The sequence below is a fragment of the Xenopus tropicalis genome, chromosome 7 (assembly GCF_000004195.4).
Source record: "Xenopus tropicalis strain Nigerian chromosome 7, UCB_Xtro_10.0, whole genome shotgun sequence".
NCBI classification, from domain to species: Eukaryota; Metazoa; Chordata; class Amphibia; order Anura; family Pipidae; genus Xenopus; species Xenopus tropicalis.
Window position 1 is genome coordinate 98,323,103 of NC_030683.2, and position 288,358 is coordinate 98,611,460.

At 38.5% G+C, this 288,358-nt stretch overlaps 3 protein-coding genes and 1 pseudogene across 12 annotated transcripts in view; 2 read left to right on the forward strand and 2 right to left on the reverse strand.

Moving 5' to 3' along the window:
• Positions 1 to 14,760: 14,760 nt before the first annotated feature.
• Positions 14,761 to 47,989, reverse strand: nphp4.2 (nephronophthisis 4, gene 2). The gene is given in 13 exon segments (NM_001100238.1): positions 14,761 to 14,920; positions 15,475 to 15,530; positions 20,773 to 20,911; positions 22,988 to 23,164; positions 26,881 to 27,007; positions 28,550 to 28,731; positions 29,637 to 29,773; positions 32,461 to 32,616; positions 35,487 to 35,551; positions 39,158 to 39,327; positions 43,672 to 43,824; positions 45,870 to 46,036; positions 47,897 to 47,989. Coding segments are annotated over 10 exon segments (1,287 nt in total). The 5' UTR covers positions 39,289 to 39,327; positions 43,672 to 43,824; positions 45,870 to 46,036; positions 47,897 to 47,989; the 3' UTR covers positions 14,761 to 14,803.
• A 6,592-nt stretch (positions 47,990 to 54,581) lies between these two features.
• On the forward strand, positions 54,582 to 174,712 carry kcnab2 (potassium channel, voltage gated subfamily A regulatory beta subunit 2). Of its 8 annotated transcripts, XM_031906327.1 has the most exons (17): positions 54,582 to 54,710; positions 93,440 to 93,563; positions 99,750 to 99,791; positions 137,572 to 137,615; positions 140,088 to 140,125; positions 147,584 to 147,663; positions 153,788 to 153,832; positions 155,523 to 155,567; positions 155,670 to 155,713; positions 156,777 to 156,863; positions 158,726 to 158,770; positions 163,031 to 163,116; positions 164,286 to 164,406; positions 169,843 to 169,937; positions 170,597 to 170,717; positions 171,195 to 171,283; positions 172,616 to 174,712. In XM_031906327.1, the coding sequence occupies exons 2-17, from the start codon at positions 93,487 to 93,489 to the stop codon at positions 172,703 to 172,705; spliced, it is 1,149 nt and encodes a 382-aa protein (XP_031762187.1). In that variant the 5' UTR covers positions 54,582 to 54,710; positions 93,440 to 93,486; the 3' UTR covers positions 172,706 to 174,712. The 8 variants fall into 8 exon arrangements, with proteins under 8 accessions (XP_031762187.1, XP_017950938.1, XP_031762188.1 ...); XM_018095449.2 differs by lacking the exon at positions 158,726 to 158,770; XM_031906328.1 differs by lacking the exon at positions 99,750 to 99,791.
• On the forward strand, positions 57,466 to 57,671 carry LOC116412577 (annotated as a pseudogene).
• A 7,642-nt stretch (positions 174,713 to 182,354) lies between the features above and the next one.
• chd5 (chromodomain helicase DNA binding protein 5) overlaps positions 182,355 to 288,358 on the reverse strand; it is a 147,184-nt gene continuing 41,180 nt past the window's right edge. The window contains exons 3-42 of one of the 3 annotated variants that reach the window (XM_031905734.1): positions 279,002 to 279,178; positions 275,572 to 275,690; positions 273,085 to 273,323; positions 271,463 to 271,587; positions 264,294 to 264,417; positions 257,494 to 257,660; positions 256,268 to 256,495; positions 253,806 to 254,003; positions 253,350 to 253,561; positions 246,721 to 246,852; positions 245,531 to 245,630; positions 244,412 to 244,603; positions 242,520 to 242,720; positions 240,228 to 240,365; positions 239,619 to 239,740; positions 232,040 to 232,213; positions 231,192 to 231,333; positions 230,552 to 230,683; positions 230,014 to 230,131; positions 229,011 to 229,135; positions 228,001 to 228,232; positions 226,610 to 226,651; positions 223,340 to 223,512; positions 222,153 to 222,327; positions 220,311 to 220,397; positions 219,560 to 219,648; positions 218,422 to 218,555; positions 216,537 to 216,681; positions 213,267 to 213,426; positions 209,946 to 210,025; positions 209,263 to 209,386; positions 208,240 to 208,332; positions 202,473 to 202,622; positions 200,525 to 200,633; positions 198,165 to 198,297; positions 196,613 to 196,808; positions 192,266 to 192,426; positions 191,926 to 192,037; positions 191,743 to 191,796; positions 183,874 to 183,960 (exon numbers count right to left, since the gene is read on the reverse strand). In XM_031905734.1, the coding sequence (XP_031761594.1) occupies positions 191,789 to 191,796; positions 191,926 to 192,037; positions 192,266 to 192,426; positions 196,613 to 196,808; positions 198,165 to 198,297; positions 200,525 to 200,633; positions 202,473 to 202,622; positions 208,240 to 208,332; positions 209,263 to 209,386; positions 209,946 to 210,025; positions 213,267 to 213,426; positions 216,537 to 216,681; positions 218,422 to 218,555; positions 219,560 to 219,648; positions 220,311 to 220,397; positions 222,153 to 222,327; positions 223,340 to 223,512; positions 226,610 to 226,651; positions 228,001 to 228,232; positions 229,011 to 229,135; positions 230,014 to 230,131; positions 230,552 to 230,683; positions 231,192 to 231,333; positions 232,040 to 232,213; positions 239,619 to 239,740; positions 240,228 to 240,365; positions 242,520 to 242,720; positions 244,412 to 244,603; positions 245,531 to 245,630; positions 246,721 to 246,852; positions 253,350 to 253,561; positions 253,806 to 254,003; positions 256,268 to 256,495; positions 257,494 to 257,660; positions 264,294 to 264,417; positions 271,463 to 271,587; positions 273,085 to 273,323; positions 275,572 to 275,690; positions 279,002 to 279,178 (5,568 nt within the window). In that variant the 3' untranslated portion in view covers positions 183,874 to 183,960; positions 191,743 to 191,788. Of the gene's footprint in view, positions 183,961 to 191,742; positions 191,797 to 191,925; positions 192,038 to 192,265; positions 192,427 to 196,612; positions 196,809 to 198,164; positions 198,298 to 200,524; positions 200,634 to 202,472; positions 202,623 to 208,239; positions 208,333 to 209,262; positions 209,387 to 209,945; positions 210,026 to 213,266; positions 213,427 to 216,536; positions 216,682 to 218,421; positions 218,556 to 219,559; positions 219,649 to 220,310; positions 220,398 to 222,152; positions 222,328 to 223,339; positions 223,513 to 226,609; positions 226,652 to 228,000; positions 228,233 to 229,010; positions 229,136 to 230,013; positions 230,132 to 230,551; positions 230,684 to 231,191; positions 231,334 to 232,039; positions 232,214 to 239,618; positions 239,741 to 240,227; positions 240,366 to 242,519; positions 242,721 to 244,411; positions 244,604 to 245,530; positions 245,631 to 246,720; positions 246,853 to 253,349; positions 253,562 to 253,805; positions 254,004 to 256,267; positions 256,496 to 257,493; positions 257,661 to 264,293; positions 264,418 to 271,462; positions 271,588 to 273,084; positions 273,324 to 275,571; positions 275,691 to 279,001; positions 279,179 to 288,358 lie in introns of all 3 variants that reach the window. The other 2 variants (XM_031905733.1, XM_031905732.1) reach the window with 2 other exon arrangements.

The following is a 288,358-nucleotide window of genomic DNA, read 5'->3' on the forward strand; positions in this document are numbered from 1 at the left end:
GGAGCCATCCTTGTTAATCTGTAGTAAAACATGAGTGAGTGGATCAGAGGTAGCATTATCTGAAGACTCTAGCTGTAAGAGCTGCAATCGGGGAGTGGTTACATGATGAAAACGATAAAACTGAAAGGTGAAGAAAATGCTTTCAGGCCATATTGTTCTGCCGTCAGGTATCCTAAAAGATATTTTTATTTTGTTAAATATAGTATATTATTAAAAAACAATCAAATCTGAAGAAACACAACTCCAACATGTACAACAGAATCACTCTATATTACTAAAAATAACCAAGCAAATATTTGAAAGCTAACTTCATATCAGGACTATGACCAAGGTACATACATTTCAGCATTTTTTCACCTGGAAATGATCATTTGAGACCGATACACGTGTAGCCCACTTTTGCAGATTCTGTGGCACTACCTGCTGAATTACTTTACTTGGCGCTACAGGAGTCCTGAGCCCCCGCTTACTATGGGGGTTTACAGGGACTTCTCCCCTTAATGGCGTGCCTCCACCCAGGGATGGTGTTGTGGAACTATAATCCACCCCCTGGGAAACAAATAGGATTGCAATACCCCTCTTGGGACCCAGATACTCCTGGTTGATATACCCCCCTGGGGTTATTCCTTACCAGCTTGGTAGTGGTCCTCCGAGTATGAAGCACATGCAGACACAATAGTTTATGTGAATCAGCTGCTACGGTTTATTGGACAGAAACCTCTCCAGGAGTGGCACATATTATTCATACAGCATGCAGGGCATATCTCCTTACTTCTCATTGAGACCCTTTTTCTGTTGGATCACTTACGGTACTCACGCCACATGCTCCCCTCTCGGTGATCTCCCCGGTACTCGCGCCAGGAGGCACCCCCTCTTGGAGCCCTCCCCGGTACTCACGCTAGAAGCCTCACCACAGGGACCCACACCGGTACTCTCGCCTAAGCACCCTCAAATCCGGGCTCCTGGACTAGCGGTGACCTGTTCCACCTACCTAGCCACTTGTGGCCCTGCACTCCAGCAGATGTAATGCTGGGGGATCTTAACCCCACTACCACTCCTGAAGGGGCGATGTCTGCCCATTCTAACCTCTGGTGTCCTACATATCACTCCTGGAGCGATCTATTACCAAACTTCTATCACTAAGCTGTACCTGGGGTACTCCTGCCTGGAGCAGTCCCCAAAATGTCTGAACCACAGCACATGGCTGCATCCCCTTATATGGGCCTATGCACCACCCTGTGGCCATAACCCGAACTACAGGTAGACTCCCTGTTAACTATTTAGAACCCAGTCATCCCAGTGTCCCTGTTAACTATCACCACCCTGTGGCCTGTCCTAGGGGTATCTGTCCTAAGGGCCCATTTTTAGTAAACCCCTACACACGTTTTATAAAGGAGCTTCATTAAGTTGTACAATGTAGGGAAGAGGAACATAATCAGTCGATTAACACTTCTGGACTTTGATAAACATATTGCAAACATTGGGCAAACAGAAACAGAACAGATCATATGAGAATATTTGCTTCACCTGGTGAAAGCGAGGAACTGCAGAACAATTTCATTACATAGAAGATAATCGGCTTCTTCTTTTTGAAGATTAAAGTTCACTGGGTTTGATGGATCAACCACTTCTGCAACTTCATTATTACAGTCCAAAATATCAGGGAACTCAACAGAGTGAAGACGTGCCAGAGAGGCTCGAGACAGAAGAGAAGCAGTGCTGTGAAGAAAAACCCAACCTTTAACAAGACATGTAAACAATACAATGATACACTTGGCACACAGAGTGCAGCTTAAATGAACAGGCTCACCCATGGTAAAGATCTCTGGCTGATAACAGAAAACAGCCTATTGGCATTTATTATATTGATAATATGCTATTAAAACAATGGCAGCAACTGCCAATGTTTCTGAATACTAGGAATGTTTTCTGACTTTTATTTTATTTTAAGTATTTTACATAATTAAAAAAAAAAAAAAACTCCCCCTAATATTGAGAGTAACATTTTCTAACCCTTTATGCTTGCTTCTGAAAGATCTGTAAGCTTAGATTAGCTAGCATGCCATGAGATGTGCTGGAAAGTACAGGTGCTGTAATGACACTTAACACCAAAGAAAGAAACTGCTGAATGACTGGATTTTAGGGAGAGTCCCAAGTCTGAAAGGTGAATCTACTGGAATTTAGTAAAACTTAAAATTTAATTTACAAACACATTTGTTCCCCTAGTTGTACTTGTAATCATTTATATAAATTAAACAAGCCCATCATTTAGAAATATAAATAGATTCAGCATTCTGCCACTAGCTGGAGAATGCCACATATATCAACAGACTTCTAGGTCTTAATCTGATCTAAAAGAGTCTATGGCAGAAATATGCAAAGTCCTTGATGCCATGTTTATAGGTGGCTACTGGCTAGAAAAGACTTCTTGACCCACACACAAAAATACAGATTTCTTTCCAGAATAAAAGGCTTTTTAGGAAATGTACTTTTTTTAATACATCGCTTGATATGCCTTGATATGAGTAGCTTTAAAAATCATCATGCTAAGGGCTGTGAGAGACAGGGAGATTGGTCGCCGTGTGACCAATCTCCCTTGTCGCAGGCGACTAATCTCCCGAAATGCCATCCCACCGGCGAGAATATAAATTGCCGGTGGGTTGGCATATGCGGCGCGGCGATTTGCCGAAGTTGCGGAAATTTCCTCTCAAGGTAACTCGTGCCGTGTCGCGTCTGTGGCATTTCAGTCTGTCCCAGCCCTAAAGGGGGCATTTACTAATGCTCATTTTTTTGGTTTGGGTTTCTTGATGCAGAAAATTCAATTTTGTCACAGAAAGTAAAGGATTTTTTTCACAATTTAGTATGCAACAAAACCACAACAAATCGTAATGAAAAAAACGCTTAAACCTGCCAAGATCATATAGAAGTTAATGGCAGATTCTTTCTTTGCTTTCTTTGATTCTTTCTTTGCTTTGTGGCTTTTGGGGTTCTTTTGGCATTGGCTTTCGTGCGACAAGTCAAAAAAAGTTGCAGTTGTGTTTTTTCCGCGACTTTTAGTCCAAATGTTAATAAATCCCCTCCTTATTGTTGTGTTTGGCTGGAAGGCAGCTCTGACACACCAATAGCTAAATATTGTAGGTTGCTGCAATTTTCTTCTCACCTTCCTGTCTGGGTCCCCATTGTAACAACAGGAGCATGAACTGGCGAAAAAAGAAGCTCTTGCAAATGTTCCCCATTGGAATTGTCTGGGTTAGTTTCACTCATATCAGCTTCAAGATGAGTAATACTGCTTGCATATGGAAGCTCCTGCAACAAAACATGGACAATGCTTTAAGAACAAAACAAATATTATTTAATTTAAAGATGAAGGAAAGATTAAAACCAAGTAATCTTTATCAGAAAGGTCAATATAAATACATACACATACATAGTTACATAGTTACATAGTTACATAGGGTTGAAAAAAGACCATTGTCCATCAAGTTCAACCCATCCGAGTAAACCCAGCACACAACCTATACTAACCAATCTATACACTCAAATACATAAACTATATATATACAACCAGTAATACTAACTGTAGATATTAGTATCACAATAGCCTTGGATATTCTGCTTGTTCAAAAACTCATCCAGGCCCCTCTTAAAGGCATTAACAGAGTCTGCCATTACCACATCACTAGGAAGGGCATTCCACAGCCTCACTGCTCTCACCGTGAAAAACCACCTACGCTGCTTCAAATGGAAGCTCTGTTCCTCTAATCTATAGGGGTGACCTCTGGTGCGCTGATTGTTTTTATGGGAAAAAAGAACATCCCCCAACTGCCTATAATCCCCTCTAATGTACTTGTACAGAGTAATCATGTCCCCTCGCAAGCGCCTCTTTTCCAGAGAAAACAACCCCAACCTCGACAGTCTAACCTCATAGCTTAAATCTTCCATCCCCTTTACCAGTTTAGTTGCACGTCTCTGCACTCTCTCCAGCTCATTAATATCCTTCTTAAGGACTGGAGCCCAAAACTGAACCGCATACTCAAGGTGAGGCCTTACCAGGGACCTATAAAGCGGCAAAAATGTGTCCTCATCCCTTGAGTCAATGCCCTTTTTTATACAAGACAGCACTTTATTTGCTGTAGTAGCTACAGAATGACACTGCCTGGAATTAGACAACTTATGATCTACAAAAACCCCTAGATCCTTCTCCATTAAGGATGCCCCCAACACACTACCATTCAGTAGATAGTTTGCGTTTATATTATTCCTACCAAAGTGCATAACTTTGCACTTGTCAACATTGAACCTCATTTTCCAGTTTGCTGCCCAGTTTTCCAATTTTGTCAAATCGCTCTGCAAAGCGGCAGCATCCTGCATGGAACTTATAGTTTTGCACAATTTAGTGTCATCAGCAAAAATAGAAACAGTACTCTCTATGCCCACCTCCAGGTCATTAATAAACAAGTTAAAAAGCAAAGGACCAAGGACTGACCCCTGCGGTACTCCACTAACCACACTGGCCCAATTAGAAAATGTTCCATTTACCACCACTCTTTGTACTCTATCCTTCAGCCAGTTTTCTATCCAATTACAAATATTATGTTCTAGGCCAATATTCCTCAATTTGATCATTAACCTTCTGTGAGGTACTGTATCAAACGCTTTAGCAAAATCTAAGTAGATGACATCAACTGCCATTCCAGCATCAAGGTTCCTGCTCACCTCCTCATAAAAGGCAACTAAATTAGTCTGGCAAGATCTGTTACGCATAAAACCATGCTGGCACAAACTAATAGTATTGTGAACTGCAATGTATTCAACTATCCTATCCCTTATTACCCCTTCCAGAAGCTTTCCTACTACTGATGTCAGACTAACAGGCCTATAGTTTTCAGGCTGAGAACGAGATCCCTTTTTAAATAACGGCACCACATTAGCAATCCGCCAGTCTCTCGGCACCATGCCAAACCTCAACGAATCCTGAAAAATTATGTGAAGAGGCTTGGCAATCACAGCGCTCAGCTCATTTAATACCCTGGGATGAATCCCATCCGGCCCTGGACCTTTGTTTACCTTTACATGTTCAAGTCTCTTTTGAATTTCCTCCTGAGTGACCCACGCGTCAGTAGCTAAATTACTAGCACTGGGCATATTAAAAGGGAAGCCTTCATTATCTGGCTCCTCAGATGTATAGACAGATGAAAAATAAGAGTTCAAAATTTCAGCTTTTTCCCCGTTCTCATCAACCAACGTACCTCCCCGTGATAATAAAGTTCCCACCCCTTCTTGCTTCATTTTTTTATTATTCACATAATTAAAAAATAATTTTGGATTCTTTTTACTCCTAGCTGCAATATCCCTTTCCATCTCTATTTTAGCTTGCCTGATAGCTTTTTTGCATGCTTTAGTTGCTTCCTTGTACCTGATGAAAGTTTCCGCTGTCCCAGCTAACTTGAATTCTTTAAAAGCACGTTTTTTATTACCAACCTCGACCTTAACTCTTTTATTCAGCCATAAGGGTTTTGCTTTGCGATGCCTCTCCTTGCTTACAAGGGGAATATACTGTTGTGTATACCTGCAAAGCAATGTTTTAAAGATGTTCCATTTTCCTTCTGTGTCTAACCCCATGAAAAGCCTTTCCCAGTTGACACATTGCAGAGATGCCCTTATACTGGCAAAGTCTGCACGTCTAAAATTGAGCGTTTTAGTTACTCCCTTATAGAGCTGTCTCTGCAGCATTATCTCAAAGGAGACCATGTTGTGATCACTGTTCCCCAAATGCTCACCCACACAAATGTTAGAGATAAGTTCAGTATTATTAGATATTACCAGGTCCAAAATAGACTCATTCCGAGTAGGTTCTTGAACCACCTGAAATAAAAAGTTGTCATTTAGCATATTTACAAACCTACTAGCTTTTTCTGACTTAGCCACCCCATTACTCCAGTCAATGTCCGGATAATTAAAGTCCCCCATAATAACAACTTGACCCAATTTTGAAGCCTCTTCCATTTGCAAAAGTAGCTGGGACTCATCCCCCTCATCTATACGGGGTGGTTTATAGCATACACCAATGATCATTTTCTTTGTGACCTTCAGCCCTACTGAAATTTCTACCCAAAGAGATTCAACGTTTTCATTGGTAATGTCTTTATTACATGGCTTTAAATCTGACTTTACATAAAGACAAACCCCTCCACCCTTTTTAATCTCTCTGTCCCTCCTAAAAAGCGTATACCCATTTAAATTCACTGCCCAGTCGCATTTTTCATCCCACCAGGTCTCAGTGATACCAATTAAGTCATAATTTTCAATGCATGCAATAGCCTGCAGCTCCCCTATTTTTCCCGACAAGCTACGCGCATTAGCCAGCATGCAGCGGAGATTACTACTTCTTCCTCTACAGCTTACATTAGCTAAAGGACAGTTAGAGCTAAGGTGAAAATTAGTCTGTTTCCCTTGTAACAATGGAAGCTCCTTATCTGATAAACTATATGCCCCCCTCACTCCTCCCCCACAACCCTTTACTGGTCCCACTGCCCCATCTACACTAGCTCTCCCATAAGAATCTAGCTTACCAACCCCCCCCTTGTCTAGTTTAAACACTCCTCCAGCCTCTTAACCATTCTCTCCCCTAGCACAGTAGACCCCCTTCCATTGAGGTGCAATCCGTCAGGGCTGTATAGATTGTACCCCAAAGAAAAGTCAGCCCAGTGCTCTAGGAACCCAAACCCTTCCTTCCTACACCAAGACTTTAGCCACGCATTTAGCTCCCTAAGCTCCCGCTGTCTCCCTAAACTAGCACGCGGCACCGGCAAAATTTCCGAAAATATCATTCTGTATTCTGTATCAGACATCCTTCTTTCAGCTCAAACCTTTCAGGGCACAGCACAGCCTGTGCAACATCTCTCCATCTCCCCTCCCCTCAGCAGAGAAACATGCAAGCAGGGAAGTAATCAGACCACGCAAAAATGTCAGATGCTGACAAACAGACAAAGTTTCTAGGACTGTTATTGTTAAACCATTCTACAGAATAAATATAGCTGTGTAGCTTGCACTATTGTGGCTACCTTAGTAGCTTTCCTTCTCCTTTAGGGCAGTGGCACACAGGGAGATTAGTCGCCCTGTGAGAAATCTTCGTTACCACGGGGGACTATGCTCCCCGCAATTCCATCCCACCAGCAAGAATGTAAACCGCCAGTGGGATGGTATATGCGTTGCTTCATTTTCCCGAAGCCGCCTCTCATGGAACGACAAACCAATGATTCGTCGTGGGGCATCTAATCTTGTGGGACCACTGCCTAAAGGTGTCAAGCGCAAGGCTTCTTTGCACACTCTACTGCATATTGGCACACAGTTGTATACAGGAGCACAAGTTGTGTATTAAACAAGAGTTTTGACTGGAATAAGTCTGCACTAAGTCTCATTTCACTGCAGTTGTGGGGAGGAATGGTGAAAAAACAGAAGCAGCACTGCCACATATTTGCAATGGATCCTCACAGTGCTATGTTGCAATTCTGAATGTTATCCAATAGGAGCTGTTTATAAAGTCTGGAAAATGGGAAAGGTGAGAAAGCAGTCATACCCCTTTTATTTCTCTTTCACAAGTCCATGCTCGATTTGTGCCAATTACAGAGTGTGTATACAAATATATTGTAACTTGGTAATATTAGCAGGAATTGTGATTTATTTTCATTTTCAATAGGGATCATAGCAGTAGAAAAAAAAACTAAACTGGTTTGCCTGTTTTCAGTCACCCTTGTATTCCCTAGCTCTTATCTGCAAAATTCCCATATCAAAATGGACAGTTCTACTTCTACACCTGATCTAAACATACCATGGCCAAATCCACTTTAAAGTGGTCCTCCATCCAAAAACTGTTTTTTGCATAAGGAGACAAAACATGATTCTAAGCAACTTTCCAATCTATATGAAATTAAAAATATCAATGGTTTATTAAAGTTATGATTAAATGTTGTTAAAATTAAAACACTTTGTATATCCCGTTCTGTTTTCTGATTATGGCTCTTAACATTTTCATCTCAGTTGGCACCCAATATGTGCCTAGGCCACAACAGAATAGCACCAACAGTTCTAATCTCTAACACAGATACAACTTTAAAATCCATAACCACCAAAAACTAGGGATCATTTAGAGATAGTGAACCTCTTGATTTAATCATGAGCAGCAGTTCTAAAATGGGTACGTTACACCTCACTGTGGCATATTTCTAAACATAAGTTATTAATTTAACACCAAGAAAAGTACAATTTTTGTGTAAAATGAACTGCATAGTAAAGCTCCACTGCTTAAAATAACACTGAATTCCGCTTTTGCGCATAAATTCTGTTCTGCATGTAAAAGTTTGAATGCTTTTGTTTGTGTGCATACAGAGAGTAGCAATGCTCTTTCAACTGATCAGTTTAAACCGATCTCCTGAATTATACATAAATCCATTCAATAGAATATGCATTACTATTGTTAAACACATTGGGTTATTGCTTAATATTGGTCTACCACCTCTCTTTCTATAGTCTTAGTTAAAAAGATGCTCAAATATATACAAACAAAACACCCTGTCTTGCCCTTTTAGAGGACAAACTTGATCACCATGAAGCTGTATGGTCACCATGGGGAGACTCTCTTAAATGACCCATAGCACTTAATACTGTGCGACTTATATGGTTTATGTTTTCTATGGTTCATAGTTCATGTTTTGTATATCTATACTGGAATCCAATGTTACAACAATTTTGATACTCCACTCAGTGCTGTTATGCATTTTCCAATTTTTCCACAAAAAATTCTAAATAAAAATGACAACAGCGTCATCATAAGAAAGATGAGAAATGAGAACTAGAAATGTTCCACAGCTGCTATTGCTTCAGACAACAAGGGTTAGTAATTCAAACAAATATTTTATCAAAAATCTTGTACAACTATGAGCACAAAAAAAAGGAAAAACCACACAAAATGATTTGCTGGTGTAAAAAGATACCTCCAACCTGTTTATTGTGGAGTGTACAACTATACATGAAATTGGCTAAATAATCAGAATGCCCTCATAGGTCCCCAAGTACAAACAGAGTTAGGCTGTTTAAGTAGTGAAGTTTGATTTGTGCAGAAAATGCAATAAACAACCATGTCCCAAACTTGAGTTTTACAGCACAATTGCATCAAATTTGCATAAAAGTGCATGTGCAATTGTGCATATTAAAGGCTGCAATTGTGTCTGATGCACTGCTAGCTCAATTGTGCAATTGTGGGTAAAAAACATGTCAACTTATTAATTATCCGGACATTGACTGGAGTAATGGGGTGGCTAAGTCAGAAAAAGCTAGTAGGTTTGTAAATATGCTAAATGACAACTTTTTATTTCAGGTGGTTCAAGAACCAGCTAGGAATGATTCTATTTTGGACCTGGTAATATCTAATAATACTGAACTTATCTCTAACATTTGTGTGGGTGAGCATTTGGGGAACAGTGATCACAACATGGTCTCCTTTGAGATAATGCTACAGAGACAGCTCTATAAGGGAGTAACTAAAACGCTCAATTTTAGACGTGCAGACTTTGCCAGTATAAGGGCATCTCTGCAATGTGTCAACTGGGAAAGGCTTTTCATGGGGTTAGACACAGAAGGAAAATGGAATATCTTTAAAACATTGCTTTGCAGGTATACACAACAGTATATTCCCCTTGTAAGTAAGGAGAGGCATCGCAAAGCAAAACCTTTATGGCTGAATAAAAGAGTTAGGGTCGAGGTTGGTAATAAAGAACGTGCTTTTTGCAAAAAAGCTATCAGACAATCTAAAATAGAGATGGAAAGGGATATTGCAGCTAGGAGTAAAAAGAATCCAAAATTATTTTTTAATTATGTGAATAGTAAAAAAATGAAGCAAGAAGGGGTGGGAACTTTATTATCACGGGGGGGTACGTTGGTTGATGAGAACGGGGAAAAAGCAGAAATTTTGAACTCTTATTTTTCATCTGTCTATACATCTGAGGAGCCACCTAATGAAGGCTTCCCTTTTAATATACCCAGTTCTAGTAATTTAGCTACTGACGCATGGGTCACTCAGGAGGAAATTCAAAAGAGACTTGAACATGTAAAGGTAAACAAAGGTCCAGGACCGGATGGGATTCATCCCAGGGTATTAAATGAGCTGAGCGCTGTGATTGCCAAGCCTCTTCACATAATTTTTCAGGATTCGTTGAGGTTTGGCATGGTGCCGAGAGACTGGCGAATTGCTAATGTGGTGCCGTCATTTAAAAAGGGATCTCGTTCTCAGCCTGAAAACTATAGGCCTGTTAGTCTGACATCAGTAGTAGGAAAGCTTCTGGAAGGGGTAATAAGGGATAGGATAGTTGAATACATTGCAGTTCACAATACTATTAGTTTGTGCCAGCATGGTTTTATGCGTAACAGATCTTGCCAGACTAATTTAGTTGCCTTTTATGAGGAGGTGAGCAGGAACCTTGATGCTGGAATGGCAGTTGATGTCATCTACTTAGATTTTGCTAAAGCGTTTGATACAGTACCTCACAGAAGGTTAATGATCAAATTGAGGAATATTGGGCTAGAACATAATATTTGTAATTGGATAGAGAACTGGCTGAAGGATAAATTACAAAGAGTGGTGGTAAATGGAACATTTTCTAATTGGACCAGTGTGGTTAGTGGAGTACCGCAGGGGTCAGTCCTTGGTCATATGCTTTTTAACTTGTTTATTAATGACCTGGAGGTGGGCATAGAGAGTAATGTTTCTATTTTTGCTGATGACACTAAATTGTGCAAAACTATAAGTTCCATGCAGGATGCTGCCGCTTTGCAGAGCGATTTGACAAAATTGGAAAACTGGGCAGCAAACTGGAAAATGAGGTTCAATGTTGACAAGTGCAAAGTTATGCACTTTGGTAGAAATAATATAAACGCAAACTATCTACTGAATGGTAGTGTGTTGGGGGCATCCTTAATGGAGAAGGATCTAGGGGTTTTTGTAGATCACAAGTTGTCTAATTCCAGGCAGTGTCATTCTGTGGCTACTACAGCAAATAAAGTGCTGTCTTGTATAAAAAAGGGCATTGACTCAAGGGATGAAAACATATTTTTGCCTCTTTATAGGTCCCTGGTAAGGCCTCACCTTGAGTATGCAGTGCAGTTTTGGGCTCCAGTCCTTAAGAAGGATATTAATGAGCTGGAGAAAGTGCAGAGACGTGCAACTAAACTGGTTAAGGGGATGGAAGATTTAAGCTATGAGGTTAGACTGTCGAGGTTGGGGTTGTTTTCTCTGGAAAAGAGGCGCTTGCGAGGGGACATGATTACTCTGTACAAGTACATTAGAGGGGATTATAGGCAGATGGGGGATGTTCTTTTTTCCCATAAAAACAATTAGTGCACCAGAGGTCACCCCTATAGATTAGAGCAGTGCTGTCCAACTGGCGGCCCGCAACCCCCCTCTGTGTGGCCCCCCACCTGTCTGGCTGCTTTGATGGCTTACCTTTGAGTAAGCTTTAAATGGTATCAGTACTGAGATTAACTGGCCCCCCTGCATGGTTCTCACCTCAGATTCAGGCAGTAAACCCTCTGTATTGTTTAAAAATGTAATTCCCTGTGTTGTTCACACCTTTTAATCCTTGCATTGTTCACCCCCTGCAGTGTTCACACCTCAGGCTCAGGCTGTAATCACCCCCATTGTTCACACCTCAGACATTGTAGGTACTGCCTGGACTATGCTGCCTGTGTGTATGGCACACAGAGGGAGCATAGGGTATGCAGATTATGGCACATTGGCAGCATAGGGCAGGGAGGGTATGGCACACACAGGCAACATAGGGCAGGGAGGGTATGGCACACACAGTCAGCACAGGGCATTTAGAGTATGGCACACACAGGCAGCATAGGGCAGGCAGAGTATGGCACACCCATGCAGGGTAGGGCAGGAAGAGTATGGCACATACAGGCAGGGTAGGGCGGGCAGAGTGCTGCCTGTGTGTGCCATACTCTACCTGCCCTATGCTGCTTGTGGGAGGTGAACATGGCAGGGGTTTGTTCTGGGAGTTTGTTAGCAGTTGGAAATAGCCATTAAATGGTCCCTAAGGTGTGTAATTATGTGCTGGGGGTTGCTCTGCTATCCACAGGGGAGGATGAGGCATATGGATTTAAGGGTATATCTTAATATGACATAATATAATTCTTTTACATATGAATGACGGTTGATATCCCCACAGTAAGGACCAAGCATTTGGGTTTTTGCTGCACTACCACCATTGTGATAAAAATAGGTGTGGGTTGAAGTGGGTGTGGTTTAAAAAGGGGAGTGGTCAAAAGTGGCTTCCATTAGCGGCCCTCCACCATGTATGCGAGAGAAATTCCAGCCCTCGGCACTGCAGAAGTTGGACAGCACTGGATTAGAGGAACAGAGCTTCCATTTGAAGCAGCGTAGGTGGTTTTTCACGGTGAGGGCAGTGAGGTTGTGGAATGCCCTTCCTAGTGATGTGGTAATGGCAGACTCTGTTAATGCCTTTAAGAGGGGCCTGGATGAGTTTTTGAACAAGCAGAATATCCAAGGCTATTGTGATACTAATATCTACAGTTAGTATTACTGGTTGTATATATAGTTTATGTATGTGAGTGTATAGATTGGTTAGTATAGGTTGTGTGCTGGGTTTACTCGGATGGGTTGAACTTGATGGACAATGGTCTTTTTTCAACCCTATGTAACTATGTAACTTGCACCCAATATTGCACATTCTACTCGTGTTTGTAAATGAGCTCTTATGTCTTAATTCTTCACAGCCTACACCAGGGATCCCCAACCTTTTATACCTGTGAGCCACATTTAAATGGAAAAAGTGCTGGGGAGCAACACAAGCATGAAAAAGGTTCCTGGGGGTGCAAATAAGAGCTATAATTGACTACTTAATAGCCCCTATGTTGATTGGCAGCCTACAGAAGGTTCTGTTTGGCATTATACTTGGTTTTAATGCAACCAAAACTTGCCCAAAAAGCAAGGAATTCAAAAATAAGCACCTGCTTTGAGGCCACGGGGAGCAACATCCAAGGGGTTGGAGAGCAACATGTTGCTCACGAGCCACTGGTTGGGGATCACTGGCCTACACCAATAATAAATATATTCATAAATTCTATGTTTCCATGCATGACTTTACAAGACTATGGGAGTCTTCATGAAAAAGCTTGACACCTACTATGCTGTCTTATTACAAGATTCACTTTATGGACTTTGACAAATACCCAGCAAGTATATTTTTTTGGGAAATGAGAAAACAAGGTTCAGTCAATTATTCATGTCGGCAAACTAAGGGAAGTTGATGAGTAGTTGGTATGCACACAAAATAATTTTTACTTTAGATACCACAATGTCATAAAAATGATTGCCTCTTAGAAAAGGCAGGTAACCAGCAAAAATAAGTAGTGTACCTAAAACCAAAAGTCATTATCTTTTTTTTTTTCCCAGTGCAGTGATGCATATCTGACACAGTGGCATAACTATAAGGCACCAAATCCCCACAAAAAAAACTTTGAAGGGACCCTGCACGCACATTACCCATTCCATGCCTCTCTCCACTCGCTTCCCCGCTCCCTCCCACCAAGGTAGGGGAGCTGCTGGGGGGGGGGGGGTTCTGAACTATCGAGGACGCAGAACCTGCTGACCTTTCACCCCTGCCACTGTGTGGTCTCTTTCCTCTATATCTATAGTTATGCCAGAGACGTGACATACATCGGGGTAGCAATGTTCTCTGTTTGGTGGATAGGTACAGTATGCAAGTGTTACTTCAGACCATGCACTAGAGCAATACATAGGTTTAAGTAACATCATGTGGCAAATGAAGACTTGCAATTCAAATTATAAATTTTTGCAAAGTGATCCCCACCCTAAACTAATATGTCTAGAAAAACGTCCTGAGCTCCAATACTGTGCACATTTTCAATAGTGCAGTAGCCCATACAACGATTTCCAATTTTTCTTCCTGCAGTTGCCTAAATAAAGCTTATAACTGACTGGTTGCTATGGGTTATTGCCCTGGTGCAAATTTGACCAGTGGTAAATTAGCCTGACACATGTAGCTTTTCTGAGGATCATTTTATGAATGAGGTAGAAGATAAAAGCAGCCAGTGCCCTGTGTATGAGAGAAAATACCATTATGTTTTGTCCATAGTATGTACTCAACTCAGATTTCACTCTGAACACTGCCAGATGCCAGTCATTCTCATTTTTCTTTTTGGTAACATGGCAGTGGTTTATATGAGCTTAAACCATTGGCTTCAAGCCAGTACTGTCTCGCCAGGTGACCCCTAATTTTTGATTCTGTCAGCTTGTAAATCATTAAATCAAAGTTTGCAAAGAGTGGTTAAGGACACTGGCAGTCAGCTATATGAATTTCTTATATTTTATCAAAAAGTTTACGTTTTTGATAAAACAGGAAGCATAAATTATTCCAGAAGTCAGAATGTCTTCAACATTCCATCCTTTCTGGTCTGGTTCCTTTTGGTATTCACTTACAGCATGAGAAAGTTGGTAGGCCATTGGTGAAGGAAGTAGTTGAGTCGGGATCTGCTGCATTGCTGTTTTAGAAGAATGGCTTATTGCTGGGTAACGTGGAGATGTTGTCAGCTGGGATATTGACAACTAAAATAGCAATAAACGAGAAAGCCAAGAAAAAAAACCATTTACTTCATCTGGTATTTATTACATTCCTCAGCACATACCTATGGGCAAATAAACTCAATTCATGTAGTATATGTGTGTATATATATATTTTATTGATGACAATGATAAATTACATCATTTATCTTGATACATATAAAAAAAGGAATATGTCATCTTCATATGTTCCTTGTACAAATCGTTAATAAATGTGTTGCTTTTCATTTCAGTAGAAAGAGATAACCAACCTAAGTACTGAGCAAAGAAAAAAAAACAAAAAAACGAAAGAAAACAAAAGTGGGAAGGAGAAAGAGTGGAAAATAAAGTGGTGAGAAGATAGAAAAGGCACATTTTATGTAGTATATGTTTATGTTTCATTTTTATGTGACTCCTGGCTTGCAGAATGGATCAGACACCTTTTAAAGGGGTGGTTAACTTTCAAGATAACTTCTAGTATTATATTTAATAGCCAATTAATTGCACCTTTTCAATTGGGGTTCATTTTTTTTTTTTTAATAGTTTTTTAATTATTTGTCTTCTTCTGCTTTAGAAAATCACTTTCAATATCAAACTAAACTAAAAGTTAATTCAAAGGCAAACAACCCCAATAACCTTAGGCTCACTAAAGGATTATTTAAAATTCTACAATCACGTAGTACAATGATGCTTATAAGTTCATACCTCTATTGCTGCCTTTGTCAGTGTCATTTGTGCGAGTGGATCCATATTTCATGTTAATTTACTGAAACCAACAATATAAACTAGCAGACTTCCTTGCAGTGACATAAAACTTCAAACGTCATACTTACGGCAGGTCCTACTTGAGACTCTAGAGGAGAGAATGTTGTCTGTGCCATCAACTTGGCTATGGAGCAAAGAAAACGTAAATGTTAAGACACATGAATTATTCTGTGTATTAGCATTTAGAGACAGCTTTGTAAGTAAACAAGAGAATGCTATGAAGCCAAACTTTGCAAATATTAGAAAGTCATCTGTTAAGGTGGCGATACATGGAAGATTTAAGCTGTTGATGCAAGAACGATTCGGCAGCTTATTTGTCTGTGTATGACAACCCCAAACAGGCCTCCCTGATCAATATCTGGCCAAAAATCAGACAGGTGTTGATTAGTCAGGTTTGATTTCTCTTGTGGGATCTATGCCCATCATTGTAATTTGATCGTTTGGCCCTATTGACCACCCAAGATGCACATATCGGGGAAAAGATTTCCTCTTTTGGCAACCTTGACAAAGCTTTAGACTTTGAAAATGAAACATGCTATGTGAGTCCTATACAGTACAAGAAAAAAAAACACAGCTTGCACTGTTCTTATTTATAAGTTTGCCTTATGATCCCGTCTTTGGTAGTTTATCTGGTACAGACCTTGTCTGTCCTGGTGTGAGTTTTAGCGAGGACACTTCTAATGCTAGATTATGCAAAATGAGAATTATTTTTAGCACCCCTTTAAATCTACAACAGAAAGTCTAATGAAAAATGCTCCTGCATATTCTCCATCTTAGCAGCCAATTCACTATAATATTACAATTTTCTATAAGAAAGCACCTTCATCCCCACTCCTTGTTTCTATTGGGTAGACTAATGTGCTGTTAATGCCCCCTTTGCTATTTACATTTGTTCCACCTCTAATTATCTGTTACCTCTACCCAGATTATTCTAGTCTGCTTTTATAGACTATAGTATTGTGCAATTGTGCCTCTGAACAATATTATATTAGTGACTAAATATGTTAATTTTGATGTCCTACACTCTATTAGTGATCTCTTATTCACCACTATTTACACACAAATACTTATCATGTAAATTAAGCTCTTACACCAAGAAAATACTTTTACTTCCTCGCTTTCTAGAAATTATAAAACCCAATGAACCGTTGGTGCTTATTTTTACATATGGCAAAGTAATCAGTTCTGTAAAATATTAGTCTGTATAGTTTCCCTTTAAAAGGTACTGATTTGCTTCTCTTCTTTATGATTTTTTTTATAGTTTTTGCTATATTCTGGAAACTCTGGGCTTTATAACAGACAGCAAGTTAAAGATAAGCATTGATTACAACGATAATAATGAAACTGGCTACTGAAAGGATTTTTCTATTTTAACTGGTCTGTAAATAGCATGTGTATTTCCTAGACTAAATAGCAATGAATGACTGAGCATTTCTGTGTGTTAGGGAACAGTCAGTGATAGGTCAATGTTACAAGCTATTTCATTTTCTTGCTCTTTGATGCTCAATGAAACCAACCTGATTATTCTGTCTAAAGGTCATTGTGGGTTTAACGGCATTGATTTGCAGCATATTTTGCCATTAACAGTTATTTTACATTATTCTTCCTTCTTTAGAAGTTTTCTAATACAATAATTGAGAAGTGATGAATTCTTCATTATCTGATTTAACAGTTTTTTCCTGAAGTGATATTCAGTAATGCTGCTGTCTATAAAACATGGCCCTAGTTGACTTTTTTCTTTACTATCGAAATGAGAAAAAAATTGCGTTCCCAGTACAAGACAAACAGAAGACATGCCAGACCCAAAATATCCAGTTTCAGGTAGCTTTTCAAATGTTTAACCTAACCTAGCATAGTCTTATCCAGTAAGACATCCTAGGGACACTCCTTACTAAAAGTGAATCATGCATCTGACACTTCTGCCTTTAGCCACACATCATTCATGAAAATTCAATGTTTGTTCTACCATTTGGCCATAGAATATTTAAGCTTACAGCCCCATCAACCTGAGGATATCTACCTGGGTTTTCTACTTGTAAGGGCTGATTTACTAAAATTAGTTTTTTTATGGCCATCAAACTCATACGGTTGAACAAAATTTTGAGTTTACGCTCGAAAAATCACAAATGTTTTTACCCAAAAGTATCATTAAAACTCAAAACAATTCCAGTTTAAATGGACGTTTGTTTCCATGAGTCTTCTTTATTTTTCCCAAACAAGAATGGCTACAGCAGCCATTTTAGGAGCATTGGCGCTCATCCTTGGACACCCACAATAATTTGTTTAAGTTAGAATTGAAACTGGGAGAAATAGAAAGATGGGACTAACGTCCCCTTGAAAATGTGTGAAGTAGAAAACAATGATAGGATTAATTTACCCTTGAACTAGGTGAAATAGAAAACAATGGTGGGATTAACTTCCTCTGGAAAATGTGTCACTGACCATTCTATTCATCTACTATTCTAAGCCTCCACAGGACCAATGGAGCTCGACAGATCAAACCTGACAGATTTCTTTTTGATGTTTAGTTAATTTTATAACTTTAAATAAATAAATTACTTTATTTATTATATCATGAATTATGGGAGTTAATCTTGAAAAACTAGACTTGCACACACCAGGTAGACAGAATTAAATGAGGTCGGTTAGGCTGAATTAAAATCAGTTTAAAAGCAATGATGCTGATTGCTAATGGCTGTTTGATATTGGTACATCTGATATCATGGGGCATAGAATTTAAACATGTTATTATTATTAATGTTATGGAAAAGTCTGATACCAAAGGTCATTTGAGGTTAAAAAAGGTAATGTTAATTAGACACATACATACAAGGTTCATTGGGGCACCAAATATATGTCTTGTACAGACAAAGGAACCTAGTTTAAATAGATTATGGATAATCAGATTTGCAGAATGCCTGCCTGAGGATTTAGACTGACTCAGATTCAATTACTTGAGCAACCAAAGAAAATATGATCTGGATTATTAGAAAGTGTTGATCAATGAAGGATGAGTATCATTACACTATAAGGCTAATACCAAGGGAAAACTAAAACTAAGACATAAAAATCAGAACCAAATATAACAGCAAATATAGATTAAATAAGGTTTTATTGATTATTTTACACTAAGCCTGAGCAAATGAGCAAACAGTATAAGATATTTTTATGCCGCTTAAGAGTAAAGGACAAGGAGGATGTCAATTCAACAAATATTAAAAGTTTAGTCAAAATTATTTTCAGTAAACTGAGCTGTTGCTGGAAGGGGGTGGGAATAAATATCAGGGACAAAACAGCAATTGGAAAAGATTATTTTTGTTATATGAACTGTGACTGAGTTCAGCTTTTAGTGCCTTGGATACATATCATTTTATTTCTGATTACAAATGTGGAACTCATAAGAAATAAAATACTGTTGAATTATTCTGCGATGATGCAGTACCCTCTAGTGGGCAAACAGTATTTTACAGTATGCTCAATATCAAGGACACAGAGCAGGAGTATTAAAAGATACAAAAAACACTACTAACAAATTAAAAGAGCAGTAAACTCAATTGTAGCACCGACGATATGGATTCCAAATGATCTATGTTAGTGATATTATAATTATAAAAAGTATAGTACTTAATATTACTTTTTAATTTGCTAAACCTGATTTAAACTTGAAATAAACCCAATAGGATTGTTTTGCCACCAATACAGATTCATGCAGCTTAGTTACCCTCAAGTACAAGGTACTGTTTTATTATTACAGGGAAAAGGAAATAATTAAAAAAAAAAGAAAAAATTAAATTGTCTGCTTGAAATGGACTATGCGAGATGGCCTTCCTGTAATTCAGAGCTTTCTGAAAAAGGGATCCTATACCTGTATTTGGAATGTCTGCAAATACATTTATGAATAAAACTCATAAAGCAATAAAATTCAGAAATGAATTCACAAAAGTATACAGGCCCTTGACCAGTCCTCTCATTTTAATGCTCTGAAATGTAGTTCTCCGTTACATTTTACTGTAAAGCTCTATCAGGTTAGACTTGTTAATTCTTAAGACTGGTTAAAATTTGAAAAAAATTAAATGTGCAGTTGGTATTCAATCCAAACACTAATAATTTGCAACAATAACAAAAGGATCACCGACACCCTACAAATGTAGTTTGCTGTTGCACAAATATGGCTACAGTTGTTGCACTAATGGAAGGTACTTATGTCCACAGCAGTTCTTTGCACATTTGCATTCAGTGCCGATGTGGCCCTTCAGCATGCCTACTGGCGCTGGGGAACCCTTCGGCTACCACTACCTTGAAGGAAGCAGTAGCTCCAGGGTCAATATTGGCAGTTCACTTGCACCTAATGAATCACACTAAGAGGCACATTTACAAAAGCACGAACGCTCCGAGCGTATTTTTGCAGTTTTTTTCGGGCGTCCGTGCGACTTTTTCATACGCCGCACGACTTTTTCGGACGTTTGCACGAAAAAATCGGAAAGGTTTTACCGCTGTTTACAATTGTTCGGTACAAAAATTGTGTGACTTTTGGATGGCCAATACTATATTATCGTGACTAATACGATTTTTTCGTAAGCATTTTCGTGATATTTGCGATCTTCAGAAATTTTCGTTTCCAATCCGATTTTTTCCCATTCGTGATTCGGATTCGTAGATTAGTAAATGTGCCCCATAGTTATTTTGACACGAAAGCGGGAAACTATAACATCCTGACACAGACAGTTCCTAGCTAGCACCCACGCATCCAGTTCTGCAAACAGCCCAGTGAGGACCATGTATGGGCAGAAGTAAACTTTCTAATTAGTGTGAATGTAGAGGCTCAGATTTATGGCCTGGTCCTAGAGTGCCACTATTTTTGGGACACATTGCACCCAGCCACAATTGCTAGGTTAGTTATAAACAAGAGCACACTGGTGGGTTGGGTGGGGGGCTGTGGTTGGTCTAGCAAGTGAGCAAGGAGAGGCTTGGAGCACACACACATTGGAAGTCTGGCTCTGTCAATGCAGGCTATTCTTTACAGTATGTATTGTGGATAGACCACAGAAATGGCACACATTTCTTAAAAAAAAGAATGTAATGAATGATTTTCATACAGGTCAAAAGAAATATTTTGCCAAATCACATAAAAAATAGCAAGTTGCAAGAAATACTATGGCACAGCTATAGCATTATACAGTATAAACATGAAAGGCAAGCCCTGCTGTGAAGCCAGATTGGTGCTGCACTGAAAGCCATAACTGGAGCAGCAGTGTGGATAAGAGTACAGAAGTAGGCATGAATGCAAAAAATGCTCTAAATATATGCCTTCCCTACATTATCATTTGTGGCATTTCTGCAGACATTTATAAATACAAAACACTTACAATTTGATGTCTTTACATTTTTCTTGGATTGAATGAGCTCTTCATTGGCAGTTACTGCAGAGTCTCTGGTCTTTTCCAGTAGGTTCTCTGACCCAGAACAAAAGGTAAAATGCACTGTGCCAGATTCCACCTGTTGCACCTGGTAATATAAATAAGGGTAACACATTTGTGCATAGGTTTTCCCTGCATGCATTTTGTATTTCATACCAAAAAAAACAGCTATAGAGTCAAAATTAGCTCTTAGCGCAATAATATAATTAGCACAATAATTTTATTTAGTTACCATTACCATTTATTTATATCCTGTGTTTCTATACTTTTATTTATATCTTGTACCAATTATTAGTTTATTTGTTGATGCTGTTGGATGCTGTAGCTTGCTATCAGCTCTGCTGTATTTAGTCATATTTAATACAATAAATATGATATGAGAGGAATCCAATAGTTTGGCCCAATCGAATTACAACAGGAATAGGACCTGTCAGAGCAAGGACTGCATCAATAAAGCCCATATACACACACATTGTCTAAAATATGAATAAAAATATTGAAAGAAAAAACACACTCTATTCTATACTGATTTTTTGTGAATCCTGGCAACTGCAGCTAGCACCTTCAGAATGGGGATAGTGCCAATTCCACCAATGCAAGTGATGCAACTTATGATGGGAACCATGGAATTACCGTCACCCCAGCAGGTCAACCGGGTGCATTGGTACTTGGTGTAACTGTGCAAGATGTGTGTTTGGTTATAAGTAGTATCAATTTGCAATTTGTTATTTTACGGACACTTTCTGCAGCCAACAGTTGATTGAGAAGTGCATATCTAGAGGGTGACAAAGTGGCAATCACTACAGTAGAAAGCCGAGAAGCACACAGCAAGAACAAGAGATAAGTGTGGATATTTGGGAAGGCACAGAAGTTGCATGCATTAAAGAAAGACGCAGAAAAAAGGATAGGGATTACACATAGGAAGAGAGACAGAGGGGACAGGTGTGGGCACTAAGGATTATGTGAGCATGAAACAATTCTCTAGAGCTGTGTAGAAAGGGGGAAGCAAGCCCTTAGAGCTATTAAATATTAATAATATGTTTAAAGAATAAGTAAACCTTTTTTTTTTTCTATGAGTAAATTTACTCTAAACAGCCTCCAGAATTACCTACCTTTGTCCCAGCATTCTCTCTGGTTTGGTTCCTCAGTCAGAAGGTGTTCTTTTTTCTTTGCTTCAGTGTGCAGAGTAAAGCCCCGCCCCCACTTCCTGTTCAGTTCTCTCTTCAATTCCACAGGGTTGTCAGAGTGGAGAGCCTTCTGCACATGCCTGGAGGCAGCAGGAGACAGTCTGTGCATTAGCCAGGGTTTTGGTTTTTTTTGATGAGAGACCTGAACAGGAAGTGGGGGCGGGGCTTCACTCTGCACACCTAAGCAAAGAAAAAGGATACCTTCTGACTGTGGAAGCAGGTCAGAGAGAATGCTGAGACAAAGGTAGGTAATTCTGGAGGCTGTTTAGAGTAATTTTACTCATAGAAAAAAAAACGTTTACTTATTCTTTAAGAAGCATCACATTGTATTCCCTGGGTAAAGAAAATAGCAGTCTGTGTATTGGAAATCAAAACTCCAAACAAGAAATTCAAAGAAGAGGAAAAGTACTCTGAGAAGTAAACACTAAAATATGTGGTATAAAGAGAACACCCCCTAGTGATTACTGATGGACATGCCAACTAATAAAAAGTTATAGGCTATGACTAAGTGCAGGGTAAGCATGAAACGCATTAGGCCATATCTGTAAGGGGTTACTAATGGTTTTAAGGGATTGAAATAAAATTGTTAACTTTCCAGTGGTTTTTGAGACTTTTTCTTAGTTGTTGTATATTGTAAATGCTACATATATGGCACAGTCTCATTTTAAAGAGGCAGGAAATACTCACATGTATAGCAAAGTCTCCTACCTGCCAGAGCTATGCCTGTCCACGGGCAATTCAAAAATCCTACTCAGCCTCTCACCCTGGAGAGCACGTAAAATTAAAAAATGTAACTAATTATTGATATATAAATTATCCACAAATACCATTAGTTTACAGATGCATACATTTTATTTTTTAACATATCATAAAATATAATGTTTGTGCCTTGGAAAACTGGACATATTTCAAATACCATCTACAAAAAATCTCTTTTTTGTTCATCATAGCACTGCCATATCTATAATGGTGCTTACCTCTTCTGAGCTCATGTTAGCTGGCGGCATCTTGTATACTAAATTGCTGCTGGGGTTAGGATGAGGTCCTCCTTGAAGGGGTAAGGCCACTTCTGAAGAACCCTTTTCTAGAGAAGGGGTCCAAGCCGCCCAACGAATCATATGCATGTAAGATGTACTTGATGCTGCTGAAGGAGTCTAATGACAGAACATTATAAATATAAAAGTTACTTTTTCGAAATAAAAATGAATGGACTTTACATGAACATTCATCTTTCGGGTTAGGGTTAACTATACACAAGTTAAAAATTAAATGAAGCACAAGCAAAAACGGTTGGTCTGAGTTTAAGAAGTACTTCACATGGCGACTGATCAGGATGTTCAAGTCCTTTAAAATGAAGGATTTTTGGAAGCAGTATGGTTGCTTTGCATGAATTCTGTAAGTAATGGGTCTTTTAATACCGATTTTAAAGACATACTGAAAAGCAGAAAAGGGCATGATAGCCACTCTAAGCATAAACTGTAACATTCCCTATTTCTACTTTACAATGCCCTTACTGTTATATTTTCCCTCTTTCTCCATCATGTGGACTCCTGTAGTTTTTCTTTTGTTTATTCCTATGCTTACTACCTATCTCATTCAAGTGACTGTTCCTGTTTGCATTAGTTCAACTCTCCTGCCCTGGCATCTATTTATTTTACTCATCTTACCAATCTGATAGCTACTCCTTGTGCTACATACCTTTATATCTCTCTTTCACTTGCCACTCCTGTATAAACACACTTCCAACTTTACTCACAGCAGGAATCAATGTATACTACATGTACCTACCTATCCTCCCAGCCTCCTGTATGACAAATATCATACAAAGCCCACAGTATAAATTATCTCCCAATGGCGACTGCAGATTCTGATTTCAGACAACTGCCCAACATAAGCCTCCTTCTAAATTCATAGGCTTCTATACTCTCATTCCCCCAGGTCCTGTTATTTCCACATTTACATTATTAAAAGTGCAGATCTAAATAGAATACATCTTTACACAATTAGTGGGGTTCATATTATTTTCCAAGTATGAAAAACAAAATACACGATTAAAAGGCAGCTTTTTAAAATTCAGCCAGTGTTCTGTTGTTGTGCTGGAAAATTACACCACTGCCTGTTATTTTTATCACACAACCACTTTAATGTAAAGAATGATGTTCCTGTGCCGGAAAATAGGAAAAGATGAAAAGGGGAGATATGCGAGGCCAGAGTTTTATATGTCTGATAATGAGCTTGTTCAGCCAAGCAAAGTAAAACTAAACATCACTGTTCAGAGTATTTATAAAATGATTCTGCTTGATCCTTACATTTGCAAGGGATCCTAGAATGCAATTAATACGAAACAATAAATTCAGAGCCTTGTTATTTTGCAGTAACTAATTACCAGTTCTGCACACCATCTGGGAGAAAAATTGGTCCACTGTTACAGGAATATTTATTTTAGGTGATAGCGGAGTGGCTATTTTGCACCTTTATTTACCACAGTTTTAGAAATTTTGCCACAGTTATTCATACAAGCCCAGATTTGAAAAGGCAGCGGGCCATTTAGATCACTGTCAAACCATCTAGAACTGTTTGCCAACTCAGAAACCATTTTGTCAAATCCTGCAGTCAGTTCTACTTATGAGCTGTGCATGGTGTCCATGGTGCACTGGCCGATGAGGAAGTGGTGAGGGGTTGTGCTTCCTGCAATTCCCATCATTCAGGGTAACAATCTGAACAAACTACTGTAATAGGAAGGTGCCCATAGATGTATATCCACCCATTTATCCCAATGGGTCAGTCTGACATCAGGGTGTATGGACCAGGGTACAGTCACCTTTACTTGATTAAGAACATTTAACTTCTTGAGCCACTGATGATATTTTGGCCTTTTGGGTTTTAAAAATTTGTTCTGACACTCTCCATATATGCTCCATATATGCTTTTAGGTAGTTCTTTTTGAGAAATGACTTATTTTGTGTAACCCTCCCTGAAGACCAAAATGCTGTGAACTGCTAAATAAACGTTATCTTGGAAAAAAAGATCATCTTTTAGCCGAAGAATCATCCCAAACACATGGGCAAAATAATTCTGGAGTGGATGAAAAACAAAAAAGATAAAGAGGATCTCAGTACATACCTTGGCTATAGAGAGGGGGACATAAAAACAATGATTGTGTGTTTCTGGGAGTAATAAAATGATTTCCTTTAAAGAAGAAGGAAATGCATTTTGACATTTTAATGCCAATAGATTAGCCACATCAGTGCCACCTAGAACACTATATTAATCCTGCAGAAAGCTTTAACATACCTGAGTAAAGAGCCCTAGAAGCTTCTTCCATTTGTTTAAAATAGCAGCAGCCGTTTAAGCTTGTTCTTTGTAGCTTCCTACTGCAGCTCTAGTCTATATGAGTGAGTTTTATGAATTCTTATGGGTGGGGGGAGCAGTTGCACAGACTCTGGCCTTGGGAAAGTAGGATTTTTCTGAGAAAGGAAGCCTAATACCTGAAGAACATGTTTATACAAAGGAAGACAAGACATCCTGTGTTTCTTTTGATAGAGGACATTTTCTGTGAGTGCTTATTGCTGTATTTACATAGACCTGATAAAGCTTACTTCTGAATACTGCTGCGTATGGAAAGTGGGATCTAATGGCACCAATCAAGTCTGAGAATAGCTCAAAAGAAGCCTCAGCTGTAAATGTAAGTTTACCTTGATGGGTGTTAATGCTTGCATGAATATGAGCAATGCAGTTGTATTTATACAACTGTACCAGCAAACATTTCATATTATAGAAAGCTGTTTGACAGCAGATATTCAATTCTTCTTCTTTAACCTTTCATGCCTCACCACTTTGCACCCGACCATAGATCTCTCCACAATGCTAAAATACTTATCCACCATTGTTCTTATTATTCTCTACTTATATAGCATTGCCTTATGGTCAACTTCATCAGCGTCCAATAAGCAAGCCTGTATGTTTTTGGAGTGTAGAATGAAATTGAACTACCCATAAAAACCCACACAATATAAGGAGAACATACGTGACCATATGTATATAGTGAGCTGATGTAGGGTAGGTCTGCTAATATACAGACAGAGTTGTAACGGTAATTCAGATAAACATGGTGCACCCAGATACAAACTCTTTCCATTGTAAGGAATGGCATTCCTCCAAAACACCACACTGTACTGGGATATATGTTACATTTAAAGCCTGCTTTATCTGTATATGTACTGTAATTTTTATTTAGTTGCAGGCTTTTTTGGTCAAAAAATTCAGCTGTGGTGAGTTAAACTGAAGCATCCAGCCCACACAGCTGCACAACTTCTTTGTACTATTTTGTAGACCTTACTTTCTCTTAGGAAACCTACACAAACATTGGAGTAATCTTTATCTATTTGTTAAAGTTGTGTAACTGCTGCTGAATATTTCTTCTATTATACACTGCCACAAACTCTTCTATTTCTCTTCTCTACATTACGAGAAGATAAAGAAATAGCAAAGTAGCCATATGACTTTTTTAAAAATAACTTTATTAAAAAGATCAAAAGATTTGTTCCTCGCAATACCTGCTGTAATTACACAAAAGGAGGACAGATCATTAATCTTCCATTACAAAAAAAAACAAAAAGCTTCTGCTGATTGACCAGATGTGTAACCGAAAGTAATTGCATCCCACAAACCCTTATATGTAGCCTCACAAAGCCCCCTGACCCACCAGCAGGTGTTGAGTATGCCAATTCCATTTCTGACCTTGAATGCCCATTAATGCATCATTATTGCTTATTCTATATTAACTCCAATGATCACTTGGGCATTCCTTCTTTTATTAGAAAGTGCATGACCTTTGGATAATTTATGAACTATCTAAATTGTACAGTACCTTACTGTGGATTCCATTGGGGATAGAAAAGACATACTCGAGCAGAAAGACAAGTGCAAAGCCACGGTGATTAACCATTTCAGGCAGGCGTATACGACTCCTCAGGACTAGTGCTTGCACTGTGGAGCTGTTGGAAAGAATATACTATGATACCCTATAAAGAATTATTTTTCTAAATGAACAATTACATTAAACAATTAAATGTCTCGTATTTAGGAAATTTTTGAAAAGATTTTACTGCACTAATGCACAACCGAAAACCAACACAGCATTTAAATATAATAAATGGAAGCTGAAAAAAGCTGATATGTGTACATGTAAAACGATAAGACTAATTTTTTAGTCTTTTTTGGCACAATATCCTCTTTTACCGTAAGCTTCACACACAGAAAAGGGCAGTCCCTATGAAAGCAATTAGCTTATAACACAATTATTAATTTTAATCAATCACAAAAGAACTTGAACAAGTGGAAAGTAGCCGTATGGCTTGTGCTTTTAATAGCTACTGTAACATTTCTGTAGAATAAAATTTGCAAAGCTTGTGACTTTGCTGTGTTGACGAGTGCAACTATTTTTGGCCATGCATTATCCCAACTTTCAGTATTTCAATGTGCTAATACTTAATACATATAATGATAAATCAGGATTGGTCCAGCTAATAATTAAAAATTGGGGATACTTGAAACTTTTAGATTTTGTTTGCACCCAGTGTCTAAAGAGCTTCCTGAAAAGAGCGAATTTTCAGTAGGCATCGAAATTACAGTACTTGTTGATGTTTCATAACCATTAAAAATAAGAAGGCATATTGTCACCAAGTCAGCCATCTATTAGTCTTCGACACTAGAAGGAGTCAGAAAGGTTAGTCTAGAAGGAAGTCTGTAGTGTACCCCCCCCTCCAAAAAAAAAAAAAACCCACAGTTGAATTATCCCCTGCAGATGTGCAGATTACTGCCATGTGTATAAGCTACTGTACATTAGCCAACAAGCAGCTGTTACATATTGCCCAGCTAAGCTCTGTCCACTTACTCCCTCACATTGTTCCACTCACTTTCAATGAGGCTAACAAACTTAAATGTTTTAATAAGCTGGAAAAATTAATACATAAAGTTGTCAGAAACAATTCTCATTGAATTTTACTGAACCTTCACAGCTTTTACTTGCTGGGTATGTACTGGCGACGTTTTGTGGATTTATTCTTAATTAAATACCAACTATTCGTGGTTATTCTCAAGTATATTCACATTTGTGTTTTTTCACGAGCTGTGAAAAAAACACAATCTTGAATTTTGATAAATCGGCCCCTTGCGGTGAACTATATAGGAAACCTGAAATGATGTCCTAAAATGAACACTGTATGCCATAGCTTTGTAGCCCATAGAAATCAATCAACAGTAAGATTTTACAATTAAGATTATTAAGACTGTTTAATATGCAGTCACAATAATAAAAGCAAAGTTTAATTCATTACCTATGGTTAAAAATGCTGGGGCAAAACCTGACAGTTTATATGTTTAACCTAGTTTGTTCCCACTGATATTATGTATGGGACTCAAGTTGACTGAGGGGCTCTGCTTTTAACATTTCAAAAGCACCTTATTAAAATTTTCCTAGTCAAAAAATACTGCACAAATTAGCAAATATACTAACAAATGGTTTGATTTCTAAATACCTTAATTTTTGTTGGGTGACATTTTTCTTTAAACTGGTTGTGGAATGTCCTCTCATCATTTCAGCCTCTGGGACTACAACAACAATCTGTGGCTTTTGCACAAATACCCAGCCATTGTGAACACCAATATGCAGTCTTCGTTCTTGAATTGACACACAGCCTCCATTGATATTGCCATCATCCTGTTAAAATAAATCTAAAAATTACATATTTTATAAGCAAAGCATCATTAATACTTTAGTGTAAATAATGCAGTGCTATACTTCTATACCATACATTGCATTAATAATACAATACCATATATTGGGTACATTTTCCAAAGATTTATCACCTAAGGCTACATGAACATGTTCTAATGCTACTACTGACCACCCCCATAGATCAAATAATAACTGCAAATCTACTAAGCACCAACAGACTGGTAGTGAGTGTCACATTAAGGGGCCATACAAGCTACACCTCCATGACCATAAATTGGGGACTAACAAGCATTACATTCAGACTAAGACACTTGTTCCTGAAATCAACCAGCCAGTTTGGAAAATGTTGGTTGAGAAACTAGCAAAACAGATAATTTGTGTTGATAACCTTGATACACGGATTGTACACCTCTTTTGAAGGGCCAGATCCTACATCTGTAAAGATACTACAGAATATTGATACACCCTAAAGTAACGATTCCGATAGGAGAGGAGTAATGTGCGTTCTCAAAATATATTGAAATAAAAGAGACCAAATGCACATGTTCTAAACCGAGAAAAGTCTAAAAGCTTTGCAATTTTGTATGTGCACTGGCATCATCTAACACCAGCTGTGCTATAATATGGCAAGTTATAAGTTATCCTGCATGCTTAATCCCTTAAACATGTTTTATTCAGTTAATAGCGATCACTGAAACAATTTAGAGATTATAACTCTAATTGGGTAAAGAGGTAGTAAAAATAATAAGGGAAATACTTTATGTATATTTATAGTTTCATTCTGCTTGTTGGGCTCTTGCAAATGAAAATTACATTGATGCGCTGCAGTTGTGGGTGTTGGATTCGGTTTATGAATAGTCAGTGAATTTCAGTCCGTAGGAATTTACCTTAGGTAGCCAGTCATTGTTAACTAGCACTGTCAGCTCCTCCTCAAACTTCTCCAGTGAAGGATAGAGAAACAAACAGATTTGATCTAAGTAACAAACAACAGTCTTCTGCACATGAGGTTTTTTTAAAGCATCACCTGAAAAACACATTAACATAAAGGAAAAAATGAAGATGTTGATATCAGCTTTAACATTTTTAACACTTTGTATGCTACAGAAAAAGTGAATAATGTACCTGCTGTTACAAAGGAGTTCCATGAGCATATAATGGTACGAGGCTGAAGGCTGAGTGCTTTTATACAGCTCATGGAACTCTCAGATGACTTCTAATATTCTGATATTTTAGACGTTACAAGGGTGCATTATTTATTAAAATCTGCAAGTTTCAGTGAGTCATTTAACAAATTACATCTAGAAGCACGGTTTATAAGGATATAATTTACAGGATATTCATGATATACTGTACGTGGCCATACATGGGACAATAAACTGTGCATGCGAGTACTTTTTATGTAAAGAAAATACCCTAAGCAGGTGCCATGGCTTCTAAATCATTTCTGCTTTTTACAGCTTTGCTAAAGTATTCACCCCACTTGGCATTTTTCATGTTTTGTTACATTTGAACCTGTAATTTAAAGGTTTTTTAATCTTATTTCATGCGATGGATCTGCACAAAATAGTCTAATTGGTGAAGTGAAATGAGTAAAATATATATAAAAAAGAATTAAATTTTTTTAAAAAAAACTGAAAATTGGCATGTGCATGTGTATTCACCCCCTTTACCATGAAGCCATTAAAAAGTCCTGGTGCAACCAAATACCTTCAAAAGTCACATAATTAGTGAAATGAAGTCCACCTGGGTGCAATCTAACGGTCACATGATCTGTCAGTATAAACACACCCTTTCTGAAAGGCCCCAGAGGCTTCAACCCCACTAAGCAAGAGGCATTGCCCCATGAAGGTGCTCTCCAAAGAAGTCAGGGACAAAGTTGTTGAGAAGTACAAGTCAGGGCTGGGCTATTAAAAATATCCAGATCTTTGAGGATCCCCCGGAGCACCATCAAATCCATCAATCTTCAAATGGAAAGAACATGGTACCACAACTAACCTGCTAAGAGAGGGCCGCCCACCCAAACTTACAGACCAGGCAAGGAGGGCATTAATCAGAGACGCAGCACAGAGAACAAAAGTAACCCTGGAGGAGTTCCACAGCAGAAACTGGAGTATCTGTCTATAGAACCATAATAAGCTGCACACTCCATAGAGCTGGGCTTTATGTAAGAGTGGGCAGAAAAAAGCCATTACTTAACGTTAAAAATAAGAAGGTACGTTTTGAGTTTGCCAAAAGGCATGTGGGCGACTCCCTTAATATATGGAGGAAGGTGCTTTGGTCAGATGAGACTAAAATTGAACTTTTCAGCCACCAAGGAAGATGCTATGTCTAGCAAACACCCCAAGAACACCATTGCCACAGTGAAACATGGTGGTGGCAGCATCATGATGTGGGGATGTTTTTCAGCAGCAGGGATTGGGAAACCGGTCTGAGTCAAGGGAAAGATGGATGGTGCTAAATACAGGGATATTCTTGAACAAAACCTGTGTCAGTCTGCCTGTGATTTGAGACTGAGACAAAGGTTCACCTTCCAGCAGGACAATGACCCAAAGCATACTGCTAAAGCAACACTCGAGTGGTTTAAGGGGAAACATTTAAATGTGTTGGAATGGCCTAGTCAAAGTCCAGACCTTAATCCAATTGAGAATCTGTAGTCAGACTTGAAGATTGCTGTTAACAAGCGAAAACCATCCAACAAGAGCTGGAGCAGTTTTGTCTTGAGGAATGGGCAAAAATCCCAGTGGCAAGATGTGGCAAGCTCATAAAGACTACAAATTATTGACTTTTGGGGGGGGGGGGGGAACAGTTACGCACACTGAAGTTTTCTGTTATTTTGTCCTATTTGTTGTTTGCTTCAAAATAACAAAAACAATACATCTTCAAAGTTGTAGGCATGTTCTGTAAATGAAATGGTGCAAACTCTAAAAACAATCCATTTTAATTCTCAGTTGTGAGGCAACAAAACATGAAAAATGCCAAGGGGGCAAACATGCAAAGCACTGTAAGTGAAACATATTCTGTTTAGGAACTGCCAATTCCATAACAAGGTATAGAAACATCTTAACTGGTTTGTGCATGTCTGTCTCACGTTGCCATTACACCAAAATAAAGCACAGGCAAAAATTACATGGCATAATCTAAAAGGCCCCTTATTAAGATTCACAGATTGACGGTTACACAGTATATTATATTAAATGTAGGTGTTTACAATTAATGTCATATACTGACAAACTAGTCAAACACATTTTAGGCCAAGACATAATTTAAAAAAAATGAAAGGGCACATATAAAGAGCCACCCCAAAAGCAGGAAAAGACTTTAATATAGCAGCCCCTGAGGTACCTGGACATGCTGCCCATTTCATTCTCCTCTCAGCATACTAACATTTCCTAGAGAGAGAAAAAAGCAGCATGCTCATGAAACCTCATATGCCTATATTATTTAAATGAATACAGATTTAGATGGATGGTAGCTAGGTTGATAACAGACAAATTTATGACTTTAAAGATAGAAAAAGACAGACTGTAATCAGTACAGCCCTCACGACCAATGCCCCAATTATTTGGCACCACTATACAAACAAAGACATATAATAAACCTATGTATTGCATTTTGTGTGTGAGAAATGCATCATACAAAAAGTCAATAACTATAATGAACAGAAGGTACAATCACAATAAGTTGTCCACATTATCCAAATTAATATTTTACCTGATTCATCAGATGATGGTATAATCCCAGGGATTGTCTCAGAGCCAGAAACGAGCACGTTTTCTGGGAGCAAGTGGGCAACTGTCTGTAAGACTTTGTGTGGTCGCACAGAGTACTGAATGGAGGTATTTTCAAGTAATGTCATTTGTTGATTTACTAGGCACAGGAAAACACTTTATGTTAGATCAGTATATAATGTATAAGGAGACATATTATTTACAAAGCAAGAAAGTGTCAGTGCGTACTCTTAAACATATAAAAGGATTGTGCTTTAAAAAGTTGTGTTTCTGGTTATTTTATTTCAATATCCCCCAAAACCCTACTTGCTCTTCCCTGATCTGTTCCACTTCCTGCTGACTTAATTCTTCAGATGTGCAGGGGAACCAACAGCACTCAGCAGGCTGCACTATGAGAAATAAACCAATCAGCAGCTAGGCATACTTAGGGAACTAAAGCCTGTCTTTGCTTGTGTGACAGCCAATCACAGCCCTGCAATGTCCTACTGTGCTTCTGGCAGGGACTGTTAGGCCCACCCTTTATTTGAAACACAGACAGGGACCAGAAGTGATGTATAGGGAGCTCCAATAAAGGGGGAATTTTTAAAAATTGTTGATAATATTTAGCCCAGAGCTTTAAATAGCAAGTGACATTAAATGAGTACAAAATGGCTTCAAAGGATGGCAGAAGACATATGCCAAAATATCCACAGGGGTGAACTCTGATCAGTCCTTTCGTATTCCTAAAATATGATAGATTTCAATATTTCAAACTGAAAAAACACAAGTAACCCCTAGCACCACTCCCAGTCAGGCAGCAAGGTGTGCATAATGGGAATGAGCCAAAGGGCTACCAAGTGCCGCTCTGCTGCTTTTTCTCATCTTATAGGAATCAATGGCTCACAGCGTGATGGGGACATTACAGGCTACAAATAACTTCAGAGGCACCTCAGTAGTGTAAAGCAAACTTGCAATTACTTTTATAACAGTGGATATATGAAGGAAAATTAAGAACATTTATCGTTGATATGTTTTCTGCCTTTTTTTGCTAGTTTTCCTTCAGGCTGATTTACAAACTTTCCAAGACTTCATTTTATGCTAGATTTTCAAGCAGTAAAAGATAAATTGAAGTGTTCTTCCTTGCACAGAAGGGTTATTTATTGCTTGCTTTGCAGTAGCAGTGTCATTATTGTATTATTCTGCAATTACCCAACAGTATAAAACAAAACAAGGGCTAAGTTCAATAACGGATTTCTGGGAGTCATTATATATTATCTTCCCTGACAATGCGTTATGTGTTAAAATCCAGACAAGAATATGTTACAGAAGAGCATGACTAATGGTGGCCATACATTATAAGATCTGCTCGTTTGGCATGCGGTTTGCCAAACAAGCAGATCTTTCCACCGATATGCCCGCCTAAGGTGAGCAGTACTGTAGTAATCTGATCGTTTGGCCCTTGGGCCAAACAATCAAACTACAATGACGGAAATAGTACCTGTTGGAGCAAGGACTGCATTAATGAGCCGATGGACTGCAACAATGATCCGACAGAAAACTCAAACCTGCCCAAACGATATCTGGTCAATTTTAGGGCAGATATCAATCGGTTAGGCCTGTCGGGGGTACCCATGCAGGGACAGATAAGCTGTCAAATTCGTTCTGAAGGACCCGCTTAAATCTGCCCGTGTATTGCCACTTTTACATGTTAGCACAGATATATTTCATGGTAACGAGTGTCAGTCTCTAAGATGGAAGGCATTCATATTTCCATGTCCACCTTGGGGTGAAGGCAGTAGATTGTGTTTTTTCAGCTGACATATACATGTATGGAGAAAATGCAGATACTCTGTCTTCTGTGTTGGGTGTGCACTGGCAAATAAGGCATTGGGCTGTCTGTGTGTAAACAAAGCAGATATTGGTGCAGAAACATGAAAGTATGCATTTTTTCACCAAAATTCCCTCGTTGTTATGCACTAATAGGCAAAATTTATGCCCCAAGGAGTTGAAGACAGCACAGATTTTTTAAGAAAGCAGAGAAAACCCAGAATGTGCCATTGGCCTTATGGCTAGTCATGTCTGAAACTAGGCTAATGCTCAGTATTTGTAAGGTGGGTGGGATGAAATAGGAAAACAAAAATGTTGGAATTGTCAGAGCACCACGGAAAACAAAACTGTCAACACAATGTTACAGTCGATATAGTGTGATCGGTTCAGAAGGGTAATGATTGAAATAAAATGTGCTTCCATTTATGGGATGTATTGTCTCTGCCCTCAAAGTGGATACAGCAGATGACAGTTCCACAAAGCACAAAGTCACATTTTTCTGCCAGCAATGCATTCAGTTCGGAGAAGGCAAGCTTTATCCCACTATAACAAGGAAAGACAGCTTCTTCTTATAGTGCATAGAAGCTTGAAATAACTCACGCTCCATAGGTAACCTGTGTGAAATTCAGCTGCCGTTTCCTTGAAATGCAATGAATTTATGTTTTTACACTCTGTGGATTCATTCCTACATAGACATTGATAGAAACAATACTTTTATAATTAAGGTACAGGTATAGGACCCATTATCCAGAATGCTCAGGACCTCGGCTTTTCCGGATAAGGGGTCTTTCCGTAATTCGGATCTCCTACATTAAGTCTGTTAAAGAAATTATTTATACAGTAATTAAACCCAATAGGATTGTTTTGGCTCCAATAAGGATTAATTATATCTTAGTTAGAATCAAGTCCAATGTACTGTTTTATTATTACAGAGAAAAAGGAAATCATTTATAAAAATGTGAATTATTTGATTAAAATGGAGTCTATGGAAGATAACCTTTCCGTAATTCGGAACTTTCTAGATAATGGGTTTCCGGATAAGGGGTCCGATACCTGTACTAAAATGCACTGCTCCTTACGTTCCATCAAATATGGACATTTACAGTGTTATTTTCTGAACAGATACAAAACTAAATCATGTTCACAGAACACATTTAGGTTGTCAGTAGGTATTCAAGCACAAATTACATTAGCCTCACTTACATTCATTAGGATCTTTGAGCGTTGGATGCAAAAGACTTCGAGGTGTTCCATAATAAAGTTTTAACCTGAAAACAGAGTTTATTTATTATTATAATTTATGAGAAACACAAGAGATAAAAGCACAATAACCCAAGAAATAATTCTAACAAACCTTTTTCCTAAGAAACTGTAAACAATTCCAACAGTCATAGGGTGCTAAAGGTCTATTTGATCATGCCTAGTAAAGGGCAATGTTTGCCATCCAACAGAACTGTGGATTCTTTGGGAAACAATTACAGTTATCTCGGATAAGAGACTATTGCCAAGATGGTGGCCATCCTTTTTTTAATGTTTTTTCATTGAAAAGGTTGACACTAACTGGCATTGCTATATCCAGAACTGTCCACCTGCAGGCAGCAGGCTAGGCGTCACCCTAACAAAGGTGTTATTGCTGTAAAGCAAGGTGGGAACCTTACCTTATGTGGCACCTTACCCAGGGCAGCAACTAGTCAGCTTAATGAGTTTCTTAGCTGAACTTTCATGTTTTTATCTGTAAATACCCTACCCTAGCATCCTTACCCCTGCAGCCTCAGTCCTGTGTCCCTCAGCATGTCCCACATGTACACACACCTATCAGATTTATAATAATCTGGTTCCTGAACATGTGAAATAGTAAATATTTATCCCACTGCATGGTAAATAATGAGCCAACATGACAACTCTTGTTTTTCGTTTCATTTCTTATGCAAAAAGAATAAAGTAATATCGTAAAGACATTGGGGCTGATTCCGAAAAAACAAGTGATATTTATAGCATGCATTAAAAATAATATCACTTCTTATATTTTGAGAATTAATGATCAATTCACTAAAAAGGCACTTGTCAGAATTAAGAAGCTATGTTATTGTCGTTATTTATCTGGCGATGACATATTTTTAAGCGTTATTTTAAACCATGCAATATATTTATGCGTTATTTCATAGCACAATATAAGCGCACACTATTACGCGCGTACCAGTTACTTCCTGAAAACTACTGTTCTGAAAATTACCATTTCCCTGAAAACTGGAGGCTGCATCACTCTAGGGCAGTGCTGTCCAACTGGCGGCCCGCGACCCCCCTCTGTGTGGCCCCCCACCTGTCTGGCTGCTTTGATGGCTTACTCTTGTGTAAGCTTTAAATGGTATCAGTACTGTGATTAACTGGCCCCTCCTGCATGGTTCTCACCTCAGATTCAGGCTGTAATCAGGCTGTATTGTTTAAATATGTAATCCCCTGTGTTGTTCACACCTTTTAATCTCTGCATTGTTCACCCCCTGCAGTGTTCACACCTCAGGCTCAGGCTGTAATCACCCACATTGTTCCCCTGTTCACACCTCAGGAGCAGTAGAAACCCACAAATAATCCCTGCACACTACAAAAAGAACATATACTGAGGTGGTACTGCAATTAAAAAGTTTTTTAATATATAGTTATTGTGCAGACTGTAGGAGCAGTGCCAGCATTGTGTCACTGTAGGCTGCCTGTGTGTGCCATACACACAGGCACCATAGGGCAAGCAGAGTATGGCACACACAGGCAGGGTAGAGAAGGCAGAGTATGGCACACACAGGCAGAGTATGGCACACACAGGCAGAGTATGGCACACACAGGCAGAGTATGGCACACACAGGCCAAGTATGGCACAAACCAGCCAAGAATGGCAAACACAGTGAAAGTATGGCACACACAGGCAGGGTAGGGCAGGCAGAGTATGGCACACACAGGCAGGGTAGGGTAGGGCAGGCAAAGTATGGCACACACAGGCCAAGTATAGCACAAACTAGCCAAGTATGGCACACAGGCAGGGTAGGGAAGGCAGAGTATGGCACACACAGGCAGGGTAGGGAAGGCAGAGTCTGGCATACGCAGGCAGGGTAGGGCAGGCAGAGTATGGCAGGTTTTTGCTGTACTACAACCATTAATATGGGTATGGTCATGTGATAACATGGGTGTGGTTTCAAGTGGGTGCGGTTTCAAAAAGGGGAGTGGTCAAAACTGGCTTCCATTATCGGCCCTCCACCACGTAGGTCGGAAAAATTCCGGCCCTCGGTACAACAGAAGTTGGACAGCACTGCTCTAGGGCAATCATATTCTTGAAAAAATCCGACTGCAAACTCCATCTTGTCACCACAGACAATCACCAGCTGCAATTTTGTTTAGTAACGCCTACTCCTGGGAGGCGTTAAGTTTCACAGTAATTATCGCCACATTTTATGCTTTTAACACTACAAATATGTTTGTGAATTATGTGTTAGTATTATTTCTATTGGATAATTACCTCAATGCGATGGAAAAAACGCTTTGCGATAATCAGGATTTTTGTGCATGCGATATGAGTTCGCATGCGAAATGACTTTAATGAATCGATACTTAATTATCGAACACTTTTTAACGCATAAAACTATGCGTTAAGCGTTAATGACCTTTAGTGAATCGGCCCCATTATGTTTTAAGCAATGCATATACTTTTCATATATACACAATATATTAATATCTAAAATTAGCCTAATAAAACTATAAAAACATTTGTGCAAGACAGGCAACATTCACATTTTTGATAGCGGAGATTTGGCAAATTGTCAATACCAACACAAAAGGATAAGACAGAATTAAACAGAACTGCCTATTCCAATGTGATCTCTTATAATAAAAGGAAATTCTGATCTACTGCCACACAATTCTATGAGCAGCTGTGTGACCTCAAAAAATTTGATTGCTATTTATGCTCTAGTGACTTAATATCTCTTTCCCAAATATTCTATTATTCACATCAGTAGATGACTATGTTGCAGCATTTATTAAGCAGATTTTGCAGAATGGAATTCTGTGGGTGCTATACTATTACATCAATCTAAATGGGAAAACACTGGCCAAATTATATTCAGATATTGCTGTAAATATTTCCATTTTTGTTGCTTTTTTTCCCTCTCATGATAAAAACTGTGAGGAATGTCTACCATCAACAGACTGGATTCATATATATACATATAGAACATATTAAGTGAAACAAAGTGTCATTTTGCCAAAAGCAAAGTAGAGTTTAAGATGATTTCATTTGTATTTTGAGTCTGTAGCTGTCATTATGTATTTATGTTTTTCTGGAACACAGTACTTTAGGCTTCAGTTTTAAAGAATTAACCCCGCCGAGACCAACCAAACACATTCACTAAAGCTGGAAACTGGAATGGTTGACCCAGCTGCCCACAAACACCAAATGGAAAAGTGATCCCCACAGACTGTTACAATAATCACTGTGCCAATAAGGCTTGTATCTAAAAAAAGATACTTCCACGATGTTAGTTGCCAAACGGAGCTGCTGAGCAAAAGGCTCAATATAGCTGCTCTACTAAAACTGATCTTGGCCTTTCCTTTATGTTCTTTCCTTTAAAATTCCTTTGTGGGCCATGTCACACACAGAATCCCCTTGTGCCTTGCCTGTTGTCTGGACATCATAATCAATACCTCCATTTCATTCTTCATTTCACTTCTTCCCTATATCTAAAATTGTATCTATGCCATCTACTGTATATTCTCTATCCTAGGCTATTAGCTCTAGTCTCTTGAGCTACTTTGGAGGTAGTATATCTATGGACCTACCTGTCATTTCAAGTGAAATAAAAAGTTGGACAAGTGATAAGAGAAATACTCGCCTTTTGTTCTGAATGCTTGAATCATCTTCCAGCGGATGGCTAAACAAGCCCATTATTCCAAAGCCACACGAGAGTCCTTGTTTGGATCCATCTTGCTTTTTGGTAAGTGCAACAACCTCAATGACAGCCATAATGCTGGGATCACAAAGTGTTGTATAAAAGTATATAGGCTGAAAAATAACACAATGATTAGAACATACGTTTTGTAAGAACAGTGTTTTTATTAGATTGTCCAAAGTGGGGGAAATAATATATGTTAATGTTAAAACAATCTAAAACATATGGCAAAGTAGTTAAAAAGCTCAGTTTTGTTTGTTTGCTGTTGCTTTCTAGATTTGGATCAAATTCTGATTCTTATTGTCCAGAAAGAAGAGTAAGTTGGAAACATATACAGCACTATAATATATAAAACCAAATTTAGACACTACACTCATTTAAACACTGCCACTTATGAAAAATGGATGAGGGATCCCACAACAGAAAGATCCCTTATCTCTTGCTCCAGGTCCCAATCATTCTGGATAACAGGTCCCAAACCTGTGCAGGTAAGGGATCCCTTATCCCAAAACCCATTATCCAGAAAGCTCTGAATTACAGGAAGGCCATGTCATACAGACTCCATTTTAATCAAATAGTTCTAATTTTTTTTAAAACAATTCCACTTTTCTTTATAATAAGGAACCCACAGGCCATAACACAGAACAGACACAGGCCTAAAGGCTGATATATACCATCTCCCTGTGGGGAGCTTGAAGCATGAGGAGATCAGGCAAAGGATTCCCCTTAATATCACCTGTCATGCATTTACACATTAACCCGCCTGCTTGGAATTCCCTGACCAGAAAGACTACAAAGCACAGAAACACTCCTCACAACTAAATCTAATAAAGCCATGATGGGTTTTTGTTTTTTTTTTTGTAAAAAATGGCACTGAAGCCAGGACCATTAATTCCCACTACCTTTCATCACCCTGGTGAGTACATACCCAGGGCCGGATTTCAAAACCGGCCGCCCCGAGGCCACCCCCAGTCGCACGCCCCCCCCACCCCCCCTGCTGTGCGCGCATGCACACATGCAAGCAGGCATGCACCGTAAGCCAAACACTTATTGTAACATTTTGGTATGGCGGGGCGGCATGCCGCCCCCAGGTTTATGCCACCCTAGGCCCGGGCCTTTGTGGCCTCTCCACAAATCCGGGCCTGTACATACCTGTCATTATTTGCACTAATGCCCCGGTTATAAAGCTTGCATGGTACAAAACCCAGGAGAAAAAAAAGTCTTCATGAGAAGATCATAAAATTAATATGATCTATCTAACTGAGGCTTATCCATAGCTGTATTAATGAGAGTGATTTAATTTGAATTAAATTATCCATGTTGTCAACAAGCCATGCAGATTCCTAGTTTGTGGAAACAGAAGTGGCTTCCCTCTGCTTGGAATGTAAAGTTCCTTTCATTTGGGGAGTACAGACAGTGCATTCGGCAGTGGAACACTGGCCCTCTGCTCGTCTGAACTACAACTACATGGCATTAACAGCATTCATAGTACAGGTATGTGACCTGTTATCCAGAATGTTCGAAACCAGGGGTTTTCTGGATAAGGGATCTTTCTGTAATTTGGCTCTCTATAAGTTAAGCCTGCTAAAAATCCTCTAAATATTGACTACACCCAATAGGCATATTTTCCCTCCCATAAGGATTAATAATATCTTAGTTGGGATTAAGCACAAGGTATTGTTTTATTATTACAGAGAAAAAGGAAATCATTTTTAAAAATTAGAATTATATGCTTATAATGGAGTCTATGGGAGATGGGAACTTTCTGGATAATGGGTTTCTGGATAAGGGATCCCATACCCGTACTGTATTGCTAGCCTTATAGTTCATGCATTTAAATCCCTGCCTGTAATTAATATACACAAGTCTCAAATTTCATATTCTAACAATATTTTAATTTCCCACTTTTTGTTTTGTGTTGCCTGCCAGGGTCACTGACCCCTTTTGAAATCTGGAAAGAGTCAAAAGAAGAAAGCAAATAATTAAAAAAAAATGATTAAAATAAAAAATCAAGATCAGTTAAAAAGTTGCTAAGAACTGGCCACTCTAACAAACTAAAAATTAACTTAAAAGTGAACTACCCCATTAACTTTAGTTATAGTTTTATTTGAACTTTAAAAAAGGCATTTACGCACATATACAAGTAACCGATAACCATGCAATATCTGACTCACACTGCTGCGCTGACAGGGCTTGTTAAGAACTTTGACAAATTAGTTATGATGGTTAAAGTTACGCTTCTGGCACATATAAGCCACTACATATGCACGTGTGCCACAGGCCAAGTAATACCAATTAATCACATAGGAAAGCAGGTAAGAGAGACAATTTCTGATTTTTTTTATTCATATTTTTGAAATGAAGAAAAAAAAACAAAAGCAGTTAGAAACGTCTATACATCCCCGGAGCTTAAGTACAAGCACATGTGGTTCTGGTCCAACAACAGAGACAAGGACACTTTGATTCTATACTGAGCAGGGCTGCTGGCTGAGAGAGACAAATGCACCAATGTGATTTATATACTGAAATAAGATAATATATGCTGAAATAAAATAATAAACTTATTATCCACTCTCTTTTTGTCAGTAAAACTGATATATTTATTGACAAATACCTTCTAAGCTGTTGGGAACTATTAAACATGTAAATCTTCCTATCAAGCCTGCTGCCAGCACAAGCTGATCTTTGGAAGTTATAAAAACAGCTCCCACTTATGCAACAGGCAGCTCCCATGAATTAGCACTGTCAAAGGAATGACAGGTAAATGCAGCACAGAAAATATGTCAGGAATTCACCACAAGCTAAAAAAAAAAAACACAACCATCTACAGCCCTTTGCTACCTCCTAGTGGCCATAATACAAACGGCAGCCTTCAAAAAGCTCAGACAGTACTAAAAAGACACCATCAGGGCTGGAAACGTCCACTATTCTAATTTACCAAGTAGAAAAATCTAGTTACATCACGTCGAGTTTTTCTGTAGTCAATAATAAATATTCTCTACCAAATAATGAATGACATGAATATTTTCTTCCATTACACATGCTACACATACAAATTGCTGTATCGTTAATATACAGTGCTTAGTAGTTTTGCTTCTTTGTTAGTAAATGAACCTTTATAAGTCTGTTACATGCAATCTTTATATAAAGACATCGCTGCTGACATCCCAAGATGGACACACACCAAAAATTGCAACCCATAACTTGTTTGGCCTGTTTTCAGCACTGTTTATGGGGACATTCCAGCAGTGGCACTGGCCACACTCAAATCTGTGACTACTGTGTGAATTCAGCCAGTCTGACCAGAGCAGATAGGGCTACACTGGGTAACTAGCCTCATGATAATGTCAGTAATCTCATACAAAGGCCATAGTCTGCAGTTCTACAGACTCTCTAATAAGGACAATGACACACAGTAAGAGTCGTTGCTCATGATTACATCTGCGCTACCACAGACAACAAAACTGCAGAAAACGACATGCCATAGCATAACATTAGGATCACTGGAAATAAAACATATTACTGGCCGTGATACGACTTAATGGCAGGAAATTGCCTCCCTTTGCATTTCTCCCTTTCACCCACGCTAGTGCAGATTTAATTACGGTGAAAAACTGTGTGCCATTGCTTTTATAGGTGATGGGGGACCTGCTTTTTAAAAAAGAAGCTTAAATCCTCTCTGAATTCAGCTAAAGGAACAACATTTATTTCCAAGGGATCAAGGGCAGGGGTATACCCAAAAATGTTTGCCGGGATCTCACGTTAACAAGACATAGACAACCAGTAGCTGGTTATACATAATAAAGATGTTATGTTTTGTTAGTCATAAACAGTGGAGGAGGATAAAGTCTTTGGGGAGGTTACAAATAGAATGCATTGCATTCGATAACATTACATTATATATAAATACAGTTGTCCTCTCTTCTGGAAGGTTAAGCTTTCCTAAATATTCATGATTCTCTGCCTATGGTTATAAATAATAGTACAATATGCCTCACATAAACCAGCCAGTCATATCTGTAGCCATATAATGTAAGATATAATACCACACTGGCAAGAATACACTCTGCATTGATTTGTACACTCTGCATTGATTTTGAATGCCCTTCCTAGTGATGTGGTAATGGCAGATTCTGTTAATGCCTTTAAGAGGGGCCTGGATGAGTTCTTGATCAATCAGAATATCCAAGGCTATTGTGATACTAATATCTACAGTTAGTACTAGTGGTTGTATATATAGTGTATGTATGTGAGTGTATAGATTGGTAGGTGTGGGTTAAGTGTGCTGGGTTTACTTGGATGGGTTGAACTTGATGGACACTGGTCTTTTTTCAACCCTATGTAACTATGTAACTATGTAAAAAGCCCTTAAATATACTGTGTCAGATACAGCATAATAAATTAATATTAAACTAAAAATGAATCACCAACTTTAATTAAGGGCCATTTTGCCTTACCTCATTAAAAAGAATCTTTGAGCCTTTTCCTGGAGTTGCTTTTAAGGGTTTTGCTGAACTTTTCCAAGTCCTTCCAAAGAAATGATGATAGGTGCTATCAAACAGAGTCACTCTTAGTTGGCAGCATACTTCTACACTTCTCTCCAAAACACCCTTTGAAGAAAAAAAAAATCAGCATAAATGACAATAATCCTTATGCACCTTTAAAATGTCATTGGCACCACTGACCACAATCCCACAACTTACCCTGTGTGCTCCCACGGGCCTTCTTTTCATGGTATAATACAGTGATCCCCAACCAGTGGCTCATGAGCAATATGTTGCTCCCCAACCCCTTGGATGTTGCTCTCAGTGGCGTCAAAGCAGGTGATTATTTTTGAATTGCTGGCATTTGGGCAAATTTTGGTTGCATAAAACCAGGTGTACTGCCAAACAGGGCCTCATGTAGGCTGCCAGTCCCCATAGGGGCTACCAAATAGCCAATCACAGTCCTTTTTTGACACCCTAGGAACATGTCTTATGGTTGTGTTGCTCCCCAAGTCTTTTTACATTTGAATGTTGCTCACAGGTAAAAAAAAGGTTGGGGATCCCTGGTATAATACAACAATAGAGTGATCTATAAATAAAGATGCATGGTTAGATGCAGTATTGGGGGCAAAGTCAGATCAAATCCAGTCCTGGACATTTGTTTATCGTTACATGTTCTAGTTTCTTTTGAATTTTCTCCTGAGTCACCAATACATCAATAGTTATATTATTAGAATTGGGTCTATTTAAATGGAAATAAGCTGGTACCTTAGTTGTGCAGACAAAGGAAAAAAAACAGTTCTGCTTTTTCCCTGTTTTCATCAACCAACAGACGTCCCTCTGATAAGGGTCCCACCCCTACTTGCTTCATTAATTTACTATTTATATATTTTTTTGCCTTTCTTCAAACTATTCAATTTACAAAATTTTATGAAATAGAGTCAACATAGTAAAGATACATTTAAATATAAATGTATACATTTATATGGCCCCTGGTCCGCTTGTTTCTCACTCGTAGCACACGTAGATTAAGGAACAGGGAAATGCCCTGAATGGCCGGTAGGGTGTCTCAGTCACGGTTTGCTCCCAAAATACTATTTTCATATTTTAAAATGAATTGTGGATTCCTTTTACTCCTTGCTGCAATACCCCTTTCCATCTCTATTTTAGCTTGCCTGATAGCTTTTTTGCTGCTTTATTTGCTTCCTTGTACCTGATGAAAGTTTCTGCTGTCCCAACTAACTTGAATACTTTAAAAGTACGTTTTTTCTTACCAAACTCGACACTAACAGTTTTATTCAGCCATAAAGGTTTTGCTTTGCAATATCTTTCCTTGGGAAACATAATGACAAATATATTTATTAAGCAGCATTTTAAACATATTCAATTTTCCTTCTATGTTTAACCCTGTGAAGAGCCTTTCCCAGTTAATATATTGCAGAGATGCCCTAATACTGGCAATATTTGCACATCTAAAACTGTAGTGTTTTAGTTAGTCTCAAAGGAGACCATTTTATGATTACTACTCCCTAAATGCTAACCTATGCAAATGCTAGAGATGAATTCTGTATTATTAGTTATTTTCAGGTTCTTTTCTAGTAGATTTCTGATCTACCTGAAATAAAAAGTTTAACTTATTTTTACTGTATCAAGGCAAATCTTTCAGTCCAGGTTTCAGAACTCTCTTTGCTGTAAACTGAGATAAAGAAATGATTCAGTTATGCTCAGTTAGGCAACTAAAGCAGGTGATGCAATGATAGTTATTAAAGGTATATAATGGGGGGTGCCAAAATGTGAGGCAAGGACGGTGCTCCCGTTAGCTGAAAAGTGCACAGGCCCAGAGTACTTTTACATAAGCACCACAACACCATCTTTTTTTTTCTCATTCATCTCTATGTTCTGGTCCAGGTGCGAATGTGCAGTAGAGTGAAAAGCCAAACAAGCAAGAAACAGATGAAGATTGTTATGTAGTGCTCCTACAGAAGTACCCCGGGCTGGTTTTCAGTAAACATCTGTCCGAGGTCTCGGTAAGCAATAATAATCACTTGGGGTGCCTAACATTTGGAACCCCCAGTGATTATACCTTTCCTCCCCCTTTAAACAAGCCTTTTATTACATTTTCAGATTAAGTTTGTTACATTGCTTACAGTCACTGTGGGTTCCCAAATTACCTGTCTTACTGGGGTTCCCTCCAGCGTTTCTATGCAGATCTGATATCCCGCTTTCTCAAAAGGAACATGCTTACATCTTTGCTTGTGTGGTGGTATTATGTGACATTGAGAAAAAATATTCTCCCACTCCTTCATCTTGACACTGGCCTTTCTTCTCATCGACATGTCTGCTTATAAAACAAAATGTATTTTTATTACATAAAACTAAGGGGCACATTTACTAATCCACGAACGTCCGAAAAGCATCCGAATGCGTTTTTTTCATAATGATCGGTACTTTGCGACTTTTTCGCGAATTGTCGCGACTTTTTCAAGCTCTCAATTCGAAAGTTGCGACAATTCGCGAAAGTCGTAATGGCAATGAAAAAGTCGCGACAATTCACGAAAGTCATAATGGCAATGAAAAAGTCGCGACAATTCACGAAAGTCATAATGGCAATGAAAAAGTCGCGACAATTCACGAAATTTGTAATGGCTATGAAAAAGTCGCCAATTCGCGCAAGTCGTAACGGTTACGAAAAAGTCGCGTCAATTTACGGAAAAGTCGTAACGGCGACAAAAAAAAAAAACGCAAAAAATACGAAAAAGTCGCAAAATGTTCGTTTTCCAATCCGAATTTTTCTCATTCAGATTCAGATTCGTGGATTAGTAAATCAGCCCCTAAGTCTAGTTCTATAACATCAATACAAGAGAGATTTTATTCTATACTCCTGCACTAGAGAAATTAGCATGAATTTTTTTTAAATAATGAGATGCAATAGTGGCTGCACTATATTTATAATGACAGCCCGCCAGCCTGAATTTAGTGAAAGTCCTCTTGGTGAAAAGTAATTATTTCCCTCTTAATAAATTGGCCAGTGTTCAAAGTTTTGCATTGGCTAACGTGCAGCTCACAATAAATGCACCGATGTGAACCAAATACACCATGCATTTTAGTAAATTGCTGATGTTGGGGCAAATTTCGTGTTTTGAAGAAAAATACGCTAGATTGTCACATTAGTAAATAAGCTCAAAAGTGAGCACAGCACCTGAAGAGTAATATATTAAGCTAAACTGATTGTGAGGCAAAACAATATCTGCTTCCATGATTGAGAAGCAGCTGAACAAAAGATAAACTATTTCATCATAAAAGGTAACTGGCACACTGTAGCAGCTTCCCTGGCAACAAAACAAATGGAAACGCTTAGCATAACACAAAGATACATACATAATACATTTTCATGTTTGCGATCACAGAGTTTATGTGAATAGAAGGCTCGGCACCGCATGTGCAAACGTTATGTGTATGCATCATTCCAATAGGAGAGGGGTAACTCACAGCAAATCACAGCAACGTGAGGGCTTTAAAAAAATGTTTTACTTTACTCCCCAATGCTGATGCCCTAGGAACAGCCCCTTGGGTGCCTATAAACATCATGGTGCCCTGAGAAGGCTACATGAGAGGGTAAAGCAACGGGGTATTAAACCAAGAGTTTGGGTAGGTCCTGCAGAGGTTCAACTACACATTCACTAAAGACCGGTCTGCATTGTTTCTTATTTGAATTAGCCTATCTTCCATATATTCATTCAAGCCACTGCCTGGTTGCTAGGGTAAATTAAACCCTAGCAACCAGAGAGTTGCTAAAATTCCAAACACAATAAAAAGCGGAATAATTCAAAAATCTAACTATAAATAATTAAGACCTACTGAAAACTCAAAATATCAACTGCATTCTACTAAAGGGTAAGTTAAAGGTCTTTCGCCTTTAAAAACAACAGAGAACATTCTATAAAGAATCAGCTTAAAAGCACAAATAAGCTGTTTTGATATAACTCGCCCCCCAGGCGGCTTTGGGGCCATATGAGGGCGGCTGTGCAGCACCCCACTGTCAGGGAGCGGAAGGCTTGGGGAGCGATCCCGGTTGCTATGGTACCTGCATCTCATTTCCGCTACACAGCTGTCTCACTGCCCAACCTGCCGCTTTTCCTCTCACAGCGAACAGTCCCAATTTCCCAAACACAGCCCGCAGTCCCACACCGCTACTTACACCTCCCGCAAAACTGTTAATTGCAGCCTCCCAGCCTCTTGTTTCACACAAATCCCAAAGCCACATCACGCGAGACTGCTATCGCGGCTGCACATAATCGCAGCGACTCACTCGTACCGCCTTGTGGGAGTGGCGAGTAGGCGGAACCACAGCCGGATTCTGCTAGTAAATCTCTTTAGCTCAGCTCAAAATCTGTGGTTTTCATCTGGTCGTACCTCCTGCTCCCCATTTCCATTGAAGTCATTTATATTTGTTGATCAGAGATTACAAAACTAACCCTGAGTGCCCAGTGACAGCTGCTGGAAGAACACAGTTTTAAGGCTTCTATAATATCTAGTAATTTAGCAATCATGTCTATAGGGCTAATGGCACACAGGTCTCTGATGGTGTATAAACCATACCTCCCAACACTTGAAATTTTTTTGGCCACGCCCACTTTTGTGACCACGCCCCAATTAACACACCCCATTTTTTTCTAAAAATACTCCTTTTATATAGTTGAAATGGTGGGATCAGAAGCAAATGTGCTATACCCCCCCCATACACAGTACCCTTTATACACAGTGCCCCCCCATACACAGAGGCCCCCCATACACAGAGGCCCCCCCATACACAGAGGCCCCCCCATACACAGAGGCCCCCCCATACACAGAGGCCCCCCATACACAGAGCCCCCCCCATACGCGCTCCGACTCCTCCCGCTGCTTCTCTCCTGTGGCTCCTTCTCCGGCGGTCCCTGGCCCTTTTATAAGGTTGCGCCCCGTGTGTACGTGTGACGTCATTACGCACGGGCGCAACCTTATAAAAGGGCCAGGGACCACTGGAGAAGGAGCCACATGAGAGAAGCAGCGCAAGGAGTCGGAGCGCTCATCCCACTGTCACGGATCCTTCTATGAATGTCCCGCATTTCCGTAATCTATTACGAAAATGCGGGACATTCAGGGAACTATCCGGGACAGCAGGATGAGCTATAGAAAGCGGGACAGTTGGGGGGTATGTATAAATGCAAGTGGAGAAAAGCCAATCTGCTGCCTTCAGCTCCTGGAATTTGAGTGCACTGAGAGGCACTTTATCAGCCCCCCCCCCCCCCCCCCACACACACATAGGGGCATATTTAAGCCAACTATCAGGGGTGCTGCTGCCCAGGACTGGATTTACATACAGGGCCCCCCTAGGCACCCGTCTCCGCGTGTCAACCCTGCCCCCCCTCCCCTTCCTTGGCGCACATGCACAAACTTCTGTTTTTGGGTATGGAGCATTGGGTAGGACAGAACTTCCCCAGTGCTTCATACCCAATGCAGTTGCAGTTGGGCGGCATGCCGCCCTTAAAGACCTGCCTCCCTAGGCCTGGACCTTTGTGGCCATGGCACAAATCCAGGCCTGCTGCTGTCATGTGGCTGGTTGAGAAACTCAACCAGTTTCATGGTAGGACATCACAAAGGTATCAGAGCATCTAAAGGATCCATTGCTAGATGGACCCACTATGCTATGTTGGATGCTTTTAAGGTAAAAGACCGTTATCAACCTTTTTGGGTTTCTGCCCCCTCCAGAGCTCAGGGGGCTTCATGGGTGTTCAAAAATGTCACCTGGCCTGGTATATGGAGGGGTTAGGGGGTTATTTTGTTCTGGGGGTAAGCTCATGCCAGAGAGCACAGAATTTTGGACTTGTAGTGTGCAAACTTTAGAATGATTACTGAGGTGGAACCCCTAACAGGATTGGCAGCCAAATATAGCAGCCTCCAATCCTGCTGTTCAGTTCTGCATTTGGCAGCAGTGACACCTCTAGGAATCTGGTGATGCTGACTGGGAGGCTGCCAAGTGCAGGGGTCCTTTTAGCTCTAATGACTTTCTGCACCTTCCAGAGACCAGGGGGCTTCCCAGACACACAAATATGTGGTACCAAACAAGTCACCTGGCCTGGTATATGGAGGAGGAAGAGATTATTTTGTTTAGTCCCTTATATCCTCTAGAATCAGGATTACTATAGCAATATACAGGTCAGTTTTGCAATGGTGCCTGTCCCTACCCCCCTACAAAATCAGAGGACATGATTTACTGGTAAAGCACATACCTCCCAACTCTCCTGATTTTAACAGCTCAGCCCGCAGTCCTGTATTCTTATTGAAAATCCCTCATTTCCCTTCGATCTCCTGCACTGAACGACAAAAAAGTTACAACATTTCTCAAACTTAATTAGATAAGTAGGCTTTTGGCAGAGAGCCCAGAATACTTAACAGGCAACACCTGCACTTAGATACAATTGCAACTAATAAGATAAACAGGTCTCTTGGGGGATGTGGTCGCAAAGATGGGCATGGTCAAAAATTTTAGCTTGCTGTGCTACCCATGCCATTTCTTTTTGTCCTTTTTTACATTTTTCAAATGTTGGAAGGTATGCTCAATAGTAAGAAAGCAAAGTCTGGCTTGGAACTCCTCCAGTTATATGGGAGTAGGAGAAACAATAGATTATCTGAAAGCAGTTCTAATGTGTAGTACTGGCTCCTTCTGAAAGCTCAGACTTAGGCGCAATGCACTGAGATGGCCGTCTACACACCAATATTACAGCTAAAAAATACATTTGTTGGTTCAGGAATAACAATTTAAATGGCAGTGTGAATTATTTGCTATGTAAACAGTGTAATTTCAAAATAAAAAGTATACCATAAAAATCATGACAGAATACCTTTAAAACAGCCTTGATTTACAGTGGTATGATTATATTATTCAACAAGCAGAAATATTAAGCTGATTTAGCCAGGCACAGCACAATCATAATATGTGCTCATAATTACGTGCATAATAGCTTTTAATGCATGAAAAGCGGGGGTTTCCCAGCTCAGGGAATTTTCTGTAATTTGGATCAACATCCCTTAAGTTTGCTAAAAATAACATTTAAATATTAAATAAACCCAATAGGATTGGTTTGCCTTTAATATGGATTCATGCCGCGTAGTTACCCTAATGTGCAAGGTACAGTTTTATTATTACAGAGAAAAAAAAATGTTTAAAATGGACTTTGTAGGAGATGGCCTTCCCGTAATTCTGATCGTTTTGGATAGCAGGGTTCCGGACAAGAATTTTATACCCATACATGGTTTTAATTTGTTAGTTTTAAACACTGTTAGGACAAAGAAACCCTAGTAATGAGCCTTTGCTGTAGATTCAATCACAATTTAAAAAGTGCATTTGCTGTTTCTGATCACAACACTTGATATGTTCAACACACTAACTGCCTTTAGTTGCCGCGGTTCTATACCTTTTTTCTAAGATGTTATATGCCATTTGCTCTATTAGCCTGTGCTCCCCAAGTCGGACACAGACTTAGCACATTTACAGTAGAGTAAAACGGTCTTCACTTTACTGTGCATTTGCTTATGTATGTATGCACTAGGGATGATTGAGAACTGTAAGTAAAATGGGCACAAACAGTGTTACATTATTTTTTCCCAGTTCAGTACATTTTTATTGTAAAGGTGCACAGACCAGGTTTAAAAAATCATTTTGCTTAACATATCGTTTAATTTCACTCATGTGAACTGGACACAGTTACACTGGAAATTTAGCAACACTTCCAAACTGCGCTGTGGTGATTGTGGGAGCCGCGGAGCTAAAGCTCTTTTGGAAAAAAAGGCAGGTAGAACCATGTGGAAGCACAAGGAGCTAACACCCCAGCTCCAAATGCATAATACTGTAGGTTTGCCAGTACACACACAGATGGCACTGTACAGTATAAAATGCTGAAGGTTTCCAGGATCAATTTCATTTTATAATGTGCAACTGCTCTTTTACTGCCGGTCCCCCTAAACTTAAACCTAAGAAGCATGGGATAGCCAGGACTTTGGTTAGATGGGTGTAGTTGGTTGGTGGAAGGTGGCTGTATCATTGGAAGCAGAGGATTGCTGTATTTCAAAGGGCATTAAAAATACCAAAAATACTTGCCGAGTGTTCTCCTGAGCGCTTGCAACTTTGTTTATACTGTTTAAGTTAATTTCATCAGAGCAATTGTCGTAATGGTCTCAAATCTTGGATTCCATGGAGTCCATGGATATACCGGTGCACTCTGGGAATCCTTTAAAAATTAGCTTTTATTGAAAAATATAAAACTTAGTACATGGCAAAATAGGTCAACCTTTCGGCCCCCATCTCGGGCCTTTATCAAGACCTTAAGCATGTATAAACCATCCCCAGTATAAATAGATAAAAACGCAAACCCTCCACCAATGGCACAAGTCATTCTAGTCATGTGTCTAATTAAAACCCCAGAACAAACCCTGTACCAAGGAGAAAACAACTACAAACACCGAGAAAACTGCAGAACGAGCATGCTAATAGCCATAAATACAAATAATTAACTAGGCAGCCCAACACGTAATCTAAGTCAAACCAAAAAATTAGAGTCTAAACCTAATACGTTGCTACCTTTGATCTAAAAAGCAAGAAAGAGAACAATATTCAGTGAGGCCAAAAGGAGACAAAGTATTTAAGGTTTTTATCCAGAATGCTTCCCTTTGTAGAAGCAACCGGGAACGGTCTCCCCCCCTCCTGAGTGGAGGGACATGATCAATTGCAGTATACCGAAACGTAGGTAATCTATGTCCCTGATCTAAAAAATATTTTGCCACCGGTTTGGTAGTCGCCCCATCACGGAACGCTGTACTGATAGCGGAATGGTGGCCATCCATACGCAACCTCAAGGTTTGATCTGTCTTGCCTATGTAGGACAACCCGCAGGGGCAGGTGATCATGTAAATGACAAAAGATGTAGTTCAAGTGATATGGTGTCTTATACTAAGACGCTTACCCGTTTGGGGATGTAAAAAAGTCGCTCCTGGAACCATAAACCTACAAGAGGTGCAATTAGGGCAACATCCAGGTTTGTTGTTCCGCAACCACGAACTCGACTTCTTCTGGTAACAAGCAACTGGGTCACTCTGTACTAATAGATCACGTAAGTTTGTACCCCTTCTGTAACTTACCAGTGGGGCATCTGGCAAAACTTTCTTAAACTCACGATCAGCCTGGGAATTTACTAATGGAGTTTCTAATAAGACCAGAACTAGAATTAAAGGTGGTACTAAAAACCACCCCAGGGTTCTGCTACCAGTGGAATACCTTCTGCACAAAGAAAGGCACAGTCTAAAAGAAGCGTCCCTCCTAAAAGTAACATAAGCACAGCAAAACCCCCATTTTACAACTTTCAGGGGACCAGAAAAAAATTTGTGAAAATGTGAAATCAGGAAAATACATTACGCATTACATTACGCATCACTGTCATAATGTCATGGTGCATGCACAAACACCATTCCGGCGCAGCTAAATGCTTGCTGCGCATATGCACTAGACACTTTGCATCATTAAAAGATCACTGACCAGGTGCATCCCAATTTCTGCAAGTATTTGACTGACCCAGCTGGTAAATCCCTAGGTACGGCCGGGGGCAGAATTACAAATTTATTTGTAAATCCCTCCCTTCCCTGACCCACTCTGCTGCCAGAATCCCCCTTATAGAGGAGAAGGTAAATGGTGAGGAGCGATCGGTATTCTCTCCTACTAGTGAGACACTGGCCTAAGGAACAAAAGGCAAATAAGAGTAGACAAGCATAAAAAAAGACGAAGGTCTCTCTGGAAGAAAACAAGGAGAAAACTAATAAAGCATAAAATATTTTTTAAGGGAAACAAAGAAAGGAAGGGAAAAGCAAAAGTAGAAGAAAATACCAGGAAATAGGAAGGGAATGGAACAATATAAAGGCTAGTGAATAACAGAAGGTGAGCTCCATTCATTCACAGAAGGTGACATTGGTAAAGAGTCCGATGCTTTGCATCTTTGGGCAGCTGAGTAGCAAACACCAACTGGGCCCCCCACAAAGAAGAATTACTGGGGGGGAAGGTACCCTCAGCCATGTGCATGCCGCGCAGCCCTGCCCCCCAGGCCCTGGTTGGTCTGCTGGATTGTGGTTTTGCTACTTCTTTGGGCTAACAATTCCCACTTTTTTATACTGTACAAATATACTTTGGGGTGCCAATACCTCTCACTGTATATAAGGTTCCAGTATCTGCTGTGTCTCGCTGTATGTAATGTGCTTGGGGTGCCAGGACCCATCCCGCTAGGGTTGCCACCGTGGTTGTGATTAAATACTGACCCAGCTGGTAAATCCCTAGTCAGGACTGGGGGCAGAATTACAATAGGAGGTGAAGTCACACAGGGGTAGGGAAATTGTTGGAGTGGGTGAGGAAATGGGCAGAGTATAGGCAGGGTGATCCTTACCTTGTTCTCTTGTGTGTCAAGCTGTACCCTTCTATGTCGCCGACGCTCTGTGCCCAATCTCACTAACGGAGAAACGCACGTTCTAATCGGCAGCTGTGAAAAGTTTTGCCCTATGTCTAATCAGGCTGGGCAAGTGAAAGCAGATTGCCAAGCCCGCTGTAGCGCAGTCCCACCAATGTTTCATAGTAGAGCCGCAGTGTGCAGGCCTAAACATTGCCCCCACCGCCTATTGATTGGGGAACCCTACTGAGACAACTGTCAGCTGAATCAGAACATAAAACCCGCCTGACAATCACTTCTCTGGAAGGCAGAGCCCACCCCCTAGCAGCCGTGATTGGCAGGCGCCTCAGCCAATCAGTTGGCGCTTTGGGCAGAAGGGGAAGAAATGAGCGCACAGGAGTGGGCGTGGCCTCACAGTCGCTTTCCCACGAGGTCAGCAGTGAGGGGAAGAGAGCGGCTGCGACTGGGGCTGCGACTGGCGGCGGCAAAAATATTAGGGAGAGCGACTGTATCGGGGGACTGGGGAGCCTCAGCGTGGGAACCGAGCAGGTGCGCACGTAGCTCTTTGTGTTTATGGCGGTGTGTGGCACGGCTAATGGCTGAGGGACTGGCACCAGGCATGATATGACAGCATTGGGCTCTTCTACCTGCGCTTCTGCGGCTGCTATGGATCTGCATCTCTCTGCTTCCGCCAGCAGCCAAAGGCTGAGCTGTAAGGGAGTAGTTGTGCGGCAGCAGCAGAGCAGCAGGTTGAAGCTCCATCGCTAGAGATGGACGTGTCTGTTGCTACACCATCCCCCTGGCTGCAGCATTGTAGGAGGGAAATCGCAGTTCTAGCGCAGCGTTTGCAACCACATCCTCTGTCAGACACAGCGAGGGCCAGTCAGCATAGAGATTAGCGGGGAAAGCTGCTGCTGATGGCTGTGCGACTGTTCTTGCTGCACTATGCTTTAACATAGAGCCCTGTGGGGACCAGAGATGCTCTTCTTGTTTCCATAGTATTGGCCGCAGCATCAGCAGCTCTTTCTTCTGTAAGTGCTTTATAATGCTGATATCACATGCACCAGTCAGGGTGGAGAAGGTCTCTTTGTGAACAGGCGCATACCTAAAAGTTGTTGTTCCCCACTAACAAAAATTCTTGAGGGCCCAGTTATAGAAGGACCATTTCTTGGAGTGTGTTGTGTCTGTCTATTTCAATGATGGTCTTTGGGCCCCATGGCAGCAGCTTCATTTCTAAATGTTTAACCCCCCCCCCTTATTAGATTTCAAACAGAAAGTCTGTAGCTTCTGCAGAACCTCTTGCCCCTAACTGATATGCTTTGTAAACAAAGTAACAGTGATTGACAGCACAGCTTGCTCTGGTACCGCCAGAATAGTTTAGCCCCAATAAATAGTGCCCATCTATGGCTTCTTCCAGCAGTCCCTCTGTCCTTTGCCACACTCTACATATTGGCAGTCTGGGCTTGCCACTAAGAGATACTTTTCCATAGGTTTTAATACATACTGTTTATATTATGCTTTCATTATATCTGTACCCAGCCAATTACATCAGCACCAAAAGATAACAGTGGCAGTTGTGCTGATTGGAAGTTGCTGGTATGCTATAAACAGGGGATAGGAATTTTCTTTCTAACAGATTAAAAAAAAAAAAAGAATATACCCAACAACAGCGAGCAGCTGCTTCCATAACACAGATCTCTTTGGTGCCAGGGGAAGCCGCAGCGCATTGGTGCACAACAGAGACTGAGCTGCTATATAATCATTTGTCACCCCCCCCTTTCTGTTTCACAAGACCATTTCTTATCCACCCAGTGCTCTACCCTGCATTGCTGCGAAATAAGGAACACTTGGGTTAAAAAAAAACGCAGTGGCATTATCGTTTGTGATTGGTTTATATGGTTCCCTCTGCAGACTGGTCAATGTCAGTGCTGCAGCACAAGTGTGATAGAGAGCAATCTGATCTCGCCATTGGATTTGCATACACAATCTTTTTTAAACTGTGCCATTGCTGCAGCCATAAAATCTGCATCAAACTCCTGAGCAAGCAAAAGGGGCGAAGGAATGAAATGTTCCAATACATTATACTGCATTGCATGTTTTTCTGAGAAATAAATAAGTCAGCCTTTGCAGCCGTGCATCCTTTAGAAGTACTGCCTTTTATTGAGATACATTTTGCTTTTTGCATCAAAAGGGGTGCAGGCAAGTTTGTTTTTGTCTTGACAATGCAGTATGCCAGAGAGGTGCAACATGTGGCCCTCTAGATATTGATTGTTGGACATGTTTTATGAATGCCATTAGTTTTGCATGGACATTGATTATATGTCTGTGTATTAAAAAATGATGGGTGCTGCACTCTTCCCTGGCTGTGGGCCTGTGTCTACACAGATTTGGGTTCCTGTTCATATGTCTGTGTGCAAATAGCTGTGCCTGTGTATGCATACCCCCCCCCCCCCCCCCTTTTCAGTCCTCTGACACCCTTTGCTTTCAGTTTAATAGTTGCACGTGGCAGAGTGGTATAATACCATCCTGATTTGAAAATGAAGTGTGAGCTGCTATAGATAATGCTTAGAGGTTTTTTTATTCGGTTAGTCTGTAATATTAAAGATGTTTGATTTTGAATCTCCGACTAAAATACAGAGTTTTTTGGTTTTTTTTTAAATGTCCATGTGTTCATAATTCAGTGGTTGGTAGGGCCAGGGTAACCCAGCACTAGGTGGGTCCCATCCATATGACATTTCTAAATGGCTAGTTAGGATGATAATTATTGCAAATGCTTTTTCATGCATCTCAAATTCTCTTTGGATATTTTCTGTTCTGGTTTCTCATTGGACTGAACGATAGTCCTTAGAAATTATTTTATTTATGTTTAACTTTGGTATGAGGGGAAGACGACCTGACCAATGTTTGTACCTCAAAGGGGTGCTTGAACTCAAAGTCAAAACTTTTTATCTCAAATCTGCCTTTGGCCTACTTTGTTTCTTTACATTGTTCCTTTTTACTTATGATTTCCATTTTTTCATATCATGATCTGTCACATTATCTGTGATAAATGGGCCTATGTTTGCTAATTTCCAACAGATGTAATACACAGCTAAAGGAGAATTGTAGCCGTAATTGTCTATGCCAGTGCTGTCCAACTGGTGGTCTGTGGTGGCCCCCCACCTGTCTGGCTGCTGTGTACCTTTGTGTAAGCTTTAAATGGTATCAGTACAGAGATTAATTTCCCCCCTGTATTGTTCACACCTAAAGCCGACCATACACACACCGATATTATCTTTCGTATGATATTTGGTGAGTGTATGGTATCGCTTCTCGGCCTTTTGGCTAAGATCAAGTGTAGTATCTGTCCTTAGGAGGGGGAACTGGCTGTTACTCCATATAAGACAGTCTACCTTGATCCTCGGGCCAGGGGGCCAGTAGCATTAAAACCTGAGGTGCGCTGTGCCCTGGGAGTAGCGACCCCAGGGTGCCCGAACAAAGTATGGCACTTTGCACATGGCACTTTATGTTTTTATGCTATACTCGCTCCTCCTGCCCCGGCCTTTTGGCTGATGCAGAGAACATTTTTATAATTCTGGCCATCAGGCTGGGGTCGTATGCACGGCACTTTTTTATTTTCTATTTATTCATCTTTTGTATTGTCACTGCACTTTTTTATGTGTAACCCTTTCTAATGGGTTTGAGGGTGCAGTTGCCCATTCGGGTATTCCCCACAGACCAAAGGGAGGACTGTGTGGCCTTTTGGCTCCTGTCTCTGCCCGATACAAAAAAACAAGACTTCGGCCTTGACTGTACCTCGGAAGAAGCTTCGGCGGAACCCGGAGGAAAGGGACTCTCCCTAGCCTTGCGGCGAAGGAGAGTTCAAAGACCCTTGCCCACGTGAGCCTTTTGGTCAGGGATAAAGGGGCCCTCCCTAGCTTTGGGGAAGGAGGGCTCGAAGACTCATTTTTTTGCCGATCCTTTTGGCCTGTGGGAATCGAGTACAGTGGCTTTGTCCTTTTAGGGACTGGCCAATTTTGCACCCTTTGTGCACTTGTGTGATTTTTGCACTATGCACTTTTTGCACTTAGGACAGAAATCACAACCTCTGGCTTTCAATAAAAAAATTTGATGAGTGTATGGTGGCTCGAAGAGGCGTTCAGTATCGCAAAGGCTGCGGGTATCGGTCGTCTCATCGATTGGCCAGGTTAAAAGAATTTGATTGGGCGATATTGATGGCGCCAAAGCAAAATCTATGATTAGGGCTGAATCGGCAGATGGTGGTAGAATTTCTATTGTTTCTACCTCCATATGTGCAGTTCAGCCCTGAACATCAATGAAAGGTGGGAACGATCTTTCCTGCGACCAATGGTCGCATGAAAGATCGTTATTGCTATGTGTATGGCCACCTTAAGATTCAGGTTGTAATATCCTGTATTGTTCATACCTGTTAGCCCAGTATAGTGTTTACATTCAGGTTGTAATACCCTATATTGTTCACACCTGTTAGCCCAGTGTAGTGTTTACATTCAGGTTGTAATACCCTGTATTGTTCACACCTGTTAGCCCAGTGTATTATTTACACCTATATGCCCCTGTATTGTTTACATCTGTAAGACCTCAGACTGTAAGCTCCTACATTGTTAACCAATTCACACTGCAGACAGACTGTAGAGGAAGTGCTGGTATTGTGTCAATGTAAGAACTGCAGTACAAACTGTTCATGTTGGAGTGGTCATGTTCAGTTGCTTACATAAACATAAGTTTCCCTGTCTCCTTTCATACTCTGCCAGCCCTAAGCTGCCTATGTGTGCCATACTCTGCCTACCTGTGTTATATAGTTACATACGGTTAAAAAATGAGTCCATCAAGTTTAACCCTTCCAAGTAAACCCAGCACACTCAAACCTATACTGACCTATTTTTACATTTACACTATATACTATAAACTATATATAACAACATCAATACTAACTGTAGATTTTAGTATCACAATAGCCTTGGATATTATGCCTGTTCAAGAACTCCTCCAAGCCCCTCTTAAAGTGGACCTGTCACCCAGACATAAACAGCTGTATAATAAATGTTCTTTTCAAATTAAACATAAAACCAAAATTCATTTTTGTATCAACACATTCAAACCCATTATAAATGCATTTAAAAATCCCAGCTGTCAGTCATATACTGCCTGCCCCGCCTCTATGCCTTAGTCATAGAGGCGGGGCAGACAATTACTTAAACTTTCCATTCAGCACACACATTTCCCCTACCTTCTCACCATCTAATTGTGTAGCCAGTGCATGGGCCTGGGCATCAGGTCCCCTATTCTGGCACATACACAAGATTTTGGGGTGATACAAAGCTTGCCTTAATAACAGTGCCCATAAAATGGCAGCTGGCTGTGATTGTATATTCCCAAGACTGAAGGAAACAAGATTTAAATCATTTATATAGTGTGTGAAGTCAATTTTGCTTAACAAACACAATAGAAAAGAAATTGGAATGATTTCTTAGGGTGACAGGTCCCCTTTAAAGACGTTGCAACGTCACTATGAAGGGCATTCCCCAACCTCACTGTCCCCACGGTGAAAAACCACCTACGCTGCTTCAAATGAAAGTCCTGCTCCTTTAATCGAAAGGGGTGGCCTCTAGTGGGGAAAAAAAAGAACAACCCCCCCACCTGGAGGTGGGCATAGAGAGTACTGTTTCTATTTTTGCTGATGACACAAAATTGTGCAAAACTATAAGTTCCATGCAGGATACTGCCGCTTTGCAGAGCGATTTGACAAAATTGGAAAACTGGGCAGCAAACTGGAAAATGAGGTTCAATGTTGACAAGTGCAAAGTTATGCACTTTGGTAGAAATAATATAAACGCAAACTATCTACTGAATGGTAGTGTGTTGGGGGCATCCTTAATGGAGAAGGATCTAGGGGTTTTTGTAGATCACAAGTTGTCCAATTCCAGGCAGTGTCATTCTGTGGCTACTACAGCAAATAAAGTGCTGTCTTGTATAAAAAGGGCATTGACTCAAGGGATGAAAACATAATTTTGCCTCTTTATAGGTCCCTGGTAAGGCCTCACCTTGAGTATGCAGTGCAGTTTTGGGCTCCAGTCCTTAAGAAGGATATTAATGAGCTGGAGAGAGTGCAGAGACTGCAACTAAGCTGGTAAAGGGGATGGAAGATTTAAACTATGAGGTTAGACTGTCGAGGTTGGGGTTGTTTTCTCTGGAAAAGAGGCGCTTGCGAGGGGACATGATTACTCTGTACAAGTACATTAGAGGGGATTATAGGCAGTTGGGGGATGTTCTTTTTTCCCATAAAAACAATCAGCGCACCAGAGGTCACCCCTATAGATTAGAGGAACAGAGCTTCCATTTGAAGCAGCGTAGGTGGTTTTTCACGGTGAGGGCAGTGAGGCTGTGGAATGCCCTTCCTAGTGATGTGGTAATGGCAGACTCTGTTAATGCCTTTTAAGAGGGGCCTGGATGAGTTTTTGAACAAGCAGAATATCCAAGGCTATTGTGATACTAATATCTACAGTTAGTATTACTGGTTGTATATATATAGTTTATGTATGTGAGTGTATAGATTGGTTAGTATAGGTTGTGTGCTGGGTTTACTCGGATGGGTCGAACTTGATGGACAATGGTCTTTTTTCAACCCTATGTAACTATGTAACTATCTGCCTATAATCCCCTCTAATGTACTTGTAGATCATGTCCCCTTGCAAGCACTTTTTTTTTCAGAGAAAACAACTCCAACCTTGATAATCTAACCTCATAGTTTAAATCTTTCATCCCGCTTTGCCAGTTTAGTTGCAGTCTATGCACTCTCTCCAGCTCATTAATATCCTTCTTAAGGACTGGAGCCCAAACTTTTCCACCAAGTGCCTGAGTGTGCGGTACTTTTTCTCTATATGTCTTATTTTCTGACCTGCGCCCAGGGTGTGCTTCTCTCTCTCTCTCCAAATTTTTATTAATGCAATCTATACGTACATTTTACATAGGTAAGAAAAGCAATCACTTTGATCCACGCTTTAGAGTTCATTCTCATTAAAACCAATATTAGGATAAAGTTTACCGAGTCTGAGTCTGTCGGCCTCTATCTGTATCATATCTTAAATCAGGTTACATTTTTTACCGGTTTGAACTAATCTGTTCCCTAATCATGTATTTTAGATAGTTAAAGTACTTTATGGATTAAATCCTAAACTGTTCATTATACGTTTAATTCCTTTCATTTTTTGTTTCATAAGATTAATGAAGGCCACAAGACACATATAAAATAAGCATACACATTTACTGTATGGGGCTGATTTACTTACCCACGAACGGGTCGAAATGAGTCCGATTGCGTTTTTTTCGTAATGATCGGTATTTTGCGATTTTTTCGTATGTTTTGCGATTTTTTTGGATTCTTTACGAATTTTTCGTTACCAATACGATTTTTGCGTAAAAACGCGAGTTTTTCGTATCCATTACGAAAGTTGCGCATTTTTCGTAGCGTTAAAACTTACGCGAAAAATGCGCAACTTTTCGCGTAAGTTTTAACGCTACGAAAAATGCGCAACTTTCGTAATGGATACGAAAAACTTGCGTTTTTACGCAAAAATCGTATTGGTAACGAAAAATTCGTAAAGAATCCGAAAAAATCGCAAAACATACGAAAAAGTCGCAAAATGTTCGTTTTCAAGTCGGAACTTTTCCAATTCGGGTCGGATTCGTGGGTTAGTAAATCAGCCCCTATGTGTCTGTTCACATGTTTTCTCTGTGATTTTTACATATTAGCCCTGGATCTCACCTCACATCTCAGTCTGTTTTCTAGACTGTCTATCCAGCCCATTGAATGCCATTATTATTAAAAGATGAAATTACTGTTCTGCTGAATAATTCTTTAAATATACTTCACATCCAAAACTAGTTTGGAGCGTACTCACAAAACTGTCATCATACTTAGATAAACAACTCTATAATCAACTCTTTTGGGCCAAGGTGAATGAACACTTTGATACACCAGAAATATGTTTGCTGGTACAGGTATAGGACCCGTTATCCAGAATGCCTGGGACCAAGGGTATTCCGGATAAAGGGTCTTTCCGTAATTTGGATCTTCATACCTTAAGTCTATTAAAAAATCAATAAAACATTAATTAAACTCAATAAGATTATTTTGCATCCAGTAAGGATTAATTATATCTTAGTTTGGATCAAATACAAAGCACTGTTTTATTTTTACAGAGAAAAAGGAAATCAATTTTTAAAATCTGAATTATTTGCTTATAATGCCTGTACAGGCATTGGACCCCCTTATCCGGAAACCCATTATCTAGAAAGTTCTGAATTACGGAAAGGCCCTCTCCCATAGACTCCATTTTAATCAAATAATTCACATTTTTTCACACTTGATCCCAAGATATAATTAATCCTTATTGGAGCCAAAACAATAATACTGGGTTTAATTACTGTTTAAGTCATTTTTTCAGTGGACTTAAGGTAAGAGATCCTAATTATAGAAAGACCCCTTATCTGGAAAACCCCAGGTCCCAAGCATTCTGGATAACGGGTCCCATACCTGTGCTGCAAAATTTATTAACAGAGTTGTTTTGTATTATGCCAAAAAACTTAGAGTATGGGATCCAGACTGTTTGCGATATCTGTCATTAAACGTCACCACCATTAAACTTAACCATCGACATTCAGTAGAGTTATTAAACTTAATTTATGGCACCCAGCAAAATTATAGCATCATGTTCAAGGGTGTGCGGACATTAAATTGTTCTAGAACAGGGGTCCCCCCAACCTTTCTTACTCGTGAGCCACAGTCAAATGTAAAAAAGACTTGGAGAGCAACACAAGCAACATAAAATTTCATGGAGGTGCCCCCAAGTCAGGAATTGAAAAATAACTACCTGGTTTGGGGGCACTGAGAGCAACATCCAAGGGGTTGGTGAGCAACATGTTGCCCTGGAGCCACTGGTTGGGGATCACTATTCTAGAAAAAACAAAAGCCATAGTTTTAATTTAAAAGTGCATCACGTCATAAAAACCTAATGATTGGGTTATTATCGGTGTTTGAGTTTTCTGTGTGATTAATTGTCCAGATAATAAATCCTATACAGGTATGGGATTCCTTATCCAGAAACCCGTTATCCAGAAAGTTCCAAATTATGGAAAGGCCGTCTCTCATAGACTCCATTATAAGCAAATTCTCATTTTTAAAAATTATTTCCTTTTTCTCTGTAATCATAAAACAGTACATTGTACGTGATTCTAACTAAGATATAATTGATCCTTATTGGAGGCAAAATACTCCTATTGGGTTTATTCAATATTTAAATGACTTTTAGCAGACTTAATTTATGGAAATCCAAGTTACAGAAAGATCCCTTTTCCGGAAAACCCCAGGTCCCGAGCATTCTGCATAACAGGTCCCTGTACTTATATAACTAAAGAGGGGAGGAGTACTTTTTTTTTTAATAAAAAAAAAATATAACTTGGTAGTTTGGAGTAGAAAGACATAGTTACTTAGTTACCGGTACCTAGTTATTATCTTTTGTTTCCAGAATTGTATACTTTTCTTGGGTGAACCTACTGAAATCTGAAGTATGCAGATTTCTGCAGCAGTGCTTTGGAAATTTGGTTGTATACTGCTGGGAATCTTTGACCAAAACAAATAAGAAATATCCATAAAAATATATATTTAGTATGGACTCATTCAGGAGATTGTGGCCTCCATTAATCGTAGCTCACAGAATAGAAAATTAAAAAACAGCTAAGGGCTCTGGTACACGGGGAGATTAGTCGCCCGCGGCAAAACTCCCTGCTCGCGGGCGACTAATCTCCCCGAGTTGCCTTCCCTCTGCCATCCCACCGGCGAACATGTAAGTCGCCGGCGGGATGGCAGACGCGGCGGGGCGATTTCGGGAAATCGCCGAAAAAGCCTCGCGAGTCTTTTTCGGCGATTTGCGCGAAATCGCGCCGCCGCGTCTGCCATCCCGCCGGCGACTTACATGTTCGCCGGTGGGATGGCAGAGGGAAGGCAACTCGGGGAGATTAGTCGCCCGCGAGCAGGGAGTTTTGCCGCGGGCGACTAATCTCCTCGTGTACCAGAGCCCTAAAGAAAAGGAAGATGAAGAATCTGGAGGAATAAAGTAAGTTGAATGGGAGGAAGTGAAAGACAGGACATATGCAGACGTTTAGCCAGCATAGCAAAAAATAAAGGAGAAAAATTACTCCTTAAAAGTTTGAATTTACAGTTACCCTGACACCTACAATTTAAAATAGTCAGGCATGAGTGGAACTCCAAATCTAGCATGTTGGTAGACTTAGAGGGCAGAGCTTTGGCACCCTAGGTTATGAAAACTGCCAGTATATTAGGGGTCATTTTTATTTTATGTTGTGTTGTTATTGTGAGTTTAGACATGCAGGTTCATCTATCTTCTTCTTTCCTGTCTGTACCAGTACAACTTTTTTATTCACTTTTAAGTGTATAATTTTTTATGGTGATGTTGCTTGTTCGCTGTGTCTCTAGAATCTCCTCACACCAGCAGGAGCAAATGATCTAGTAGGTTAAAGCCCTGGGATTAGCCTTGGGCTTGGCTTTAATGCATTAGGGAACCATTTCAGAATATCTTGCTGCATGACATTGCCTTTGGTAGTGTACAACTTCATTCATGAAATAGTAATTGCAGTACTAGAATTTATATCTAGGTCATGTGAATAATGAAACATTTTTTGCTTTGTGATCTGTGGCTTCAATTTCATAGTCTATCAATCTTACAAATAGATTCAGCTATTTTGGGAAGTGAAAAAAATGTTGAAATGCTAATATCAATTATCATTTACCCTTGGCTGAAAATAACCATGACGACGTGGGAATAATGTGACAAATGGCAAACCCAACTGTTTCATCATAAAATACGACATATATGTAACTGGGCTGACCAGACAGCCCCAGTCCAAGGGACAGAGTTCCTTTGGCAGTGACTTTACCCAGAAGTTATTAGCGTTGTAATTCTAGGTCAGTTGATGCTATTTTTACAGTTTCCTTGGTACTGTATGTGTGGTTACTTGCAGCATATTGGGGGTGTTAATCAGTAAGAGATATACATACCTAATGAATCTCTCTACTTGACCCTATGAGGTGTTCTGCTCCAGGCCCTTGAACTCCCACATTATGTGATTATAATGCATATTTATTATAGTGTGTAAGCCAACATTACTGGTGATTTTGCCCATAGCAACCAACCAGCGGTAAAGTTGACTTACACACTCATAAATTTGCCCCATATGTATTATCTCCTTTACGTTAATGAATGATCACAGTTAACTGTTATACAGTAACATCTATAAGGGGCTAGGGGATTGTAAACTTGAGAAATAATGATTATGATGATGTGCAAGAGAAATGAGATAAGTATAAATGACTCGGAAAATAAGTGTGCTTTATACTTTGTCTCTGCTAATGGCTGTTTAATCTATATCGGGGATCCCCGACCTTTCTTACTCGTGAGCCACAGTCAAATGTAAAAAGACTTGGAGAGCAAAACAAGCATCATAAAAGTTCATGGAGGTGCCAAATAAGGTTTTTATTCGACCAAATCTTGCCCCTAAGTCAGGAATTCAAAAATAACTACCTGGTTTGGGGGCACTTAGAGCAAAATCCAAGGGGTTGGTGAGCAACATGTTGCCCCCGAGCCACTGGCTGGGGATAACTGGTCTAAATAGTGACTGTATCAGTACAATATTTTGTTTTGATAGGGTATTTTTTGTTGATTTTTTTTGATGGGGTGTTAAAAAGAAAATGTGCCAGGGGAAATTGTTGCAGAATGATGATCTTTGTTTTTTTACCCAATTTTAATTTTAAAGGAGAAAGAAAGGTAAAAACTAAGTAAGCTTTATCAGAAAGGTCTATGTAAATACAGCCATAAGCACTCACAGAAATGCTGCACTGACTTCTCTGTCAAAAGATTTGTTGTGTCTGTAATTCATGTGCCAGAGACATGCAGCTCTCTGCTCTCTCCCCTCTCCTGCTCCCCCCTCCCTCAAGAATGCTAAGAACTCACTCCCCCTCCCTTAGGAATGTTGATCTGAGCCAGTCAGTAGGAAGCTGACTCATAGGGGGAGATTTACTAATCCACGAATGCTCCGAGTGTTCGATTGGCATATTTTTGGCGACTTTTTCTTACCTGCATGACTTTTTTGGATTTTTTCCGACTTTTTCGTACTTTGTGACAAAATATGTGCAACAAGCCGAGTACAAAAGTCTCTGATTCATTCAAGCTTCGGTATCATGACTTTCCTTGGGCCAGGTTGGAGCTGCAGAGTACCATTGAGTCCTATGGGAGGCTTCCAAAATCATGCACAGAAGGATCAAAGTCAGAAAGGTTTTCCTGCTTTTTACGATTCTTCGGATTTGAAAATTTTGTGACTTTCAGATCGCCAATACGCTATATTATCGCTATATACGATATATTATGGTGACTAATACGATTTTTTCTTAAGCATATTCGTGATATTTGCAATTTTAATAAATTATCGTATACAATCCGAATTTATCCCATTTGGAACTCGCGAACCCATTTGGAACTCACGAACTCGCGTTTTCATGAATGTGCCCCATAGTCTTACAAACTGAGCATGTACGCTTGGTCTGGGTCTTGGTGCAGGAGTGGGGCATTATGGGAACTTTCTTTACACAGCTCAGCGTTTTTTTTCCTGTTTGGCTTCTGATCATCTGAATGGGAGAAATATAGGGAGACTTAAGGGCACTATTGAGACAACTGAAGGTATGCCTGCAGCTTGAGATGAACCTTTCCTTCTCCTTTAAACCCTTTCCTTTGTAACTGAATTTTCTGCCAGATGGCTAGGTGCCTCAGCTGTTGCACTATGGGAACTTAAAAAGTTGTTGTGTTTTACCAACAAGGGGCAGTGTTAAGTGAAATTATGAATTTGTATTAGGGATGTGGTCAGAAATATTCCAGGGCATATTCCCTGAAGGAATGGTGGTAACGACTCCAATGAAATTGCTCATATTGTAAAAGCTAGTTAATCCATATGTTTTGGGTTTCTGTACCAGATCAAGGCCACTGCAGCCCTTTAGTAGGGAAGATCTGTGCCTCTGAAATTGCCCCCAGTAGCTCCCTCTTCTCCCACTTTGCACTGATTGATTATTTATTGAAATCCACATTACATTGCATCACAGGAACTAGTGCGATATTAGGCACATTGGGCCTGATTCACTAAAGGGCGATAAAACGCGCGCTATTTTTATTGTGCGCTAAAATTTTTACCGCGGCTTAATTTTGGCGATTTTTCGCACAATTCACTATAAGCATACACACGCTTTTTTACGCGTGATATTGCATGCGTTATTTAACTCGCGAAGACTATTTCAATGCGGTATTTGCTGGTACATGTGCTAAATTACACCCGCGAATAGTCACCGCATATGAATGGTAGCTTAGAAATAGTGTATAACAATTGTCACCGCATATAAATGGTGTATATAAATATTAGCCACATATAAATGGTATCATATAAATAGTAGATGCTTATAAATAGTAGCCACTAGTGATGAGCAAATGTGTTCTGGTTATCTTTAGTGAAAAATTAGCAAATCTTTCGAAAGATCCACGAAACGGCAAAAATGTTGTGCGGGCAAAAAAATTGTTGCTGTAACTATTATTTTTTGACGCTTGTATAAATTTTTGTATGTGCGGTGAATTTTTGCGTGGCAAATTTTTTCATGCGTTTTGCCATTGGCGGATTGTTTTGCGAAATGCATGAAAAAATCCGCTGCGAATCCATGCCTGGCGAAACATTTCATCACTTGTAGCCAAATATAAATAGTGCGGTGAATTTTTGCGTGGCAAATTTTTTCATGCGTTTTGCCATTGGCGGATTGTTTTGCGAAACGCATGAAAAAATCCGCTGCGAATCCATGCCTGGCGAAACATTTCATCACTTGTGGCCAAATATAAATAGTCGCGCAAATGAACGCACGCCATGTTAGCCATACACGCCAATACTTGCAGAAAATTACTGTATTAAAAATGAACATTTCGCTCAAACTGGCGGCTGCGTCACTCTAGGGGAAACACATACTTGAATAAATAACACTGTAAGTCCATATTTTATTGCAAAAAATCATTTACTGTACTTTTGTATAATTTTTCGCCTGCCTGTAGTAGGTGTTAATTTTCGCATAGCCGAATGCGATATTTAGTGCGCAAAAGTTATAGTGAATCATGCGATCGTATTCTTTTCAGCGCGGAAATTAACGCATGCGGTAAAACTAGTGCGAGAAATAACCCATGCGAAAATGGCGATTTTTCGCACGCGATAATACTATGGTGAATCGTGCGCAAATTATTTTGCGTTTTTTAACGCAAAAAAGCGTGCAATAATTTTTATCGCCCTTTAGTGAATCAGGCCCATTATTTCTAGCTATGTTCTTTTTAAAGCTTTAGTTTTCCTTTTAGTTAGTTTGCTTTTGATTGCATGGGTGCTTCTTATTGCTGTCAGTGGGGAAAAAAACCGCTAATTGCCCCTGACCTGAATATCTGCCGGTGCATATTATAGGCAAGGAAAACCCGACAGGTTCTGCTTGGGTGCTTACCTTGGATGTTATAGGGAAAAATTGATGAAGAGTTAGAAGAAAAAAAATAGGTCACTATAACATTTCATATTTGAAAAACTTTTTACTGACATAATTTTCACAATTTGTGTGAGTAAGAAAATGTTCTTTGCTGTATTGCATATTGTCTGTTGCCTACAGGTTCCTATAGCCTCCTTTCCTTATACCTGCTGCAAACCCTGCAATATCACTTTAAAATCTGTGCACAAAATGCAATGCTGTCAACTAGAATAGAATAGAATAGTCAGCTCTAAGAGGTAGATTACTGAATTTTCACGTTAATAGCTCTTTGCTGGAAATGTCAATTCAATTTAATCTCCTCTCCCATTCTCTTGGTGCATGTAAGCAGAAGGGAAGATAGCTGTATTGCACAGGCAAACAAGATAAATGCAAAACTGCGCATAAACTGTTGACGTGGCTTGTTAAGATAGCAACAAAACTTAGCTCATAAAATCTCTGTACTTCTACAAATCATTTATTTTGTTCTCTACCAACTTATATATATAATATTAGTAAACCAATAGCCCAGGTGCTACAATAAGTATATAAATATTCAAAAGAACTCAAACATCAACTTAAAGGGGTTGTTTACCTATTAAAATTAACTTTTAGTATGATATGGAGCTTGATATTCTGAGACAAATTTGCAATTGGTCTTCACTTTTTATTTCTTGTAGTTTTTGAATAATTTAGCTTTTTGTTCAGTAGCTCTCCACTTTTGAATGTCAGCATGTATCCATTGGTAGGATCCAAATTACCCTAGCAACCAGAGACTGGAAAATGAATAGGAGAGGGACTCAATAGAAAGATATGTAATAAAAAATAACAATAAAATTGTAGCCTCACAGAGCAATCGTTTTTGACTGCTGGGGTCAGTGACCCCCTTTTGAAAGCTGAAAAGAGTTAAAAGAAAAAGGCAAACAATTAAAAACCTATAAAAAATGAAGACAATTAAAAAAAGTTTAGAATCAGCCAACATACTATATACATTCTAGTATAACCACCCCTTTAATTAATGGTTTATTAATTTGTACTTTCCTGAGTGCTGTTATGCTTCTTGCAGTGGGGTATGCCTTGGCTTTCAAGGGATGTGTGTGGTGGTATAGCAACTTACTCTTTGTTTTAACATGCCCTTAAGGGAATTAAATAATCCCTGCTATATTACTTTGATTGGCTACTTTCATACAGTAATTAACTTATGATTTAATTGCTTAGCCCTGCCCTTTTAATGTCAATCATGTTCATAGGCTGATATCAACATAAAGCATGAGAACACATTTTTGCTATTTTTGTTTTCACATGGTAGCAGTTTGCAATTAAGGTTTTTAAAGCATTGCTTTATTATGTATTATGTATTTATTATCTATTATGTAGATTCTAGAGTCAGCTTTGTGCAATCACAGCTACTAAATGCATTACTAGTTTTAAGTAGTGCAGTAATGCAGTTGCTTCAGTGAAAACACATGGTGGCAGGGCTCAAAGGAGATTCATCAGCTGAATGAAGATAATTAATTTATTTTTGGTTAAGGGTCATGGCCCACGTGAAAATTAGTCGCCTGCGGTTAAATCTCGCCTACCATGGGCAACTGATCCCCTTGAAATGCCTTTCCACTGGCAATAAAGTGAATTGCCGTTAGAAAGGCATACATATTACTTCATTTTCCGAAGTCAGGCAAGAGGAGACTTCGCACAACCTCAAAAAATTAAGTGACGGACACCAGCCTAATTCAAATTATGCTGAACTACTGATTATGCACAGTGTAAAATTAATTTGATTGCCATCAAAGTGGAGGAATGTACACGGATACATTCTATAGAAGATAGAGAACGGTTGATTGCAGCAATGGTTTTGTTCACTAAAGGTAATGCCCAATACATAGTTTTTCCGCATTTTTATTAGCAATAATAAAATTTGATCATTGCTATTCTTTTATTTTAGGTATTTTTGATGTTAATTTTTTTTTTTTTTTCTTCACATTTTAAACACAGGTGCATTGTTTTCAGAAAATAAAGCATACATACAGTGGTGTGAAAAACTATTTGCCCCCTTCCTGATTTCTTATTCTTTTGCATGTTTGTCACACTTAAATGTTTCTGCTCATCAAAAACCGTTAACTATTAGTCAAAGATAACATAATTGAACACAAAATGCAGTTTTTAAATGAAGGTTTACGTTATTAAGGGAGAAAAAAAACTCCAAATCTACATGGCCCTGTGTGAAAAAGTGATTGCCCCCCTTGTTAAAAATAACTTAACTGTAGTTTATCAATTTCAATTTTCAATTTCAATATCAATTTCTGTAGTCACCCCCAGGCCTGATTACTGCCACACCTGTTTCAATCAAGAAATCACTTAAATAGGAGCTACCTGACACAGAGAAGTAGACCAAAAGCCCCTCAAAAGCTAGACATCATGCCAAGATCCAAAGAAATTCAGGAACAAATGAGAACAAAAGTAATTGAGATCTATCAGTCTGGTAAAGGTTATAAAGCCATTTCTAAAGCTTTGGGACTCCAGCGAACCACAGTGAGAGCCATTATCCACAAATGGCAAAAACATGGAACAGTGGTGAACCTTCCCAGGAGTGGCCGGCCGACCAAAATTACCCCAAGAGCACAGAGACAACTCATCCGAGAGGCCACAAAAGACCCCAGGACAACATCTAAAGAACTGCAGGCCTCACTTGCCTCAATTAAGGTCAGTGTTCACGACTCCACCATAAGAAAGAGACTGGGCAAAAACGGCCTGCATGGCAGATTTCCAAGGCGCAAACCACTTTTAAGCATAAAGAACATTATGGCTCGTCTCAATTTTGCTAAAAAACATCTCAATGATTGCCAAGACTTTTGGGAAAATATCTTGTGGACCGACGAGACAAAAGTTGAACTTTTTGGAAGGTGCGTGTCCTGTTACATCTGGCGTAAAAGTAACACAGTATTTCAGAAAAAGAACATCATACCAACAGTAAAATATGGTGGCGGTAGTGTGATGGTCTGGGGTTGTTTTGCTGCTTCAGGACCTGGAAGGCTTGCTGTGATAGATGGAACCATGAATTCTACTGTCTACCAAAAAATCCTGAAGGAGAATGTCCGGCCATCTGTTCGTCAACTCAAGCTGAAGCGATCTTGGGTGCTGCAGCAGGACAATGACCCAAAACACACCAGCAAATCCACCTCTGAATGGCTGAAGAAAAACAAAATGAAGACTTTGGAGTGGCCTAGTCAAAGTCCTGACCTGAATCCTATTGAGATGTTGTGGCATGACCTTAAAAAGGCGGTTCATGCTAGAAAACCCTCAAATAAAGCTGAATTACAACAATTCTGCAAAGATGAGTGGGCCAAAATTCCTCCAGAGCGCTGTAAAAGACTCGTTGCAAGTTATCGCAAACGCTTGATTGCAGTTATTGCTGGTTAGGGTGGCCCAACCAGTTATTAGGTTCAGGGGGCAATTACTTTTTCACACAGGGCCATGTAGGTTTGGATTTTTTTTCTCCCTAAATAATAAAAACCCTCATTTAAAAACTGCATTTTGTGTTTACTTGTGTTATCTTTGACTAATAGTTAAATGTGTTTGATGAGCAGAAACATTTAAGTGTGACAAACATGCAAAAGAATAAGAAATCAGGAAGGGGGCAAATAGTTTTTCACACCACTGTATATATGTTCAATGAAATACAAAGTTATGCTTTCTTAAGAAAAGCTAAACCAATAAACTTTCTTATCTTTAGAAAACTTGGTAACAATATGTGGTACAAGATTCTTTATGTATTTATTTGAGATACCTTTTATTATTCCTTTTCAGGAATAGTATACGCTTAGTTTAGTTTCCCCTTTTTATTTTTAGTTGAGTTAGATTTTAGCTTTGGTTTTCATTTCAGTTTGCTATGCTCTTGGTTTCCAGATGTGAATTTTTTTTTTTAACATATATGGTATTTAAGAACAAGTCTGCAATTAGGCCACGACAACGCCAGGCTGATTCTAGGCCTATGGACTCCAATCAGCCTACTCCGGTACCTGTCCCAGAGGCCACTGTGTTGGCCCAGGTGAAAGCACATAAAGGGGTTTCTGACACCAAAATGCTTACTTACACATTTTGGTACAGAAATTTGTTCCGCGTGCCTGCACCTGGGCTAATGGGGGTGGGGCTGATCCTCAGATTGTACTTTAAAGCCTATAGTTTTCATGGATGAGGTCAAGCCATTTAAAGAGTTAAGCAGGTACTTCCCCCTTCTACAATAAGGCTAATGCCAGATGAGGCGTAGGGCGGATATTTTCGGCAAGCAGAAAAGTGCGTCCCGAAAATTCCACCCTACGCCTCCCACTTGTGCCTGCACCTGAATGAATGGAATACGCTCTGGTGCAGGCACATGTAGCCGAAATACGCATAAAAATGCGAGACTTTCAAACTCTCATTCGGGTGCAGGCACAAGTAAGGAGGTATAGGGCGGAATTTTCGGCACATGCTTTTCCGCTTGCCGAAAATATCCGCCCTACGCCTTATCTGACATCAGCATAATACCCTTGTGTTAAGACTGATTCAAGGATTGATGGTCGCATTTGTTTATGATTTGTTCAAAATGTGTATATTTTGTCACGTTTGGAAGTTTCCCCTTTCTGCACGTGACCAGATATATACTACGTGTATATATGTGTAGCGGTACTGGCTCTGATGGCCTTTTTCTGTTAAAGGGGACCTATTACCTAGACATAAAAAGCCGTATAATAAATTAAACATGTGATCTAAATTCATGTTCTTATTAACATCCATACCCATTGACACCTGGAATTTTTAAATACCTTTATAATCATATATTGCCTGCCCCACCTCAATGACTTAGCCACAGAGTGGGACAGCCAATTACTTTCACTTTCCATTCAACACTTTGTAAATGTCACTGCACTCCTCACCTTCCCCCTCCCTCCTCACGGTTTTATTGTGTAGCCCAGTGCCGTCCAACTTCTGTGGTACCGAGGGCTGGAATTTTTATGACCTACCTGGTGGAGGGCCGATAATGGAAGCCAGTTTTGACCACTCCCCTTTTTGGAACCACACCCGTGTTATCACATGACCATACCCATATTAATACTTTGCCTTCCCTACCCTGCCTGTGTGTGCCATACTCTGCCTTCCCTACCCTGCCTGTGTGTGCCATACTCTGCCTTCCCTACCCTGCCTGCGTGTGCCATACTTTGACTGTGTGTGCCATTCTTGGCTGGTTTGTGCCATACTTGGTCTTTGTGTGCCATACTCTGCCTGCCCTACCCTGCCTGTGTGTACCATACTCTGCCTGCCCTACTCGGCCTGTGTGTGCCATACTCTGCTAGCCCTATGCTGCATGTGTGTATGGCACACACAGGCAGCATACAGTGACACAATACTGGCACTGCTCCTACAGTCTGCACAATAACTATATATTAAAAAACTTTTTAATTGCAGTACCACTTCAGTATATGTTCTTTTTGTAGTGTGCAGGGATTATTTGTGGGTTTCTGCTGCTCCTACCGGTCTGAGGTGTGAACAGGTGAACAATGTGGGTGATTACAGCCTGATGTGTGAACACTGCAGGGGGTGAACAATGCAGAGATTAAAAGGTGTGAACAACACAGGGGATTACATTTTAAACAATACAGGGGGATTACAGCCTGAATCTGAGGTGTGAACCATGCAGGGGGCCAGTTAATCACAGTACTGATACCATTTAAAGCTTACACAACAGTAAGCCATCAAAGCAGCCAGACAGGTGGGGGGCCACACAGAGTGGGGTCACCAGTTGGACAGCACTGGTGTAGCCAATGCATGGGCACATGCATCAGGTCCCCCATTCTGGCACATATATACGATTTTGGCATGATGTACAGCTTTCCTTACTTTACAAAATTGTGCTTGCATGCTTGCTGTAGTTGTGTAATTTAAAGACTGAAGGAAACAAAATTTAAATAGTTTTATATAAGTGTAAGTGACGTTTATTATGCTTGACTGACCCAATAGAAAATAATTTATCATTTCTTAAAGTGACAGGTCCCCTTTAAGACAGGGGAATAAAACTCTGGTTTGTCCTGTCTTAAATGATATAGATATACAAAGCTGCTGTCTAATCTGGTAAGTCTGGGTTAAAAAAAAAAGCATATAATTAAAAGAGCTATCCCTGTGACATCTGTTCATCTTTTTTGGATTCTGTCTTTTAACTGATCCACTGTGTTTTTTTCCATTTACTCTGACTTAACTGCATTCTTTGAATATTACAGTAGATCAAAACATCTGCCATCTGATGGTACTGCAGGGGGTCTACAATCTCCCTGCTTAAGAAAGATTGGTCTACAGTTTCAAAAATAAATGTCAAGTATTAATGTCAGCCTAACACTTACAATAAATTGGATTATTTTGTAACCTGGAATATGTATGTGTGTATTTAACATAAGATGGAAGAAAGTACTTTTGATTTACTTGCTTGTGGCATAAGACATTGCCCTGCACTGTTAAAATTGTGTTTTTGCTTTAGAAAGACTGCTATAGATTGAATAAATAAGTTTTTGTAGCCATGTGGGCAGCCATAAAAAGCTAAAAAAGTAGAAAATTCACAGGCTACAGAGCAAATAACAGATTCTACAGAGTTTATCTATTATCTGGTGTGTTGGCTAAATCATCAGATATGGAGGTAGAAACAATAGCAATTCTACTTCCACCCGCCAATACAGGCCTAAATATAGATTTTGCTCAGGCGCCTTCAACAGCACCCAATCAAAATCTTTTAACCCACCTGATCAACGAGACGACCAATATCAGCAGCCTTTGCGATATCGCTCGTCTCGTCGATCCACCATGCACACACCAAATATTGTACGAAACGAGGTTTCATACGATAATATCAGTGCATGTATGGCCATCTTTAAATGGCTGTCCCCATGGCTACACTGCAGTTTATTTACATAAACTATAGTAGTCTTTCTAAAGCAAACACACATTCTTTACCAGTGCAGGGCAACAGTACTTTATTATTAATTTATTTACTTTTAAACATTTAAAATTTTGGGTGTTACTGTTCTTTTAGTATTTAAGAACCAGTTACTGTCACCAAAGTCTCCCAATTTTGTGAAAATTATTTTTGTCATGGTTTCAAAAAACTCCAAAATCACGAAATTCCAAATGTTGATAAATGCCCCCTTTGGTTCTTAGTGTTTAATGTATTTGTATACCTTTTTTTCTAGGGCTCCCAAATCATGTTGCAGAATCAGCTTTGTGACCTAAAAATTGGTTTAGAACCATAATGTAATGTAATGTACATTAAATAAGGGAAACTCCACCTAACGAGAATGCGGACCCATTATTGGGTTCTAAACCATAAGTTATGAATATCTTATGCAGCTTTTATTCTCTCTAATGCTATCGTGTATGTGTTGGATATGTGTGTTTGTGCAAAACAACCTGCTTTGCTTGACATATGTTTATGGGAAACCCAGTTCTTCATTAAAGGACAAGGAAAGTCAAAATCTATTAAGCACACTATTAAACAGTACTACTATTGCTGTGTAAAAACGCTATAATTCTGGCTTGCCTAATGAAAGATTTACAGAGATACACCTGCTACATTCTACATACTTGTTTCAGTGAACGGCGCCGCCATTTGGTCAGCACCCCCCCCTCCGCTCGATATCTCTCTCTCCGGTCCGCTCCCTCCTTGCCTCTCCCACACCAGCACCTACTTGCCGGCTGCCACACACCACCCGCTTGCTTCGTTTTGTCAGCACCCTACCCCCCCCTCCGGTCCGCTCCCCCTTTGCCTCTCCCACACCAGCACCTGCTTGCCGGCTGCCACACACCACCCGCTTGCTTCGTTTTGTCAGCACCCTACCCCCCCCCTCCGGTCCGCCCCCCCTTTGCCTCTCCCACACCAGCACCTGCTTGCCGGCTGCCACACACCACCTGCTCGCTTCATTTTGTCAGCACCCCCCTCGCTGCTTGCCTCTCTCCCCACAGCCTCTCCCCACCAGCACCTGCTTGCCGGCTGTCTGTTCTTCTTCTGTGCCGCTGCATACATGCCATGGCAACCGGACGCTAGGGGGGGGGGGTGCGCATGCGCCGCCTACAGTCCCAAGTCGCCAAGTCTGGGCAGGAGAGAGGCATTATGGGAATCTTCTCTACCCAGCTCAGAGTTTTTTCTAACTGTTTGGCTTTAGATCTTCTGAATGGGAGAAATATGGGGAGACTTAAGGGCACTATTGAGACAACTGAAGGTATGCCTGCATTTTGAGATTAACTCTTTAATAGCCTTTCCTTCTTTAAAGAGGTCTGTAGTCGAGTAATGATCACCGCCTTCTGTAACTGAGCTTCAGATCAATTAAAAATTAACTTTTATTAAAGTAATTAAAAATAGTACATGGTCAGACAGGTCACGATGACAAAATAATGTGTTTTGTCATCGTGTTTTGGGAAACAAAAACATTTTTCACTCTTCATAAATCCTGTTAGTGATCCATTTTTGCATGTGGATATTTATTTCCCTTTTATTTATTAAAAAGTGAAAGTTAGAGTTAACCCTCATCCCCATAGAAATAAATAGAAAGTGGGTGAATTTTTCTGTGGTGAGCTTAATCTCACATTTTAATAAATCTGCCCATAAGGGCTGATTTTTTCGGCAAGCGGAAAAACGTTTGCCAAAAATTCAGCCCTACGCCTGCTACTTGTGCCTGCACCCAAATGAATGGAATACGCTCTGGTGCACGCATATGTAGCCAATATACGCATGAAAACGCGAGAGAATGCAAAGTCTTGCGTTTTCATTCGTATGTCGGCTACATGTGCCTGCACCCGAGCGTATTCCATTCATTCGGGTGCAGGCACAAGTAGCAGGCGTAGGGCTGAATTTTCGGCAAGCGTTTTTCCGCTTGCCGAAAAAATCAACCCTACGCCACGTGTGGCATCAGCCTAAGTGTTTAGAGTTCCGACATACTCTGCAGTAAAGTGGTGAATGCAAGCAATTAGGACAATTAAAGATCAGACGGCAAGGAAAGCAGAAATGTCCAAAAATATAAGATAGAAAGTTTTCCAAAAAAAAGTTATTGCTGTCCTGTTGGTGGCCGACTTCAAAACCTCTTTTCAATTGTTTTTAACAGTGAGCTGCCCGAGTAATGTGGGGCCTAGGTCCTCCAATGCAAATACAAACTATTACTTTAACCAGTGTAATGCAAAGGCCAGATTGCTCTGTTTATGAATCATACTGTATATTTCCTAAATGTGTGTAGATGACCATGCTTGCATTACTGCTAACTTAGTTATGGCATGTTACTCACCCCATACTCTGAGTTTTTGGGATTTCCTGGTACTACTGTGCTGGGCTAGCATTAACCAGCTGTTGCCATAGCAATTTCACCCTATTATTTACCAATTGGAGTGTTCCATTCTCTGGCTTAGATTTCTTCTGGGGGAGAACATCTTCACAGAAAACAGAAAATTACTTCCCTGCCTACTAACTATATTGTTTGTCAACCCAAGTTTTAGAATTAGTTGTTCAAAGTAATCCATCTTTTCATAGAACAAGTGCGCCTGTACATGTTCTATAAAAAGAATCCTAGTAGCCATGTAATTCAGTTGCTCTGAGGTTTATTTCTTTGCTTTTAATTTACTATACACCTAATAAAAACAGCACTGCTATATTATATAATAATATTGTATACAGGAAGAGGATCTTGGGTATAGAAAAAACCCTTATCCATAAAGCTCTAAATTACAGAAAGGCTATTCACCATAATTTAATCTTTGAAAACATATTACCTATTTCTCTGTAATAGTAAATCAGTACCTTGTACTGGATTCTAACTAAGATATAATAAATCCTTATTGGAGGCAAAACAGTCCTATTGGGTTTATTTAGTGTTTAAATGTGTTTTTAGTAGAAGTAAAGTATGGAGATCCAGATTACAAAAAGACCACTTATCTGGAAAACCCCAGGTTCTGAGCATTCTGGATAACTGGTCCCATACCTGTATTTATCATCAACCCCCACCCTTCTCCAAGAGCCTTTTTACAAGACATTAGGCAACTCATGTGGACCTCTGGTCACACTTACACTTAAGATTCTTATGAGGTTTCATAAAAAAAGAACTATCAGAGTACCTTGTTTTCCATTCTCATGTCTGTTACTTGCTATACAGCTATGGAATCGGGCTAAAAATATATTTAATTGTAGTGACATGCCCAGTAATGCAGCTCTGGAACAACAGTTCCATATTGTTAATATTAAATGATCTTCTTATTAAATTATAATTAATAAATCAGTTGGTTTATCAGACCTTTGTGGGAAAGAGCCTGTTTCCCCCCGATACAGTATTGTATGATATTGCCTTTCTTTTTGCCTATACATAACCCCTTTAGTCTTTTTGCTATACCTACGTTCATAAAAGAAAAGTTCTTCATGACTGAAATAAGAGGATTTTTTAAAATGCTCTTTATTTATACTCTTTATTACACATATTGTAATTACATGTATATTTCCTCTTAAAGGTATAAGCCCGTTGTAACCCATTCTGGAGCATCTCTTGTGCCACTCAGTGGCTGCTAACCGCTGCGGGAAAGAATAACTGTTGATTCATGTGCATCTGTACCCAGTTGTCAACAAGAAGCTCTGTGTGGCAGTAGAAACCTGTCTGTCCCCTACTTGCCTGTGTTCTTGGAGTTTCTGATTGACATTTCCACTGCCCTTCATTCTCCTTAGAGGCACGCCACAACTCTAACACATTATAACCACGCATGAGTATGTAGCTCAGAGCCTATTGAAAATGCCCACAGGCTGCACCATCCCTCAGGTTTTCTATTTATAATAGTGCTCAGAACATCTTAATGGCAATAACAACGATGTGGTAATTAACTCTCATTTCACTGAGCAAATGGGAAAAAAGAAAATTCTCTTCTCTTAATGTGCCAGTTTGATTTAAGGTGCAACCCATTTGTTCCTCAATGAATTGTTGCTTTGCCGCTACATATTGTGGATTTAGGTGCAAAGCTGTGTAATTGACATTATGGGCCTTGTGCTTGTATCTGTCAGGTCTGTCACTATGTGTTACACAGATGAAGCTTTTTTTCCTTTCTGTCATGTTGATAGAAACCTGCAGAGTCAGGGTTTGAGAGGTGCATTAGGAATTGTTCCTGCAATAACTGGGAATTGTGTTTGGCCTCCCTGTGCCGGAGCACTTTTCATTAAATGCATTTCAGCTGAATAGCAAAAAGCAATACAGTGTAGGCAAGCTTTTACCCTTCCTGAATTTGACAGGGGACGGATGTTCTTTAAATGCATCTTTCAGTGGTGTTTCTGTAAATTTTGCACAATCTGCAAATCTTTGCCCTGTTCCAGATCCTCCTCCTTGCTGTCTCTTTGCACAATCTGGCTCAGTTTTTGTCACTGTGTAAGAAGAGAGGTAAGTGCATTTTGGAAGCACTTCTCAACCTGCATAGAAAATCCTTTAGATCACTTTAGCAAAAGATATAAACAAGTGGCTTTTATTTATTTATTTTTTGATATTCCTTGCAGTTTAGTCTTTGTACACAGCTTTATGCAGGGAAGTTTTCAGTTCTGTCATAGCTAGGAGCAAGCCATTAATTATCATTGGGATTTTGGGATATTATGTAAGTAAGTATATTTTGTATGAGAGTATGCCTTACTATATTTGACTGTTAAATAGTGTCATAAATCATAATGCTAGTGTGCGTATGTATATTAATATACTGAGTGTTTGTGAGACTATATATGTACAGGTTATCCAGAATTCTTTGGACCTGGTAAGGGGTCTTTCCTTAATTTGGATCTTTATACCTTAAATCTACTAAAACATTTAAATATTAAATAAACCCAATAGGATTGATTTGCCTTCACTAAGGATTAATTATATCTGCACATATTTTTTTTGTATATATGTGCAGGGCCATCTTACTTGTTGCGCCTGATTTACTACAGCTATTTACTGTAAAGTTACTTTAAAAATTGTATGTGACCTAAGGTGGGTACAGTATTCATTTCTAACATCACTAAGTATTTTCTAACATCACATTGTAGGCAGAAAGTAAAACCTGTATGACGAGCATTATTTGCAATCATTGCTGTTGTATTTCAGTAAAACAATGATTTTTCGCAGTTGTGATCAGTTGTTAATTGAACATAAATTTAAAAATAAGTCAGAATTATGTTATTATGTTATTAGGTTATATAGTGAAAAAAAATCTTTTTCCATTCTCAAAAAACATGTTTCCCCCCCCCCACCACCTCTTTTTCGTTTTGCTCAAATCAAGGTCACCCTGATCTATTTTCTGCCACTGAATCCTGAGACTGTCATACAAAGATGAGGACTAAGATCATTCGTTATTTATTTAAGCACTTTTAATTTATTATTAATGTGTTACAGTCCCCTCTTTCTAATGACTCAAAAGGCTAATATTGTTTGTTTAAAGCTTTTATGCACTTTTTACAATCAATTGTATGTCCTGTGTGCCCTTGTTTCAAGTGGTCCTAATTGTCTCGTTTCCTGTTTAGTGATACAGGATTTTGCAGGGATACGGAAGTCATAATGGGCCATCAATTATTAGGCTAATTTAGAGGAAAAAATGAGGAAAGTATATTTTATTATCAGTGCCTAATAATGAGTTTAATGGGATATTATTTTATTTCAAATCTCACTGTTGTATATATTATCCAGGCCATATTAATAAATTACCTAAATCGTTTATCTTAAATTCCAAATTGACTGTTCATTTTTCTGTTAATAGGCTAATAGAGCCCGTACTCTGGTTGGGGAAGTGATAGGCCATCTGCACTAAGAGGGAGCACTTGGCACAGGCTGCCATGTTGTGACACTGCAAATAGTGCCATAACTTTCGCTGGTTGTGCACATGTATGTGACCTCGCACGTATGCACATAATGAGCACGCCGGGAGAAGAGCATGTTATGTGTTATCAGCCCACCCCTCCTTGGGGGAGGGAAACAAATTTTGGGTGATAGGTGTCCTTTAGGAAAGCAGTCGGACGTAAGCGGCCAGATCAAACCACTGATTGGTTTCTATGGATTACTACCCAGGCACAGATATACCCTGTGATGGTAAATGAGCCTATGTATGTATATCTTTATTTATAAAGCACTACTTATGTACGCAGCGCTGTGAGCCTATGTTTATTCTAAAAGGGGAGATATACTGAGAGAAAATAACTGATGGTTAGAAAATTACATTGTCAAGGGTTGGTGCCTTTGCCATGGTGTGCACAGTGGCGACAGTAATTAATGTACTGTTCTTATCCGTAAGGTTGATCAGAGGGTATATAGGATGGAGAGTGGGGGTGTAGTAGGTTGCTTTGTTATTAGTGTGAAGGGCATTGCGCAGTGGAGAAGAAAATACTAATTGTGTGAAGGTCATTTCACTATTTGTAATAGAATTTATAGAATTTATGCATATGCAATTTAAAGGTTTTGAAGTGCTTCAGGGTCATGGAGACCTTGAATCCTAGGTACATATTTGCAGTATTAATATGGATGAAGCTGAAATAATGGTGAAAACAATGCCTTTATATGTGACTTCTAATGATGCTGAGTATTGCTTGCAGCCCAGGTCCCAACTAACAGCAGTGGGACAAAACAAATCCTGAATGAATGAATGAATGAATGAAAGAAAGAAATGTAGCAAGAAATGAACAAGAAGGGAAATTGGCAAGACACTGACATAAATACACTTCAGTATTGTATCTTCTGTTCCATAACAAATCTGAGGTTCACACATCAGGCAATAGTGCTCATGTATGTCGGGAAGTGCAGTGAGCAAAGTGCAATTTCAAGGGCAATTGCCATGTTTTTCCCCAAAATGCATGCATGCAATTTCCTCCCCCCCAGAATTCCACAGAGATGCTCTTGCGCTTTGTCATAAGTTGGGTGCAGTTGCTGCAAATATTTTCAAAGTGTGCCTGCCATCATTTCTAGTTTGTTTCCTAATTATTTAACACAACTGAACTGCACTGATTGACGCAGGGCACTGAGGGGTCCCTGCCACTATAGCCCGGTCCTGAGGTGGCAGTAGCTCCAGGGTTTTCCTACATAAATAGGTGCAGCAGCATGCAATTAAGAACAGAATGTAGGAAGGACTGAGTTTGTAGTTGGTCTTCATGTTTTATGGTTTTTCAGTTACTGAGCTCTTGTTTAGCAGCTCTCCAGTTTGGTATTGCAGCAACTATCTTGTTGCTAGGGTCTTATTTTCCCTAGCAGCCAGGCAGTGATTTAAAAAAGAGACTGGAATCAGTATAGCAAAGGCACTGAATAGAAAGAAGTTACAAAACGTAACAATGTTAACAAAATTGTCACTTCGTAGAGTGATTTGCCTAAGTTTTTGCCTGCTGGGGTCAGTGACCTCAATATAAAAACTAGAAAGAGGTAGAAGATACAGACAAAATTTTTCTATAAAGAAAAATGAAAAGAAAAACAATTGCTAGAATAACACATTCTATAACTTACTCAAAGTTATTTTAAAGGTGAACCACCCCTTTATAGGATACTTGTAGGATAAATAAAAAAAAACCCTAATCTTGTAGGCAGTTATGAATGACATATGGTGCTGGTTTTATTTTGAGCTAAAAAGTCATACTATCTGTAAAAATAGCCCCTTTATTGAAGCTTCCTATAAATCCTCTCTGGTCCCTGTCAGTGTTTCAAATAAGGGGTGGGCGAGTCCTAATGATCTCAGCCAGAAGCACAGTAGATAGGGGATAACCAATCACAGCCCTGCAAATGGTTCCTATCCTACGGTGCAGTGTGCTGAGTGCCGCCTGCACAGCCTGGTAAAGTATGTGGAACAGATGGGTGGGACTAGTAATGTTTTGGGGGTATATGTCATTAAATCACCCTGAAACACATCTTTTTATTAATTTATTTTTTTAAGCACATTCCTTATATATTTAGGCATAATTCTGTTAAAACAGTGTACCAGGAGTTAGGACTTAAAAAAAGGCATACTGCTTTAAATAACAATTACATTTACAAATAACCTTTAAAGTATATTGCAGAGTGCTTAGAATTGCATTACAAAAATTGTTGAAATGAGATTCCCCTTTAAAGTTACATTTGGATAAAATATTTCTAAAACCTTTACGCTGGCTGTTTCTGCCCCTGCCCATGTCATATCTCCCAACATTTGAAAAATGAATCGAGGGACAAAAAGATTTGGCGCAGCAATTTTTTGACCCATTTTTTGACCCACTTTTGTGGCCATGCACCAATTACCACACCCCATTTTTTAAATTCATTTTTTAAATAGTTGCCCCAATGGCCCAATAGATTAGTACCCAGCTGTCTGACCATGTATGTCAACAGAACATCGATAAAAGGATCTCAGCTGATCTTTCCAAAAATAGTGATGTTATCTTCTGAGGCACCTTGTCTGCAGGTGCATTGGAACTTCAGGGGGTGACAAGGATGCATAGTCAGTTGGATGTCAATGTGAATTAACAGAACAGTAGCAATTTGGTCTCTGTGTAAGGCCTGTTGTTCGGTTCATGTTCAGCCTGCAGGCCATTCGGCCAGTGTGAGTATGTTTGCCATGTCTTTGTTTAACTGCTCCTGGCCTACACCTTACTTCTGTTTGTGCTCCAACATTTGGTTCAGTGCTGGAGTACTAACAATCATTATTATTATGTATTTATAAATCACCAACATATTCCACAGCATTGTACAATAAATGGTATCCTATGATTTATTGACAATTTCAATCTGTAAAGCATGTGGTTCCAAGCAGAATAAATCTTGACAGCCCCCTCCCATGCACTTGCCTGGCAGTTCTTTGAAGCCACCAGTCTGTATGGACATTTTATCTCATTTGTTAAAATGTGATTATTAGCTTGTGTATTGTGCACAAATGTTTTCTTCCACGCATTAGGCCATCATGCATACTTAGTAAAACAAATTAGAGAACAATGCTAAAGGCAATCAACACTTAGTAATTAACTAGAAATTAACCCCGTTCTCTTTTTAGAAACAGCTTTTGTTGCTTTGTTCAGCTACAATGCTAAACTCGGATTCCTGGGTCAGGTTACATTATAAAACACATTGGGATTAAATAGCACAGTGGAAGAATCCATTGTCCTCTGGATTTCAGCAACCTCTTTTTTTTTAGGTATTTGCTGAAAGAAAAGCTGCTGAAATTTGTACCCAAGGCAAAGAATGTTCACAGGTTTTAGTGTCTGTGCTTTTGCCTTGATAACTCCAGACGTTCCTGGTTAGAGCAGAAGTGCATGAAATCTGACATGTTCTGATTTTTGGTAAGTTTGTAATCAGCTTTCCTATATATAGAATATTTATCAGAGGATATAGAGGGACTCTTCTGTAAATATCTGAAAAGACAAGAAAGCCGTCAGCGTTAACCTTGCATGTTCCATAACAAGAAGTACAATGCTAGCTCTGCACAGAGCCTTTCTTGTTGGTACCCTGACTGCAACCTGTATGGAAAATAACTTGCCTGTATCTGTCATAGGGTTGATATACAATGGATCCAATCAGTAGCTCATATCCTGCAAGTCACTTGTAGCTGGGCATTTCTTAAATAAATGTAACTGATCTGTAAACTGAGTAAAAGATTTAGCATCCAGCACAGCACAACCATCTGATGGGAATGCTACATGTACATGCTGGTTTTTCATCCAACAAGGTAAAATTGGATAGACTTTTGTTTCTAATTGAAATCTACTGGTTGTAACTGCATTAAAAAGAGGCCTGGCTATATTAGCAGTGCAAATATAAAATACTGTCAATAACAGTATGGTGTTGGCACCCTGAATTTCCCGTGCTAGTGAAGTCTTTTTTTTTTTTTTTTTTTATGGTTTATAATGGTTTGTTATTAACCATCAAAGCATTGAAAATTAAGTTCTACTTAGTCAGTTACACTGCTTTTTATTGTTGTTTTTAATCATTTCTACAGAGTTGCACATTCCTAGTCACTAACTTGTTAGAATATCCAAATTAATGTAATGAATGTGTGTGGTGATAAACACCATTTAGGTAGTCTGAAGTTCTCCAGATCCTCAAATGCTATTCTGTGTTTAACTGCTTGGGGTTATGGCTAAAATCCAGCACTGCAGGAAAGTCATTTTGCTCACTGCAAACACCATGCCTAGAAGTGTTTGTCTGTTCTTTTATGTCTCAGAATTTAAATTTTAAGTGAAGATTAATCTTTAGTTCCAGTAAGGTTCTGCCTCATAGCAAAGCTGAATTCACAGGGGGGCAGGTACTTGGGCAACGATTACATACCTGTCTAATAAGCTACGCACATCAAGCAATTATCTGATTCTGACTCAATCGTTCTTTTTCAGTTCTAGGGAAAAGTATGCTCTGTTTGGAGTTTTATAAAACATCTCCTATAACTAGCTTCCCTAGACTAATTATTAGGGATTGTGTGTATGTATAGTAAATGCTCTAAATGACCCTCCCATTTAATTTGTGCTGGATTCTTGCAAGGCACCAATTCTTAACTCCAGTAACTGTTTAGTGCCATTTTTTCGTTGCAATATTTGAACAAAATGCTTGTAGACCTTTTTCATGGGGAGCAATTTCCAATTTATGTAGCGCTTAGGCATAACAACACTCAAAATTGCTCTCTATGCCGTTACCTTCCTCACTGTTGTTGCAAATGTTTATTTTTAAAGCATTTTTGTTTTGTAACACACTGATCTATTTGCTAAACCTATTATTACCTTAATACATTTATTATTAAACATAACCTTTAGACTTGTGGAGAATAAAACTGCCACATCCTCTCTCTATTTACCTATAATCTATTTTAGAGGCACAAGAAAGCTTCAAAAAACAAAATATTCCCCCATAGCCCCAAAAACATAATGTGCTAGGTCTTGCTTATACATTTTTTTGATGGCTTATTTCAATGCAAGTATTAATCTCAAGTGTCTCTGTAGACTCCAAAATAGTAGCCAAGGAGCATTCATTGCTTCTAATTTATGGGATTGAGTTGTTTAAATCAGTTAAGGCTTCAAAGGAAACCTCCACTCATGAATAATTTCCAGCTTTACATGACAGGAGGGATCATCTCCAGTGAGTCTTTGGTTCCTTGGCTGATGCAAATGCAGTAGAAACTAACTGGTGTCATGCTGCATCGACTCTGCAAATAGCAAATTCCTATTTTATAGCTACTTCTAAAATGTCAATGGCTTGGCCACAGAATTTAAGTAGGTTATACATTTTTAAGTATCATTTCTTCCTAGACGATGCATTTGGCTTAAAGTGCTCATAGCATCATGTATAAAACTTGCACAGAATCGTTCCTTGTCTATTAGGATTTTGCCTCCTCCTCTACCAGTGGGACATTTGTAAATTCGGTGCACAGTTGCACACTGAGCATTCAGGGGAAGAAGCTCTGTTGCAGTTATGGGATCTGGTATGCAGAATGCTTGGGGGAAATTGGCTTTTCTGGATAAGCATATCCATGTCAACCAAAAAATTATATTACATAATTCTAAGCCAATTTCCATTATGAATTTATTAAAGATTTTTTAGTGCTTTAAAAGATATTTGTAAATGCCATTGAAAGCAGCATTTGCTTAACTCCTGGTTATGATTTTTTAAACAATGTTGCAAGGTCTTGGCTTATGGTACAGGCAGAGAATAGAAAAGGACAAACGCTGCTAATAGCAATAATATATACAAATAACTTAAAAACCATTACAAATTTGTAATAAATGTATATTGGAAAGTTGCATAGAGTTATTTTATTTTTCTTTTATCTGGCAAACAAATTTTTTTGGGGTTGACATGTACTTAAGAACTACTAAAAAAAAAAAAAAAAAACAATAAACTAAATAAACCCAGTGGTATAAATTGATACAGCTTTGTTAGAAATCATTTTTTTTTTTTTTAAATGGGAGATATCCTTCCTATAATACAGAACTTTCTGAATAACGAATTTCTGGATAATGGAACCAATACCTGTGCTGCTATTTAATGTGTGTTGCTGTTGAAGTTTTAGTTTCTCTTTAATTCATTGTAGGCAAAGATAAACAAAACAATTGACCATTATTATCTGTATTTTTTTTTTTTTAGTAGTCTCTTATTGCTGGTTGATAGTGATATTTTATTTAAAATAACACTATCAATATGGTTGATAGTATTTCTCTTTCTATTGAGGTTTTTTTTTCAAGCCACTGACTAACTAAGAATTTTGAACATATGTATTCACCAGGCACTTAGTAATTTTTTAGATTCTAGGCTGTTTTTAAGCAGGGCCCTCTTTACCTCTTGTTTGGGTTATTGGTCATATTGATCTGTAGGTTCAGTGTATACACCCATTTATTGCACAGTGCTGCAGACTATTTTTCTAGACATACTTTTAGGTGGATACTCCTGTATAGTGTACCCCCCATGAAAATCAATATTATTTAGTGTTTGGGCCATAAATACAAGTGTCTATTCTTTATAAATAAAAATTAGAATAAGTCTTTGTGTCAAAGACTTCTACATTTGATGGAATAGGTAATCCTCTTTAATGGTCCACAAAAACAGGAAATGTTTATTGCATGTTACAAAAATATTATTCCACTCTTCCTGCTGGACAATATGGTGCTTGCAAGATCGTTATGTGTGATGCACGCGTCTTACAGAAGTCACTCTCCCCTGATTGAGAAAGCGTCTCTTGTGCAAGCCATTTGTGCCTTTTCACACACCTCCTTGGAAGTGAAAAATAATTTGCAATAGGGTGGGCTTTTTCTGTTATTTTTTCTTGTAACACTACTAGTAGTGGATACCTATGCACAAGTGTTTTTGTAGCAAGCTTACCTCAAGGACTTGTGTATTGTGCTCTTAAAGGAGTTCCGAACCCTTATGAATATGGTTAGAAATGCCATATTTTATAATCCAAAGGATTTAGCCTCTCTATAGTAGTAATGATCCAGGCTTGACACAGGAGCTCCCCATCTCATATTCTGTTAGCAGTGTCAGTGACCCTGACATGCTCAGTGTTGAATGGGCTGAATGTCTCGCAGTGGTCTGTTCAAAGTCCTAATTAAATGTTATCCGACTAATCTGAAAGCCATAGATAAAATCTGCCTGCAAAAACCTGGGCCAAAACAACTCCCAAATTGTGTGCAAACCTGACATGTACTTACCCCAAAAACTTAAAGCCACTGCAAAAGGTGGTTCTGAAAATCTTTAAATGTGGGAGCTAAACATCTTTGCAAACAACATTGTTTTCTTAAAATTATCTTTCTTCAAATAATTAATGATAAATAATAAAAGTTGCGAAAATTAACAAAAATATCATAGAAAATAGGCACAGTTCTAAAAGTTAGAAAAAATACGATTTTTTTTTTTTTTTTTTTAAATCGTACCCAATCATACTTTTATTACAGTAGCTGCCTATTCTGTCTGGTTCTACCTATACCCAGATGCCACAATATCTCTCTACCTGCTTCTTCAGGTAGAGAGCTTTTATCAAAATGGCTTCCAGCCTCATGGCAGCTTAGCCTTTTATACTTTACCACATTGCCCCCTTATGGCCAAACTGTGGAACTGTAAAAGGTCATGCTATGACCCAGGAAAAGAGACTTAGTTCCCATTACATTAAGGACCCTTTATAGCTGTCCAAATAACCAGGGGAATACCAGTGAGAAAAGGGCACAGTTTCCCAATTCTCTACATAAGTTTTGAACACAATAAACATTTTTAAGCCTTTGAGACAATTTGTAATTGAGCCTCATTTTTTTTATTATTTTTGTAGTTATTGTAAGGGTTAATCTCTTTAACTCTGTCTGTGCTTCCTTGCACTGTTTCTATAAGCAGTCACGAACAGTTCGCTTTAATGTGCGTTGGCGAAACATCTGATTTTGTCTCTGCAGGTGCGCTGATCAGGAAACTTGTACAAACGATACAACCAGTATGTGTATTGCAAACAAGTTCAACTTTATTTTGTTTTGTTATTACTTATATAGTAGATAGATAAAGACATCCCATTATGCTTACGTAACATGGGTGGGCACATATGCCTTACAATTATTAGCAAAAATACAGAAATTATTAAAGTAGCTGCTGAAGCTTATTATGATTTCTTAGCGTTGAATATTTGCTGAGATTATCAAGGCCAGAACAACTTGGACAGAGACAGGATAGTCAAGGAGATCATAACAACTGAAGTAGCACATACACAGACCTTCATGGCACAAAACAAAATTGTACAAGCTCAGCATTTAACAATTTAACCCCTATCAGTTATGTCACTTTTTGTTCAGCAGCTAATTACAGTTTGGCGTTTCAGCTGCTTTCTGGTTGCTAGGGTCCAAGTTACCTTAGCGAAATGGGAGCAATTTGAATGAGAGTATAGCAAATGAATAGAGGACACGGATAAAAAAAAAATTCTAAAAATTAACAAAAGAAATAAAACTGTAGCATCACAGAGCAATAGTTTTTTGGCAAAGAGTTAGCAGAAATGCAAATAAATTAAAAAAAAACAAAAAAAAAACGATAAGAAATAAATGAAGATTATTTGAAAAGTTGCGTAGAATAGGCAGTTCTGTAACATACTAAAAGTTACCTTAAAGGTGAAGCACCCCTTTATGCACACTTGCAAAGTTACTTAGAAAATGAGTCTGTGGGGGTTCTATAATAAAATGTGCAACTTTGCTACAGGTCACCACAGGTTACTGGTTTAAAAACAAGTGTCTTTTTGGTTCATACGTGTCACTGTTTAGTGCCTTACATATGGTGAATAAGTGAGATTAAACCAAATTGCAATTGTTTCTTTTCTGTCATTTGGAATCTAAAATAAACATGGCACGTTAAACAGAAAGGACCGATTCGGCAGTTAATCGGCCCGTGTATGGGCAATATCCTGGCTTGAAATCGTTTGGCCCCAGGGCCGTAGGTGGGGCATATCGGGAGAAAATCCGCTGGAGAAGGGGACTGAATTTGTGGAACCACTAGATCAGTGCTGTCCAACTGGCGGCCCGCGGGCGCCCCCCCCCCCCCCCCGTGGCCCCCCACCTGTCTGGCTGCTGTGACTGGAAGGGACAGCACGCAGAGTGTTGAAGGAAATGAGTGCCAGGGGCGGAGATTGTGAGTGCTGGGCCAAATAGTTTTGTCTAGGGTGCAAAAACCGTTTAACCTGGCTTTGGCCTAGCCACATGTCTGCAGGTGTCTAAATAGAAAATGGAGCCCCACATGGCTTAAGAAGGAACTGAAGCCCCAAAAGTTTGCATTTTGAAATCTAATAAACTATCCTATAAAACGGTGTCCTGCTTAGATCAGTGGCCAACATAGTACTACGCGTTGCAGTCATTGTAGGGTATTATTACTGCTTGGCAACCTGAATATTGGCTGTTTTGGCTTTACATGTGGTTGGCCAAATGTAGCTGAACATAACTAAGCAAGGGAGCGTCCATCCAGTGTGGCTGGCCTTAGTAACCTTCCAACAAGGTGGGTAATTATTGTCTTGGTAAGCCATATTTGACTGGATATATTTGAACAATCAAAGCCAATTTGGTGTCTCCCAAAACAGATTAATGGGTTGATTTTTAAGGTTGTTTGATATTAAAATATAGGTGCTTTCTATTCTACACTGACAGTATTGCAGTAATCTGCTCTTTTCCAGCAAAAGCTGTTTCCCACAAATACATGTGATTATTATCTACATCTCTTTTAATCACAGAACATGCAAGACATTGTGGCTGAAGTGTTAGTATGCATAGTCAGAACTATCAGTGCAGAGAATTGCAAAGGGTTGACAGGTACTGCTTTCAGTAGCATTGGAAATTAATATTAAAATAATTTAAAGAGGTGGATCACCTTACGTTAAATTTAAGTATCTTATAAAATGTACTATTCCTAGCAACTTTACAATTGGTCTTCATTATTTATTTATTCATTTTTACTTATTTGCCTTCCTCTACTGCCTCTTTCCAGCTTTTAAACGGGGGTCACTGACAAACAACAGCCAAATAACTATTGCTCTTGGTGGCTATAATTTTACAATTGTAATTGTCTTTTATTCAAACCACTGCCTGGTTGCTGGGGGAAGTAAGACCCTAGCAACTACATGGCTGCTGAAATACTGAGAGCTGCTATACAAAAAGCTAAATAACTGAAACTCTAAAAAATGAAGACCAACTGCAAATTTTCTCAGAATATCACCGTTTACAACATACTGAAAGTTAATTTAAAGATGATCTACACGTTTAATATTATCGGTAACTTGAATTTTCAATGTATTTTTTCCCTCATTTTCTAGAAAGTTTCCATAGTAAATGTCGTATAACTTGACTTGACACTGCACCTCAGTGTAGAAATGGTTTCTTCCTCTTTGCTTTGGAGGAACATGATAAATGCTGTGGGCTGTTCTTGTTAACCTAGTAGAAAATATATATATATATATGCTCAGCAGCTTTTTGCTGTTCACACTCGCACACACTCATACACACACAGGCACAGTTTGACCACAAACCACAAGCAAAATACTCATATAAAGAACTTGCTCTTATGTTCGTGACATTGCCCATGTGGTGAGGCTCTTGGGTACATGTTATTTAGGCAGTGTGACAAGTCATCAGTGTAAATCCATCATATTATCGTATCCGCTTGGCAGGGAGCTGATGTGAATGCTGAGCAATATCTATGAAGCTCTGCCAATATAATATTGCATTGATTAGCATCCAATACAGTGTAAACTACCCCTCCTTTAACTGGTATACCCAATAAAAGTGGGTTCCCTGGCATGCAAGGGTTTGCACTGTAATGAAGTTCATTGTGTAAATATTTTAATATTTTATTACAGAAGCCAGTAACCCTAAAATGAATGTTACATGGGGGTGTCTTAGTTGCACCCATGTGTAGTGACAATAACACCTGCTGCGTGTGAGTAACCCAAGGTGCTTGCTATTGACGTCAGCGGGAGGTGACCTGCTGCAGTTAGCAGAATCATCAAATGGCACAATGTGACACAACCCTAATGGTTATTTTGGGAAATATATTAAGGTGCCGAATATAATTTGCCTTTCAGTCTTGCATTAAAAAAAAAAGGTTGCTTTTCTCTGACAATAAATGGTGCCACCTTGAATATATCACAATATAGCTCTGTGCCTGATGCCTGGGCAGAGATGCAAATACAAAATAAGATTCTTAAGGGGACCTTTCACCCAAATACATAATTCTGTCCTTTTAGATGAGCAAAATAATCTCTACTTACACTATATCATTTATTAGGATTTTGTTTCCTTCAGTCTTAGAAGTCACAATCACAGCAAGCAGGCAGCTGCTGTTTTGTGGGCACTTTTTGTATTACCCCAGAATGTTGTGTATGTACCAGAATGGGCACCCGATATTCATGCCCATGCACTTGCTAAACAATTATAGATGTTGAGGGAGGGGGAGAGTGAAGGGTGCAGGGGCATACAGGAAGTGCAGAATGTAAAGTGAAAGTAATTCACTGCTCTGAGTCTATGCTTGAGGCAATTTATAATCAACAGCTCAGATTTTATATACATTCATAAAATGTATGGATGTTTTAATAAAAAAAATTGTGTGTTTAATTTACAAAGGACTTCAATTATACAACTTTTTATGTGTAAGTGACAGGTTTGCATTAAGCATCGACTTTTCACTATTTTTTTCTCTTGGCCGCATTTTTAGTTTTTCCATTTTCTTTATTATAGTTAAGACCGTGACCAATACGGCGAGCACAGCACCTGAAGCTGGCTCCATGTATCCAGAATCGACCACAGACTCACCCGCTAGACTTTCGTTGCGACAGACTGGCTCTCCCGGCATGATTTACAGGTAAAAAATCTTTGTTTTCTGTGCTCAAACAAGCCAACATCAGCCTTTTTTCTGGGAGTGTTTGTAAGCTTTATATAGCCATAAACTGACAAATATTCCTTTTAGAGACCTTACATTACTTTTGTCTTCCTGAATGTTGTAAACATATTGGGAAAGCCTTCCATGTATAGTATTTTATAGACCACTCATATGTGTATTCTTAAATGGATATGCATTTTGTGCAGGGATATGTATCTGGTTCAGTATAATTGTGCTCTGCAGCCCTCCTGCTGCTAAATTATATTACTTTTAACTTCAACCACTGGCATCCCCAGAAACTAAAGTTTAGCAACTTGAGGGCCAAGACTGTGAGATAAAATTTAATATAGTGGTTTTCTGAAGGTTTGGGGAAACATTAAACATTGCTCAAATAAAAATTGCCTCCTCCTGCAGATTTACAGCCTATACAGAAGACACTGTTTTATGCATCTAAACAGAATTGGTTGCTTAATTTATACAGTATGCCTATTTTACAAAAGATTGTTGCTACCCCTCCCACAGTTCTTTGAACACTCCTGTACTGGTGGTGCAGATTTTACCAAACGAGCAGCAGTCATCAATTCAGCAATAGAGAACACTCTAAAGGAGATGCGCGCACACACACCCAATGTTTTATGCAGGTGGGGAGCTTACCCGTTCTATTGTGACCTCCTGTGCATCAGTATGCACCCCCACCAATGCTTCCCTAATGATTAGATGCCCTTGCATCTGTGGGATTTATGCAGCCATTGCTTTGTACCTTGAACAAAATTCAGCACAAGGTACGTGCTGTGGGTAAAACTCAGCCCTTTATTACCACTTGCTAGATGCGAGGAGTAAGTATATGGCTCCCTGACTTGTCCATTTAAAAGGGGGCACTTGTGTATGCATTCCCTGTGTACGCCTCATGAATACCACACATCTGAATGCAGGCAGCTCTGTATTCATGGGGGATATGTAGACCTGCGCCTAACCCTCATATAATTAAAGCACTTACTTTACCCATGTGCAGTAACTCATCAGTTTTTTTTGTTCGGTCTACTACCAGCTAGAAAATTATAGCAAAGGTCTCTGACTGGTTGCTGTGGGCTAAACTTTGTGTAATTACTTATTGCACATATGAAAGTTTTTTTGTTTTGCCTAAATGGCAGCATCTAAAAAAAAACCAAATATTCTTCCCTAGCAGATACATCTTACTGAAACGCTTGCCCTAGCAAACAAGGGAAAGTTGTTCTCGCCACTAAATTTTAAACCATTAGGCAGGGGTGCAGTGAGGCTGTGATGTATATAAACAGCAGCAAGAGGTTTAATGCACTCGCCCATGATCAATATATACAGAACCAGGGATGATTTTGACATAGTTGGCTAGTTTAAAGTATATTGCAATACAGTAGAACCCCCATTTAAAGTTTTTCAGGGAACCAGAACAAAATGGTGCAGAAGCCAGGAAAATGTAAAATCAGGTTTATTATGTGTTATATATTAGTGGGACCACAAAACAATGGTGTAACATGCAGGAAACCTTAATCAAGGGATGTAAAATTGAGATTTTACTGTATATGGACAAACAATCCCTGTTTTGCTTAAAGGGGAGAGCATTTCTTGTTAGCTTAAAGAATAAGTAACCTTTTTTTCTATCAGTAAAATTACTCTAAACAGCCTCCAGAATTACCTACCTTTGTCTCTCTGATCTGGTTCCTCAGTTAAAAGTTGATCATTTTTCTTTGCTTCCTTGTGCAGAGTGAAGCCCCACCCCCACTTCCTGTTCAGGTCTCTCATCAAAAAAAAAACCCTGCTAATGCACAGACTGGCTCCTGCTGCCTCCAGGCATGCCCAGCAGGCTCTCTAGGTCCACTACAGGTAGTCAAATTGAAGAGAGAACTGAACAGGAAGTTGGGGCGTGGCTTCACTCTGCACAAGGAAGCAAAGAAAAATTATCAACTTCTGAGGAACCAGGTCAGAGAGAATGCTGGGACAAAGGTAGGTAATTCTGGAGGCTGTTTAGAGTAATTTTACTGATAGAAAGAAAAAAGGTTTACTTATTCTTTAAAGGAAATGTAAAGCCTACAATGTATATCAGTTGGGCACGTCTCCCCCACCCAAATGGCATTATTTGTACTGCATATATCCCCTCCGTTTTCCAGCACCATCATTTTCCTAAACCAAATAGCAGGTTTCACCCGGTGGCCATTTTCCCTCTGATACATAATTGGATACATTTAAATCTGCAAACAGCATACACACACACAGACCCTTATTCAGCATACATTTCATCAAGAATACAGACTCACACAGGCAAAGCTGTCTCTGATAAAAGTTCTGCTTTGTTTGAGCTGAACTCAGGAGATTTGGTTGGGATACAAAAATTGAAGCAGACAGCTAGAGCTGAGTTTCTATGGGAACCAGCAATGCCATCTCTTTACTGGTTGCTAGACTGGGGGCGTGTTTAGTAATCTGAGTTTAGAACAACTGAGCATGCCCACAAGCCAACAGCCAAAGCACATTCCTGAGGGAGGGGGCTAAGTGGGTTACAGGAGAAGGAAATCTAAGTGATTAAGGGGATGCTGCAGCCTTACTATTAACCCCTGGACAACCAGTGTGGCAGGTATTGAAAGATTTCAAAGAGGCTGTTCACTGATTACATTTTTGTGTGTGGGGTTTACATGTCCTTTAATGCACAGAATGTCTTAATGCCCTATATATATTAATAATGGGTGAGTGCAGATGATCTCTTGTTGCTGTTTGTATGAAACTTTGGCCATTGTATTGCCCTAAAAAATGTGAATGCTACAGAATGCCCTTTCTAAATCATATTAGTAAGAAAAATCATACATATTCAATTTCTAATTTGCTTGTTAACATAGTACCTTCACCATTTCCCCCCCCCCCCCCCCCACCACCAGAAGAGGTGAATTTCCATTCTAATAACTGGAAACTGGACTTTTTGCCACCCCTGGGGACTTGTGGGGCACTGCCACTTAAAGGACAAGGAAAGGCAAAGTCACTTGGGGGTGCCAAAATGTTAGGCACCCCCAAGTGACTTAAATCGCCTACCTTTTACCCCGGGCTGGTGCCCCTGTTCTGAGAGAACAGCACCAGCCCGGGGTACCTGCAGCACTTCCTCCTTCCTGCTTCGCGTGCGCCGGTCGTGGTGTCCCGGCAAAACGAATCAGGAAGGAGGAAGCACTCGCTACAGGTACCCCGGGCTGGTGCTGTTTTCTCCTAACAGGGGCACCAGCACGGGGTACAAGGTAAGCGATTAAAGTCACTTGGGGGTGCTTAACATTTTGGCACCCCCAAGTAACTTAGCCTTTCCTTGTCCTTTTAAGGCAAGAGTGTTTTAACTTGCCTCATGACAGCAGCACCCCAGTATTACAGATATAGATGTAGCATTTTTCCTCTATAGTTAAAAGCAAAAAAAAAAAAAAAAACTAAAAACACAGAGAGTTTGTCTCTGTGTTTTTAGTTGTTTTTTTTGCTCCTATTCTACATTGCCTGATGAAGCAGGAAAAGCCTGCGAAACGCATTGCAATATTGTTGTGAATAAACTATTATTGAAAATTACCACTTTTGTTGGTATCTGCCTGGAGGAGGCGCCTCTGTTTTGTCTTATCATTATATCGAGTCCACCCTGAGGGGAGGGGTGTCATCCCCATTTTTCTTCCTTCTACAGAGAGTGACTTCTTATTCCTGAGTGGGGTCAGGATAATCTCCCCACCTGCCTATACAGTGGTTGCCTAATGGTAACCCTGGCTTGTGAATATTAATTTGTTTACTCTACCATTACTCCTTGTAAAAACATATTACACTATTGGGGCTCTTGGTGTTCCTTTTTGTCTTTACATAGAATCTAGGTTCAACCTGGCATCACTGGGCACACACCACGTGCTGGCCAGGTACAGTACATTTGTAGTGTTTGCAAACTGCTCACACAAGTCACTAAGGTAATGAATTCATTGTGGGGCTTGTTGCTTCTGGAGGGACTTACTGGAAAAGTATCAGACACTTTATGATATGGTCCCCTTATATATTTATACATTGTGTCTCTTCTCCAGTATAACAAGCTGTAAAAGACAGAATCACTGAGGGGAGGGGGTGCCTAGTTGCTAGGCACTTCTCAGCGTTAAGGTGGCCATACATAGGCAGATTTCAGCTGTTGATTCAGGTCTTTTTGTTTGTTTCGGCAGTTTATCTGCCCATGTATGGCCCCCCAACGATCGATATCTGGGTGAAAATTGGCCAGGTGTCAATAGGGCAGGTTTGATTTTCCTGTTTGATCAGGGACACAACTGGCTCATTGATGCAGTCCTCAGTCCAAGGGCCAAACAGTCGAAATAGCCCAATATTGGCCAACTTTGGTGGGCATATCGGAAGAAGTTCCCAATCGTAATGTGTATGGCCACCTTTACTTACCTCTTACCCCAATGCCTATTAGCAGTACAGAAATGGTTGAATAAGCCCTGTACTCACATTCATTTGCCCAGGATGGTGCCTTGCTTTATGTACAAGAATGGTTGTGTCATTACATTCCCTCTTACACAGATATGTACAACACACCGTAAAATAGACAAACACATATATAGACAGATAGGGTGCGACACATTGTAGCAACAACACAAATGTACCTGGAGAGTGACAATTTAGAGACAAACAGTGAAAGCAACACAAAAGTATAAAGTGACAAACACCATGGCATACAGGCAGGCACAATGTGACACACTGTATTACAGAGAATAAAATACACTGTGACCCATGCTGTGACATGCAGATGCAGACACACGGAAATAAGCAGACAAACTGTGAGAATGAGTGACACAAGCATCTGATCACACAGCTGTCAGGCCAACTTCTATATCATATTAGTGGGGGCCTATACAGACCCATCGGCTGCAGACTGCATCCACAGCCCCAATGACTGAGATCTGATTGATGCCTGCTCAGATCTTTTGGGCATGAAGCCTACCATCCCACTGAGTATTGTCATAAAAAATCCAATCTAAGGGTATGGTAATTTTGTGTCCTTAGGGAAGTATTGATTTAGTCATGGCATTTTAAATAATTTTAAGGTAGCCATACACTTACCATAATAGATAGGCCTATGTACATCTATTATTATTACCTGAAAACCCATCCTCTCCCCTACTAGGTTTCATAGATCATTACATAATGGTTATACAACAGAACCTGATTTTTACATCCCAGGATTTTACATTTTCCAAGAATTTATGCCATTTTGATGTGGTCATGTTTAGAGAAGCTGCATTTTTTTTTCTTTACCAGATCTAAGTTTCCTGGATTTTGTGCTGCTTTGACACAGTCCCCTGGGAAATGTAAAATCAGGGTTCTAATATATATGAATTGAGGCAGATAGACCCTAATAATGAAAGTAAATAAATTGTAAATGCACAGTTATCATTCTGCATTTACTCTGCTCACCAATATCTATGCATGCAATTGGTAAGGAGATAAGTTTAAACTCCCCAATGAGTTATTTCGTATGTATATTATTATATGTATATTATCTAACCTGTATGCACCTTTGCATCTTATTCTTTGTGGTCTTTGAACGCAACAAACAGCAAACCGAGAGAAGGTAGATACAGCACCAAAATCAGGCCTTTACCTACTTACCTGCTGTTGATCATAAAATCTGCAGCACCGGCTGTCATGTACCACATGTATAAACCACCATATAACTGTGCTTTTCATATGCACTTGTTTTATAGCGGTATTGGTATGTACTTAACCCTGTATCTTTGTGTCTGTAACTAGTGATGGGGAAAATTTTTGCCAGGTTTTCCCTGCAGGTTTTTGCAAAATTTTCTGTGAAGCGAGATGGGACAGATTCACTCTTCACTATCTGTAACATCTTTAACAATATTTTTCTGTTCTAGGAGACCTCGGAGGAAATGTTTACTTGTTTCACGTTTGTAACATTTCTTTTCATTTCTTTTGCTGCCTATACTGGTTAATAGTAACTCATTGGAAGTGTACCTGTGCTACAGTAGGTTGAATGGGCTGTTGTAAAATATCAACACTGGGTGGTGCTGTCGTACTTCTGTCATAGTCAGTACAAGCATGTGTAAGAGATCTAAGAGAGCAAATACATTAGTAAGCACAATGTGAATTTTGCAATCTCTCTTCTTTTTTTCCCTTGTGCTTTCCAAGCGCTCGATATGGAAGCCCCAAACGGCAGCTGCAGTTTTACAGGTACCACTTTGCTATATTTGCCTTGACTAGAAATGCAAGTTTCCTCGTAATGTTTTTCTGTTAAAATGTACCATTAGGCTCAACTATAAAGTAGTATAGGGTTTGATTATACAATTGAAAAGGCTGAACAAATCCTGGTTAGTAAAAAAAATATAGGTTACTTGGTTTACTGTATCCGGGATTATAAAGGGCAGCAAATTTCCCGGAGTGTTACCTAGCACTGCAAAATAAAACACGAGCCCTCTTTACATGAGTACAATCTAGTGTGTGTCAGTCCATTAAAAAAAAGGGGGGGGGGGGGGGGAGCAGGCGGGGCATAAAATAAATAAATAAATAAATCCAGACCTGCATGTGATTGCAGTTGCTTTTATAATAGATTGTCTGTCTTTGTGCACCCAAATGTTGAATAACAATTTGTCTCTAAAAGACTCATGTCAGTGTCCCCTGCTGTGTTAAACTTGTTCACCACTAGGTGGCAGCCGTTGTTCATTGTTCCTTACCTTGATCTAGCCCAGTATCCGCAAAATATTGCTTTTTGGACAAGGAGCTAATTAATGTCCCAATTTTAGATGAATGACATGCCAATTGGTACTTAGAACTGCAAAAATGGGGAAAAATAAAAATACTTATTTTAATGTATGTATATTTTTATTCATATAGCAGTACTTAAGTACACAGCGCTGGACAGCAGAACAGTAAATGAATAGAAGAAACAGCCCACCTATTAATGTGCCTCTTAAAGCACTTACCAACAGTTGATTTCCTGTCACCACTTTTTATTGCGATGAGATGTTCCCTAACTCTTTCATTCAAATAAGTAGCCACTGGTTTAATATTAAAATAATTTTTGGTTTTGTTTATTTTTACAGGGACATTTTATTTAAACTCAGAACTAACTAACTGAACTAAATTACTTTGCATCTGTTACGCTGTTTACCCCCCACATCTGCATGACCCAATTGTGGATAGCCAATTTTTAAGGATGATACCAAAATTGGTGCTAACAAATGTATGAATTTTATGGGACTATCTGTTATTATTTTACTCCATTTAGCCTCTTGATATAGAACCTGAAGATATAGATAATATATATTTGGTAACAAATTGCATGTAGGATTTGTCTGCTACTTACACCAAATCTTGAAGTTAAAAGTTCTTGAACTCTATGTCTCATGTACCCAGGGGCGTTTCTGGCCCTGAGCTGCCTGAGGCAGCTGCTTGCTGCAATGCCGCCCCCCACACTTACCTTTACAGCTTCAGAGTGGGTCCGCATCGCTACTGTAGAGAACACTATTGCTCTCTCTGCACTGGCAGAGCTTATTTTCTGTTTTAGAAACTGGAAATTCAAATCTTACTTTCAAATTCAAATCTGACTTTTTGCCACCCATGGTAACTTTGGAGGTATGCATGTACCATAAATCAATAAACTATAGAGAAGGAAGCCATCTAATGCTTATACTTCACCACTAAGATCCTGACTGTACACACATAAACTACACAAGTTAACAGTGAAATATGCAAAACATTTAATGGTTATAATTACAAAATAAAAAAACGAAGCATACCAAAGGACATAAGGTTGCATCCCAGTGCCACATGGTCCCTATGCTTTGCCCTCCTTATGGGTTTTGCACCATTGGCTGCTTCATCAGAGGAAGTTTTTCTGATGAGGGATGTACCCTTATGTCGTTTGGTATAGTATGTTTAATTTTTTTTTATTTTGTAATTAATACACCAGTTCCCCATGAGCTTAAGTGCAATTCAGAATTATAAATTCTGGCATTTTATTGCTTCTAATATTTTGTTGTAGCTTTAGTTTTTTTAATCTTTTTTGGCATGTAGTGGAGCACTGATTAGAAATGCAAGGGATATTCTGTATAAACGCTGATCTTTACAAGTTGTGGGGAAGCTCAGAATATGTTGAGGTGGGCAGTCTGGCTTATTATAGCTTTCTGTGTGTGCAGCAGTATCTTGCAGGCACATTTATCTTTTCCAATAAAGCCTCTGCTATGCTTCTGGGGTGCTCCCTGTATTCCTTAATGTATTTTAACATACTAACATTTTTATTTTGGTGACCCTCTTGCTGACTGTTGTACTTGCCCATAAAAGTGTATAACCCCATTCATATCAAACCAAACATTTTGGGTTGCTTGATGAAACCCCCTGTTATACATGGCTGAACCTGCAAGTACCATCAGTAACTCCTTCATTGAATCAATGGGAAACCAAGGCATGTGGACTTCTTATTTGATTGAACAAGTGTCTAACTAAGTTAACTATACACAGGAAAGAGTTAATTAAAGCCACAATTCATGTGTTGCACCTACAAGTAGTAAATGAAACCTAAAGATGACCATGCATGGCCTGATCTCATACAGTATCTGACCTGTATAAAGTGTCCTCTATACTAAGGTGGCAGAATATTGGCTTATTGCCACCCCCCATGGAACCTGCTTAACCAACATCTGGCTGCAGATCATCCAGTTAATGTGGTCTTTTCCTGCATCATTGTTGGTCTGGGTGGCAAATGATCAGGTCAGCCAATGTGGTTCAGCCAAATCAAATAGATTCAGCCAAATAGATGCGCTTATTGTTGCCTAATGTAGAGACTCGTAAAATGAATGCATACAGAATGCAAGACCTATCCCAATGATTGACTCTAAAGGTCTCTATTATGAGTCACTGGCAGAAAAATGCATTCACTGGATTTAAACCTGCCCAATATGTGACTAGGGATGGCCAGGCCATAGGTTTGGCTTTCTATATGTCCAATACACTACCTCAAGGTGACAGAAGCTGTGTATGACCAGCATTATGCTATAATTTTGTATTTGTGGATATTATGATAGTTTATATATTAGGCACCAACATATTCAAAATAGCTGTACAATGAATCGGAGGAAAGAAGTGAGGCAGAAAGTAACATAGATATAAATAAAGGGGCAAGCATGTATTGAGAGATTAGGTCTGAGGGCTGTTCCCATGAGGATATATAAGGAAGGATGATGCTGCTCTTACTGGAAAAGATCTTTCCTTGAATCCAAAGGGGAAGTCTCCTTTATTCTAATGTCTAGGGATGGGTTTATGCGCTCTGGGAAGACCTATTAGTGAATAATAAGGAAAAAAAAAAAACAGTTGGTAAAAAAAGTCACTTAAAAATGGATAAGTTTGTGCTTCTAGCTTTACTATATGCAGAGTTTGCACAAATCACTGAGTGGCTGGTAATCCCTTTATGGTTAGTGAGTGCTTCCCAAACCGCTGATGAAAACATAAAGGAAGGACATTTATTATTTCTATGTTTTCATCAGCGGTTTGTGCAGCTCTTACTTATCTATGAAGAGATTGCTCATTTAATGAGAGTTCCTTAGTGCCTAGTGCTTTCCCTGTATATTTCAGAAGCACGAGTGGTATATTATTGTCTATAAGTCACTTGTTAATTGTGTATATTCTCATGTTAAGTTTTTATCTCTGTATTTATAGCTGTGGGAGATGTAAAGATTATCAGTAGCCTTGTTAGTGCATAGATCTCCATTTATCTACTGTATGTACATTGTATACAACACAAATGGCCTCACCGGTATAAGCTGACCTAGTTTCATCTGTCAAAAGCACAGCAGTCCCAAAGCAGCCAGGATAAGGGCCAAGCTCTGTAGATGGCTTAACACCTTTGCTTGTTGGAAAGGCCATAGGGTAAATGAAGATGAATAGTGGTAAGTTGAGGAAAGTCTCTTATGAACCAGAAAGATGTATTATAGCAGTGTCCATTACCTTCCAATTCCAAAGGATTAAATAGTGCACAGAAGATAGCAGCCAGTGTCATTTTCTGTAGCATGCAGCAAAAACAATCTGGTGACAGATAATCAAATGTGTCGTCTAATCTCATACTTTTATGTTATTAACAGTTGTTACCTGTGTTATCAATGTACCTTTTACTTTTAATGTTACACTTTATGCAGTGCTGTGTGTTATCCTAAAAAATACCTAGATTAAAAATTTGAACCCACCCACAAAAAGTACAACGTGGCACTTTGAAAGGGGTAAAATAAACCTATGTACGTGTATAGAGAGGGGAGATCTTGGTTAGGTTCCTATCAGCAACCTGTGTGATCATTTCTTCTGAATCTGAGCAGCTCACTGAACTTGGCTACTTTGCTGACAGTGATTAAGGATACTGAACAAGTTTATGTCTGACCCAGTAAGATAACAAGTGTACTTGTTAGCATTCTAGGATTGACAGAAATCATCTACTTCAGCCCATAACATATTGGGGATATCCAACAATCCCAACACAAGGAAAAATGCCAACCAAGATTGTACATCTGTGGGGTATAAATATGAACCATAGGTATGGATCTGCTCTGCCATTAGCTGTTGGTACAGTAACCCTTAAGTACACTAGCAGTATATATAACCTCACTGTTTGTGGTTGCTGTTGCCTTTTACCTTAGTGCACTTCTGAGCGATTCCTGTGAGAGAAAATCTTTTCTATTAGATTTTCAACATGATAATTTGAACTAAGGAAATAAGCAAAGGTACAAGTGTATAGTGAACTGGCAGTAGGTAGATATGAATTGAAATTCTCCAGGTAAAGCATTCAGTATTTGACCAGGTTGTGTATTGCTTTTTATGCATTTCGAAATCCATGCACACCTATTAATTATGTTAAATCATCAACCATCTTGTTTTGGCTAGAGGGCAAAGATCCACAGATAAGCATATAAAGGCTTACTTGAATTATCCAAGCCAAGAATTAAACAGCCACTTGTAGGGGATAAGTGCCTCAAGATTTGTTAAGCAGCTTCTTACATAGTTTTACTAAATTCTCTAGGGATATAGTTAAACATGCATTATGGGTAATGTATTGCATGGAATCACAAATTTTAGATAAGGCACATCTGGTGCTCTTTCCCCTATTTTACCTTTATATTTTGGGCAGTGTTTCTTTTGAGCTGCTTTAAACTTAATTGCAGTTTTATTGTGGCCACTCCAAAATTACATCTAATAAATTTTATTTAAAGGAGAAGGAAAGGCTAATAAAGAGTTAATCTCAAGCTGCAGGCATACCTTCAGTTGTCACAATAGTGCCCTTAAAGGAACAGTAACACCAAAAAATGAAAGTGTATAAAAGTAACTAAAATATAATGTGCTGCTGGCCTGCACTGGTAAAAGTTGTGTGTTTACTTCAGAAAGTCTACTATAATTTATATAAATAAGCTGCAATGTAGCCATGGAGGCAGCCATTCAGGGCTCTGACACATGGGGAGATTAGTCGCCCGCGACAAAACTCCCTGTTCGCGGGCGACTAATCTCCCCGAGTTGCCATGACCCGCCATCCCATCGGCGAACATGTAAGTTGCCGGCGGGATGGCACACGCGGTAGCGCGATTTCCCGAAATCGTCGAAAAAGACTCGCTTCTGCACAGACACCCAGACCAAGTGAACATGCTCATTTAGTAAGACTATGGGGCACATTTACTAATCCACGAACGTCCAAAAAGCATCCGAACGGCTATGAAAAAGTCATGACAATTCGTGCAAGTCGTAACGGCGACGAAAAAATTGCAAAAAATATGAAAAAGTCGCAAAATGTTCGTAGTAAATCAGCCCCTATGAGTCAGCTTCCTGCTGATTGGCTCAGATCCACATTCCTAAGGTGGGGAGTCAGTTCTTAGCATTCTTGAGGGAGGGAGGAGGAGCAGGAGAGAGCAGAAAGCAAAGAGCTGTGTATCTCTGGCAGAGGAAAACAGAAACAATCTTTTGACAGGGAACTCAGTGCAGCGTTTCTGTGAGTGCTTATGACTGTAATTACCTAGACCTTTGTGATAAAGCTTACTTAGTTTTTACCTTTCCTTCCCCTTTAATAAGGTGGTGCACCAGTTCTGCCCAGTTTTTTATAACCATGATGCTAAACTCTACTCCCCAGTTCTGCAATCCATGTGGCTCAGCATTTTCTAGTTACTTTAAAAACCCTGGTTTTGTGCAGCAGAGTTTCATGTATAGCATAAGGAATACAAATACTTGCTTTTTAAAAAGTTTCTACTTGTGGAGTACAGATATTGAGATCCATTAGCCTAAAACCCATATTCCAGAATGCTCCAAAATACATAAATGCTATTTTATTAAATAATTCTTATTTATGTTTTTAATTTCCTTATTTATACAATTAATAAAACATTGACTTGTACAGGTATGGGATCCCTTATCTGGAAACCCATTATCCAGAAAGCTCCGAATTACGGAAAGCCATAGACTCCATTTTAATCAAATAATTGAGAATTTTAAAACTGATTTCCTTTTTTCTCTGTAGTAATAAAACAGTGCCTTGTAATTGATCCCAACTAAGATATAAATAATGATAAAATAATCTTATTGGGTTTAATTAATGTTTTATTAATTTTTCAGTAGACTTAAGGAATGGAGATCCAAATTACGGAAAGATCCTTTATCCGGAATACCCTTGGCCCAGGCATTCTGGATAACTTGTCCTATACCTGTACTTGATGGTAACCGAGCTGCATAAATATGGAGGTAGAAAAAAGAATTGTATTATGTTCTTTACATTTAAAATTTTTTTTTTTTTTTTAGTAGTATTAGTAATTTATGTTTATGGATGCTATTATACCAGTATGACTGACTGAAAATTAGGCAAAGGGACATATGAAGATACAGGTATACAAACATTAGGGTTGTATTTGCCAGTCCTTGGCCATATTTCTTTCAGTATGATGATTTTTCTGGTGCCGGTATTAATCGTGTGTTTCAGGGTGAAAGACGGTCATGCATAAGTTTTTTTATGCTGGTTTATATAGAAACAATACTCCCAATATATGAGGGGAAAATCTATTTTATTCTGTAGAGATGCATTTAATGTTAGAAAATATTCAAAGAACACAACTTAAGTTCAAATAAAATGGCATTAATTTGTTTTGGTTTTTCTTGCTGGTGTAACCATTCCTCATAAAACTATATGTTCCCATGTCAGTGGGATTTTTCAGTAATTCATATTTCCTGGGAAAAATGCCTTATTTCTGTTAAACATGTAGGACAGTGTGGCAGTAAAATGTATTGCTGTAAGTATATTTGGAATGTAACCCCTCAAGCCTATTAGGCGCCCCGATCTGTATGCAGATTATTGTGTACACGTTTTAGTTGCTACTGAAGAGCAAGGTATTTAATAATTTAAAGTGTGTTTAGCAAGATGAAAACCTCCTAATACATTGACTATAATAGGTCTAATGGATTTTGCTTCAACACTGTAATCATATGGGATTTTATAAACCAATTGCCTTAGACATTCAAACCGTGCATGACACTCCCATAAACAAGAAGGATTGTTCAAATCTCACGTACATCTTCCTGCGATCCTTTAATCTTGTTTTTTAATGAGGAGAACGCCAAAACCTCGGGTGAGTTCATCTTTGCTGTTGATGCAATAGAGAGAGAATTTTGGCAGCTTTAGACTTATCTATTCAGTACATTTCTTTGCTTCATACAGGATTTTAGTACTGAAAAGAGGAAAGTTTATAGCCAGGTAATGTCCATTCTTTTACTGGTGTATATCTTATGGTTTTACCTATTTATATCACAATGCAAAACATATATTGACATTTGCAAGTACAAGTATTGGTATTTGTAATTTATTGTGCTCATTCCTTGAAAATTCTTACATTAAGGTTTAGTACACTGCAGTCACTTTTTGCAGATATTTTCTTTTGGAACCCTAAGCCTATACGTTTGCATGAATATCCAACTGCAATGCCGCCTTCCTAAAAATTTTGCATTTGCTTCTGTTACCTGCAGTTTTTTAACAGCTATACACGAAAATAGTGAGATGTGCGAAAATATTTTCAGGTTGTTTTACAAACAAAAAACTGATTGTAATTGGTTTCTCTGGCGTTCCGTTGTAGCTGCAATCTTTCCAAGTAGAAACTTATATATAGAAATACTTTACACCCAGGTTTTTGTATAGATAGCGTTAATGTTACAGTTCAGATTTATGTGAAAGTATTCTGCAGACTAGGGTTTCAGTAAGATCTGATAACACATTGATTCCTATGTAATGGGATCTACCTTATAATAAATCACCACCAAGTCCTCTTGTTTACTAAGAGGCTATATAAAAGATAGTCTGAATTTTGCCCACAACCCATTTCTATGTGCTTTTTTTTTTTTTTTTATATTTTGTCTTATAGTAGTTATTATTTTGTAGTGGAACATGTTTATGCAACTGTATCAAAAAGGTAAGGATAAGTGTTATTGGACATCTTCAGTTGCTTTATTATAGTTATCATCTTTATCAATACCGCCTACATCCATATATAGGTAGATCTTTTTTTTATTTGATTTATTGCTGTATAATAGTGGAAATATTCATTAGTTCCGTTTTGGAAATAAATAGCTTTCTAGTTATGGTAACCCTGGTGGGTCCAATAGTGAATGTCTCAAGGTATCATTTTAGTTGGAGGAGGAGAATGCTAATTGTTTAGCTATATTATTGGGCTGTGTACCATTTTTTTTTTTATATATTACGTATGTTAGCACATACCACTTTTTTTTTTTCCCTGTAATGTTTTTATATGGTTTATCATTCCATGTAGTTTAAAGAGATTATTTTATATACATGTTTGCCTCCTCTCTTTGTGTTTTAACATGTAGCCCCTGTGGTTCCTTTCAAACTGATATAACAGTGGCAGTATTTTTTTGTTTATGCCATCAGAACTTGTCAATAACTTCTCATTAGTTTTGTTTAGCTTATATATTGTCCGTACCTAAAGGAATGCATTTAACAAAAATGCCATATCCTCACCACATCTTGTCAGGAGGTATAGCCTGTCTTATTTATTTATTGCAAATTTTAGTTAGCAGAGTCTTAATTATTTAGTGTTTCATGTGCATCCTGTGCTGTGATTTTGCTTTATATTTAAGCTTGAGGCTACATGCACATTTCTCTGTTCATTGTTCTAGGCAATGCTCCCTTTTTTCTGGTTCACAAAAATATCTTTTTTGCACACTTTTAATAACAAGTGTGAACAAATCATTTTTTTGTGTCTGCAGGAAGGAGAGTTGGTCAGAACAAGTAGAAAATGTTTTGTGTGCGTGGCTTAGGAGGGACATTGGTTGTAGGTACTTCTACATGTCCTACTTGGTCAGTAATTGGGTCTTAAGAAGTCAGATTGATGCACCCTATTTAAATTCCCAAGTAAGTCATACAACATATTTACGGGGGCACTGTTTCATTATGCTTGTCGCCACGTTATAAGTTATAATAAATTGACTGACTTGCCACCCGTGGGGCTTATAATGCAAATTAGAGTATTATTATGAATGTGAGATGGAGTCTCCTGCAATGTTACCATGGCTCTGGGGAGTAGTGGTTTGTTAAGGAGAAGTCAAAGGCATCACTTAGTGAAAGTGTTTTTTTCCCCAGGCATTGCACTTATTAGTCATTAGGAACCTTCTTGGGATGTCATGGCTGGAGACTTCCTGAGCCTGCTGTATACCCTTTCCTATAAAATTGCAAATTTCTAGACAGAAGCCCAAGCCTATATCTCTCATACACTGTATATCTAAATAAGAGTGAGTAATATAAGGGTTCATATTCTGAAGAATCTTGGTAGAGTTACCTTAAGCCACACTAATGGCAGAATTAATGCATGTTTACCAGGTTACCCTGCTTGGTTGCTAGGGGAAGTTGGACCCTAGCATTGTATCATAATTATTATTTTAAATGTGACCTGCCCTGTTAGATAAATTGACCACTGTAGTTATTTGAAAGTTATCTAACTAATTTATTGTGCTAATGAAGTTAGTAATATAAAGGGGCTCATTTACAAACACTGGGCAAATTTGCATGTGACGGTAACCCATAGCAACCAATTGCTGCAGATTGAACAATGAAAACAAACAGTGGATTGGTTTATACGGGTTACTGCCCAATTACAAATTTGCCCAGTGTTTATAAATGAGCCCTAAGGGCTATGACACATGGGAAGATTAGTCGCCCTGCGACAAATCTCCCCGAAATGCCATCCCGCTGGCTAGAATGTAAATCACCGGTGGGATGGCATACACGGCGGCACGATTTGCCGAAGTTGCCTTGAGAGGAAACTTTGGCGACTTCCGCAAATCGCGCCGCTGCGTATGCCATCCCATCAGCGATTTACATTCTAGCCGGTGGGAAGGCATTTTGGGGAGATTAGTCGACCGTGACAAGGGAGATTTGTCATGGCGTGACTAATCTTCCCGTGTCACAGCCCTTAAGAAACGAAGTGAGATATTTTGGTGAAGTTACAATATCGCATTAAAGATAAGATTTATAACGATTTATCTATACTATACTTTACTATATCTAAAGTAAATACATGCATTGCCTGTTACATGTTTTCATCTGAAGAATAAAAATGTTGTTCTGTTGCACGGCAATGCCTTTTTTTCTCGTCTTGGGCACAAAACAAAGGGTAGGGCCAGCACGGCCACAGAAACATCATATAGTTCATAGAAACAGATTCTGCACCCACAGGACTTGAACAAAAATAATACATTTATTAACAAGTGGAACTAACGTTTCGGCTGTGGACACAACCGAAACCTTAGTTCCGTGTGTTAATAAATGTATTATTTTTATTTAAGACCTGTGGGTCCGGAATCTGTTTCTATGGACTGTATGATATTGCTATACTGCACCCCAGGCACATTGGCTCCATTAATAGACGTCAGTCCCTGCATTTCTCTGCATTTTCTTTGCATTATATATAGTAAAAATGCTTCAGGGTCTTACACTTTTCAGAAATAACAGGTACAGGGCCCCTGGCTGATGTCATTGGTTTGTAAGTTATTCAGTACACAAGTAGCAGATCAGTACATTGCTGCCATACTAAATGAGAACCTTGCTTACTGCTTAGAGTTGCATTGGGTATATTTGTATTGTCAAATTGCAAATTACCGTATTCAGGAAGCTGAATAAAGAATTATAGCAGTTCTGTTCTTAAATTTACCTTTCAGCTTTACAAATCCCTGTGGATGTGAAAGGGTTACTCTCCTGCAAGCTCTGTAGAGAGGCAGCTCTGTGCACGCTTACAGGAAGCTTAGCTAATTCTTACAGGAACCTCGGTTAGGTTAATGGCTATTGATTAATATTAGGTGAAACTGTAGAACACTTTTTGAATGCATTTGTGTGTTTATCTTACACCGCAAATTAGGCTGGAACTTTTAGAAGGGTAATTGATCCTTTCAGATCTCTTCAGCTGACAAATCAGACCACTTCTGCTGAGTCTGTCTGCTGCTTTCTGAGCACTCTTCTTGCAGTGCATTAACTAATATAAACGGAAAAATATTGCTGTGCTTTATTACAGCATAGATTCTGCAATCGCTTTATGGGCTTCCAGAGCACTTACACAAACACCACTGAAAGGATCTTTATTGGAAGGATTATTGTCCTAGGTGCTGTTAAATATTAGTGACTTGAAACCGTGCAATAGAAACACTGTGTTTAAGTTAGAAATCTTCTTATGGGGAGTGTAAAATTGTCCTATATGTTGTACATTTATCACCTTTAATACTTTGTGGATTGTCCTAATATAACATATAAAGTTGTTTATTTTTAATCTTTTTTTAAATATGGATTTTAAGGCAAACAAGTACAGGTATAGGATCTGTTACGCAGAATGCTTTGGACCTGGGTTTTGAGTTATTTGATTATAATGCAGTCTATGGAAGATAGTCTTTCTGTAGTTTGGAGCTTTTTGGATAACTGGTTTCTGGATAACAAATCCTATACCTGTATTGCCTTCTCAAATCTTGACAAATAACATTCTGAAAATACTAGAAGGGAGACATTTACTTCCTGTTATACAATTAGGAATGCTATAGTGATTAGAGCAATTTTTGGCACTGTAGTAAAAAAAGACCTGTTTGACTCTTATCTGGCTTTGTTTGAGTTTTTGTTTCCTCTTTCAGCCATTAATTCAAATGTTAGTTTATAGTTTTGTATTGTCGCTGTTTCAGGGTACCTGTAAGTCACACACTTATATTTCCAAGATTCTTTCCAGTGGTGTAATAGAAGCTAAAGGCCCCCACAGCAGAATTTTCATAATTTGCAATTTAGTTAGGGCCATTGGAGACCATTCTTCCCCTTTTCTCATACTCCTGTGCTGGACAGTCCATTTATATAATATTTGTATGTGCCTGTTGGACTTGCCTTCTAATCTTCTCTCTGTGGGAAGCAATTATATAATAGACAATATTTTGTCTGAAGTACTATTTATTTATTTATATATATATATGTTGCAAAAAAACTACACAGAGAATGTTCCCAGTCAGAGATGTCAAGTTTTTCACTGTGCTTGACCTCTCTGACTGGGAACATTCTCTGTGTAGTTTTTTGCAACATTTTTTGCAACATATATCTTTTGCAAAATGTATCCATTTGCCTACTAGCTACATGATTTTAAACTTAACCTTGTTTTCCAGCACTGCACTCCCATTCTATTTGCCTGTATATGTTGACATTTGAATTTACCTTGCTCTGGTGGGTGTGGGGCTTGTTTACACTGGTTGCCATGGTAACTATGGCCTTTTTTTTTTTTTTTTTTTTTTTTTTTTTTTTTTTTTTTGGGCGCCATTTTATGGGGTGGGGGTATTTACTGTGGGTGTTGGGTTATGGTCTGTTGGTTTGTCCCTGAGGAAGAGCACTGGTTGTGCTCAAAACGTTGGAATTTTTTCAATAAAAACACTTTGGTATAGATGAATAAATGTGAGGCCGACGTTTCAGTTCCCGTCTGGAACTTTCATCAGGGACAGTAACATCTCAGCGTAGTACAAACGGTTTTAAGCACAAAAGGGCGCCAAGATTGTTGCTAGGCAACCACTAACAAACACATAATGTGACAAAATAATATGGAAAACACAAAAAAACATGTTACAAAAGTGCATACAGGTATAGACATGTAAGGACAATGTGTCCAGGGCCAAAGGGTACGTAAATGAGGGGATCTCAGTATGTGGCAACAGCTGGTCGTTTTGCAACACTATAGGGTTGCAAAACATGAAAAGTCCCAACCCCTCTCTACTCCCTTAACACTGGGAAGGAACCGCTAGTACAGTGGAACAACACCAGGGTACGGAACTTAAGGCACATTACCAGACTGGTTGCGTCGCCGTTGCTAGGCAACCATCCCCATAGTAGTGAGCGGACATCATAAGCCACATAGTATTAAGCCGTCCGTATAGAGAGGAGGAAGCTATTGTATATAAGGAGCCAACGGCAGGCGCAAGGGTCACCATACTAATAAACCCGGTATCGCCGCATACGCTCACTTATTAGTTAAGAGCGCGCCGGACTCGGGGTACCGCCAGGATGCGCAGTATGCTGGGCCCATGGGACACGCAATGCCTTCTATGGAGCTCACATGTGGGTATAGTGACAACAGTATATACTGGTGCCAAAGCCCTCCGCAGGGCATATACTCATACCGGGTGCCTAAGCCCTCCGCAGGGCATATACTCGTACCTGGGGTAAGGGGGAAACGCCTACCCACCCCCAGTGTACAGCGGACCAACCCAGACAAAAGGGGGAAGATATGCCCCCCGCGGGGCAATACACATTAATGCAGAGAAGGGGCATGGGTACGCCAGCTACCCAAATGCAACACCTATATGGAGGGAATCGCAGTAACCAAAGTAGCCACTAGAGGTCATGTGTAAAGTATATAGTACTTGTAGTACCCAAGCCCAGCAAAAGGAATTGCAACAATGTTGCTAAGGGAAAAGTACATAGTAACAAAATGTATAGTACTACGTAGTACCCAAGCCCAGCAAAAGGAATTGCAACAATGTTGCTAAGGGAAAAGTACATAGTAACAAAATGTATCTGGTAGAAATGAAACCATGAAATAAATGGTAACAAGTGATCATGGTGTGGAAAAGTATGCCAAGGGGCTATAAAACAGATACAGTTCAGAGTCCATTCTCGAAAAGAGGAAAAATATATAACATTAGATAAAACAACCTAAGGGCAAAGTCTCATTAAGACCACGTGGAGCGACACAGTCCAATTTATGTATCCAGTGAGAGATATATATATACACAATAGAAACCTGAACCATCCAGGGCTGCAGTCTACATCCAATGATATAGAATTATAATGAACCCCACAGCATCCCTGCTTCTAAACACACAGCCGCAATTTGAGAAGTGTAGTGAGTCATTTCAGAATAGGCTTTCCTTTAACTGTCCAATTCACTTTATGTAAATGTGATCTAACAAAAACACTGTAGCCACAGTCTTACACTGTGTTTTTCATTTGCCCTTGCCCTCTGTTAAATGTGGCTTGTAACTTGCTTACCTTTCTTGCTTCTTAGAAGCAAGTAATCTTCACATAGTATAGCATGTAAGCAATGGAACCTCTGAAACTGGTGCACATTTCCTCTCATTACTAAATGAAGTGTTGAATTCGTTAGAGAACATAATCTTCTACAACTATGCATAATGAGAATTTCCAGGCCTTCAAGATTAAAGTAAATTAAAAGCATTAATATTTTATGACTCAATGTTGGGATGCAGAAACATTCTCTTGCAAGTGTTTGATTCTGTTTCCCCCAGATATGGGGATGCCTTTTCTGGGTGCTGCTTATTTCAAAGTAAGAGGAAGAGAAACTGTATTTTCTAAGTAATACAGAAATATTTTCAAAGCATTTTTCCCCATAAAAAATGGTCCAAATAAGGCAGTAGTAGCGACAATGTTTATTTAAGGGCCCGGCTTTGTGATTCAGTCTTTGTTGAGGGGCTCCTATAACGAATACAATAAAGAAAAAGCACAATAACACCCTGCACAACATTTCAGGGAGGTGTAACCCAATCCCTTCCCCACGTGCATGGAATTGTGCTTTCTTTATTGTATGTGATACTGGTGGGATTGTACCAGAACTATCCACTTGACCCCCCACTTCTTTTTTTGTATGAGATTTATACCCCCTTAACTAAAAGCAATGTGTGTATCAGTCATAATTCCTAAGATAGTTTTTCCTCTGTATGTGCCCTGAAAATTGCCATTTTGAGTACTAATGACTGCCCCTGGGATCATACAATTCACAGTGCATACAAACAATCTAAGGCACACAAATGTTGGACAGAGAGAGCTCTGCCTTTTACCCCCAGACTGCTCTCTGTTACAGCTGCATTATTTCTTGCCAGGTGATCTCTGAGGGAGCACACAGACCATCACAGAAAAGGGCAATATTTACTGATATATATTCCACTTTGGTAAGATTCTTTAATAGGCCACCCACTTCTGTGGGTATGGTTTTCTTTTTAACTGAGCATAGAGGTATTTTAAACAAATTTACTGTAAGACTCATGACACGCCGGGAGATTTCACTTATTTCCAGTGGCCTGCAGTAGCCCAGATTTAACCACAGGGGACAAATCTCCTTGTGTACCATAAGCCTAACAGCACTTCAGTATGAGCCCTCCTGCTGCTCTTTCAAGCCCAGAAAGCTGGTTCTTCTACTCTACCGCGCATGCACACTGGGCCGCGTCCAAAGAGAAGATCTGAGAAGAGGAAGAAGAGTGTGACATGGTGGTGCTCCTACACAAATTCTCTGAACTGCTTTCATTTTCAGCAGACAGGAGCACCAGCCTGGGGGGGTTAGAGAAGTGATTAGAATCTCTGGAGGTTCCTAACATTGGCAACTCTGCAGTGATTACACGTTTTCTTCTTCTTTAAAGACATTAGTCAGATACTTATAGAATGCTAAACAACAAAGACAAACTATTGTTGTGCACCACTAAAATTGTTATCTTGGGACTTTGGATCCTTATTAAATAAAAGTTGCTGAATAATTACATTTTTACATTTATTTGGGTTGAATATCCCTATATTGTGGATAACAATGACCATCTGTTACTAACTCCAGATAGTATGTCTCTCTCTGTATGTAACTGAAACCTTTGCAAAGTTGTACTAGAGTGAAAAAGTTTTTCAAGAAATCTTGATTAATTTAATAATAATAATTACATAGATGTTAATGCTTTTCTGCTTTTGTCTTAAGTGGTTCCATCTTACTTTTATGCAGCAGTTATTTTTTATTTGTATCCTCAAACTTATTTTCTTATCCTGCATGTGTGCTATAGTATGCATACCAGCAAAAATGCATTCTAAAGAGAGCTTAGTTATGCATGATAAGTTCAGTCTTTTTGATTTGCTTCTTAAGTGACTGTAGTTTACTTTGTTGTCCATGTTGAAACCGATCAGGTTCATCTTTTATTGTTTTCTCTAAGTTCTTAAGAACTGGGTTCATTTACCAGGGGAGATCGAATGACCAATGACATGCGTGTGTACATGTCTCTGTGGTGTCTTGAACAAAGAGAATATATAAAGGTCCATTAATTAGTAGAACCAACTAGTTGTCTTATCCACTTACTCCGAAAGTTTGTGCTGTTCACAGAAAAATGTTTGTAGCACAGAGAGCAAGTTGCAGTGACTACAGAGTCTCACCCATTAAAAGAAATCATGCGTCTTCTAAATCTATGCATCTGGAAAATTCACAGATTCCTAGACCAGACAGCAAAATGCTGTCCATGTCATACAGCGGGAGCTTGAAAAGTGTACTTAGTAGATATCATTCCGATTGGGGAATAAACCAGGTCCATCAAGTCGATGTGGTGGAACTCCAACGCCTCCGGGAAGTGAGAGTAGCTGCACATGTGAAGAACATGGAAGAATTTCTCAAAATGCACGGACTTTCACTGAATGAATGTACAGCTCGCAAAACAGGCATGAAGTATAGGTAAGATTTGCTTTAGATACTGTGTGCTTGCTAAGAGAGCTGATTAAACCAAAAACTGATGCATTAAAATGTAAGTGATTTCATATGTGTTGGGCATTCCTGGGTAATATATAATGTAATATAAATAAAGTATTGAAGACGCCCTGACCTGTTGGATAAGTTGGCCTTTTGTAATATATATAAATATATATATACTGTACAAGCATGTCTTAACATATCAAGTAGCACTTTAAACACTTTATATTCGCATTGAATCTATGTATGAAGCTTTTGAGAAGAGGGGCTATTCATGCGCTGGTGGATCTTGCTGTGTTGAATAATTGAAATACATACTTTGTCGTATCTATACTCACTTACTGACAATATAACTGTTAGCTGGCAGTGCAAAATATTGGCTGCCAGTGTTAGAAAGGGGGCTTTGGAACTGCATAATTCTTGTACAAAATCACTAAAACATTAAAGGTTTGAAGAAATTTTACTAAAGTATTTTTGCACAGGATCTTTTCATTAAGAGCATATAAGCCGTTATGTTTAGTTCCTGCTTCATGCACACTTGTTAGGTAAAAGCTTTCCTTGGTATTTCAGATATAAATAATGAATTAGTGCATTGTGACAGACTCAAGGGGTTTATATGTCTGAGCATTGTTCATATATTGTCTTTGGGTAGAGGTTTCTCCCTACTTTATCAGCTCAGGGTGTTTATATGGCTCAGCATTGTTCATATATTCATTATTTTTTTGAGTGGTAGACTATGTAAATAATCCAAAAATGAATGAGAGATTCTGCACTTGTGGAATACTGAGGGTGAATCATTAAAACTTGATGTTTAAAAGTATTACCAAGGGGATAGCTATAACTGTAGACCACAGGAATGGTAATGAAATTCAGCCTTAGCTTCTGTAGCTTTCCACTGTGGGAGAATGCAGGCCTATAAGATGCTTAGCAGATATGTGTAAAAATGTTATATAATGTCCAAGCACCCATTCCCATTTCAGTAGTATTGGTCTCTTTTATCTATCCCTATTCTCTCATTGGATTAAAGCACCAGTTGCCAAGTGACTTAAAACATTGGGAGCCAATTTTAATTATATTAATTAAGTAGAGTAATACAGACCCACCCTCCTTAAATTAGAGTGGTGTTCTGCAGGTATTCCCATGCTTATACAATTCATTAAATAACACTGTTCAAATTATCAATATAAATATTTACAAGATGTTTTTTTAAGAAGCAGACAGAAAAATCCAATCCAGACCTCTCTGGGAGCAGTGTAACTACTTTTAATTGCAGTAAATGGCGGGTATAAAGGCTGGTTCTGGTGTCTCAGCAGCTAATAGCACAAAGTGCCCCAATCTTAATGTGACCCTTGACTGCCGTCATGTCTGAATCTTCCATCCCTCACTCCTAGTCAACCTTCTGCCGATTTAAAAAAACAAAAGACATATATTTCAGACATGATCCATAATGGTACATCTGTAGCATTATCCCAGAGATAATGCAGAAACTTATGAGCAAAATGCAATCATAGACCATTTTTATAGACAAGTGGAATCCAGATTGCAGTTTAGTTTTTCACAGTGAAAGGGTAAAATCACTATAATACACTCATTACTGCAAGAAGACTAGACTTAGTACCACGATTACAGACTCAACTGAAGGGGCTAAGTGAGTCTAAATGTCATTTCAGTATTATGTTGGATCCCTGGATAGAAAAATCAGATTTAAAAAATGTACATTGGAGCCTACTGAAATTTCCATGGCTCATTTACTTAGCAAGCCAATGCGCACACATTCTGACATAGTAGCAGCTTAATATAATGTAATTTTCTTAGGGGTATATTTATCATGCTTTGTAAAGGGTGGAGTGAAGCAATTAAATTTCACCAGTTGGCAAACCAAAGCAAAGATCTGATTGGCTGCTATGTGCAATATCACCGGTAATGTTTTACTCCACAGCATGATAAATGTAGCAATTAGACTCATATTCCACTTTTAATCCTTCTAGTGCACATACAGGTATGGGACCTGCTATCCAGAATGCTCAGGACCTGTGGTTTTCTGGAGCAATAAGCGCCAGAAAATAAATAAATTAAATATATATATATATATATATATATATATATATATATAGATATATATATATAGATATATATATATATATATATATATATAGATATATATATATATATAGATATATATAGATATATATATATATATATATATAGATATATATATAGATATATATATAGATATATATATAGATATATATATAGATATAGATATATATAGATATATATAGATATATATAGATATATATAGATATATATAGATATATATAGATATATATATATAGATATAGATATAGATATATATAGATATATATATAGATATATATATATATATAGATGTTCAGCCGAAAAAGGCTGAGGTGTTCAGCCGAAACGTCAGTTCACTGATTTACCATTAAAAGTTTTTTATTTTTGTACTTAAGTCCTGTGAGTGCGGCTTCTTTTCCCATTTCGTGTTCGTTCTGACTTTGAGGATTGCACCCAGGCCAAGCTGTGGATTATACGTGAGTGCCAGTATAAATATTTTAAACATTAAATAAACCAAATGAGATTGTTTTGCTTCCTATAAGGATTCATTATATCTTAGTTGGGATCAAGTACAAAGTACTGTTTTATTACTACAAAGTAACAGGAAATCATTGTTAAAAATCTGAATTTTATTTCGTTAAAATGGAGTCTATGGGAGTTGGCCTTTCCATAATTCAGAGCTTTCTGGATAACAGAAATAACAAAATTAATCTGACAGAGCTAATTCAATAAGTAAGAAGTACACAATATTTTCATAACTGTGCACAATCTAACTCCTGCCAAATTCACAGCCAATCACATAACACTCTAATTCCCTATGTCCCATAACCTGCTCACCCACACTACTGATCACTTGCCAGACAGCTATCACTGGGCCACAATTTGGAAATAAGATGGACTTTATACTTTGGAACAGTGAAGGGAGAAAAAGGGAAAGACTAGGAGCAATAGAAAGTTGAAGATGGGCCAAACAGAAGAGAATAGTAGAACAATGAGGATGGGATAGAAAAGCAATAGAGCTCAAGTAGAATGGCAATAGAAGGGAGAAAAGAAAGGGGTAAGCGCATACTCTTGGTGCGTGTAACTGTGTATCCTATTGCTGCAGTTTAAATTTGGTGCATTTCTTTGTGTGAGATCAGTATATTCAACAGAAGGCTTCTCTGTGGAGGCAACCCCAGCACAATAAGTGCTTTTATTATTATTTTGAATCCTGTTGCTATTATTTCAGCCCTAGACTGACTCACTTCACCTTCTCCACTGCATGAAAGTGAATCAGTCCCACAGCAACTATTTTGATGAAGTTAGCTTTGTTATTGCAATAAAGCATCAGTGTCCAAATGAATGGATGCACAGATTAACTTGTTCTTAAATTGAATTATTAATGGTTATTGTATTAAGATTTAAGAGTGCTTTACTCATAAAAGTCCATTAAGTGGATAATATTGCTTGAAAGGGGTTAATCTTGATTTCCTCTGCTGGGTGGAGGAGGTTCTTTGTTTATTGTGCCTGGGGAGCAGCAGTGTAATTTAATTCTAGCTACTGGTTGTTTATGGGTTTATTTCAACGCACCTGGAGTTTCTGGTTGTCTAATCCACCCTCACCTGGTCACCTGCAGTAACGGCTTAATCGCCTCATTTGCACCCAAATTGTTTGCTTACCTCATGTATATAAAGGCTTGGAAGTTGCACTCAATGTCTGTGGCACATGGGGAGATTAGTCTCGCCGCAACAAATCTCCCTTGTCGCGGACGACTAATCTCCCCAAAATGCCATCCCACTGGCTAGAATTTAAATCGCAGGTGGGATGGCATACACAACTTCGGCAAATCGCGTTGCCGCATATGCCATTCCACCGGCGATTTACATTCTAGCCGGTGGGATGGCATTTCGGGGAGACTAGTTGCCCACGACAAGGGAGATTTGCGCAACTAATCTCCCAGTGCATCACAGCCCTAAAAGGTCTAGAGCAGGGACCGTATATATATGGTTGTACATGCAATTATAATACACTAATCTTTGTTTGAACCAAAAGACCCTTGGTGCTGGTTGTGTTTGATTTGTTATCTATATATAATATATTTGTATATATTTGTATGTCAGGAAAAACATGCACCCAACCTGTACTCTAGTCTTTCCACTCACACCTTGCAAGACAGGAAAACTTGGGAGCAGAGGAATTATGTACCTTCCCAGTCTGACCCACACCAAACCTGCATCTTTCCACTTTGTAGTCACTTCTGCGCGTGCCTTAGGTTTCAAGACTGGAAAACTTCAGGAGCAGAGGAATTGTGTGCCTTTCCAGTCTGACCCCTCCCTAACCTGACTTAAGGCTAATGGCACACCATGCGTATGGCGTATATTTTTGGCAAGCTGAAAAACGCTTGCCAAAAATATGGGTCATATGCTCCTACCTGTGCCTGTACCCAAATGAATGGAATATGCCTGGGTGCAGGCACATGTAACCAAAATCCACCTAAATGCAAAGTCTCGTGTTTTCAGGCGAATATTGGCTACATGTACCATGGTTAAATAAGATACAAAACTGAGAAAAAACAGCAATGGAAATACTTACTGTATATACAGGAGTAAATGATATATATTATTTGTTCTTCTGTGCTTTGCTTCAGACCATAAATCACGTACATACCATATTGAAAATATATAGAATATTTTGCCACAGCTTTTGAATAACATATTGTGATTTTCATTCTAACTGCCACCTGCCATGCTGCTGGCACATTATAACGGCTTCTGTGTCACACTTTGATAAATCTGCCCCAAGTATGTTTCTTAAAATGAATATTAAAACATGAATATGGCTTTGGTTTTACTCTGCAGGAAAACGTGATTGCTTCTGCTTTCATAATCCATAAAAGTCAATGCTGTAAAGTAACAATCTTATTCCGAGCCACTAGATGGCAGACGTTACTTTGCATTACTCATGAACCAAAGCATACAGTATATGTGCCATTCTAGGCAAACTACACACATTTGCAAGCTTTACTGCCCCCAACCCAAATTTATATTTTTAAGAATAATCTTAAATGGATAGCTGCAAAAGAACCCAAGCAGTTACTGTACAGTACAGGTATGGAACCTATTATCCAGAATGCTAGGGACCTGGGGTTTTCCGGAAAAGGGGTCTTTCCGTAATTCAGATCTCCTACCTTATGTCTACTAAAAAATGTATTTAAACTGTAATTAAAACCAAAAGGATTGTTTTGGCTCCAATAAGAATTAATTCTATCTTAGTTGGGATCAGGTACAAGGTACTGTTTTATTATTACAGAGAAAAAGGAGATGGCCCTTCCGTAATTTGGAACTTTCTGGATAATGGGTTTCCTTTTTTTTTTTTTTTTGTAATCATAAAACTGCACCTGGTACTTGATCCCAACTAAGATATCATTACTTTTTATTGGATGCAGAACAATCACATTTTTTCCTCATACACCGAGCACTGCATTCTTACTCTGCACACCCACTAGAGACTGGGCTTGTGTACCATTCAAGGTTGGGTAGCTGACCTACTGCCAGCGGCATTTGAACATCTGTTCACAAATATTCTCAGATAAGGCTTGAATCCTGAACAAGAAATAAATGGATGAAGGCTTGACCCTTTTAGAAAGAAAGTGGGCTACACAATTTTCTAATTAAAGCACACTAAAATCCCTGCTTTATAGCATACAAATGTAGCCATTGCTAGATCCTCAGATAGTTCATCCTAATATTACATCCATTAAAATCAGATGCCATTTTGCTTTTTTAAAAATACATTCATTTAAAAAATGCAACATGCTGCGTTCCACCTGCCACTTACATGCACCTGTGTTATTAAAGAAATTGAATGTTAAATCCCTGTACCTAACAGATAGCAGGTACCATCTGGTTACCTTATGCACGCCATCATCTTCTTTGGTCTATCCCAATTGGCAATATGTAATAAAAGACATAAATAATAAAAATTCACAAAAACAGGGAAAGAAAAGTAATTTTGTAATGTAATAATATTCCTTACACCATTTCCAGTGGCATAGCTATATGTGCCTGATCCAACCGTGGCCACTAGGTCTGCTCCCTCTATGAATTTGTCCATGAGGAAGCTAGGGGCCTCATTGTCACATTCATCTTACTTACATTACTGACCCTTAGTACAACTGGGGGTCTCAGCTGAAGGGATTCTACTTTAACCTTTTTACCCTTCTCATAATGAAGTGTACATCCTTTTCAACAAAACTATTAATGAGCTATGTTCAACACCTCAGACCTAGCAAAATACTATAAACCATTTTATGAAATGAAAGAATGAAAAAAATCTTTCTTTTTCTGCCTGTAAGAAATGTTGCTGAAGTTATTGCTGAAATGATACCAAAATAATGTGGAGTAACATATTACTTTTGATATCCATTGCTACACCACCCACAGCTATTTCACTATTCTCCAAACATAAATGGAATACTGTGTTAAAGTAGAACTAATGCTTCATACATATAATTAATCAATATGAAAGTTAGCTATTTGCTAAATACTTTGCATTTTCTCACCTATTATTTGGCAGTGGCACACGGAGTGATTCTCCATGCCGTAAATGAGATTTTCCACCCAGCAACCTGTTTTTATATTTCAACAATATGTGTATATTTACTTACTAGCCTCTTATTGTTATTCATTAGCTCATCTCACAGGATTTCCAAGTGATATCTACAGTGGTGTGAAAAACTATTTGCCCCCTTCCTGATTTCTTATTCTTTTGCATGTTTGTCACACAAAATGTTTCTGATCATCAAACACATTTAACTATTAGTCAAAGATAACACAAGTAAACACAAAATGCAGTTTTTAAATGAGGGTTTTTATTATTTAAGGAGAAAAAAAATCCAAACCTACATGGCCCTGTGTGAAAAAGTAATTGCCCCTTGAACCTAATAACTGGTTGGGCCACCCTTAGCAGCAATAACTGCAATCAAGCGTTTGCGATAACTTGCAACGAGTCTTTTACAGCGCTCTGGAGGAATTTTGGCCCACTCATCTTTGCAGAATTGTTGTAATTCAGCTTTATTTGAGGGTTTTCTAGCATGAACCGCCTTTTTAAGGTCATGCCACAACATCTCAATAGGATTCAGGTCAGGACTTTGACTAGGCCACTCCAAAGTCTTCATTTTGTTTTTCTTTAGCCATTCAGAGGTGGATTTGCTGGTGTGTTTGGGTCATTGTCCTGCTGCAGCACCCAAGATCGCTTCAGCTTGAGTTGACGAACAGATGGCCGGACATTCTCCTTCAGGATTTTTTGGTAGACAGTAGAATTCATGGTTCCATCTATCACAGCAAGCCTTCCAGGTCCTGAAGCAGCAAAACAATCCCAGACCATCACACTACCACCACCATATTTTACTGTTGGTATGATGTTCTTTTTCTGAAATGCTGTGTTACTTTTACGCCAGATGTAACGGGACACGCACCTTCCAAAAAGTTCAACTTTTGTCTCGTCGGTCCACAAGATATTTTCCCCAAAGTCTTGGCAATCATTGAGATGTTTTTTAGCAAAATTGAGACGAGCCTTAATGTTCTTTTTGCTTAAAAGTGGTTTGCGCCTTGGAAATCTGCCATGCAGGCCGTTTTTGCCCAGTCTCTTTCTTATGGTGGAGTCGTGAACACTGACCTTAATTGAGGCAAGTGAGGCCTGCAGTTCTTTAGATGTTGTCCTGGGGTCTTTTGTGGCCTCTCGGATGAGTTGTCTCTGCGCTCTTGGGGTAATTTTGGTCGGCCGGCCACTCCTGGGAAGGTTCACCACTGTTCCATGTTTTTGCCATTTGTGGATAATGGCTCTCACTGTGGTTCGCTGGAGTCCCAAAGCTTTAGAAATGGCTTTATAACCTTTACCAGACTGATAGATCTCAATTACTTTTGTTCTCATTTGTTCCTGAATTTCTTTGGATCTTGGCATGATGTCTAGCTTTTGAGGTGCTTTTGGTCTACTTCTCTGTGTCAGGTAGCTCCTATTTAAGTGATTTCTTGATTGAAACAGGTGTGGCAGTAATCAGGCCTGGGGGTGACTACAGAAATTGATATTGAAATTGAAAATTGAAATTGATAAACCACAGTTAAGTTATTTTTTAACAAGGGGGGCAATCACTTTTTCACACAGGGCCATGTAGATTTGGAGTTTTTTTTCTCCCTTAATAACGTAAACCCTCATTTAAAAACTGCATTTTGTGTTCAATTATGTTATCTTTGACTAATAGTTAAATGTGTTTGATGATCAGAAACATTTTGTGTGACAAACATGCAAAAGAATAAGAAATCAGGAAGGGGGCAAATAGTTTTTCACACCACTGTATTAATGTGTGTGTGCAAACACAATAAACACATGGAGGGTTGCAAAATTTTAGATGGGGATTCTCAGTACTAGGAGTAACAATTACACTCAAAATACCTCTCCTTGTTTTCCTCAGTAGACGTAACCTTAAGGGTTTTCAGGCTACTGTACTAACATTTTTATGGAGTTTCATGAGGGAGAAAGATATTTTCCTTAACACTGCACAATACTCCATGGCACTGTTATCTCTGAGCTGAAAGACAGGTGGCAAGCCATTAATTTTGCATGTAACTTCAGAATGCAGTGCAATCAAGGTATAAATAATGCATTTTTTGTATTAGATTTTTGATTGACAACAGGGCATTTGAAATTAAGTCTTCTGGTTATCAAATTAGTGACTTGCGCAATTATTAAAAAGTATGTAGTTAATCATTTATTCATCAAGTAGCTGTTCCATCTGGTGCTGTTTGACCCATTGCTCTGCCATTGCTATCTTGCACGCTGATTCTTAAATGCAGTCAAACAGCTTTCTGTTTAATTGTGCAGTTTCTGATAGAACTCAGTAGAGATAACAGATACCGTGTTATTATGATTATTAACATTTATTTATAGTGTTAAACTGATGAAACAATGCAGGGACAGTGGTTCCTCAGGAGGCTGTGTGTTACACAGCTTCTTTGAAAATAATTAAAAATTTTGAATGATTTGATTATTTTATGGGATATAGCTATCCTGTAATTCTGTGCTTTCTGGATAACAGATTTCCACATAACGGATCCTATACCCATATAATAGACACATTTTCATGAGGCAGCTATTGTAACTGATAACATCTCTAATCACTCTCTATAAGGATATAATTTATATAATATTCATTACTTTTTTTAAGGTGGGAGTGGGGTTTAGGTGTTGAGTGTGGAACAACGAGACTCATCTACCATGTTATGATTTAAAGGGATTGTTTTTTGTGTTTGTATTACCTTGATAGAGACCCAGCTGAAACATTGGCTCTGTTCAGTAAAAGTGTAATCAAATTATAGATGCCGCAAGTACTGTTTTCTCCTTATTTGCTCCAGAATGCCAGAAAGTGAGAAAAAGCTTATTTAGGATGAATACCTTGAGAGCTTTAGACCAAAATCACATATACAACGAACTCGTAACTAGTCCTCTGTTTTATACAAGCTGGAATGTTTGGTGATAGGGAGGCCATACAATCATCTAAATTCTTGAATGAAAAAAAATAAAAAATTAACAGAAAGCAAGGACTGAGAATAGAAGGTATTGGATACATAGGGGTGGGGTGCATTAGACAAACTAAAAGTTGATTTAGTTTAGCACCCTACAGTTCTTCATGTTGTAGGTTCTTTCTTATCATGAAAAAACACTGTCAAGAAAATATGTCTTAATAAGTAAAAAGCATTATTGAACTCAGCATTTCCTAGTGTAGTAATTCCCTTACCCAGTCGTTAATATATGACCATCTGTTCTTTTTACACAATAAAGGAAACGGAAAATAAAATTGCTAAAAAGTGCTCACAGGAGTGTTTTTGCAATTTACATATTTTTTTCTCCACAAAAATTCTCCCAAATACTAAACTAATACTCACCATAGAATGTCAGATTTAGTTTGAGCTGAAGCTGAATCATGTGAATGAGGGTTATTGAAAATAGCGATTTGTACCAAGTTAATCCAGGGACTGGTCCAATTGCCATCTTGGAGTCAGGAAGGAATTTGCAGGTTACGTTTGAACACATTTCTGGGACTTTTATATGTTATTACAGTTTTGCTAATGAAGGTGAAATTGCCCTTTAAGATGCAAGTCTTGGTTCCCCCAAGAGACCTGTTTATCATATTAGTTACAGTTGTATCTAATACAGGTGTTGATATACAGGGTTGGATTAATACAGGTGTTGAGTATTCTGGGCTCTCCTTCAAAAGCCTATTTAATTAAGTTTGAGAAACTTTCTATCTTTTTTTGGAGTTCAACGCAAGAGATCTAAGGGAAATGAGGGACTGCGGGCTGAGCTGCCTTGATGTCTTATGTGCAAGCATATTGACCTATCTTGGCAGCCCATAAATTTGCAACATGTTGCCCCCAGGCAATCTGATGGGCATCACTGGTCTATAGCATGCTGAATGCTAAAGGTGGCAATAAACCTTTAATACTAAACCTTTAAAACAAAGTACTGCCGTGGTATTTGAATTTAATTTAAAGTTCCCATTCAAAATGTTAGTGTCATATTTGCAGTACAAGTCCATAACTGCTAAAAGTGTCCTAGCTTAGGTGGGACTGTCCCAAACAGGGAGCCTGGAAGCAGGCAAAGTTTTGAGAGTTCTAGGAGGATTGGGACGTAGCCTTGGGTGTCGCAGTTTTCGTTTTTTTTTTTTTATAAATATTTGGTGGTATGCAAGCAATCTTTGGGATGTACTGCTACCACCATAGTGTAAAACTAAACTTTGACAGACCAGCAGCAATAAATCGATAAAGGTGCTTTAGTACAGTGAGCCGGTATCCCCAGGGCCAGGCAATAGAATATAAATAAGCCAGCAGACAGCTAATCAGTCAGCAGTAATTACCCATGCTAGTTATTTATATATTCCACATGCACCCAATAAAAAACCCTAATTCCGCTCAGAATAGGAAGCCTACAGAAATGGCCAGAGCATTAGGTATTGGTATTGATTGCCTGGGAAACACTTCCAGTTATATGAATTTTGTGCATAAATATGTTTCCATCTTCTCCGCTTTTAAAGACTTTAATGGTGCAACAACAAACGTTGAGAGAAGGACCTCATAATTCTGGTATTTACTTCTTACCATCAAGCAGAATGTTTGCTTCCTACACGGACCCAAAAGGGATCCATTTAAACTCCCAAATCATCTTTTGAGTTTCAGTGTGGTACTGTACCCACCGACCTGGGCTAGACTGTCAAATTTATAATAACTGTAACCCTGTTTATGGTTAGTAAAGCATTGTGTATGTATATATGGTGCTATACAAATGAATAAATACATACATATGTACGTTCCGGAAAGCAGGTTAATGGAATTATATCATGCTTCCCAAATTGCTGTAATATAAGGCAGATATATTATAAGAAAGACAAACTATCCTACATTGTAAGTATTTTTGCAGGGCTGGTTGGGCCCTTTTGTTCAGTTCATCATATGGTGCCCATTGGCCTGCTTGCTCTTGTCCTGGCTATTTTACTTCATGAGTCTTCTCAGCATCCCCCCGTTTGACCTTGTCAATAGTAGGAGGGCATGTGATAGATGTTTTTTTTGTGGCATTTTTATTTCACTTTATAATTAGAATCTTGTACAGGTATGGGATCCCTTATCCAGAAAGTTCCGAATAATGGAAAGGCCATCTCCCATAGACTCCATTGTAAGCAACAAATTCTAATTTTAAAAATGATTTCCTTTTTCTATGTATTAATAAAACAGTACCTTGTACTTGATCCCAACTAAGATATAAACAGTCCTATTGGTTTATTTAATATTTAAATGATTTTTAGCAGACTTAATTTGTGGAGATCCAAATTACAGAAAGATCCCTTATCTGCATTCTGGATAACAGGTCCCATACCTGTTAAATTACAAGCAAGTATTTTTGGATATTGCTGTGCCCCCCCCCCCCCCCTCATGGCCTGGCTGTGGTCCTTTTACCTTTATTTAAAAAAAAAAAAAAAAACCCTATACCACACCAGCTGGTGAAAAATGACAACTCCCTCCATTGCTGTCTAATATTTGCCTCTTTGCCTCCCCCCCACCCAATGTATAGCATCTAACATTCTAGAGATTAACATTATTACAGCTGTATTGCGTTTCCACTGGCCTCCTACTCCACTCCCCATGGTATTTCCAGCCATTCATTCCAGCCCTAAAATCTGTTGCATTGGAGTACCTTGTTATTCCATGCTCTCTTTTATCTCACATGTCATAATCCTATCATGTTACTTTAATGCTTTAACACGGCCAAAATTAGACCAGGTCTAATTCATTCCACTGCTGTAACTAATACTGTACATTTTCATGTCATTTAATGCCTTTAATATTAACTTTCTTTTTTATTTAATATTGTAAATTATACTTTATATTTCAATCTTAATTAAGTATCAGGTTTAATGTTTTTACTTTACATTTAATAATATCCCCTTATTTTTTCCAGTAATACATTAACTGGCATATATTACTAATAAAATATAGACTTGAGGGCTTATTTACAAGGGTGCAAGATGTGCAGCTCTCACTGGTGCAATGGAGCCCTGTACTGAACACAAACTGGTTTAGTAATCTTTGCTGTCATGATTTTTAGAGTTTACTGTCTATTTCTAAATTATACTATTTACATTGCATATCTTTTGCTCTACCATTTAAAATGTAATTCTATAACTAATAAATGTGTTTTTTTTAATTGTAATATTGTTGTGTAAGCAGCCATCTCAGTGCATTGTGCCTAAATCTGAGCTTTCAGAAGTAGCCAGTGCTAAGCTGGCCATACACACACCGATAATATCGTATGATTCAGGGCTGAATCGGCAGAAGGATGTAGAAGTCCTATTGTTTCTACATACTTATCTGCCGTTTCAGCCCCGAACAGTTAGTGGCTGATTGAACGATCTTTCGTGCGACCGATGGTCGCTCGAAAGATCGCAAATCGCCACTTGTGTGGCCACCTCTGCACATTAGAACTACTTTCAGATAATCTTTTGTTTCTCCTGCTCAATGTACTGTCAATACATAAAAGCATAAAAAGCATAAAAGCACACAGTAAATCTGTGTATGTGAATCCACTCTATACAGTCATGGCCAAAATTGTTGGCACCCCAAAAATTTTTCCTGAAAATCAAGTATTTCTCACCGGAAAGTATTGCAGTAACACACATTTTGCTATACACCTGTTTATTCCCTTAGGACATAATGTCACACAAAACTCCAAAAATGGGCTGGACAAAATTATTGGCACCCTTAACTTAATATTTGGTTGCACACCCTTTGGAAAAAATAACTGAAATCAGTCGCTTCCTATAACCATCAATAAGCTTCTTACACCTCTCTCCGAGAATTTTGGACCACTCTTCCTTTGCAAACTGCTCCAGGTCTCTCTTATTGGAAGGGCGCCTTTTCCCAACAGCAGTTTTAAGATCTCTCCACAGATGTTCAATGGGATTTAGATCTGGACTCATTGCTGGCCACTTCAGAACTCTCCAGCGCTTTGTTGACATCCATTTCTGGGTGTTTTTTGACAACCTTTCATCAATTTTTTTTTTTCTTCCGTCCACACCCAGGAAGATTAGCTACAGTGCCATGGGTTGCAAACTTGTTGATAATGTTGCGCACTGTGGACAAAGGCAAATCTAGATCTGTGGAGATGGACTTGTAACCTTGAGATTGTTGATATTTTTCCACAATTTTGGTTACGTCCTCAGACAGTTCTCTTCTCCTCTTTCTGTTGCCCATGCTTAGTGTGGCACACACAGACACACAATTTAAAGACTAAGTGAACTTCTCTCCTTTTTATCTGCTTTCAGGTGTGATTTTTATATTGCCAACACCTGTTACTTGCCCCAGGTGAGTTTAAAGGAGCATCACGTTTGAAACAATCTTATTTATCCACAATTTTGAAAGGGTGCCAATAATTTTGTCCAGCCCATTTTTGGAGTTGTGTGTACCATTATGTCCAATTTGCTTTTTTTCCTCCCTTTTTCATTCTGTTCCAATACACACAAAGGGAATAAACATGTGTATAGCAAAACATGTGTTACTGCAATACTTTTCGGTGAGAAATACTTGATTTTCTGGAAGAATTTCTGGGGAGTTGGCATTTCTCATACATAGCAGAAGATGGAAATGCAATAGAAGCCTCACCTGTGTGGCAGTACCAGTACCAGTGAGTTGTTTATTTGCTAAGAGAATTGTGACATTTTTGGTCACAGCCTGAAAAGTTTGTGGAATCCTGAATTAAATGCTCATCATCAGCTTCCTCTTGCGTATGGTTAAGACAACAAACCCATTTGGGAGATGCAATCACTGAAACCCTCTTGGGTTTATATATGTAATGAGCCAGCTGTCATCCGGTGTAATGCCTTACTGACAGTGAAGCAGAGTAATAGTGCCTATACATGGGTTTGTTTGGTATCCAACACATTGCCCAAATGCTGAATGGAAAGATATTTGCTATATTCCTACATCCTCAGACTCCTCTTGTTACCGTGTGATGCCAAAAGCTTCCTGTATCGTGCATGTGTTGAAGATGCAGCAATAATGTGTCCATGCTTACTGTTTTGCACAGCCTGCGTTTTTATGTTACTATTTTTTTATGTTACTAGTTAAGTCAAATATTTGTCTGGTCCCTCTAATTTCTTGACTGTAATTTATGGAGTTTAGCCCCTAAAAAGTATCTGTGATGCATTGTAGGCCCCAAAGTTCCCAGGCACCCCTTTTAATTGATGTAATTCACAACTAAATCCCACACATTTGTTGAACAGGTTTTTAATTAAGTACACAGCTATGTAGTTGCCACTATCAAACCCTGACAGTAGAATGGGTCTTCCTGAAGACTTAAAGGAAAATGAAAGGTTAATATAAATTAAAAGTAAGTCTAAAGGCATTCTTTTTAAGTACTTACTGCATATCTAAATTCCCAGATCCCTGCTTGCTTCTCTGAGATATGGTGCTGGCAGCCTACAGCTGTGTGAAGACTACAGTGACATCACTGAAATCTCTCTTCCCTTCCTGTAGGCTGCCAGCGGCTGTCTTCCTATTCTCTGAGCATGTGTGTAACTTGATCCTGTCTCCTGTTCTGAGCTACACATGCCCACCAGCCAATCAGTAGCGGATCTGGTGAAGGGGGGGGGGGAGGGAATGAAACACATGTGCAGTATGAAGCAAGGAGGGAAAGGAAGGGAGAATACCTTTTTAGAGATGGCTGCCTGTTCTAGAAAATGTGAAGTAAGTGTGACTGAGTAAATATTTGATTAGGTGAGCCAAAAGTGTGGCGTTTTTACTAAACAATAGGAGGACTATTGGGCAGTATGCTTTTTAAATTTTGACTTGCATTCTCCTTTAAATTAGTGATGTGATGGGGTTGACATGGGACCCGCAGGTTTTCCTTCAGGTCAGACGGTTAGGGTTTAATTTGGGAGACCATTTCACATTTGGGTTGGGTGCGGGTCAGACACCTTTTCCCTGCTCTCGAAGTTTCCCTGTTTTGGAATGAATGGTACACCCATAAGTAGTGTACAGTAGAAATACGTGAGTACAGGTTGGGTGCCGGTCCTGAAATGTGGGTTAGGATTGAGTGTGGCTAGGATTAGGTGTGGGATTAATTTTTCCTGACCTGCACATCACTAAACTGAATGCCATACTAGCACCATCATTGGATTTCCATTTTCCAAAAAGTAATTTCATCACAGTTTCTTCTTATAGCTTTTCCGACAACTGTAAGTGAATTGGAAGAGGAAAGAGCAACAACAGTGTTGTATTGAAGCAGTACAGTGAGTACATACACAAACAGGGACTGCTGCGTGTCTCTGTTAAGGCAGTGTCAGTCGAGGGCCTTATAGCATTCCCAAATAAGCACCATGTGAAAAAACAGGAGTAAGAGGCGTATAGCTGTGAAACGTTAAACTTCTGTACTAAATCCTGTTTCAGCTGTTGTTGGACATCATAAGGGTAATTTAAGGAAAGTTTGCCCTTTAGTTTGGTGACCTAGTGAAGCCAATCAAAAAGTAGTATTTATTACTCTCCTGTTTAAATACAATAATCTAATCTGTGTCCAAGACTTGTGACCACCATAAGGAAGGAACAGGAAGTACTGGCACTGGGAGCCTGAAATACCACAAATGGGGTGGAATTTGGGTGGATAGTGGTAGAGGTTGGGTATAACAGAGGCATATGCAAAGGTGGCCTGGCAATTTAATTGCAGCCCTGATAAAAGTTCATAGACCTGGTCCGAATTGCCAAAGTTGCCTTTGTGTTCTTTTATATGGAATCACAATCTGTCTAAAGCTTATTGTCGGATAGAGCTGTCTTCAGTCCCTTGCAGCCATGTCCTCAGATGCCTCTTAAAGCATAGTGACAAAGTTAAGGAATTAGTGGATATTATTTCAGTCCAAAATATATTTTGTTGAGAGTCTCCCAGACTAATGTCTAAAGGTACAGAAATATTGTTTTATCATATTTAAACGGGTGCATCATCTGATTAAAGAATATAAAAAGCTGATCATAAATGGCTCATATTTCATTTATCACTGTATATTAATGTAGTACCGGTATAGGACCTCTTATCCAGAATGTTTTGGACCTGGGGTTTTCTTGATAAGGGATATTTCCTTTATTTGGATCTCCATACCATAAGTGTAGAAAAAATATAATTGAATCTTTAAACCAAATAGAATTGTTATGCCTCCAATAAGGATTCATTATATCAAGTACAGGGTTTTTTTTTTACAAAAAATAAATCAGGAGGTTGTTTCCTGTAATTTGGAGCTTTCAGTATAACAGATAACAGATCCCATATATGTGTGAACGTATAATATATGTTCCCAATGAATATGGGAATATATTAAAGTGAAGGGTTCCAATGTTTTATGCAATTCAAGAGTGTGACCATACTCAGATGTGTAGGAAAATTAAAATAAAAAGGGCTTTCCTAAAATTACAATTATTATTTTTTTAATACATAAAATATACTTGCACGTGGGATACTGCTCCAAAACAGTAGCAGCATCGAATCAGGCAGTGAAAGAAATGATAGTCCATTCCCCCTTTAGTTAATAATGAATTACTGGATGCATTCAGTTCAGTTCACTGGAGACCTAATTGACTTAAAGAAGCTTGTGAATCGCACAGTGTCAGTTGAGGTGCAGTGTGCTCTGTACTTCAGAGGTCGACTTGGCAGCCCAAGGAGGAGTACAACTCAGACAAGCTGCATGCAAGGAAGGAAAAGGATGTGGATACGTTCAGACTTCTGTCAGTGCCTTGCAGGAGAGTTGGTTTGCAAGGTTTCTTTCTTGTTTCTATGACCTGCATCTGATTTCCAGATATTTTCCATGGATGAAGTTGTGTTTCACTGGGCAGATTATTTGTTCGGATCTACTTTGTTCTTCTAACATTAATTCAAATTCCATCCAGAAGGTAAAATGCTGTATTTAAACATGTAAGATGAACTATTTTGTTACTTTCAACATTTAAGTTGACAGTATACAACGTGCCATAGAAATAAGAAGGTAGTCATGTTTGTAAGATAAACGACTACATTAAAGGAGAAAGGAATCTGGGGAAAAGTCAAGGCAGCTATTTGAACACTGCATACAGAAAATCTTACAAACCTAGAGGCGAATCGAGCTGAGGAGCCATGCAGGTTTCCTTTGCCTGTTCGGAGCACAGTATAAAAACTCGGAGTGCAGAAGATAGGCTAAATCGTCAAAATGTGGGTAGTCCGAACCTTGGCACACGTACAAAATTCCGAACTGTGGCTATGGTCGCCCGGAGCCTAGGACATCTGTCAGTGCAAAATGTTCCAACCCCAAGCGATTCCAACTTGCGTCATCCAGGAATGAAATATAGGTATGAAGGGAAAAAAGTATGTTTGTTTATATATTAACCGCTGCATTTATGGGGATTGATGCTGCAGGATTTTAGAATAGAAATGCTTCCTTTTAGTCCACTGCAGCTGCTGTAGCCTTAGTTGTGTTCACTTACACTCTGCACGTTTGTGCTTTAAATAGAGACAATACACACACTATGCTGATAACAAAACAAGGGATTTGCCTTGCCAAAAAGTGAAATTAACCTGCTTTCTACAGTTTGATAGTTTTGGTTTTTGATATTAAGTTTTTCAGTGTCTATGAATATTACATAATATGAACAAGGAACAAAGCATTGAAATATTGCATGCATTATTTATCATGGACTTGGTTTTAAATATCATACTGCGCATTACATCTAATAGTCACAGGGCAAATGTTGAATGGTGTACATTCTAAAGCAGAGCAGGGTGTAATTGGAGGAAGAGTAGCTCCTCATAGTAACAATGAGGTGGAATGTTTGTAAATCCCTGTGCAACTACCCCCTGGAAGGGGCATGCATAGTGCTACAGGCTCATTGCTCATAGTAACCTGTAGTCCAAATAGAGCACTGGGCTATAATCCTGCAGAGCATTGGGGTTATGATTAAGGTTGACACTTTGATTTCTGTGCTTTCCAGGTTGTAGAGGGACAGCATGTACCTGTGTACTTAGATCCTGTCTGTATGCTGATGTTAACAACAATGTTCTGCAGATCCCTAGCAAGATCTCTCCTATACAACATCAGATGTATGTCACTTATAGAATATGCTTTTTGGATTTTTGTCTGTGCAACAGAAAGCTGTAATAGTACAATAACTATATATGTAAAGTAATACTTCTAGAACGTCCCACTGTGAAGCATTAAAGGGTTATACTATAAGTGCTGTTGTATTTGTTTTTTTATTCCCAGTTCAACACTTTATTCCAATGTTGGTTTCAGGCAGGGCAACAGCCATTTTTAAAAGGCTATTAAAAAAAAATTTTAAAAAAAGATGCCTAAGTATTTTACATCAACATAAACTTTAATTGTAAGTTGAACTTTCCCTTATAGAAAGGCTTTTTCACATTGACTGGCTTTTCTGATGGCTACATGCTAATATCCATTTTAATTTTAAAAAACTGTCACATTTTAATTAATGGCAGTTAGAGCAAACAAGTTTTCCATCACGTCACGTGATTCAATGATAAATGTGGAATTGAGACTCCCCCTCCCACATAGATAGTGGAATCTCTAGGCAGCCATGGCCAAACATGCTTAAGTTGCTGCTGTGTTTCCTCATCAGGAACCCATCTGCCTTCTGTAAATGCCCAACCTTTAGATCCATGGATAGCTGAAAATATCTGCACTTACCATCTATAGTAAAGCATCAGAATGGGATCATTGTTATATATCAATGTAAGATGCAATTGCATTTTGTCTTTCCACGTTACTTTTTCCCAGACTGGCCTATTTGCTCCTCAGTCCCAGGCATTCTTCATGGAATTAGTGTTCCGGTGCTTCTTTTCAGACAATTACCTTTAAAAAGAATGAATAACTGTGACACTTTAGAATTCAGTGTGCATGAAATAAAAGCCTTGGAGCAGGGGGATCATCTCTTGTGCCTTGCACTTATGCACCAAGCAAATGCTCTGCCTCTCATTCAGTGTCTGGCAGCTTTGCAGAGAAAGGGGATTGGATGGTATTATCTGATGATTCATTTTAATTCCATGGTAGACATAACAAGCAGCATCTGCTGTTGTACAATCGTAGGTGCAAATGTCTTCTTTTCACTTGACATTTCCCTTGCATGCGTGAATGTGTGAGACCTCATTAAATGCAGGCACAAGCTATTTATTATTTACAAGTTTTGTCCAGAGTCATGATTTGTTCTTATTCTCTTGTTTGTTCTGACAAGTTCACATATTGTCCCAAAAGAGATACAGGAGCCCTGATCACATTTTCACACTTAAAAATAGCCTTTAGTAAAGAAAAAAAAAATGTATTTTTGGAACGCGAAACTAGCATATGAATTGGCATTTGTTCTTAGTAGGCATCCTACCAAGAAAGGTTTATATGTACATAGCTAAGGGTGCAAAGCCAATTTATGTAGCCAGGCACAGTGTGTGTGTTCCAACAAACTGGCTTCCTATCTGGTAGGATCATTGGCTTGGGGTCTATGCACAGAAGCATTTTACTGCATGTCAAATCTGCTGCTCATTTTAAAATAACAGCAAGGGCTGCAGTCTTCGGAATGATTGGAAAAATCGCCATTTAGGACATCTGCCACCCCCACTGTTACTTCATCCATGCCCATTATAAAGGCATTTAAAAGTCCCAGCTGACAATCATATATTGCCTTCCCTGAAGGTAGCTTTAAGTTTCATGGTCTGTTTAATTGTTTCTGGGATCACTGAACCTGATGACAGGCTAAAAAAGGCAAAAAAAGGATTCATAATTAAACAAACATGCAGACAAATGAAGACCAGATAAGAAGCTCCTTAGAATAGTCACTCCTATAACATACTATAATTAAAGGTGTACTTAAGTCCCTGAATAGTAAATGTTGGTCTGTGCCACTGGGCGAGAGGCTTAGGTGACCTCATTGCCTGCTCCTTTTTCATTCTGAGGGCACTGATTGCCAAACAGAGAGTGTGAACAGGCACCAACATCACCCATCTGGAATACAGCAGTGTTTATTGGGTGACTGCCCGAAGCCAGGGAATACAGGGGGAAGGGTATTTAGTTCTAATAAATTGCAAAACAAGAAATGAGTACCATCTTTGGTGAGGAGAGTTGCTTGTTTTAACTGTGTGGGTTGCAAGGTGCTAAGTCAGAGTTGTCGAAATTTGGACCATTGGTGCTTTGGCCCACTGTTCCCAGCATCCCAAGTCAGTGAAGCTGGGAATTATAGCGCATAACATTATTGGGATGTGAGAGCCTCGGTACAATGGATCTGCTTAAGGTCAAGCAAATCAAAATGCTTTTAAAAAGTGGAGTCCCCCAATGATTAATAGTAAATACATTTCTTTTTCAGAAATCTTGGCAAGTCTGGCCTAAGAGTTTCCTGCCTTGGCTTAGGTAAGTAATATTTTAGCTTCACCTGTTTTCACTCTGTAATACAGCACACACCAATTAAATTATTAATGTACAATATAAATTAGGGCAGATTCCTTTAGTGTATTGCTCAGCAGAACTGTACTGCAGCTCCATGTTCTCCTGATTTTAAGGCTGAAAGGATAGGGCAAAGTTCTTCCATGTTTAGAACAGTTTTTGCCACTGCCATAACACACAGCAAAAAATGAAACATTTGATTTCCTTTGAGTGGTTATACTACATTTCTGATTGGTTGCCATGGATTAATGCAGTTATTTAGTTAAAGCCACTATGTTCCCTCAACCTCCTGGCCCAACTATCTGCCTTTGTGGGGACCAGAACAAGTCCACTTAAAAGGGGTTGTTCCCTGTCATAGAGCTGGGCGGTATGACCAAAAATTTATATCACGGTATTTTTCAAAATTATATCGGTATCACGGTATTTGACGGTATATAAATAAAAAATAAATAATAAATATTGGTGGCCCCCCCCACCCCCCCAACAACCCCAACCCCAGCCCCCCCAACCACAACCCCCCCCAACCCCCCAGCCACAACACCCCCCAACCCCCCAGCCCCCCCAACCCCAGCCACAACCCCCCAGCCACAACCCCCCCAGCCCCAGCCACAACCCCCCCAGCCCCAGCCACAACCCCCCCAGCCCCAGCCACAACCCCCCCAGCCCCAGCCCCAGCCACAACCCCCCAACCCCAGCCCCAGCCACAACCCCCCCAACCCCAGCACCAGCCACAACCCCAGCACCAGCCACAACCCCAGCACCAGCCACAACCCCCCCAACCTCAGCACCAGCCACAACCCCCCCAACCCCAGCACCAGCCACAACCCCCCCAACCCCAGCACCAGCCACAACCCCCCCAACCCCAGCACCAGCCACAACCCCAGCCCCAGCCACAACCCCCCCAGCCCCAGCCCCAACCCCAACCCCCCCAACCCCCGCAACCCCCGCACCAGCCCCAGCCCCAGCCCAACTTACCCAACTTGTGGTTCCTCCAGCGATGCGTCCTAGCGACGTCGCGTGCGCGCCGACGTCACGTGCGCACGGGCGCAACCCGGATGTAATTGGATAAAAACTGCAGGAGGCGCGCATACCGGTATAGCGGTATGTTCAAAAATCATATCGTTTTTTTTTCAAAAACCGGTATACCGGTTAAACCGGTATACCGCCCAGCACTACCCTGTCAAATAATTAACTTTCTGTATGTTATAGAAGGAACTATTCATAACAGCTTTTTAATTGGTCATCTTTTTTTCAAATTATTTGTCTTTTTTCAAACTATTGCTCTGTGGGGCTGCTGGGTTACTAGGGTAATTGTAACCATAGCAACCAGGTAGTAGCTGAAATATCAAATCGAAAAGCTGCTGAACCAAAACCTAAATATTTAAAAAATACACATAAAAAACTATCTTTCTAGTTAAATTAAAGGTGAACAACCTGTCTGAATCTGCTTAGAATCAGACACTCTATGCTCAGATGCTTTTGTAGGTGCCTAAAGGTGGCCGTACATGAAAAAATAGCTGTGCTTATATACCAGGACCATCCACAGGAATCAATTAAAATCCAATTTTATTTGCTCATTTAAAAGAACAAAGCCTAACTAGTTTCATGCATAGGTGTACTTAATCATAGGCATACCTATAGGTGGCCATACACGGGCCAATTATAGCTGCTGATAGCGATCCCCTAGACCGATTCGGCAGCTTATCGGCCCATGTATGGGCACTAACAACGGGCATGCCCGACCGACATCTGGCCTGTAATTGGCCAGATCTCGATCAGGCAGGTTTAAAAATTGTTGATGCGGTCCCCAAATCGACGGACCCGTAGGTGGGGATATCGGGAGAAGATCCGCTTCTCTTGACGACCTCGAAACTTGAGCGTATTTTAGCATGTATGGCCACCTTTAGACTGATTGGATGGCCAAATATAAATACTGTAAACATTTATCTTTAAAATCCCATGTGATCCATTAATTTGCAAGTTGGTGGATTTGTTGTCCAGTTTTTGCCCACCATCTATTTTGCCTAGTATGCTAATGATCTTTGAATGCATACCTTGGATTGTATGTGAGAAAATAGGCTCTAAGAGAATGTCAGATGTTCAGGTTTCCCAGCATGAATCAGCAATTGAAGTGCCCATTTGTTTGATAGCATGGGTTAGTTGGTTGCACCAGTAAAAAATCACATTACAGTAGTAGAATATTAATCCCAAGAGAAAAATAACAGCATTTATTAAAGTTAATAAAATATCCTATAGCATTGCTTACAGTATAGAAATAAACAGTTTTGTGAAGACTATTCTACATATATCTACATTCCTTAAAACGCCCAGGGTGTCATGTTTAATCAGCTGCTGGGAAGGAGGGGGGGGGGGGTGTTTATTATTGTTTCATGTCAAGCATTCTGTATTTCTAACATTTTGAAATCTGTGTGTTTAAAGGAACATGGGTGACATTCGGAGGTCAGATCACTGACGAGGTAAGTCTTGATTTCAATGCAGGCATCTGCTTTATAAATAGCATGCAAATGTGTCGCAGTTGTTAGGAAATCGGATTGCGGTTCTTAACAAATGAAGAAACTTTTCCGTTTCCCTACATCTGTTTGCCACTCATCAAGGTGACCTATATTTAACGCAGGACTGGGCAAGTTACGTTCTATTTTGGACGTACTAAAACATGTTAAACTGTTCAACGTATTGCCTTTATTATTTTTATTTTAGTGCTGGTAATCTTTTATTTAAAATTCACCCACACATAATAATACAGGTATAGGACCAGTTATTCAGAATGCTTGGGACCTGGGGTTTTCCGGATAAGAGGTGCTTCCATAATTTGGATCTCTATATCATTCACTGTGTGTGTGTGTGTACAGTATATTATATATAATATAATATATATATATATATATATATATATATATATTGAAGGCACTCACAGCATGTACACTATAAACAAAAAACTTAACTGGATTTCCAAATCTACGCATTTCGATCCCCTGAGGATCGTCGTCAGGATAATGACAGGAAGTGAGGCGCAACATTAAATACACATATCACCCAATCAGGGTTCAACAACATTTAACCCATCAAGTGCAAGTGAGTATAAGAGCTTTCACATATGTTCCAATATAGGTGATCATCATATCGATAAAAATAATTGATACCATCCACATAAATAGAATGAGCAATTCATATACTCTATATCATATATACTGTGTGTGTGTGTGTGTGTGTGTGTGTGTGTATATATATATATATATATATATATATATATATATATGGAGTAGCTGTAGAGAGAGTCCGCACTCACAGGTCTTAAGAAAATATAGAAGTTTTATTGATTTGAATAAAACTTCTATATTTTCTTAAGACCTGTGAGTGCGGACTCTCTCTACAGCTACTCCATCTATTATTTTGGGACTGCACCCAGGCTCCCTTGGACCTACTTATACGTGAGTGCCTGTCTTCTTGCTATATATATATATATATATATATATATATATATATATATATATATATATATATATATAATAACACACATGTGCTTGAGATCAAATTATGCACCTACCACTAAATATATTAGTATGCAGTATACTTCTGTAAGCCATCATATTTCTCTTACTTTACCTAAACTGTTAAAGAAGCGGTTATGCAGATTTTAGGGCATGAAAAAGTTTTAATTTTACATAGTACTAGTATGTATAATATTTCTGGCTGCTGTTAGTGACCAACTTCCTGGTTGCTAGGGTGGCATACTTAGATGGTATGATGATACCTGGCAAGAACCAGAGATTTGATGTGTGAGATTAAAAAGTATATACATCTATAAGGATTTATTATGATTTCCCAACACATTTTCTATTGATATGTGACAATGACAATAAAGATATATTCTAATTCTAATTCTATTCGATATGAACAGAGCATCACAATCTGTGTTCTGGTACTAGATGATGATTTTACTCTAATGTTTATGAAGGTGCCTGTGTCAGTGCAAGAAATAGGGCAGCTGTGGGGGTTGAAGGAAATAGTGTAGTGTAGAGAAGGACATCATGCTGTCATATATTTAATATAATTGGACACCTAAATCATTAATATTGTATGCTCCCATTCAAAGCCAAAGCTATATCATTGGTTAATACCATCTGTCTTACTGAATAAAGGGTTAAGAGAAATTGAATGGTAAAATTCACCTGTGCGGGACCTGGAAGTCCCAGCAGTGATAAGTGTGCAATGTAGTGCTGATTTAAATATTTAAGTGCTGTTGTGCTGAGTGTTTTGTTTATAGCCTGACCTACAACAAAGGGGACTGCTGGCAGTGCAGTTGTAGCAGCTGCTTGGATTCCACTACATGCAATGTAGCCATGCTTGCAGATTAGCGCTAATCCCCTGAAAAGGGAAATATCGCTAGCAAGCAGGTGTTTTGGAAAACACTTAGCTCTGTCTCTCTCAAGTGAGTCTTTGAGCAGAGATGCTCCACAAAATGTTGAGCCACTTTATGATTTTCCGTATTGTTTATACAAGTGCAAGTTACTTTATTGAAAACTTTAACCACTTTATAATTGGAGCTATGTAGGCCATCTGGACAAGGACTGCATAAATACACAGATGCATTCCCTGGTCCAACAGCAAAATCAAGGTTTTCAGGCCAGGTATCTGTCGCCTTACTCCTTTATATGACCTTGGTCCTGACTTCATCCCCAGTGAGGGCCATTGGGCCTTGACAGTAGCCAAGGTATTCCTCTGTCATTGGCACAATTTGGCAACAATGGGTTGTATCCTGGCAGCCCAGCCAGAGCCAACTGTGCATTTAGTTTAGTGCCTTTTTTTGTTTTGTATTTTTGTTACCCTCTTTGTACCGGCACATATGGTTTTTGCAGCAAATCAAAACACAGTGCTACGAACTGATAGTACTGATAGTACGGAAAGAGTTCCCTAAGCTGTAGGCTTGTAACTGAAGAGGTCACCTGCATAGGGAATTAACCCCTGTAAAGAGAGAGAAGGACAATTTTCTCTTTATCTTTATTATAAAAATTGCAAAAGTACTTTAAAGATATTTACTGTATTATAATTATATATATATATAATTATAATTATAATTCTTGACTTTAGTTCCCCTTTAATCATTACTACATTTATCCATTCTTTTTATAAAGACATTCAGAGCATCTTAACACCCACCATTAAATCTCTCGTCACTTCCTGTCAGTTACTGCCCTCCCTTGGCTCCTCTTACAGTAAATATACCCTTTCCATGGTGATGGGATAACTGCTTCTTATACAGCAGCTGTAAGGCAGTGCGTTGAGCTCTACAGAGACCACAACCAACCTCACCTCTTACAACTCTAATTAATGATATTATAAATGGGATAGAAAGAAAGTAAAGAGGTTGTATCTACAGACAATGATTAGGTAGAGGTTTAGCTTTGAATTTCCACATTGTATAAACAAAAATATTTTATGTACAGGTGGAGAAAACTAGATTCAAATTTACTGACTTCATAGGAACTGCATCACAGCAGAATAATAGAATGCTGCATGTAACTGCACATCAACATACTGTAGTTCTGGGTGCCTTAGTAAGCAGTTGGCTATAGGACAGTGCTGTCCAACTTCTACGGTGCCGAGGGCCGGAATTTCTCTAGCATACATGGTGGAGGGCCGCTAATGGAAGCCAGTTTTGACCACACCCCCTTTTTAAACCACACCCACTTCAAACCACACCTATTTTATCACAATGGTGGTAGCACAGCAAAATCCCAAATGCTTGGTCCTTACTGTGGGGATATCAACCATCATTCATATGTGAAAGAATTATGTCATATTAAGATATACCCTTAAATTCCATATGCCTCCTCCTCCCTTGTGGATAGCAGAGCAACCCCCAGTACATAATTACACACCTTTGGCTATTTCCAACTGCTAACAAACTCCCACAACAAACCCCTGCCAGGTTCACCTCCCACAGGCAGCATAGGGCAAGCAGAGTATGGCACACACAGGCAGCACTCTGCCTGTCCTATGCTGTCTGTGTGTGCCATACTCTGCCTGTCCTATACTGCCTCTGTGTGCCATACTCTGCCTGCCCTACCCTGACTGTGTGTGCCATACTCTGCCTGCCCTACCCTTCCTGTGTGTGCCATACCCTCCCTGACCTATGCTGCCTGTGTGTGCCATACTCTACCTGCCCTATGCTGGCTGTATGTGCCATACTCTGCCTGCCCTACCCTTCCTGTGTGTGCCATACCCTCCCTGACCTATGCTGCCTGTGTGTGCCATACTCTACCTGCCCTATGGTGGCTGTATGTGCCATACTCTGCCTGCCCTACCCTTCCTGTGTGTGCCATACCCTCCCTGACCTATGCTGTCTGTGTGTGCCATACTCTACCTGCCCTATGCTGGCTGTATGTGCCATACTCTGCCTACAGTACCTATGTCTTAGGTGTGAAGAAGTGAACAATGGGAGGGATTACAGTCTGAGCCTGAGGTGTGAACACTGCAGGGGGTGAACAATGCAGGTATTAAAAGGTGTGAAAAACACAGTGGATTACATTTTTAAACAATACAGAGGGATTACAGCCTGAATCTGAGGTGAGAACCATGCAGGGGGCCAGTTAATCTCAGTACTGATACCATTTAAATCTTACACAAGAGTAAGCCATCAAAGCAGCCAGACAGGTGGGGGGCCACACAGAGGGGGGTCGCGGGCCGCCAGTTGGACAGCACTGCTATAGGAGAATGTCCACTGGCTAATGGAAAGGAACAGATAGATGGGTGTTCAGTCTGGGCAGCATGAAGGAGATCCAGGTTGAAGAAACTATGCTTTTCTTTCATCAGCCCTTAAAAGTGTGTAAATATTGGATAAGAAAAGAGAGAATGTGTAAATAGTCTAAAGATAAAAAATCTGTATTGGCAACGCTATGCTTTATGTGTGGCAGAAGTTTATTAATTTGATTAGGTCGAGAAAAGTCAGGGGTGCTTTCATAGAATGGCAGTGGAAATGAGTTTTACAACAATGGGATCACATGGTATACAAGAATGTAATTTCATTCCCAAGCATTTAAGGCCAAGAATCTGAGAGAAATCAATCAGCCGAAGCAATTTAATTTTCTGATCACTCGTTGACTATACATAAGAGATCATTTTACCTGTATGAGACATTCAGATCACCAGCCCTGCCTCTCCTACATGATGATATGCTTTGTGTACAAATGAGTTGACTGCAGAGTAAGAGCAAATACAAAGACTTTTGTTTGGCTCCATTGGAAGGAATGATCAAGTAACAAACTATAATCAGTTATGGTCTAATTTAAAGTAAAGCTTGACTGGCACTGCAACTCACATGGGCTGATGCTGTGGACTGTATAGTCTAAATTGTAATATAAACAGGCCCTGGATCTGTGAGTGGATTTGTACCACTTACATTTGCCACATTGCCAGACCAATGCAGCCATTTTGCTTCAATACTCTTGTACTTGCTTGATTTTTCCACTGGTTTACCTACTGCAAATGCTGAACAATATAGTGGGCAGAGGGGCTTAAACATATTTTTTGTAACTGAGACAATCAGTTGTATTAGTAGATGAATCACATAGCCATACTTATGCTTCTGTCCTATGTTGTTGTCTAGCCTTGGGCCTTGATAAATATGTACATATAAATGGAAACCGAAGCTGCCTGATTATTTGTACTAAATGTAGTTTGTGGCAAATCCATACAGTTTGAGTTGGCCATATTTTGAATCCTCCACATATATAAAATGTATCTGACTAATGAATACTTTGTTGCCTCCAGTACTTTTTAGACATACTTTTCAGGGTTCAGATTTGATTAAGCTAATTTTATGGATTTGGCCAGATCTGAAACCTGCACAAACTGCTTGGATTTGGCAACACTGGTCCTGCATTAGTTCTTGTCATAACTAAATTACTGAACACAGGTATTGTAACCTTCCATACGGTATTATTACAAATTACTCTGGTGTTACCGCAAAACTTAAATTGAATGTGCAACAATGAGGGTTCAATCTTTTTAAATTTCAAAAAATTTCTTTAGCAAAGAAAGTGCCTATTTCCTTTAGGTATCATTGGATTCATACAAATTCTGAAAATAAATGTAGTGGTCAGTTTTTCAGTCAAGTGCTTAATGGAGCAGTGGGGGTGACAACAAAAAAGAGGGTGGAGGTAGGCAAGAATAATTGCAAAGCCAGAGCCTAATTCCTTTGTTGTAAACACTTCCTTTTTTCCACTGAATTTTATATTTGTGGCACTTTGGTGGCTTGCTTTATGCTCTTTAATAATCATGTTTGACAGCTACTGCCACTGCTTTTTATGCTCTTTAATAATCATGTTTGACAGCTACTTGCCACTTTATGATCTGTTTGTTCCAGATAAGCAGACTCCTGATGGATTCTGTACATCACTCATCATACAGGTATAGAGTCCTTTATCTGGAAACCTGTTGTCCAGAAAGCTCTAAATTATGGGAAGGCCATTTCCCACAGACTTCATTTTAATCAAATGATTAAAAGTTAGCAAACAGAAAAAAAACTTTACTTTGTACTTGATCCTAAATAAGATATTATTAATCCTTATTGGAAACAAAACATCCAGAAGGGTTTATTTAATGGTTAAATGGTTTTTTTTTCAGTATACATATGTTATTAACATCCAGATTACAGAAAGACCCATTATATGGAAAACCCCAGATCCCAAGCATTCCAGATAACTGGTCCCGTTTCTGTATTAGTATTCATGAATAGAGTTTTGTCGTTCTCATCACATATCCCATAATAGATAATATATGCATATATACATTTTGAGTTAGGTTCTTTCTGGTCGGTGTCCGTGTTACAAATGTTGGGTATTTCCTGAAACTCATTCACAGAAATCACAGTAGGATGTGAGCATTTTTGGCACTTGCTGGCCTTGTGTTAGGCGGGCTGCCTGCCCCCCAGATAGGAATTACTGGCATCCTTCCATGCACATTGCAGAAAGTGCCTGCAACTTCTCTTCACAGCCAAGGAAAACTGCAAGAGGGAATAAGTTGCTGGTTGGTTCTGGGAAACTTTTTGGGAAACTTTAATCAATTTCTGTTTATACAATGTGTAATTGCAGAAAATAACAGTAAGAAAATAAACCACCTCGCCACCTATATGCTGTGGTATAAAGCTATGTTTGGATTTTAGCCGTATGGTGAAGTTTTCCCCATGAAACGTGAATAGGATATGCCAACTATGATAGTGTGAAATATCCGCACAAATTAAAGGGTTCTGGTACCAATAAAGAAAATACACACCTTTTCAAATATTGTGACTTGTTTTTAAATGTGTTATTTTGGGGATCACGCCTAAGGAGAAATACACTGATTTCTCAGTAAGCCAGTCATTTTAAGAATTTTTCACAGCATTTTTGTGGCAGAGATAATTTAAAACTGCTTCATAATCAGGTATATTGATTGACCCAAAGGAGTTGATGGCAGCAGGATGCAAATTAGAGACCAGGTTGCAGGCAGCTAGCCAAATGGCTAGGCAACCATCACCCCTTTTAATAAGATATATATTCAGAATATGTTTTTAGATTCAAATTTAATTTAGAAACCAGATAATGCCCCTTTATCTGTGCTTAGAAGTGTGCTTTTCTCATCTGTCCTTCATATCAGAACCCCACCAAACCATTGTAGAAGGCTTGCCTACCCAAAGCTTCCATTCAGTTAAACATGGAAATGTGGTAAAATACAGCTGAGGGTCAAAGGGCAGTATAGATCAAGGGAAGTTCCACCCCAACTGCAGAATATTAAGCACCCTTCTCTTTGGTTTCTTTCGGACCCGAGCACCCTGGGGTAGATAGAGCACATGGCCAGCTAGTTGGCAGCTGTATCAAATGATTGAGGTTTATATTGTAATGGCAGTGCTGACTTTTATCATTTTTATGTTGCAGATGGCAGAGCAGTTGATGACCTTGGCATATGATAATGGAATAAACCTTTTTGACACAGCAGAAGTCTATGCTGCAGGAAAGTAAGTTTGCTGACTTAAACCTGTTTAAATAACAAATAAATAAACAAAAATACACAGTTTTAGGAAGAACAAGGTTTGTTTCTTATCTTTTGCTTTTCTAAAGCAGATGAGCATCCCTTGCATGTTTGTAAAGACAGTTAGCAACAGATTTATTAAAATGTGCGATTAGAGCAAACCGCTGAAAAACTCACCCCTTTCTATTAGGAATGCGCTAAATCCAGGATTCGGTTCAGGCAAAATTTGGCCTTATTCAGCAGGTTTCGGATTCGGCCGAATCCATAGTCTTTGCTGAACCAGATCCTTAAAATCGTGTGACTTTTTGTCACATAAACACAGAAGTTGAAAATTTTCGGTGCGTGAGCAGATCTTTTTAACCATTCGGTAGCTTGATTTGCATATGCAAATGTATATTCGGTTCAGTATTTCACTAAGGATACAGCGTTCGGCCGAATCCGAAAATAATGGATTTGGTGCATTCTTACTTTCTATTCACTCCTATGAGTTTATAGAAACATTATTTATTAATAGCTAAAAGTTACCCCATATGTAATAAAAGGCACTAAGTTTGCCCAGTAGCAGTAACCCATAGCAACCAATAAAATGTTTGCTTTTAAACAGGTGACCAATAAATGCTACCAGTTGATTGGTTGTTATGGGTTACTGTTCCTGGGCAAACTTTGTGCTTTTTATTGTATAACCCTGTTAGAGTTCCCCATTTGATAATTAAGCTTCTAAAAATCCCACAGGAATGAATAGAAAGGGAGTGTTTTTTTCTGTGGTGAGCTCTCACATTATGATAAATCTGCTCCTTAGTAGTAACATGAGTTAGCAGGAATTAGGGATAAAAACTATAGAACAATAACTGGTACATTGGTGTATTCCGGGAAGCCTTAAAGATGGGTCCATTTTCTATTTAAAAGACAAGGAAAATCTAAAACATAAGTGTTTGAAAAAGCTGTTCTCCTTATGCTTTATAAGTGCCTAACCAGAAGCTAGACAGACTCTTGGGCCAGTGTCTCACTGAACTTGACTGCCTTAGGGGCGGGGTGAGTAACGAGCCATTAAAGTGCTATTTCACCACTGCAACCATGCAGCCATTTGGAAGTCAAAATGATAAATAAAAGGAATAAAAATTAAACCAAACTTAACAACCAGTATTTTTAGTTAATGATTAAAAAACTAGGGATGCACTGAATCCAGGATTCGTTTCTGGATTCTGCCTTTTTCAGCAGGATTTGAATTTAGCCAAATCCATGTGCCTGGTCGAATCTAATCCAAATCCTGAAAATCACATTACTTTTTGTCACATAAACACAGAAATCTTTGATGAAGGATTCGGCCTAAATCCCAGAATAGTAGATATGGTTCATCTCTAAAAGAAAAAACAAATTAGATCTGTAATGCAATTTTTCACTTGCCTTCATTATATATCTATAACCTATAAACATTATTTTAAAGATCAACTTTCACTTATATTTCACTTCAATAAGGACAACTCATTAATTTTCCTACTTTGTGTAAAGTTACCATAAAACTTTGACAGCGTAGCTATTCCCCTTGTACTAAGCAGGTCAACAAGAACAACTTAGCATACCTTAGCAAAAACTATTGCTCTGTGAGGCTACAATTGTATTGTTACTTTGTTTACCCGTATATACTCGAGTATAAGCCGATCCGAATATAAGCCGAGGTACCTAATTTTACCTAAGAAAACTTTATTTACAAAACTTATTGACTTGAGTATAAGCCTAGGGTGGGAAATGCAGCCTCTACTGCTAAGTTTCAATAATCAAAATTGGTTGCGCACAACGAGCGAGTTACATCTGCAAATCCATATACCATATATACTCGAGTATAAGCAGAGATTTTCAGCACCCAAAATGTGCTGAAAAATTAACCCTCTGCTTATACTCGAGTCCCTACAGCTTGCACCCTCTGCTACCTGATTCCCTGTGCGCTCTTCTGCTCACAGCAACTTCCGGACTCCTTGCTCCGCCCCCGGCGTGACATCACACGCTGAGCTCTGTTGCTTTCAGCTCTGTTATCTGTCTAATGGGGAGGGAGAAGGCATGGCATGCACAGGGGAAAGCTCTGCTATTTATTTCTTTGTATTGCGAGTGGGGACAGCTCTTTAAAGCAGGCAGGCAGGAAACGGAAAGGTCAAGCCTGCCTGTTATCTGTTTCACAATGCTACTAGGCGAGGAGAGAGGGAGGGGGAGCTCCTTGAAGGAAGTGGCTGAATCCTCCCAGTTTATGATGTGTTCCTTTTGATAGACAGGTTGAGCTAGAGTCGCGTTGTCGGACAGTCGGGTTCAGGATCTTTAGTATCATTTATGCAGAGAAACAGAACTTTCAGGAAAAAACAGTTAACATGACCTATAGGTAGGTTTGGAAGTAGGAAAGAGAATTTTTTTGGTGTCGGTATCACTTTAAATATCTTACTGTCCCTTATATGTTGTTATGGGTGAGTACGGAGGATTTGTAATTTTTGTCAATTTCCATAAGCCCCCGGCAACCTTGTGCATTTTGTGGGAATCGGGGAGGGGTGGTTCAATATCAACGCAGGTATTGAGTGATTCCTTCTCCAGGTGATCATGCTGTTAAGCCTGTGGGAGGTAGGGGGCACCCTGCTAGAGGAGGCAGTAGGGAAGAGCCTGGCATCTCACATACTCATTCCTTGCGCATATTTGTTCAGTAAGATTCATAGATCCTAATTTTATTGGAATTTATTTTGATTATTGAAACTTAGTAGTAGCTAAGTTTCCCACCCTAGGCTTATACTTATACCAGTTTTCTCAGGTAAAATTAGGTACCTCGACTTCTATTCGAATCGGCATATACTCAAGTATATAAGCCGAGTTTTTCAGCACTAAAAATGTGCTGAAAAAGTAACCCTTGGCTTATACTCGAGTATATACGGTACTTATATTTCTATTCAGGCCCCATTCATATGCCTGTCTCTCATTCACACCACTGCCTGGTTGCTAGGGTAAATAAAACCCTAGCAACCAGATAGCTGCTAAAATACCAAAAGGTGAGCTGCTAAACAAAAAGTTATATAACAAAAAAACATGAAAAAATATAAAATGAAACAAATAGCAAATTGACTCAGAAAATCAATGTCTACATCATGGTAAAAGTTAATTTAAAGGTTAACTAGCCCTTTACCATCCATGAGACTTCCAGGGATATGGTTTTACTTTGCACATATATATATATTCACTATAAAAATATATATCTTTATTGTAATGTAAATGTGAAAGGGAGCCTTCCAAGGTAATGGAGCTCTGAGCCACTAATGCTCTGTCTTTGATATTTTTGGATACTTATTTTTTTTTTTTTTTAAATGTAAAGGCTAGACAGAAAAAAGTACATTTAAAATGTAGAATGAATAAATAATGCATTGCATTTAGAGACAAATGCTTTTAGGTTTTACATACTGCTGCGCTAATCATTACTGCTCATGACCTTGAACTCTTTGAGTGGCAGAGGTAAATATACCAAATGCATCACTTAAACATGTTAAACGCTGTTGATATTGTTGAAACCGGGGACCAGTAACATTTCTGCCACTTAACAAGAGTAAAAATCTTGCCTCAGGCAGGAATTTACGAGGGGCACCAAAAAGCCACCCTGTGTAGCCTAAAGTTTGTTTTATTTCCACTTTTTCTAACTGAAATTCCGGCTCTTCCACAGATTTACACCCTCTTTTATGTAACTCCTAGTTATCTACTTATTGGCAATGACTTTTGGAGATGGATCCTCCACTGTGTGACATATTAATGAGCCTTCCAGACAAAGGATAATTGGTTCTATTTTGTTTTGTGGAACCATGACTCTAAACATGAGAGTATGTCTAGAATTCCTGCCATGAAACACAATAATATGTTGGTTGCTCACAAGTACTAATATTTTCATTTGCCTGAAAAAAATGTGTATTAGGTAAATCTTGTTCTTCTGTTTATAAACTTAATTTTAACTCTGTATCTTAATCTCTTTCTAAAAATAGAATGTTTTCACCGTACATTTTATTAGGAAACTTAAAAAGCTGGATTTTGCGTGGGGGGCGGGGTGTGGGGCTTTTTTTACTGTGCTTCACAACCATTTAAAGATACTCTGTTAATATCGGCAATTACAGTGGTGTGAAAAACTATTTGCCCCCTTCCTGATTTCTTATTCTTTTGCATGTTTGTCACACAAAATGTTTCTGATCATCAAACACATTTAACTATTAGTCAAAGAGCAGCAATAACTGCAATCAAGCGTTTGCGATGACTTGCAACGAGTCTTTTACAGCGCTCTGGAGGAATTTTAGCCCACTCATCTTTGCAGAATTGTTGTAATTCAGCTTTATTTGAGGGTTTTCTAGCATGAACCGCCTTTTTAAGGTCATGCCACAACATCTCAATAGGATTCAGGTCAGGACTTTGACTAGGCCACTCCAAAGTCTTCATTTTGTTTTTCTTCAGCCATTCAGAGGTGGATTTGCTGGTGTGTTTTGGGTCATTGTCCTGCTGCAGCACCCAAGATCGCTTCAGCTTGAGTTGACGAACAGATGGCCGGACATTCTCCTTCAGGATTTTTTGGTAGACAGTAGAATTCATGGTTCCATCTATCACAGCAAGCCTTCCAGGTCCTGAAGCAGCAAAACAACCCCAGACCATCACACTACCACCACCATATTTTACTGTTGGTATGATGTTCTTTTTCTGAAATGCTGTGTTACTTTTACGCCAGATGTAACGGGACACGCGCCTTCCAAAAAGTTCAACTTTTGTCTCTTCGGTCCACAAGGTATTTTCTCAAAAGTCTTGGCAATCATTGAGATGTTTTTTAGCAAAATTGAGACGAGCCATAATGTTCTTTTTGCTTAAAAGTGGTTTGTGCCTTGGAAATCTGCCATGCAGGCCGTTTTTGCCCAGTCTCTTTCTTATGGTGGAGTCGTGAACACTGACCTTAATTGAGGCAAGTGAGGCCTGCAGTTCTTTAGATGTTGTCCTGGGGTCTTTTGTGGCCTCTCGGATGAGTTGTCTCTGTGCTCTTGGGGTAATTTTGGTCGGCCGGCCACTCCTGGGAAGGTTCACCACTGTTCCATGTTTTTGCCATTTGTGGATAATGGCTCTCACTGTGGTTTGCTGGATTCCCAAAGCTTTAGAAATGGCTTTATAACCTTTACCAGACTGATAGATCTCAATTACTTTTGTTCTCATTTGTTCCTGAATTTCTTTGGATCTTGGCATGATGTCTAGCTTTTGAGGTGCTTTTGGTCTACTTCTCTGTGTCAGGTAGCTCCTATTTAAGTGATTTCTTGATTGAAACAGGTGTGGCAGTAATCAGGCCTGGGGGTGACTACAGAAATTGATATTGAAATTGAAAATTGAAATTGATAAACCACAGTTAAGTTATTTTTTAACAAGGGGGGCAATCACTTTTTCACACAGGGCCATGTAGATTTGGAGTTTTTTTTCTCCCTTAATAACGTAAACCTTCATTTAAAAACTGCATTTTGTGTTCAATTATGTTATCTTTGACTAATAGTTAACGGTTTTTGATGATCAGAAACATTTAAGTGTGACAAACATGCAAAAGAATAAGAAATCAGGAAGGGGGCAAATAGTTTTTCACACCACTGTATATAAAAGCCATATATTCTTTTTGCTTGTTAACAAAAATTTAGTGGGGAAATGTTACCCCTAGGGGTGTTACTTTTAACTCAGAATGTGTGTTTGAAATGTACATTCAAACTAAGTATCTGCATTTAAGATTCATCATGATGTCCATGGATTTACCTACTGTATGCAATATAAACAGACTGCTCATTACCAAGGCAAGGTATACCCACAGGTCATTGTGCTGTAATGACACTGATACACTCTGTTGTTCAACTGTGTATATCAGACTACATAGTTCATTTGATATACTGTAATTGTACATTGCATAGCTGATATAGACAGTCTTAATATTAAATCGTAAAATCTAAATATATTTATTTTAGAGAATTAAGAGAAAAAAAACTTATTGAAAATAATAAATCTGTTATATTTCTTGAAAGCAAGTCTACCTTGCTCTGTTTGGTTTTTATGTGTTATTAATTAATACATTTTCTTTTAAATTCATTTTGTAGGGCCGAAGTTGTATTAGGAAATATAATCAAGAAGAAAGGCTGGAGGTAATGACTTTGGTATTATCATATTTGCACTATAAAGCTGTGTGATTAATATTTTATGTAGTGAGCAATTTCATCTGCATCTTTTTTTACTGTGAGAAGAAAGATACCAATAAATAATAAATGCAACAAAATAGTTTGCCCCCCCCCCTTCCCTAATTCAAATCCCAAATGCAAACTACTTTTGTTCTTGAGTACGACAAGAAAATTACGTCATTCTGTAATTATTTCTGTATTTATTCTTTAGGCACAAAGGTCTTTTTGCTTACAGTGAAAACAAAAGATTAAACATGTTATCATGTAATTAGCCTCTTCTTGGTAATCTCAGGTTATGTCCCCGCTCTGAGGTTCTTATGGATTGCCCCCAAAAGGGTAAAAATAAATGCTTTGCTTTACGACTGGGGTGCATGAGTACTTTATTCAGCTATGTTTTGTTATATGTTATCCTTTATTTCCAGGTATGGGACCTGTTATCCAGAATGCTTGGGACCGGGGGTTTCTGGATAAGGGATATTTCCGTAATTTGGATCTACATAATTTAAGTCTGCTAAACATCATTTAAATACTGAATAAACCCAATTTTGCTTCCAGTAAGGATTAATTATACCTTAGTTGGGATCAAGTACAAGGTACTGTTGTATTGTTACAGAGAAAAAGGAAATCATTTTTAAAAATTAGAATTATTTGCTTATAATGGAGTCTATGGGAGATGGCCTTTCGGTAATTCAGAACTTTCTGGATAAGGGGTTTCCAGATAGGGGATCCCATACCTGTACAACATATTCAGCAGTGCTTTACAGAGCTTATACAGGTATGGGAACAATTATCCTGTTATCCAGAAAGTTAGGAAAGGTCATCTCTCATAGACTCAATGTTAAGCAAATAATTAAAAATGTTCCTTTTCTCTGTAATAATACAGTACCTTGTACTTAAACCTAAGATATAATTATTTAAAGTGAAACAATTTAATGTTTACATTACAATACTTTATTTATTCTTTCCTTTTTATTTGAGTTAAGTTATGGAGATTTAAATTATGGAAAGTTTTTTTTAATCCGGAAAACCCCAGGTCCTGAGCATGCTGGGTAAGAGGTCCCATACCTGCATATTATTCACATTAGTATCTTTGCCAGTACAGCTTAAGGTGGTCATACATGGTTCAACAAAAGCTGGTGACAGATCAAGTTGGCAGCTTATTGACCCATGTATTGGCCACCAACAGGCCTACCCGACCAAAATTTGTCTGAAAATTGATCAGATGTTGATCGGGCTGGTTTAAAACTCCTGTTGGAGCGAGGGACGCAACAGTTTGTTGATGAGCTCTCCGTTGACATGCTTGTACTGCGTTGTGATCCAAATGGATCAGCCCGATATCAAATCAGGTCAACCTTGTTTGGCGAGGTCACCAAACAGATCTTTACTTGGCTTATTGTCAGCAGCCACTTAAGCTTCCTGTATCTTTCTTAGTATGGGAGAAAACTATAGTACCCAGAGTAAAACCCACGACAAGAACATACAAACTCCTTGCTGATAGAGCCCCAACTATCTGCCTTGAGTCTGCTATGCTGAAAATGTTTTTTGAAAAAATGTTATTGTTTGTTGTGAGATTTTAGAGGTGGCTGCTCTGATTTATATGTGGAGTAAGATAACGTTTAAAATCTTTTAAACAGCCCTAATTAATTTTTTCTTTCAGACGATCCAGTTTGGTGATTACTACCAAAATTTTCTGGGGTGGAAAGTATGTATCCAGTTTAAAATAGAAAAAAAAAATCTAAATTATTGGAATCATTTTAAATGAAAATACTGCTTACACTTTTTTTTATTTTAAATTATGTTTTAGGGCAGAAACTGAAAGAGGTTTATCGAGAAAGCATATAATAGAAGGTACACAATACACAGATTTTCTCTGCAATTATTATTGATTATTTCCTGTGACTAAAATGATCAGTATATTTTAAACCCCCCCCCCCCCCAAAATAAAGTGGTGTAATAAATATTAAAACATTTCCCTTCCCAGTTCACACATCTAAGCAAGCCAACCAGTGCATAAACTCCTTATCTAATAACATCCTTAGTATCTAAACTGCACAGTTTAAAAATAAAAGCATATTAATTTAGAAAACCTTTGACAACCAAATGTCTTAATGGGTAAACCCTGCTGCAATCCCTATGAACATCAGCAATATGCACAGGTATGGAAGAGCATATGGGGTGAGACCGTGGAGTGAGAGGATAATCAGTGCCTGAAGTCCTATTGTGCAAGTGCCAACCCTGTGACGTTCACACAAAACCCATATAAGTTTTTTCTCACCCGCTGGCAATTACTTTTTCTGGCACATAGCTTAGCCAAGGTCTTTCCAGCCCTTCTCCAAGTCTCCAGCAGAAAGAAGGGGGGCTTACGAGTGGCAGGGTAATGCGCGATTGTCACAAAACCAATGTTCTTGGTTTAAAGGAGAACCACAGCCCTTTAGCAGAGATATGTGCAGAGATATGTGCCCCCATAGCTCCCCATCTTCTTTTCTGCTCCACATGCTCTGTGCTGCTGTCAGTAACTGAGCTTAGGGACAGATGTCACAATATAAGGCTGATAAATTAATAACACAGATTAATTTTATATTGCAGCTCTAGAACAGTGCAGTTTCCATCAAAATTTAAAAATCATCCCTGTAGCGTTAGCCTATATGACAGGCAAACCTCATTTTCTGCTTGATAATTTGCTATAACCCCTAAGATTAGCTTCTCACCAGCTGCCCAAGCCATATGAAGCATGTTAGTGTCACTGACACGTCTAACAGAATCCAAGATGAGGAGCTCCTGTGACAACAGGATGGATCATTACTACTATAGAGATGCTGAACCTTTAGACGGGTGTAATAAATTCAATATATAAAATATGGTGTTTCTAGCCATATTTAGTTCTCCCTTAACTTGTAATTTTTTTCCCCAGGGTTGAAAGCTTCTTTAGAAAGGCTTCAGTTAGATTATGTGGATGTAGTCTTTGCTAATCGTCCAGACCCTAACACGCCAATGGAAGGTAAGAAGTCCATAAGGAAAATGTATGTTCAACTCAAAAAGCGTTTACCTGGAAATACCGTTTCTCTAATTGTAATAAAAAATTATAGTGCCATGGTGCAGTTTAAAGTTGAAAATCATTTTGTATTAAAGAAGCACAAACTCATTTTTTCAGGCATATCCATTTTGTAAGTTTTTAGTAGCTTTAGTTAAAATCAAGCACATAACATATTTGTGCTAAAATGTTTTTTTATTGTAATTCACAATATCTTACATAGAGAAAATGGTCATTTTTTGCACATAATCTGTTTGATTGATACATACTGTACAGCGCTGTTGAACATGTTGGTGCTTTATGAATATGTGTTAATTATAATAATGCTGCCTGTTTCAAACAAGGCCAAAGCTACCAGTAGAACTGCTAATCAACTGACTATTTGCATTATAGAGTAGTGTTTACACAAAGTTTAGACTCTAGCCGACACATTTTTAAGTTGTAGTTCTTAGATGGTAGATTTTTTAAATTCTATATTAGTATATTAGTATATGCTGTTGGATTTAGGGATACAACAATGTTTTGCTATTGCATTTTTATCCCCCTTTATTTGTTATTTTTGGTTTCTAATAATATAGTTTAAAGTTTAAAAGTTAGTTTTAAAGTTAAAAAGAACATAGAATTACTGGTATTATTTTAGTTCTGTTATGGGTCAGGGGCAGTAATATCATTCCTCTTTGTTATTTGTTGGTTAAGATCATATATATTAAGAACTTCATGATTAGTATTGACAGTTTGTAGATTTGTTTGGCCTAATTCAAACCTTATATTTTTTGCTCAAGTTTTTGAGATGTAGAAAGAAAAAAGTCATAGCCATAAATGACAAATTATAAACGTAAGTTTCAACAAAGCACTAAAACATCACAGTTTTATGAATGTTTATATAAATGTTAATTCCCTTTAGAACTTCCATGAAAATTAATATTTAATACGTCTGTCATACGGCGGATCACTTTTTAATTACTTGCATATATTTGCTAAAGTGTGGATTGGTAGTGAGCAAGATTGTCTTGATACTGCAATTTAATTAATTTTATATTTATATATGTGTATGCATGTAAATGTATAGATGGATATATATGTATGTGTATTGATAGTGATATGTGTCGGTCTATATATTTGTACAATTGCTTATAGTAAAGTCTCACACAACATACTGGCATTAAAAATCCCATCTGTATTTGTACTGAACTTTTTTCTTTCATTCTTTATCCCTGATATATTTAATTAACTAGAAAACTAAACATGTACACTGTATTTTGTATAATAGTACATTGTATGTTTTTGGCCACTAGTTGAAAATGTCAAATATATCTGCATCAGTCAATCCACTTAGAATTTAAAAGTCAGGAATGAGAGAAGATCTTTTGTTGGAAGGTGATGCATACATCTTCCCTAAAAGAAATGCTTATGGTTGCAGAGCTATTATTGCTTTCATGAGCATCCTTGTCCCTGCCTGACGTAAGTGTAGAAGGACATTGTACCATCGTTATTTGTTTAATTTCTACACGCCTCTTAACCTTAGTAGAACATTTAATTGACTATGCAACACTGAGCAGAAAGGGTTCTACAAGCTCTACAGTAGTTTTGCAGCCCAAACTTATTTAATAGGTGGGCAATGAAAAGGTATGTTTCTGTTTAATTACATAGTTATCTCTGCTTATGCAACTGTGAAAGTTTACCGTGAGCAAATAGTAAAACCTTCATTTTCTGTGGTTCCTCAAGCAGTACATCATTTCTGGTATCTCGTATCCCATCCCTCCTGTCAAGCAATGCAATAATTCTGCAGCTGTAAACTCTGGTCTTTTAAATCTTTCTTTTATCACCAGGGGACCCATTTAGTTCTTCCAAGTCAAGAACATTCATCATAGAAGGTACATAGTACCCATAGTCTCCATATCTGACTTTGTGTCCAGCAGGCATTTTATGGGAAAGATAATGTACATTTATCTATACCATACAAGTGTTACCCCCCCCCCTCCCAAAACTGTCCATAAAATGCTTAATAGAGAAAATGCCCCATAAGAACATCTTGCAAGTAAAGTTCTATTTCATTTTACAACCCTTTGAATTATCATGCCCCCCCCCCCCAATGCCCTGATTTGTCTCCTATCATTACCCTAATTTTTTTAATGTGTTCTGCATGATTAATATAATTAAATAGACTGATCTGATGTCTATTCAAATACTGTACTCGTTCTGCATCATTGGTGTTTTGTTTGGTTGACTTTGTATCCTGTTTCCAAAGCACATTACCAGCCCCAGCTCATCTGTCATGTGAAGAGAATACTCAATGATGCTTTTTGATCTCCAAGAAATGCATAGAAGTCTTTTCTTGAAGAAAATAGGCACACACTCGGACACACACTCTACAGTTGGGCAAAACATATTTATTGCGTTCATAAGTCTATTAATATTGAATCACAGTTAAAATACAGATGAGAAATGTAACTGCATATGTGGAGTGCATGTAAGCTGCTTTACTCTTTGCCACCACCATATATCCAGTTATTTTTCCTTTCGGCCGTACAAGGGCCTCTTTATAGTAAACAATTACTTGTGCAAGTGACAGACCTCAGGTACCATCATATGGAGTTAAGTTCTTGATTTTGAAAGTATTTGCCCAGTTGTAGTAGCAACTTTTTCACTGTGCTTGCAACTAACCTTTCTTGTGCCCAGCAGTCTATTTCAATGAACACACTTGTATTCTACTGAGAATTTTAAGAGCCTTGTTAGCTGGTTTCTCTGAAAACGCATGCGCCTATGTAAGGCTTTGTATGGATGTTTTGCTTCTCTTTTGGCATGGATTTATAGCTTGAGACCCTTTAAACACAAAAAAGGGATGCTGCATGATATGAGTTTGGAGAAATGGTTCCCTAAAGTGTTTCTAAAATTAAAGCCAATATCTTATTCAAGATGCAGAGAAAAAATGTAATTCATGCTTAATATTCACAAAACAATTTGTTTCCTGCTTAAATCGAACTTTAATCTGACTGTTCTTGAAGAAGCACAAAGTGCATACAAATAATTACATTTTTAAAATCCTCTGATTATAGACCACCAGCTAATTCTTGTAAATTTGACGGCTCAAGTTGATACTTTTTTATTTTATTTTTTTTTGTGTAAAAGCTAATAATGGATTCTCCTGCTGAAGGAATCTTAGAAACACTTTTTCCCATACGTTTCAGTAGAGAAAAGCCTTTGCAGTATGCCTTGCAAGCACTGTAGAGTAGATTTCTGTAGTTTTCCTCCATGCACATCCATAAAACTTACAATAATCTGCATCAGATTCTTTTCCACATATATTGTGTAGTAACTGTAACGGAATTTTGTGCTTTTCGTTCCTTTTATGCACAAACAGGCATTTACTTAAAATTTTTCAGTTACTATGGAAAAACAAAAACATCAACACAACTTGTAAATTGTCCTCTAAAAGGTCACAGGCTTATATTATCAAATAACGTAGCAGGACAGACTGAACTTATTTTAAATAAACATTCTACATAACATTCCCTTCCCCCATGTAAAAGTATTATTCCTGCAGGACTTAAACATATGTAAGAAGATACCATTTGAAATATCTGCATATTCACGTTTTTCAATATCGGTTTAACTATAACCCTTCCTGTCACTAAGGAGGGCATCTTTTGGGACTGACTTCAAGATAATGCATTTGGATATATTTATCATAGCTCCTAATTGGTGTATTTTTTCATGACGCGCTTTATTGCACATTTTTTGTCCCTTTTTATACGATTTTCTAATCTACATATGCCTAAATAATATTTAATCAAGAATTGAATTCTTTTAAAAAAAAAATTCTCCTTCCATATGTATTTCTTATTGTGGCGGACACTGACCTATTTGTGGCTGTCATTGAGTTTTAAAACTTTCCTTCAGCAATAGCTCTGAGCTACATACAGTTAGCTCACCTATTTCTGTACCTTTTAATGTAAAGACTGGGTACAGCATAGCATAGCTTTATTTCTGATGTGACTTTTACTCCCTGCACATTTTAGTGTAGCCCTTATATAGACCACAGGTTAAAGAAATTAAGTTCAATATATATATATATATAATATGCGCATAGCAAAAAGAAAGGGAGATTTGCTGTTATTAAAACGAAAATCAGAGGTTTTAATCTTTTTTTTTTTTTTTTCTTCTTGTAATGTAACTGTCTGTGTAGACGGTAGCATGCCAGAGTATTTGTAGTGGTATAGTCGATGGGAACACTGGGTTATGCATTTGCCACTAAAATGGTTGCCTATAGATATTTTTGGGTGGGGTGGGATACTTTGTATTTGAATATATAGTGTTAAAAAATATTCCATACAGTTTTGAGTGGTAAATTTTGTGGTTGCATGAATACAGGCTTACAGTTGCATAATTCCATGTTTACTTTGCAAGTAAGGTTTTTGTATCAAACTCCTTGATGGTAATTACGATACACTGAGTAGCTAGTGTCTTCATTTGGCTGGAACTTTGTTACCTATCAGGCTTCTATGAAAGTCTAGTATCGCCTTATATAGTTTGGTTACGTAGCAGAATCACCACTATTTGCACACTAATATTCCAAAATTTGTCCTTGTTCCAAAAACATTTTTGTGAGTTTGATTATTTGTTCCATTTATACAGGGCAAGGGGTGTATGTTTGTGTTTTTTTATTGTAAATATTTTTTTAACTTTTTTTATTTTTCACAAGCTCATAATTTTTAACCTATTTGAGAATAGAATTTCTTCTAAAAGTGTGCAAAGCATTCTGTTGCAAATCTCTTTCAGGATATGACTAGGTCATGCATATTTTTCTGTTTTGACGCAGCTTAGAAAATAGCAAATGGTGCAAATACTGTAGTTTTACATTGCAAGGAGGTGATAATCCTGATCCTTTCGATTATCAGGAGTGGGTAGGACTTAAGCAACTAGAATCAGCCTTACAGTGTAGAACCCCCCACCAGGGATTTGAGCTTTCCTTCTTCTCTAAAAGATAACCACCATGATTTCTTGAGATGCTGTAACACACTGTGGGAACAATCTAACCATTTGCAATAGAACAGTGCAGTATTTATTTTTTACACAAATAAAACTAAATCTATGAAGGATTGAATTCTGCAGCCCCATGTTGAGATCTTTGCTGTCTGCTTTTATCAACTCACTTGACTTTATAAATTCTTTATATTATTTATTCAACCATATTGTAAATCTTCTTTTACTGCGACATATTTAAAAAGCCCATTCGGCATCAGAAAGGTCCAATTCAACATTGCTCGTTCAGCTGTCTTATATGTTTTAAGAATATATTTCTAATTCTTGGCATTTACTAAGAATTAGTGAGCATTTTTGTCAGACCTTCAGTAAATTAAACTGCATTTGTTCTGAAAGGACCTATTGTTTATTTGTGTTATTTGGCATAGTTCACATGTATGACATATGTTCAGTTTAGAAGTGGTCACGCACAGAACAACCAAGTTAACATATTTGCTTGTTTTAATATAATTTGGGACCCTAATTCTGGAGGATCAAATTTAGTGTGAGCACATGAAATGATCTCCAAAAGTTAGTTTGACTGTACTGCAATACGTTCATGAATGGGATCATTGGCTGACCTGGATGTTGGTGGTGCATTGTAATTGTCTTACAAACTGATTAAATGGATCAGGGCAATTTATATAGTCACATATGTGGCCACATTTCCCCCCAAAATCAGAAGATATGTAGTCAGGGAGTGTGAGATATTAGCTGCATACTGTACACATCATCAGACTGCATAGTTACATAATTACAGTTGACTGGCAAGGTCAGTTTCCACATTTTCATTATAAGCTTGAGAACTAAAATAGCTCATCTTAGGGATAACGATGGGTTTCTTTTTTTGCCTTTCATTTTGAAATGCTCTTAGTCATGGCTCAGCTCATTCTTGAGATTTGGAAAAGTATCATTTAAGTCTTGTTTTTCCCTCAAGTGCAATAAACAGCCCTTTCAGATAGAAGGAGATGAATTACACTGCTTGCAAGATGTCCTTGCAGCATACTTCCCCTCTTGGTGTTGTACACTTAGCATCTGCATGTTGATAATATTGTTTTCAGATTTAATTGTGTCCTTATTTTCCTGCCTTCCCTCCATTTCTGTCTTAACAGAAACCGTAAGAGCCATGACTCATGTGATTAATCAAGGAATGGCAATGTACTGGGGGACGTCACGTTGGAGCTCTATGGAAATTATGGTAAGGCTTTCCCTTCATCATTATCATCATTTATTCTTTCATCCATTACTGACAAAGATCTCACATATAGTAGCTGTATGTACAATGAATGAATATACAAGTTTTTAAAATATACTACATAACAGTCTGTGTGATTAGGCTTTTAAAGAACAGTTTTAGGCAAGAGACTTGTGCTCACAACATATAATTGGAGCAGGATGGGCCTCTTGGCGAAAAAATATACATGCTGATTATTTTAAAAGAAAGAACCAGAAATGATGATAACATAAGCAGACAAGAGCATGTTAGAGCTAAATGCTTCAAGACGTATTTCCAAGTAATTATTTTTGGAGTTGAATGAACATTTATTTACCATGCGGCAGAATAAAATATGAGCAAACAAGACATTCAGATTCACTTGTTTGATCAAAGCAAGCAATAGAAATATTTACTCAACCTTTCTTTTCTTTTACACAAAGATGTCATAGATTTTAATTTAGACTTTATCACTTGTAAGATTTCTTCCATTGGGTACACTTCACACATACATACATAAGTAGTTATTAGCTGTATGCCATGTTTATACATTAGGAAGCGATAAACACAGAGATGAAATGATGTTGTTTTGTTAGCATTTGCTTCTTTCTAGGGGAGAGATTCCAGGTACAGATGAGACACACTGTAATGCTGGGTAATTTTAAACTAGACTAATATTTTGCAGGTACAAAATTGGCAAAGTTTTTGGAATATGCCTTGAATTAACTAGATTCCAACTGGACTTACTTAACTTATTTGGCTGACAATCAAACACGTACTGGCCAAAGACTATGTTTGCCTTCTGTGTGACTTATTTCAGCTGACTGCAACTAGATTGGATCTGACCATGTATTGGACAGTGTGGGCCATCACACACATCTGGTTATTCCTCTGTCTGGTCTAGTGCAACTACAAAACTGTTCTGAACCTAGTTATAAATTAGTGCCGCTAGAATTCAACTGTTTCTGCTCAATGAACCAAAACAATGGATGGTACATGGTAGTAATAGAAACAAATGCATGAGTAATGCATAGATAGATGGTACATAGTAGTACCTCTAAAAATTCTTTGGTTTGGAAACTGCATGTTTCTTGCGCATTTATAATAGTTTGATATAGTGTCTCTAAAAGCACAATTCCATTTTTTCATTTCAGGAAGCATATTCCGTAGCTCGCCAGTTCAATCTCATTCCTCCTATATGTGAACAAGCAGAATATCATATGTTTCAAAGGGAAAAAGTAGAAGTACAACTTCCAGAGCTTTTTCACAAAATTGGTAAGATTGACCTCAGTCTTCCTTTAATTTTATATTTAAAACAGTCTGTTATTTATACTTTGGGATACAAGAACTTTATATAAAGCTGCACTGGTCATTTCATTACACCTATATATACTCCCCCCGACAGAATTTTTAAACCTGGCCAACAGATAGATATCTGTCTGATTTTTAGGGTTTTTGTACAAAAAAGAAATCCAGTATTTTTCTTGCACTTTTAAGCTTGAGCATTTCTCACAGTTATTATAAGTTTTATTAGGTTCTTTCAGGCTTATATTGAATAAATATATAAACCCCACTTATTCTGGGATGTCAACTGTAGGATTCCTTTTTTAAAAAAATCTGCAGAGGTAACATTTATTTATTTATTTTTTTTTTTTAGTTGAGCTGGTGCAAAACATCTTGAGTGCTGATAAATCTGTCCCTTAAGGTGGCCATACACGCACCGATATTATCGTACGAAACCTCGTTTCGTACGATAATCGGTGCGTGTATGGCATGTCAGCGAGCCGACCGATATCGCAGGAAGCTGCTGAAATCGGTCGGCTCGCCGATCGGCCAAGTTAGAAAATTTTGATCGGGTGCCATAGAAGGCGCCTGACCAAAATTCTCCCTTCAGAGCTGAATCGGCAGAAGGAGGTAGAAATCCTATTGTTTCTACCTCCTTACCTGCCGATTCAGCCCTGAATGGTGTGTGGCGGATCTGACGATGTTTCGTGCGACCGACGGTCGTACGAAACATCGTGAGATCACCACGTGTATGGCCAGCTTTACTCTTCTCCTCCCAGGGGGACCCTTGGGACCATTAAGGTTATTACTGTAATTAGATATCTCGAGCCCCTCTTGATGTAGCCTGCAAGTTTTCTGTGACAGATTTTTCTCTTTTGTGCATCTCTGCCATTAAAGGAGCTGGAAATTAGGGGAAAAAGTGCATAGGCAGCGTGTTACATAGTACTGTTTGCTATCATGTTATCCAGCTATTAGAAGATACTGGGTATATACAGTGGCTTGCAAAAGTATTCGGCCCCCTTAAACTTTTCCACATTTTGTCACATTACAGCCACAAACATGAATCCATTTTATTGGAATTCCACGTGAAAGACCAATACAAAGTGGTGTACAAGTGAGAAGTGGAATGAAAATCATACATGATTCCAAACATTTTTTACAAATAAATAACTGCAAAGTGGGGTGTGCGTAATTATTCAGCCCCCTTTGGTCTGAGTGCAGTCAGTTGCCCATAGACATTGCCTGATGAGTGCTAATGACTAAATAGAGTGCACCTGTGTGTAATCTAATGTCAGTACAAATATAGCTGCTCTGTGACGGCCTCAGAGGTTGTCTAAGAGAATATTGGGAGCAACAACACCATGAAGTCCAAAGAACACACCAGACAGGTCAGGGATAAAGTTACTGAGAAATTTAAAGCAGGCTTAGGCTACAAAAAGATTTCCAAAGCCTTGAACATCCCACGGAGCACTGTTCAAGTGATCATTCAGAAATGGAAGGAGTATGGCTCAACTGTAACCCTACCAAGACAAGGCCGTCCACCTAAACTCACAGGCCGAACAAGGAGATCGCTGATCAGAAATGCAGCCAAGAGGCCCATGGTGACTCTGGACGAGCTGCAGAGATCTACAGCTCAGGTGGGGGAATCTGCCCATAGGACAACTATTAGTCGCGCACTGCACAAAGTTGGCCTTTATGGAAGAGTGGCAAGAAGAAAGCCATTGTTAACAGAAAACCATAAGAAGTCCCGTTTGCAGTTTGCCACAAGCCATGTGGGGGACACAGCAAACATGTGGAAGAAGGTGCTCTGGTCAGATGAGACCAAAATGGAACTTTTTGGCCAAAATGCAAAACGCTATGTGTGGCGGAAAACTAACACTGCACATCACTCTGAACACACCATCCCCACTGTCACATATGGGGGTGCCAGCATCATGCTCTGGGGGTGCTTCTCTTCAGCAGGGACAGGGAAGCTGGTCAGAGTTGATGGGAAGATGGATGGAGCCAAATACAGGGCAATCTTGGAAGAAAACCTCTTGGAGTCTGCAAAAGACTTGAGACTGGGGCGGAGGTTCATCTTCCAGCAGGACAACGACCCTAAACATAAAGCCAGGGCAACAATGGAATGGTTTAAAACAAAACATATCCATGTGTTAGAATGGCCCAGTCACAGTCCAGATCTAAATCCAATGGAGAATCTGTGGCAAGATCTGAAAACTGCTGTTCACAAACGCTGTCCATCTAATCTGACTGAGCTGGAGCTGTTTTGCAAAGAAGAATGGGCAAGGCTTTCAGTCTCTAGATGTGCAAATCTGGTAGAGACATACCCTAAAAGACTGGCAGCTGTAATTGCAGCAAAAGGTGGTTCTACAAAGTATTGACTCAGGGGGCTGAATAATTACGCACACCCCACTTTGCAGTTATTTATTTGTAAAAAATGTTTGGAATCATGTATGATTTTCATTCCACTTCTCACTTGTACACCACTTTGTATTGGTCTTTCACGTGGAATTCCAATAAAATTGATTCATGTTTGTGGCTGTAATGTGACAAAATGTAGAAAGTTCAAGGGGGCCGAATACTTTTGCAACCCACTGTAATTATAATTCAGCAAGAATGGGGGAAGAGTGTAGTGGTCCCGGATGAGTTCACTTTTTCTTCAGATTTGGATGTTACTAAGCATTTAATAACCTTTAAAAGGGTGGGATTTCCAAGAAATGAACATTTATCAAACAGAGAAAGCTGAGATATTCCCATGGAGAAAGTAACCCACGTGTCTTCGCCCTTAAGGTTGAAAGGGCAATTTGCCCTGTTTACTAGCAGCTTAATTGAAGAACTACTATTATCTGAAATAAATAGCAAATAAACTAAAACTGATCATAACAATGGTTAGAAGAGAAATGATGGTAATCCTTGCTGTTATTTAAAGGAGTATGTTTCATATCACTTTCAAAGCAAGGATATAGTTGACATCTTATTTATATTCTCTGAGACATACTGTACATGTGCTTGTATAAATGCATGGAAATGGAAATGTATAAATGTGCAGAAAGTGAATATTTCATGCATTCAGTCATCTCTGGCCTTATATAGTACTATTATTTAACTTGAAATGAAACATTAACCCTGCCTATAAATAGGCTATACTTTCACAGAAAGATGGATTATCTGGCATGGGATTTTCTGATTTATACATGCTAGTGCTTGAATTTGTGTCTGAAAGAGATTTGTGTAAAAGTTATATCTATAAATTCATTTTTAAGTAAAGACAGTACTTCCCTGTGCAAGTGATCAGAAGTCTGACTGATTTATTTGGCTTCTTATGGCATTTTTATTCTGCAAATATGCCCAGAATCCCCGCACATAAATGGTGTTTTGTGATTGTTTTTGTGAAATTGGGTTTCCTTCAGAAGCTCAAGTGGGTGATTACTGCATTTGCTTCAGATGCTGAAAGCAACAAGCTGGCAGATACAAGGATTATTTTCAACTGGCTTAGTAGAATTTAATCAGCATTTGGTGTTGGAATTCTCTATAACTTCTGTGTCTGCTGGAAGATCTCTCTAAAGATTTAGTATGGTGTTTAAATACATCTTTTCTGCAACATTTTTTTGCAAGACTGTCATCAGATATTGGGCACCCTTGTGTAAGTGCTCTCTGTATTGCTGATGCAGGAAACATTTTAAGACTTTTAAAATTGGCATTGTCGGCTTCTTTTGCTATTCATTAGCATTGCTCTAAAATTGTGTTGCATTTTTATGTATTGGTTATCAAACCAATATAAAAAAAATTAAAATATGGGTAGACCAGACTGTCCTGTCTTTTCTCTGCTTGAATTTACTTGTACGTATACAGGGTTTTGCATTGCAGTTTTATAATGGAGAATGAAGCCCGGTTCTGATGTTAATGCTAAGGCAAATGTTTTGGCCAGATTGCTGAGACAAGCTGCTGATGTTAGCCGGGGGCTGGGGGGATTGTTGTTTTTGTGCCTGTGAATGGGAATTAATGAGCAGTGTAAGCACCTGCACGGCACTCGGCACAGACTGCAGCAGCGGTGTTTTAGACTGAAGCTGTCACTGCAGCGATAATCATGCCACAAGCCAGTGGTGTAATAATCCAGGATATGGCTCAGGATTCCGAATACTTTCAACATTAGTACAGAGACGGGGAATCCTCTAAATGTGAGCCAGCTGAAGTGATAGGCCGGCTCCTCTGTTAAAAGCAATTAGGCAAATACTTAGGCTGGATAAATGGGGGAAGCAAAAATCGCAACAATCTAATTCCTGACAAAAAAAAATCCAGTATTTTGCAGTGAGTGTTTAAAACAGATGGTTAGGCCGTAAAAGAAAAACGAATGCCATGTTGTCATGATGTGTAAATGCACCGGCACGCAAAAGGCATGTGAACACAGATCAGAAAAACAACATACACATTCAAACATAACCTCCATTAAAGCCACTGGTTAATTTAAAAGTATGTAAAAAGAGAATAAAAAGTGTAAAGTGACAGATAGTAAGAGCTAATTGGAGCAGGGGAATCCTGGTTTACAAAGTCCAGTATTCATTGAATGTCCATATATGAAATAAAATTATATTATTTAAAGGTCTTCAGTGAAATTACTGTTATTATTGTGTAACCCATTCTCTTTACATCAGTACATTAGACCCTACATATCGCAACAAATAGCATTTACCTTTTCTTGGGTTTGTATTTTTTGTCAGCTTTGTAAGAAACCAAAGAAACGGAATCTGTTGGAATCTCTCTCATATCTATAGCTCTTTCTCGCATAACCATTGATCTTCTTCCACATATTGGTCTGCCTTTTCAAAGTAATGAAAGCATAAGTGAAGCCTGTGCTTTGCAAAAAAATACACTGTCCACAAAAATGCTTTTATTTTACTTACATGGTAAGTGGCAGATTTATGAAAATGTGAGTTCAGAGGTAATACATAAAAACTCACCCATGTTCTTCTTATTCCCAGTGGGATTTTTAGAAGAGTATCAACGGGCGAAAGTTAAAACTCACAATTTGATAAATACGTTTCTAAAAATCCCATAGGAATGAGTAGAACATGGGTAAATCTTTATGTATTAAGCTCTAAGCTCACATTTTGATAAATCTGCCCTTACGTGTTTTTGCTATATGTTCTTTTGAGTGCCTATTACTTCGCACATTTCACTATTCAGCCAAATCCTTGAAAATTGACACTGCCACTATGCACACGCAACAAATTTTTTCCAATACATAAGGCTTTGGCTGAATCCTGCTTAAAATTGCTTGGATTTGCCCCCAGTCTCAAACCAAATCTGGGATTCGGAGCATCTCTACTATTAATGAACAAATGTGAATTACAGAACCATTTTCTTAAAAATGAATCAGAACCTGATCATTCATTTTTTTTTTTTTTTTTTTTTAAACAATCATTTTAGGTGTTGGCGCAATGACCTGGTCGCCGCTTGCCTGTGGAATTGTCTCTGGGAAATATGATGGTGGGATCCCACCATACTCTAGAGCATCACTAAAGGTACGTCTGTTTTAATGTACATACTGTACATACATACACACAAGCTTAATAGCACCATGTGTAATTGCAAGCCTTGGCTGGAGTGGTGTAAAGATTATATCAGCTGACTCTGGAGCAGGTAATTGCCATTCGCCATCTGGCAGTCGGTCAGGGGAACCTGGGCTTGGCAAATGGCTGGAGTACTTGGATCCATTATGCCAAGTGTAAAATTTGGTGGAGCAATAATGATTTTGGACTGTATTTGTGGTTTAGGTTAGGGCCCTAGTTCAAATGCAAGTGCACATTGTTGACAAATCCTAGCTTCTTAAATTGTGGTCACAGTTTGGGGAAGGTCCCCTCCTGTTCAGCATGTTAATACCCCATGCACAATGCAGAGTTTGACTCTTCTCTGTTTTTTTCTAATGTGCTAGTAGTGAGGCTGGAGCTTATTTATTTACGTTTGATTTGTTTTTATACTCCTAGTTTACATTGTATAGGAAATAATGAACCCCTTAATATAAAACGTTTGACCATATAAAGGCACAGAGCCATATCATGGACTTCTAATATCCTCTTTATACTGTATTTTTATAACAGGTGGTTGCTTTATTTTATATAATGCAATTTTTAGCAAGTCATGTGTCCCAAATGACATAACTGCGTATTTCTTGTTTTTGAAGGGTTACCAGTGGTTAAAGGACAAGATTTTAAGTGAAGAAGGAAGACGACAACAGGCAAAACTAAAAGAGCTCCAGGCCATTGCAGAGAGATTGGGTTGTACCCTTCCACAGCTCGCAATTGGTGGGTTGCAGTGCAGAGGTAGAGCTTAAATGCAGATTAGAAAACTAGCTTTCTAGCGCACGCACAGTTAAAACTACTCCGGGAGTACCCTTAACTGCACGTGTGCCAGCAAGCTCTCCCACCGAACTCATCTGAAGAGAACATGAAGATTCAGAAAATGGCAACTGCTAGCTCCGCTGTGTTATTCTGTTTGTATAGACTCTGCAGGGAGGGGGCTCATTAGATGTCAGTGGATGGGTGCTTTTGTCTGGGGGGGGGGGGGTAGTTCTCCTTTAAAACAGCAGCAGTAGATGTATGTAATTGATTTATCCTATTTGGTTTAATTAAAGTTTAAATTATTTTTCAATAGAAAAAGTTATAAAATGCTTGCTTCTCTAGACTAGAATTTAAAGAGCATCCATGTTAATTGTGCAAAGTCCCTTTTTAACCAGCACTGAATCCAATTTCTCATATTTCATTTTTGACTTCCTTCTACAGCCTGGTGCTTGAGGAATGAAGGAGTAAGCTCTGTTTTGTTAGGTGCATCTAATGCTGATCAACTTCTGGAGAATATTGGAGCAATACAGGTTGGTGTTCAACAAAATGGCATCATTTGGGGTATTAGAGTATTAGGGTGTGGGAAGTGACCAAGGAGTTCTATGATCCTTTAAAGCAGGAGTGTCAAACTAAATCACACAAGGGGGCCGAAATCTAAAACACAGGCTAAGTCGCCGGCCAAAATTTTTATTAAGATGTACTGTACGGTCAGGCACAGTCATAGTGCAGTCAGGCCATTGGTGCTGCACGATCAGTCGTAGTTACCAGGGGCCACAACAGTCAGAAGGGCTGTATTCATCCCGCAGGCCTGGTGTTTGACACGTGCTATAAAGTCACAAGGCCACAAGATTATTTCTATTACCCCTTTATTTCAAAGCAGAAGTTATATTGTTTTTGTACTACATACATTTCAAGTCATGTGGCACAAGTGACATTACTAAGCACTTATAACTGATATATAAGGAGATATTTTCCAATAGTATGGTTTATTCAAGGCTCTTTTATAATAAAACTTTAGAAACACAAACAGTTTGTTGTATGTTACTGCAATACTAGCAACTGGGTATGTTAGCAAACTAGTGCCTGTATGTTGGCATATCCTATTTCTGTTTCCCACTTGCCTTCCCTTGTGCTTCTGGAGCCAGAGCAGCCTTAGGCTAATGTCCCACAGAGCGAGTTAGTCACTCGCAATAGATCTCTGCTACTGTGGGTGACTAACCTCTCCTAAATGCCTTTCCACTGGCAACTCCTATTTCGGAGTGGTCGACAGTGGTAGCAGATGGCAGGGGCAAATAACTCACTTAGTGGTACATTAGCCTTACAGTGTGAAAATCGCCGGCCAGTAGCCACCATGTACTGGCCCCAAGTCTTTCTACTGTTGATTTTGTTATTCAAATTCTTTGTGCAGTTCTTTATATTAGAGAATGAAACAGTTGAGCAGGCACTCACACAGTCCCAAGCAGACAGGCATAACACAAGCAAAAGTAGTTTTATTCACATGTTTGTAAGAGAAATGCAGCTTTACTCCTTTCATACTCTATTGCACTTGGTCATAGTTGGAGCCAGCACAGCATGAAATGCACAAGCCTATGTGAACATTGCTATAATATGGGAATTACCTGCTGTTTCTTTTAATACTCCTGTCTATGTGGGACTGTATGAGTGCCTGCTGTCTTGTTCTTTTGTCCTTCATCACCTCTTGCTGAAGGTAAGAAGCATGTTCACTTGAACCCCACATTACACTTGGTGAGCAGTATACCTGTACAAGAAGTACACTGTCTCCTTTCATTTAGCTACAGTGTTTCTCTAATGCTCCATTCAAAAGTTAACTTTATTTTTATTATCTTTCTCTTTTAATACAGGTCCTCCCGAAACTGTCCTCCTCCATTATCCATGAGATTGATAGTATTTTGGGTAACAAGCCATATAGCAAAAAAGACTATAGATCCTAACGGTGATTGGCGCTGGACGGGACTGTCACGGTTCTACTCCAACTCTATCTGCCTGCTTAAGCATTACTGATTCAAAGTGGAGTGTGGCTGCATCAAAGAACACCCCGTTTCCAGATAAAAATGTCAGGAAAACCTTTCAAATGATTATTGTAAGAATCCATGCGCTTAATGTATACAAATATCTGCTGATTTGCTAAACTGCACAATAGTATTTAATGCAGGAACCTACTTTGTAGAAATAATTTTTGTTTCTTTGAAACAATTGGCTTTTGCGTTCCTTTGGTCTGTCGTTGCCGAACTCTGAGAATTCCATTCACATATGCTGGTCACGACAGTGTTTCAGATACTGGACTATCCTGCAATGTGATATTCTGGCATCATATGTCGGTCTCAGTGCTTTGTATGAAAAGCTGGATATGTGTTAATTACATCTTCTGCTTAACATTCTCTAAAGCAAGGAAATAACAAATGCATACCATACATTTCTATGATGTTATTTATAAACTGTGCATTCATGCAATAATACACCCTCAGTGTCAGATTGCTGGCAGCTCTAATGTTATTAGATGCATTATTGTGTTACTTCCTAGGGCAGACATATCCAATTGAGGTTTGGGGGTGCATGCAACCCTTTCTCTTCTACTTTTTAACCTTCAATCCACTGTTTAACGTTGTAAAACGTTATTGCTTGTGGGTATTTTACTCATTATAATGCATATCTCCGGTTTGTCCATGATTTCTGCAGTCTCGAATGGGACGGACCTAGTGGTGGTGAGGTTTACTCAAAAGGGGCAGATAAGATGCGTTGCCGACATTTTCCCATTAGGAAAAAACACATTTTTGGAATGGACGATGATAATCTGAATTTGACTGTAGCATTCAAAATAATCCCCATTCCAGATCAGCAATGAAGACTGCTATGTTGTGCACCGTAGTGTATTGTATTTAGTATCAGCGAGGAATTGCTGACTTCTGGTTTATAAGCAATACACTTACAATATGCCGTATGCCAGCTTTTTTGCCGTTCACAAGACTAAAAAGTGAATGCCAGGGGTAGGGGAGGGAATTTTTAGAACCATGACAATCAAAATGCCTTTTGGGCTGTTCCTTTAAAGGGGAATTAAATTCTGTTTTTCTTGTAGGCAAAACCTTGCCTGCTAGTATGTACTTCCTTTCATGTATTCAGTACTAAATTAGTAGTTTCGCTATGCTTTGGCACAGGACTTGCCACTGACCTTGCCGGGCAGCTCAGTCAGTAGCTCAATGAAGTATGTGCAACTGGACAGGTTGCTTCGAGCTTTTCTACTCCATACTGGCTGAGCCTTGAGCATAGCGAGAAATGCCATCTTCCGCCTTCCTTCCTCTCCATCTCTTTAAGTTTCCTAACTATAAGGGAAAGTTTTCTGTGCTGATGGTAATGACTTGGGGCAAACACACCAGAATCAGTATCTGCAACTTCAGATAGGCTGCATGAGGAGTAGTTTCCTTAATTATAGATTTAAAAAAATGTAAGACCCAGGTCTTGTCTGTGTGCCCAGGCCAGAGCCCTTAATATTGCAAGCACCACTGGTCCCCAGTCTTCTTACGTATCCTGCCCTGATCTCTACCTGCTATTATCATTTATGTGATTTAACTGCGATTCTGAACACGGTACCTTTAGTGATTAAAAAAATATCGGTGCACCACATATTATTTTTTTCTTTGTATATACTGGGCCACATGTTGCTCTGGTGCATATCCTGAGCATAATGAACATTTAGAAGGCTTATCTGCTGTATATTTGTATACAATTAGTAGAAAGCCTTTTGTTGGCAGATGTCACACTTTTCCCCTGGTTTGGTGGTGTCATTCAACCTGCTTCCTTAGTCCCTACCATAATCTTTCTGCCAAACTAACTGTAAAGCCGTAAGGAGTATTGTAGCGCCTTACCTGGTACGGAGATGGCTGCCTAAAGCTCCTATTTGGTAGTTTGTGCTAATTGAACAGGATTATATTAGGGCATGGCTTGTGCAAAACACGTAAAAGTCCTCCTATGAATATTTTGTGCAGATACATCTAAGACATTATAAAATCTAGTTAATTTATACTCTTTCACTTGAAATTAACTATTCATACAACTTTTTTTTATTACCACTGCCAAACAGTTGTTTGCTTATATTAGGGATTTTTGCTCTCAGATTTTAAATGTCAGTCCAGTCAAAACTTGAGAGACGTGGTTTCTCTCACTCAAAGGTTTTGCAACACTGAAGTCAAGAGAGTTGACGACCTGCATGAGTATTCCATAGGCTTTCTATACCTAATAGTATGCAAAGCAACTGCAAAAGCAAGAGGTTAGCGTCCATTTATGCTCATGAATGGTATATGTGCTTCACAAGTGCGCTTATTTATACTTTCAGGCTTTATTTCATACACTGATAGCTAGCAATGTGTGCAGACACGGAGACTGATCCATCATAGGAAAACAAAAGTGAACTACTTCCAGTTCTTTCTATACTAGACCCTCCTCCCAGCCTTGGGTTGGAGAGCCCTCAAGGGGAGTGGGATATCCCTGTTTTTGTGCCTGATTTTTTTTTTCTCCTCTCTAATTGAAGATGCCATAAGAGATTAGAGAGCTTAACAAATTCTAATCTCAAAGTCTAATTTTAATCAGGCAGAGGGTAGGAATGTAAATACATTTGGCTGAAGGATCATTTCTTTAAATGAAAAACACAAATATTTAGGAACAGAGACCCACTGTGTTAACCCTTTGCATCCACCTATTTTTTATCCTGCGCAGTATATGTATATGTGTATATATATATATATATATATATATATATATATATATATATATATATATATATATATATATATATATATAAAAATACATATTCATTTGTGGAAAAGGCTGTCTAGTAAGTAGGATCCAATGGAACACAAAAGGATACAGATTTACATTTCCCAGCAGCCCCTGCTCACTGATCAGGCACAGAATAGGTAGGCTTGTACTCCTAATGGGGGCCGTGTCAGTAGGTGCCTATTTTTGGTCTGGAATACATGGGGATGTTTAGCTATAATATTAACAGTATTTGTGTATTAAAAATGTAATTGCTGCAATCAAGGCATTTCCTTAAACAAATCCATCCTTTTATGTGCATAAAATAACAGTATTTGCTTTGTTTCCTTATAAACTGCTGCTGTCTGTACAGTACATAGTATGGCTGTATATGCAGTATGTTAGTATCTTTCTTATACGCTTGTTCTTTCTCTTGGGTGTAAAGACCGAGGGATAACCTTTGCATTGCAGGTTAAAAGCACAGTGTAAATGCAACTCAGTATAAATGATTCCATTGGTAACCATGTTCCCTGCACACACGCACTTTGGGGTGCCTGTTATGCAGGGGGCTCAAACTCAATTTACCTGGGGGCCGCAGGAGGCAAAGTCAGGATGAGGCTGGGCCGCATAAGGGATTTCACAAAAAATTGGGATAATGCAAGGCACGGCGGGCGGGGGCTGCTGATTGCGGAAATGACGTTATGCCATCATAACAGTTATTATGGGAAGACGTTCTGTGTGCACAATTAGCTCCTTAGCAGCTAATTGTGCACACAGAACGTCTTCCCATAATAACTGTTATGATGGCATAACGTCATTTCCGCAATCAGCAGCTCCCGCCCGCCATGCATTGCATTATCCCTTGAATCGCAATAAAAATCGCGATCCATTCATTGCTTTCGAGAAGGCGTTGGTGCGGGCCACAAAATACTGTACCGAGGGCCGCAAATGGCCCGCGGGCCGCGAGTTTGAGACCCCTGCTGTTATGTATAACTACCATGTAAATGTTCCCAAATACTCTTTTTTTTTTTTCTTTTTTTTTTCTTTACAATGTTAAACTGAGAGAAAACAAGCTGAATTCCCCATGGTTCCATATAACAAGAATAATATATATATATATATATATATATATATATATATATATATATAATCCTTTTTCTATCTTTTTGCTTGCTTGTTTTGGATAGTTGTTAGACTAACAGCAATGAGCACATATATAATCCCATCAAGCACAATGCTTAGCTGTCTTTTACTAATAGAGTTGGGCCTTGGAACAATAGCTATGTTAATACTGTATATTAAAGTTGTGTAGGGGAATGTATGGCACGGCTGGCTGGGAATATTGGTAGGAATTATAGAGAGCTAAGCCACTGAGAGAAAGGTTTGCCTAAAGTCACAAAGAGCTAACAATGGAATCAAGCCCAGGCCCCCACTTAGTCCCACCTTCTAACTACCTAGCATAGAGAGTTTGTTTATATGTAAAACTAGAGGTTATTAATATGTTAGTATTATTTTAAACCCCTAATTAACAGATAATTATGAGGTTTAATACGGTAAGTACTTCTAAAGTACTAAGGCGTTTGCTGAACGATACTCCGTTTTTAGGTGATTGAAGTTTTCCTTATTGTTGTAATGAGGGAAACATCTGTAGGTTGCAGTGTAACTGAAATTCAGTCAATCTCATTTGTATTGCTAAAGCTTTTCCCATTGGCACGGTGCTGCCATTGCCTTGTGTTTCCATGTAACTGCTATCTCCCTACCCCAGGGCGGACTTGCTAGCAGTCGGTTAATGCACTCGTCAAGTCATTAAGTTAATAATCACTGGGCAATAATGATGGGACATAACGGATTCCTAATCTGGTCTCTGTTAAACTCTCCCCTACTAACTGCCAGACCTACTAGACCAATATAATAATCACGTGGATATGGCAGCAGGTATCTGCCCTGTATGATGCATATAATCCACTTGATTTTAGGTTTCCTTCTCATTAATATCTGTGTTCTACAAGGTCTCTAAATGCAATTGAAAAAAAAGTTATTTCCCTGCTATGTGCTATAAGCTTGAGAAATGCTTTAACTTGCCTAAAATCCCAAATATCCGACCATGTATCTGAACTGTGTCTGCCAGTTGTGCCCTCATTTATTGCTTTGATTTCCCTTCTGTATGCACATAAGTCTACATCTCCCTAACATCAGAGTGCAGAATAGGAGCTTCATCTGTAACATTGCGTATAAGTGATAACCCTTGTACATGAAAACCATGTGTTCTAATACAGATTCCGGTTAGAGAGCTGTTTAGTAGTTGTTAAACTACAACACCCACATCTCAACGCCGCCCATGGCATTTTGGGATTTCTGGCGCTGCTTAGCAGAACCGATCAAATGGTTTCTTTGCTTTTTAATTTAATTGTTCTGTTTTGATATATTTTAGAATCCAGGGCATTGTTCAATAAAGAGTGACATTATTAAATATTTAATATCATGTGCATACTGCTGCCTACAACAATAGGCACAATGTCTAAAGAAAAGAAGAAAAATCTGCTACTGTCTGTTACCCAATAACCATAAAGTATTTCTAATTGCACGTTAATAAAGTCTTAACACTTTGGATAAGAGGCACTGAATGTAAATGACTGTGGCACCTCCACTTTTCACATTTATGCATATCTTATTCATAGGGAACCTTTCCAATAATTCTATGACTGTGAAAATGGTTTCTTTTTTATGCTTTTAAGTTTTGTTTTTCTAAGTTCTCTGTTTGAGTAGATATCTGTCCTAAGCCACCTTGGTACAAGTAGCTCCTATGGGTTCTGTTGGCACAAATGTGTTCCATGCTTTACCTTTAAAAACGCCACAACGGCAGATCAGATCTGATTGTCTTGATCATGTTTAATCTCTGTTATGTAAATAAAAAATATGGTCTTTTTATATTTTATGTATAGATCTTGGTTGAGCTGAACTGCAAATATAATGATCTGAGATTGCGGTGCATTGTGCTTCTGAATGAATGTTCAGAGATTAACAGCTAATGTATTTATGGAATGACAGAATAAAAAGAGAAACCTTTGCCTTGTACTGTGGTTTTACTTATTCAGTGTGCAGAAAAGCCTAGTTTGCACCAACTTGGCAAACACAAAATGCCACCCCATGCCCCTGTGTGGCTGCCCAGCTGCTCATCACTGCCAGTTGGAGAATTTTTTTTTACTCTCCCCCACTGAGGAAGCTGCTCCATGAGTCTAAGCTACACTGGACATTTTAGCTGTTTCTAGTTACAGCAAATCAGTCTAAACCAAAGGGACCAGTGGTCGAATGTATTATGGGTAAAAACAACCACCAGCAATGCCTAAATCTAAAACCGCAAACAAAACTAGCTAGCCACAGTAAGTAATAAAACAATGCAGAACTAGATCTGCAGTGAAATAACTCAAATAAAATGATTAACAGCCAGAATAACATATTCACCATTCACACACACAACAGCAGTTACTATACTAGTTAAAATGTATACCCCAAAAACATGAAGAACTAAATATGCACAAAATATCTTGTTACTAAAATATCAGAAAGCGAGAGCTGGATCCTGTGTAACCTCCGCACTTCCCAAGGCCCTGTGTTCCACACTCTATAGCACATGAAGGGTAAAGCTAGTTTATAAGGTTCCACTTACTTTGGAAACCCAGGTAGTGGATAGGATGACAGAATGGATTAGACAGAGCCTGGTGGTGATTTTGGCTATGATCCCACTTTGCTTCTAAGCAAGTCAGTTGTGGATTTAGTGAGAAGCCCAATGTGAAGCAGCAGAATGGGCAGCCACATATGACTTTGGCAGCAGAAGAGGTCTCTCCCTTGGCCAAACCTGCTGTTCACTTATTGCTAAGCTTTCTGTCCAAATTATGCTTCCAAATTTCAATTAGAAAATATCCCATTGGAAAACAACCCTTTTTGGCACACTTCATATTATTGCATACAACGGTATAGATACAATGGCAGAATACCTCAAATCATTTTATTTCTTAAGTATTGGATTGGATACAAAGGTGGAGTTTCTCACTCCCCACCCAAAAAAAATATGCAGTATGGCCGCATTGACACCCCTAAAAAATAGGTAATTTGCAAGACATTGTAGAATTTGGGGCCATGTGGCTGCTACACTACAGGGCTCATTTATAATGCACCACACAGTGTGCAAAAAAAAGGCTGCAATGGCCCATTTTTTTTTTGCACTTTGCCCACTGCTTGGAGAAGGCTCTGTGATCTGTTTCAGAGCGTAGAGACCTGCAGACTGCACCCGGAATGGAATGCTGTCTGCATTAGGCAGCGCTCCATTGTGTGGGGCAGGTGAGAAGAGGCAAATGGGTGTCCCCTTCCCCCCCCCGATGCACATCATTCAGAGGCAGGTCCTGGTGCTGTCGGCACTGAGTGCCAGATTTTTCATCAAGTGCTCTTACACTTGCACCCCCCAGGGTCATGAAACCTCGGGCACAACCTACAAATTGTTCCTTAATTGTTTCTCTTTATAAGAATGGGGAAAATGGGAGTTTGGAAATTGGATGTTATTAAAAAAAATTTTTAAATATATCAGTATATTTGCTTTACTTTAAAATCAGTCCTTTAGTAAGCAGAATGAATCCACAAGTCTTGCACTTATAGCTTTTATTAAACACCAAGAACAAAATGTGCACAAAATACAAAGTAAATATGACTTGATTGTGGCCTTTAGTGGACAGGAGGACTATTTTCCTATATGAATGTTCCTAGCTGATGATATGTTCAGATGCAAAGTTCCTTCTGAAATGTTCAAGAATCACGTTGCACCAGGCTCAGAGTCATTTGTACAAGGGAGGGACACGTGGTTCTTCAGATTGATGTAAGTGCTAGCCATCGCTCAGGGAATGTATTTCTGATCTGTTGGTTCTGTGAGTGGGCGCTCTCTCTGTGGGTAATGATAACCGCTAGTCTCATAAAAATCCCATTATAACAACTTTCATTTCTCTTTCCATGCTTCAAGCATTAAATTATATTCAGGCAATTTCTTTGTCTTCTTACAATAATGGCAAATGGTAGATTTATCTATTGTTAGTTACTTTTGAAAATTATTATCTTGTGACTCTTATTGGTGTGCTGTGCAACTCTCAGCCCGTACAGAACAATATTTCTTAAGAACCGACTCCCATCATTGGGTCTCGTTTGATTTTGGGCATTTACAGTTCAAGTTCCACTTTGTCTCACTTTGAGGCCTAATATTTGCTCACACCCCCTCTAAGTTCAAGTTACAATAATATGAAAAAATGCTCTATTGGGCATTGGGACATAATAAATTCAAACAATGAAGGGTGTTCACACCAAACCGGTTCAGTTTAGGTTTCCAGGGGTTGGTAGAATAATTAACCCTATGTGACCTTCAGCCTGGGCTCCTCAGCCAATACTTTCAGGAACCAAGTGGCCAGCCATTCAGTTTGGGAACCAGTGGTCCATAAAGATGAATGATACAATCCATCTGGCCAGGCTGCAATCCTGCAGTAATGAAATGTATAGGTGCTCTTATGGGCAGCTTCCATAGGAATGTCGGAACAACATACACTGTAAGCGCGAGCATCTGTCTTCTAAAGCTGCCTTTGTAACTACAGCCCCAGCAACTGAAGTTCTTACCACAAATGCATTATGCTACATGCATCTTTAGTGTTGAAGCCACTGCAGAACTACAGTTCCCTTCTTCCATTGCCAGTATAATTGGTAAAACTAAGCTGGTACTGTAACTCTTTGCTTCCTGGAGTGAAATAAGTTTGTGCCCTATGCCAACACATGTGGCCAACCTTTGTTGTGAATAAAACCCCTACCTCTGGCAGCCATTGCTAATGTAGTAGGCAAAGGTCCTGTTCATTTAAAAATGGATTTTGAAAACTTCCAAAATATTTAAATTTGCGTCAAAACTCAAATTCATATTTTTATAAATTTGCCCTTACATTGTCACATAATACAAACGGATAATTTACCTTGGGGAATATTATTGTGTTTTTGTTTGAATGTAGACGGAATGTGTAATGATCTTAGCCTGCAATAACTATTACTCGTTGCTACTTAGAAGGTTCTGCTTTGATAAGACAAAACCAATGGTGCAACAATAAGCTGCAGGCCCCCCTCAGAGAAAATATTCGGAAAGGCTCGGCATGCCTGCAAACCCTCCCTGCAACCTCCCGCCGCTGCCGCTTCCATTCCTGCTCCCTGCAGCTTGTGTCCAGGTAGGAGAGGAGGATATTCTTTCCTATAGAGGAAGCAGACCCCACGGTCCAGGCCCCTCATCCCCCCTGCAGCCACGGCGCCTGCTTCCACTATAGTTGCGCCACTGGACACGACTCTTATTTATAGAAACTTAAATTGATGAATTTTCTAGGTCTTCTTTTTCAAGTTGAATAAACACCAAATTTTGCCCAACTTGAATGTTTGCTTATATATTAAAATGTTTTCATCTAAAAATCCACTCAAGTAAAACTGTATTCTACTCATCATTTCCAATAGGACTACAAAATTAAAAAAAATATACTTGAAAATAATTGCTGAAATTTTCCCTAGGACTACTCCTATTGACGTCTAATGAACTTGCAAGCTTATAGATGCCAACGTTTTACATTCAAGTTTTACACATATTTTGCACTTAATAAATATTAAACAATTAAGTTTTAAATGCCCCAAACAAGTTGCATGAAAAAACTTTCCACTGGCAGCAGTTTGTATTTTTTTATGATTTTCCCATGTGATATTTCAACAGACCTACAATAATGCAGAGAAAACACTCATGTGAATGATATTCCAGGAAATCATTTGGAAGAGTCTGACTCTGATTGGTCAAAACATCGTTTTAAGTTTTATTTTTTTTTTTTGTGGTACATTCAAATTAACCTACAGAATAAGTCATAAACATCTGTACAGCTTTAGTGTCTTGGCCCACAAATACAAGCAGGTATGAAGTTATTATATCTTTACTGTATTGGCTTAGGTAGTAAGTAAAGATATGAAAGATGGGGGAAAGATGGCGCTCTCTGTAGCCACTCACATACTAAACGTACGGCACAGCTTATAATCGCATAGGAACATCCTACAGGTGTGATCACTGCTTCCCACTCTCTCATAAGGACAGGACATGGGTGGGACTTGCCCAGGATAGGTCAGTCTTTCCTGGATATGGTGCGTCTGCACAAAGCCAAGCAGACTGACGGTACATATTTGCCAAATCTCAGGAGATATTTGTGGGCAAATGTTCTACAAATGATTATAATATAATGGGCTAGTTCAATAAAATGTAGTTTTACGTTTGGGAGCTCCAGTTCTTCTATACAAGTCACTGAGAAGCTTCATGTTTAATCCCATTTATTAGGCTGCTACTGGCTCAGCTCCATTATGCACATTAATATACTGTATGACAAATACCCACCCCCAGATGACTGCTTTAAGGCAAGGGCACATTTTCGAGCTGCCTTATACACTATAACGAGAAAGCTTGGGTTTCAGGTGGAAAACTGGATCCTTTCTATAGTTAAATGAATAGTTCACCCTGATGACGCCATACTGGTAATATTAGTGAAGCACTAGGACACAGACTAGGATGAAACTATATTTCTAGATACTATAATACACATGCAGATGTCTTACTCTTTATAAGCCAAACCATTAACTTTATACCTGAATGTGGCATATGGCGCATATTTTGGACAATATTGTGTTCTAACCCAAGAATACATGTGGTACAAAGGTAGTGGTACAGAGAGCATGGAAATACAGAAAGCATGAATAGAATATAACGTACCAGGTAGATTTTTGCAGCCTCCAATCCATAAGTACGCGGGGGCAGATCCCTTATCAAAGAGCAGATGTTTATTGTCCCAGACATAATGGAAAGCAATGGCACGGAAAGCTTAGGGAGAACAGACTGAGGATAGCCATGCAGCATCTGATACCAAAACAAAAACATTGAGCTCAAACCCCTCCGGTGCCCCCACAGGTCCCACCTTCATTGCTCTGCAACAGATAGGGAACCTTTCAGCAACAAAATGGTTTTTGACAAACTTAAAAGGCCTCAGGTTAGCAAGTTGGTTCCTGGACATCAACCAGGTTTCTTTTCAAAATCGATAAAAAGAGAAACAGAAACATTACAATAATACCCTTGGTAAGTATTTCAACTTTTATCAAGACAAACTCTTCAAGTCTTCAATAAGAAAGTGCAAAAAATGTACTAGGAAATTAAATCCCTTTTAACAAGAAGTCCATTTCACGGTAGAACAATCTAAGGGATGTTGATGGCGACTTCAGCTTCCACTTTAGGCTGTGACTTAATCTTCAATAAAGATGACATCACTGAGTCTCCCCTTCCGATCCAATGACACACAATCCTTTAGGGAATCTATCATTTTTTTGTCAGGATACGCTGAGTAGGCCCCATTGGGTGCTGCAGCAGGAACAAAAAGGAACCATCTTTAACACTTGTTGACTTACACGTAACAGCACTGCCAATATTATTCAACCTAATTCAAGATTGTAAAGGAATGATAAATGAATATTTAAAACAAGTATAACATCATCAGTTTTTAAACTGCATTTCTAGACGGTAACGACGGCTAACATGAAGCACACAACAGTTTCAATGGAGCAGTGGCACAATGGGTAATGGCCGCAATGAGCTGAACACTGCAAGGTGTTTCTAGCATGAGATAAAACATGATGATAATGGTATGGTCCAAGCCTACCAGTATCAATTGTGTTGTATTTGAAAAAGCAGTCCTAGTTAAACCTTGAGGGGCCCAATTCTGTCTCTGTTTTATGGAATTACCCCATCAGGCCCATTGCTGGGCAGATTTCCAGATGCCTAGACTTCGGCTTGACACAAACAGCCCAATGACTAGTGAGGACAGCAGATCTGCTGATAACCAGAAAATGAAATTCTTTGATGCTCCATTTGCCAACAAGGTTAAACTGGCCATACAAGCACCGACATTATGAGATTTTGTACAAACCGGATTCCAAAAAATTGTGAATAAAAACTGAACGCAATGATGTGGAGGTACCAACTTCTAATATTTTATTCAGAATAGAACATAAATCACGGAACAAAAGTTTAAACTGAGAAAATGTACCATTTTAAGGGAGAAATATGTTGATTCAGAATTTCATGGTGTCAACAAATCCCAAAAAAGTTGGGACAAGTAGCAATAAGAGGCTGGAAAAAGTAAATTTGAGCATAACGAAGAGCTGAAAGACCAAATAACACTAATTAGGTCAATCCGCAACATGATTGGGTATAAAAAGAGCTTCTCAGAGTTGCAGTGTCTCTCAGAAGCCAAGATGGGTAGAGGATCACCAATTCCCACAATGTTGCGCAGAAAGATAGTGGAGCAATATCAGAAAGGTGTTACCCAGCGAAAAATTGCAAAGATTTTGCATCTATCATCATCAACTGTGCATAACATCATCCGAAGATTCAGAGAATCTGGAACAATCTCTGTGTGTAAGGGTCAAGGCCGTAAAACCATACTGGATGTCCGTGATCTCCGGGCCCTTAAACGACACTGCACCACAAACAGGAATGCTACTGTTAAGGAAATCACAGAATGGGCTCAGGAATACTTCCAGAAACCATTGTCAGTGAACACAATCCACCGTGCCATCCACCGTTGCCAGCTGAAACTCTACAGTGCAAAGAAGAAGCCATTTCTAAGCAAGATCCACAAGCTCAGGCGTTTTCACTGGGCCAGGGATCATTTAAAATGGAGTGTGGCAAAATGGAAGACTGTTCTGTGGTCAGACGAGTCACAATTCGAAGTTCTTTTTGGAAATCTGGGACACCATGTCATCCGGACCAAAGAGGACAAGGACAACCCAAGTTGTTATCAACGCTCAGTTCAGAAGCCTGCATCTCTGATGGTATGGGGTTGCATGAGTGCGTGTGGCATGGGCAGCTTGCATGTCTGGAAAGGCAGCATCAATGCAGAAAAATATATTCAGGTTCTAGAACAACATATGCTCCATCCAGATGTCATCTCTTTCAGGGAAGACCCTACATTTTTCAACAAGATAATGCCAGACCACATTCTGCATCAATCACAACATCATGGCTGCGTAGGAGAAGGATCCGGGTACTGAAATGGCCAGTCTGCAGTCCAGATCTTTCACCTATAGAGAACATTTGGCGCATCATAAAGAGGAAGGTGCGACAAAGAAGGCCCAAGACGATTGAACAGTTAGAGGCCTGTATTAGACAAGAATGGGAGAGCATTCCTATTCCTAAACTTGAGAAACTGGTCTCCTCGGTCCCCAGACGTCTGTTGAGTGTTGTAAGAAGAAGGGGAGATGCCACACAGTGGTGAAAATGGCCTTGTCCCAACTTTTTTGAGATTTGTTGACACCATGAAATTCTGAATCAACATATTTTTCCCTTAAAATGGTACATTTTCTCAGTTTAAACTTTTGTTCCGTGATTTATGTTCTATTCTGAATAAAATATTAGAAGTTAGCACCTCCACATCATTGCGTTCAGTTTTTATTCACAATTTGTTTAGTGTCCCAACTTTTTTGGAATCCGGGTTGTACTATATTCAATGCCTGTATGGTGGATCGATGAAACGACCGTTATCGCAAAAGCCTTGGATATCGGTCGTCTCAGCGATCGGGTGGGACAAAAGATTTTGATCGGGCACCATTGAGGGGGTTAGAATTCCTATTGTTTCTACCTACATATCTGATGATTCTGCCCTGACCATCAATGGAGGGTACAAACAATCTTTCTTGCGACCAATGCTCGCAGGAAAGATCGTAATTGTTACGTATATGGCCACCTTTAGCCAGTACTTTGTACGCTATTTCCAGCAAAGTTAAATATCCTGTAACCAACTGAGCCTGTAGGAAGTTGTAACTGATTAAATATAGAATGAGTGTTTCTTACAATGTGTAGGCTGTGGCATATATTTCTTACCTTAACTGCATCTGTTATATGGAGCCAGTTAGATAAAGTAGACAAAATATACAATAGATATCCCATGTCTTTCAGACACATGACATTGTCACTCAGTCACTCACCCTAATAAATTAGAATGCCAGACTCAAACATAAGGTAAGGATAATGGCAAATGAAATGCTTTCAGTTCACATTTTTAAGTAGCACAAAAATTCAGCACCTAAGCGCCCCCTACTGACTTGGAATCACTTGAAAGAGTTGTGCAAGCAAGTTGCCTGAAAAAGCAGACTGACGGGTCCAAGGAACTGCACTTCCACAGTTTGCAGGCTACAGCCATGCATGTCAATGGGGATGCTTTTAGGGTGCATTGGCAACTCATTTTTGGCCTACTTGAAAATGTCTGTCAAAGTGGCTGAATCCATACTGAGTACTGAAATGTGTGGAATTCTATCCCTGAGGAGGCAGTACAGACAGGTGCAATAGTTATATAAATGAGTTGGATTTTTTGTAACTCAATCAAGAAGATACTGATATTTATTCACACAGTATAATGTTGCCGCACCATTGGTTAAATTGCCCTATTTGGTGTTAGGAAAAATGTTAATAATAAAATGAATTATAATAATACAAATAAATAAGTATGTGCCAATGGTAATTGTTCTAGAAATCCTCTGGTTAGTCTGGTAGGCCAGTCCGAACCAAAGGGTTATCAGGAAAGGACCAGTAATTGCAACATTAGCTTGAGGAGCACAGAGATGCGCAGCTTGCTAGCAGTGCGTCCCGCCATGTGCTGACCTTTGCAATAAGGATGCAGTCTACTCAAGGAATCAATATCTCAGTACAATTATGGAAGTTATTCAGTCTTAATTATTAATGCTTATATCTAACGAAGGGCACCTTATTTTATGGAGTGAGAGGGTAGTTTCTTAGTAGACAAGTCTAGCAGGATGAATGTTATTTAGGATGACTACAGAATAGATCCATATTCACTAGATTTAACTGTTTAACTATTATCATTTATTTGTATAAGTGGAGGCTTATTTTCACAGTTAAACAGTAGACCATTAAATACAATTATCCAAACACATTTAATCCCAGAATGATACTGGTTAGAAGTGTCTACCTGGCATATAGTGCAGGGAAGATAAGTATTGAACACGTCAACTTTCGTCTCAGTAAATATATTTCTAATGGGCTATTGACATGAGTTTTACACCAGATGTTGGTAACAACCCAAGTAATCCACACATACAAAGAAATCAAAACAAGTCATGTAATGTGTAGTAAAGTGGAATGACACAGGGAATAAGTATTGAACACGCTTACTGAAATGTATTTAATACTTAGTAGAAAAGCCTTTGTGGGTAATGACCACTTTAAGGCGCCTCCTTTATGAAGAAACTAGCCGTATGCACTGCTCAGGTGTGATTTTGGCCCATTTTTCCACACAAATCTTGAAGGTTAATTACCCAACCATTAATTTGTTTAAACAAATGAATGTATCCAGTATCCAGCACATATCAGTATGAATCATACTAAAATGAAATACATAGAATGTATCTCTGCCCCCCCCCCCCAGTAAAACCAACATTTCTCCAAACTATATACTTGTATTTATTAACCAGGGCTATAACCCTGGAAACCTGAACAACAATGTTAAACCATTTATTGCAAGTAAAGATGCCCAAAACTGTGGTATTGACAGGTATTATGTTGTAGTTGTATGACACAAAAATTATTATTCTATGTGTCTCATGTTACAAAAGTTGGCTTATAGAGAAAATTATTATTCTATGTGTCTCATGTTACAAAAGTTGGCTTATAGAGAATATTTTTTTACTAGATAGATTTTTTCAAAACAAGTCATTATTCTGGAGTAAATACATGGAAAAATTTCCTAGTGATCTTCATGATAAGGGGCGACTGGTTAGTTTATAACTGTAACATATGTATTCAAGTCAGAAAGTGGGCTCACCAGGGAGCATGGATGTTTTGGAGAGGGGACCTTAATTTGATTAAAAGTAACACAGCGCATTTGTTAGACTCCTACCTGACTTGGAACACCATAGGGGTCATTCATGGAGCAAAGAGCAATGTGTAAAGTCCAAAGAAATGGTGTAACTGCCAATTCTTCTGCAAGGTGTTCTGCCATTCCAGTATTACTGCTGTTCTCTGTGCCCTGCTTTAGTGTGCAGAAACCTGTGGCTTCCCCATGAATACAGCGTTGACTGTGGTAGCTAGTGGCATATTGGCAAGGGGCAGGGGGCACATAAGCATGACACTTAGGCACACAAATTAGGGAGGAAGTTCCTACACTTCCTTGCTGAACTCTGACCCTTGCACTGCATTTTCAAAGAAGCAGAGCATAGCTTTTCCTGGGGCGCAAATATTTTTTAAGTGAACACTAAGGGGTGCACTCTAACACTTGTGTCCTGGGTTTCAGTAAATGGCCCCTATTAAGTTAGTGTTACGAAAAAACATTGAAATGTTAAAAAACCCCAACAGGACTGTTTTGCCACCAATATGATTCATACAGCTTAGTTACCATCAAGTACAAAGTACTGTCCTATTATTACAGGGGAAAGGAGAATCAGTAAAAAAAAAATGTTTCATAGAACACTATGATAAATTACATTGCTGTATTTTGGAACTTTCTCTATAATAGGTTCCCTATTTGTATTATGATTGTAAGTTATGTTTACTGCATTGGACACATGAATATAAACTGCATTTACATACAGTATACTTACAGTATACTGGTGCCAGATTCCTACGATCACAAACATAAATCTCTATTTACCGCAAGGCTAAAGATCTATATACTGTTAGGCAAGATGTATTGTCTCTCAGTTTGGCACAAACACGTAGACCTGTGGTACCTCTCTTGCTCTGGCAGCTGAGCTGCACCTCCAAGTGTGGGAGGTTTAGACGCCAGCAGCTCAGAGTGATAAATAATGCAACACCCCTATCATCCCCTAAGCACTTACAGCATGGCTTGCTATATTGTTAAAGAGTATGTCAATGTGAAATATTTATGCTGCTGAGTTATTATTGATTGTGATACACAGCAAAGGTCTTGTATTCGTTCCTTACAGTTGGCTATATTTATTTTGTTAAAATACAAAGGCAAACGGCATATAGTGCATTGTGATGAGAGAACTGCAGCAAAAATATGAATTTATACAGGCTGGCTCTGTACTGCACAAAGGAGTCAATGCCACTTGCAGTGGGCACAGTGCAAAGAGGTCCACAATTGGCCATTACATAAGTTTGGCTCATAGTGGCCAATTTAGCAAGTTGTGTATAATGAAATACACAGAAAATTGGTGCAAACAGTGGTATCAATTAAATTGCATATTTGTAAAGCTGTGTAGTTCTCCTTAGGGTTGATTTTACATCATGCATTGTAATCCCTGTAAGCAGCTAATGAAAAGAACTGGTTGCAGTGTGTATACAACAGTGTATTTTCTATTGTTTATGGGTATTTAATACCATTATTTTAAACCATTCAGACAATGTTTTCCAGCCAACAATTTTTTCAAATAATGTTGATGCTCAATAAAGCAGGTTGCACAGTATGTGGTGCAGTTCGGTTTTAGCAATTTATGTAAGTGAACACACCATCTTCTTGTGCCACAAACAGTGTCCTTTAATGGAATATACATTCAAAATGCATGTTAAATCTAAGTGGATTTTTATGTAATGTTGTCACGTGCAGTGTCGTATTGAGAGACCAGGGGCTGCTAGAAAATGCTGGACCGCAGGCCCTCTCTCCAGACCATTTTTCCTCCTTTTCTCACTCAACCTTTTTTATTTTCCTAGTTTCTTCTCTCTACATTCTGCTTTCTATTCTATTTAGTCTCTTTGTTACCATACAGATATAGGGTATGGCTGTGAAATAGGCCAGAAGCAGGAGGGCACACTGACACCTGGGCCCACCAGTAGGTTTTCTGGGAACAGCGGGCCAGTCCGACACTGGTGACAGTTTTATATACCACTTCCAACCAATGCACATGCATCTCTCCTTACATTTTTAATTATGATCATACAGAAAGCTACCCACAACTCTCCTGCCCCTGACAGAAGGTTGCTCTCATCCTGCCATATACAGTAGCTCCATTCAGAAGGTTAAAGATCTAATGATTTACCAACTTTATATCTAGTAATAGTGCAGGCTCCCATTCCAATCACATCCTTGCAGTGAAGCCAATAAATTCTTTTTATTTTAAGTCCTGGATTGACTGGCAATTTATTTTTATACTTTTATGCCATAAAATCAGTGTGTATTGCATTGTTTTCATTTTTTCATTCAACTAGTGTATTTTGCAGATACAAAATTAGTGAACAGGCACATGGTACTGCAATGTGAGATACTGAACTGCAAGAATTACAATGGTTTAGCAAACCAGCTGCTCTGCTCTACAATCCAATTAAATGGATTAAACTGGTATTGTCCCTATTTGCAAACATGACCATCTAAGGGTAAAATACCCCTAGTAGCCAATTACTATATAAGAACACATGATAACCACAATAGAAATAACAAGAAAGGCTATTGTAGGCAAAACATAGGAACCCAAAATAGGATACATATGCACCCCATGTCAATTTACTAGAGTTCTTCATTTCTTTTTTCATTTTATTTGCTAAATGTTGACATTCTTTCCCTTTCCCCTTCCTCACTGGCAGCCATTCAGCATATGGCTTTCAGTAACGGTGGGTTATGTTAGTTAGCCATGCTAATTTAATTTTCTAAAGCAGCATTTTATATCAAGTCCATGGTCACAAAACAGTTATATTCTCTTTGGGAATTTACCAATAACAGGAAAAAGATTGTGTTCATATAATAAAGATAATGCCTGTGCGATTAAAAAATAAAAGTAAATGGGGAATTATGAACGCGTAAATTGGACAAAATATGGCAAGATGATGGCTAGGCCTACAGTAACAAGATATCTAAAACGGGACAACTTAGGTCATTTGAAAGATGCACCAAGACAATTAAACTAATCTATATCTATTATGTAATGTTGGTAAATAAGCTGAGGCCCACAAACATCTTGTAGGAAGTGGCAAAGCGAAGAAGCCTAGACAGCATGCTACAATGTTGATCTGCCATTTTGCCATCAGTTCAGACAAACTTCAAAAAGGCAAACAAAATGGATGACATAACACTGCTGCATATACAATGAAGAGGCTATGGAATTCTCAAGCTAGTCCCGCATCTAACCATTAGGAGATGAAATCAATGGCAGAGCACAGAGACATGGGTCTGCTTACCTCCATCTGAAATGAAGACTGCCACAGAGGAAAATCTTGCAAACGGTTAAAAATCTATTGACAAGAAAGAAAACATCTTGCTTGCCTTGTGTCCTCTCAGCTCACTGGCAGTCTACTGAATATATTCTCCTCTAAGCCTTATGTAAGCACTACAGCGGCCATCACACACAGATAAGAACCTACCAGTCACATATGGTCCAAGAGGCATCTGGCTGTAGTTGACAATGCTGCCAGGACCTGGTCCTCGGAAACTGGGGCCAAAGTTGTTATACAATTGAGAGGATCCAAATGTTCCCTGAGGTTAAAAATAAAAATATGTATTTAAGAAAAAGGATGGAAAGATTAAAACTGTAATGAACGGAATTTGCCTTTATCCTTACATTTGTTGGACACAAGTACAGTATTTAAGGTTTAGAATACTTTTTTACCCAAAAATGTTACTTCTGGGTGACTCTCCTTGTCTGGAAACAACATTATCACCTCAAATGTGTTCGGAAATGAAATGTGTGACTAATGATCTGACCTGGACAGTCGGGTCCCCTCCTCGGTTGGTAAGTCTGCTAAGAATACTACGCTCGGACATCTGAAGGCGTGCTGCAACAGGTGGGATTCTAGACAGCATTGAGGGTAAACGGGTCACATCTGCCTTCATATCACTCAGCAACTCTTCCAGTTGGTTCAGAACTGAAACATACCATTGAGTATTACATCTCAAATGTGCACTAAAATCAGAGAATAGCTGTCAAAAGTGCAACCTTCCAGCTGGAATAGCATCCAGGAGTAGCCCTTCCAGTATTCATTGCCATTTATCCTTTTAATAAAGGCAGAATCTGCCTTAGTTTTACATGTTTCCCCAAAAACAAAACAAGTGGGGAAGTAAATACAGGAAAAAAATTTGTGGCAAGCAATTTGGGCTGGTTAGTGAATCCCATGCAGTTGTGCCAACAACAAATGTGCATGTTTCAGGCAGGCAATAGCTGTGTATTACCTATCCATCTATTTGTCCCAAGCTTTGGTTCCCCTTATGCATCCTCTGCATTGTGCCCAGTACCTTATTCATATTAACTGGCACAACCACTGAACTACTGCTAGGCACAGTGTATGGCATTTTATTATGTATATCACTGACACCCTAAATGGCTGGATAGTGTGGTGATGCATGATGGGAAAGTCTGCATCCTACATGTAAAACTAAGGCAAATGTCTTGCTGCTCTTTTCCATCCTCAAATTTCTCTCTCCTTACATATTAACATAGGTAAGTTGGGTTGAAATAAGACCATCAAGTTCAACCCTTCTTAGCAAACCCCAGTGCATACACATAGACTCATACTGACCTATCTATACACTCACATACATAAACTACATACAACCACTAATACTAACTGTAGATATTAGTATCACAATAGCCTTGGATACTATGCCTGTTCAAGAACTCATCCAGGCCCCTCTTAAAGGCATTAACAGAATCTGCCACATCTCTAGGAAGGGCATTCCACAGCCTCACTGCCCTCACCGTGAAAAACCACCTACGCTGCTTCAAATGGAAGCTCTGTTCCTCTAATCTAAAGGGGTGACCTCTGGTGCGCTGATTTTATGGGAAAAAAGAACATCCCCCAACTGCCTATAATCCCCTCTAATGTACTTGTACAGAGTAATCATGTCCCCTCGCAAGCGCCTCTTTTCCAGAGAAAACAACCCCAACCTCGACAGTCTCACCTCATAGTTTTAGGGGGGAATTTATTAACATTCATATTTCCATGGTTTTATATTTGTTAAAAGCATGACTAAAATAATTTCCAAAAATGGCTTTTATCAATGAATGAAAAAAACGCATAAAAGCACTACTTTTTTGTAATGTTGCACAAAAACCTCAACTTTTTCATATTGTCACACAAAATGTGTCAGAATAAAACAAAAACCTCTAAAACCAGAAAGCAAAGAAAGAGCTTCCAATTGTAAAAGGGACATCTGCCACTGATAAAAAAAATCAGATAAATAAATAAAACTGCAAAATAAATTAAAACAAATTTTTGCATTTTTGGCGACGAAAAAAACAAACCAAAAAGTAAATGCTCCCCTATATCACCCATCCCCTTTACCAGTTTAGCTGCAGTCTCTGCACTCTCTCCAGCTCATTAATATCCTTCTTAAGGACTGGAGCCCTAAACTGCACTGCATACTCAAGGTGAGGCCTTACCAGGGACCTATATTTACATTATTTCTACCAAAGTGCATAACTTTTTCAGTTTTCAACATTAAACCTCATTTTCCAATTATGTCAAATTGCTCTACAAAGTGGCAGAATACTGCATGGAACTTATAGTATAGATTTTTAAGTCATATTAAACCTTTTTCAGTCTTATAGGATGAGCAAGTAATTTCCAGAAAGATTCTGTGCTTTTGTTTCTAGTAAAGGTTGCATCAAATTCACATAGAGATTCATTAAAACATACATTTTCCTTGGGGCACACAATTTCTGTAATCATCTGCCTGTTTTTCATACTGGTACAAGATTTCCCACATTCTGCTGCAGTTATATTTATTTACTAGCATTGCCATGCCAAATGTACAGATGGATCAGTGAGTGCCAGACATGTTGTTCATTTTGGCACTTGAGATGGTTGTCACTACATCAACTCTGCTGCGAGCTAGCTGGCTAAAATGCATATTGACTTGCCACAGTGGTACACTGCTCTATCCATATTACTGTTGGGCAAAAGTGTTCAGAAACCCTGAGAAGTTCTGTTGTTAAATCTGTGGGCCGAGAGCAAAGCCCTCAATGATGGGCCCCTGCAGCTGTCCCAATAGATATGTCCTAGAACCACCCTCAAGCAGGCAAACTAGAACATAATAAGGCAGGCAATAAATAGATTATCTGTTAAATTGAAAGCAAAATTGGGAGTGCACCCCACTAAATTAACAGTGATGAGAGCAGATAAACCACATTTTTAAAATGGGGGAAACTTCAAAAATGTAGTCTTTTATAGAGACTGAATAACTAGCTGGTGGATTCAAATGAGGGTTCTGCCATTTTCAGGATGCTGCTTCATTTGAATATTATAGCAGAAGAAAGATGTGATGGCAGACCCCCTATATAAGGCCCTGGGCAAAAGCCCCTTTTGCCCGTTTATAAAAATGGCTGTATACATTCCACTCCATCTATCCTGCTCACATGTGTCACAGTGTACATTTCCCACCCATAACTCAATATCATGTCAATGACATGTTTCAAAGCAGTTTAAGAATTCCTAACCATATATTATCTATGTCAATGAATGCTTAGGCTGATGCCACATGGGCTGATTCTCGGTCTGCGGAAAAACACTAGCTTAGAATCAGCCCCTCCGATGGCATCGGCCTCCTACCTTGCCTGCACCTGGAAGCATTGCCTCTGGCTGAGTGCAGGCACAAGTGTTGGATATTCCAGCTGATATCTGCCATGTGTGCCTGAAATCGGGCCGACACAATGCTTCCGGGTGCAGGCAAGGTAGGAGGCCAATGTCAGTGAAGGGGCTCATTCTCGGTCTGTGCTTTTCCACAGGAATCAGCCCCATGTGGCATCAGCCTTACAGAGCTGGTTTTAATGTCCATTCTATTATACTGACAAACTACAAAGCTGTTTTCATCTTATCTTCCCATACTTGTCATATTGTATAAAGTGACAGTTCCCATAGAGTCAGTTTTAATGGGACAGTATAATCCTTTGTGCAACTTTCAGTGAATAGGCCTTGCGCTGATTTTTTTTCTCCATTGTTTTAGTCACAAAAATCTATAGTTTTTGTTATTTCTCCACCTAAATAGGGCAAACAGGAAAAAATTTAAGCTGCTTTACATTTGGTATTTACGAGGTAAATAATTGTATTACCAAAGCACAGATAACCTCCACCCCCCGCATAGCAGACTCCTGTTACAAGAAATGGTGAAAGGGGGTTGTATAGTGATAATCTAATTATCTATGTTGCAAGAACCAAACATAGTGTAGCATCAGTTTCCCTCTTTAGCACAAGGAATAACAAAAACGATTGTGTTTTCGATTATTAAAACAATAGGCATGTTTAGCAATCCATTTTTTGTAACAATTTCCTTTTTCTTGGTACTAATAAAACTGTACTTTTTAACTCAGCTACATGAATCCACATTGATGGCAAATAAAAAAATGTAAGATATGGGGATCCAAATTATGCGAGGACCTTTATCCAGAAAACCCAGTCTCTCAGGCCCAGACTGGCAATCTGTGGATTGCGGCAAATGCCAGAGGGGCTGCTGTAAGATGCCATAGACAGACACTATTTATTGGGCTGGTGGGGGCTGTTTGGGACTCTGTAAAAATGCCAGGGCCTATTTTGTAACCCAGTCCAGGCCTGCAGCCTCCAGTCACTATATGCCCTTCTTTTTAAATTTCCCCATCTAAGTTAAAATTGTGTGTGTTCAATTTGAATTCTGCTCTGAGGGGCCTGTGCGCATATAAAATGAGTGTCTTTTGACATCAGTGGGACTTTGCATGCAACTGGGTCCACGCAACAAGCCACACCCACAAATTTCACAGGTTCCCACCAGGATAGGTGAGTTGAAGGTTGACATCTCTGCCTGTATACTACTGGAGTCTGCACTGTTCTGTACTTTCTATATGAACAGGGCATCTGGTTTTTTTAAGGGAATACATGTAAAATGTATATGTAATATGTAGCTGTTAATAGAAACTAAACTATTCTAACTAAATAAATTAAAAATTACATTTACAAAAACCTAATTGGGCTTATGTTCAGCATGGGTTTAAATTGTATCTTTAGCAAATGCTGTTGGCAAGCTGCACAATCCAAACCAGCTAAAGCTTGTTGTCAGTGTGCAGACACAGGAGTAATGACAAACCTTTGTGCAGAACAGCATTGGCTGGCTTGTTTCCTGCTAGAGACTCTTTGGAGAGATGCTGATGGCTCTCAGCGAGACATTCCACTTCAGCTAGTCGCGCATTAAGTGCCATGGCTGGATGATTTGGGTCTTGAGTCATGTTCAGATAGGCTGCCCTTCGTAGCTGCTCTTCGATCACTAATGCTTGTTCTAGTAACTGGAAACATATTGCAATTAAGTACGCTTTGATCATTCAAATCACTTACAATTAGGTTCATTAACATTCAGAAATATTTTGAAGGTCAGTGTTCCTCTGTCCAGTTCTTATGGATAGCCATGCAGAATAAGATACACTTGTGATTCCATGGGCAAAGGTGAAACAAGGGCACAAAGATCATTTACTCTGCTATTTTACTAAAGCTGGCCATACATACTGGCCAAATGAGTGGATCTTTCCCTGCATATGCCACCTAAAGGTCCCCATACACGAGGCGATTTCACTCGTTGTGCGACGAACGATTATATCGACAAACGATCGTATGGCGATCGGGTTTCCATACGATATGCCATCCACGGGCATCGATAATTTGCAAAAGATTTCATTGTATCATTATCGTAAAATACGTACGATCGTACATCTACGTACGATCCAATGTCGTGGCGGAAGCGGTATTTACAGGAAACAGGAAGTGATGTAACATGAAGTGATGTAACATTCTTCTTCGCTGAGTATAAAAAAATGTTTTATTACAGATCCAAAAGTTTTCGTATACGAGCCATTAAGTTCTGCAAAGAACAAACGTTTATGCATGTTCGTGTTGTTCCGTTTTTATGTTCGCTTGACTTCCGCTGCTGGCAATCATGACATGCGCAGAGAACAATCGTTCGAAGACAAATGTCTGACATTCACACCAACTGGCAGATTTTATCGTTAAACGACTAAAATTTTTAAACCTGGCCGATCGATTCTGGGGGCGATAATGTCGGGTCGATTAGTGGGCCGACGATCGTTCGCACACCATCAACTATACGATGACTTAACGATAGTATCAGATCGTTCGGGAATCGGTCGTTTGACAGTAAAAAATCGGCCGTGTATGGGGGCCTTAAGGTGGCCAAATAACTGGATTACGACAAGAATAGCAGCCGTCAGAGCAAGGACTGCATCAATGAGCTGATGTGGTTCTCATTCTGTCAGGATAATCAAACCTGCCAAATCAATCTAAAGGGCCCAAATAGGAAGCTAAAATCTGCCCGTGTATGGCCACCTTAACTTTTCTGATTAAATCAAGCGTAGCCTGTGCTCAGGTCCTTGCTACTGAAAACACCAGAAGTATAGGCTCCAGGTCACGTGACATTTTAAACTTTTTTAATCCTATATAGGTAGTTACACACTGTACAGGGACATAAATTACTATATGAAGAGTAAAATCTTTATTTTATGTATTTATATATTACTGAAAGCTTCTATACCAGTGATATACACTAATACAACATCTATACAGAATTTCTTTCCCCCACCTCATACTGTGCTGTTAATATTCTAAAAAGCAAATCATAAAAGTGAAAATACCTTAAATCTCCGAGCAAGAAACTTGTTTTTCATTTCCAGATAATTTCCTTTATGAATTTCCGATTTAAATGGCTCATTCAAAATTAAATAGCGGGGGTCATTCTGAATGTCCTGCCAGCGGGCATAACCATGTCTGTCACAGAAATCAAGGACATAACAGGTGCTGCAGGGAAACTATTATACAATTAAAGGCATATGCTGATTTGATGTACAATGCCTTTACATATCCTGGGATTTTTTCAGTATATTTCTCCGATGCAGAAACATAGGCAGGGCACAAGCTTATGTCTCAGGGTAACCTTCAGCAATAAATAAATGAAAAACAAAGCAGGTATTGACATATTAGGCCGCATACCAAACAAAAATAAATCATAATGGCCAAATACACTGCAGGGACTGACAAGTCTGAAAAGGTCAGAGCAGCTGGGTGGGTGCCAGTGCGCTTCTCAGGCACTTTAACCTCTCAGTGGAATTCTCATCAGTGAGCATACAAGATACACATGCAGCAATTTAAATGAGCATTACAAATATTTTCATTATTGTTAAAGGTTCATTCACTCTGTTTAAATCTATACAACCTATGTACAGCCTTATTATAACATTTATATTATAACGTAGAAGGATGCTAGAAGTCACTGGGAAGTTCCACAACCAAATAAAGGCACAAGGGCACAGACCTTGTATATAAAGCATGGCACTTCAAGGTGACCTCTAATATCCCTATATTTTAAAGCAGGGGTAATCTTTTATAACTTGGAATATACAAGTATCAGTATATTGTGTTACACTAGTGATATCACTAAACAACTTTTATAACCAATGACATCATTATGCACCATATTCATGGCTTTGTACATTATAAAATGTCTCAAGTATAATTACACAGGAATCTAGCTGCTCGGTCTTGGTCCCATGTGTTACTGTATGTAGTGAAGTGTTGGGCAACTAAAAGTCCCAATAAAAGCTGCTAGGGGTTTATGAGATTTGTGGAGCAATAAGATTTTGGGAGGTGCCAGTTGGTCATGCCTACACAGACTACTGACTTATCCATACTGGGTACACTGTAGATACAAATACAGAGATCACTGCACTGATAATATTTTGTTAGGAAACAATATGACCTCAAAAACACATGGGCCGTTGTATATTCCAAGCCAAAATATTCTGTTTTCTGACTGCTGTAGCTAATTAATTAACAAAATCTTGGGGCAATTTGCTATATCTCATAATCCCCCTGCAGACAGGAAACAGTATCATATTGCAGCCAAAATAGCTTGTAAGTTAAAGGGGAACTCCGGCTTCAGAACCAAAATTTCTTCAAGAGCCCCACACAACACAGAAACCCCTTATATACTTAATACTGTAATCTGTTCCTTTAAAAATGTATGAATAAATACCATTTTTATATGCTGAAATTCAGCTGCAAAACAGTTTTTCTCTTTCTGCATCATATGAAATTCTGACAGGGGAGGAGGGACTAAAACATTGATGTTACAAATATAAACAACTTCTCCGTGGCATGCAGGAACTTCATAACCCATAATGAATTGCACTGTGATGTTCCTTTTCTTATTGCCATCAATTGTGGGATTTGGATAACGCAAGCTAAAGGCAGGTTGAGGACAGTTGACTATTGTTACATTTTTTTTGAGTCACAAAGTAGTCAGCCAGATCAATAGGAGAACAGGGGGCCAGGCTTAAGTAACTGTTCCAAATCATATTATGACATTAATTTCTAACAAAGATAAACATGGTAAACAGGGAACCATAGGTTACTCCATGTTCTTGGTAGATAATTATAGTACCAGTATACAACCCCCCCACATTTTGTTGTGACTGTTTCGTTAGCAGGAGTCTATTATACAAAAGGATTATAATTATAACCTTGCAAGGGCCAAACATGGAGTAGCTGCAGTATCCCTGTTTGGCCTGTTTAGACGAAGAATAACAAACAAAAGATATTTCATGATTAAAACAGGCAAAAAAATATGCTCAGCACAAACCCTATTCATTTCGGTCATGCTGAACATAAGGGTATATTTTCCCATTCATAGAAATAAATTTCTGAACTAATTAGGCTTTAGTTTTCCTGCATTTTAACAAAAAAGTCTAAAGCTCACTCACTATAAATGCCAGTGCAATCTCAGTCAGTGCATGTTAACAATACTTCATATACAGATGGTTTAATGTTTATCTATACAGTTGGATTAGATGGCACGTGAGGATATGCAGTGGTGCACCACCTGTGTCAAAGTCTGATAGATCTTCTGCTCTGAGAACATGGGCTAAATGCTTTTATATGGCATATACATTATCCCTTATTTTTACACATTTTACACATATCTCTCAGCCAAGGATACGTGACAATCCCAGCCAGAAGCCAGTAATCATGCCTTCTGTGCCAGATATCATAAATTTTCCCTGAAGAGATTGCGGCTCTTTCTTCATTTTGCCACAGTGTGTGAAGTTCTGAAGGTAGAAAAGGAGAATTTGCACACCATAAGTATTAATGCAGGCATGACATCCTGAGTTAGCCTTAATAATGTACAATAGGCTATATATATATATATATATATATATATATATATATATATATATATAAATAGCAAATAATGTACCCCCTGTTGCAAAAATATAAAGATATTACAAGTCACCAGGGAGTTGGATTACAATATAAAGGCACAAGTTGAAGATCATGTGCTTTTATACAGGTCATGGAACTCCAAGGTGACTTCTAATATCTTTTACAAGAGGAAAACATTATTTACAGGGGTGATTCTGAGCCCCAGGCCACCCTATGGCAGCCTTTCCGATGTGCCTCCCCTGCACTTACCTTTCTGAGCTTTCGTATAGGTTAAGGGGGAACCCATTGCTAGTGAAGAGTGCATAATTCATTGTCTCTGCGCTAAAACTTTCAAAATTCTGATTTAATAACCAGAAGGACATGTCACTTAGGTCCTCTTTTCTTTGGAGAAAACTCTCCTAAGTGCTGTGCTGGCATCTCTTTACCTTAACATCTTTGGTACTTTGGCATTTGCATGTGCTAAAAACTTATATTTATAAAAATAATATATTTCAATTGAGGGGGTGGGGGGGGCTAAAATTTTGGCACCCCACTAAAATAGACTGTACATGTCCTATAACGTTACCATCAGCAGCTTTATTCTGCCCCTGGTAACCTTCTCTGCTTCCCTTATGTTAACAGCAACCTTTATTATTATTATAATACAAGTTCAAGACATGTGACATCACTAAGCACTGATTATAACTAATGACATCACTTAGCACCATTTATAAGGATGTAATTTACAGGATTACTGGTGTAATTTATATATATATATATATATATATATCACCTGCACATCAAGGCAAGGTCATTTCAAATGCAATGGTGTCACCAAGGTTGGAGTGACAACAGATGGTTACCAATAAGAGTAATTAACACCAGTGAAACAGGTGCTATTTGAAATAGCAATCTCTTCTGACATGATAGACCACCACCATCACTACAGGGAGAAGAAAAGCTATAAAAGATTTGTAAAAAGTCTTAATATGTTGATACAGAATATAACTAAGAGTAAAAAGCTCTATGCACTCCAGCTCTATGGAATTCCTCAGATTGTGGAAAGGTTCCAATGTTTACTTGGAAATGGAAAAAATAACTATGTTGGGGTGGGACCCTAATGCTCATGTGTTTTTGTAGTTGAATGGGAGGTAATTAGTTAAAACGACAGCTAAAATCTCCCAGAATAGGCCGGCTAGCACATGTGCATATTAGACAAATGGTCCAGTTCCAGGCACTCATCTGATGTACTACTGCATCCACATATTTGCACTAATGCAAACACAGGGTAAGATTTAACTCAGTGAGAAAAAGGTTTATCACATGAAAACTGATGGATGAGATTTCGTTTGAGATGTAATTCTATTCAGAAACACATATCTGATGTATCTGATGGTTTATCACACAAAAACTCTTTTGAAGTCTATGGGAAAAAAATAGTTTTCTCCTTGAAAGATATGTTTTTCTCATTGAATTGGATCTGGCCCATAATCAACTGGGAGTGGCCCCAAGTATGTAATCAGAAAAAAAATCTATAATTTCTAAATACCACACTACCTGCTGAGTGAGGCCACAACTCCAACAGGAATGTTCATGGTGGGCTTGTAGTCCTTTATTATTATTTACGTAAGCACGAAAGTGACTACAACTTTAAAAAAAATATATAGGTATATTTTTTTGTCAAATCAATCTTTATTCCACATTGTCAGTTATAGAAAATATGAATTGTACACATGAGCATTTACCTGTAAAGCCGCCATCTGCAATATTAAACATAAATTTAAATTTGCCATTTTTATCTTCTTTTTTCCCTTCATCATCTTCCTGTTTGATATCGTTTTCACCATTCTGATGGGTCTCACATTCTTCCTTTTCATCAGGTTTATCATCTTCTCCTGTAAACCAGATTCTGTTATTATTTATAAACAGAAATGTAACCCAAAGAATACACTCTTGCTGCATAGAGGCTTTTTCTTGCCCTAATTGTTTGGACACTGGTGATTCCTTCTCTTCTCTCTCAGCGTTAGCATGAACGCTCCGAGCGTTCAGGTGTTTGTAAATCTCCCCCTTAAGGTAATTGGCTAATTAGAAAGAGTGGTAAGTAGAGCTAAGACTGAGTGGGTAGACATGCCCAGAGAGTGTCCATATAAGGTAGGAAAATTACATGGGGGATATTCAGCCTGTGAAGATTCAGCCTCCATGTGTTGTTGAGATTTGCGGTTCAAAAAGGTTGCAGGTTAAACATCTAAGTATCTATTAACTGTTACACATGTTCTTTGTGCTTTTATCTACCTTTTCTGCCAAAAAATATCCTTTGATGTTGGTGGCTATGCCTTAGACTAAAACTGGCCTGACCATACTGTGTAATGAAGTAAAGAATGCTGGGACTGTAACACCTGGACAGCCACAAATCATAACTGCTATGCTCAGAAAAGTCTGTCACATAAAAATGTGACATAAAACAACGAGAAGTTAACAAGAATAGCAACAGACAAACTCAAAACGTTTCAGACAGTATGGAAACCCTGGATAAGTTACAGGTTTAACGATTCATTACCTCCACACCTTCTTACATTATAAACAGGTATAGCGCTACAATTAGAAAAAGCAACCAGTTCGCTCCTGATATTATATCTACATTAACTCTTTTACTGCCAAGCACGTATCTCATACGTGCTGGCAGTAAAAGGGCTTAAACGCCAACGACGTGTCTCATACGTCGTTGGCCTTTAAGCGCTGCTCTCTGCAGCGGCGGCATGTGCCGCCGCTGCAGAGAGCTTCTAACAATGACAGCCCCCCTGGGCAATGTGCCAGGGGGGCTGTCATGAGGGTCCTGCGATCGATCGGGTCGCAGGACCCTCCAGGAAGCAGCAGACGCGATCGCATCGCGTCTGCTGCTTCCTGCTTCCTCCTTCCCCCCCAGCGCCGGCCCAACTGAGCAAGGAGCGATCGGGTCTTCAGGACAGGTAAGGACTTTTTTTTTCTTGCATTTACACACCATTTACACACTTAGACACACATTTACATACATTTATACACACTTACATACATTTACACACACTTACAGCACACATTTTAGCATTTTTTTTTTTTTTCATTTTTCACACTTTTATACACTTATTTACACTCATATACACACTTACACACTATCACACAACTTTTACACATGTACACACATGTATACACAAACACTTTGGTTTTTTTTTTGTTTTGCTTTTTTGTTTATTCATTTTACCACTTTGTTTTTATTTTCTTTTACCTAAAAACTGTTTATTTTGACAGCGTAACTATTGGATCAGATATTCTGACCACTAATTACACTGTCATGTAACTTATTTTGTTGTTTCACTGATTTGCACAATTTTTGTGGTTTTATCACATTTTATCCCTCTATAAGTGTTCCTGATCTGTTTTTAGCGTAGCTTTGCCAGGTGTAACTTTGGTGTACAAAAATAACTTTGCCTATTTTGAATTCATCATAATGTGTACTTTCCAAAAATATATGGTTTTCTGGGGGTCACTGCATAGTTAGGGGGGGTTACTGCACATAATACACTGACAGGGGGCTCTGTGTGCAAAAGCTGAGTTGGCAGGCGAGAAATCCTTATGCGCTATTTTCATTTTGGGGTCAGTACATACTCCAGACTTTGGTATATCTATGCATATTGGGCATCAAACTGTTCAGTAGGCCTCTGGTGTTCCTATTTGGGGTGACTTCCCTTTGTACGCAAGAAATTGTGTGAGATAAATGCGGCAAATTGCAACATTTTTAGGCGATTTTCTGAAATGTCATAAAAACCGATAACTTTAGGAAAGCTCTGCAGATTGGTACTTTGGTGTAGAAAGGACTCTTTACCCTTGCTGGATTTGTCAGAATGTGTACTTTCCAAAAATATATGGGTTTGTGGGGGTCACTGTATAGTTAGGGGAAGTTTTGGCACATAATACACTGACAGGGGGCTCTGTGTGCAAAAGCTGAGTTGGCAGGCGAGAAATCCTTATGCGCTATTTTCATTTTGGGTTCAGTACATACCGCAGACTTTGGTATATCTATGCATATTGGGCATCAAACTGTTCAGTAGACCTTAGGTGTTCCTATTTGGGGTGACTTGCCTTTGTACGCAAGAAATTGTGTGAGATAAATGCGGCAAATTGCAACATTTTTAGGCGATTTTCTGAAATGTCATAAAAACCGATAACTTTAGGAAAGCTCTGCAGATTGGTACTTTGGTGTAGAAAGGACTCTTTACCCTTGTTGGATTTGTCAGAATGTGTGCTTTCCAAAAATATATGGTTTTGTGGGGGTCACTGTATAGTTAGGGGAAGTTTTGGCACATAATACACTGACAGGGGGCTCTGTGTGCAAAAGCTGAGCTGGCAGGCGAGAAATCCTTATGCGCTATTTTCATTTTGGGTTCAGTACATACCGCAGACTTTGGTATATCTATGCATATTGGGCATCAAACTGTTCAGTAGGCCTCTGGTGTTCCTATTTGGGGTGATTTGTCTTTATCTGATCTTTATCAAGAAATTGTGAGGGATAAATGCGGCAAATTGCAACATTTTTATGCAATTTTCGAAATGTCATATAAATCTGCAAACTTAGGAAAGCTTTACAGCTTGGTACTTTGAAGCAAGAAGAAATGATTACCCATTATAGATTCGGGGGGATGTGTACTTTCCAAAAATATATGGCTTTCTGGGGTGAATGTACTTTTTTTGTAGCATTATCCCACATAAAGGATGTAAATGTGTTGATTTTGCAGGAGCTGAAATGATAGATCATATGGGGGTATGTTCCCATTGGGGCCCCTACATGCCACATACTTAGGTAAACCTATACATATTGGGCATCTAACTGTTCAGTGGACCCCTGGCGTTCAAATTTAGGGTGTTTTATCTTGGTACCTAACACTATGTGGGAGATAAGATGCTGCAAAGTGGAAGCTTTGAGGGGATTTTTGGAAATGTCATCAAAATTGCTAACTTTAGAAAAGCTGTGCGGCTTGGTACTTTGGAGTAGAAAGACATGGGTACCCATTTTAGATTCGGGGGAATGTGTACTTTTCAAAAATATATGACTTTCTGGGGTGAGCGTACTTTTTTGTAGCTTTATCCCACATATAATGATGTAAATGTGTTGATTTTGCAGGAGCTGAAATGACAGAAATGACAGTATATATGGGGGTATGTTCACATTGGGGCCCCTACATGCCACATACTTAGGTAAACCTATACATATTGGGCATCAAACTGTTCAGTGGACCCCTGGCGTTCAAATTCATGGTGTTTTATCTTGGTACCTAATGCTATGTGGGAGATAAGATGCTGCAAAGTGGAAGCTTTGAGGGGATTTTTGGAAATGTCATCAAAATTGCTAACTTTAGAAAAGCTGTGCGGCTTGGTACTTTGGAGTAGAAAGACATGGGTACCCATTTTAGATTCGGGGGAATGTGTACTTTTCAAAAATATATGACTTTCTGGGGTGAGCGTACTTTTTTGTAGCTTTATCCCACATATAATGATGTAAATGTGTTGATTTTGCAGGAGCTGAAATGACAGAAATGACAGTATATATGGGGGTATGTTCACATTGGGGCCCCTACATGCCACATACTTAGGTAAACCTATACATATTGGGCATCAAACTGTTCAGTGGACCCCTGGTGTTCAAATTCAGGGTGTTTTATCTTGGTACCTAATGCTATGTGGGAGATAAGATGCTGCAAAGTGGAAGCTTTGAGGGGATTTTTGGAAATTCCATCAAAATTGCTAACTTTAGAAAAGCTGTGCGGCTTGGTACTTTGGAGTAGAAAGACATGGGTACCCATTTTAGATTCGGGGGAATGTGTACTTTCCAAAAATATATGACTTTCTGGGGTGAGCGTACTTTTTTGTAGCTTTATCTCACATATAATGATGTAAATGTGTTGATTTTGCAGGAGCTGAAATGACAGTAATGACAGTACATATGGGGGTATGTTCCCATTGGGGCCCCTACATGCCACATACTTAGGTAAACCTATACATATTGGGCATCAAACTGTTCAGTGGACCCCAGGCATTCATATTTAGGGTGTTTTATTTGGTTACTTTATGACCTGTAGGAGATAAGATACTATAGACTGGAAGCTTTGAAGCGATTTTTAAAAAAAATCACAAATTTTGATAAAAACCAATAACTTTAGGAAAGCATTGCGACTTGATAGTTTGGAGTAGACACACAGTTGTGCCTATTCTGTATTCCCCAGAATCTGTTCTTTCCAAAAATGTACAATTTTCTGGGATAAACCTTCTGTTAGTGGAATTTTGGCCTTGAAATCCAAAGTATGCAGTTTTTTTGGAGCAGTGCTTTGGGAATTTGGTAATGTACTGCTGGGAGTTTTTGACCTATACAAGTGAGAAATCTCCATAAAACTATATATATTTGGTATTGGCACGTTCAGGAGACATGGGACTTTCCAAATCAGTTGTATATTCGTGCATAAAATAATTTTTGTTTCTAGTATGTTTGATTATATTATGGAAAATTTGATTTTTTTTGCATTTTTAGACATTTAGAAGCCTATATCTTGTTACAGAATTGGAATTACACAAAAATTCTACCATATTTTGAAAGCTTAGGTTGTTCTAAAAAAAACGATATATTGTTTTCCTTGGTAAACTAAAAGTCCCCCCGAGGAAAGGCCCCTAAAGTGAAACAGTGCAAAATGTTCAAAAACTGTCTGGCAATACAAGTTCCGCTTTGACCAAAATGGCTGGCAGTAAAAGGGTTAACCAGGTTATTTTTTCTTATTGTTTTACTATAATTGTTCATTGCTACAGAATTCTATGGTCTCCGTCAGTATTGCAAAAAGGCTACAGAAAATTTAGTTGCAGTTTGTAATGTTTAGTACAAGTGATAACATTGATGGAACTGGAAAAATATGCTTAAGGGGTGGTGCCCCAACAGCTTGTACACCTTTGGGTAAAAATGGTGAATACATGTTATGGCTAAAATGTATTTTACACTATGTATCTACTGTATACAACTTTTATATGTAACAAGCAACCTATATGTATGTTATGAAAAATTGTCTAAAAAAATAAAAATATTTAAAAAAAAATGTGACATAAAACATGTTTATACACATGACATATCACACTACTAAGCGTTCTGATCACCTTTACATCGTACTTAGCAAATATAAGACCAATACTGACAAAGGTTTGTCAACTTTAGTCTCACTAAGTAGCATGGAGCTACATCTCCTAGCCTTACATATTTCAGATAAAACCTGGTACTTGGACTCATGGTACATAGGGGACACTCAAATGAAATAATGTTGGATAGCCAAGTACTGGAACAGAGGAGATGGTGGCATAAGCTTCAGGCACTTTTCCCAAAGCTGAAGTACCTCCAATGAAGAAATCTACCTGCTTGCCATCGGTTTTAGAGATATAATAATTTATTTCACTGTTGATGGTTCTGTTTCTGAGTAGTTTTATATTCATACTAAGGAGTAACCGTACCTGTCTTGGGCTCCTTGTCCTCCATTTTATTTAGTGTTACACAGAGATCTGACTTCTCTGAGGGTTTTTCTTGCTCCTCATGGGTCTCAGCTGCTGAAATCAATAGGCAAGAGAACAGTTATCAGAAACAATTGACTAAACCAAGAAAGACTTGTAGCTCAAACCTCACCAGAGAATAATGCCACCCTTGTATGGGTAATTTGACTGGCACCAACATGTTAAGGAGGACTTGTTCATCATTTAGGAGAAACCCCACAGTCTTGGCAAATACATAGAAACTTCTTGCAGATAATGCCCTTGTTGCAGCTGAACTCTGGACTAGCACTGCAAGGCAGAAGTGTGCTGAGCCACAACACTGCCCAAAGAAAGGCGATTGCATGTTACATGAGATACATGCTGGTGACTTCTGTACTGTCTCAGTAAGGCTTATCCCAGCTGGAAAGTTGAGAAGCTTGCGTTTATTACTTACCCATAAGCAGTGCCGGAAGATAAATAGTTGATTGATAGCCCTGGCAAGGCTGCCCGTTGCAAGATTAATGTCACTAACATACCTCCATGCCTGCTTCCCGTAGCTAAACACTGCCCTTATTCTGTAGCTGGCTTATCACCAGAGCAACTAAGTCATTTGTGTGTCACCAACATATAGGTAACTTTACCCACTGTACCCACTTTAGCCAATTCCAATTAATGGCAAGCCCCACTTTTACTTGTTTTCTCTCTGTTCTGTAGGTCTGTAATCACAGGTATGGACACAATGCTTAAAGCAAATATATCTGTTCTTGATTATATTTATTCTGCATTTAAAATTAGTATCCAACCCAATCCAACAAGCACTTGAGCACCTGTGTTGTCATGCTGTGCAACACACAAAATTCACCACAAGGTAAACACTAGCTAAACCTTTATGGGTGCAGAACCTAAAGTGATTGGCATCTATTTTCCAAGCCTTTACATGTGATTATCAATTATCATATATTTGCCAAGCGTTTGCAAGTGAAAGGGCACCATCTGTTTAAACCTTACCTTTAGAGTTCTGATCTGCAGATTCCTTTTCCTCATCCTGTTCTATATCTTTTATTTTCATTTCTTTTATATCTAAATCCTCGTTTATTTCTTCTTGTTCGGATTTCTCCTGCTTGGCTGTAGGCTATACAAATTGTAGATATTACTAACAGACAGCTGCTGAACAATATATTATCTTGTGCCTTGAAGTCTTAAATATGTCTCAATTTCTGCTGCTACACTACAACCCCATGATTCTAAGATAGGAAGTATGTGCCACTATTTACACACAATGCTTGAAGAAAAGTGGAAAAAATGTTTTACAAAAAGAATACTTAAACATATAAGTATATATACGTATACTTATATACTTATATTTATCCCCATGGCTTATCAATGACAAATACACAAATGATAATTTAGATTATTTCTTTATTTAGCTACCAAGGAAAAGCCAGAAGATATGAAGTCAAGAACTCTCTGCACCTGATTTATAAATATAGGTGCTAAGGTACACCAGTGGAGGTGCCAATAGCAGACAATCAGGTCTTTGCATTTTTAGCACCTATGTTCATAAATCAGTCTCTCTGTCTTCCCTATGGATACAGACACACACAAGTGTTTCCACATTCATGCAGTTAGATCATGGTTAAAAAATACATAGCACCTACATAAACTACTGAAAAAATATATGAATATGACACCTGTGCCTCTGTGGGATATTTGGGCTTGAGCTCCACCATCTCCGAGTCATCTTGCATTGCAGACTGTGCATCACATTTTTCTATAAAAAACAGAAATAACACCGTTTCAGGTGAAATGCATAATTAACTCCCCAACTCAGTCTTAAACATGGACATTAAAATTTTAGCAAAAATATAAGCTACCAGACTTAGCCCTAACCTTCCAAGTATGATCCATAAAGACCAAATTGGGTTTATCCCGGGCCGTCAAGCCCTGGACACAATCCGTAGTTTGCTTCTAAGGATGGCTCAGGAAAAAAGCAACTTCTATGCCAGCCATGCTCCTTAAATTGGATATAATGAAAGCATTTAATGCACTCTCATTGTAATACTTATATTTTGTACTACAGCAATGGGGATTTGGCCATAATTACCTTCAGTGCATGAAAAGCTTATATAACTCCCCAACAGCACCAACAAAACTGTCTGGCCTTTCTATCAACCATTCTAAGACCAAAGCCTACAACATAAACCTTACAAAAGAAACAGAGAAACTTTCAACATTAAATATTGAATTTCACTGGCAATCTACATCTATTTCTATCCTGGCTGGCAACATAACAGGCAACCCGGAGCATTTATACCACACCAACTATCCTGGCCTTTTTAAAACACGTACTAAACTCCCTCCTCCAAGACTGTGTCAAATATCATATATCATAGATAGGAAAGATGTGGTCAAGATGACCCTTTCTTCCAAAGATACTCTATTATTTTAGGACACTAGCAATTTCAGTTAATCGGGCTGATCTGTAACAGTTAGATGCTAAATTGATTTCATTTGTTATGGAGTGGGGGTTGCCAGAGGGTCAGTTGCTCTTTATTGTATAGATCAAGAGACTCCAATGGGCTGGGGTTCCCAAACCTCTATATCTACTACATAGCGGCACAATTGCTCCCATCCTTCTGCTTCATGGAGATCATTTAGCCCCTCTCTGGGTCCACCTAGAAAATACCTTTACAACAATTTACGTGGCTGAAACATTAGTCTGGATTCAAAAACCCCAGCATCCTGTATTGGTTAGATACTATTTACAGCATTCCCTCACCTTGTGGGATTCAGTTGCTTATAAGTATGCCCTCTCTTCTACACATATACCCCCAACAGCATTATTCAGAAACACCCTTTTCCCACCAGGGCTTCAATCCACACTCTTCCAATGGTGGACCCAGCACAAATTCACCATAGTATATGCTATATTAACACCTACACTCTCGAATACCTATGAGAACACGTTCATTGTTCCTAACTCAGAGCTATACAGAACTTTCCAGTTGGTACATTTTTTCAACTCATGTTGGAAATGATCTAATCCCAAAAGGCATCCTTCTTGGAAAGATGGTGTTTGAATGGGAAACCTCCTAAAAGAACCATATCTGATACTGATATATCTGTTATAGCCTGGGAACGAGTACTGGGTCATACTACTGAGGAGGAAAAATGGCTTAAATTATGTACAAATTTGAAACATTGCTCCATCAATACAATACTATTAGAAGCTGACTACAAAGTGCTCCTTAGATGGTACCTGACCAGAATAACAGAATTTGTCCAAACAGCTGCTAACAACTGTTTTCGGGGTTGTCAAGAAGGGGGCACTATGGTATATATTTGGTGGACCTGTCCCAATGCCATACACTTTTGTTCCAGAGTCTATAATATGATTTACTCTGAATTATACGTTAATCTGAGAAAAAATCCATATGAAGCTCTATTGGGGCGGTCCCAGAAACCCTCACCAAGACCCAAATACGATTAGTCAACTTTATTTTGTAGGCAGCTTGTGAAACGTTGGCAAAAGCTTGGAAACAAAGGTATATCAAGTTTTCAAAAATGTAAGAAACTAGACTGGATATTTGTAAAGGAAAAACTAACTAGCATTATCCCAGACAAATATGCTCAGTTTCTGGGAACTATTAGAGAGCATCCCACTTTCTTATTCTCACCATTATACTTTCTCTCTTTGAGTTACTGTCTACGTCATACCATTTGGCTTTGTACTGATATCTGTTAAGCTTTGGTTTGAAAACGTACAACTTCTACTGTATTGTATCAGTCTGTCATGACTTTCGATAATATGTTTACATACCGTTATGTAAAACAAAAAAGAGAAAACCCAAAAACAATGTACATTTTGAATAGTAAAAACTGTAATCCATTACTTTAGGTAAAAGATGGAAACCTGCCACCTGTGCTATATAACATGGATGGGACTGTACAGCTTACAGTACCTTATGATTAAAGGAAACAGAGAAAGCAGAGGTCTGGCTGAATATGGGGCAGCCAACACTAAAGATAGTTCACATTGGTGGGTATCTACACAGAAAGGGCCATGTATAACAATTTGGCACTTGGGCAGTAACCTATGGCAACCAATCAGAGCATTGCCTTTAATGTTGAGCCTGCAGCTGGCTGATTGGTTGCTGTGGGTTACTACCTAGGTGTAACTTTGAGCAGTGTTTATAAATGAGTCCATCATGGTTTTAGAATAGAGAAGAGGTTTTGTCTTGGCCCTTGCCTTAGAGGGGACCCCTAGGCTTGAAAAAAATACCAGTACATTTAGCAGTACATTAAAGCAGCACATTACATTTTCCTGACAGTAGACAAAACATAAAAAAACTGATACATTTATTAAAGCAGATCAATGTGTCATTTTTTCCAAATGGATTTGGCTGCTTTGATCGCACACATTCATCAGTAGAGATGTACATGGCATTCTCACCTGACATCGTCATGAAGGGAGGGGTTTATACCCCTCAAACGTTGAATTCATTGCACAAATCAGTCTGTGGCTTAAATAAAGGGCAATGTGCTGGGAGTTTTATGCGAGTGCTGTTCCTATCGATCTAGCTTTACCTGTCAGTACTGAGCGCAGCTCAGCAGTGGCACTGAGCACTAACAGTCACTAATTCTGATGCAAATCACATGCAGGGATTAATATATCAGACAATGATTATTAACTCTAAAATTTTTAGTAATGTTTTACTGAGCAGTAACTCTCCTTAGCCCTGGATAAATCAGCCTTAAAATGGGGGTCATTTATTAACCAAGGCAAATTTGCCCATGGGCATACCCATGGCAACCAATAAAATTCTGGCATTTGTTGTTCTGCCTGCAGCTGGCTAATATAATACAATCACTGACTGGCTGCTATGGGTTGCTGCCCATGTGCAATTTGCCCAGTTTTGATAAATGAGCTCCAATGTCCTTCTCTGTAACCAGTGTAACTTCTCTTTCTAATGTCAATGTACTTTTAGGAATAATATAGAGTGTGTATATACCTGCCATGGTAATTACTCCAGGTGGCATTGGAGCTGGGCTGGCTGCAACAGGTGTGTTGGGATCAGAGGAAACCATGTCAAAACATTTTTTGTTCTGTACACTCTCCGGGATTAGATCTGGGGTACTGTACTTTCCATTGACTTGCTCAAATTCTTGTACCTACAAGAAAATAAAATTGCGAGAGTAATGCATTTTGTAAAAAAAAATTTGGTTATGACTTACTGCCTTCCGTGGCAAAAAGAAAGAAGTGATGATTAGTGCCAAATCAACTATGAATATATATAGGACTGTAGCTGCTCCCGTTTGTTTCCCCTGCAGCTTTAACTTCAATGTCAATAAATACGGTACTGCAATGTCCTTACAATCATATGTTACTTATTTTTACAGCTTCATTGGTTTGTGCTACTGATTTTTACTACCTTCTGTAGGTAGAAGTCTTATGCAATATTGCACTTGTTGTTGTGCATGTGGCATACTAATTAGATGTGTAGGTTTAGCCAGGTCTGCAGTTGGCCATACACATAAAGAGTCACTCGTTTGGCAAGGCTGCTAATCAAGCAGATATGTACCTTATTTGGCCACCTACGTGCTGGACCAAGTCAGGCTGATCTGACTGTTTGGCTCCCAGGAGCCATGGAGCCCCGTGGGGAGAGGACACAATTAACCTGACACTGTGGTTCTTGTTTGACAGCATTTTCAGATCTGCCCTATGGATACCTGTCCTTGTGTGGCAAGGTCTTGCTTGGAAGATAAAAGCTATCTGCAGTGAGCTTGAATGGGATGGAACTACAGTGTCTAGGACTTGCACTATATAACAATTATTTTTTATTTCAAGACAATTTCTATATGCAAATTAGGGGGGGTGGCCATGGGGTCCAATGTAGCCCTTTCCTATGCAAAACATTTTCATAAGTAACTTTGAGAATAAATTTGTGTAGTCTAATAAGTGGTTTCAACAGCATTGCCCACTGGACCCTAAAAGCTTTCCATGATGATATTAATTCAGTATTACCCTAAAATTTATCCTGCACAGACTGCCATAAGATTGCATTTTTGGATACTATGGTTATTAAAGAGGGAGATTGTTTGTACAATCTACAGACAGAAACACCCTGTTATATTTTGATTCCTTCCATCCATTACAGACTTGGAAGTCACTATTCAAATTGTAAGTATTGTATGATTAAAATGAATTGTGTCAGATGAGAATATGTTAACAAAGCAGTTGGATAAGATGGAGGAGAAATTTGTACAGAGGCCCACTCTTGAAAAAAACAATGGTTAAAGGTTGAAAATTGGTAGTGGTAGTGATTCCATCCATTCCCCCAACGGAATTAGGCATGTATCCTGTTTGTATCACAATATACTTACAGTCAGCTTAAAGGTTGCTAGGATTATCCATAGACACATAGGGATTGCAAAGAGATACTGGCACCTACATTTTTAATATATATATATGATAACATTGTCATTGTCTTTGCATGAGCTTTATCATTTTGCCATAAAAGTAGTTCCTGATACTTTTACATTACCTATCTGATCCCCCATGTTCCTCTATGAGCGGGCTGCCATATTTGTGCAGCAGTAGTCTGTTTGCATTAGAAGCTATAGCTGACAGGTTGAAAAGGGACAGGTTGGCAAAACAGTTAGGTTTAGGAACTTCAAGTAACAGTAACCAAGAAAAGCAGCAAAAATCCATCAACATGACCTATAGGTAACTTTTTTTTGTGTCAGTATCACTTTACAGATGGAATCCCCAGTGTGAAGGCTTTCCAAAATATGCCGTTACTATTATATAGAAAAATAAGACCATAGGATCCATATTAGTTTGTTTAGATGCAGGGGGTCATTCTATGAAACAACGATTACTGTACACAAAAGTTAATGGAACCTTTCCTTGTCTGTCCTGCAACTGTTGCTCTAATGGCTTAAAGGTCGACACCATATATCATACATGTAAGGGCACTACTATCAAGATCAGACGGTATTATACGTGTACAACTACCTTTGTAGTGTACACCATTGCCCATGAGGGCAACTTTATGCTGGGTAGACAATCCGTATGGTCAAGGAATCCAGGAACACAAATGCGCTATTAAACTGAAAAAGATGGATCAAGCTTTATCTTCTCCTTTATCACTCATAATTAAATTGCAAGTGGTTAATTGTCTTCCAAAATGTCACCGTGGTGGTGATAGAGTGAAGGAACTGTTAAAAAAGAAAAGCTATGTGGATACATCGTTTAGAGACGCTGGAACCCAATGGCCTTAATCGAGAATATAATTTGCATTCCATATAATGGTTAACTGATTTTAATGGATAGTATGGTTTTATTGTCTTATGTTTTGCAGATTGTTTTATGGATCTAATGATTATATACAGGCACTAATATTATGATTGGATCATGAATGGTGCTGTGCTTTTTACTATTGTGGCATAATACAGCTGACGAGTGGACAAAGGGCTATGTGCACTTTTTTCTTCAGAAATGACTGTAAAGTGCTGACCAAATTGTATTCTTGTAAATAAATTATCACTGGTTTTTGCATAGGGAAAAACTGTCCCCAATATTATCATGCTGTTCCCCCAGGAAGAAGCCTGAGAGTTTCTTCAAACCGGTCTCGTACAAATATATGCAAGCCGGAACTCTGTAATGTAAAGAAAAGAAGACTTTCTACTTAGGTGACTGAAAGCTCCTCTTTCACGTAGGTATAGATTTCTGTAATTAATTGTCTTTGTGTAAACAAGCTAATGCATGTTAATGCTACTACCATAGAGCTAATGAAGACAAGACTAAATATTTAATTTTGTTTTTACATAAATTAACTTAAATTAACAACTCAAATTAGTCTGTCTGACACAACTGATAACATGCCCCACATTATAGTTTTTTGTGTGCCCTGGCTGCCCGATAGTGTTAGCAATATTGCATTTTTTATGAGATAAATATGGTATTACCGAGGTTATGACCCAATTGATTGAGAGCAATACACAGGTATGGGATCCGTTATCGGGAAACGCATTATCCAGAAGGCTCCAAATTACAGGAAGACCATCTACTATAGACTCCATTACAATCAAATAATTCACATTTTTAGATATGATTTCCTTTTTCTCTGTAAAAATAAAACAGTAACTTGTACTTGATCCCAACAAAGATATAATTAATCCTTATATATACTTATGTGAAGTCCAGATCTAGTTTAATACTGCCATCAAAACTATCAAAGCATACCTTGAATGCTAATTGTAAACTTTTACTCACCCACCTTCTTTCGAACCAGTGACATGACTCCAATTCTAGTTAGAACGTGCTGACGTGACAGGCCTTCTCTTGGAACCCCATCAGCAAAGGTTTCTGCTCCATCCGCTCCAGGTTCACACAGATGTCTCATAAATAAAGACACATACGCCCTGAGGAGTACAATTTCAGGCTCATGTAAAAATGTCATTTATTTATAAAGCTAGTTGTAACACAGGAGTTGCGTGCTGGGTGAAAAAGTCCTTTAATTTATTTATTATTTTCTATTTATATAGTGCTGACATGTGTACATACATACTAAACAGAGTTATATAAACATATTGCAAGACACCAGTTCCCTAGCCTTTAAAACTAGCCAGACTCCAGATGAGAAAAGGCAGTATGAAAGAAGTAACAGTCAGCCTGAGGCTAACCAACCTGTGCTGTGACTAACTTCATGTAAGTTAGCTTTAGATTGTAGCACTTAAACATACAATCAATATCTGAACGTTCGTCGGAAGAAGACTAAACTCTGAATGTGTATGACCACCTTAAGAGCCAGATTTACTAACAATCAAATTTTTTTTTTTCTATTTCAAAATCATACCTTTTAGTTCATAAGTTCTACAGGCCAGGGACCTCCTTCCTTCTGTGTCTCATACCACATAGCACTTACTCCCTGTGTATTTATAATTATTATTGTATTTATTATAACACTTGTCCTCCCTGTGTGTAATTCTGTATATTGTAAGACTGTACAGCGCTGCGTACCCTTGTGGTGCTTTAAAAATAAAGTTATACATACATACATATAAAAAATATGAATTTCATTAATTACAAGAAAACACATTTTTTTTTTTCATACGCCTTTTAAACGCTGGAGAGGTAGTGTAGAAGTCCATGAGAGCTGTCCCAGGCAAATTGTAACAATCTTTATTTATTTCATGCTTTTAGAGGTTTTCCTCTTTTTGTTTGTACGTAAACACGAAAATTCTTACAGAAACAACGATTTCTACATTTTTGTATTCTTATTCGGATTTTTTTTTGTAGGTTTTATACATTAGACTGTTTTAATTAATTACTTGGTATTTGTGGTTTAAGTAAAAAAAATGTTTATTATGGTTTTAAAAGCCACAAAAATCTGATAAATCTGGCCCTTGCTGTACCTCATGCTCAGACACTAAAGTGTAATTTGCACACAACAGGGATTCACTGTGACTGGTGATTATTGGAGACAGTGCTGTGTTTCTAGTAAAATAACCTAATAAGAATAAATTAACAGTGAAACAAATGTATATACAGTAAGCAGGCGAGTACAAGGCATCCTAAAGCTGAAATGAATGTTGAGTTCAGGAGACCCAACATATGACCCAGTAGAGTAAGTTATCTACTTTGACTCTTCCGAGCAAGCCTTTGTTCTCTAAAGATCTGAACCATTTCAAGTATAAAGCTAGCAGGAACACTGCGGGTTACACATCAGATGTTTGATCAAGTGAAGTTCTACTCAAACCTGACATAATAGCACTTTTTCCTAAAAATCAGGTCATATCCCCATGCTGTACCATTGAATACAGTGATCACAAAGATGCTAGATCAAGGACCAGAAGAGTAAAGCCACACAACTAGTTCTGAACATGAAATCATTGACATCATTGTTTCAAATGGCAGTTACACATTGCTTGACTGCCACCAAGTGGAAACTAGTGGAACATATACTTAGTATTGTACAAATGTATGTACGATAAAGGAATTTCAGAACATCTCCGTGAACTGTATTTTGTATACTTGTGCTACTGAAAAGTATTTGTATAATGGGATAGCACAAGAAAATATGCACTGATGCTGGTTCTCGGTCATTATGGCGAATATGGTCTGAAACCTGCATTTTAGGCAAATTAAAAGGGAGATATTACCGAAATTCTTTCTCAGTCTTTCCTCTGAGATCTCGGACGAGCCAGTTTGAATTAAAAGCATCTTGTGGTGGCATTCCCCATCTCATGATAGCATTTAAAAATGCTTTACGCTGTCTTGCATTAAATCCAAGGACCTTTAAAAAGTTAAATTATTACAGTTACAGAAATTCCTCATATTTTTTAGTAAAAAATTCCCTGAGACTGATTCACTAAATAATATGCAAACATTTTTGTTTGCCCTTGGTGGTAAAAACAAAATACTAGGTAACATTTGTATTTATACATGTATACAAAATAGCCATCTTAAACCTACTGCATTTGTTACTGGGATACTGGGATTAAGGAAGAGGTAGAGATCCAAAGGTTACAGAAAATTGGCAGGGGGCACCAATAAATAAAAGTAGAATATATTGCTGTTTCAAAGGGCGGGGACTCACTGGCATCTAAATAACTACCCAGTAACATATACATCAGAGATTCTCTATGGGTAAGGACCTAAACAATGCAAGCCCATGTCCACTTTAATAAAGTGACATTTATTTATAAAGAACAAAATAGTAATTAAAGGAGAATAAAACACGTAACAGGTAATGTCCTTAGAATGAGTTGATGCCAAGTCCAAATTGGCTCAAACTATACATGTTCAATGGCAATCACTTACTTTGGGGACTGCCTTTTTAAATTGCCACACATCTCTGCGGTCCATTTTGGAGCAGAGACTTTTGGCCCCCCATTATGATGGGCGGCAGGAGCTAGACATGTAGGCATCCCCCCTCCCACTCCATCAGTTGCACATCATTCAGAATGTAGTGAGTGGTGACGGCCATGGACCCCGTACTGCCCTCTCCTTACTGCCTGCCCTATGGTTACTGTACTTTGAAATTCTTAAATGCTGCCCTGCATGGCAATGGCATGTTTAAGTGTTTGTGTGACTTTTCTTTGGGGTAGCCATAACAGAAAAGAATAATTTATTTGCTTATCTAATTTAACTGATAATGGGTGGAACTCACCAAACTGCTGTAAATGATTTCATGGAGTTCAAGTTTTACCTACAGATAACTGCTCATTGCCATTTTATAATTGCTTGTTAAAGTTATAGAAAAAAAAATATTTAGTTTCCAAAACTATTTTTCTTTACCTCAATATTTCCTCCAACTCTTGCCAGAAGTGGGGGAAGTGGTTTATCTCGGTCACTCTTTAATTGCCGTCGAGACTGCCTTCTGCCACCTGCAAATAAATACATTTTAGAGGAAAAATGTACCTGAAAATATTTGAAGTGACGCAAAGACAGCATCTAAAATGTACGAAAATGTACCATAGTGGAGAATCTATTTGGATAAATCTTGGGATAACAGAACCTTATTTGTGATATCTACACACTCAATACTTATAAGGTGAAGCAAATAATTATGCTAATGCCTGTTCCACTGGCACTCAATCAAGATCAGACCAAAATGCTGGCTTGCAGCAATGGCCAGTAGTATTATTCAAAAATGTGATTCCTGTAAGTAGCAGCAGATATCAACTTTCATTTAATTATACAGCCTTGGAATCTATTATCCAGAATGCTTGAGAGCGAGTTTTTTTTTCGTAATTTGGATCAACGTATCTCTTCTACTTCAAAACATTTAAACCCAATAGGACGTTTTTGCCACCAATATGGATTTCTGCAGTTTTGATACCATGAAGTACAAGGTACTGTCTAACTATGGGTGAGCTATAGCCTATAAGGTAAACCCATGTAAATGGGATTTTCTTGGATCAGTTCCCAGATTTCCTTTTTTTTTTTTTTTTTTGCATATGTATGAGGCAGTCTCCTCAACCTCAACATTTCATTATCTTTTTTATAACGTGACTGTCGTGCAACACAAGGCACTACACATTCTGACCTTCAGGCTTCTCTTCGAAATCCTCATCTTCATCTTCTGAACCGACTGAATATTCTGACTGGTTGTCAGAGAGGTCATCCTGCCATTCTGTAAAAGAAAGGTGATGTTTTAAGCTGTAAAGTGCAAATTTACCACAAAATTGCATTTACCATACTTATTGAATGCTATTTCTTGTTATTCTGTAAAGGAAAAGAAATGGTTCTCAGGCTGTAAAGTGCAAAGGAACTGCAATAATGTGCTTACTGTATTTAATAAAAGCAAAATCTTAGCTCTAGGCCTAAGTGTCTATACATTTTTTCTACTGCATTTAATAAAAGTTTTATTATTTAGTACTAAATACATATAAAATAGCTAAATGTATTTAATAAAAGTCTTAGTTCAAGGCCTAAATATCTATATTGTTGTCTTCATGAATTACAATGCTACTGGGAGGCAGCTGGAAACCATAATGCGGCAGTCTGAGTGGTCTGTCTGGTTACAATATTCTAGCATTCAGATGCGCAGGTTAGGGAACGCCAGTGGTGTAAAGGCAGGCAATAAGGACAAAGCTGTCTTGTCACTGTGCACTCCTCAGGTGCAGACCCTGGATGCAAGTGACTACTGAATGATCACTAAAGGGTGCGTCAAATGTTTTCCACCTCCTGATGTCCAAGGCCTCAGAGTCCAATAGCACTGAAGGGCTGGATTAACAACAGTCAGTATTTTTATTTATCTATGCTTTCAGATTTACAAAGTTTTTTCCCCAGTAAATTATTTTTGTTTCAGTGTGGATTAGTTTCCACCCATCATTAAACTCAACATTAACTTGCATGGGCGATTAACAAATCAGAGTGGTGTTAGAGATCAGCACAGCCACTGGACTGTGTCACTGCTAAATGGTGCTCAAAGCAGTCCTACTGTGCAAAGTGGAACTGATCTGTTTCAATACATGCGTCAATTCAATAAACGATCTTATGACCACCAGGGGAGTGTTTAGTAACTGCGACTGCTGGGAATCCTTTGAGATCCCCCAGTGTGAATTTTAATAAATCAGCTCAGAAGCATTTGGCTTCAGTTCAGCTGAACACTCATTATCCTGAATCCTGAATTTAAAATTCCATATAAAATTCTCTTCTTGATTTATTCCTAATAAAAACAAGACTTTGGCTCCAATGATCACCCTTGCAATCTGGTAATGAAATACAAATGAATGTTTCATTACTTTGGTGTTGTTGGTACTGTAACTAACCTATTAACTAGCTATTGTTTAAATGTGCTTTAATACACTTTCTGGTATGGTGTTTCAAATTATCAAAAGACTCCAAAGCCAGAAAGCCTCATATGTTAAGCATTATGGATAATGGATCCAATACATGTAAATACCTTCTATACATGTCAATTAACAATAATGGATTTGCTAGCCTTAAAGGAATACTGTCATGGAAAAACATGTTTTTTTTTCCAAAACACATCAGTTAATAGAGCTTCTCCAGCAAAATCCTACATTGAAACCTGTTTTCAAAAAACAGGAACAGATTTTTTTATATTTAATTTTGAAATTTCATATGGGGCTAGCCATATTCTTGATTTCCCAGAGTGGCTGAGAGATAGCTGCCTACACACCAATATTACAACTAAAAAAATGCATTTGTTGTTTCAAGAATAACATTTTAATGGCAGAGTGAATTATTTGCTATGTAAAAAGTACACCATAAAAATCATAACAGCATCCCTTTAATGTCATAATATACTTTCCATTATCTGAATATCTTATAATTATTAATAAATTGGAGCTCCACTTGTATGACTTGGAATAGTGTCTATTAGATAACCCCTTGTATTTAGTAAGCACCAGGGCAGCACCTTGGTCCTCTTGTGAGGCATCATTGTAGTTGACCTGCTTGCGAATGCGCTTCCCTTTGCCGAGATTCCTGGCCAGATCTTCCTGCTGTTGCTCATAATGATGACGGAGCAGCTTTTCCCAATAATCTGGATCAACGTTCTCTTCCTGTTTAATTATCTCTCGTTCCACTTCCTCCTAATCATGATCGGAATTGGAAATTGTATTATTTAGTTTGTGCAGATAACAGGCATCTGACAGAAACAAAGGTGTATTGCTAATGAATTCATGTGAGGCTGCAGAATGAATATATGAATGAATGAGTATTTGTCAGTATGTATCACTGGTGTGCAACAAAGTTTTAATATCATTTTTGTGCAGATACATTACTTATTCTATAATGAAAGAAGCGGCTAATAATGACATTAATAAGCCAAAATAATTCCCTTATTTTTACACCTAATTTTATTCATACTGAACACTATGGGGCTGATTTACTAAGACACGAATTTCGACCGAATTGGAAAAATTCCGATTGGAAAACGAACATTTTGCGACTTTTTCATATTTTTTGCGATTTTTTCGGCGCCTTTACGACTTTTCGGAAATTATTGCGACTTTTTCGTTACCAATACGATTTGCGCGAAAAAACGCGAGTTTTTCGTAGCCATTCCGAAAGTTGCGCTTTTTTCGTAGCGTTAAAACTTAAAAGGCGCAACGTTTTGCGCAAGTTTTAACACTACGAAAAAAATCGCAACTTTTTGCGCAAGTTTTAACGCTACGAAAAAATCGCAACTTTCGGAATGGCTACGAAAAACTCGCGTTTTTCCGCAAAAATCGTATTGGTAACGAAAAAGTCGCGATAATTTTCCGAAAAAATCGCAAAATACCGATCATTACGAAAAAAACGCAATCGGACGCATTCGGCCCGTTCGTGAGTAAGTAAATGGGCCCCTATTTGTGCAAAGTATTATAGTGATTTTGCATATACAGCTGGAAGACCTGTTTAGTTTTGTTTTTACTTTTAATTTCATTATATATTGGCCTACAGACCCACAATGCTCCAATATTATCAAGGGTTAAGCACACAGGAAACGTTCAGTTCAACACAACAAACAGATTTCTGATGCAACACGCCTCAGCAAAACTTGTTTTTGTAAACCAAAGATCTAACAAAACTAATTTAGAAATGAAAACTTATTTTATTTACCACACCATCTTCTTCCCGCACAACATACTGAGCCACTTTAAAAGAACTGAGATATTCGTTCATGTTCTGAATTTCTGTATCCTCGGTTGCATCTTGGTTTCGGTCCAAAAGTTTTGAAATGGCAGCATCATCATAGTGGATAACACTACTGTCCTCCACGTCCTTGTTATCACCTGAGAGATACAGTGCAAAAAGCCGGCATCATTCTTAGATCCTATATTCTCCAGTTCATTAAAGGCACTATGATCTACTATGATTTAAGGGGAATTTACCCCCCCCCCCACCTACATATACAGGTTAGTAAGAGGACATTTAATTTTATATACATAAAATTACGGAAAATTATATTTTAAAATACACAAACACATCAGTGCATACAGAACAGTAAGCAAGTTATCTGTACTTTACAGTGAAATTTTTAATTTTTTCACTGTTACTAAACACTTTTAGACACTCCATTAAGTACTTAGCAAATAAGTTGACACCATTCTATTCAATGGGTGTTAAAGCTCAGTGGCAGCTTTAAGCATTAACATGCCACAAGTGGTTATGCACCCAAAAAAATGTTTTCTGCACTATAGAAAAGCTGAAGAGATCAGTATTTTTTACAGAGTGTAAAGTATTGATACTACTAAGTAAAAAAATGCTGATCAATACTTAAGTCTTTTAAAGGACAAATACAAGAAAGTTGAGCATACCTATTGACAGGTAATGTTTTAGATGAATTTTACAAAATGGTCTGCTTATCGGTATCAAGATTTCTCATTTCTAGATTCTCTACATAATGAGGAAAGCGAGGAATTCTATCATCTCGGTACTGAATAAAAATGAATGCACTTTAACTCAAATTTTCTGCCTCTAACACACGTTACATTATGCCACCAAAAATTCTGTTTTTGTCCATATATATTTAAAAATATGTAGCTGAATTCCTAATGAATCAGATCTGCCTGCCCTGCCTGTGTGTGCCATATTCTGCCGCCCTATGTCGCCTGTGTGCCATACTCTGCCTGCCCTATGCTGCCTGTGTGTGCCATACTCTGCCTGCTCTGCTCTACCCTGCCTGTGTGTGCCATACTCTGCCTGCCCTATGCTGCCTGTTTGTGTCATACTCTGCCTGCCCTGTCTGTGTGTGCCATACACTGCCTGTCCTATGTCGCCTGTGTGCTATACTCTGCCTGCCCTATGCTGCCTGTGTGTGCCATACTCTGCCTGTTCTGCTCTACCCTGCCTGTGTGTGCCATACTCTGCCTGCCCTGTCTGTGTGTGCCATACACTGCCTGCCCTATGTCGCCTGTGTGCCATACTCTGCCTGCCCTACCCTGCCTGTGTGTGCCATACTCTGCCTGCCCTACCCTGCCTGTGTATGCCATACTCTACCTGCCCTATGCTGCCTGTGTGCAATACTCTGCCTGCTCTACCCTGCCTGTGTGTGCCATACTCTGCCTGCCCTACCCTGCCTGTGTGTGCCATACTCTGCCTGCCCTACCTTGCCTGTGTGTGCCAATTTTTGCCTAACTCTGTGTGCCGTAGGATTTGTTAGCATTTACAAATAGTTGTTAGGGGGTCCCTAAGGTGTATAATTATGTGCTGGGGGTTGCTGTGCTATCCATAATGAAGGAGGAGCCATATGGAATTAAAGGACATGAAAAGCCTACATTTTCCTACAATGTATATTAGTTGGGCAAGTCTCCCCCACCAAAATAGCATCATTTGTACTGCATTGATACCCTCTGTTTGCCTTACTATTAACCTCTGGGCAACCAGAGTGGCAGGAACTGAAAGATTTCAATAAGGCTGTTCATTGATTAGATTTTTGTGTGTGGAGTTTACATGTCCTTTAAGAGTATATCCTAATATGAACTTCTATCACATATGAGGGAAGAGGAATATCCTTGCAGTGAGCACCAATTATTTGGATTTTTTTTTGGTGTGCTACCACCTTTAATTTTGATATGGTCTTAAAAGTTCTTGTGATAACATGGGTGTGAGCCAATCAGCAGGAAGCTGACTCATAGGGGCACATTTACTAATCCACGAACGTCCGAAAAGCGTCCGAATGCGTTTTTTTTGTAATGATCGGTATTTTGCGATTTTTTTTCATAAACTGTCGCGACTTTTTCGTAGCCGTTACTACTTTTTCACAAATTGTCGCAACTTTTTCGTAGCGTTACGACTTGCGCAAATTGTTGCGAATTTTTCGTAGTGTTACGACTTGCGCGAATTGCCACGACTTTTTCGTAGCCGTCGCGCCAAGTACAAAAGTTTCAGATTCATTCAAGCTTCAAAATCGTGACTTTCCTTGGGCCGGGTTGGAGCTGCAGAGTGCCATTGAGCCCTATGGGAGACTTTCCTTGGGCCAGGTTGGAGCTGCAGAGTGCCATTGAGTCCTATGGGAGGCTTCCAAAATCATGCAAAGTCGGAAAGGTTTGCCCGCCGTTTACAATCGCTCAATAGGAAAAAGTCGCAACAATATACAAGCAAATCGTAACGGCTACGAAAAAGTTGCGACAATTCGCTCAAGTCGTAACAGCTACGAAAAAGTCGCGACAAAATCGCAAAAAATACGAAAAAGTCGCAAAATGTTCGTTTCCAATCTGAATTTTTCCCATTCGGATTCGGATTTGTGGCTTAGTGAATGTGCCCCATAGTCTTACTAACAGAGCATGTTCACTTGGTCTGGGTGTGCAGGAGTGGGGCATTATGGGAACTTTCTTTACACAGCTCAGTGTTTTTTCTTCCTGTTTGGCTTCTGATCATCTGAACAGGTGAAATATGGGGAGACTTAAGGGCACTATTGAGACAACTGAAGGTATGCCTGCAGCTTAAAATTAACTCTTTACTAGCCTTTCCTTCTTCTTTAAGAGCATTGAGCTGTATATATGTATATATTTATAAAGCTCTGCGTGCATACACAGCGCTGTACAATTTTATAGTTTAAAAAAGTAGACAGAGGGAGGACAAGCATAATAGTAAATAATAGGCATAGTAATACATATATAATTAAGTATAAATATATAGGGATTAAGTGTTATGTGCTAAAATACATATATATATATATATATATATATACACATACATATATAACAATATATTGATATAGGTGAGTGCAGAGGATTTCTTTGTCTTTGCATGAATTCTCACTGCACCAAATATAGAACATACACAGTTCTGTATTTAATAACTATAACAGGCCAATAAATGGGAAAGAAGGTTGCAAGAAGCAGTACAGGGTGATTTTAACTACTACCTCGAGCAAATTGTGCTTACCAGTCTTCTTGTATATGGTTACAGTACCGCAATTATGGTCAGCTGAAAAAAGGAGAGAGAAAGAGACAAAATAAGATTGTTGTAACAAATAATGTGCCACATTCAGTTCAGTGAGAAACAGTTATTCCATGGTTTATCATGTAAAAACTCATGGACAAAATTCAATTTGAGAAGAAAAATCTTTTCTCCTAATTCAATTCCACCTTTTTTTCCACAAGTTTTCCTCAATTGAATTGCATCTCAAATGGAATCTCGTCCATGAGTTTTCACCTTTTTATCTGAATCTGGCCCAATATTGTTATCTATTATTTCTAAAGAGCCGCTTGATAACTCAGTACATAAACTTAGTCATTACTAAAATAAAGAAAACAACTGAGTGAGTATGGGATACATATACTAAGCACATGTGCCACATTTGGCAGTAGATTATTGCTCAACTTGCTGATATTCGATGAAGGACAGGAGCTATGGTGGTGTGGTCATATAAATCAGAGGAAAAGATAGAATCAGCTAGAGACAACTGTGTAGGAATAAACATACTCCTGGGCCAGGATGTCCATGCATAGGATTATCTTGCAAGGCAAAACAGTCATGATTCAGCTGACTGTAGATATTAGTCAGTGGCATGATTAGGCATCTTAATCAAGAGATGAGAAAAGGATGCTACATTCCAACTGAAGTGCATGAGATGATCCAAATGCATTAAGACACATCTCTAGCACAGGAGAAAATGCACCCATGGCAAAACAATTTCCTTACAGAATTCTAATGCCAGTTACACAAGAGGAGATTAGTCACCCCAATAAATCTCCTCTAGTGCTGATGACTAATCTTCTCTGAATGCTTCCTCTACCACAATAATGTAAATCGCTGGTGGCATAACAAATGTGTTGCTTTTGCTTTCCGGAGTCGCCTAAAGTTTTCTCGTGAGGCCAAACAGCAAAAATATTTTAGGGTGTCGTCCATAAAATTCAGAAAATGACTGTTTTTCAAACATATGGATATTGCTTATTAGTCAAGGTCCCACTGAGCCTGCTACACTCCTGGGCCCCCCAGCAGACACAGAGATTGCTCAAGTATTGTTTAGCCTGTGGTCATAATGTGGACATACGTTAGAAGGTATCTAAATGCAAGTTTAACACAGAACAATGGTAAATAAACATGTATTGTAAGATGACATGTCTGTAATCTGTGTGTCATGCAGGTTGTCTGCCAGATGTGCATGGCTTTGGGCTACCTTTAGTTATAAAGTGTGCATGTGCCAAGGAAGATAAAGCTTCGCTGATTGATTTGCCTGTAATTTGTCCAGAGATTATTACCTGGTACCCTTGTTACCAGTTATTTAATTCTGCTGATACCTCGTTTCTTAATCTGTTTTTTCATCTTCTCACCTTCAACATCGTCTTTAAACAGTTCCTCAGTGCCAAATTTTAAAATATCATCCAATTCTTGCTTAGTCATGGACCCAGATTTAGACCCAAGTCCTGGCCGCACAACCAAGTGGGTTAACATCATTTTCCTCTTTGCCACTTGTGTGATTCTCTCTTCTACAGAGGCTCTGGTGACAAATCGGTAGATCATCACTTTTTTATTCTGCCCAATCCTGTGAGCTCTGCTAAAAGCCTGTCAAATGAAACCATAAATGCAATATGTGACAAAAACCCTGCCTTGCAGAATATGTGAACCGTCATTAGTAAATAATTCAAAGCAAATTGCTAAGGAAAAAATAAAATTTATAATAAAGAAACATACAACAATACAATTTTAAAAAGCATTTACCGTTAATTTCTTTAGCATTTCTCACGATACTACAATTTCTACTACTATTATTATAGCAATATGGTTATTAATACTACTTACTATAATGATCATACTAATAATGGTAAGAATAATTGTATTTATAATGTGTTAGAAATTCTGACAAATTTCATGTTTTTTTAGTTTGATACAAATAATTTATCTTTTCATTTGTGGGAAAGCACTGATTCACCAATGGCAGTGAATTTCTGCCAAGTTTTATGGTTTAATTAATTTTAATTAATGCACTGCTGAAAATTAGACATCAAGTCCACTAATACTTAGTATTACACACTAGTATAAGTGATAATGATGCCATACGAATATGTGCAGTACACGCTGGTAGTATATGAATCAATAATCAATGAATAATTTAAAAAAAAATTATTTAATCATGCCTTTTTATCTTGTGCTTATGGAAAAATGCACATGAAGAAAGAAAGCAAAAAAGGTTGAAGGATAAACAATTGAGAAGGCTGGAAGAAGTGAACACAAGGCTGCCTGGGACAAAGGAGGGCACCTAAACCAGCATGCTCTTGAATATGCAACCTAGCTATTGAAGAAAAACATCTCATACAAAACCAATGCTAAATAATTGATTGACCTGTATGTCATTGTGAGGGTTCCAGTCTGAGTCATAAATTATTACAGTGTCAGCAGTAGCTAAATTTATACCCAGACCTCCAGCTCGAGTGGACAGGAGAAAGCAGAACTGCTGAGCACCAGGAGCTAAAGGAGAGAAAAGAAAGAGTGAATATGAAAAATATGACTTTAATATTACTAACAATGATAAATAAAGAGATAAATCTCTCACATATAAGCAATCATTTAAAAATGCTTCCAATGAAAAGCTATATTTCTTTTTAAACTCAGCTGAAATTGAATAAAAGCTCAGTCCCACTGTGATAGAGGGAGGGCTCCTGATAAACCTTAGTTGCCCTAATGACTTTTTAGGGGTTAAAAAATCTATTGAAAATATTTCAGGATGTCTGTACCATGGTTTTACCATGCAGTCTATGTGACTGGTGCCACTTAGGATGAGTGGGGCTTATCACTTCCCTATTGGGAACAAGTGCTAAATAAGTAAAGTGTCAAGCACATATTTGCCCATGAAGTTAATGGGAGGGTAACACTGTATATGCAGCATATGGAATGTCCAGCATAGACACCTGGTTTTAGTAACATACTGCCATATTTAAAATATTGTATACTTAATACTGCTATGGAACAATCAGGCCCAGATTGACAACCTGTAGATGCAGAAGGGCTGCTTCAAGATGTCATAGACAGACTCTATTGATTGGGCCTGTAGGGGGCTGTTTGGGCCTCTGTGTAGTTGACATGCCAAGGCCTATTATGAATATCAGTCTGGACCTGAGACCAACCATTCTCATCAAATAACTAAGCCTGTGCCTAGTCAGGATTTGTTGCAACATGAGTTTCAATGCTACTGCAAACCTATATTAAAGCAACTAGTATTGTATTGGTACTATCCCCTTTCAGCAAGGATATGAGTAGTTCTAACATCATATACTGTTCAGCTGTTTTTATGGAGCAAAGTCATAAAATATTAATTCCATAGCTCCTTCAAATTAATACAGTTATACCATTAAACCTGTCAATCGCCTCCTGGCGTAGCCCTCCTGTGATTCCTCCATCTATTCGTTCATATTTATAGCCCTCATATTCTAAAAAATCTTCAAGTAAGTCCAGCATTTTTGTCATCTGCAAAAGAGAAAATTGCAGATATTTTTTTTATTGGACATTTTTACAATATAAAAAGAAATAATAAAAGTTTCATTCAGACCTGGAAACCAGATCTTGCCCATTTTACTGGCAGGCATCATCTTGCCTTGGCAAAGAAGCAAATAAGACAGCTGTCCAGGAGAATAGCCAACATCATAACACTTCTTTTCTTTTTTTTTTATTTTAAATGTGCTGTGAATGGTCCTTTTTACTGTGTAAATGTGAACCCATTTGATAACATTTGTAAATTATAAATATATATGATAATATCTGGAGCCAAATAAACAATCTATATAGTAAACCTGTAAAAGTAATTATTCACTTGGTGAAAGTAAAGTAGGTACAGTTTCCAGTCATTGAAACACTGGAAGCTATGACTCTACAAATGCCTTTCCAGACCTGAGAAAAAATCAGCACCCGGTGCCCTCCGTCCTTCAGTTTCTTTAGCATTTTTTGTAGCAGCATCAGCTTCCCAGAAGATTTAACCAAAGAATTTCCATCGTATGATCCATTTGGCAAAACTGGGGCCTCCTACAAGAAGGGATAGCAAACAGATATCTTGTTATTAACTACATATTGTATATCCTAATAAAACAAATATTGAACAGGATTAATATGAATGCTTAGAACTAAAAGCGGTTTTCTGTTAGGAGAAAACCGCACCAGCCCGGGGTACCTGTTGCGAGCGCTTCTTTCTTCTGTGTTTCTTCTGCAGCAAATTCTTTGTGCAAAGTGTATAAAATCTTGAAAAAGCATGTAGTAAAGACGGAGATAACGTTTTAAACTTGTACCCAAGGGTGCATGCAACTCCAGGTCCCAAGCATTCTGGATCGGCAGGCTACTAATATACATATCAATTTCTCAACTTGCCTAATGGCAGCAGCTCCTCTGAGGGCAACAGTACATTATATTTAAAATACTTTAAAACACTTTGGTGTTACTCTCCTTTTAAAGAATTTTCTTATTTTTAATAAATAATGTTACGTGGCTGACCTTATCTATGACACAATGGCATAAGAAGTCACAGATCTGTACATACCACAGCAGCGACAGGAAAGAGATAAGGGTGATTACAGCACTTCTTTAGGTCCATCATGATGTTGAGCAATGAAACTTGGTTTCCACCTCCTTTTGAATTCAAAGCCTCAAAGTTTCTTGTCAATATAAACTTATAATACTTCCTGCATCAAAGCAAGCAGAATGAAATTTATCATGGAAACAGTGAAAGGATGTGCCCAGGCAGTACGTCTAAATTGAGCAATATTTGGCAAAACTACCCTGAACCCCCTCAAGTGAGGATATCATCTGTCCTAAGACATTTGACAAACCCAACACACCTAAACAAGCCCAATGCATCTGTATATTTTCTAATATTTTGATCCTAAATCTTGTAGCAGGTAGACAAATTATTTCCACCTACATTAAAAGAAGCCAATTATTAACTACTGTGTGTATGATTAGGGTAACTTCCAATAATACTAACAAATTCTAAAGTTGAAACACTGAAACAAATTGTAGTTATATAACTATTTTTAAGCAATTTTTAAATCTCACCACAGACCTAACACTTTTACTTTCTGTTGATCCCTGCTCCCCAGTGTCAGTGGCTTCCTGGGTGCACATACTCTTGTTTTCCTTAGCAGTTGACCCCATATAATCTCAAATGGATATATGCATACAACTCCCATAGTAAGGAAAGAAATACTTTGTGAATATAAATTCAGATTTATACCACATTCACTCAATGTTTTATTCAGTTCTACTGCATTGGAGCTATTTTATCAAACATAAGTGATATCTGAATGACTAAGCATTGGGTTTTTAGTAGCACATGATAACTGGAAATGATTACATAGTGTTAACCAACAGGTTTTCATACAGACTTACTTTTGCATTTGGCTGAGCTCCACTCGTACTATTAATTCTGTTTTGGCTGGCATGTTCTTAAAGACATCTGCTTTTAACCGCCTAAGCATGTGGGGTCCCAGCAAGTCATGAAGTTTCTTAATTTGGTCTTCCTTGGAGATGTCTGCAAACTCTTCCAAAAACCCATCTAGATTACTGAAAAACAAAACACAGCAGGCCTGCTGAGAGGTTCCCTTCCGGTATATGAGCAGTCACTGAGAATAGCTAATATGTTTAAAGTCTGCGAGCTTCCTAATATACATTCATTACTACATTACAGTCATTTGGGTTCATTAATAAACTTAATGATTATGTTTTCCCCTTAATGCTTAAATATTGCACCGCTGTTTTGTGAATCGTGGTGAGATGCACATTTTGCAAAAATATTTGCATATGGCTCGCAAATGAGATGTGTGTTTGCGTGAGCATGTCCACTGTTTGTAGTCGGTGTGCGCGAACTTTGCATTGAGGGTAGTTTTGCAAATATAAATTTGCAATTTGAGAAAACTTTTTTGCGAATATGTTTTCTATTGGGGTTACTCAAATGCAGAGTGTGCAAGCATAGATCTGTATGGGTAATTGCAGCGCAAATAAGAATTTGCACATGAAGGGGCAGACTTATCAAAATGTGAGTTTAGAGCTTAAAGGAGAATGCAAGTCAAAATTTAAAAAGCACACTGCCCAATAGTCCTCATATTGTTTAGTAAAAACCCCACACTTTTGGCTCACCTAATCAAATATTTACTCAGTCACACTTACTTCACATTTTCTATCTGGTTTCTTGACCAGGCAGACATCTTTAAAAAGGTATTCTCCCTTCCTTTCCCTGCATGCTTCATACACATGTGTTTCATTCCCTCCCCCCCCTCCCCTCTGCCAGATCCGCTTCTGATTGGCTGGTGGGCATGTGTAGCTCAGAACAGGAGACAGGATCAAGTTACGCACATGTGCATTGCTACTGGAGGCTACTGCCGCTGGCAGCCTACAGGAAGGGGAGAGAGATTTCAGTGATGTCACTGTAGTCTTCACACTGCTGTAGGCTGCCAGCACCATATCTCAGAGAAGCAAGCAGGGATCTGGGAATTTAGATATGCAGTAAGTACTTAAAAATAATGCCTTTAGTTTATATTAACCTTTCCTTGTACTTTAATATACAAAAACTCACACATGTTCTATTCATTCCAATGGGATATGAATAAGCAAATTTACTAATGGGTGAATTCTAACTTTCACCCATTGATAAATACACTTCTAAAAATCCCATAGGAATGAAAAGAGCACGGGTGAATTTTTGTGTATTAAGCTCTAAACTTGATAAATCTGCCCCTAAATATAACATTCTTGTCCAGCTTTATAAATATATACACACGCAAGGCACAGATTGGAGAGATATCTTATAATCTGATAAATAGCTTCACTAATCATGAAAAGGTAAAATGTGTTCAAAAAGATCCCCTGGTATTTTTTAGCAGCAATGATGATATATCAGGACTCTAATAGAGAATATTATAATTACATAGTTACATAGTTACATAGTTACATAGGGTTGAAAAAAGACCTGTGTCCATCAAGTTCAACCCATCCAAGTAAACCCAGCACACCTAACCCACACCTACCAATCTATACTCACATACATAAGCTATAAATACAACCACTAGTACTAACTGTAGATATTAGTATCACAATAGCCTTGGATATTCTAATTGGCTGATGAAGTCTATTTGAACTGGCTGATGAAGTCACATCACAGGAAGAAAAATCAATTCAGCATTGTGACTAAAATTGAGAAAAACTCCACAAAAATGATAACCTATTCTAAGAGGCTAAAGAAATGGAAAAAAGGACAGTGTACTAAAGATGTAATAATGACAATGCTGGAGTAAATGTGAAACAACCAAAACAATTCTAAATAAAGTTAAATGTATTTTATTTTTGAATTACACTGTTTACATTGCAGATAATTCACTCAACCATTTAAAATTTTATTCTTGAACCAACAAATGCATTTTTTTAGCTGTAATATTGGTGTGTAGGCGCCATCTCAGTGCATTGTGTCTGAGCTTTCAGAAGGAGCCAGTGCTACACATTAGGACTTCTTTCAGATAACCTATTGTTTCTCCTACTCAATGTAATTGGAGGAGTCATGACTTGGGTGAGGCAGACTTGGATGTTTACTATAGAGTGGTATTCTCTAATCTACCACTTTTAGCAATACAGGTGTCAGGGAGCTGCTATCTTTCTACCTTCCCATTGTTCTGCTGATCAGTTGAGGGGGGGGGGGGGGAGTGAATGTTTATCAGCACAAGTCACATGGCTGAAGGCACCTGCAAAACTAAGAACGTGTGTAGCCCCATGTCACTAATAACTGGTGCATTTTTAGATAGACATGTTTTCCATGACAGTAGTCTTTAAATTCCCTGCTCGCTATTATCATTACCACTCTTATGCTATTTTAAATGAGAGAGATGGGAATGTGCTTTAAAGGAAACCTCTAACTCCAGAACAAATACTTAGCCAACAAATAGTTTATATCATAAAATGTGGCCTATTAAAGAATCCTACCAAACTGCAATATATATATATATATATATAAATATATATATATACATAAATACATACATAATACATATATATATATAAACTTCCAAGTAAATGCCGGCACTCACGTATAGATAAGTTGCTGTTGCCTGGGTGCAGGTCCAAATAATGTTGAAGGTGCTTGAGAGAGGGTCAGCACTCACAGGACTTATACAAACAAATTATTTTTATTAAAGAGGAGACTAACGTTTCGGCTAGCACTCTAGCCTTTATCAAAGTGGTGAATACAACAAACACAGTGTCTAAAAAAGTGGAGATGACGTCATCATATGTCGCCAGAGACAGGATACCAGAGATAAATCAATAAAAAAACTGAAAACATGAAATAAAAAAAAAACACAAGAAATAATAATAAGTACAAGCAAGTAATCAAAAGGTCTAAGCAGCAGCTTAAACAGAAACAAAAGTATCAAAATTAACACGCTACTGTAGTTAGCTGTCAGGGGTGAGCCGAGAAAGTAACAAGTTTGTATCAACACAGTTCTGCTTCACATGAGCCCCATGAGTTGAAATAGACTCATAATCAAAAAAACTTGGTCAGTAAATTACTGACTAAGTTTTCTTGATTATGAGTCTATTTCAACTCATGGGGCTCATGTGAAGCAGAACTGTTAGTCTCCTCTTTAATAAAAAATAATTTGTTTATATAAGTCCTGTGAGTGCTGACCCTCTCTCAAGCACCTTCTATATATATATATATATTGCCCTTTTACATCTTTTCCCTTTGAGCCACCCTTTTGTGATGGTCTGTGTGCTCCCTCAGAGATCAGGAAGTAATGCAGCTCTAACTGTAACAGGAAGTCAGGAAATGTGGGAGTAAAAGATAGAGTTCTGTCCATTAATTGGCTGATGTGGCCTAACATGTGAGTGTGCACAGGGAATTGTATGATCCCAAGGTTACTTAAAATGGTGATTTTTTTTATTTATTTACGATTACTACTAAAAAGGTATATATATATTTTTTTTTAAATGGTTTATTTAGATGAAGCAGGGTTTTACATGTGAGCTTTTGTATTCTATATATTTTTATAGAGACCTACATTGTTTTCCTTTAAGTAATATCTTATCTGTAATGCATAATTTATCAACACTGGGCAGTAACCCATGGCAATTTTTTGCTTACCTTGTCTTCCTGCAGCTGGCTAAAAACACTAATTCCTGATTGGTTGTTATGGAATATTGTCCAGGCACAAATGTGCCCAATATTAAGAAATGAGCCCCACTGTTTTTTGTTTTTTTTGTGTGTTTTACCATACTGGTAAAACACAATAGTCATATACAATAGTCATATACATGTTATTAAACATGCCAGTCTAGAATGAAATGCTTATTATGTCAGAAAGGTACACATCACATTCACTTTAAATCTCTCTGATCCCAACAGGTTAGGTTATTACTGCATGAAAGCTACTGAAGTAATTTTTTTGCACAAAAGGCATTTGCAAAGCATCTATAATCAATATCTATTCGGTGTGACTCATCATCTTTCTCATTCTGCGGTGAGAACATGCTATACCTCCCACATATGAATTATTCATATTTTTTTATATTTCACAGTTGGCAGGAACTGAGCCTAATAATGTTGACAAGCTGTGGAATATGCAATTGAAGCCCCAGACAAAGGAAGAGAATAACTTGCCAGCCACTCAGTAAAAATACGATGCAGCTGGTAAAATTTCTTGGCTTTACACTGGTCATATACTCTTCAGTTTATATAAATAGACAGACAGACAGACAGGTATGGGATCTGATCTGGAAACCCATTATCTAGAAAATCTCTGTAGAAATAAAACAGTACCTTGTACATGATCCTTATTGGAGGCAAAACAATCTTATTATGTTTAATTAATGTCTAAATTATTTTTTTAGTAGACTTCAGGTACGGAGATCCAAATTACGGAAAGATCCCTTATCCGTAAAAACCCCAGGTCCCATACCTGTATGAAAAAGAAGCTTAAAGGGGCCCCGAAACCTGTTGTATCTGTAGTCGGCAATAAACCCTTTGAAGCAGAAATTCTGCATTTGATGCTTTCCTCATCTGTTTTATCAGGTCCCATGCCTGTATATTGATATAGACTGACCCATCATCAATATATATAGGATATTAAGACATTTTATGCATGAAGCTACTAAGAAATGCCCATTATTTTAATATACGAAAGAAACGTAAAAATGATACTTGGAATCGTCGGTGTCTAAAAGACTGCGAGGTCATGTATAAGTCAATGGGAGGTGTCCTATGCAGGGCAGCTTTTCAATCTTGTTTTTAACTTGTCAAACCATTAAAAAGGATGAGAAAACTATAAATCTTGGCTATTCAAACCTTATTTCACAGTTTTATTTGCTCACATTTTTTTCCAATTTTTTAATAAAGTAACATTCAGATTTTCTAAAAATTCAAGGTTATTTAAAGTAAAGAAAAAACAAAAATTAAAATTACACAAATGCCTCAACTGAAGATAAAAAACAATTAGGATGTTCAGTATTTAAAAAAAACACTGACATTATGCCGATTTCCAAGCCATATACTGATCTGACTGAATGTAAGAACTATCGTCCAATTTCAATTTTGAACTTGGATATAAAAATTTTAGCTAAAGTATTAGGCGCTCGTCTTAGTATAATTTTGCCACATCTAATCCATAGAGATCAAGTGGGATTTGTTCGGGGGAGACAATCAATGGATCCCATAAGGAGATTGATTCTATTAACAGCTTGGGCCAATAAAAATAGAACTCCATCAATGCTCTTAAAATTAGATATTTAAAAGAGCATTTGATTCTTTGGCTTGGCCTTGGCTAAATTATACTTGACAAAAATGGGGAGTGGGAAAAAACTTTAAACAGTGGATTCAAGCATTATATGGCAATTGGCAAGGGTACATGACAGGGGTGTCTCTTATCCCCCTTGCTTTTCGACCTAGCACTATAACCCTTAGCTATTGCTATTCAAAATATTCCTGATATACAGGACTTTAGTGAAGGCCATCAACACTGTAAACTTAGCATGTTTGCAGATGATATTACGCTATTTAGCACTCGACCATTATTATCAATTCCTAATTTATATTCTGTTCTGAATAAATTTAATGTTATATCGGGCCTTACAACAAACCACACGAAAACAGAAGCAACAAGTATAAACTTGCCACACGATTTAACAAAACTATTGACCCTTAATTTTGAATTCCAGTGGAACACAAAACACATAACTGTTTTAGGCATTACTAAACATTTAGGCTAACTAAAACATTTGACCAGTTACATCACGCTAATTATCCCAGGCTATATGGTACCGTACATAGACTTCTGGAAGACTGGAGAAAGTACAATATATCATGTATAGGGCGAATAACAGCAATAAAGATGGTTTTACTTCCAAAGATTCTATACTTATTAGTTATTTTTTTTAGAGTACTTCCTATCCCAATCAAACATTCAGACCTCAAAAAAGTAGAATAGTCTTTATCTGCTTTTATTTGGGTTAATAAACTCCCCAGAATATGGGGGGGGGGGGGGAATTAGGGCTCCCAAATCTTTGGAAATATTATTTAGTAGCACAATTGACACATATCCCCTACTCATAACATCTTCCCTTCATGGGTACATTTAGAAAATAGACTGGAAGCTCCAAATACTCCAGACACCTTACTTTGGTCAAAATATAGACCACCTATCTTTAGACCTACCTGGCGACACTCTCTTAAAATTTGCAGGACTTTATACGCTGGGTTCTCTTCACACCCCAGTAGAGCCATTATTTAAACACCCCCAGTTTATTCCAGGACACCAAACTTCACCCATTTCAATGGTTGATTGACCAAAACCTTACTCGAGTGAAAAACTTCCTTATTGTGAGAGACCCATTTACTCTTGATTATTACACGAAAGATATAACCTTCCTAACACAGAACATTTCTGTGCATGTCAGTTGTTACATTTCGTAGCACAATGCTGGATTCAATATGTCCCCCACTCTGTAAACCAAACTTCCTTTGAGAAATGGTGTATGGATGGGGCCAGTCCTCTGAAAGCTATTACAATTTTATATAAGAATATTAATTCTCCAAAACAATTACTAGATCTAAAATACATTAAATCTTTGGAAAAAGAAATAGGTAAAACACTAACAGATTCTGAATGGAAGAAATTGTGGGAAAATGTACGGAAAAGTTGAAACAATACCATCCTACTTGAAGCAGGTTATAAAGTACTCTTTCGGTGGTACCTTACGCCCGAGTTAGCACATATTTATCCAGACTTCAGGGATAGATGCTTTAGAGGATGTCCTACATCAGTGACCATGGCTCACATATGGTGTAACTGCCCACATCCAACTAGATACTAGATATGAGTATATCATTTGATATTTGCTGTCTTAACGTTAATTTACATAAAGATCCATATGTCGCATTAATGGAAGCATCAGTGCAAGGTATGACCAATACTCAAAGGAGACTAATTAATCAAATAATATTAGCTGCAGGAAAAGTTTTAGCAAGATCTTGGAAATCTTCTTAAAAAAATTATAATTTATTTAAGCCCAACATTGATATTTGTAAATGAGAAGCTGACTAGTATCACACTAAACAAATACCCATCATTCCTTAAAGTATGGCAACCCTGGATAGATTATAGATTTGGAGGGACTCTTCTCATCTATCTTTTATCAGCTTAATGGAGTAGTAGTCAATTGTTTTTAAAACTAAGCTATGATCTATAATTATATTTCTATGATATTATCTTTTTTCTTCCTCTTATTGAGTTATATGTGTAACTGTTATTGTTGGAACTGGAAAATATCACTGTCGGGATAAAACAAAAATATCCCTAATACCATACACACATAAATTTGCCACCATAAGCAGCAGACACCACGTGTCTGGCCAGCTATAGCTACTGACTAATCACATAATAATGACATAAAGTTATCACACACACAAAAAAAAAATAAGATAACTTACTTAAATCGTTCAGGTGTGAGGAAATTGAGCAGATGAAAAAGTTCCTCTAAATTATTCTGAAGAGGAGTTCCAGTTAGCAGCAGTTTATAGTCAATCTTGTAGCTATTTAATACCCTAAAGAACTTAGAATAAGAAAATTATGTGGCAGGTGTTCAGCTTAAAAATGATATGCAACTTTCTAGGAGATGTGCTTGGCATTTCTATATTATTTATACAATTAAAAACAGGAAAACATCATCCTTCCTGAAATACTAAACTTGTCTTTCCTGTATGTAAATCCCGTTATTTTATACACCTTTTATTTTACACCCATTTTAAAGACAGAAGCCACAAATGAGCCGAAATGAACTGCAAAATATCTGATACGTGTAACAACCCAGAACATCTTGCTTCTACAAACCATAAAACCAGTCTCTTGTTACAATAACCTCAGTATGCTCAACAGATAGAACAAAAACAAAAGTGATGGATTTATTTTCAGAAGACTTACCAATGTCACTGAATGTTATGAAGCGTTAACATAGTTTTACATGCTATAAAGGAACCGTGAAGGAAAAATATGAATTGCCAAGCTTTGCTTTATATTGGATAGGCTTACAAAATACTTACTTTCGATTGGTTGTTTTTCAGCCGGTGTGCCTCATCCACTACAAGGCATGCCCACTCAATAGAACCCAAGATGGCATGATCAATTGTGATTAGCTCATAAGATGTAAGCAGCACATGAAATTTTATCTGGGCTTCTTTCTAAATTAATATGACCAACAAAAAACAAACAGAGCAGATAACAAGGCAATTAAAGTATCAGCTTAAACATAGAAGCATATGGCAAATAATTACATTGGTAAGCCAATGATTGCATTAACCCCTCACCGCAGTATTTTTATGCTGCCATTTTTTATGGCTCAGAAGGTAGAAAAAGAATACTGAATGGAGTTTTCTCTTATATGTCTTTATTTAACACAATTTCCTTGACAGCCACATAACTAATCTGTTCCATTTAGTCCTAATCATTATTCTGATACATTTTGATACATGGATTTTTTGAAGGTATGAGAGATAAAATGATGGCGAGAGAAATTAGGACTCATTTACAAAAATGGATGCAATGCATTTCAATGAATGAATCGTGCACAGTGCAAATGAAGACTCATGAGTGATGGTGTATATTTGTATGCAGAAACTGATAGCTGTACTTTATTCCTTAACTGTACAGGGCAGATTTATGAAAATGTGAAAAACAGATTTTGATCTGATCTGTTTGATCACCACCTTCTATTCATTCCTATGGGATTTTTAGAAGCGTATTTATCAATGGGTGAAAGTTAGAACTCACTAATTGATAAATATGCTTCTTAAAATCCCATAGGAATGAATAGAACATTTTTTTGAGTTTTTATGTATTAAGCTCTAAACTCACATTTTGATAAATCTGCCCCTATAATTTGCTGTACAGAAAATATCTATGTATAAGTACATTGAAAACAAAACTATATGGGACTGCAGTCATTTTTCCAGTTTGTATTAGAGCTGGGTGGTATGACCAAAAATTTATATCACGGTATTTTTCAAAATTATATCAGTGTCACGGTATTTGACGGTATTTTTTTTTCCATGCATGATCTTGAGCAGGCAGCAGACAGAATCGTAGTCGGAGGCAGGCAAAAGGGTCTTGGGCAGGCAGCAAGCAGAAAACGTAGTCGGAGGCAGGCAAGAAGGGTCTTGGGCAGGCAGCAGGCAAAAACGAAAATCAGAGTCAGGCAAGCGATCGGCAACAGAAAGTCGTAAGGTAAATCAGGCAGGCTTAGTTTCCCAGGCAAGGACGCAGACAACATAGCACAGGAGGAGGCGTTTGATAGTGTTAAATACCCCCCATGCATGCGGAGAACCGGCGCCGTCAGCGTGTCGCGGACATGCACGCTTTGACATGTACGTGCGCTTTGACGCACGCACACCTGGACGCGCGTGCGCAATGTACTGCGGACAACAGGACGCGCGCGCGCACGCAAGGAGGCGCGCGAGACCGGCCCGCACGGGTGAGTACCCTGACACACCGGTATTGGGGTATATGCAAAATGAATATAATTTTATAAAAAAAACACCGGTATTCGGTAATAAAAGGTATACCGCCCAGCACTAGTTTGTATATTGGAAAATCCAATTTTAAAACACATTTGACACGAATAGAAGGCTGAGTGTAGGATAACATGTTTTAAAACTGCTCCCTATGTAACACAATTCTCTTGTGTATGTAATATAAGCTACACAGACTCTCATAAACTTAACAAATGTGAAAAAGTAAAGTACACATGCTCCATATCCTAACATCTATGAACACAAAACCACAGCAGCAGTGAATGTACCACATCATACCATCATGGCCCTACACTAAGCTCCCTCTGTATTTGCAAGAAAAAGGGGCCCAACGTTTCAGGGGGTTTTACCTCCCTTCAATCAGGTAAAAACACCTCGAAATGTTGTACTCTTCTGGGATGTGACAATAAAGACTATCACAGCATTACTTTGTTGGTGTGTGCTGGGCCCCTTTTTCTCACAGTGACTGCGATGTGACGTAGCCAAACGTTTGGGAGTCACGACACAACTACTAAAATCAAGAATTTGAATTGTAGGTGAGCTTCTCAATTCTCTTTTACTAATCATTCTACCTGTGTACTTGCATGGAAAAATATTAGCAGGCACTCTGATTCCCAACGAAAACAGTATCAAGCAGCAACAGTCATATTAAAGTTTAAAAAAGTGTACAAATTTTATTTAATCCATATATAAAAAAAGAAAACAAAAGCCTTACGCGTTTCGTACCAGTAGGGTACTTAATCATAGGCTCCTTGCCCACATTTACCTCTGTACTTGCGCACATTTACTTCCCATGATTCTGCTTACCTTCATACGAAACACCTTCTTTCCACTTTTTATGGCGTTGTCTTCAAAAGAAAACTCATTTTCTCTTATGACTGCTCGACTGTCTTTATCTCCAGTGTATGTTACAACATAAAACTCCGGTGCCCACATCTCAAATTCCCGTTCCCAGTTGATGATAGTAGACAATGGCGCACTGACCAAATATGGACCTTTGGAATGACCCTGGTTAGAGGAAAAAAAGAGCTGGTTTACCAGGTAATGTAAATTAACAAGCCTGAAGCTTTTCAGTGCAAAGAAAAGCCTCAGGAATAATACTGATAATTACAATTCTGTACTATAATAATTTTCTTTTTTATCATGCTATATAAATGTTACAAGTCACAAACAAGCAAAAACGTGTTAACATCACTGTGTTAAACGGTGACCAATAGTTTTCATAGAGACATCAAAGGGTTATTTTGAATTAACCAGAGAGGTTATATTGTATGGACAAGAATATGGGGGCACTCAGTTCTAACTATATAACGTTCCAAACATTAAACTAAAAAATGGAAGCAAACCAATTTAAGCAGATCAGCTGCGCATTTTGCCTCAAAGGAGTAAAAATAATTCTCTACCTGTCCAATAAATCTTAACTGCATAGTTCTCAGTGTTCTCATTACCAGCACAGTCTTATGAACATTTTGCACTGGGCTTTCATATATTTGTATACCTCTAAAAGAAATATATGTCTCAATATCCCTGTAAATTAGATCATCTAGTGCTGTAAATAAAGAAGAAGGAAAGGCATTTTAGCATTTTATTGCCAATAGATTAGTCATAATAGTGCAAGTTAGAATACTATATTTATTCTGCTTTACCATACCTTAGTAAACAGCCATTGAAGAAGCTGCCATTTTAGCTTGGTCTCAGTAACTGCTGCAGCCTTAGCTGCTGGCAGCTCAGATTACAGCACAGTTTGGAGGGGGAGAGAGGAGAGATGGGAGGGGGGAGAGGAGCAAACTGAGCAGACTCATGCCTTGCCCTGAAGGATTTTTCTGAGAGCAGGACGTTTGACACAGAAGATCATGAATAGAGAATAGAAGGAAAGAAATGTGGTATTTCTTTTCACTAAGGACTAAGGAGCAGCAGTTATGTAAGTGTTTATGCCTGTATTTACATACACATTTACAGACCTTTTTGATAAAGTTTACTCAGCTTTTACATTTCCTTTTTCTTTAAGATACTTTCTCTGAACCTTATTCAGTTCTTCTAAGCAATTTTCAATACTTTTTCAACAACTGCACTAAAAGTAGAGTACTGATTCATATTCTGGGTAGGGGGGTAGCTGACACAGATAATTATATTTTTCTAGTTACAATCAATATAAAAGAATGAACGCTGACTATTAAAAATATGTGCTGTACATGGAAATAGCTTTATATATTTTACATTAGACAAGCAATTTCTTCCTGACATACTCTAGAAATCCTGCAGTGGCCTCAACTCAGACTTAAACATAGCATAGAAAAAGGAATATTGACAAGCTCCTGTATTTGGAAACAATGTGTTGATAAATTAAGTCTAGTGCCACACTAGGTGGATTCTCAGCCTGGGCATAAACAGAGGCTTAGAATCTTTCCCTAAGGTCCTAACTGTTTTCTGATATGCTTGAACCTAGGGCCACTGCGTCAGCCCAAGTGCAGGCACACAGAGCGAATTTGCTGTAAAAATGCACACCCAAGTGTTTCTGAAATAAAAGGAGCCAAATCCACAATGCACAACACTGGGTGCTGAAAATGCTTAATAGTAACCCACAGCTTGTAAACAGGGAATCAATAAATTACTCTTGCTAACTGATTGCTATATATTAGACCAGTAGCAAACCTTACACCTTTTATTACATTTTCCCATTAGAAATACTTGTAACATACCTCTTTGTAAAGAGAATAGAGGAAAACAATTGTTTGGACAGTCTTGCCAAGACCCATTTCGTCTGCAAGAATAGTATCGGTTCCTTGTGCCCAGGAAAACCTTAACCAGTTTAATCCTTCTAATTGGTAAGGGTGTAACGTTCCTCCTGTGGAATCTATGTACCAAGGCTGTTTATCAAATTTTACAGTTGGCTGCATGAGAGATACAAGATGTGGAAAATGCCATTATTTCAACCACGTACAAATAGTGTATAAGGGAGAGCAAATATATGGAGAAATACACCTGACCCTCTGTATAGGTAATGAAAATACATATAGTGTATTTGCTCTATGCACATTTAGATACTAGAAGTGTGACTAGCATTTCAACTGGCTATTATATATACATAATGCAAGCGACACCTATCCCGCTAAAATTCCTTCCCCCAGCAGAGGTGTGAGCTAACAGAGTAATTTAGTGTGCATGCAACTCCCCACTCGCTCATTATGCACATGTGTGTGACATACGACCATTGAATACGACTCACCTGCCTATATCACATGCATGTGCAAAATGAGCGCTTATTATTATGAGCGCTTCTTATGTGCATGCAAGTGCCACAATATGGCTGCCCTAACCGGGAGCTCCTGTTATTCAAAAAGGGATCCTCTTCTAAGTCTGAACACTATAGGCCTGTTAGTCTGACATCAGTGGTAGGAAAGCTTTTGGAAGAAGTAATAAGTGATAGGATACTTGAATACATTTCAAATCACAATACTATGAGTTGTTTGTGCCAGCATGGTTTTATGCATAACAGGTCTTGCCAGACTACTTTAATTGCCTTTTATGAGGAGGTGAGCAGGAACCTCAATGCTGGAATGACAGTGGATGTCCTTTACTTGGACTTTGCCAAAGCACTTGATACAGTAACGCACAGAAAGTTAATGATAAAAGTGAGGGCTAGTGGCCTGGAACATATTATTTGAACTTGGATAGAGAACCCATAACTGGAAAGTCTCAGGTCTCAGACATTCCAGATAACATATCCTATACACTGTAAATATGGCACTGAGTACATATATAATGACTGTGTAAGTATTTTTACTTGGTCATCAACTGTGACTAATAAATGTACCTACATCAACTATTGGGGCTAAAGGAGGTTTTTCCAGTTTCTCATCTTTTGTTTTCTTGTTCTTAAATCGAAGAGGTCTTGCATCTTCGCCAAGCATTAACTCCCTAAAGACACAGATTTAGTATGAAAAACACTTACTTTTTTACATTTAGACAAAATTGCTGTATCTGTCACATAAATGTACATAAACCTTTCAAACAACTGATACAATAAATGGCATGATTGAAGAAACAGATGTCTGGCGTACAGGCATTTGTGCTATTATCATCATCTAATCAAAAGAAAGACCAGTTTTGTTAATGTTGTTCGGGTACCAAATATGTGGTGCAGATTCCTCCAAAATAAAAGGAATCATCTTAGTGCCTATAAAAATTTTAAGCATTTTCAGTATAGCTGCAGCCTTGGTCTTTGTGACACATACGGGATAACTTCAAATTAAGTTTTATCCCATTCCTTCAATAAACATCAGTGTCATGGTCCTAGTATATATTAATTGCAAAAAAATAAAAGAAAGTAATATACAATGTAAAAAATATTTATGAAATTTATAAAAATCTAAAATTACTTACAGCAAGTGCAAACTCATTTTATGTAAGAAGTTATTTCTAAATGCGAGTGCAGTGGGCAACACTGGTGTAACTAACAAGCAGCAAACCCCGGGGCAGAACGGGCCCGGAAGCAGAGGCTGCCTTCATCTCCCCACCGAATGCTAGGAAGCACGCTGGGGAAGGGAAGCGCTCCTGGATCACATGTAGGGACCTGGCAAAATATATCTGCAGACAGCCCGGCTACCTATAGTGGCCTAAATGCAATTCTGAGCACAACAGCACAGATGTGGTTGCGCAGTAATGCAAATCATACATAATTGCGCTGTAATTTCCAGCATTTGGTGGAAACCCTGGAGCTACATCCTGGTTTGGAGATGGTAATAGCTCCAGGGTTTTCCTGCATCAATAAGTGTGTAATTCAGAACAGAAGGCAGGATGAAGGCAGCAACCCAGAGCCACACTGCACTTGCAGCCGGAAATGACCCCTATAATTTGTTTTACATTCAGTTTCTGGGCAACACACAGTACGCCCAGTTTGCTTACCATGCTCTTGCTCAAGTAGACTTAATCAGGTGTCTGTTTAACACCTCACAGTGTCTACTTGAAACACTTTTTTAGGGAAGTTCAGCCAAATGCAGTGCAATACCTGTGGTCCCAGTAAGCCTGCTTCATATTCTCATAATCTGGAATGTCTATAATGTCGATTTCCCATGTGCACTGATCATAAGGCAGGTCCTTCCACTTGATCAGATAATGAACATCTCCCTTCTTATCAAAACTAAACAAAAAAAACAAGACCAGAGAAAGAATCTTATTTAGTTACATTACAGTCATGTGCACTGCTGTGTCTGAGTACAGCTTTATAAAACACATTCTGCAGTTAGAATGCATTGTAGATACATATTTGTCTTTAACTGAATGTCCACTCAAAAGTCAGGCTATAAAAAAAATCTAAGGAGCAACGTGACAATATATTGGAGATTATACAATATTTAGATTTTGTCTTGTAACTTCTCTTAAGAGCTGTGACATAACAGTACTAAATAAGCATAATGTCAGGCTGGTGAGCTACCATTATAAAAATATAAAGTGACACTTTAGCATTTCATTATCTCTGTCACATCCTCCATCCTAATATCCCACATGTCATTGCTTTATAATGCTAATTTATGAGTGCTAATTTCATAATTTTAATGTATAGGGAAAATATTCTGGAATAATTAGGAAAAGTTTTTACACCAGTTGATTTTGACTAATTACACTTGCAATGAAGTAATTATGACATATTTATTATGCTGTGTAAAAAAATGGTGAGAAAATTTGCCACACATCGCCAGGCTGAGCCACGTAAAAACCAGCATAAAATCTGCGTAATTTTTATCTGCACTTTTTCTTCCACTACCTCTGCATTGAATAATGGTAAGTAAGCTGACCCTGTCAGGGTTGGAGACATTACCATTATTATCAATGCAAAGTTATTTTCCAGAGTTTTCAGTCCCACCTGGAAATCTTGAGGGCAGAAAAATTCTCAGTGTTTAATTACAATAAAAAATAAATTGCACAAAAACATTTCCTTTTCAGGCAACATAGAAGTAAAGTTGGAACACACCATAACACGAATTTGGCATTGGCAGGCTTTTCATTGAATTGCATATACTAATAAAATATCCTTAATAAAAGGTCCCTATAAATGTCTCTTGCTTGTACCTATCCATAAAATTTAGACTTACTGGAAATGAGGTTAAGGTCATCTTTAAAGGACCATTACAGTTTATTCAATAACAGGTCTCACAGCTAGGAACATCCTTTAAAAGGTATTACCAAATTATAGACAACCAGTTTATGTCATAACAGCAAATTTATGGACAGCAAAATATGTTACTCTAGCTCAGTCACTGTTGCTCACCCAAACCCAATAGTGCCATTACATAAGCAATGTAAAAATAACCCCCTTACGATACAGCACACAGGGTTAATAAGTTTGAGAAATCACTGAGTGTGCACAACAGGAAGCCGAGCCAAATACTGCATTACGAGATGAAATGATCTCATACATTCTGTTATACTACTTTTAAATGGGCCATCATAAATCAACTGGCTATATCAAAGGAAAACAAGGCATAAATAAACTTTACTTTTATTGTAATTAAAAAAGCACTGAAAATCTAGCACTGTAATTATATTATTTAGATGTTTTATACTTAACTTTCAAATCGTAAGGCAAATTGCAAGGACACAAAACTATGCAACATACTTACTGTAAAAAACAGATGTAGCTCTATTATTTATTAAAGGCCTGCCTTAACTATAGCAGCAATAAAATGTGCATGCAGATTCTTTCTATTTTAAGATTTAATTAAAATGGATATGAATAACTGTACTGAAGAAAAAGAAAGAAGAGAAATCTCAGCAAAGCACCATATTCAGCATCAACCCAACAATGCATACAAATAGGAATTCCAAGTCTACATACAGGTATAGGACCCATTACCCAGAATACTCAGCACCAAGGGTATTCCAGATAAGGGGTCTTTCTGTAATTTGGATCTCCATACCTTAAGTCTGCTAAAAAATCAATAAAACATTAATGAACCCCAAAAGGATTGTTTTGTATCCAATAAGGATTAATTATATCTTAGTTGGGTTCGATCAATTACAAGGTACTGTTTAATTATTACAGAGAAAAAGGAAATCAGTTTTAAAATTCTGAATTATTTGATTAAAATAAAGTCTATGGGAGAGGGGCTTTCCGTAATTCGGAGCTTTCTGGATAACGAGTTTCCAGATAAGGGGTCCCATACCTGTATCAGTAAAGCTCACCGATATAAAAACGTTGGGTTTGGGTGTCAAGGAGAACAGAACACTGTAGAAACTAAATTGCAGTTTTTAAAAACTCTAAGACACAGACCAAGTATAAAAAAATAAAATGCCTACAGAAAGGCCTAACACAATACATGCCTACATGGAACTTAACTATAGGTTAAGAGCCTATGATTAATTGCCATGAAGGCACAAAAAGCAGTAGGCCTTTCTGTAGACAGGTTATTTTTTTGTACTTGGCCTGTACCTTGGAGTTTCTGAGATTGCAAGAGCAGCATTGTTCACATGGGGTTCTGCTCCTGCTAAGGGCCTATAATGAAGTGCCATGTAGGCACGAAAGGCATTAGGCCTTTCAGTAGACATGTTATTTTTGTATTCTTGGCCTGTACATTGGAGTTTTTGAGAGTGCAAGTCCAGTATTGTTTCTATAGTGTTCTGCTCCCACTAAGAGCCTACAATAAGATGCCATATAGGCATGAAACATGTTAGACCTTTCTAAATACGTGTTATTTTTTTATACTTGGCCTGTACGTTGGAGTTGTTGAGAGTGGTAAGTCCAGCATTGTTTTTAAGGTGTTTTTCTTCCACTAAGAGCCTTAAGTGCTGTGTTGGTATGAAATGTATTAGACGTTTTTTGACATCTGTATACTTGGCCTGTACTTCGGAGTTTTCGAGGGTGAAAGGCCAACGCTCTTTCTATACCTAGTTGTTCATAACAACTTCTTCCACCACTAGGTCCCAGCTCATATGACTTGAACACTTGTATGGTCCATAAAACACAATTTGCTCAGGACAGTCGGCAAACTGACCAGTAGATAGTCCTGCTGTTGTTTAATTTTCATTACATTAGTAGTGTAAAAATGGTTAATATCTTGAAAACTAGAAAAAAAGAATTCATATAAATTCAGCTCTGAGCAATTTTACATTGGCTTGTTTTGAGGGTTTACATTTATGAATGTTTCCAAGGCATTCTAACCAACTAAGCAGTGACTTTGTGGCATCAGGGCCGCTGCTGGCCAAATGGGTGCCCTAAGCAGAAATTTACTTTTGTGCCCCCTCCCCCAAATATTACGGAAGTAAAAATAAAAAAAATAAAAAAACACCTACTATAGGGGCCCCACACACAGTGCCCCCAATATCCCCCATAGACAATGCCCCCATAGACAATGCCCCCATAGTAAGTGCCCCCAATAGCCTGCCATAAACAATGCCCCCATAGTAAGTGCCCCCAATAGCCCCCATAGATTGATTGAACTATCCGGGACAGCGGGATGCGCTATAAAACTGGCGGGGGGGGTATGTTATAATATATAAAAATGATTTTTTGAGCAGCTGGGATGGTGCCCCCCTGGGAGTTGGTGCCCTATGCAGACTGAGTACTCTGCTTATAGGGAGCAGCGGCCCTGTGTGGCATAAGCAACTAAATGTATTGTACTTCAGAAAGGTTCTGTATTTCAGAAAACAGCTTGGTATTGAACAAAGAAGGAAGCAGCGAAGGGATAAACAAGGAGTAGCCAGGGGAACAAGGGAAACAGAAAGTTGAGAAGACAGAACTTTGGGAATGGTAGACCTTGAAAAAAGGTTAATTAGTATAAAATAATGAATGACAAAGTTGACAAAAGTGTTGCACAACCTCTGAGCTCCAAATTACACATAAAGTCTAAGCTTTCAGATATCTGAAGAATAAATGGTCAGGTAAGTTTCATTCTGCTGCTGAACATTGTGTACCTATATTTAGATTTTTTTCTTCTGATGTGTTCCCACAATGGACTGATACAGATAAAATTACGGTGTTGCAAATACTTAATTGATGTCTTGGCACTTTGATTTTGATAATGGGCATAATATCTCTCCAATTACAGTACTTAATATAAGAAACAAAGCAAAAACATTTTCTTATATTACTCAGCTCGTACTAGTCACAACATCAATTTACTGGAAATGGGAGTTGCTATGGAAATTACGGCTCAAGTAAAACCCTGCAGCAGGTTCTTTAGAACAACCAAAAATAAGCTGGTATGTATTTCTATTCCACAGACACATCAAACTATAAAGTATAAATATGTAGCACCTATCTTTAGATTATTAGACATAATAATTAGACAACAACATAAATGCAAAGAATCTGGTCTAGAATTCTTTATCTACAACTAAGCCATGACGCACAGCCTCCGTAAGGAAAGCATTCGTTACATACATGCGTTACATAATGCACACATGGAATTTAATATAAGATTAAATCTCTGTTTAGTAATCAACATAACAAAATGGTAATTTGAAAACTCCATTACATTAAGTGCTAACCAAGTTAAGTGATCAAATACCAACTGCGCTCACAGTCTCACAAGGGCATATACTTTGGATATTGGAGGGATACTGATGGCACATACTAAAGAAATGTGGATAAAGAAAAACTCACCAGCACACCCAGGCTCCTCCAAAAAAACTTTCACCTGGTACACAGTATCAAGAGGGAACGGCACCCTCCAATCCGAATTTAAATAACATAGATACTGGCACGATTTGTGCCAGTATCTATGTTGTTTACATACTAAAGAAACCCTGCCACATACATTTTCAGTGCAACTGTTTTCTTGCAATGCTTCACAATTAAACACCCTTTATTTTAAAAAAACATATGCTCAGAAACACTCTTTAAAGGCCATGACAACTCCAAAAATTATTTTTTGCCTAATGAAAGAAGACATAATTCTAAGCAACTTTCCAATATTATTAAAAATGTTAAGTGCTTTGAAAGTTATTTGTAAATGTAGTTGCTATAGAAAGAAACATTTGCAGAACTCCTGGTTGTTACTTTTTAAACAATGTTGCAAAGGTCAGTCTCCTCCATCAAGACAGGTCTGTCAATCTACTGGTTTGTATTACATTGTTTCAAGATTCAGAACCACCAGGGCAGAAAATAGAAAGGACATGCAAACACTGCTTTTAATAGCAGTTATATATACAAATACCTCAACCACCATTACAAAAATGTAATGACTTTATATTGCAAAGTTGCTAAGAGTTTTGGTTTCTTTTATTAGGCAATTTTTTTTTCCTTTTAAAAATATGTCCAGCTCTATATAATTTGATATACCTGTAGTAATCACCAGTGGGATTTTGCACAATTTTGGACTATAGCTATCTGGGAAGCATTAATCTAGAGATGATCTTAGCTCATTAGTTCTTTAGAATAAATGTCTGCTACAGCTGAATGCATTAGCCTTTATTACCTTTACACACACACAAACACAATTCCAGAATCTACCATCTATTAAGTCTCTTTATGTGCTGTGCTGTGCATGCCAACCTCTACTCTTAAGACCAGAGTCTGCTCTTAGAATGTTAATATTTTATTAGTGCTGTGTTTTATTTATATATAGAGTGTCATTGATGTCTAACTCTGTGTTACTGCCAGCCACAGGGCTTGTACAGTTTATTCAACACGCACAAATTTGTCATCTAAGATAAGGATTCTGATAATCTTCATATAGGTATTACGTTTTTACAGTGAATACCCACTCCTATTAAAAATACTAGGAAAAAATCAAACTATTACTCTATACAGCATCTGGGAACTGTAAGCTATAACAGGTTCTGTCTACCTGAGCCAACACTCCACTTCTCACCATTACAACCTATGCACATAACAGCTCCCTTAGTTATGTTGCTCTGTGTATGTATATATATATATATATACAGGTATAGGACCCATTATCCAGAATGCTCGGGACCAAGGGTATTCCGGATAAGGGGTCTTTCCGTAATTTGGATCTCCACACCTTTAGTCTACTAAAAAATCAATTAAACATTAATTAAACTCAATAGGATAGTTTTGCATCCAATAAGGATTATTTATATCTTAGTTGTGATCAATTATAAGGTACTGTTTTATTACTACAGAGAAAAAGAAAAACCGTTTTAAAATTCTGAATTATTTGATTAAAATGGAGTCTATGGGAGACAGGCTTTCCGTAATTCAGAGCTTTCTGGATAATGGGTTTCCGGATAAGGGATCCCATACCTGTATATATATATATATATATATATATATATATATATAAGAACAGAGAGCCGCACACACAGGGACTTAGCAATTAGTGAAAAAAGTTTTAATGAAAAAAATCCAAAGTTTCGAGCACTAACTGTACTCTTCTTCAGGGACAAACCCTGTCCCTGAAGAAGAGTACAGTTAGTGCTCGAAACGTTGAATTTTTTTCATTAAAACTTTTTTCACTAATTGCTAAGTCCCTGTGTGTGTGGCTCTCTGTTCGTGTATTTCCGTATTTTGCCAGCACCCAGGGCATTTGTGCCTCAATAGGGTGTGCTCCACTCTTCTTGTTTTATATATATATATATATATATTACACTTTGTACGGCGCTGCATATCCTTGTGGTGCTTTATAAATAAAGTTATACATACACACACACATTTTGGGCTTTGTGGCCCCCTACCTGTGATTCATTATTCGGTGTATCATCATCCATTCTGGTTTTATGCCATATCTGTAAAACTTTTCTTCCATCTTTGCATACAGCGGGTCTTTGTTTCTCCGTTTTTCACTTTTGCCTTCTTCATCCCCAGACCCATAGTCATATGGAGGTGGGTCATCCATATCATTTTTTCTTTGGTAGTTTCGAAACATGACTGTATGATATAGCTCTAGCTGTAAGGATAAATAATAAAAACAACACATTTAATATGGAGGTGAAAAGGCAACATGTTCCCATGCCTCTCATCCTTAGATTTGCCTCTTGACCATAGGATTTTAATAATGATAGCATTAAGCAGGTCAAGCAATGGCAATCAGATGATTAAAATCAACTGTATTTAAATGGATTTTATTATTCATGATTTAAAAAAGCATTTCTATGATCAATGTTATAACTGGTAGTTTCTTTAAACATCACCTGCAATTCCTTAGCCCAGGAGCAGTGCCAGTAGGACAGCCCTGCCCATTTGACAAAAAATTCTCTTTCTGGAATGCCCTCCACAGGCTTTGGAGGTGGCATAAGGGGATCTATATCGACGGGAAACCCTGATGGAGGGGGAGGTTCTCTCCATACCCAGTGCAGGATTCGTTGAACTTTTCCTTTCAAAGGTGGACACTAAAGATAAAATGAAAACAAATGTTTCAATGCCTTTATCATACATTGAAGTAACATTCACTTGTAATTTATGAAAAAACACACAAAAAAATAAAGGAAAAGTTATAAAAACGTTCATAACTGTTGTTTAATATCTGTAAAACCTTGGTGCAATACCACTGCCACAAACCTCAGTTCCCCTCTAATTGTTCTGCTGCTTCTTTAAGTTTTGTCTTTACATCAATTCAGCATTAATTTTTCTTTTCAACCATTACATACCTCCCAACATTTTGAAAGCGGGACAAAAATAAATGCTGAGCACAGCGCGGACTTTTTTTGACCACGTCCATTTTGCAACCACACCTCCTAAATACCACTCCCATTTGACTAAATTTGGCAGGTTATTGAAAGTTTGGACACATTTCTGTTTAGCTTATTAGTTACAATTGTATCTCAGTGCAGGGGGGATTTTTAACTTTCTGGGCTCTCTGCCAAAAGCCACTTATTTAATTAAAAGCGAGAAACAATGTATCTAAGTGCAGGCTCTCTGCCCAAAAACTACTTTTAATTAAATTTGTATCTTTTTTAGCTTCAATGCAGGAGATCAAAGGGAAATGAGGGACTTTTAAGTAAGAATCCGGGACTGCGGGTTGAGCTGTCAAAAGAGGGACTGTCCCGCGAAAATCGGGACAGTTGGGATGTATGCCATTACATGCATTATGCATTACCATGCTATTTCTAGTGAAATCTCTCTCAACGTTTAGGCTGATGCCACACAAGGCATAGGGCTGAAATTTTCGGCAAGCGGATAAACGCTTGCCGAAAATTCAGCCCTACGCCTCCTACTTGTGCCTGCACCCGAATGAATGGAATACGCTCGGGTGCAGACACATGTAGCCGATATACGCAAGAAAACGCGAGATTTTGAATTCTCTTGCGTTTTCATGCGTATATCGGCTACATGTGCCTGCACCCGAGCATATCCCATTCATTCGGGTGCAGGCACAAGTAGCGCTACGCCGCGTGTGGCATCAGCCTTATCTTTTCCAAGTGAAATCTCTTCTACCTGTTCTTCCTTCTTTCCATGCCACCACCTTTCCCTCACCTTGTTTTACTACCAACTCACCTTTATTCTGCGCCATTTCCAGCCTTTTTACTCACTCACCACTATACTTCCCATAGCTTTGAACTGCTCCTCTCACTGTGTAGTCCCTTCTTTCTCAATGAACAGTGCCCATTTTATCTATATTTATATTAGTGGTAATTAAATTAAGTAATGCCCTTCACAATGTCGTTGCACTTATCCAAGAAAAGTTTATTTGCTAAACATTCAACATGAACCAACATGTATAGTTCAGTAAAAATGGAAAATGTTAAGGATGTGTCTTTGTATGGCTCCAGTTCTGAATAAATAGTTCTTATTAATGTAAATGAGCAGTACCAAAACATTATCAGTCAAAACACTATTACCATAACTGCTATATCATAACAATTGTTATTGCAACTGCAATTCATTTAGTTAGAATGACTAAAAATACACAAATATTGTTATAGTTACTGAGGGCAAACTAACCACACATCTTATCTCATTACCTGCCCTATGGATTTGACACCCTGACATAGCCATGACAGCCATGGCCTCTTGTTTTTTTGTCTGCCTGGCTTTTCAAGCAATGGCAAATATTCTAAGCTCAAGCCATAATTCTAAGATCAACAATTGTCTTCAGATGCAATCCTTATCTTTTAATATAACACAATATACTACCAACATCCTACTTTCTGTTCAGCTCATCAAAGTGTGTATAACTCTTTATCCTACTGATAAAATCAAACCCATAAACTTGAGATTGAATGTTCATCACTGTTTTGCTGTAGATATTCTGTCCCATATACACTGCAACCTGTTAGATGTTATAGCACAGGTTAATATCAGCTTAAAGCTACAGATTTACAACTTTCATCCATTTTATTGCATGTTTTTACAGAAACGTTTGTATATTAGTCTTCACAAATATACAGTTGACTCACTTTCCTTTCCACTTTACTAAACACAGCAAAATAATTCCTAATAACATCAAATGTCCTCATTGTACCTCAAATGTATTTACTATGGCAGACAGTCTGTCTAGATGATATTTTAGGGCAGAGCCCATGCTATCCTTTGCAAAATGCAAGGAAGCATATCTTACAAACCCCATACACATGTGCTATTATTTGCTTCCTTTCACAAATGTCAGAAAAACATAAATGATTCTTTATCCAAAACTGAGTTCATGAGGTCTTACCGTACAACGAGGGCACAGCCATTCACCATTTGGTATTTCAGGCAATGGTGGGTTAAGACAGTGCAAATGATAAGAAGAAGGACAAGTGTCACAGCACAGAAGTTCGCCCCCATCTTTACAAACACGACAAAACTCCATGTGGTCATCTTCCTCTTCTTCCTCTTCTTCTGCCCCATCTTCTTCATCCTCATCATCTTCCTTTGGTTCCCACTGAATGCCTTCTTTTTCCTATTCAAGGGCCAACAGCAATTTACGTCAGTATGTTTTTATGTTTGATTATAATCAACGATATTAATAATAATATCTATCATAAGGATTTATGCTAGCTTTGTTAACACTAAGGGGCCTATTTATTATGCTGTGTAAAAAAACAGGGACAAAATTCGCCATACATCGACAGGCTTTGCCGCATTAAAAAAAGGTGTATTTTTTTATGTGTTTTTTCTTCTGCTGGAACTTATGTAAAATAGTGGCATAAAATCTGGCTTTCAGACAGCAAAATTTGCCTTTTAATTTACACAGCTTTAAAATCCATTTTCTGTATGAATTTGGAAACAGTGAAGGCACTGAGTGATTAGCATTTTTTGCCTTTAGATCTCCCTTTAATAATTCAGAGAACAAGCAAATAAATCCAAAATGAATAATTGTTTGCTTAAAAGGGTAGTTCACCTTTAAATTAACTTTTAGTATGATGCCGAGATTCTGAGATTGTTTGCAACTGGTCTTCAATTTTTTTTTGTGTGTTTTAAGTTATTTAGCTTTTAGTTTGGCATTTTAGCGACTATCTGGTTGCTAGGATCTTATTTTCCCTAGCAATTAAAAACGTTAATTTAGGGGTGAACCACCCCTTTAAATAGAATACTAACTTAATTTATAGTCTGGTGCTTCCTGGAACTAAGTTTGCAGATATAAATCCCACATTTACATTTATTCTATAAATAAGTTAATGAGTTCCTATGTTTTCATTCCTTTTGTTTACTTTTTAAGGTGCCTTAAGACTGCTATGTTCATATCTCTATTTCATCGGGCAGAATGATAGAACAATATTACTGCACTGCAGAATAAGTGGAAAAGGTATGTAGTGCATCATACAAGCAGAAGAAAATCTCAGTAAAACAAAGCAAATAAATCTATAGAAACCTGAAGCTGACAGCAGTAATACCAAGTACCTGTTCTGTACATTCCAAATAATCCCTAATCGTTTCAGAAAAAAAGGAAAGACTTACACAGTGTGGACAGCTCCACTTGCCCTCTGGGGCCTTCTCCAATTCAGGATCCAGGCAGACAAGGTGATAGGCACGGGGGCATGTGTCACATAATATGATTTCCCCTCCCTGCTGACAAACTTCGCAGTAATCCTGATGGTCTGTCTCATAACCGTCACCTTCTTCAACTACAAGATAAATAAAAAACAATATCATGTTCTCATTCCATTTGTAGCTCTATCATCTGCCTTGATTTTAATGCATTAACACGACATTAACATCAGCCGCACAAGGTAACGCAGCACTTAACATTTCGAGAGTATGTAAATTGCTTTTCACCGACTTTAATGACAGTGCTTTTATGTTTGATTAGATTTGCTAATTTGATAATTGAAGGCAGATGGATCAGGACAAAAAGCAGTAAAAGAATAATAACTTCCCAACATTATGACAAGACTCAGCGTCGTCAAATTAGAGGAAAATTTAAATTTGCTTTGGAGTTTGCTGCAACAAAATGGAAGAAAACGGTTTTTAGTTCCAAACTGCTAGAAACACATATGGTACCCTGAGGACAAAACCAAAAGATACCCTTCCATATACCATTTTTTTGGGGGGGGGGGTGGACAAAGCTCAAATATTTTGTACCATTACATAATTTATGGCAGTAGAATGAGATCTGTATTCTTTTGCCAATTTTTTCCTAGTTTGGCTTCCTGCACACAGAATTGTACTGTTGGAAAGAATGAATTGCCTATCATACCCCTATCATACCCTAACCTGCATAAAGCTTAAACTGAATCAAATATGGGACATTCTTTATTCAGTGAACAGAAGGCACTTTTGTCTTCTCCTTATTTGTCTGCATTTTCTCCCACAGTCTGAAAAACAAACTTATGAATTTTGGCAAATCTGACCAAAGTATCTGCACTTTATGTGCGTGTCAGTCTGTATGTGTGCATTTCAAGGTAAATGTCTACCCTTTTAAATAAATAAATGTCAAACTGTTACCTTCAAAGCTGCTTCTTGCCAAAAACATTTGATAGTGTAGATGCTACTAATGCAGCAGTACAATATAAGCATAAGGTGAATGGTCATTTTAATGCAAAATCAATTTCACTGCTGTACCAGTGCTCATTATAGTAAATTGAGGTTTGACAATAAGATAGATGCTCTGCTCTTATTTGATGGTGCTTTTCAAATCGCCCCTACAATACCTTAACCTAAGTAGCTGGCATATGACTGGGTTTCATTTCTTGTTCCTGAAGCCTTAAAAAAGCATTGATTATACCCAGTAAGGTTTTGCTGGCATTGGCTTCAATCCAATCTCTGCTTTATTAAATGTAAGAAGTAGAGATACATTTGTTCAGCTTGCACCCCTCCAGTTTGTTAGACAAAAGGTCTCAGCATCCCCTAAAACTACAACCTGTTCTGTGTCTTTTGGTTCCTTTTTCTTTCATACTCCTGTTTTTATTTACAAAAATACATTTTACTAGTTAATTAATTTAGTTTTATTTAATTATAGAATGATGTCTTCCCAAATGAACTACTTCAAAGACACAGTACAGGTATGGGACCTGTTACCCAGAATCCTCGGGGTCTCCGGATTAGGGGATCGAATTTTAGTCTACTAAAAAAAATATTTCAACAGTAATTAAACCCGTAAACCCAGTAGGATAGTTTTGGCTCCACTAAGGATTCATTATATATCAGTTGGGATCAAGTACAAGGTACAGTTTTATTATTATAGAGAAAAAGGCAACCATTTTAAAAATGAGAATTATTTTTATTACAATGGAGTCTATGGGAGATGGATTTTCCGTAATTTGGATCTTTCTGGATAATGGGTTTCCGGATAAGGGGTCCGATACCTGTACAATTATTCAAAAAAGTCAACACTATAAAAGAATTAGGATAATAGAGTGTTACACATATGTTCTTTGTACAGGTTTGAGACCTATTATTCAGAATGCTCAGGGCCTGGGGCTTTCCGGATAAGGGGGCCTTTCCTTAATTTGGATCTCCATACGTTAAGTCTACTAATAAATAATTTAAACATTAAATAAACCCAGTAGGATTGTTTTGCCTTCAATAATGATTCATTGTATCTTAGTTGGGATCAAGTACAAGGTACTATTTTATTATTACAGAGAAAAGTGAAAATGTAAAAAAAATAAATAAAAATATTAATTATTTGCTTAAAATGAAGTCTATGGGAGAAAGCCTTCCTATAATTCAGAGTTTTCTGGATAATGAGTTCTGGATAATGGATCCCATACCTGTACTTTTATCTCTGTGCCCCCCTTAAAAGGGGCTTGTGTTGTTCTCCCTAACTGTAAAACATACACCAAATACATATATTTTATGTAGTTATTGTTTGAAAAGATAACAATTATGTTTTTTTTCCACTAGCCCTAAACAAAGCAAAGAAAGAAAGAAATTTTTGTGTCCTGCAGTTTTCTTTTTTTAAATGGCCCACTTATATATGTATATAAAGTGCTCATGTCTTCTCTTATGTGAAGAAACACAAATTCCATTCCAGTTACTATATGAAAAAATAATTTCCAAAAAAGGACTTTACTTACAATCATACTTTAAAAACTCCAGGAAGGAAAAGCAATTTTCAGCCACCTAAGTAGTGCAGAATTGCAATGCGAGGCCTGTTATTTTGAACAACAAAAAGGAAATGGCTGATGCCTAAACAATGAGAGCTGACACTACCAAAGTAATGCGCTTTATGCTGTCTTCTAATATATTCAAATTAATGCTGCATTTCCCATTTTATTAGGATTTTATTTTCTTAATTGCCAGTGCAAGTTTGTTCGAGCTTGTTTGCATGGATATGTCAAAATGTAAGTGTTTTTCCTTATAAATGCATAATAAATTCAGAGCCAAGAATGTTAGTTCATAAATTCATATTTATTAGCATGATTTTAACAAAGGACTTTCACTGAAAGCCTAGCAGTCGCATTGCATTTCCGTTCACACAGCATCAATAAAGATTACAAAAAAACCACAGAAATAAATGTTCCCTTCACTACAGGCCAGTCTTGCCTGAGGGAAGAGCTATCGATCCTTGTTGGAGCACAAGCTGCTTTTACTAGCTTACCACTCTTACATTCCTAGAAGGTACTCTGACAAAGCTAAACCTGTCACTAACTACACATCTTTCAGAGGGGTCCCTGTATCCTCAAATTCATCAAGGGCCAGACCATCCTTGGAGCCTTTCCTTACTGGGGCCTACATGCCAGGCTCCCAGTAATATCCACCCTGTTCCTCAGGTGGAGGCCAAAGAGGAAGTGCCACCCCTTTCCACACAGCATAACTAGCACTATAGCCCAGCAACTAAAGGAACTAATCCTGCAGAGGTTTAAAGCCAATTAACCCTATAGGCCCCTGCATTGGCATACTTTATTATTATTATTACTTAAAGAGCTTTTTCCTTGAATCACAAATATATCAATCTTAAATAATGATAAACCTGCCCCCTGAATTCTAATATGGTTTATTTTCTTATTTAGCACTCCCTGAATATCTATAAAAAGTGAAGAGCAGCATATTTCTAGCTAGTATCTTAAGTAATTCTATAACTAAATTCAAGTGCAGATGTAATGCTCATTAAATGATGAATCATTTTACAGCCGTACCATTTGTGCACACCACAAGATCATTATTCCTTCCTAATTTCAGTGATTAACGGCATGATCTAAGATTGAAATGATAAACACAATTGTCTTAATTATACATGCACATGAACACTTCTCTCTCCTATGTGTGCAGAGCTGGCTATATTAAGTTAGTGATGAGACCACAGCTGCATCCATGTGTAACTGCATTTCTACAATGCCCATAATGAAACATAATTCATTGTAAAAATCTGTGTGTGTGTGCGTGTGGTTGGAACTCTGTAAGAATAAAACAGCTTAAAAGGGAAATGCAGCCCTATATTCGAAAACAGCTCTCTAAGTACAACCTGTGCTTAAAATGTTTCCTGTCAATTCTAATCATTTCAATATATTTTGCATAATTATTATTTATAATTAATAATAAATTATTATTATTATTATTATTATTATTATTATTATTATTATTATTATTATTATTATTATTATTATTATTAATAATAATAATAATAATAATAATAATAATAATAATAATAATAATAATAATAATAATAAGCTGAAACAAGGTTGCTTGTTCAATTCCACCCCCTTACCATAAATCTGTAAAATTACAGTAACAGAAGAAGAAATAATTTAATCTCTCAGGCTCATTAGGGCCTCAAAGCATTTAATTATTATTATTATTGAATCTAAGGTTTCCTGCCTGTGTCTTTGGTAAAATTTCAAATTGTATTTTGTCATTTTTGTAGACAGATGGGTATGTATATGTCCCCTAAGGCATAACTAGGAGTAAATCATATAAAGGCAAAATATAAATACAGGAAAGACTCAAATCCTCCCTCATTGACTGTTTTGCCCAAGAAGTGAGTTCAGTGAGAAAACTTTCCCCATTTACAAAACAGAGGCTTGCCCTCACTAAGAGATCAGCTAGTAATACCTGTATCTATTGTAATTACAAACTGTCCAATAACCAATGGCTGTTGTTAGCTACCCCCTCAAAAATGTCATCAACATTCCTGGTCTCTACTGTTTATTAAAATAAACCAAAAATATTGAATTGGTACATTTCTTTAATCAAAACAAAATAGATACAACTCCACTTTACTGTACTCCAAATGGTTTTAAAACCCTTAAATTATAAGAGATATTTCACATAGTACAAGGACCTATGTATAGGTCACAGAGAGCAGCAAGGAAGCAACACTGGATGCAAATGAGCTTTTTAAAAGAGCAATAAGGGGCTTATTGGTCTAGCACTTGCTTCCTGAGTCATAGTAAAAGACCCCTACTAACTTTATAGCGTAAAATGAAATCTTAACTTTAAGGAGAGCTGATCTTTCAGACCTATAACCAAATACCTCAGCATTCTTACAGTTTGGAACCTAAGCTAGTAATATCTAGACACATACAGTGGTGTGAAAAACTATTTGCCCCCTTCCTGATTTCTTATTCTTTTGCATGTTTGTCACACAAAATGTTTCTGATCATCAAACACATTTAACTATTAGTCAAAGATAACACAAGTAAACACAAAATGCAGTTTTTAAATGAGGGTTTTTATTATTTAGGGAGAAAAAAAATCCAAACCTACATGGCCCTGTGTGAAAAAGTAATTGCCCCCTGAACCTAATAACTGGTTGGGCCACCCTTAGCAGCAATAACTGCAATCAAGCGTTTGCGATAACTTGCAACGAGTCTTTTACAGCGCTCTGGAGGAATTTTGGCCCACTCATCTTTGCAGAATTGTTGTAATTCAGCTTTATTTGAGGGTTTTCTAGCATGAACCGCCTTTTTAAGGTCATGCCACAACATCTCAATAGGATTCAGGTCAGGACTTTGACTAGGCCACTCCAAAGTCTTCATTTTGTTTTTCTTCAGCCATTCAGAGGTGGATTTGCTGGTGTGTTTTGGGTCATTGCCCTGCTGCAGCACCCAAGATCGCTTCAGCTTGAGTTGACGAACAGATGGCCGGACATTCTCCTTCAGGATTTTTTGGTAGACAGTAGAATTCATGGTTCCATCTATCACAGCAAGCCTTCCAGGTCCTGAAGCAGCAAAACAACCCCAGACCATCACACTACCACCACCATATTTTACTGTTGGTATGATGTTCTTTTTCTGAAATGCTGTGTTAGTTTTACGCCAGATGTAACAGGACACGCACCTTCCAAAAAGTTCAACTTTTGTCTCGTCGGTCCACAAGGTATTTTCCCAAAAGTCTTGGCAATCATTGAGATGTTTTTTAGCAAATTTGAGACGAGCCATAATGTTCTTTTTGCTTAAAAGTGGTTTGCGCCTTGGAAATCTGCCATGCAGGCTGTTTTTGCCCAGTCTCTTTATTATGGTGGAGTCGTGAACACTGACCTTAATTGAGGCAAGTGAGGCCTGCAGTTCTTTAGATGTTGTCCTGGGGTCTTTTGTGGCCTCTCGGATGAGTTGTCTCTGCGCTCTTGGGGTAATTTTGGTCGGCCGGCCACTCCTGGGAAGGTTCACCACTGTTCCATGTTTTTGCCATTTGTGGATAATGGCTCTCACTGTGGTTCGCTGGAGTCCCAAAGCTTTAGAAATGGCTTTATAACCTTTACCAGACTGATAGATCTCAATTACTTTTGTTCTCATTTGTTCCTGAATTTCTTTGGATCTTGGCATGATGTCTAGCTTTTGAGGTGCTTTTGGGCTACTTCTCTGTGTCAGGTAGCTCCTATTTAAGTGATTTCTTGATTGAAACAGGTGTGGCAGTAATCAGGCCTGGGGGTGACTACAGAAATTGATATTGAAATTGAAAATTGAAATTGATAAACCACAGTTAAGTTATTTTTTAACAAGGGGGGCAATCACTTTTTCACACAGGGCCATGTAGATTTGGAGTTTTTTTTCTCCCTTAATAACGTAAACCTTCATTTAAAAACTGCATTTTGTGTTCAATTATGTTATCTTTGACTAATAGTTAACGGTTTTTGATGAGCAGAAACATTTAAGTGTGACAAACATGCAAAAGCATAAGAAATCAGGAAGGGGGCAAATAGTTTTTCACACCACTGTAGCTCAAAAAGGCTCAGACCTCCTCTTCCAGTAACCAATAAACATAAGTATCAAAAAGATACTAATCTATTCCTTCTAAGTAGTACTAAGTATTAATTAGGCAAGCAAGAAAAGACAATTCAAAACCAGAAACGCATATCAAAATGTTAAAGCATTTACCTTTCTTCTTTTTCTTTACTCTTTTTCCTCTCTTTCCTAATCCAGCACTGATATCCGACCGGACTGACGAGCTGTTAATGCTGGCACTGTCAAAGTCGGACTCTTCTCTTTCATCCTCCTCACTCTGTGAGTACAAAAAAATAAAATCTCATAAAGTTATGTTTTTAAATGGCAAAACTAGAGTGGCCTGACCATGTATTCAGGGGCCTATTCCATATCAGACTCACTGATAACATTTCCCACCCCCTCCAATGATGCTTACTGATGGATGAAATTATTCAGCAGGCACGGATTTGCAGCGAATTACCACGTTTTGCCATTGGCAGATTAATTTTAGAAACGGGAGACAAAATTTGCAGCAGAAAAATTTGTTGCACAAAGAAATATTATCACCTGCGGCAGAAAATAAAGTTGTTGCATTTCAAAAATGACGTGCGTCAAGAAAAAATTGTCGTTTGTAAAAAAAAAAAAAAATATGCCCACAATTTTTTTTGACGTGCAACATTTTTGTCAAACCGAAAACGGGACAGATTCGCTGATCACTAGTCATGTTATCAGGGGTTAGGGTTGGCATGGGTTAGGTGTGGTTCTGGAGTTTTACAGATACATGATATATCAGTAATTTGGGTCATACCTTAAGGCTGCTAAAAAACATTTAAACATTAAAAAAACCTTGAAAGATAGTTGTTTTATCAACATGGCTTTATGCAGTTTAGTTACTAAGTACAAGGTACTGTTTAATACTACAGAGAAACAGGAAATCATTTTGCCTTCCCATATTTCATAGCGTTCTGGATAAAAGAGCTCACACTTGTACATTCTTTAGAGAGACAACCAAGGCAGTTCTCACTCATATGAATAACCAACAAATATGAATGCAACTAAGGCTCACATCATAGCAAAATGAAATATGAGTATATTGTTAACTGCACATTTATATTAAAATAAATGAGCTACTGATAGCGCTAACTTAATTGATGCAACTGGAGCATATAACCACAATGTGTGTCTCAATGGCATCAATAAAATCTATTCAATCTGCATATTCACTATTTTAGTCAAAAATTTAAATTTTTAGTTTAAAGTCTTCTTAGGATATAATTATATGACCCTTTCTATATATATAAAACCAAAATGAGACATGAAAAAGTCCTTATTGGGGGGGGGGGGGGCATATCAATTGTGCCTCTTCCTTAGTGCAGGATTAAGCTATTAAGCTACTTTACGACTGGCTAAAAGGTTACACTAGGAAATGAAAATGCCCTATATACAGTTACTTAGCATGAGTATCTAAGGGTAATATGGCAATCCTTCACAAAATTCTCATACAAATACTCCAAAAACCTAACAAATTAAATGCTTGTGCAACATGTATTTTGTACGCAGTTTATTTATCCTTCTACTTCTATTCCATCATATCAAGAAAGTGTATGTTTATTTAAAAAAAAATATAAGTGTAATTTTACAAAGATTTTTGTCCCACATTATGAATTTTAATTTCCATTGAACTCAACACACTGAGTGGGGCTTTGAGTAATACATATAAGGTTTTACCAGAGCTGATAGCAAACATTGCAAAAACTACAACTTTAGAAATGGAACATTCAAAAATGGTTTCTCAGGTTTGACAGGAGCCCAAAAATTCATTTTGGCGAGTCCACCATTCATATCACTGTCAACACTGCCTATGCAGTTCCAGGTCAGCCTAACAAGCAGAACAGGAACATACTTATTTTTCTGCTATGGATAATGAATAAAATTGAGTGGCCATATTAGACTTACAGTAGAATGACTACCAAGTAAACGTGTAGTGCATGTATCACATGATCAATTCTATTCACTTACAATGGTATATAAAATATATTAAGAACAAATATAAGACCCTGAAAAATGAAAATTACAAAGACTATTTGAAAAAACGACACCACATTGTTACCAAAATAAAAATGCTCTGACAATGCATTCCCAAAAAAAACTTTTTGAATGTTAATATAAACTAAATATATACTGAAATTTTGGAGAAAGTTAGTTTCACTAGGGCAATGATCCCAAATACCAGGCTGGAGTGGAAAGCTGTCTACAATAACCATGATTTTTATCTATCTGAGAATCTCTGGATCTATTTTAAAAATGTGTATAAACATACAGAAACTCTGAAGGGCACAAAGAGATAAAACTTCAACTTTTTAGGTTGATGCCACACAGGGCTGAATCTCGGCCTGTTGAAAAACGCAGGCTGAGAATCAATCCCTCCTCAGTCTCCTACCTTGCCTGTACCCGAAAGCATTGTGTCTGCCCAGGTACAGGCACACATGGTGGATATGAGATGTATTAAAGTACCAAATAGTACTGTACAGTACTGGCATTGTATTTAAAATATAAAGGACCAGCAATATAAAAGAACGGAAACTATACATCTAAATTCATATACTAGTTTCTACACTGTGCTTGTTAAGATGTTTAATTTTTCTATAAAGTTCACTGGAACCTTAGATAGTATATATTTATAAGCCTAAAAGTCCTACAAAACAAAACTACTGACATGTTTCAATTGAAATATTATGCATTTTAAAGACTGTCCAAAAATGCAGACTAAGCAAACATTTTATCCAAATGCATTTTCAGCATTGTCATTTTTGGGTGTTACTGGCCCTTTTAAAGAAATATCTTACAAATGACCTAAGTAAAACGGAACTTGTTACCTGACTAATACATAGACCTCACATGAATGGATACATCAAGCAGAGATTACGGGCCTCACACAAGGTCTGCTGAAAAAGTAAAACAATTCAACACTAGAAAAACCCTAAGGCCTGCAAAGAGAAGGGCTTACTGACTGGTCACTGAATTAAAAGTATGTTTTTTCATGATAGAAACAATTACTGACATAATACATAAGACCCATAAATATACTGCAATATCTATTCTTATTTATAGTGCTTAGTGATGTCATCAGTTATAGTCGCACTTATTGTTGTAATTTGTCATGAGTCATTGAAACGTGCGCATTTTATAAAATAATGTAACCCCTGTTATAAAATATTAGAATTTACTAGTCTTAAAGCAGTTGGCCTTCAACCTTGTGTCTTATTCCTATGTGACTTCTAATGTGGTATAAGGCATCCCCTATAAAATCTAAAGGGAAATTTGCTTGACATATTTTTACATTGTATATTGCAGGTACATAAATTGTTTGCCACCCTCCCACTGAGTTAGAATGTGTGCAATACAGAAATAGCCTGGCTGCATTCTGTAATTTTAATCCCAGACTTACTTAACACTCCATGAAATCAGAATTTTTTTTAACTGTAACTCTAGTTTCCATAGAAATACTAATTTTATGAATAAATATATATGTATTACATATATATATGTGTGTGTGTGTGTCCGTGATAAACAGGAGAAATCTTGGACCCTGCAGTTAGAGAACTGATGTTCCTGCACTATTGTTACAATTTAGAATGTTCTGCAGATGGCAGATGTGCTATATACCCGAATGCTACTAGGACATAATGGTAATGTAATGTGGGGTGCAAAGTCTAGTATACAGAAGACCAGCAAATATTAACAGCTGGTTGCTATGGGATACCAAAACCAGAGAAAACTGCACTTATTATGAAATTATCCAATTTCATAACAAAGTGAGAATTATTCAGGGATATAATTAATATGCTCTGTTATTTATTTCTTTATGCCTGGTAGTGACTTACCTGTAAAACTGAGTGAGGCTGATTTACTAAGCATTTTCGGTGTAACTGCTGATTGGAAATGAATAGTTTAGCCCTATTAGCTTGTGATAATTGAAGGCAATGCTTGTTAACTTTCAAGACATGAAAGATTCAGTGGGTTGTTTTTAGTAGTTAGAACTGCTGCCTTGCAGCACTGGGATCCTAGATTCAGTTCCTCCCAGGACTTATTATTTGTTCTTCCCATGCTGGCTTGGGTTTCCTCTGGATACTTTGGTTTCCCTATGATTCCCCAGTTTAATATTTAGTAAATCTGAATCTAAGCTTTATATTGTTTATATATCTTTAGTCAGTGCTCATTATGTATGCCATTCTAGTATCACTGTATAAACTTTCTACTTAAATATCTCTAACAGGTGCTATTTTTTAGAAGACCCTATGTTTAATACATACACACATGTGGTACAGGTATGGGATCCATTATCTGGAAACCCACTATTCATAAAGTTCTGAATTACGGGAAGGCTATCTCACAAAGACTCCATTTAATTAAAACAATTCAAATTTTTGAATAGTGTTCCTTTTTCTATGTAATAATAAAACAGTACCTTGTACTTGATCCCAGCTAAGATATAATTAATCCTTCTTAAAGGCAAAACAATATATTGATTTTATTTAAAGTTTAAATTACTTTTAGTAGACTTAAGTTTGCCCAGAAGCAGTAACTCATAGCAACCAATCAGCAGGTAGAATTTACTGGTCACCCATTTAAAGGAGAACTAAACCCTAAATCTGAGTATGGCTAGATATACCATATTTTATATAATGAACTTACTGAACCAGCCTAAAGGTTCAACATCTCCATAGTAGCAATAATCCAGTTCTTTAAAGTTGTCAGGGGGGGTGACCATACTGGACACTTCTGTTAGATACAAACATGCTCAGTGCACTCTGAGCAGCTGTTGAGAAGCTAGGGGTCATCAGAAATTATCAAGAAAATGATGTTTGTCTGTCATATAAACTGATTCTAATGGGCTGATGATTAAAGTCTGATGCTAATAGCACTGGTTTCAGAACTGCCATGCAGTAATCATCTGTGTTAATTACTAATCAACCTTATATTGTGACATTTATATTCTGTATATACAGTATATTGTGAGTGGGTCCCTAAGCTCAGTAACTGACAGTAGCACAGAGCATGTGCAGGGAATCAGCAGAAAAGAAGATGGGGAGCTACTGGGGCACATTTGGGGGCACAGATCTTCCCTGCTAAAGGGCTGTGGTTACCTTGGGCTGGTACAGAAGCACAAAACATAATTTACAAAATTTCTAGCCTACATCTTTAGTTAGGCTTTAGCCTTTAAAAGCAAACATCTTATTGGTTGCTATGGGTATCTCTGTAATAGTAATATATTATTATTACCAAATAAAAAACCAACAATGCAGGTTCACAGGATTCTTGAGGAGCACAAAAAGGAGCCTCGGAAACCAACACCAGTAAATGTGGAATATAATAAATTCAGTTTACATGGAGGGAACTCCACTATCAGTAGCATCTTAAATGAACAGCCAATAAAATGATGGTGCTTATGACATTGTTTATTTTATGGCTTTGATAATGACTTGATTGTACTTTAATATGAATACACAAGCCAAATACAAGGGAGAACATATTGCCAACATCACGCCTCTTTAATGGTGCATTGGCTGCAAGGTGCAAAGTGAAGTGTTCACAGGCATAAGAGAGATTTACTTAATGCCTGTCCTGAGCAAGTGTAAAGTAAAGAACTCCAGAACAACTTGTGTCATTCATGTACTGCCCCTACTGGAAAGTGCAAGCAGCACAAGAAACTGAGTTAGACGAAACTTCTGCAAGGGTTAAAGTGGGCGAAAAACATGGCACACTACTTTTTTTATGTACCTAATTCCCCTATCATAAGCAAGCCCAAGTATGACCAACTAGGGGATTAACTCTTGCTGCAGCTATTTCTTCAGAAAATTGTTACTACATTCTACAATGCTACCAGACCTTACCCTTACTTCTTGAATAGTAGGCCATGCCTCCCTGAAAGTTTCCTGTAAAAGAATTATGACACTGCAACAAGGCTGCAGAAAGTCATACAAAAATGGTTGTGGTAGTTTTATAACAGTAACATTCTACACATCAGCAAAGGGGATATTATGATAAATTCCTCTCTATTTCTGTAAGGCGAAAGTAAAGAGAAACTTCAAAATAAGTATAGAAACATATACTTCAGAAAACAATTGGCTGGAAATCTAGGAATATCATGGTAAATGTCCCCAATTACTGTCGCAAATGCAAAGCAAAGTGCAATGGATCTAAGCAAAGACAGAGCTATTCAGTATAAGATCTGTACTTATTTTGTGGTGTTTAGCGTGATATATTTCTGAAATGTTTTAAACATTTTTAGTAAGAACCTTTATTCTATTAGTTTTTTTCAATGATAAATTGATAGATGATAGATAGATAGATAGATAGATGGTATTACCGTCTACTACCTAGAAACACCAATCAATTATATACTGTGGAAGAGGCTCATATTTTTATAAATTAATACAGAATGCAATGATGTCTAGTAATATTTTGCTTTTCTTAAATGAGAACTAAACCCCCGGGTACAAAAGCCCACTCAACTGCCCTCCATCAGCCCCTCTCTCCCTCCACGCACAGTCTATTTTATAGAAAAGGGCCCCTATGTGAACAAATGAAATAAAAATGCAGTGCAGCACAGCAAGATTGCAGGCTTTGTGTCTCTTCTCTGTACAGTTGGCGCTAGTGTGGAATCAGCTTTAACTGAGCATACTCCTGCAAGAGGATCGGAAAGGGAGTGAAGATGGTGCCTGAAATCACTGCCATGCTGTACATTTTTATTTCATTTATTCAAATAGGGGACATTTTCTATGAAACAAACTGTGCAGGGAGGGAGAAGGGGGCTAATGGAGGGCAGTTGAGTGGGGCTTTTGTACCCAGGGGGGTTTAGTTCTCCTTTAAAGAAGAAGTAAAGGTATAAACTAGATAAGCGTTATCAGAAGAGGTTTGCTCTTCTCTCCTTCTCCCCCTCCCTTTTCCTCCTCCCCCTCCGATCATCTCTCGCTCCCCCTTCCAACTGTGCTGTGTAATCTGAGCTACCAGCAGCTAGAGCTGCAGCACAGAAGCTAATAAGACCAAGCTAAAATGGCAGCTGCTATCTAAAACAAACAGAGGGAGCTTCTAGGGCTGTTTACTCAGGTATGGTAAAGTTTTATACAGAATAAATATAGTGTTCTAGCTTGCACTATTGTGACTAATCTATTGGCAATAAAATGCAAAAATGCTTTTCCTTCTCCTTTAAGCTATTTTATTGCTCAGGGTTAATAGTGGCCATCAATTATTATGTGAATGGAACAGCAGAAGATAAGGAGCCCCAGTCAGAGTTCAAATATTCATAAATGTGAGATAGTGGAAATATTAAAATTACTTACCGATGAACCTTTTTTCCTTTTGCTGGCCATCCCTCCAAATTTAAATTTCAGGTTTGTCATTTTCTTGACTTTAGATTTTTTCTTGCTATCCTTGGATGGTTTGGATTTTTTCCTTACACCAGGTCCTATGAAAACAGCATTATACTTTTGTGAATTGTGAAAAATAAGATAATATCTCACATGAGAAGATCTTTGTAACTCCTCCCCTGAGCTTTGGTGGGTCAGCTTTAAAAATATAAATCAGGTCCCGTGGGCAAACACACAACATCACACAGTAAAACCAAATTTAAGATAGGGAATAATACAAAAATAAGGTAAGGAGAGGAATTCTATGACCCCTTATTCCCACCAAGTTCAAGGAAATAATGTAATAAAATTGTGGAGATGGGTCCTTAGGGGAGTGAATGAACTAAACAAAAACATGGCAAGATAGAGGTCAGTAGAAGGGTAGTAACCCAATCACTATTTTACCAGACCATTTACTTAAAGGAGAAGGTAAGGCTAAGTCACTTGGGGGTGCTAAAATATTAGGCACCCCCCAGTGACTTTAATCGCTTACCTTGTACCCCGGGCTGGTGCCCCTGTTAGGAGAAAACAGCACCAGCCCAGGGGAGCGAGACTTAGCCTTTCCTTCTCCTTTAATTCCAGTTTAATTCATTATAACAGATAACAGACATTGGGTCATTTGTTTAACCAGAAAATATGGCAGGCGTAGCAACCACTAATCCTACACCCTGAATAGTAAGGGGATGTTAATGCAATCACCCCCTGGGGATGAGAACTCTCAAAAACCTGTACTGTATGTATAATGCAAGCATTTCTAAATTAATAATCTAGGTCAAAATAAGGTCATATAGTTTTCTTATGAGAGTCTACCATTATTTAAAATAAATCATAACTTGAAATGCCAGGTTACATTTATTTTGACTATGCTTCAGAGGTCTGTGTTTTTTAGGGCTGCCAACTCATAATACACACATAATACATACATAAAACAGGACTATTCATCTTTTGAACTATGCATCTCTTAAACATGTAATAAAAACCCATAATAAATCACTATAATGTCCCTTTAAAGAAAGCACAGAATACTGCTTATACAGGTTCCAACCAAAATTATAATGAAAGTAATGACACTGTCCCAAGCACTCATATTTTTACACACAGACATATCACCAAGCTCAGGGTGCACACATACTGCATTAACAATGGTTCAGAGCAATCTAGGGTGCCACATTGCACAGAAACTTTTATTACCGGTTGCTTAGGCTCAGGGTGCACAAAAAATACTTCACATTAAAGGAGAAAGAAAAGTGGAATCACTCTCCTTTAAGACTAACCCCAAAAAATAACACACTAGAACCCCATCTGCACATTTAACACAGGCCCACATTTGTGGGTAAGAAAGAATTGCACATTCCTCACAGCTAATTTATTAATGCAAGTGCAACTACAGGTACAAAGTAGAAAAATGGATGCAAAACTCAGCACACTCTTAGAGGTTGTTTACAACCAAAATTGAAGATAGCACTGTATGTGTGAATGAGCCCTTTAGTGTAAAGCCCACTGTTGCTGGGGTCAATGCCATTAAAAAATAGGCTATAGTGAAGCTGGGAACATACCTTTTCCTTCCTTGGTTTTTGCCTTCCTAATAGGTGCAGGTTGGACTGGCTGTGGGGGACTGACCAATATTGGAGGCGCTACAGCCACAGTTTCAACTGCTGCTGCGACTGCTGCAGCAGCTGCTGCTGCAGAACTCCCCTTTAGTGGATTATTAGAACTGAACTCCCGCCATTTGGCCCCAAGAACAGTCATCATCTTCGACATTGGGATTTTCGGATTCTTCTTTGCAATTAAAGGCCTAAATTGTTAAAACAAAAAATATACAATTCATTTATAGTTCACATTTTTTATCAAAGAAGATTCACTTAACTGACAGGTGCACAGACATTACCAGAGCTCCACAATTAAGCTGGCCATACAAGCACCAATATAATCGTACAAAACTATGTTTCGTATGATTATCAGACCATGTGTGGGCTCTGAATTATCGTCCTGATTTAGTCGATTGGACAGGTTAGAAAATTTTGGTTAGATAACGATAAAATCTCTGCATGTATTGTGTTTCCTTGGGGGGCCTAAAATGAACTTCTGGGACATCATTTTTTTACGACTGCTGTCTGCCAATTATTTTATGTTCAGAACATCCTCAGATACATTGTCCTACAATTTCAATCTGAATGTTAATTTTAAATCGTGTTTTAAAACATTTGTCAGAAGAACAAGACTAAAATCTTGTGTGCATGGCCAGCTTTAGTCAGTACAGGTGGGCCCCGGCGGCCCAGCCCGACCTTTGCCGGCGCTCCCGCTACTGACTGTTCCTCCGCTGACGCATTCAATTTATACGCGGGGAGGACGTCGGGTGGGGGCCCTGCGGGGGGGTTAGGGGGGCCCCTGGGGGGGTAGGGGACACGGCTGGCTGGGGCACCTGCAGGGCCCCTGGGGCGGGGGCCCCGGTGGGCCCTGCACCCCCCAGTCCGACCCTGAGTCAGTAAGTCAGGATGCTGCTACAGCCAAATACGATAATAAGATATTCTCACCCCCATTGCACCCCCTGCTTAATGGTTTAACATTTTTTACTGTTGAGCCCAAACTTTCATTTTTTTCCTGTTATAGCACCATGACGCTGAGAGAAAATATAGTTCATAAATCAACTGCCATTGTGTTTATAAAATTGATTAAACAAGCTATTTCTGGGTTATACGCTACTGTTGTGTCATACTGAACACCAGCTCAAGTTCTACTGGTGGTTCCCATCTTACATTTTGGCCACTTTAAAAGTTAATTGTTCAATATTCAATTACAGATGCTGTGTGCATAAGCACTTTGCCCACCCAAATTAAAATGTACAAATATGGCTGCAGCTACACAGTAAATTCTCCCGTTTGTTCACAGAAATATCCGTCACAGAGAGGCAGAGAAGATTTCTTAACAATAGTAAAAAAAAATATAGAATAGATTACAGTGAGTCACAGAGAAATTACAATGAAATGAGACGTTATATAATAAAATATCGTCAACAGTTACCTCAGTGCAAGAAAGTACAACAAATGACCATAAATATAAAAAGATCTTCTTGAAATAAAAAAGCCACTGTATTGTACAGGATCTTTTTTCTAGAATGCTCGGGACATGGGCTTTGCTTGATGAGTCTTTCCATATTTCCATAGTTTGGATCTCTATACCTTAAAGGAAAACTATACCCCCAGATTGAATACTTAACCAATAGATAGTTTATATATATATATTTAGTGACTTATTAAAGAATCTCGCCAAACTGGAATATATATATATATAGGTAAATATTTTCCTTTTATATCCTTTCCCTTGATCCACCATTTAGTGATGGGCTGTGTGCTCCCTCAGAGAACACATGACAAGAAATAATGCAGCTCTAACTATAACAGGAAGAAGTTTGGAGGCAAAAGAGAGAAGTCTTTCCATTCATTGGCTGATGTAGCCTAGCATGTATGTGTGCCTTGGCTTGTTTGTGTGCACTGTGAATCCTATGATCCCAGGAGGGGGCCCTTAATTATTTCTAGTTTTCTATTTAGGAGTACCCAATAGCACATACTACTGAAAAAGTATGTTTTAATGAAAATGGTTTATTTAGATGAAGCAGGGTTTTACATATGAGCTTGTTTATGCAATATATGTTTATAGAGACCTACATTGTTTGGGGATATAGTTTTCCTTCAAGTCTACTAAAAAAAATCTTTCAAACATTAACTAAACCCAATAGCATTGTTTTGCCTTCAATAACGATTAATTATAAGTTAGATGGGATCATGTACAATGTACTGTATTATTATTACAGAGAAAAAGAAAAGTTTTAAAAATTCCGAATTATTTAATTAAAATAGAGTTAAAGATGACCTTCCCGTTTCCAGGCAACAGATGCCATACCTGTACCTGTATTATCCACTTCCGAATGACCATTGCTCCCAACCTAATTTGCATTCAATGACTTCTGCTCAGAAACACAAGAGGTTTTCATATTCATCTAACACTTCTCATGAAAACAGTGCAGTACTTTAGATCTATCTTACCTGAGAAACTGACTAAAAGCCTTGTAGTTAGTCAGTGTATGGTAATCTTCTTCTGAGAAGGCATAGTCCACATTGTCTAGGCCCCACTCTTCCATTAACTGAGCTGAGGATTTAGGCTCCTTAAAAATAAACAGAAAGCCTGCTACAGATTTCTAGAATAGCAGAGTTTTGCAACTATGCAAAAGGACATATGCTGTTTTGGAATTGGTATTACATTATTTTTTTAGCTGCAACTCAATGGCACCATAATACGCAAGAGAGATTTTAAGAAATTAAAACTTGAAAAATATAATCCTAGAGAAAGCTTGGTGAAGTTCTCCAAGGACTTGTATCTCTATGGGTTTGATTAATGGTAGATTCATATTACAGTCAACCTCAAATTTAAATCTTTTCTGTGGTCCTACAGATTCTGGGTATTTCCTTGGATCTACTCCTTTTTTCACAAAGGTTGTGTTCTGGTTTTCATTAATATGATGTGAATTTTGTTTTTTGTGAAATTAAGCTGTTAATAATATTAATCTCATGTACAGTGAATATCTTGCCCTGGGTGCTTCTGTAAATAGTGAATTCCATGCCTTATCATTTTAGGTTGTGCATATAACTTTCAGTTAAGTCTTGCAAAGACTGCCTTATCATGTATACATTAATGCTGTAAGGCTTAAACCATATAATTGACAAAGTAGTACTAAGAAGTATACATGTTTGCTTAAAAAAGGCTCCAAGCAGGAGCCGAAAAATTGATAATATTTACGGAATAAAGAACTTTGAGAAATATGGATATTCGGCATGTAGACCACCTTAATTGTATTTATTACAGTCTTTTGGTTCTGGACACCCAGCTTTCAGGAAGTGCAGCTTTTCACATTATATCCTATATATATATATATATATATATATATATATATATATATATATAAAATCATCATATTTACATCAATTCCTTTTACAACTGCTGGAATACTGTACTGTGTACCAGACATGATTCCATTACAAGAAGGCTGATAAGCACATGTAATATTTTTCCATGAACAGTTGTAAAGCAACTTTAACACGAATTAGGATTCCATGGGCAGACTAGACTAACTCATTACATTTCTATTTCTATTTATAAAGCAAAAATACCTTTTGAGTATCCTCTGCATACAATATAAACTAAATATTTACTCTAATGGTTGTGTATCATGTCCTGTTTTTTGTGCCACAACATTGTGTAAACTTTTTAATGTACAATTCCTTTGCAGCTTTTTTAATAGTGCTCTCACCTTATCCCTGTATGGTTAGAAGTCATCAAAATACCAAATTATTACTTATTTCCTTTCCAAAACCTGCCTGACAACTTTTTTTCTGCTTCATAATAAAAACATTAAATACTTTGCCTGTTTGTGTTGTTTCCCAAAAGAGAACATTTTTCTTTTACTCTGCTTCCTGTTCAAGTGAAAGCATACAGTAAAGGTTATAGCGCACTACTTTAAAAAATAATGTTCACTTCTTAACATCTGGTAATGTTTTAGCACATTTGGTATTTTTAATGAAACCTGCAGAAGTTCTATTTAACTGTGTATAAACAGAAATGTAACCCTTACACACATGCACACTTACAGTGGCTTGCAAAAGTATTCGGCCCCCTTGAACTTTTCCACATTTTGTCACATTACAGCCACAAACATGAAGCAATTTTATTGGAATTCCACGTGAAAGACCAATACAAAGTGGTGTACAAGTGAGAAGTGGAACGAAAATCATACATGATTCCAAACATTTTTTACAAATAAATAACTGCAAAGTGGGGTGTGCGTAATTATTCAGCCCCCTGAGTCAATACTTTGTAGAACCACCTTTTGCTGCAATTACAGCTGCCAGTCTTTTAGGGTATGTCTCTACCAGCTTTGCACATCTAGAGAATGAAATCCTTGCCCATTCTTCTTTGCAAAACAGCTCCAGCTCAGTCAGATTAGATGGACAGCGTTTGTGAACAGCAGTTTTCAGATCTTGCCACAGATTCTCCATTGGATTTAGATCTGGACTTTGACTGGGCCATTCTAACACATGGATATGTTTTGTTTTAAACCATTCCATTGTTGCCCTGGCTTTATGTTTAGGGTCGTTGTCCTGCTGGAAGGTGAACCTCCGCCCCAGTCTCAAGTCTTTTGCAGACTCCAAGAGGTTTTCTTCCAAGATTGCCCTGTATTTGGCTCCATCCATCTTCCCATCAACTCTGACCAGCTTCCCTGTCCCTGCTGAAGAGAAGCACCCCCAGAGCATGATGCTGCCACCACCATATTTGACAGTGGGGATGGTGTGTTCAGAGTGATGTGCAGTGTTAGTTTTCCGCCACACATAGCGTTTTGCATTTTGGCCAAAAAGTTCCATTTTGGTCTCATCTGACCAGAGCACCTTCTTCCACATGTTTGCTGTGTCCCCCACATGGCTTGTGGCAAACTGCAAATGGGACTTCTTATGGTTTTCTGTTAACAATGGCTTTCTTCTTGCCACTCTTCCATAAAGGCCAACTTTGTGCAGTGCACGACGAAAAGTTGTCCTATGGACAGATTCCCCCACCTGAGCTGTAGATCTCTGCAGCTCCCCCAGAGTCACCATGGGCCTCTTGGCTGCATTTCTGATCAGTGCTCTCCTTGTTCGGCCTGTGAGTTTAGGTGGACGGCCTTGTCTTGGTAGGTTTGCAGTTGTGCCATACTCCTTCCATTTCTGAATGATTGCTTGAACAGTGCTCCGTGGGATGTTCAAGGCTTTGGAAATCTTTTTGTAGCCTAAGCCTGCTTTAAATTTCTCAGTAACTTTATCCCTGACCTGTCTGGTGTGTTCTTTGGACTTCATGGTGTTGTTGCTCCCAATATTCTCTTAGACAACCTCTGAGGCCGTCACAGAGCAGCTATATTTGTACTGACATTAGATTACACACAGGTGCACTCTATTTAGTCATTAGCACTCATCAGGCAATGTCTATGGGCAACTGACTGCACTCAGACCAAAGGGGGCTGAATAATTACGCACACCCCACTTTGCAGTTATTTATTTGTAAAAAATGTTTGGAATCATGTATGATTTTCGTTCCACTTCTCACTTGTACACCACTTTGTATTGGTCTTTCACGTGGAATTCCAATAAAATTGATTCATGTTTGTGGCTGTAATATGACAAAATGTGGAAAAGTTCAAGGGGGCCAAATACTTTTGCAAGCCACTGTAAGTGGCAACAAAATTTTAGTGGGAACCTTAAAGATGAATCACTGCTCTTGTACGGGACCTGTTATCCAGAATGCCCAGGAAATGGAGTTTTCAGGATGGTTCCGTAATTTAGATCTCCATACCGCCATACCAAATAAGAATTAATTATATCTTTCAGTCCTTGTCTTAGGCCTTTTTCAACTCACACAGGGTTTTCCAATTATATATATGTGTGTTTTTTTTACCTTAATACCTCCTTCTTCATTATCCTCATCGTCATCTTTCTTTTTACGTTTAGTTTTTTTTTCTTTTTTTTCTTTAAGTTTTTTCTTCTTCTTTTTGTTGGGAGCATAATCACTTCCTTCACTTTCTGACTTTTCCTCAAGCTCATCTTCATTTTCTGACACATCCGCATCACTTCCCTAGAACAAAAAAAAATTACAGAAATTTACAATCATACAAGTGACTTTTCCTACTAGTAGCACCTCTGATTTTTGGTTTTCGATAATCCTATAAATACAAACTTCCCAATATTTGAAAAATTCAAAGAGGGGCAAAAAGATATGGCACATGTAGCACAGCAATTTTTTGACCATGCCGTTTTTGCAAACACTTTTCTGGAGGTTTGGGGGGTCTTGTTTTATGTGTTATTACAGTTTTGCTAAATAAAGGTGTCCCCCAAGAGACCTGTTTAGCTTATTAGTTACAATTCAGGTATCTCGGTGCAGGTGTTGACAGTTAGGGTGAAGACACACGGAGCTACCAGCTACCAAGCACTAGAAATACCCTACTATAGACAATACTAAAGGTGGCCATACATGAGCCGATTGTAGCTGCCGATATCAGTCCCTTGGACCGATTCGGCAGCTTATCGGCCCGTGTAGGGGCAGCAACGACTGGCCTGCCCAACCAACATCTGGCCTGAAATTGGCCAGATATCGATCGGGCAGGTTAAAAAATTCAGTCAGATCAGGGACCGCGTTGCCCAAACCGGCTGCGCCCTTAACAGTCGTTATAATTGGCCCCAGGGCCAAACGACCGCATTAAAGGGGAACTATCGTGAAATTAATAATCATTAAAATGAATCATCACATAAAGTTATGAAAGTCTCTAAATATAATGTATTAAAAATTTTATACAGTTTTTAATATATATCAGTTTTCACAGTGCTCCCTCTAGCAGCTGCTTCTCTCAGCCCTGCTCCTAGCCTGCTATGAAGTCGGAGTCGGGTTTAGCTAACTGACAGGTATGCCATTCTCTCATTGGCCGCCAGTGCTGTCAATCTGGAGCTAAGGAAAGCCAGCATCAGTAGTTCAATGGCTTCAGAGGCTCCGTTTGAATGCAAAACTCCTGCCTGCTCTCTCCTTTTGCAGTGCCCTCTCCCTAGAAAGGTTTGTAAGAAGTAAATCAGTGGCTGGTGAATATTACATACAGGGCATTCAAACTGGGACATCAGCGTGTCTCACTGCTCAGCTAAAAGCATGTGCTGTGAAGGGGGGGGGGAACTACTTCTGACACAGTCGGGGGAAGGGGGAAGTTGAAGTAGAGGCAGGAGTTTTGCAGAAATCTGTCCCTGAACGGAGAGAGGAGCCTTTTGCAGCAGTGACCTACCAATGCTGGTTTGTAATGCACACGCTGTTGGGAGGGGGCGGGGTCAGGAGAGAGCAGGAGTTTTCTGTGAAGATTTCAGAGAAGGGACAGAGCTAAAGTTGCTGCCTTTAGGTGCCTTTTGGGAGAGGGGAGAGTTGTATATCTCTGGGTGTTTGTGTGTATGTGTATCATTATCAGTGTGTGTGTGTGGGTATATTTGTATGTATCTGTGTGTGGGTATATTTGTATGTATCTGTGTGTGTGTGTGGGTATATTTGTATGTATCTGTGTGTGTGTGTGTGTGTGTGGGTATATTTGTATGTATCTGTGTGTGTGTGTGTGTGGGTATATTTGTATGTATCTGTGTGTGTGTGTGTGTGGGTATATTTGTATGTATGTGTGTGTGGGTATATCTGTGTGTGTGTGTGTGTGTGGGTAAATCTGTGTGTGTGTGTGTGTGGGTAAATCTGTGTGTGTGTGGGTAAATCTGTGTGTGTGTGTGTGGGTAAATGTGTGTGTGTGTGTGTGTGTGGGTAAATCTGTGTGTGTGTGTGTGTGTGGGGGTAAATCTGTGTGTGTGTGTGGGTAAATCTGTGTGTGTGGGTAAATCTGTGTGTGTGTGTGTGGGTAAATCTGTGTGTGTGTGTGTGTGTGTGGGTAAATCTGTGTGTGTGTGTGTGTGGGTAAATCTGTGTGTGTGTGTGTGGGTAAATCTGTGTGTGTGTGTGGGTAAATCTGTGTGTGTGTGTGGGTACATCTGTGTGTGTGTGTGTGTGTGTGTGTGTGTAAATCTGTGTGTGTGTGTGTGTGGGTAAATCTGTGTGTGTGGGTAAATCTGTGTGTGTGTGTGTGTGTGTGTGTGTGTAAATCTGTGTGTGTGTGTGGGTAAATCTGTGTGTGTGTGTGTGTGTGTGTGTAAATCTGTGTGTGTGTGTGGGTAAATCTGTGTGTGTGTGTGTGTGTGTGTGTGTGTAAATCTGTGTGTGTGTGTGGGTAAATCTGTGTGTGTGTGTGTGTGTGGGTAAATCTGTGTGTGTGTGGGGGTAAATCTGTGTGTGTGTGTGGGTAAATCTGTGTGTGTGTGGGTAAATCTGTGTGTGTGTGTGTGTGTGTGTGTGTGTGTGTGTGTGTGTGGGTAAATCTGTGTGTGTGTGTGGGGGGGGGGTAAATCTGTGTGTGTGTGTGTGTGTGTGTGGGTAAATCTGTGTATATGTACGTGTGTGGGTATATCTGTGTGTGTCAGTCCGTGAATCTATGTGTGTCTTTCTGTGAGAGAGAGTGAGAGAGAGTGTGTGTGTGTGTGTGTGTGTGTGTGTGTGTGTGTGTGTGTGTGTGTGTGTGTGTGTGTGTGTGTGCAAAGAAACCCTTACAATGGGCCAACTGCGTATGCAACCTCACATGGGAAAAATAACCTCTGTTGTGTAACATTTGCCTAAAAAAAATAAACTTCAGATTTGTAAATGTTTTTTCCCAAATCTGTGTTTGTGGTTGTAATTCCTACTCTGAACCCTGAGGGGAGTTACCAAGGTCAAGTAATTAATTACTGTTTGGTATGGTACAGGGTTGGCCAAGTGTTACACTAAGGCTACTGCTACGCAGGGCTGGATTGTCTGAACGAAGACCAAGAATCAGCCCCTTCACTGGCATCAGCCTTCTTACTTGCCTGTGCCCGGTACCACTGCTATGTACAGAGTGCACACACGCAGTGGATTTCAGCTCTGAAATGTGTGAGTATGCATTTAGGAACTGACACGTGTGCGCACCCTGGACAAAGCAGTGGTACCGGGCGCAGGGAAGAAGGCGGATGCCAGTGAAGGGGCCAATTCTCTGTGTTTTTCCATATGTTTTTCAATAGCCTTATATGAGAATGTAATGTAATGCAAATTCAGGGAATGTAATGCAAATTCAGGGAAAATTCATATGCACTATTTTCATTTAGGGTCTATACATCCAACATACTTTAGCAAGAAATTGTATTGAGATGTGGCAAATTGCAACATTTTTAAACGTTTTTCAGAAAAGTCATAAAAACCACTAAATTTAGGAGAGCTTTGCAGATTGGTACTTTGGTGTAAAAAAAGACTCTTTAACCTTTTTGGATTTGTCAGATTGTGTACTTTCCAAAAATATGTGGTTTTCAGGGGTCACCCTACATTTCTGCAGCTTTTACCCCACATAAAACTGCCATGTGTTTATGAATTAGGTAAAGGTAAGCCATGAAATTAGTGTGCACAAGGTATATTTTGGGGTCTCTAAGTGCCATGTGCTTTGATAAACCTATGTACAGTGGGCATCAAACTGTTCAGTAGACCTCTGGGGTTCATATTTAGGATGTTTTATCTTGGTACCTAATCACCTGTAGAAAATAAGAGGCTGGCTATTGGAGGTTTTGAGGTGATTTTTGGAAATGTCATAAAAATCGGTAAACTTAGAAAAGCTTTGCAGCTTGGTACTTTGGAATGTGTACTTTCCAAAAATATATGGCTTACAGGGGCAAGCACACTTTTTACTAGCTTTATCCCACATATAATGATGTAAATGTGTTGATTTTGCAGGAGCTGAAATGACAGAAATAATTAATCATATGGGGGTATGTTCCCATTGGGGCCCCTACATGCCACCCACATACTTAGGTAAACCTATACATATTGGTCATCAAACTGGCGTTCATATTTAGGGTGTTTTCTCTTGGTACCTAGTGATTTGTGGGAGATAAGTTGCTGCAAAGTGGAAGCTTTGAGGTGTGGAAGGATGCTTTGCCTTCAGCATAGGGGAGGGCGGGACATTGTTACTGGTTTTGTGACATCACAGCACGTTGTTGCCACTCCCATTCAGCAATCCCTTGAACTGACTCTGTGAGAAAGGCTTCTAATAGTCTGTAATCTTATTTCTTTTATTTAAAAAAGTAAGCATTTTTGGTAAACAAATATATTTGAGAATTTTATTATTTTGATTATATCTATCCATCTGAAAAATTTAATTTTCACGATAGTTCCCCTTTAACCTAAAATCCCCCGATATTGCCCACCCGTAGGTGGGGATATCGGGAGATGATCCGCTCGCTTGGCCACCTCACCAGGCTAGCGGATCGTTACGTGTATGCCACCTTTAGAATTGCCTCTGCTAAAACACATACAGAGACAATTATCAGTAAATGATCAGCACTGTCTATTTTAGTAGCCTCAACAAGTAGCAGTTCCATTAAGTACTTTAGGCTCTCTGCCAAAAGCCTTCTTATCTAATTAGGCTTGAGAAACTTTGTATCTTTTTGGCGTTCAGTGCTGGAGATCAAAGGGAAATGAGGGACTTTTCAATAAAAATCCAGGACTAAGGGCTGAGCTGTTAAAATCGGGACTGTCCTGTGAAAATCATGATAGTTGGGAGGGATGTAAATACAAATACTACAAAAGTAACACAAAACTAGGTAAAGCACAAACACTAGAAGAAAAAATAATGGACAATAATGGATAATTGTGGGCATGGGGGACTTGTTTGTAGTCTTCGTCTGGTTGGTCAAAGTGATCTATTTATTGGCAGCATGTGCTCTGGTCTCCCTAGCTATTGATACGTTTGTCCTCTTTAAAAAGTATAAATATTTGTTTTCTAGGTGACAATTGTTTTTTAATGTAATATAGGCAAAACAAGAATAACCTTTACTACACCTAATAACAATGTGCTGTAACGTTATTTTTTAAGAATAACTGTGTAGTGCAATAGTTAAAATAGTGTTTCGAAATATGAAAATATTTTTTTTTATTTATCCAGAGTGACACAATCCAGCATGGCTTACGAAAATCAACATTTGATTTTACCAATAAAAAGAATCTGTGTGCGATGGCATTCAATCATGGTAAAGATTAGACATATATAGTTTTGTTGGCTTGACCATCAAGTTCAACCCCTCCAATGAACCCCAGTGCACAGATATACACACACTCATACCAACCTATCTATACACTCATGTGGAACGTGGGAATTATGCAACTGTGGTTAAAAACCCACACCAACCATTTGTTAACCCCTTTTCCATAATAAAGGGTGGTGCACGTGTTCTTCGAGAGGCACGGGTTGCTTTATGTTATGTTCTAAGCCTAAAGAGGGTTGAAAAAGAGTTCTTACGAATTATGAAAAGACTGTCATGGTGGATTCACTTATGGCTGCCTAAAAAAATTAATTTATTTTTGGTTAAATATTCAAGCCAGGGGGGGCCATATCTATTCTAATTTTCTAGGGCATTCTTTAGATTCATCCAAAGATTAACCAAATCACTTCCTCTTACTTAAATGCACTAAAGAAATTGGTAAAGTGCCTGGTAGAATTTTGAGTTTGATTTTGTATGGATTTTAAAGAGGAAAACGTGACGTTCTCATCAAATTAATGCGGTCCTTTAATTGCTAATCATAGTATAAGATTCTCTTTACACACTTATGTGTCTCATTTGCATTTTGTAAATAAACAAACAAGTAGTTTTGTTGGTATTTGTGCCAAGGAAAGAATAAAAACCTGCTATAGGCTAGCTGGGAATGGAAGTAATTAGAGCAGCAATATTTTATGATCCCCCTTTTCATTCTAGGATACATAAAGCCCACCTGAGACTGGATATTATTTGTGCTTGATTTGGCAGTGTAAGGGGGCTTACTCATGCTGGTTACTTTATCTGGTTTACAAGCTCAATAAAAACGTAGCATAGGATGAAAGTGGACTTACGTCCATAAAGTTCAGACTAACAGAGCCCATTCAGTTTCTGTTTATCCATGCAAAACATCCAACTAAAGCTCACAGTAAATATTTCCTAAAAATAGAAGTTTGCTTCCTGAATAAATGGCAAAACATATTCTTTCCAAAAGTTCTACCCACGTAACCCTTAAGTTCCTGCTTTAGAAAAAGTGCACCCAACTTCTTAAAACTCCTGGATCTAGCATACCCAACAATATTTCCAAATAATAAATCAGGACATCAGGGGCCCATCGCCTGTCTAGTCAGGTCACATCCAGTCGCAAACCCAGTCAACCCAAACTCTGCCCACTTTCTAATAGGGCCTGTCTCTATATGTAATTTGGGATAGTCTCACCAAACCAAGGTCATCTGTCATTTCCTAGAGGTACTTCACAGTCCTATCAAATCCATAACCCACAGTCTATGGCAACTGTTATGTGAGCAATAATATAAAACACAGCTCCTAGTCCTGGTTAAGTTTAGTGAAGTGCTTATATATATATTAAATAAAGGCACAATTTTCATGTGATACACAATAAAATTATATAAAACCCGTTTAGCTACAAGGTTTATTCAAGGCTAGGTTTCCAGGCAAGGCTGGGTTATCAAGCTCTGCAAACTTTCTTCAACTACAACTCTCATATTCTACCAAGGATCAACCACAGCTGCAGAATGAATGCCCCCCCCCTGCTGTGAGCATGAGGAAAAAACAAATGGGCCCCAGGTCAAATTATGAGGTCAGGACACTTAACTAGGCTTTTCCCTTATTTGTTCAAACACCAGTTATAAAATTTCACAGCCCACAGAAAACATATGAGGCATGCACAAACCTTAGAGCTTGTAAATGAATAAGTTTGAGTACATTTTATTGTTTCAGCATGTTAAATTGTCAGCAGTCTAGCAGCATAGAAACAAAAAGTGTGCCCCATTAGAATTGTGTTGCAGTATTGCAGTTCTCGCTTGTATTACTTATGTTTTTACCAGTTTTTACCAAATCAGTTCTTGGCTTGTGATGCTACTGGATGTCAGCTTTCTCACCAAAATATTAGCCAGCACTGCTTTTCAAAAATAGCAGTTTTACCAATCTTAAGCAATACAATAGCCTGTGTACCATAATATGAAAGTATTGCTTTGTATTTTTTTTAAATACCCAGTCCATTAAGTAAGGTCACCAAACATCATCATAATTAATGCCTATACATGTATTTTTGTTACACAGCCTCAACAATGTTTACCCTACCTTTATGTTCCCTCTACCTTTATAGTTGGGCATGGATGGTGAAACTATAAGTATATGGAAACACTGGTTGTGTATTGTAAATAAGTGGCAATTTTTGAACATATCTAGTTGCTTTAAATGGACACAATGAAAAGAATATATATAGTGACACAACTTAATACGTATATGCACTCCTGTACTTCCACATGAAGTGAGTCCATCCTAGTGTACAAAATTGCACTTTGCTATTGCCTGTAATGTAATGTGGTGATTTATTGCATTTTCTAGCATCACAACATAAGCACACAAAAGCACCCAAATTAAAGCAGAGGTTTTGAGACTTTATGGGTTGAGGCCGTATCTGTTGCATGGAGTTCATAATACATTTGCTGGAGAGCCTGTTGGGTAGACCTGAGAGGGGGCTGCAATTAATCTTTCTCTGAGTGAAAACAGAGCTTCGATTGGCTAACTGCATCCTACTGTTCTTCTAGAACATGCCACCCACTCATTTTTAATAGACCACAGAGGATCTATGTGCAGCTCCAACAAATTTTTAAAGGAATTTATCCTTATGAGCCCACAAATCAGGCACTATATATTATTCATCATGGAACACATTACCAAGATGATTTTTAAAAATGCTACATGTTCCTTTAAACCTATTCAGAATACTTTTATCAGACACACCCCCACTTAAATGCCGGTTTCTCTCACCTTCTCACAGGGCATTGGTTTAAATTATAGAAAAAAATACTAACAAAACTAGCATTTGTAGTATTTTATTAAAAAACAGAATGTAATACTTAGAATCATGAAGAGAATTACTGTTAAATCAACATACATACTTTTCATTCCCTTGACAAATAGATTTGCCTGAAAGCTATTGGATCACATTCTGTGCGAGTCCAATTCTTAATTTAAAACACATTCCCTGTAACATGATAATTACGATTTCAGAACAGCCATTGCTGGGCACAAACCCCCTCCCCTTTACTGAAAACTGTGTTTAATGTGATGGGTAATATTTCAGCAGAGGGAGAGGTCACTGTTTCTATTGCCTGCTACATTCTCCATGTAAAACAACATTCAGTAAGCATGAGATATAAAGCAAAAGCTCAGTTTATACTCTTTAACTAGAAAACAGCTCCTTTACAAATACAAAGCCCAATATCCAGATATCTTTACCATAAAGACCTTTTAAAGCAAGAATGTCTTGTTGACAGATTTATTATTTCTCTGTAAAGATAAAACAGTACCTTGTACTTAATGGTAACTAATACATATTGATGGCAAAACAACTCTATAGGATTTTTTCAATATTTATTTATTTTTTTGTAGATTTAAGGCAGTGGCACTGCACAGGGACTTCTACACACCCCCATTCCCACCCACTCTCCGCCCCCTGCCTGCCCTCTTGTGTTCAGGCAGGAGAGTGGCTGGGGAGGGGGGATTTATTTGCAACGATGGAGAAAGAACATCTCGCGGTCTGGGCCCCCCTGTCCACTGCCTCACCCCCATGACCAAGGGGGGGATTTGTTTTCTTGAGAGTTATGCGAGTGACTTAAAGTATGGTGATCAAGTTACAGAAAGATCCCTTATACAGAAAACACCAGGACTCAAGCATTAAATATAATGCAGTTCATAAGATATTTAAAAAAAATCTTTTGTTATGCCAGATTCTATGCAAATTTACTGCAATTGTAAGGCTTTTATGCAAACATCTACTTGAAGCTTTTTCACTCTTGCAGCTTAGCTAATAATAACTGGCGTCATTACTACTTTTTAAAAAATATGCACATAAGTTACAGAGACTTTAATTTAAAGTGACAATTACACGCGGGCAATATAGCAGGGCAGTGGCTATCATTGTTACCTTGCAGCCCTGTGGCCCTGGGTTTGGCTCCAGCCAGGCACTACTTGTATGTTTATATATTCTACCTGTGCTTGCATGAGTTTCCTCCCACACTCCAAAACCATATCGGCAGGTTGACTGTCTCCTAATAAAATTGGCCACAGTGTATCATAGAGTCCTTAGAGTCCATAGATTGTCTGCTCTATTGGGGCAGGGACTAATGTG

What these genes read in the sequence shown, in the direction of transcription:
- kcnab2 (XM_018095451.2), top strand. Translation starts at nt 116,238, where the DNA reads ATGTTTGTAGCACAGAGAGCAAGTTGCAGTGACTACAGAGTCTCACCC. An exon ending in GAGAAAGCATATAATAGAAG is followed by an intron (nt 155,714 to 156,776) that starts GTACACAATACA and finishes TTTTTTCCCCAG; the next exon opens with GGTTGAAAGCTTCTTTAGAA. An exon ending in AGAATATTGGAGCAATACAG is followed by an intron (nt 171,284 to 172,615) that starts GTTGGTGTTCAA and finishes CTTTTAATACAG; the next exon opens with GTCCTCCCGAAACTGTCCTC.